Source organism: Labeo rohita, chromosome 4 (genome assembly GCF_022985175.1).
Source record: "Labeo rohita strain BAU-BD-2019 chromosome 4, IGBB_LRoh.1.0, whole genome shotgun sequence".
NCBI lineage: Eukaryota > Metazoa > Chordata > Actinopteri > Cypriniformes > Cyprinidae > Labeo > Labeo rohita.
Window position 1 is genome coordinate 38,767,756 of NC_066872.1, and position 288,358 is coordinate 39,056,113.

At 34.9% G+C, this 288,358-nt stretch overlaps 1 protein-coding gene and 1 long non-coding RNA gene across 3 annotated transcripts in view; both read right to left on the reverse strand.

The window, feature by feature from the left end:
* Positions 1-3,332: 3,332 nt before the first annotated feature.
* kcnd2 (potassium voltage-gated channel, Shal-related subfamily, member 2) lies at positions 3,333-145,132 on the reverse strand. Of its 2 annotated transcripts, XM_051107401.1 has the most exons (7): positions 144,045-145,132; positions 142,610-143,798; positions 16,164-16,326; positions 11,511-11,609; positions 9,010-9,105; positions 7,740-7,981; positions 3,333-6,040 (listed from the first exon to the last, which is right to left on the reverse strand). In XM_051107401.1, exons 2-7 carry the CDS (start codon positions 143,719-143,721, stop codon positions 5,860-5,862), a joined length of 1,893 nt encoding a protein of 630 aa, XP_050963358.1. In that variant the 5' UTR covers positions 143,722-143,798; positions 144,045-145,132; the 3' UTR covers positions 3,333-5,859. The 2 variants fall into 2 exon arrangements, with proteins under 2 accessions (XP_050963358.1, XP_050963359.1); XM_051107402.1 differs by lacking the exon at positions 11,511-11,609 and having other exon boundaries at positions 144,045-145,130.
* A 111,432-nt stretch (positions 145,133-256,564) lies between these two features.
* Positions 256,565-288,358, reverse strand: part of LOC127163899 (uncharacterized) — a 103,856-nt gene continuing 72,062 nt past the window's right edge. Inside the window, exon 4 of the long non-coding RNA XR_007827552.1 lies at positions 256,565-256,926. This is a non-coding gene — a long non-coding RNA (uncharacterized LOC127163899). The remainder of the gene's footprint in view (positions 256,927-288,358) is intronic.

Genomic DNA, 288,358 nt, shown 5'->3' on the forward strand with positions numbered 1-288,358 from the left:
CACAAGACCTAATTATTAAGTTTTTTAAAGGGGACCCTGGGTATTAAGACTTGTCTGGCTTAATATAACAAAAATTATGTCTCTTACTAAAATTTGTAGTAGATTTACATTGTTAAAAAAAAATACTACATTGCTTTATACATATTTTGGACTATGGAGGCGCCATTTCTTTGGGTGACATAAAATGGTTGAACTTTGTGAGCTACTGGTGCCAGCTGTTGCTATTTTTACTGCAACACAACTTGGAAAATAACATATATACAATAGATATAAGGGTCATTCTATAAATGTGGGTACATCTCATCTCTGTGAAATATATTTTTAATATATTTTCACCAATATAAAGCCCGGATGCTTAATTTTTCTAGTACAAAATTATATTTTTCCCAATTACACTACTATATGTTGAAAAGGCCTATCTTTTGTTTAAAAATTATGTTCATATCACATACAACCCTGGTATTCAGCGGTCCGATTTTGTAAAGTTACTTATTGTACTCTGCATTTAAGCATGAAAATGACCTCAAATATAAATTAATTCATAGTTTTGCCTTCAGTTAGATTAGGTTAATAAGACATTCGGGTGTGCACTTCAAAAATAATAAGTGTTTATTGTGATCTAAACATCCCTGAATATCAAATGAAATTCATGCTGAGAAACTATTTTAATGGCTACTGTGTCATGACAAGCGTCGACATGTTTACATCCTGCCAGGATGGCATCTAGTGTTTCGTCTCTGCCATTCGTAAGCTCTTTCAGTAGCTGTGCTCTACTAAAAGCCTCAAAGTCATCAGGGCTAAAGTAGAAAAATCTAAGATGCAGGTCTTTAGGATGTTTTATTCATCCACAAGCATCTTCCCATTCTTTTCACCTCTTCTTATCACCACAAAACCAGCGAAGACTTGATGTAAACATCACTCACAAAGTTTATGACAGAAATATTATGATTAGTATGTTAGCACGCTAATCCAAACATAGCTTGTGAAGAGCTAGAAATGCTTCTGTCAGCTTCCTCTTTCCCCCACCACTCATTGCCGGTGCAGGATCTGATTTATGAATCAGAGAGGCGCACACAGGATTGCCGTCATACAAGCTTACAAAAGACATACTGTTTCCTCTCTTGTTGCTAACACCCCCCACTCTCCATTCACCTCCTGTGTGTGAGAGAGAGACAGACAGAGAGCGTAAAGCTAGTCTTATAGCATGCTAACTGGTGTGTGTTCACAAACTGTGTTAAATGTGATACTTCTCAGCCAAAGACACCAATTGAGATCGGTCGACTTGTGTCATTCGCTGTTTAGCGTGGGTGCAGATGTACAGAGCGTTTCACACGGACTGTACTATCATATAGACGGACCCGCTCCCTCTTTGCTTTCGGCGAGTACAGTAAAAAGAGTCAACGGGGAAATAAAACCATTAACCTTTCACCTTTCTGCAAAAATAGCGAGGTCGCAAACAGACAGCTGCAGCTTGTATAAAGTCCGACTTCAATATCCCCCTGTGTGCGGCGAGGTCCCCCTCCTTCCGCGTCTCTCAGATACGGTCTCTTCCTACAACCGACTTCAAACGTCTCAATTACCCTCGGCGTGATGGGAAATATGCTAATGCGTAGCACTATCGCTCGCCTGCTGGGAGCTCACCACAGCCCTGCGGTTGCCTTGTTCTGAGCGAGCTTGAAAAATAGGTGCAATCCCTTGCCTTCCGGCCCTCCTCATCCCTCGATTCCCATGTATAAAGGAAGAACTGAGTGGTCATCGCATTTAGAGTGCTCAAGTGTGAACATAATCATGCTAAGTGCCTATAGAGGTTGAGACCGTTGCCTCTATTAAAGTCGCGGTTCCTTTAAACGTGCCACCTGAGAAATGTGTGAAATTGGCAAAATGGGAAAGAGGCCTCTGAAGAAAATGACACTTGGCTGGTAATGGAAGAGAGTAAAGGCTTGCTGACTTGCTATTACTGTTTATACTTACGGAAAGGATTTTCGAATAACCCCTTAAACCTAAATATTAGCCCTTAAGAAAATTAACCATGGTTTTATTATAGTAAGAGTGTAGTAACCATTGTTTTTTGCCATATTGATTACCTATAAGCATAGTTTTACTAGAAATACCATGGTTAAACTATGGTTTGTGTAGGAAAACCATGGTCAATTTGTGGTTACTATGGTTTAACTATAGTAATCGTGTTTTTTTTGGTTTTATTTGTAGTAAAACTATGGTTAATCTTCATAAGGGAGATCATTTTTGGCGTCTAACTTATTCAGAATGATACCTCAAAAATATCACATAATTATGGCAAATATAGCGTTTTCATGTCATCGCGTCATCAGTTGGCCATATTGGCGGCACTGAACGAAAATGGTGGCATTAAACGTAAACAACGGCATTGAACTAAATGAAATGCACATATTTAACCAGTTATTGCTGAAGAAAATTACAGATTATTGTCATTTTTTGGCCTGTACTAATCAGTCGGACTGGGAAAAACATTGAGTACTATAGACTCCCAAAAGTTATGAAAAATCAAGGAGAAGAGTGCAAAAAACTGTCTGAGGAACAAAAGGCGTTTGTGGTTGACCAAACTGAACCACGAATCTTGACAACATTCATGTTTGTTCTTATCATTTCCAGTCAGGTAGGTGAAATATTAGGCTAATATCTTAATTAATACTGCTTGTACGTATGTTTATCACCTATTAAATTTAGTTTGTCAAAATAGTGTGCACTTTTCTGCTTACTAAGTCCTTCTCTATGTGATTTAGCAGCTTCCACACAAAGTTTCCGTGGTTTACATAGCATAAATAAGCAGAACAACTTATTCAGTAGTACATTAACCGTGCAATCCATGCTGTTGTTTACATCCGAGTATCGCCAGTATGGCCGGAATTAATAATAAATACCGTTTTGTGGCTTTTTAATGTGTCGTGACAGATCACTGTAGTTCCTCAGTTCAAGCGGTCCAAACATCTCTTCCTCTTTACAAGTTATACCATGAATGAAGATCAAAAGTTATCTTGTTTAAACTGCGGAAAGACATCAGTACATACCACTTTTCAAGTTCAAGTCACTGACGTAAATCTACTCTCTCCTGTCTGGTTTGTTTGTCTGACTGACAAAAATAGCAAGATTCAGCGTTATGATTGGTCAGATCGCCTGTCAATCAAACTCCCACCGAAATGTTGTGACTATTTCTTTTGCAGTTGCAGTTTTATAAAGTTGTAATTTTAAGAAATAAAGTCATAATTTCCTTATTATTTATTTATTTAAAGGTGTAAACACGTTTCAATAATTAACTAAGGTTATTAAATGATCACAACACCATTGTCTTTTTTATCTGTATTTTAATAGGACAATGAATTAATTCTATTTATTCATAGACACTGCACCGGACTAAACAACTGGTTTGTATTTTTTTTTTTTTTCATTGTTTTTCATTAATTCATATATTTTAATGTCCATAACACAAGCTGTAACAAATTCCAAAGGACCATCGTCACCTGGTAGTCGTTTAAATGTACATTATATCACAAACAGGAAGTCTGTTTTGAAAGTCCCTCGTGGATCCTGAAAAAAACGAAAACAAAAACCCCACACATGTTCTCTGTGAGTCTGTGAGCGCATGCACTCTGCCAATCCTGTCCTCCAAACAGGAAAAAATAATAATAATAATAAAAAAAGGAACTAAATCTCCAAACCTAAACAGATGGTCCAGCCTTTGCGGTCATTGATTTAGAAAGTAAAAAGTGAGACATGAATTTTTCCGTCCACTGAAATTAGGAGAAAAGAAGAAAGTGTAATAAATTTCACTACATCGAAGAACAAATTTACAGCACAGGTGCACTAGCAACACTCTCTCATAGTTTTCTGTTTTCATCTTTTCTTTTTTCGTATTTTACAACTGAAATACATTTATAATATATAATCAACACCATTTTAAAAATATGCATTTGTGAGATTCTATTCCCCCGGTATAACCCTTTTAATACAAAGCATATCTTTACAAAAAGAATCTTGTTGCATAAGTCACATGGTAAAGCAAAAATGGGTGCAGGCATTGAGCAGGAGGGCAGTGGTGTGTGTGTGTGTGTGTGTGTATTGAGCAAGGCGCATTAAGAGCTCCTCACCACAAATTGCACTGACATCAGTATAAAAAATATCAACATTATAGACTATTTTCTTGCTAATTTCAGACATTAAATGGCAGAGAGGAGAGAATTCATCTTTCAGCTGCAGACATCTTTTTAACACTATTTGATTTATAAGACGACATTTTGGATAAATCTCAGAGACATACTTTTACCCAAAATCAAAAGAAATTATATTTTGCTTACATAAAGTCTAAACAGATTTTGTGCATTATTTTCATGACAATTAAGCACGAGAACTCCCCAAATACAATACAATTTTCATTACTGTAATGGCATAATTTACACATCTGAAGTATTTTTACAATCATTATGAAGCATTATACATTTGCCTTTAAAAAATACTGTATTACAGTAATGAAAATCACCATTGAGAATGGGAATTACAAAAAACTAAAACGGTAATGAGAATTTGCGTGTGCTTAATTATCATTAAAATGTTTTTAATGTTATTTTAAAGCAATTTTATGCCAAACATAATTTAATTCTCTTTTGATTTTGGAGTGAAACAAACCTGAATGAGATTTTGAGAGATCCGGCTGATCATAATAATAAGATATAATAATCTCCAAAACAGTACTAAGAATCTGATTGGATGATTCTCAACATGTCATACAACTTGATGCTATTATCTAGAAATAATAAACAGGCTTAATAATGTTTTCTGATAAAAGCACATCTTTAAAGGGAGGGAAGAAAAAGTTAGAACTCGAAAAAAAGCTCTATTCTCTGGTCCACGCTGGCCCGTTTCACCATGTGTACGACAACATGCACAATAATTTTAACGAAGATAATAAATAAGCACGTTATTTTTCTTTTCACAGTTAACTCGCAAACTTTGGAGTATAAAACGGAATGGCTAGTATTAGAGCTCCAGTTCATAAGCCTCCACTGTCAAGTTTGAGAAAGTCAAATATAGTGAAACACAAAAGGCGTTTCCTTTTTCGTTTTGCTTTTTGCCACTAAAAAAAAAGAAAAGAAGAGGAATAACAGACATCTCATCAGGCCAGGCAAGGAGTGAACGCAACATGGGTGGGACAGAGAGAGTGTGAGACAGGATTTTCTCCATTTATCAGCCCATTCTCTCAAAACAGCTGTTTTCACACACTCATTAGGTTGGAAAGATCAATACTATATAACTAGGCGAAAGTAAAAAGCACACATTCTGACAGAAAGAGCCAATCCTTATTGCTCATGCCGAATTGAAAAAGGACAAAGACTTACGCAAAACATGCAAGAGATCGGTCTCGATCACACACACGCACGCAAAAGCATCCGACCGCACACCCTAGTAGAGCCCAGCTTTACTTAGTAGTATCAAAAGTGTGTGTATAGCTGTCTAAAAGCTTGTAAAATCCCGCCCCTGCTGGTACACTCCTTATTCGTCCCAAAATGTGGCGATCCCATCAAATCGAAGACAACAGATTCAAAGACTCACAATACTGAAAAATTATAGAAGCTGTAACAACCACAATGGTCATTGTTTTCCTCTATGGGTTGAGTGAAAGCCTATCGGACCCCGGCGTGAGTCACATGAAGTATGGGCCTAGAGGTGGAGCTGATGGAGCTCAGGGCAGGAGCCGATTAAAAAAAAGGTCCAGCTACAGCCCATCCTGCTGCAATGCCTCCTCCACTACACTAGGGGGCTCCGTCGATCCTTTCCGCTCCAGCGTCCACTCGCTAAATCAAACGGCTAATGGTCACGGCGGACGGTCTATAACGCCGACACCCTGACAATGTTGCTTTGCAAGAAGTCGGGCGAGCTGGCCGAGTCTCCGCCCTCGGGCGTGGTCACAGGCGGGGTGGGCATGCTGATGACAGCGGCAGTGATGTAGGACTGCTCTTCCGAATTCAGGGGTACTGTCTCCTCAAACTTGGCATTGAGACTGGAGCGGCTGCATCGGAAAAGAGAGGGAGAGAGGGGGCGGGTGAGAATACAATCCAGCTGATGGGCAAATTCCCCCAGCTGTTGGAGGGAATCATGATAGTGTTCCCAGAGTATGCTGGCATGAGGGGGGGAGTGTCACAACTGGAGCTTTACAGGATTCCAGCAGCATGAATCACTATGAGAACAACCCAGATATACAGAGAATAACTGCTAAATAGGACTTATCACTTAATTCATAGTACACTACACTATATACTGCATTCTATATGCACTCTACACACTGCATTATATAACCGCTATGTATACTAAATCTGTGCTCTAATATGCATTCTGCATTCTCTGCACCACATATATTATGCATTATACACATTATATCACTTTATGCATTATGCATACATTTATGCACTACATACTGCATACTAAGTACTACAGACCACACACTATGCATTACATACTGCATTCCACATATTTACATACTAACTACAATGTACTACGTATTGCATAATATGTTGTGCATAGTGTGCAGTGTGTAGTGCATGTAATCTAGAAAGCATATGTATGCATACTATTCAGTGTGTAGTGCATATGATGTAGTTTGCACATGAAGATGAAGAATGCATATTGGTGCATAGATTAATTATGCATAATATACAGAATAAAATGTGCAATGCTTAATGTGCAGTAAAATGCATGCATTACACGCTGCAGTCTATATATTATGCATACTAAATCTATGCAGTAACTATTGTACATACCATGCACTACATATTCCATACTATGCATTATACATGTGCAAATTACATAATGCTGCACAGTATGCATGATACACTTAATTATATGCATTCTAGATTATATGCACTGCACATTGTATTTTACATATGTTAATTAAATTCTGTGCACTATACTTTGCGTTCATCATGCATACTAAATACTACGCACTACACACTCTATACTTGAAATTATACTACACAGTATGCATTACAAAATGTATTCCATATATTTAGAAACTAACTACAGAGTACTACATACTGCATAGCATGTAGTGCATAGTGTGCAATGCATGTAATCTAGAATGCATATGTAGAATATGGTGTGTAATTAATACTATGCAGTGTGTAGTGCATATGATGTAGCTTGCACATGAATGCATAGATTTATTATGCATAATATATAGAATAAAATGTTTAATGCATAATATGCAGTAAAAAATGCATTGTATTTAGTATACATATATAAAATGCAGTATGCATTACACATTGTAATCTAAATCTACATACTATGCACTACATATTTCATACTATGCATTATACATTTGCAAACTAACTCATACTGCACAGTATGCATTATACATTATATTCTACATATGCATTCTAGATTACATGCACTACACACTATTACTGGATTATTTTACATACAGTATGTATACTAAATGCTATGCATGACAAATTATGCATTGCATACTTAATTTCACACTTGCATACTAAATACTATGCACTACATACTGTATATTATGCATTACACATGTATATCACATATCCATTCTAAATCTATGCTCTAAAATGCATTCTACATTCTTTGTACTATGTATATGTATAATAAAGTATAAATAAGACACAGCTCTGACTCATCTATATTCAGACCGCAGCCAAAATATCAACATATTCCTTCTCCTTATGTGTAAGTGTGCATGAGTGCTGTGAGAGCACCTGTTGCTCAGCGGTCTCTCTCTGATCTGGATGGTGCTGAGCTCCTGTATGCTGCCCCTGCGGCCAGCAGCCATGTTGGAATTGGGGATGTTGAAGCTCTTGCGCTTGTTTCGGCGCGAGCAGCAGGAGGACAGGCCGTGCGGAGAGGAGGACAGCGAGGAGGAACGAGACATGGATGGTTTCGCTAGGGAAACCTCCATACAGCTTGTCTCATAAGTTTGCTCATCTACAAACTCATGATTCTGAGAGAAAGAAAAAGAAACAGGATTTATCACTTTAAGGACTGTTTAGAGTTATGATATATAATGGTAAATCTCATTTAGATTTGTCTTTAAAACAAATACTAAGCATTTTAATAATGCAAGCCAGTCAAAACATTATTAGATGAGTCCTTGAATTCAGATTCACTATAGCTTCGGCTGTTTCTCAAACAGTCTTGGATCCCCAGCAGGACACTGGGAATTTTCCTTTCAAATGTCTTGAGTCTAGTGCCCTAGGAAAGCCAGAGCGGGTCACAGTCTGTTCTCTAGACTGTCATGAGTCTAGCTGGCAGGGGACAACAGTGGCTGTCATTTTCATGCCAGTGCCTGACTAATGATTTCTCTTGAGAGGAAAACTGCACTTATTTGTGGCAAACCCACAAGCACTGAGGTGCAGAAGAAGTCTGGCACTGGTAAACGTTAAAGGGTACAGACAAAAATAAAATTTTTGTCTACTTTCACCCTCATTTTTTCCTCTGCCAGAGTTCTCAATTGGAGTTTAATTCAAATATGGCACACGTTTAATGTCAGTTATGGTTATCATTTCATAAGAGATCGCATCATGCCAGGTTTTGCAGCTAATAACGGATCAGGCTGTTCCTCACAAAAAGCTATTTTTAGAAAATGTGAACCTGGAAAAACCTGGAAAATTGCACTTGTACTTGGAAAAATACTTTTACGTGCTTTTCTTGGAGCTCTGCAGTTCTTGGACCAGGGACATTATGCCAAACTTCTCCTTTTGTGATCTAATATGCGGTTGAATAAACGCTAACAGAATTGTAATTTTTGTGTGAACTATCAAATTAAATATTGTCGATACAGAACCTATTAAAAGTAGCTATTGAATGTACTGCAGAAAACAGCTGAGAACTTGTAAAAGAATGTCATAATGTTTCTTACAGATGTGTTTAGTATGCTTCCTTGGACACCTGTATATCAATAAGACCAAGTTAAATTGCTGAGAACAGCTTCCAGTTATGTGAAAAGTTATGTTCTCCAGAGATTCTTACCGTGGTTTTCTCCAAGCAGTGCAGAAGATGATGATGCTGGGTCTCAAAAGTGGGGTTGGACTTACATACCAATGCCTGGCCGGCCTCTTTTGATGCCTTATTGGAGAAACAGAAAACACTGGTTATCAACCTACTATAACAGCGCAGAGAAACTGAGAGAAAAGACGAGACAGCAAGGCCTGAATTCTCACAATGTTCCAGCAACAATGTTGAGGAACGTTTGGCTAGTTCATTGTGACAACAACAGGCTCTAGGTCACTGCCACGTCCTGTTCTCTCAACATTACAACCTTGACGGATGGCTGTTGGTTCAAAAACAGCAGACAGCAGGAACAAGAGTATTCTGTGTGCGTCAACGTATTTAATTTGTATTCAGGAGATACTAATGATTGGAAAATAGTGGGAAAGTTAAGCATCTTCTGTATTTGAACCATGACAGCCACCGTACCCAAAATCACTGGAGCCTTAATGAATCAGCATGACGCAGTGACCAGACGACTAGAGCAAGGGTGTTCAATCCATCTTCTGGAGGGCCAAAGTCCTGCGAAGTTTAGCCCCAACACATTTGCCTGAAAGTTTCATGGCTGGCTCCAAAATCATATACTTTCTGAGTAGTTAGTTCTTTTAAACAAGCAATTGGTTTGCATTAAAAAAAGTATGTTATACATCAGGGGTTCTCCACTTTGGATCTCAAGGTCCACTTTTCTGCTGAGTTTAGTGCCAACCTTGATCAAACTCACTTCTAGTAATTCTGAAGACCTTGATTAGCTTATTCAGATGTTTTGATCAAGGTTGGAGCTAAACTCTGCAGGAAAGTGGACCTTGAGAGGCCTCTCTTATAAACAGAGGCTCCACAACAGGTTTAGGATGATTTAAGGGGCCCTGATCAGAGAGGATCAAAACAAAAGTAAGCTCAACTGGGGGAAAACATCACCCTCAACCTAGAGCACATTTGTAATGATTTTTGGCATAAAAGAAAAATCTATATTTTTGACCCATACAATGTATTTTTGGCTATTGCTACAAATATACCCATGCTGCTTATGACTGGTTTTGTGGTCCAGGGTCACATTTGCCAAAAATCATTAGGATATAAAGTAAAGATCACGTTAATGAAGATATTTTGTAAATTTCCTACCTTAAATATATCAAAACTTAATTTGATTAGTAATATGCATAGCTAAGAACTTCATTTGGACAACTTTAAAAGCGATTTTCTCAATATTTAGATTTTTGCACCCTCAGATTCCAGATTTTCAAATAGTTGTATCTCAGCCAAATTTTGCCCTATCCCAACAAACTTCAATGGAAAGCTTATTTATTCAACTTTCCTCATGGATAGTGTAGTGTCCACTGGATGTGCTCTTTAGGATGTTGTTAGTAGTAGTCGTTCATCCTGGAACTTTTTGCCTACTGACATCTTCGGAATTTGACCTCAACCATTCATTCTGTTTTTGCCTACTCCAGGGGTGCTCAACCCTGGTCCTGGAGATGGACTTTTCTGCAGAGTTCAGCTCCAACCCTGATCAAACACACCTGAACCAGCTAATTAGGATCTGAAGGAGTCTGATAACTACAGACAGGTGTGTTTGATTTGGGCTGGAACTAAACTCTGCAGGAAGGTCGATCTCCAGGAACAGGGTTGGGCACCCCTGACGTACTCTATACCACAGAGGTATTTTGGATGCAGCCCTTAACTAGCCTGTTCAGGTGTGATGAATTGGAGCTAAATTTTGCAGGATAGTGGCCCTCCAAGAGCAATATGGGACACCCCTGGACTAGGGCGCTGTTTATCGAGAGCCAAGGTATGGTCAAGAGGCACTTGATCAACACGGCCCGTGGTCTCTGCCTCACATTAAATCCCGCCTCCCATTTAGATGTTGACCAATCAGTGACATGCAGCTCTGACAGTTTCATTCCTCCATGTGATGCGTTCTGATGATGTCATGAAGACAGAGAGATAGAGAGCGAGCACAGGCCAGTCCGGACAGCCGTGAGAAAATCACTCAAAAATGCATGTTAAAAAATGCATGGAGCACAAGAGTAGTAGTTGTAGAAAAAGCAGTTAAAACAACAAGTAGACAAGATACAAAAGGTAATAAAAACCCAAAAGCAAAGTAGTTGAGAGATGGAGAAAAGGGTTGCAGTAAAAAACAGGGGGGTGGGGGCCCCTTGGTACTGGACCGGATGGCCGTGGCCCCAACAAGGCCAAGCCGCATGCACCGCACTGCCATTGGACAAGAGGTCACACAATTATTGTCTCATGACCAGCCACCAGGAAGAGGTGCCGGCGCACCCGGTCGAGGCGTGAGAAAGAGCGAAAGACAGAGAGAGAGAGTTAGAGGAACATCACGGAAGCGTTGAATGGGGACAGCAGCCCTGCTGGACCCCGGCCCCCTGGCGGAGAGGCAACGGCCAGGGGGGAAGAGGGGTCCACATGCACCAGCCCATCATGTCATGTTCCATTAAGTGAGACCCCGGCGACTTGGTTTCCACCGTTACCTCCTCCTCCGCGTCCGCCAGCATCCCATTGCGTTTGTACTGCAAATAAGCGTTAGCGCCACCGCTCTTCGCCGCACGAATTCTAGCAAGCCTGGTTTTCTGTTCAGGTGGACAAACACACGAGCGTTTAGCCTAACACTTTCTCTTCTCGCGATCAATGTGTGTGTGAAGGTGATCGTGGCGTGGCTGGAGGTTGCATGCTCATGTCCGACATGAAGAATGGCAATGTGTCATATGTTTCCCTCTGTTAGGGGTGTCAAAAGTACATTGATACTAAAATAAACTAAGAAAAAAAAATTGTAACAATACCAGTCTTTCTATAATGTAGTTGGCTTTATATTGCAAAGAGCTGATATTTTGACACCATATATAAAATATGAAAATAAAATAAAATAAAAACAATATTTTAAAAAAGATACTTTTGGGATTAAAAAAAAAAAAAAAAAAAAAAACAATAATTTTATCCAGCAAGAAAAGACAGAAAAGACATTTATAATGTTAAAAAAGATTTCTATTTCCAATAAAAGCTGTTCTTTTGGTCTTTCTATTCATCAAAGAATCCTGTACAAAAATGTATCATGGTTTCCACAAAAATATTAAGTTTTCAAAACTGATATGAAATGTTTCTTGAATACCAAATCAGCATATTAGAATGATTTCAGGATCATGTGACACTGAATAATGGAGTAACTGATTGGAATGAATTACAATTTAAAATATATACAAATAGAAAACAGCATTACATTGTATTTTTGATTTTAAAAAAAGCAGCCTTGTTGAGAATAAGAGACTTCTTTAAAAAAGCCTATAATGCCTTAAATAAACTGAACATTATATTAATTATTAAATTAAAAAATAATATAACTAAATTGAAATAAAATTAAACAAAATTAAAATGCTGTCAAATGACTAAATTATTATTTTTTTCATTCTTGAATTTCAGTCTTTTCAGGCTTTTCTTTTTATATCTCCAAATCATTTTTAGTTTATTTTCAGACCAAAAACCTGCATGTGTGTCAAAATATCAGATATTTAAGTCAATAAAATATGAACATTTGGTAACACTTTCCAATAAGGTTCATTACTTAACATTAAGTAAGAATAAACAATATTTCTACAGAATTTATTGATCTTAATTAATGTTAATTTCAGCATTTACTAATGCATTATTAAAATCACAAGTTGTGTTTGTTAACATTAGTTAATCCACTGTGAACTAACATGAACAATGAACGGCTGCATTTTTATTAACTAACATTAACCAGGATTAATAAATAATGTAATAAATGTATTGTTCATTGTTTGTGCATGTTACTTAATACATTAACTAATGTTAACAAATGACACCTTATTGTAAAGTGTTACTGAATGTGTAATTTTTTGTTTAAAAATCATAAAATTTCAATGGTACTGGTAGCAACAACTGAAATGTTGGTATTGTTACTACCCTAACGTCCTTCTCACTTCTCCCTCTCCTGCTTTCATTTCAATCCCTAGTTAACTGAAAAAACAGACTGTTGTTCTTGGGTGGACTGGTTGTACTGTTTATCTCTGTGTATGTGTATGTGTGTGTGCGCACACAGAGGGGGAGTGGGATATCTGAACTGTTTGTGTCTCCCATGGGGTGGCTGGAGTCGAACAGCTAAATTAAGAGGAGACACTCATCTAATGAGATATGATGTGATGTCACAACGTCTGCGTATTCTGATCACCCCCAGAGGAGAACCGGCTACAGAACACAGCATCTGTTCTTCCTGTGCCTGGTCTTACTGGCCACGTACACACTGCAGCTAAATACAGTCGTGACTCCTCATATTAGTGTTTCATTTTGTTCTGTACATATCAAGTTTGATGACGACCAAATAGTATGTACAAAACTGATTTAAACCACTTAAAGGGATAGTTCACCCAAAAATGAAAATTCTGTGAGACCTTCATTCATCTTTGCACCACAAATTAAGATATTTTTGATGAAATCCAAGAGCTTTCTGCTCCTTCATAGACAGCAACTAACATGTTCAGTAGTAAGGACATAGTTAAAATAGTCCATGTGACATCAGTGGTTCAAAGGTAATGTTATGTGAGTCAGAAAGCTGTCGGATTTAATCAAACATATCTTAATTTGTCTTCCGAAGATGAACGAAGGTCTTACATGTTTGGAATGACGTTATGGTGAGTTACTAACAACAACATTTTTATTTTTTTAATGTACTATCCCTTTAAGAGCATAAACAGTTTAGTATGCTTTAGTAAACACTGACAAATGTTGGTAACCTTCGCTAACAAGACAAGGTTTAAACCACTCTACTAATCATTCCAAGTTCAGAAGTGACTCCTGTTTTCCACATGGACGTGAAATGATGATTTACGGCAGGAATACTCATGACAGATGTAATGACAGATCACAACACTCCTGGCGTAATAAATTCAGACGTCAAACCGCAGGCTAATGCATCAACTATAAATGCAGTGTGTGTGTGTGTGTGTGTGGACAGCTTCATTGATTATAATGTCAGTCGCTGTGCAGATGGGCTGTAAAAGTTACATTTAAATTTAATTGCGAAAGTAATCAGATTAATTGAGGTTTCGGAATTAATTGAATCGTTTCTTTTAAATAATCCTGAAGCTAAGCATCAGGATATGCAAATTACCCCATCACTGATTGGAGCGTAGCTGAATTTCACTTGCTGTCTATTCACACATCAAAGTCACGATAAGAGCAAACCCAGTGAAACTTTTTTTGCTCACTAGTCCCTGGCATAAAGTTTGAGGACGTTTACTTGTGCTTTTAAAGAAATAGTTCACTCAAAAAGCCATCTAAGATATAGATGAGTTTATTTCTTCATCGAAACAGATTTGGAGAAATTACATTACATCATTTGCTCACCAGTGAATGGGTGCCGTCAGAATGAGAGTCCAAACAGCTGATAAAAACATCACAATAATCCACAATTAATCCTCTTGACTCCAGTCTATTAGTTAATGTGAAGTGAAAAGCTATGTGTTTTAGCAAATCCATTAAAATAAAATATTCCAGCTAAAATCATAAAATCAGAGTCGTCTATCCATAATAATGCTTTAGTCACTGAAAAAGTGATCTCCTCTGAATCAGGAGAGAAATATGCACAGATCAAGCACTGTTTATAAGCGAAAACAGTCTAAAACATTTCTAAATAAATATGTTGGTGGATTTTGATGTGCGAGGACAACAGCGGATTAACTTTCTCATAGGACCAAATGTTGTTATGGATCATGGATTGGTGCTTTGGCCAGAAGCAATGGTTTGAAGTAAAAATGGCTTAATGATGGATTTGTTTCTTACAAACACACAGCTTTTCACTTTACAAGATGATAGACTGGAGTTGTGTGAATTGTGATGTTTGTATCAGATGTTTGGGCTCTCATTCTGACGGCACCCATTCACTGCAGACGGTCAATTGAAGAGCAAGTGATGTAATGCTAAATTTCTCTAAATTTTGAGTTTGTTTCTTCATCAGAAAAGAGGTGGGGAAATTTAGCATTACATTACTTGCGCACTAATGGATCCTCTGTGAATGGGTGCCGTCAGAATGAGAGTCCAAACAGCTAATAACATCACAATAATCCATAATTAATTCACTTGCCTCCAGTCTATCAGTGAATGATTTGTGAAGTGAAAAGCTGCATGTTTTAGCAAATCCATTAAAATATTCCAGCTAAAATACAAGTCCTCTATCCATAATATTGCTTTAGCCACTGAAAAAGTGATCTCCTCTGAATCAGGAGAGAGATATGCACAAGCACTGTTTATAAGCAAAAACATTTCTAAATAAACATGTTTGTGGATTTTGATGTAAGACAACAGCAGATGTACTTTCTCAAAGGACCAAACGTTATGGATTACGGATTGGTGTTTTGGCCAGAAGCAATGGTTTGAAGTAAAAATGCCTTAATAATGGATTTGTTTCTTACACACACACAGCTTTTCACTTTACAAGATGTTATATGACACACTGGTGTTGTGTGAATTACTTGTGGATTATTGTGATGTTTGTCTCAGCTGTTTGGACTCTCATTCTGACGGCACCCATTTACTTGAGAGAATCCATTGGTGAGCAAGTGATGTAATGCTAAATCTATCCAGATCTTTTCAGATGAAGAAACAATCTAGCTAATTTTCATTTTGAGGGAACTATTCCTTTAAATACACCCAAAACTTCACAGTGTGTATGTGGCCGTTTTCTCTTTTGTTCTATTCTGACTCACACATCCTTTTTTATATCTGCCGTTCTCATCGTTTCCCTGCCTGTGTGTCTTATTTCTGTGTGTTTGTGTTTCTGTCTGCTGTGTTGAAGTACGGGATGTGATCTGGGCATGCACTAGAAATGATGGTTCCACAGAGACCTGCAGTTAACATACCACAGAGACACACACACCACTCAGCGTGCAGACATCTGGGTCACAAGCACATTGTGCCAAGTTGTATTAAATACTATCCCAGCGTCATTTTTCTGTGTTTGTGTGTACATGGTGCTGTCAGGGTCTAATCTCTTTGCCACAGCCAGACCTGCTTGTATTTCGAGAGAGCATCTAAATTTGAGCCCAGCTCCGTATAGCTCTGAGATCAGAGGCTGTGGACCCACGCTGTGGTTGTGGGTGGCCCGTCTAGGGTACCTTTTGGGCACGTCGCTTCTCCGCACGCTGACTCTGATGGTAGATCCGACTGAAGTTGGACACAATGACGGGAACAGGAAGAGAGATCACCAACACGCCGCTCAGAGAACAAATAGAGCCGAAGATCTTCCCCATGATGGTCTTAGGAACCATATCTCCATATCTGTAACACATAAAAAGAGAGAGAAAATATTGAGAGTCAGAACATACAGAGTCAGTGGCAACAGTTCAATGACAAATCAAACTATGAAATTCAAAACCTTTAAAAACACACACACACGCACAAAAAAAAACTAGTTTAAAGGAATACAAAAATATAACAATGATATTACAATGATATTGTTATAACAATATAACAATTTAATTTTAATTTAAGTTGTTCCAAATATATTTTAAAACAAATCACACAAATCACACACACACACACACACACACACAAAAAACTAGTTTAAAGGAATACAAAAATATAACAATGATGCTCTAAAAATCTCAAGTGGTATGACAATGAACTTAAAAGTACTAATATATTTTATTTACACTTTGACTTATCTACTGTATGTAGATTAATTAAAAAATAAAAAATAAATAAATAAAATAAAATATTTTTTTCATGGTATCGTGGTCTTCTTTTAATATCATGAATGCCAGTCTTCTTTATTCTTTAAACCTTTTTAAGACATGTTTTAATTTTATTATTAAAGGTTACAATATCTGATCTTTAAAAAAAAACACGACAGTCATGATGGTGTACATGGGTTTAATCAGTGAAATTTTATTTATTTATTTATTTCCACACGAAAATAAAATGGGTTCTTGCATGTATAAGTATGACACTGATTTTAATTTAGTTTTAATTTAAGTTGTTCCAAATATATTTTAAAACAAATCCCACAAACACACACACACACACACACAAAAATCCAAATGAATTTTAATAAAAAATGTGTTTATCACAGAATATGCTTATTAAAATCATTGCTTTGTTGACTTGTACAATAGTTCAGGGCAAAAAATGCCATGTCATTGACCCTGAAGCTGCAGAAATATTTGCGATCTTTACAAGCAGGTTTTTAATTTTTGCTTCTGTCAGCAGCACACTTCTCCTTCATTTTTACCAGCTCAGGTCATTTTGTTTGGTAAAAAGAAACAGACGGCAGCACTAGGGGGCACTAGAGAATCATACAGCATGGGGCAAACGTTCACCATCCAATTTGTGAAAAGCTCTTTTTTCTATATTTGACCCGAGGCTTTCTTCCTCATAAAGCCTTAACATCCTCAAACTTTTAACTTGATGTTAAAAAATGACTGTTCGCATGTGGTGGGAAGAACTGCATGCATGTGTGGGCTAAGTTTCGTGATACAAGATCAAGTTCTCTGACCTACTTCACCAACTCTCAACTTAAAATTACATTTAAATAATAACCACTACAGTAATCCAAAAGCGCTCATATTCCACACAATGTCATTCCAAAATGGCATTCATGTGAACATGCTGTCTTGGGAACACACAGTACTGGTGCGATTTCATTCTTGTTCCAACAAACACACACTCCCCTTCTGTTGTACCACCTCCTCTTCATCTTTTTAAAGCAGGCCAACGGATGACAAACCAACCCCGTCACTGGCATTCGGGAGGCGATCTGTCATTAGTCAACAGAATGGAGATAACACCATCCTGGTTTGTCTCATCAATCCAAAATCTGTCATTGCAACGACACTGCATCAACATTTTGATGGTACCATGATTTTTGGACATGTACCATGGTGTATTCTTCAAAGGACAATTACATATATTCATCACATGCTTTTATCTAAATTGACTTACAAACGAGGAACATCGCAAGCAAGTACAATGTAAATATCACAAATATTGCTATCATTTAGTACCACACAATAATAGGCCTAAATGTCAAAGCACCGCCACAGTATTTTTTCTGTCATCACAGATTTTTTCATCACAATGACTTTGCTATGACTGGAATTTTAACATCTGAGCTGATCTAAAATGTTCCAGGGCATCAACACGAGCCAAGACCTCCATCGTTCATTCGTTGAAGAATCAGGTCTGACTATTTGCCCTCAAAAGCATTGTGACTACATTAGCTACACCTTACCTGAATGTAAAACAGTTCAGAGTTACCCAGCAAGCACGCATACATATTCACATCCTCATCTGGAATACACTGTGCTCCATTTTAAGTAGCTGAAGTTTTATATTTGTGTACAAACAACTGAACAACAACAGGGAAAGTATCTTAAAGGCACAGTTCACCCAAAAATAGTCATCATTCACTTGTTCTCTGGTTGTTGTAAACCTGTAAGAGGGTTGGTTGCATTTAATTTCAATAAATAATGTCGCAATTACAAAATTGTGAGTTATAGTGTCATATTATGAGATATAAAGTTAAGATCATGAGATTAAAAACCTTAAAAGTATTAAAGATTGTTAAAAAGTTATGATGGTAACATTACAATTATAAGAATTTCTCAATTACGAAAAACTGTTGAAAGTCAAAATTGTGAGAAATAATGTTGCATTTGTCAAAAATAGTTGCATTTATATGACATAAATTTGCAGTTATGAGAAAGGCACATCTACAAGAAAGCCACAATCAGTTTAAGTCAAAACTGTGAGAGATAGTTGCAATTCGAAGAAATAAAGTTACATTTATGAGAAATAGTTGTATTTATGCTACATAGATTTGCAAGAAAGTCACATTTACAAGAAAGCTAAAATTACAAGAAACAGTCCAAATTGTGAGATTTGTGCAGTTCTAATAAATAAAGTTATATATTTACGAGAAATAATTGTATTTATGCTACACAGATTTGCAATTACAAGAAAGTCACATTTACAAAAAAGTTAAAATTACAAGAAAGCTAAAATTACAAGAAACAATCAAAATTGTGAGAGATTTGTGCAATTCTAAGAAATAAAGTTACATTTATGAGAAATAGCTGTATTTATGCTATATACGTAGATTTGCAATTACAAGAAAGCCATGTTTACAAGAAAGCTAAAATTACAAGAAACAATCAAAATTGTGAGATGTGCAATTCTACAAAATAAAGTTGCATTTACAAGAAATAGTTGTATTTGCTATATAGATTTGCAATTACAAAAAAAGTCACATTTACAAGAAAGCTAAAATTACAATAGTCAAAACTGTAAGAAGTTTATGGAATTCTAAGAAATAAAGTTACACTTACAAGATTTGCAATTACAAGCTAAAATTACAACAGTCAAAATTGTGAGAGATCTGCGCAATTCTAAATAAAGTTGCATTTACAAGAAATCGTATTTATACAATATAAATGTGCAATTACAAGAAAATTTCATTTACATAAAAAAAACATGAGAAAGTCACATTGATAGAGATTAAATCACAACTTTGAGAACTGTGAAGCATAAAGTCTTATTTACGAGAAATAAATCAATAGAGCTCACAATAGAGCTGTGCATTTATTTCCACCTGCACACATCTCTTGTCAAGGGACATAGGCTGTGATTTATAAAAATTAAATGAAAAAACAGAGCTGTGCATTTATGAAAGCTGTGTATAGTCTGCCGTGACGGTGCTGAGAGGCTTCCGTGCTCTAAGTGAAGGATCTAATTGAATTACGGCAATGAGAATATGAGCTCAAGGGGCCCGATGCGACAAAGCCTCGAAAGACTGAGCCATAATTACGGCCGGCACCAAGTCGACTTCTCCAATTAAACGCCTGTAATTAAATATGCCAGCGAGAGAGAAAGAAAGAAAGACAAGACACGCAAAGAGTTAAGAGGCTCTCGTTTCGGCTTTGTACCGAGGTCGACACTATCGACAGCACTGGCCCAGTCATTCAGGGCCCTGAAAAATATCCATATTAATGGTTGCATGAGCTATAGCGGTATTCATGACTGATCAATAGAGAGCTTTGTGATCCCCTGCACCGACAGACAATAGACTCATTATAAGAGACCAATAAAGTCCCTTGTAGGCAATTACCCTCATAATTAGATTTGTGTACATGATGAATATGTCGGCCACTAACTGCTAATCCAAATCCGCACGCTAAGCTGTTATTTGCAAAGTGTGTGTGCTCTCACTGGGGCGTCGCATTCAGATGCTCCACGGCCAACCTGAACGTAATAAAAGACATTGACCTTGCACTGTGTCAGGTGTGTGTGTGAAGCAAACTAGAGGGGACAGCAAGGACTCTAATTCGCTCTCTGCGTTTGTCATTTCTTTGCTGTTCACTGTCCAGTACTGTTACGTATGACAGCAACCCTATTAACCCAGCCGACCTGCACTGGCCACAGTTACACACAGAGAAAACGGAGCAAATTTTTGCAGTTTAGATCATCACAAGCACTTCACTGCAGCCCAATGGCAATCACAAACGCACAGATGTGTACATCTCTTTTAATGTGAAGGGTAAACAAGTCAGGGAGTTAATCAGATATTTTAGAGACTACATTTTACACAGTTGCAATTTTTCTCAAACAATTGAGATTAACTTTTTGTAATTGTTACTTTATCTCTCACAATGTAATACATCTCTTAATTTTGACTTTTTAAATGCAACTCTTTATTGTCAATGCAAACTTTTTTTTTAGAATTGTGATCTCTCATAATTGCATCTATCACACCTGTGACTTATGACTTTATTTCTTGTAAATGCACCTTTTTCCTCGTAAAATTACCATATAAATGCAACTATTAACTTAATTTCTTAGAATTGCAACAACCTCTCAGTTGGAACCTTCTCTCTTCTCTCATCTATTTTTCGTAATTGCAAAATGATCACATAAATGCAATTAAGTGCCACTTTTTTAGAATTACGACTACCTCTCACAATTGCAACTTTTACAACTGTGACTATCTCTCATAACTGTGACTTTGTTTCTTGTAAATACATATTTCTCATGACTGCAAAACTATCACATAAATGCAACTATTTCTTGTAAATGCAAATTAATTTCTAAGAATTGCAACATTTCACAGTTGCACCTTTCTCTCACAACTGTGACTTTTTTCAAAACTGTGACTTGTAATTGCAAAATTATCACATTTACACATCACATTTATTGTAAATGCAACTTTTTTAGAATTTCACAATCCTCATCCTCTCACAATTGCAGCTTTCACAACTGTGACTATCTCTCATAATTGTGACTTTGTTTCTCGTAAATGCATCTATTTCTTGTAATTGCTAAATTATCACATAAGTGCAACTACTTCTTGTAAATGCAACTAAATTTCCTTGAAATGTGACAATCTCTCACAGTTGGAACTTTCTCTCACAACTTTAGCTTTTTCAAGTAAATGCATCTATTTCTTGTAATCGCAAAATGATCACATAAATGCAACTTATTTTTAGAATTTTAGAATTTCGACTATCTCTTACAACTGCAACTGCGACTATCTCTCATAATTGCAACTCTGTTTCTCGTAAATGCATATATTTCTTGTAAATGCAACTTAATTCCGTAGAATTGCAACAGTCTCTCTCAGTTGGGACTTTTACAACTGTAACTTTTTTCACATAAATGCATCTCTTTTTTTGTAATTGCAAATTATCACATAAATGCAACTATTTCTCGTAAAAGCAACTTTTTTTAGAATTGCAACTACCTCTACTCAAAATCACTACCTCTCAAAATCACAACTTTCACAACTGCGACTATCTCTCATAACAATTTCTTTTAAATGCAACTACCTCTTACATCTCTCACAAATGTGAATTTTCCTCTCACAATTTTTAATTTGTTTCGTTACTACTTTCTCATAACTTTCTCGTAAAAGCAAAGTTATTTTCTTAGAATTGCAACTTAATTTCTCACAATTGCAAATGTAACTTTCACTTCATATGTGAAAACTTACAATGTGACTATTTTTTCTAAACTTTATAACTATTCTTTTTTACTTTTGAGGATATCCCCAAAGGATAGTTTAGTTTGACTGAACTAACTTCTAAAGACAGTTTTGTCCTCAAACTATAGCTAATTAAACTCACACTAGCGCTGCTTCTGCAAGAAACTTTGAGAGCACCTTGACGGCCACAGTGCAATTACGATCCAATCAGCCGGCAGAGGAAACGGGTCATCAAAAGACACCCACTGTCTGAAAGTAAACAGCTGTAAAAGCATGTACACCCAAACACAGTCTTACAGATTACAGGGGATGGACGAAATCCAATGAGAGAGACAGAGAGAATGAAAGAAAGACTCCTAGTATGACAATGACAGCTGTAAACCCTCAATTTTTTTCCACACTTTCTTTATGAGTCCATATCTGCACTCTTCGGCTCTAGCGTTATGTGAAATGAGAGGAGAAGGGTGGATAGACGGAACGAGACAGTGAGATTAAAAAACGCAGAGCTCACTGACTTAATAGCTCTTGCTTCATGAAGCTCTGGACTGATTGGAGATGAAATATGCTTATCAAGTCTAACGAATGCAGCGCTCATTAGAATATTGAGAGACTGAGTTAATGACGAGAGCGTTTCATTTAACTAAGCTACTTAACTCTTATTCACAGTCACACGTGACGGAAATGCAATCACTCTCCAGGTTTTATTATCTTGTAGTGTTTGTACTGTATGTGACTATTTTTAAAGCACAAAAATCATAATTCACACAGTATTCGCAAACTTACATTATACAAATATAATTTGAGAGAGTTCTAAATTAGAGTATGCTTACACAACGATTGTACTAAAACTTGAAAGTTTTTCCTTGCACGTCAAAACGATTCCTGTTCACACGGATCTGCAGAAACAAATAAAAACACTGCATTATGCAAGCCAGGCCAGTAGTTGGCGATGTTACTTTGACACATATGCATTCCTATACACTGTAAAAAAACAAAAAAACACAATTTTTTGAGTCAACTTAAAATCATTTGTTACCCTGCTGCCTTAAAATATTAAGTTCAGTCAACTCAAATAAGTTTAGTCAGCTTGAAATTTTGACAACTTAGACAACTTAGTTGACTAAACTAAAACTTTGGCTTGTTAAACTTAAAAGCTGGGCTTGTTACCCAGCTGCCTTAAAATTTTAAGTTAAATCAACTCAAATATATAAGCTGTCACTTAGTACAACTTAACATTTCAAGTTGACTAAACTTTTGGAGTTGACTGAACTTAAAATTTTAAAGGCAGCCAGGAAGCAAATTATTTTAAGTTGACTCAACAAATTGTTTTTTTTTTTTACAGTGTAGACTAAACACATAACATGCACAAACATGACATCTTTTTGACAACTTGACAAATTTTCACAAACTTGCATTTTCATAGTTCAAACAGAGACAATAACAAAATAATTTTTAAGAACTGGATGGAGGATTGCTCTTATCTCCTAGTTGTTGACGTTTTAACGACCACCAGATAAAAAAGTCTGAACGCTTTTGTGGTGAACAGATGCGATTGTGATTGGTCATATTAAACCAACCTGCTCCTCCCACCTTAGTCCCACTCATGAAGTCTCTTGCAACTCATCTAAGGAAAGGAAGCAAAACAAGCAGGTCATGTTTGTTATGCACGAGCGGCACTCCTGAGATCTCATTCTCCTCTCCCGCGGCCGGGCGCAGCACTGTAGGTGAAATCTCACAACTGAGGTTTTCATGAAAGGCTTTTGTGAATGCTTTATGCCGAGACGGTTGGAAGCTTCATACGAGACCCCCTCCTCCCTCATCAATAATTCTGTCTATGCTTTCCTCATCCCTCCCATGAATGCTCAACAATCTGTTTTATCCCATCTTACCATCCTACCTCTTTTCACTTTCTCGGCCTCTATAACACACATACATTTTGCGGACAGACACACTCATTCAGACTCGTATCAGAGATGTCCCCAGTTCGAGCATGGCTAAAGGCGAGACAGATTCAAAGAGTTTATCGCATCAACCAGTGCTTTCTTCTCCCGAGCTCTTAGCACAAGCAGGTACAAAGTCCTTGACCTGATAATGAAAGATGTTCTCCTGGCATTCAAACGCAACTTCTCGTCGAGGGATAAAAGTGAAGGAGAGAGAGCGAAAGAGATGATAAGGGTCTTTTATCTTTTCTTATAAACCCACAGAATGGTCTCTTGCTCCACTGACTCAGAGCAGATCAATCAGAGATAAAGCTCTGAGCTCACTTTTGTGTCCAAGAAAAAAATACTCGACGCACGGAGAAGCTCAAGGTGTTCGATTCCCAGAGAAAAATCACACTTAATGATTATTATATGGACAGATCGGCCATTTTTACACTGCCGGGTGCTGTGACTGGTGATGCTGTTTGTGTCACGGCTGGGGGAACAGCGTGTGAAATGCGACGAGATATGGAGGAGGAACGGAGCGAGGTCATCACTGAGGAGCGCGGGTAGGCTGGGATGCGCTGACATTGAAATAGAGGAGGGTGAATGAGCCATCATGGGCAAACATGATACACTCATAACCCAATCAATTAGAGCAATCTCATTCCCCTACTGCGACCCGCTCAGAGTAAATGATCGATAGAGGAGAAGAGAGGTCGAGATGCTAATGTATGCTAAGACACTAAACAGTGAAACCTTCTCTGCGCAAAACTCTAGCAGGCTGATTAGCTTTGGGACGTAAGCAGACTTTATGTGAGCATGCAAATGTGTTCAATATACTGATGCACATCAAGCATTAACACACTTAACCTTTGCTTGGGTGATAGCTACAGTGGCAACAAAACTCAGTCAGATTATAAAGTTGTACTAAACCCTGTAGTTCTATTAAGTATGGCTTAATATAACGTAAATCATGCCTCTTACTGAAATATGTAGTAGAAAACTCATCAAAGATTTATGTTATTTAAAAAATCCACATCGTTTTATACATATTTTGATCTACTGGCTCTACCTGTTGCTATTTTTACCGGAATACACGACTCTGATACACTTTCAGTCGAAGGGCAACAAGAGAAGCATTGTAAGTTTTCACTGCTTTCCTAGTGATATGAAAAGGAGAAAAGTATGGGAAGATGCATTTGGATGAATAAAACTTCCTAAAGACCTGCGTCTTTGTTCTCGCCACTTCAGCCCTGATGGCTTTGAGGCTTTTAGTAGACCAAAGCTACTAAAAGAACTTGCAAACGGCAGAGATAAGAAACGCTAGATGCCATCCTAGCAGGATGTAAACATGTCGACGCATGTCGTGACACTGCAGCCACTGAAGAAGTTTCTCAGCATGGATTTCACTCGATATCCGTGGGCGTTTAGACTTCTTGTGTTCCTATGCTTATATCCATTGCCACTTTTAAGCTCTTTCAGTAGCTATGGTCAGCATATCAGTATTTTACTTTCTGAGTTGTGTTTGGGTCAAAATAGCAACGGGTAGCGCCAGTAGCTCAACAAGTGAAACCGTTTCACACCATCGAAATAATGGCGCCCACCATAGTCTGAAATATGTATGAAACGATGTGGATTTTTTAAATAACACAATCTTTCATGGTTTTCTACTACATATTTTAGGAAGAGACATTTATGTTATATTAAGCCATACAAGTCTTAATACCCAGGGTTCATTTTAAAAATTGTGCTGACACATTTAGAAATCCAGTAATGCACAAAATCACATTTGCGTAGCTAAAAGCGCCTTTGAGCAATCATCATAGAACACTAGCAGTTGCCATTTTCAGTTCTCTTTTTATGCAAAATAAAAAAGCAGTATTAACTACTGGAAATAACTGCACCATTTCCAGCCGTAATTGAAGCTCTGGATGTTTGTTTTATGTGATTTTTCTGTTTCCTATAGAGATTTTAATGTGTTTACGTATTTATTTTGCTGCTTTCGGTCCAATAGGACTTACGTCGTGACTAAATGCTAATCAGCATAATTATGCTCACATAGCTGCTATTATGCGTGGATGCTAATGACCTACCGGGCTGAAACGAGGGAGCTCCCTTGGCTCTCGCAGTAGACCAAATATATTTTCAACCCTTTCTCAATATTGTGCATATGCAACAGATGGCCCACCTGGAATTTGAACTGGGAGAACTAAAACTCAAAGACAAAACCTTCACAAATTTTGGCAGAATGCAAATGACCAGTCAAATTCACTTTGTGTCCCCTTGTTTTAGAAATAGAAAATAAAAGCATAAATTTGTGGCTAATTTGAGGCTTACAGCTACCAATAGGTTAATAACTGCTAATATGCACACTACTTCTACAACATGAACAGGATGTAAGTAAGCAAAAGGGGTTCAATTAGTGCGCCAGAACACATCTTGTGTCTCAAAGTTCAAAAGAAATGAGGTTTGGATGAGCTAATAAGGCCAACGCTAATGATCCGAGAAAATGACCTGGGGAATCCAGAGTCCACATGAAGATGAGATGACATTAGTGGCGATAAGTACCTGCGGCAGGTGCTCATACGAGCACTCGAGTACATTAACACATGTCCACCGTCATGCCATATTTAATCTTCTATGACCGCTACAGTTACGCTTCTGTAAAACATTTATGATTCACACAAAAACACTTAACTCTAAGGCCATCTTTCCATCTGCCAAGCTCCTGATTGTGCGATTTTGTATCTATAATCAGTCATATAACATACCTGTATAATTTAACCTTCAGACTATCATAACAGGGCAGCTGAATGTGAGAAATGGCTTCATTCTTTCATTCCTCTATTTCCGAGGAAAGCTATTTGAGCATATGGCAAGCGAGCGAGGTCAAATCAATGAGCAGTCCCTGACATTATCACAAAGGAAAACTCCTCATCAAAAGGCAAAGGCCAATGTGCAATAACACCGTGTGGGAGAAAGCAAGCAGGTATGATGGCAGAACATGAATAGATATAACATCATCGAGGCACTAGCAGAGGTCACAGTGTGGCGCTGATGTCAAGCGGCATAATGCTGCAATAACGTTTCGGGAAATGTCCACGGAACACTGAGGGAATGCTTAGCGCTGCTCAGGTGTGTCAGACAGGGGTTCCAGCAGTGAGGGTGAAGATGCCCTCTGCTTCAATCTGTGCTAACTGACCTTCTCACCATGGCATATCTGTAGCTGTCTGTCTAGCTGACACACAAATACGCACATAAACACACACATATTTATGTGGGTTTCACCAAAATGTCTAGGTCTTATTTTACCCTAAAATCAGAAGAAAATAGCATTGAGAAAAGAAAGTCAAATTTAAGACTATTAAAGAAAATTCTGTCATCATTCCCTGCTGAAAACCATTATAGAAATTCTAATGGTTTTCACAACAAATACCATTACAGGCATTACAAACCATCAACTGTTAACCATTTAAACCACTAAAAAATGGTGTCCTGTAGTGTTATGGGACATATTCCATTAGGATTTACTGGTTTTAACAAGCCACCAATAGAAGGTGACAACTTACCAGTAGAGACCATTACAGTTTCCATTAAAACCAATACAATTCTCATTATAACCAGTAAAAAGATTACAAATTGTGTGATGGTTTCCATTTTTCACTCTAATGTCATTCCAAATCTAGTCTCGCGTAGCCAGACCTTCAGACTGACGGCTGAAGGTCTGGAATTCATAGCAGCTTTCTTTGGCCAAGGCCCGCCCATAAGGCCGCTTGACCGATATGTGACCCTGGACCACAAAACCAGTCTTAAGTCGCTGGGGTTTATTTGTAGCAATAGCCAAAAATACATTGTATGGGTCAAAATTATAGATTTTTCTTTTATGCCAAAAATCATTAGGAAATTAAGTAAAGATCATGTTCCATGAAGATATTTTGTAAATTTCCTACTGTAAATATATCAAAACTTAATTTTTGATTAGTAATATACATTGCAAAGAACTTAATTTGGACAACTTTAAAGGTGATTTTCCCAATATTTTGATTTTTTTGCACCCTCAGATTCCATATACTTAAATAGTTGTATCTCGGCCAAATATTGTTCTATCCTAACAAACCATACATTGATGGAAAGCTTATTTATTCAAATATATTTTCAACCCTTTCTCAATATTGTGCATATGCAACAGATGGCCCACCTGGAATTTGAACTGGGAGAACTAAAACTCAAAGACAAAACCTTCACAAATTTTGGCAGAATGCAAATGACCAGTCAAATTCACTTTGTGTCCCCTTGTTTTAGAAATAGAAAATAAAAGCATAAATTTGTGGCTAATTTGAGGCTTACAGCTACCAATAGGTTAATAACTGCTAATATGCACACTACTTCTACAACATGAACAGGATGTAAGTAAGCAAAAGGGGTTCAATTAGTGCGCCAGAACACATCTTGTGTCTCAAAGTTCAAAAGAAATGAGGTTTGGATGAGCTAATAAGGCCAACGCTAATGATCCGAGAAAATGACCTGGGGAATCCAGAGTCCACATGAAGATGAGATGACATTAGTGGCGATAAGTACCTGCGGCAGGTGCTCATACGAGCACTCGAGTACATTAACACATGTCCACCGTCATGCCATATTTAATCTTCTATGACCGCTACAGTTACGCTTCTGTAAAACATTTATGATTCACACAAAAACACTTAACTCTAAGGCCATCTTTCCATCTGCCAAGCTCCTGATTGTGCGATTTTGTATCTATAATCAGTCATATAACATACCTGTATAATTTAACCTTCAGACTATCATAACAGGGCAGCTGAATGTGAGAAATGGCTTCATTCTTTCATTCCTCTATTTCCGAGGAAAGCTATTTGAGCATATGGCAAGCGAGCGAGGTCAAATCAATGAGCAGTCCCTGACATTATCACAAAGGAAAACTCCTCATCAAAAGGCAAAGGCCAATGTGCAATAACACCGTGTGGGAGAAAGCAAGCAGGTATGATGGCAGAACATGAATAGATATAACATCATCGAGGCACTAGCAGAGGTCACAGTGTGGCGCTGATGTCAAGCGGCATAATGCTGCAATAACGTTTCGGGAAATGTCCACGGAACACTGAGGGAATGCTTAGCGCTGCTCAGGTGTGTCAGACAGGGGTTCCAGCAGTGAGGGTGAAGATGCCCTCTGCTTCAATCTGTGCTAACTGACCTTCTCACCATGGCATATCTGTAGCTGTCTGTCTAGCTGACACACAAATACGCACATAAACACACACATATTTATGTGGGTTTCACCAAAATGTCTAGGTCTTATTTTACCCTAAAATCAGAAGAAAATAGCATTGAGAAAAGAAAGTCAAATTTAAGACTATTAAAGAAAATTCTGTCATCATTCCCTGCTGAAAACCATTATAGAAATTCTAATGGTTTTCACAACAAATACCATTACAGGCATTACAAACCATCAACTGTTAACCATTTAAACCACTAAAAAATGGTGTCCTGTAGTGTTATGGGACATATTCCATTAGGATTTACTGGTTTTAACAAGCCACCAATAGAAGGTGACAACTTACCAGTAGAGACCATTACAGTTTCCATTAAAACCAATACAATTCTCATTATAACCAGTAAAAAGATTACAAATTGTGTGATGGTTTCCATTTTTCACTCTAATGTCATTCCAAATCTAGTCTCGCGTAGCCAGACCTTCAGACTGACGGCTGAAGGTCTGGAATTCATAGCAGCTTTCTTTGGCCAAGGCCCGCCCATAAGGCCGCTTGACCGATATGTGACCCTGGACCACAAAACCAGTCTTAAGTCGCTGGGGTTTATTTGTAGCAATAGCCAAAAATACATTGTATGGGTCAAAATTATAGATTTTTCTTTTATGCCAAAAATCATTAGGAAATTAAGTAAAGATCATGTTCCATGAAGATATTTTGTAAATTTCCTACTGTAAATATATCAAAACTTAATTTTTGATTAGTAATATACATTGCAAAGAACTTAATTTGGACAACTTTAAAGGTGATTTTCCCAATATTTTGATTTTTTTGCACCCTCAGATTCCATATACTTAAATAGTTGTATCTCGGCCAAATATTGTTCTATCCTAACAAACCATACATTGATGGAAAGCTTATTTATTCAGCTTTCAGATGATGTATAAAGCTCAGTTTCGGAAAATTGACACTTATGACTGGTTTTGTGGTCCAGGGTCACATATGTCAAACAACCAGTCACAGTTCATTTCGTTCAGCGTCACGTTTTGGGGCGTGGAAATGTCCCCACAACAACAGACCGGCCTGCAACAAGTCAGTCAGCATAGAAAATCAAAGAAGGAGAAGAAAACAAGCAGTAAGTCATTGATCTGTTCGTGCACGTATAACAACAATGGCGTCTGCGTTATATCTCTTTTTGTCTCCACTAAGTGCCTCAAACAAAACTCCTGGACATCTCTTAAAGAGTCTATGCCGTGAACCTCGCATACTTTTGAGAATCCTACGTTTAGCTGATCTTGATAAATGATCATTGTCATTCATGTAAACACTACAGTTTTTCTTCTGCAATCACACGTCTGCGCTTTGTTTCCCGGTGGACCGAAAATAAACGCGACACTCGCGTCCCCCGGAAATCCGATAAAATTCAACCAATCAGATGACGACTTCGACATTCCTGAAGTGTTTCCAGTTAAGTGTACCATATGCATCAGACGTTTAGCCAACGTTCCGTGGGCGTGACGTCTGAGGCTGAGACTATTCCAAATCTGTATGTCTTTCTGTCTTGTATAAAACACTAAATAATTTATTTTGAGGAATGTTTCAGCTGTCTTTGTCCATTTAATGAAAGTCAATGGGGACCAAAACAACCATATGACAATTTAATGACATGTCAACTATATTTCATTGTATTGACCAAAAATGATCAAAAATTGACAAAAATAAATAAATAAATAAAGTGCTTTTTTTTATTAAAATTGTAAGCAGATATAAAGAGATACGAAGCAATACTGCGCTACATTCACAATTCAGTGTTGTTAATGTTATTTAAAATTTAAATATTAAAAAAAAAACATTTTAGTAAATGATATAAAACTGAAATGAGTTCAAATATATGTGTCAGATTAAAAAAAAAAACTAAATGAAAATTATACATTGTCTTGGCAGTTAACTGAAATAAGTTTATTGAAATAAATAAGCAAATTAATAATTAAAATGAAAAATGAAAACTAATTTAAAATATTAATACTATAACAATATACCGATATAGGGCTGTTTTACTGATTAATAGTGATTAATCACATCCAAAATAAAAGTTTAATAATATATGTGTGTGTACTGCGTATATTTATTATGTATATATATAAATACACACACAGACATATTGAAGAAAAATGTTGTTTGTATATTAAAAATATTTATATATAATAATAATACATTATATGACTATAAATATATACATGTAAATATTTTCAAAATATACACTGTATGTGTGTGTTTTTATATATACATAATAAATATATGCAGTATACACACATATAGTAGGTAAACAAAAACTTTTATCTTGGATGCGATTAATCGCGATTAATCGTTTAACAGCACTTTCCAATACTAAAATAACACTGATAATAAAATACTTTTAATACTAAAATAACAATTGTGAGAAATAAAGTCCAAATTAGAAAAAAATTAACTGCAATATATTCCTCCTCAAATTCTGCAATGTATCTGGACTTCCTTTCTTCTTTTTTTCCCCCCTCATCATTCTCAGTGATGATTCTCATTACTGCAAACAGGGACGGCCCATTGTATAAATCGCCTTTGGCTCCGACGAGCCTGGGGGTCCCCGCAAGGAAATCCATACTAGAAGAGCAGATCAAAACCGCCAACGCAAGGACGTTTCTCTTTTCGTCCGACTGTAAACCATCCTATCATGACCCGGACATGTCCTTGACAGGTTTTGTGAGATTCACCCATGCTCATCCACAAACATGAAGCAGACGTGTTATTTATACACCCACACGCTGAATGCCTGTCAGAAAAAAAACTGCTTTTTTATAACTACAGATCTGACTCAGTCTCAGTCAGTTCCATTGATTGTCTTTGTAGTCCTGGAGGAAAGGCCGTGCACACAAACACATGCTCGCATGAGGAAGGAAACACAAACAACTGTCAAACGACAGACTTATTGCCCTTTCTTTCAGCTCAGAGCTAAACATACACACACGTAATCCCACTAAATTATGCACACACACACACATATATATTCATAGACAAGCTCCAGTTTGACACTTCATTCCACCTACAGACCCGAGCGCAGAGGACAATTAGTCAACCAGGCCTTGGGCAAGACAGATGCAGATGCCATATTTCTCTCTAATCCAGTAATAGTGTCTCCACTGAGCTCCCATAGTCAGTGCGTGTGTGTTTATACTAATGATGCACAAAGGATTTAGAAGTTTTATTAGCAGATTTTGGTATTCAGAATTTTATTGTCTCCAAGAGAAACATCACACATTGATTGGATTTTAGACCAATCTGGCAAACAAGAGGTATAAAACGCTCATTTCAGCTTCAGATATGAGGAATGTGAGAACTGTGCAGTGATTCTGATGATTTTAAACATTTTTCAGTAACGTTTTATATTAAAGTTCAGTTTGTATCATGAACACTGAGCAATACTTTTAAAGCATATATTACTCCTGGATAAGTCTAGTTTCTACATATGAAAATTAGGGCTGTCAGATGATTATATATATAATATAAATTATATAAAAATATGAATAAATAGATACGCATGTAAATATTTCTTAAATATATACATGAATGTGTTTGTATTTACATACACAATAATTGCACACAGTAAACACACATATTAGGCAAACTCAAACTTTTATTTTGCATACGATTAATCGCAATTAATCACGATTAATCGGTTGACAGCCCTTTTATACATACAAATGCATTTTTTAATATATATTTAACATAAATATGAATTTGCAATGAACAATTACTAAAAAGTAGTTGTTCAGTGTTAATAAACTGTAAAGTGTTCCTAGACTTTCTATATATTTTAAAATGTCAACTCTTTAAGATTCATCTCACACAATGCCAATTTTCTGAAAGATCGAACACTTTTTGTGGTCCATTTGTGATCATTTATAATAAAACGATAATGACAGTACTTGTCATGCTTTATCGAAAAACAAGATGATTGTTGCATCCGACTTCTACTGTTTGCATCTATTTTGTGACACTTTTATTCATATATTTATTACTGAAAATATTTGAAAACCCTGTTAAATTGTATATATACTTATACTTAAAGGGATAGTTCACCCAAAAATGAAAATTCTGTCATTTTAAACACAAATTAAGAGAGCTTTCTGACCCTTGTGAACACAAGACGAGGACTGAAGAGAAATTGTTTAATAAAGTTATTTTTGTTTTCTTTGCCCACAGAATGTATTCTCAGGGTCAAAAAGCTTTTGGATTTCATGAAAAATGTTGAACAAAAGTCTTATGAGTTTCGAACGACATGAGGGTGAGTAATTAATGACAGAATTTTCATTATTGGATGAACTAAAACGTACTCAAGTAAGACCTTCCCTTTCAAATCTTATGTTTTGAATTCATTTCATGAGGTTGAAGCCATAATTATGAGGATCACACCTCACAAAACCCCCATAATTCACAATTTGGATATGAATATGCACAGAAATCTCAGCAGAGCTGAAAAACAATATATTTTCGAAGTGGAGCTACTGTATCTGAGGCTGTTAACTTCGTTATGAGAAAGCAGAAGAACTGTAAAAACCTGATCAGCCTTTCATCATAAGGTCTTCACGCACACACCTGAGTCTGTACGGAGTCCGTGACGAATAAACCAGTCTTGTTACCTCTGAAAGAGTGTCTCCGGTAGAGCCGCTATAATTCACGGAATAAAAAATGAGTGGGAAAACTGAGCCAAGGATGGAGAGGGATGAAAGGCGGGCGAGCTATAAATAGCCCACCTGGGCTGCTTCACTCATCCGTCTGCTTTTGAACTTGTCATCCGCCAAATTGGTGCTGCGGGCCATGTCATCCATCTCTTTTTGGAGAAGGGGTGAGGAGAGGTGCTAGAAGAGCCGTACCCCTGGCAACCACGCAATCCCTCATTCGCACGCTGATCCATCACACTATCACATCCAAATCACAAAGACACACACACACACAAAGGTCCCCTTAACACCACATCTCGTGTCCGGAGAGTATCTGGAAATTTTCTTGCGTTCCTGTGTGCCTCTACTTGCCCGGCACTAACATAGTACATTACAAAGGATACTTATCTGAAGATGAGCCATCATTTACTTCATTTCAAAAATATTGATGGACGCTTTTCTTTTGTGGAAATATTGATGCTAGTTTAACAGCTTCAGACCGATCAATGAATGTGAGTGGCTATGATACAGAAAAGCAGAAAAAAATTCAAAATCTAGCTTAAAGGAGAAGTTCACTTCGAGAACAAAAATTTACAGATGATGTACTCACCTCCTTGTCATCCAGAATGTTCATCTCTCTCTTTCTTCTGTCTGAATGAAATTATGTTTTTTGAGGAAAACATTTTAGGATTTCTCTCCATGTAATGGACTTCTATGGTGCCCCGAGTTTGAACTTTCAAAATGCAGTTGAAATGCAGCTTCAAAGAGCTCTAAATGATCCCAGACAAAGGAAGAAGAGTCTTATCTAGTGAAACGATCAGTTACAGTACAATTTATATACTTTTTAACCTCAACATACCCTAATTGTCATGAACCAGAAAACACATGAGTTCATGCAGAGCTAGACAAGACGAGCGTTTGAGGTTAAAAAGTATATATATTGTTAATTTTTTAGATTTTAGATTTCACAAGGCCCTTCTTTCTTCGCCTGGGATCATTTAGAGGCCTTTGAAGCTGCATTTAAACGAAGTTCAAATTCGGGGGCACCATAGAAGTCCACTATATGGAGAGAAATCCTGAAATGTTTTCCTCAAAAAACAATTTCTTTACAACTGAAGAAAGAAAGACACAAACATCTTGGATGACAAGGGGGTGAGTACATTATGTAATTTTTTTGTTCTGGAAGTTCATAATGGTTTCATATGGCTTTGAAACACTTTAAAAACATTTGTAGAAAAGTTAATGTGTCTGAGTATTTTTAAAGTTTTTATAAGTATATTTTACAAAGTAAATAGCTTTTTTATTTAACAAACATCATGAATTATGAATTTATACATATCATTAGGTTTTTTGGGGAAAGAAAATGCTCAAACTAATTAAGATTTTCTTTTTCAAGAACTTAATTGAACTTAATTGTGTGCGTTTCAATTATTTTAATTCTTTTTAATGACTTTTTCTCATTCGGAGGCCTTCTTTTTTTCTCCCCCCTAAAAATAAAATGAATTGTAATTTTTAAAAAATGCTCATCAGAAAAAGAGTTGTAATTATGAATGCCATTTTGAATGCATTTTTAAACAAACAAAAAACAACCCAGACAAGAAAAGTGTCATGCAATTAACTCGGAATTAAGTGGAAAAGCAAGAAAAATAACGTTTTAAAGCACGATGCAAAAGCAAAATAAAAAATAAAAACTGCAACAGTGCACTTGGTATGACTAAAAGAGTTCTTGCAACTGAAGTTCTTGTAATATCAATGTTGTATTAAAATATGTGTGACCTTGGACCACAATATTAGCTGAAATTGAGATTTATACACCATCTGAAAGCTGAATAAATAAGCTTTGATGTATGGTTTATGATATGACAATATTCAGCTGAGATACAACTTTTTGAAAATGAAATCTGCGGGTGCAAAATCACCTGTAAAGTCCAAATGAAGTTCTTAGCAATGCATATTGCTAATCAAAAATTAAGTTTTTATATATTTACAGTAGGACATTTACAAAATACCTTCATGGAACATGATCTTTACATAATATCCTAATGTTTTTTGGCATAAAAGAAAAATGGATCATTTCGACCCACACAATGCATTTTTGACTATTGCTACAAATGACTGGTTTTGTGGTCCAGGGTCAAAAATAGTGTTAATGATGGATGAAAGCTATAACCTATGAAAACAAATCATGTCAGAATCCATCTTAAACCATCTTTGAATGTGATGATCCAATCATAATGTGTCTTGGTGCATTTACATCTGGATTTTAATGATGCCAGGTGCAAAGGTCTCTTTTTTCTAATTTGCAACACTGAAATCACATGCTGTGTTTATCAATGCGTTAATGTGCAAATGGAGCTTTTCTTGAAGTGTTTGTGTGATTATCACCTGACAGATCATATTGGCTGCGCACTGGGTTTGATGAGCTAAATACAGTCAGACAATGAGCCTCCCCGTCGAGCCTGTAATCGCATTCAGCGCCAATAAATGCGATTACGTTGCAGTCACACACTTACCCGAAAAGCAAAACAGCAAATCTACCCAGAATTCCTCACACCACGGATAAAAGAAGCGTGTTTTTCTAAGTAAATAATGCCGTTTCACACGTCATTACTTCATATCAAAGCCCAAGCAAGTTGATTTACAGAGCGAGGTGAGAACGGAGATCTACCGCTGTGAAGCGCGTTTGAGATCTTCTTTGATCCGTTGCGTTTCATGCTCAGAGAAGCGTACTTCTTTGATAAACACTACTCTTTTGTTTGCGTCTATTTGCAGGAATGTGTGTTTTGAAGCACTTCTCCATGTGTGTGTGAGTCCGAGTACAGTACAGTGCCACTAGGGGGCGCTCAAACACAAAACAGCTCAACCTTGGTGACACTCAGAGGTCCTGCGCACAGCATGTCCAAACCAAACTGAACTAACCTAAACCAAACTCTAATCCCAAAAGCAATCTGAGCCGCTGAAACCCGTCCAGAACCCTTCCCCTCCCGTACACCATCTGCTCCCGGCCAACAGGGGGCACGACACAGCCAGAAGAGAAGATTTGTTGCCCGTTAATATATTCTCTTTCATATCAAACCATGACAACAGATGTAGATTAATGAGTGTGGTGTTAAAACAGGCTCCGCACAGTCAATCACCAACAGAGTCACTCTGAATACAAAACATTTGGTCAGTATAACAGCTGACTTAAGATGTGGCTCAGAAAGCTAAATCTGTTTAGTGATTACACATCATACAAATTTCAGTCTGGCTCGCAACATTTCCATATGTATATGTGTTTACACCTGTATAGCCCTGGCCATTATTTTCAAATCTCATTCAGTTGACAAGTCAAGACATGTTCTGCCACATCTGATGCACTTTATTTGGATTGAACACCAGTGTGAATGAATTTTGAGAGCTATAGCTGCTCTGAGAACAAATTTTAGGCCGTTTCTTCACACAAAGCTATATAATGACCTTAAAAGACTTTAAATTTAGCATATGTGTCACATGGACTAATATATAATAGAGCTCAAGATCACTTCGGACACTCAAAATATCTTCATTTGTGTTAGACAAAAGGTCATTTTGAAGGTCATTTTGGTTGTTTTGTTTGTCATTTAAAGGGACAGTTCAACCAAAAATGAAAATTCTGTCATTAATTACTCACCCTCATGTCGTTACAAACCCGTTTTTCTTCAGAACACAAATTAAGATATTTTTGATGAAATCTGAGAGCTTTCTGACCCTGCATAGACAGCAACGCAACTGACACGTTCAAGACCCAGAAAGTTAGTAAGGACATTGTTAAAATAGTCCATGTGACATAATTGGTTCAGAAGTAATGTTATGAGTCAAAAACCTGTCGGATTTCAGCACAAATATCTTAATTTGTCTTCCGAAGATGAACGATGTCTTCCACATCTGATGCACTTTATTTGGACTAAACTCCAGCGTGAATAAATTTCGAGAGCTATAGCTGCTCTGAGAAAAAACTTTAGGCCGTTTTTTCACACAAAGCTGTACAATGACCTTTAAATTTACATTAAAAGTCACATTGACTAATATATAGTAGAGCTAAAGATCACTTTGGACACTCAAAACATATGTGTTATACAAAAGGAAGGATATGAAGGTCAATTTGCTTGTTTTGTTTGTCATTTAAAGAGACAGTTCAACCAAAAATGAAAATTCTGTCATTAATTACTCACCCTCATGTCGCTGTTACAAACCCGTAAGACCTTCGTTTATCTTCGGTACACAAATTAAGATATTTTTGATGAAATCCGAGACCTTTCTAACCCTGCATAGACAGCAATGCAACTGACACATTCAAGGCCCAGAAAGGTAGAAAGGACTTTGTTAAAATAGTCTGTGACATCAGTGATTCAACCTTTAATTTTATGAAGCTGCGAAAAATAATTTTTGTGTGCAAAGAAATCAAAAATAACGACTTGATTGAGCAATTTCTTCTCTTTCGTGTCAGTCTTCGACATGCGTGAAAGCTCTCGGATTTCTTTCAAAATATCTTAATTTGTGTTTCATATATGAACAAAGGTCTTACAGGTTTGGAGCAACATGAGAGTGAGCAATTAATGACAGAATTTTCATTTTTGGGTGAACTGTCTCTTTAACTGACAAACAAAACAACCAAACTGACCTTCATGTACTTCCAAAACTTACTTAATTTCTTTTGTGTGATCAAAAAAATACAGTAAAATCTAATTCAAAATATTAAAATTTTCAATGCACTTTAAAATGTAATTTATTCCTGTGAGACAAAGGCTGAATTTTCTAATCTAATTAATCCTCAGTATCACACAAACCTTCAGGAATCATTCTAATACGCTGATTTGCCATTCAGCAAATGAATTATTTCTGATTATTAATGTTATTAAAAAGGAAACACTTTTTTCATGATTCTTTGATGAGCAGAAAGTTCAAAAGAACAGCATTTATTTGAAATGGAAATCTTTCGTAATGTCTCAACTGTCACTTTTGATCAATTCATCGCTTCCTTTCTGACTAAAAGTATTCGTTTCTTTCATCTCTAGACTGCCTTTGATAAAATCTTTTCAAAAGTGCTATCCAAACAAGACAATTTCAACTAAAACAACACTTCAGATCAACAACTGTCAATTTTACATGCGCTGTCCCTTTAAATGTGACACACCACTATAGAAAAATGACACAGCCAAAGTGAAACCCGAGTGCAATTTATCATTTCCACAAATTTGCTCTGAGCGATTACAGTGCGTCGGTCCCCGGTGGAATTATGCATCCGTTATGCTAACCTCTCATCCGAGCGTCTTTCGAGATAAATCACACCCCTCTTTCCGCACTAAAGTGCCAGACTCAGATCTGCCGTCTTATTTTCTGAGTACAATCTAAACATACATATTAATCCTTGATCTCCGACGCCGACTGAAAGTCACTAAAAATGGTCTCTCCCTCTCTGCGCTTGCAGAGGCCCTCAGTGGGTTTCCAGAAGTCGGCTATTAATCAAGCACGTCCTCGGGTCTTTTCGCCATGCTCGCATACTTCTCCTCTAAGGTATTCCAGCAAGACCTGTTCCTAAAAATCTCAGTCTACAGCTGCTTGTTTAACACCACCGCGCAAGCATCACGGTCTCTCCTGAAGGACTCGCGGATCTCTGCGTGTCTGACAAACAGGTTGTCTCATTAAGCCTGTTATAAATGTCTTCAGACAGGCCGTTCCTCGGCTCACAGTGGCGTCTCTGCTTCCCTCCATCCTTCTCTACCTCCACCTCCGTTTCTCTTCTTCTCTCCCTTCACTCGGTCTGTCATCACTCAGCGGGGTGCACACTTTGGAGGTGTGATTGCACAGATGGAAAGGTGTAAATAAGAAAGGGTGTGCAACACACACACACGCGCACTCGGACACACCGAGACTAAAAGGCCCAACAAAAAGGACGTACAGTAGCTGAGAATAGCCATCCGTCTTTTTTTCTCTGCCTTATTTCCCCCCTGGGTAACGTGTGGCTTCAGCTTGGATGAAGCAGCAGGTGTGTGTGTGTCTCAGGTTTTATACCTGTGGAAGAGCAATAGCAGGTGTGTGTGTGCGTTAGCGACAGCTTGCTCTGTTAGCGAACCGCAGGTGGAGCGCAGAGGTTGGCCTCCGCGGCTGTCTGTCCTGCTGTGTGTGCGGGTATGCGTGTGTCTGTGATTTCATGCCCTCAACCCAGTTAACCTTGTGTGTGCATGTGTGTCTCGTGATTAGAGAACAGACTGGATAAGCCGTGTTCAAAAAAAGAGTTGATATATTCACACCTGTGACAAAAATAATAATTAGAGAATAAAATAATAAAATACTTCATTATTACCTGTCAATCAAAATAGTAATAATATAATATAATAAATATAATTTAATATAAAATAATATAATTAAATATAATATAATAATCTATCTTTTTTAGTCTGTATTTATTACATTTTCTAATTTTATTTAACTGTGTATTTATCATTTATCTTTCTCATTTTCATTGCCTCATACATGTAAATATAAAATTAAAACACAAAATGTTCCATAACTGCATTGCCTGTCAATCATATAAACAATCATAAACTGTAAAAAAAGGGGAATGTTAATATAATATAATATAATATAATATAACATAACATATAACATAACATAATAACATAACAACATAACAACATAACATAACATAACATAACATAACATAACATAACATATAATGTAATATAATCTTTTTTGGTTTATTTATTTATTTATTTATTTATTTATGTAAGAAATTAAATCATAACATTTTTGATTACTGAATTGCCTGTTAATTATAAGCGTATAACCATCCATAAATTGTAAAAACAAAATGGGAATTTTGATAACATAACATAACATAACATAACATAACATAACATAACATAACATAACATAACATAACATAACATAACATAATACATCTGTTTTAATTTATTTATTTAAGAAATAAAACACAATTTTTTTTATAACTGCATTGCCTGTCAATCATAACCGTATAAACAATCATAAATTGTAAAAACAAAATGGGAATTTTAATAATTAATATAATATAATATAATATAATATTGCCTGTATTTATTTATTTTTTATTTAGTTTATTTATTATTATAGTTTATTTAGTTTTATTTTGCATTTTTCACCCTCATTTGAATTATAAACGAATATAATATAATATAATATAATATAATATAATATAATATAATATAATAATGTCCATCTTCATTCATTCATTCATTCATGCCATTTATCTATTTTGAACAATTTCCCCTCATTTTTCATTGCATTATATATTATGATCTGAATAAAAACTAAATATAACATATGAAATTTTTGATTACTGCATTCCCTGTCAATCATAACCATATAAACAATCATAAACTGTAAAAAAATGAGAATTAATATAAAATATAATATAATATAATATAATATAATATAATATAATATAATATAATATAATATAATATAACAAGAAAATAAAACATGGCAGATCATTATCCTTCTGTTTTTATTTCATTTGAAATGTTTTACATTTTTTAACATATTTTCCTTTTATCTATTATTAACGTATTTCCTCATTTCTCATTGACTCTTATATATTATGAATTTAATACAAACGTAATAAAAACTAATTAAAGGGAAAATTAAACATTTAAATAATTAAGTTAGTTAGGACAGGTCGTTTAGCTAATTGTATTACTGGCAGTGAAATTGCCAGTTCATTTTGATTATTAATAATAAATCTGGGTGCACACTTTGAAACATATTTCGGAAATCAAACTTTTTTTTCTTCTTGGGGAAAAATGTCACACTTTGATTATAGTTTTACTAAACATTGATAGGTTTTATCATATTGTACCACATATTGCTGATTTTTGTGTCATTGCAGTCTCTCATGGCTTACTGCTTTTAATTTCTAATTTTATTTTAATGTCTTCTTGAACATTAAAAATACAGCTTACATTATTTTAAGCATTAGCATTAGCTAACACCTCTACTGATGGTGCAGCTGCAAAGCTATGACCTCCATCACAAGCGCTAATTGTTTCCTAATACCTAGGCTGCATTATCTATCATAAACAAAAACGCTGGAACATCCTTGCCTTTATTCTGCTTTCAGTGATTCAGGTTAATAACGGGCTTATTGAAAACACAGATTCCACTCATAAAGCAACAGAGAAAGGCCTTCATTAGCAGATAACGTTGATGGGAAACCGGCATTAAATTATATATCTCCTTTCATTTTTTCGCTATTAATTTTTGCAAAGCCATCTGGCACGTAATGAGGCGCAGAGCAGTTTAGATGCACTTTTCAATTAAATCTGACCTTCAAATGACAGTGCGGGTGTGAACGAGAGAGATGAATGCAAAAAGTTTGGCGAGATGACATATTATTGATAATAAAATCAATTTGAACCCACTAATTACGACTGATAAGATAAACCTAATCTGTGCAGGATATGACAACTATACTCTGTGGACTCTTAGCGACAATAAGTACGGTATAATGGGACATAAATCAGGGCTGATGATTTCCGTACAATGAAAGTGAATGGGTTGTCAAGTGTCAAAATTACAAATAAAATACCACAAAATTAGTCCTTAGTACTTATAGACTATATTTCGATCATAAGGGCTGTCAAACAATTAATTGCATGCAAAATAAAGGTTTGTGTTTACATAATATGTGTGTGTGTACTGTCTATATTAATTATGTATATATAAATACACACACATGCATGTATGCATTAATAAATAAATAAACAAAATATTAAAAATGTATAACTTATATTATATAATACATAAATATAAATATTTTATATATAAATATAACATTTTTTAAATATATACCTAGGTCAAGCCTCAAAATGACAAACAAACAGATAAAAAAATAAATAAATATCCACCATACAATACTATGTTCTCCTTTTCTAAATGTATTAATTTAATTTTATTTAATTTTATTCCAAAGAAGAAACTTAGTAATATGAAGATGAATAATTATTTTTACAAAAATTTTTATAATTTAATTTAATTTAATTTAAAAGAAGAAACTTGGTCATATCAAGGTGAATAAATATTTTTTATTTAAGATTATTATTTTATTTTATTTTATTTTATTCCAAAGAAGATAGTTAGTAATATGAGGGTGGATAAATAGTTTTATTTTATTTTATTTTATTTTATTTTAATCCAAAGACCAACTCATATCAAGGTGAATAAATGATAACAGAATAGTCTTCTGTGTCAAGCTTCAAAATTACAAACAAACAAACAAACATACAAACAAATAAATATTGACCATACATAATTTTTATTTCTTTTTTTATAAATTATAATATAATGCAATATAATATAATAAAAAAAATGTACTTTTTTTAGCCACAAAATCCATTCAATTTTATTGTAAGGAAAAGAGCAACCTGGACATTCTGCTAATGCTCTCCTTTTTTGTTCCACAGAAGTAGTCATAAAACTTCTAATTGGCTCATCCGAATGAGTGAACAGGTCCTTTTGAATGTACTAAAAGTCTTTTTTTGGTATCTCATTGCCTCAATAGTGGCACAGTCAGACAGAACGACTGCACTGGTCATGCTGTTCTTCCCTTCACATTAATAAAGCACACTCTAATTATCAGAATATTACTTGTCAACCTCCCACTTCAGTCAACTACTGCTAATGACGACTCAAGCTAATACACTATGACTAGCTCACACAGTTAAATAAACCCTTTGAAATGTGTCAGTGAAGATAAATGGTCACCAAAATCATCTGATGCAAATTGTTTTGCAGAGAGATGCCACTGATGTGAGCTACATTATGCAAAAACACAAAACAAGATGTTACAGCACAAAAACCTTCATTTTAAGCACTAACCAGCCACAAAGCAGATGATAAATGTACTAGATTGGCACTATGCTGCAAATCTTTAAGTCGTTATTATTATTTAAGCACAATCATGCCTACATTATATGTAAATTAGACTCAAAACTCATCTGCCGCAATTAATATCCCGTTACTACATCACATGCCAAACAAATATATATTTAATAATCTGAAAACACATTTTCAGCACAGGTGACTTATTTAAATCCACACTATAGAGTTTGGGGAAAACTCTTGAAATATCAAAGGATGAAAACTGCTTAAAATCGGCATCCCTCGGATCCCCTCTCTTTTCCAATCCTCCTCTGTCCTTTAGCTCACGCTGCAGGGGTTTCCTGCGAGTTCATCAACACTCAGACTTTCAGGAGATATGAGAAAACAGGCTAAGAAAGTGTCTGTGGAAAAGAGATACATATATTTTGTCGGAAGTAAGACAATCCAGTTTGTTCGCCCTTCTTTCTTTCCGCAAACTCTTTCGCCCCTCATCCTGTCTTGCCTCATCCAAGGAAAGCAGAGGTTTATGGATGACAAAGTAAGAGTGGGGAAAGTAGGTTGCTGATAAGGAGCAGTATTTGAAATGTTTGGTAAAAGCATTCCTGCAAAACTGGGAAATGTGTCTGTACAAAACCGTTCAGTACGTCCACTGCCTCAGTACTGAGTGTATTTGTCCAAAATAATTTGACATAAATAGATTTTTACAGTTCAGAATGGATACAAGATGCAAAGAAGACACATACATACAAAAAGGACAGGGTAAATGACAATTGTTGATTTTTGTATCCAGATCTATAAATTTAACTACATTTTGCATTTTATATCTAATAATTAGAACAATATTTCTGAATTAGAAATATTATATATTAAATAATTATTAATTAATAAATATTAATATTATAAAAAGAAAAAAATATAACAAATAAGATTGTATATGTATAAAAAGTTTGAAATGTAATAAATACAAACTAAAACAGATTATATTATATTATATTATATTATATTGTATTATATAGCATCTAACAAGAAATAATAACAAAATTCAGATTTTAACTATATATTCAGATTTACATTTATACATTTATAAACATATATTCTGATTTACATAAATATATTCAGATTTATAACTTTATATTCTGATTTACATTTATATTCAGATTTATGAATATTCTGATGTACTTCTATATATTCACAATTTACATTTATGTATTCTGACTTCTAAATATATATATATTCTGATTTACTTCTATATATTCAAAATTATAACTATATATTCTGATTTATACATTCTGATTTGTAACTACATATTCAGATTTCTAAACATATATTCTGATTTATTTCTGTGTATTCAGATTTTATACAATTATTTCCTGTTTGGTACTTCATATCATTCTAATTTTGTTTATGATATTCTGATTTACGTACATATATTCAGACTTATAACTATATATTCAGATTTATAAATGTATATATTCTGAAGTACCTGTATAGATTTACTCATGTGTATTCACAATTTAGATTTGTATATTCAGATTTCTAAATACATATTCTGATTTCTAAATATTCAAAATTCTAAGAATTCTAAATTCTCTCTCTCTCTCTCTATATATATATATATATAAAACTATATATACAGACTAAATATATACATTCTGATTTCTAACTATATAATTACTATATATTATATATTATTATTCATATTATTCTAATTTTGTTTAGGATTGTTTTTTGCGTTATGATTGACAGACAGTGTAATAATTATACACACACACACACACACACACAATTTGTATATACATTTTTAACCTTAAATAACAATAATAAGATTCTCAAAACCATATGAAACCAACATGAATATGAAGCGTCCTTGAAATGTGTGTATTAAACTAGATTTTAAAAAAAAGATTTTTCATTGTCTTGATCATGGACACTCTTATTTGCCATTGATTCGAAAAATAACGTTCACATAAATGCAGACACAACACTTAACGCAGCATCCAACAAAAGACGCACAATGTGCAACCCTCAAACACAAGTAATTCCCAATAATGACCGAATATCCCCTCAACGGTCAAGCTAACATCTCAAAATGATGCACGGAAAGAAACTCGGTGTTTGCAAATCAATAAGCTGCCATCAAAATTCAGCCGAGCTAACTATGTATTGATCCATCGACCGAAGCAAACCTCAGTGCTTCATCAACACCACCAGGCACCAGAGCAGGCGAAATTCAACCAATTACTGATCCGGCCGACTCGATATTCCTCACTTCTTAATCAAACATCTGCTGCGATAACCCTGACTGACACACACAGCAACCAATGCCCGACACGTTGCCAGATACGGGCACCACCTCACAGCGAGCTGTTTGCGTCTGCTTAACATTGCGCAAACATTGTCAGGACGTTGTTAGGCGAGATGAATGGCCTGTATAAATCAGCGGCGCTCTCGCTAGGCTAACACTATGGCATGAATAATGGAGGAGCTGACAGCTATGATAGAGAGCCTACATATATAACACGAGGAGAAGTTACATGCAGGCCACGATGTGACCGAAACGAAGCCACGAGTCATTAAGGAACAGGATTATAATATACATACATGAACAATGACTATGCTAACATGATTATGATTAGTTGGACAGAATGAGCTTTGAGAGCTCCAATAAAAAATGAATGAATTAGTGCTGAGATATGCTTAGGGTTCTTAACTAGGGTTGTGAAAAAAGGTGGACAAATACAATTCTAAGGTGGGGGGGGGAATAATAAATGCAACTTCATAATTGTGCATTATCAGGATAGAAAAAATAAATACACTTGCTGTCAATGTTTCAGTTTAAAGGGGACGTCATACTGCTCAGGCTCCGCCCACGACTGCTGCTCAGGCTCCGCCCCCGGCCAGAGCAGGTGTTTTGTACCAGGATGTAAAAGTGAACATCAGAAACATCAGAGCCACTGAGGACGCAGTGAATTAGTTTGTTTTTTGATGGTAACGCGCCACCCAACACTCAAAAAAATGGAAGAGAGGGGCGGAGTGAGCAGTAGCTCACTATCATTTAAAGAGACATGCACCTAAATGGTTCACTGTCAACAGAGCTGCTTTTAAAATGGTAAAAAGGTGTTGTTTTACACAACCATTGAGAAATTTTAAGCAAAGTAAGACCATAAAGAATCATAACGACCTGTGAAAAATGGGCATCCAATTTATCCCCTTTAAGGACTTTTGTACTACAAAAAATGTTTTGTTTTAATTATACAAGTAATGACTTTTCACTGATTGGTCCCTGATCAACCAATCACAATGAAGACAAGACCCTTAATTTAATCAGACTGAGCCTCAGGAGCTGCAAAAGACAACAAATGTAGCTACTATTATACTTAAAAGAGAAAGATCAAAGTCTCAGAGGCTATTGTAGATATTTTGATAATTATTTATACTGTTTTGTCCATGTAATGAAAGTCAGTGGGGTCCAAAACAAACCCATTTGGACACCACTAACTTCCATGGTATTTGAAACTGTGACATAAAAAAGTCTGAAAAGAGCTGCATTATATTCCAATGCAACTTATGTAATGCAATTAATGTCAAGAACACAAAACAAAACATGTACGAAGCGCACACATTTGGATTTGTGCTGAATGCCAGTGTCTCAGAAACTGTCAAAGTGCCATGAACTAACAACAATGGTGTCATATATTATAATACTTTACCTCAAATGATGCAGAAAAACTGTATTTTTTAGACTATTCCAGTTAATATGCATCTACATCCAAGAGTAAACAAACATGTATTGGCCTACAGTATTCGAAAATCGTGACTGGCTCTTTTGACAGCAAGGAAAGACTGCAGTAACTAACTATACTGTACACTAAAAAAAAGAGGAAATCAGAAATGGTTTGGTTGAAAGCATGCTTAGGTTCTAGCATCCCTCTAACTCAAACCGTAGATCATGTTGGTAGCAAGGCCAAAATCATGGGTTCGATTCCTAAGAGATTCATGAATTCATCAAATGCCTTAAATGCAATTTAAGCCACTTTGGATTTACATTTATGCATTTGGCTGACGCTTTTATCCAAAACACAATTTGTTAGCCCTTGCTTTCCATGGGAATAGAATCCATGACCTTGGTGTTGCTACCATGACAGGAAGGCTTAAATTAGATAAAAGTGTCTGCCAAATGCATGAATGTACATAAATGTAAATGCTGCAATTACAGACTGAAGCAACACAAGCTATAATGGTTTCCACGTCAATGTGTCAAAAAAAGACGTTTAGAGTGCAGAGTGCGTCAGAAAAGTGAGCAGGGGGCTTGGTGTAAATTAATGATATGCTGTACTATTGCTTGTATACACTTTGAGGGGTTGTAAATTACAGAAAACACGAATGATTTATGATACACGGTTTGCAGACGAGGAAAACCTAGACATGTCTGAACCTTGAACCATGAAAAAATGAACCCGTATTGATTATTTTACAACTAGTTTTATTTCAACCTTCACTCGTCCATCCATCACCAAATAGATGGATTGTGATGGGTGACTTTGACCTACAAAAGACTTACGGATACGCCTCTGTTCTATTCTACCCAGTCTACCTGGCTTTAAAGATGGTTTGTGTAGTTTTAAATTGGGCTCAGGAAACCCAAAATCAGCCTAAAATTAAAAAAAAATACAGTTTCATTTTCGCCCAGCATGAATTCCCCTCAAACCTCCATTTGTCTCTCTCGCACGCTTTCCATGATTCATCCCAGCTCATGTACATATATCTTGTCGACAGTTTAACTTGGTCCTTGGAGTTGGAGTGATCCATTCTGGGGTTAATCAAGAGTGACCCCCGGCTAGACCTGAGGGTGGAACGTTCCACCATTAGCTGCGCTTTCTCAGCTAATTAGCTTTCCCTCACAGGTCAGTAGCTGTTTGATGCACCATCTTTCTTCCCATCCCCAGAGAACCTGGCATGTGCCGGCCCACATGCGACAGGAAGGAATACTTTTTTGTTTGTGCGAAATAGCGCGTGCTGGCGTGGGTGCAGATCGATAAACAATATTGACGGCCGAGGCGAGAAGGTGAGAGGTGTTGTGTTTAAATTAGATTTTGCTGAGGGAGAGAGAGCGTATTAGATGAAAAGAATTGTTCTCGCCTTTGTTTGTACCTTATCCATCCATCACTACGAGAGATGGATCTGGGCCGAATGCCTGTCTGAGGTTGGAGAGAGGTTCGGAGAAAGAAAGAACGAGTGAAAGAGACGTGGGGGTGCTAAATTGAGACACATTATTGCATGATGGGAAGGGTGTCACTTTACGTGATCTCTCACTTTGATTGACAGCCTCATTCAGACCAACTCTCGCTGCGAGTCTCATCTAGGTTGACTCGCGGCGTGTGTGCATCTGACCCACTTAATGCAGCAAAATATCTGCTACAGATAATACGCATTAGGAGAGTTCACTTATAAATGGACGCGGGTCATGGGTATGTAATATTTTTGATGTTAAAATACTTTCTTGTACAATAGTCTTTTGTGAACAGACAGCTGCAAGTAAGCCATTAGTATGTTCACTTCCTGAAGAGTGTAAACACGCATCGATTTTGTTTGAGTGTCCCGACATGTCAGCTTCTGGCTTAATCAATGCTGTGAATTTGGGACAGGAAAAGCTTTTCCACGGGGTTGAAGTGGCTTGTTTGGAAACTAGTTTTGTAATTGCATTTGGTGCAACTAACCACTATTGCTACTTTAAAGTCAACATGAAATCAAACTCTAAATATATTTTCCTGAACCATTTATTCATAGTCTTTTATCAAAAAGTAATCAACTTTCTCCGCCTCTTAAACGACTTTCCTTTTTGGCTGACATCACCAAGCCCCTTCATTTTTCAACTCCCTTCAAACCACATGTCAAGGAGACCACTTTTCACCAACCAATCAATTTTCAATGGATTAAAAAGTTCTAGCCTACATTATTTTCTCATTTAACCGAATTTTCTTGACAAATTGATGTTACAAAGTCATCGATTTTAACTAAATATGGAATTCCTTATATGCAAAAAACATCACTGAACCTTGAACCCAGGGCTGGCGCCAAGAGGGGGCATTTGTAGGCCTTGCCCCCCCCCCATTGAGTAACAGTGCTCCCCTTTCTCCAGTGCTCCTCTCCCCTCCTTGCTGAACATTTTAACTAAATACTGATTTACTTACATGAAATGCAACATATCTGAACCTTGAACCCCAGGAGCGGCGCCAAGGAGGGGCATACATGCGTCTTGCCTCTTCAAACGAGTAACAGTGTCCCCTTTCCCCTCCTCTCCCTCGTTGCTGAACATTTTAACTAAATAATGAATTACTTATATGAAATGCAACACATCTGAACCTTGAACTCAGGGACGGCACCAAGGAGGGGCATTTGCGGACATTGCCCCTCCAAACGAGAAACAGTTTCCCCTTTTTCCCTCCTCTATTTGTTATATGCCCCCCTTTCCCCCCCATATGCGGTTCTGGCCCCCCAAACAAGTACCCCTGCTCTCCTTTCCCCTCCTCTCCCCTCCGTGCTGAACATTAGAACTAAATACTGAATTACTTTCATGAAATACAATATATTTGAACCTTAAATCCAGGGCCAGCACCAAGGGGAGGGCATAATTGTCCTTGCCCCTCAAACGAGTAACTGTGACTCCTTTCTTCTCCTCTCCCTTCTTTGCTGACCGTTTCAAATAAATACTAAATTACTTATATGAAATACAACATATCTGAACCTTGAACCTCAGGGAAGCACCAAGGAGAGGCAATTGTGGGCCTTGCGCCCTCAAACGAGTAACAGTGCCCCCTTTCCCCTCATCTCCCCTTCTAACTGAACGTTTTAACTAAATACTGAATTACTTATATGAAATGCAACATATCTGAACCTTGAACCCCAGGGGCGGTGCCAAGGAGGGGCATACGTGGTCGTTGCCCATCCAAACGAGTAACTGTGCCCCCCTTTCCCCTCCTCCCCCCTCAATGCTGAACATTTTAAGTAAATACTGAATTACTTATATGAAATACAACATATCTGAACCGTAAATCCAGGGCCAGCACCAAGGTGGGCATACGTGGTCCTTGCCCGCTCAAATGAATAACTGTTCCCCCTTTTCACCTCCTCTCCCCTCTTTGCTGACCGTTTCAACTAAATACTAAATTACTTATATGAAATACAACATATCTGAACCTTGAACTTTGGGGCAGCGCCAAGGAGAGGCAATCGTGGGCCTTGCCCCCACAAACAAGTAACTATGCCGCCCTTTCCTCTCCTCTCCCTTCTCTGCTGAACGTTTCAACTAAAAACTGAATTACTTATATGAAATACAACATATCTGAACCTTGAACCTTGGGGCGATTCCAAGGAGAGGCAATCGTGGGCCTTGCCCCCCCAAATGAGTAACAGTGCCCCCTTTCCCCTCCTCTCCCCTCCTAACTATACGTTTTAACTAAATACTGAATGACTTATATGAAATACAACATATATGAACCTTGAACCCAGGGTCAGTACCAGTGAGTGGCATATGTGGTCCTTGCCCCCTCAAACGAGTGACAGTGCTTCCCTTTCCCCTCCTCGCTAAACGATTTAACTAAATACTGAATTACTGAACGCTTTAACTAAATCCTGATTTACTTACATGAAATACAACATATCTGAACCTTGAACCCAGGGCCGGCACCAAGAGGGGACATCTTTGGGCCTTGCCCCCCAAACGAGTAGCAGTGCCCTCTTTTTCATGATCAATTTCGAAAGCAAAACCGAAAAACAGCACGTATACGAAAGTGCGCTCCCCCAACCGCCCATTGTGATTTGGGCTCCGTCCTAGAAATTTCACTGCTCTCCTTGAACCGCGGAAAATGAACCCTTATTGATTAGTTTACAACTCATTTTATTTATTTCAACTATCAGTCATCCATTCGTCACCAAACAGATGGATCACGATGGCAGACTATTTGTCCTAGAAAAGACTTTTACAAATACAAATCTATTCTGTTCAATCAAGCTGGTTTTGAACACATTTTACATAAACTTACCATGAAGTGTTTTTCAACAAGTGCTCATTTTTCAACCCCTCCCTCCTAAAACCATGGAGACTCCTTACATCAATTTCTAATGAATTAAAAAACTTCCAGCCTACATTATTTTCTCATTTAACCACATTTTCTTAAAAAATTAAAAAGTTATCGTTATTAATGAAATACATTTAGTAGCCCGTCTTTAATGAACCTCATACGGTATGCATTAAAGTTAATATGAATGACCCTATTTATGTTCTCAATACTGATTTCAGGTCTTATTGTGAACAACTCACCCCCAATTCTACCATTAGACACTCATTTTTCAGTATCCAACCAATTCCCTATGGGAAAACAAGACAACCAAGCCCTGCTTTACTTTTTGTCCTCATTTAACAATCCCTCAAATTACAAAAACAAATTGAGCCATTCTGTGTTGTCTTTAAAGACAATTACTTGTTCAACAGCAGTGATGTGTTTTCTCACAGGTATCTAGTCAAGTCTTCCAAATAAATTAACCTAAGTATGTGTTTAAAGCACAAAAGAATTGATATATCTCTAACAAGTGTATTTAATCAGCAACTGGAGACAAACAGAAGAAGGTTAAGACCGAAAGACACCTCACACGACCCATCTAGCACTGTCAAACCCATCAGCCGCACATACATATAGAAACAGACATCTGATAATTGGCTGGAGGTATAGGACTACATCTATAGCTCAAAGGACACAAAAGAGTCTAGGGCCAGAGACGCTAGCTGGAGGGATGGTGTTACAGTTGTGATAGCATCTAACGATAACAGAGACCTGACAATCCAATCCTTCATGGAAAAACCCCTAACAGTAGCAACCCCCACAAGCACACACCTGCTGAGAGCAGCAGATTACCCAGGACAGACCCCTGCGGGACACGTCCTCCTGTGTCATGACGGAAAAGAGATAGGGGATCACATGCTTGTGTGTGTGTGTTATGTGTGGGATTTACAGGAAATGAAGAAAGCTGCATGACCAGGATGGCACACAACAGGGAATTTAGGGCCTGTTGCTCAAGGCAAAAAGTGAGAAGGAGCCTTGGACCCGTCCTCGGAGAGCTGGATGGGATAAGTGTGGGGAAAAAACAAAAAGAGAAGTCAGGCAGAGAGGATAAAGAGAAAAGTCAGCATGTGGCACAAGCAGATAGATCTCAGCTGGATTTCTATTGGGCGCCATCGATTGCTGACGGATTCGAGCTAAACGGCTCTTTGGAGAATCCACAGAGAGAAAGCGGGAGATATAAACAGAAAAAAAGAGTGAGCGATAGACGCACAGAGGCTCATAGCACTGCCTGATGTTTCTCCCAAAATGCGCCGTGAAACTTTAATCAGCCCTGCCACTGCTGCTCTGTGCATTAGCTTCAAGCTATATATTTTATTCATGCACAAAGAGCAAACACAAAAGCCGTTTATATGTTTGTTTCGCAAAGAGCAACAAAGATTAGAAGAGTAATAGGAGTTCGTCAAAGAGTTACAGATTGTACTTTCTGATGTGGGCTGTTCGGCGTTTCGTTTTTATTCATTTTAAAGTGATTTCGGAGTTAATGAAACATCTAAGTGGGTGTAGTTGTGAAGTTTTCCAGCTAGGCTAACTCAACTCCATTATGCTGGGGGAAAATGAAAAACTAAAATATCATGTTCGCATAGAACAACAGCACTGCCTTGGAAACAATTTGCCTGGTGCAAACTGAATTTGCAAACGCATTCAAAACTGTTTAAGCTGGTTTAGTGTACTTGTCTTCATGTTGAGTCATGGTGCTCAAATGAGCTATGTAGGTTCGAGGCTGGTTTGCAACATTTCTTAAGCCTATTTGTGACCCTGGGCCACAAAACCAGTCATAAGTCGCATGGGTATATTTGTAGCAATACAATACAATACATTGTATGGGTCAAAATTATCAATTTCTCTTTTATGCCAAAAATCATTAGGATGTTAATTAAAGATCATGTTCCATGAAGATATTTTGTAAATTTCCTACTGTAAATATATCAAAACTTAATTTTTGATTAGTAATATGCAATGCCAATAACTTCATTTGGACAACTTTAAAGGCGATTTTCTCATTTTTTGCACCCTCAGATTCCAGATTTTCAAATAATTGTATCTCAGCCAAAAATTGTCCTATTGTCCTACATCAGTGGAAAGCTTTTTTATTCATCTTTCAGATTATGTATAAATCTCAATTTCAAAAAATTGATCCGACTGGTTTTGTGGTCCAGGGTCAAATTTCTTATCCTCTCTTGACTATTAATAACTCAGTTAAAAAAATTCACCTTACAAAATGTCATTTTAGAAGTCAAGGCATGGAAAAATCGCAACAACAGCTCAACCCAAAGTAGTGAAATTATTTAAAAGAAGCTGAGTAACAACTGCAATGCTATATTTAACTGTAGCGTCACAAGTTAAGTACAGTGTAAGTCTTATACCTGAGCAAGTCTGACACATTCACAGGTGAAACCCTTACACCACAGGTGGAGACAGCATGTGGAAACAAAGGGCTAATCGAGCAGGTAAGACGAGTTGCCCTAGAGAGCTTGATTAAGAGACAGAGAGAAATATAGAGACCATGAGACAGGGAAACATGGGTAATGGGAGATCGCTACTCGGATAACAGAAGACACACGCTTGCGTAACTTTGTGGCTTTCCCAGGGAACTTGTATCTGTGTAATCTCCAGTCCTATGACTGTCATGATGGGTAGAACTGGAGAAGGTCAGGTGAACGATTACCTAAAACAACCTTCACATGCACACTTTTGCTGACTATGCAGTTTTATACATTATAAAGAAGTACTGCTGATTATTTACAAAATTCAAATGGGTATTGATAAAATGATACTGATGTAAACCACAAAACCAGTACACAGGTATATTTATAGCAATAGCCAAAAATGCATTGGGATATTAAGTAAAGATCATGTTCCATTAAGATATTTTGTAAATTTTCTACTGTAAATATATCAAAACTTAATTTTTGATTAGTAATATGCATTGCTAAGAATTTCATTTAGACAACTTTAAAGGCGATTTTCTCAATATTTAGATTTTTTTGCACCCTCAGATTCTAGATTTTCAAATAGCTGTATCTCGGCCAAATATTGTCCTATCCTAACAATACATCAATTTATTCAGCTTTCAGATGATGCAGAAATCTAAATTTCAAACAACTGACCCTTATGACTGATTTTGTGATCCAGGGTCACATTTAGTCAAGAAAACAAAAATGCAAAAACACATGAAATATTTCTTAAATTGCTATTTTTCCCCCAGCACCTGGAGACATGACAAAAATGGCAACATCAGCTCAAAGCAAAGTAATAAAATTATTTGAAGCTAATCCCTTACTGTGATATTAACGCTTACTATTATGCTTTCATTTTTAAAATGGTGTTTTGTGTGCAACGTAAACAGAAGGATTATAACATGTTACGTGGGAGTTCTGGAGACGAGAGGGAGGGGATGCACAGATTAGCTGGCCGCTGAAGACGCTTTCTGGGACGTAATCTCTTGTACTTCATCCAAAGCCATATCAGTGTTGAACACACAATACAGGAGATTAGTCATGCACCCCATTAGCGCACCCGACCGCAATGCACAGCAACTTCCTAAGACTCGACAATCACTGCCAGCATACTAACACACACAACATGCAATTGGCGGTTTAAAAAGATCAGAGCAACAAATGCTAAACTTGTACTGCTTAGTACTTGCTGTTGAAAGCAAAAAAAACAATTTTCAGAGAGACCATATATAAATACTGTATATACATATACACACACACAACTGATCTGGCCCCAAAAACTTGAGTAACCAAAGTAGGCCAAAGGAGGAAAAGAGATATAAAAAATGTATGTATGACAAAGTATGGAAAAGATTGTACATGCCCTAGAAAGTGGTCTGACATCAAATAATAAGTAAACTCTGTACCGTACTGGCACCAGTTAAATGGAGCAACATTATAAAAAGTTCATCACAGACAGAGAGGGAATGCAAGTGGTTGTGAAAGTATGTTAAGCACAACTGTATGATTTTGAAAGCAAATGTCATGCTATGTGTATGACATACATTAAATGTGTATGCGTGTTATGCATTTCTTACTCAAGTGAGTTTTAGATTTTCTCTAAAATAAAATAAAATAAAATAAAATAAAATAAAATAAAATAAAATATAAAAAGCTTAAATAATTTGTCAATGTGCTGGTTTCAAATCTCTCGTAGCATGCCATGGTCTCTTTCTTAATAAAATAAAATAAAATAAAATAAAATAAAATAAAATAAAATAAAATAAAATAAAATAAAATAAAATAAAATAAAATAAAATAAAATAAAATAAAAACTAATTTAACAAATAATAAAGTCAGCTTAAATCATTTGTCAACGTGTTAAGTCTCTCGTAGCATTATACTGTCTATTTCTTTTCAAAATAAAATGAAATACAATAAATATAAAATAATAAAATTAATAAAATAAAATAAAATAAGTAAAAAGTAATTAACAAATAATAAAGTCAGCTTAAATAATTTGTCAATGTGTTGGTTTTAAGTCTCTCATAGCATTGCATGGTCTATTTCTTCTCAAAATAAAATAAAATAAAATAAAATAAAACAAAACAAAACAAAACAAAAAAAAACAAAAAACAAAACAAAACAAAATAAAATAAAATAAAATACTAATTTAACAAATAATAAAGTCATCTTAAATCATTTGTCAATGTGTTGGTTTCAAGTCTCTCATAGCATTGCATGGTTTATTTCTTCTCAAAATAAAATAAAATAAAATAAAATAAAATAAAATAAAATAAAATAAAATAAAATATTTCTCTGACAGCAAAACCCTTAAACAAAGGACATTTCAGCAGCTGCTAAAAACACCTATGAACACTTAAAGTTTAATTACAGATGTGAAAAGCAGTCATAACCCCTTCACTAGTTTTTTTGTAAAATACAGTTATATAATGCTGAATAGTGCACGTATACACACACAGAACCATCTAAAAGTAATGCTTTGCCCCAGTGACAGAAATGTAATTCCCAATAGCTTTTGCCACCGTGTAACCATCATTAAAATGCCAGTCACAGTTTTCTCTGTCTCTCTGCTGTTGGCAGCAGTGGCCTGCGGCCAGGATTTGGTGCTAAGCTGTGTTTATGTAACCGGCGATGGTGGAACACGGCATGTTTTAATCTGGCCCGATGTAATGGAGGTGTCTAATTGAATCTACGCGTACCCCTGTTTCCACTGACTTAGATACACAGGATGACCCCGAAACAGCCCACTGTGCTGGAAACAAACACCGGTGGAGTTTACACCAACATAAAACAGTGGTTTCAAACAGTGAGCACAAACAACCTGCAGCTCTACACAGAAAATAACACGATTTTTGATTAAATGCATTGCGTGTTTGCTTTGCTAACACCCAGAAATTACTAAACCGGGAGAATTATTACACTTGATGATCATCTAATTTACAGTAGGTAGAACTTAGCATTATATTCAAATGTGATGTGGTGTGTAACAGGCCTTAGAAGTTTGCTGATCTGAGTTCAGCCCTTATTATTAAAACATTTCCTTTCCTTTCATGTAATCTCAGACCTTAGGGATTGCATTTTGGTATGCAATCTGCTAGCCTGAGAGTGTTTTTACACACGCCTGAATGTGTATTGTAACTCTGCACATCAAAATGTTGGTAAGAACATAATCTTAATTATATTTATATGTGTGCGGCTGTAGGGAGAAGTGTGTTTTTGATTGTTTTTTATGTATGTGTGTAGACAGCAGTGGTGTAGACAGCAGTGGTGTGAGAATATCTACCCTCAAGCCTTTCATCTCCGTGAGAAATGGAAAGACACAGTCAAACCCTGAATGTCAGATCTTTTAGAGAGCGAGAAAGGACATTCTGCTAAACCTTTAACTCCAGCATCCACACACACACACACACCTTACACGCAGTCTATGTGGTTTAAATTAATCTGGCCATGCTGCTCAGCCCTAATAATTCCCAGACAGCTATAAGAACATTAATAAGGTATAATCCAATTACAGCAATCCTCATTTACCGCCCACAGATGCCAAGCTTTCCCCCTGTACACACACAAACATACGGACAGGGTTCGTTAAGCTGGAAAGTAGAGACTAGTGAAGGTTGGCCCCCGAATCACACACACACACACACACTTATATTGGGCAAGTATGCAATTGCATTATGAGTAATGGTAATATTTCCATGGCTGTATTTGAAAGCAAATGCATCGAATACACACAACCGTGCAACAAGCACTGTGAGATTTACAAAATGCAATCTGTCACACAATATAAACTGCACATCAGTTTTCCTGATTAGAGACACAGTTCGTTACATAAGAAAATTGGGTAATGTATTCATAGCCTTTATGTATTAATTTATTCTGAATATAGCTGAAATTCAATATTCATAAACTAGTAGCGTTTATCAAAATAATTATGATAAAAAAACATAAGCTTTACAAAAGGGACCGTTTTTGATAAATGACTCTGCATGTATTCCCAGTGCACCTACACTGAAAAAATAACAATGCATAAACAAAACAAAACAAAAAAGACTTTTTGAATCTGATTTTGCCATTGATGGATTCCAAGAGATAACAACAGACTAATTTTCTTTATTCTCAAAAAGTAAAATAAAATTAAATAAAATTATCATCTTATGGGCCTGTCACGTGACGTGATTCAATAGTACGTCGTGAACGTGCATCCCAGAACCTGTGCTACACAAGCTTTTGTGCTTAAAAAGTATACATTTTTTAATTTTCCGAAAAAAAAGGAGAGATTGTTTCGCTAGATAAGACCCTTCTTCCTCGGCTGGGATTGTTTAGAGCCCTTTGAAGCTGCATTTAAACTACATTTTGGAAGTTCAAAATCGGGGGCACAATTGAAGTCCATTATATGAAGAAAAATCCTGATATACTTTCCTCAAAAACCATAATTTCTTTACGACGGAAGACAGAAAGACATGAACATCTTGGATGACAAGGGGGTGAAGTGGAAAAAAAATAAATGGGATAAATAAAAACCTCCTCCTACAAGCTCATAAAGCTCTTCTGAAACAAGTAATAGTTAAGAAATTAAAATAAACATGACTAAACAGTAGATTTGATTCCCATCTTTGAGTCTCAACTCGAAAACAAAGAATTAATTCTTTTTGGGCACAGCCTGCTTGAGGCCATTAATTAAATTAAACTATTATACTTTACAATTACATTTCAAAATTGTAAAACAAATAAAGATTACTGGACTATGTTTTGCAAGAAAATACTAATCATTTCTGTATTTCTGCTTCAAAATGTCATGTTTAATATGAAGAGTTCAGATGCAAAACCAGCTAAAAGCCATCTCGGTCAAAAATGAGATAATGATACTGAGTGAATGCTCCTGACACATAGTACGTCCATCAAATACTTTTAGTTTACACTCACTAAATTCCAGCCTCAGCCCAATCAGAAGTACCAGTACTTACATAGAAACCTATACACAGTAGCCAGAAAGAAACGCTAATTTGAAAGAAATACGTCAGATGGATTTAGAGGCTTTTGCATCTGAACTCTTCTTATGTGCTACTTTGCCATTTCATTGTAAAATTCACTTGCAATTTCTGAAAGAAAATTTTAAATCCTATGCTTTTTTCAGCATGCATTTAAAGATATAATGCAACAACAATGCTACAAGTTAAAGCACTTACCACAGTGCACATATTTCATACACAGCGCTTGGTAGGCGGTATACAGTACACATTGCACAATAAGCAAGTATTCCGCTGAGAAAATCCTCCTTTTATCCCACAAACCCAGTTCAGAAAAAAACGCTTTGATTGCACTGTTCAGGACTGCAATATTTTCCCAAGATTAGCAAAAAGGTAATTACACAAATCCATCTCTGTGAATGCAACTGTAATCAAATTACACTTTTTCTTATTGCAGCCCAACCTCATTACAGTTACGTTTTGTAATCCTATTATATAATCAAATTACCTGTTTGTTACTATTCAATTTTGGTATGCATGCTAAAGTGCATAACCACACACACACACACACACACACACACACACACACAAACTTCTGCTTCCTCCTCCAGGAGCTGTCAGTGGGTTCCACACCACATGCTCTGCCAACATCTTCTCCTCTTTGGCTGTCACCCAGGGCAACACGAGACACGCTCCCCATCACGTCTGATACCGTCTGACTGACACACACACACCACTCATAATTAGACCTGCGTTTGATTCCTGCCCAAACCACAATGGTGGCAGACATTGAAATGCAACGCACGTCCTGTTGCGTCCATCAGCGTGATGTGAACCGAATGATGACAGTGGCGTAATACGGGTCTGAATCTCTCACAGACTGACCTGCGGATACACTCGCACACACTTTGCATGATAAACAATATTCCTAATTATCCGCCTTCGTTCTGAAGCCCTCTAATGTGCCGATAATGAGTTAACACAGATGATTGTGTTCATTTTCATTCTGCTAATGTCCATCACAAAGGCAGTAATTCTCCTTCCTGTGGCATCCAAAACAGCCCTGAGTGTTCGGCAAACGACGGGGACATGTAAATGTCACAATTTTTGATATGTTATTTGCTCTGTCTGTGACATTTTACTAAACCTGATCTCTGTGTTGTTTTTTCCAGCTCTCCAGAGAATCGACCAGGCAAACACTAAAGTGACAGCAGAACTTTCTTCTTTCAGACGCTCGTCTGTTTGCATAATCAGAAAAGTGTGGTAAAAATGAGCTGCATATTTTTTCTTTTCCTTTCATCTTTTGTATTTTTATATTGTCTATAAAGCTGCTTTGGAACAGTGTGTGTAGTAAAAAATGCTGTGAAAATAAACTGAACCGAAAACTGAATTAATGTGTGCTGTCACCTACACTGTGTTGTCGTTTCTTACAGTTCTATACTCTTTTAAAGCACTTTCAATATTTATAGCATCAGGTAGTGGTATGGACTCTCTGAAAAATACGCTTTTTTAATTTCTTGTTAACATTTTAACAAATTTCAAACTGTTTTGTTTTGTGTTATTGTATTATTTTTTAATTTTTTAATATTTTTTTGTGTTATATTTAATTTGCTGTAAAGAAAGGAATTAATGAAAAGTCAGAAAATACAAGAAGGTTCAATTAAAAAAAGGTTATTCCAAAAATGACTTAATTTTTAATGCAGTATCCTAAAGCTGCTCTTTCCAAACTATGAAAGCATATACTGACCAGGGACTCTCAAAATCTTCAAATACGACAAAAAAGCATCTATTACACATTTTAGAAGTCTTTGAAGCCATTTGATCAGTTTTCTCTTCAAAGTAGCTTTCAAATTTCATTTGCATACTCAAACTTTGAACATAATGACTCTGTATGTCATGTTTGACAATGTCAAATGGCATTGATTTGCATATATGATTTGCATATATAGCAACCGATCATGATACACAAAGCTTAAATACATGGCACATGAGATTTAAGAGCTTTGGTAAAGAGAAAGATTCATATGGAAGAATTTTGTGGTATATTCATGGAGTTTTGTGTCCTTTTTGAAGCTTGACAGCCACTGGTCACTGTCTTAGGTCCTTATAAAATTCATTATATTTTTTTCCATATTTCATTTAATTTTTTTTCCCAATTCCAATGTTTTCTGTATTAACTTTTCTGGATTCCGTTTAAATTTTTCTAGAATCTGTTTTAAGGGGTTAAAAAAATATATGAATCAAAAAGCATGTCAAATTAATTGATTCTATAATTCAGTTTTATTTTAATCAAATTCTGTGTTTCCCATGATTATTATTTTTTGGATTCCATTTTAATGGTTTCAATAAATTTTAATAATCAAAAGCATCTTTAATTAATTGATTTTATTAAAAAAACAAATCTCAGAAATACTGTGTTGTATACTTACATTTTTCTGATAATTAACTTTTCTGCTAAATATTCCTTAAAAAAAATAACGCTGTAATAATTTTATGATTAGTAGTACTATCACTACATGAAGTAATATATTTCTGTCACAATTTATTCAAGTTAAACCAAACTTTTATTTTGGCGGGTTGCTATGAAGATCTTTACGACGACAGTTTTATTCAAATGAAACTGTAAAATGCTAATGAAGTGACTCTTAGAGCAGTTCTAGAGATTTTTTTTTTTTATGTGTTCATGTACTCATATATTGAGGCGACAGAGGCTGAAAACACAGCGAGCATCATGTGCGCTTCAGTATGTGTGTAGTAAATGAAATCGCGTTTTGGCGGCATTCATTCACACAGAGACAGAACAAACAGAATTCATATTTAAATAGTACTTTTGCAGTTTAATATTCACAGACAGTAGTCAATGTCGCATTTTGATTTAAGTGTACTGACCAACTTTTGATTTATTCATCCCAAATTTGGCAAATTCCGTGACATTCCATGTTTTACAGTAAATTCCATTTTCATAATTGGATTCCGTGATTCCGTACGTGTTTTCTGCATCACTGAAATCAGAGGGTTTGCTGTTACTGTTTGCTTTCATTGTATAAAAGGACAAATCTATTTTTATTATAAACTATAAATTAATGTAAATAATATAATAATGTTATATATAATACCAAATAATACATAAACTACTATTAAAGTATATTTTAGTACATACAAATGTCTTCCATTTGAGTGGCTAACATTCATTTATATGTGTCTCACTCATAGGTTTCAGTGAGGGTAATGTGTGACAAGACTAACAGAGAACTTCTTTCAAAGCTGCGACCTGTGTCTTTAACTTGCAACAGGGGAATATAGTGTCATTTACTTAGGGAAGAGAAAAGAGAGATATCAGGATCTGTCTGTAGTTGGGTTGTCTGACACATTCTCTCGTCTAGTACTTGTCAAACACGGCCTCGTGGGCGTTTAGCTTCAGTCTGTCTCATTCTTTTTTTTAGTCTAAGTGTGACTGAGATGTGTAATAAGAAGCTTATGGACATTTACTCTAAGTGATATTTGATTATATCTTTGCATCAATTCACTCTTGAGATGAGAGAGGATTAATTTTGGCAAACAATATAAGGATATTCAAGCACCTCATGAATTCGATTTTGATTCGGGGAGTCACAATCCAAATCCAAAATGATTCTTGACCAAAAAACTGGGACGAAAGTATCATAACAGTGTAAGAATTATTTCCCCCCACACCGCTAGTCTGTGAACATGCTTGAAACTTTACAACACACATTTTTTTTTAAGGCTGGTTTGTTAGTTCGAGACAACTTAAGAAGCATGAATTCAAACAGAAATATGCAACATACGTACCAAGAAATGTAAAATAACTCAAAGTGTTTATGCACAACAGTTGCATTTTAAAGTGACACGCACATCAACAAGTTCACCACATCAACAGGAGGAATGTGGGACGGACGTAAGAAGATGATTCCTAATTCTGTAACTCCCCTTTCTCAAAAAACCTTTTTAAATTTGCTTCCTGTTGGCATCATACCTTTGAAGAAAGTATTATCATGCTCTTGGGACTTCAAACCGTAAACCCACGCCGACACACCATAAAACAAAATGAAACTCAGACGTCTTTACTAGCTGTGGCTCCTTTGGGGCCGCGAAAATGAACCCTAATCATGGGTTTTAGTTCATCATTGGAGTAATAAGGGCCTCTTTCTACAAGCTGTGTCGTTTATAGAGGAATATAACTGAGATGGAGAGCAAGCGAGAGAGAAAGCATTTTCTTTTTATACTCCGCTTCTATCAAACAGGAGTTTATGGAGCGGATCCACAACCCTGAGCGAGACAGACCCCAAACACGGGGGACCCGGGGACACGAACAGACGAGACACATCGATCTGTCCCTCGTAAAGAAAGATCCTCATCAGAGGACCAGAAGTACCTGAATTAGACTGTGATTGTGGTCCACTCAATAACGTCTGGCACAGGCAATTTTGTTCATCCACTATCCCACATAAACTCAAACACACTGAGTATTCCTGCAGGACGAAAAGATGACTGATGGGAATTAGGGAAGGTCTGGCTGAAAAAATAAATCTATCTATCTATGTATCATCCATCCACCCATTCACCCATCTATCTGTCTATCCATCAATCATTGCATCTATCCATTCAACCAACAAACCAACCACATATCTATTCACCCATCCATCCATTTTAGTATCCATGTACCCATCCATACTTCCATCCATCCATTTATCCATCTGTCCATTTATCCATTCATCCATCCACCTTTCTATTTGTCCAGCCACTCAGCCATGAAACCAACCACACACCTATCCAGCCATCCATTATAGTATTCATAGCATCCATGCATCTATGTATCCATCCATCCATCCATCCACCCACCCAATTATGCACCCATTGTTTCATCCATCCACCTTCAAATCCATCCATCCAGCCATGCAACCAACGCATATGCATCCAATCATCCATTTTAGTATCTAGACATTCATCCATCTATCCGTCTATCCATCCTTGTATCCATCAATCAATCAATCAATCAATCCATCAATCCATCCATTCAACCAAACAACCTCATATTCATCCACCCATCCATACTTGCATCCACGTATGCATCCATCCATCCATCCATCCCTCAATATATCCATCCATCCTGCAATTCCAACCAACCACATATACATCGATCCCTACTTTTTACAGCACTTTTCATGATACAAATCGTACCAAAGCAGCTTTACAGAAAATTTAAGTTTCTACATTATATTTAGCAGTAGCTTATCAGTGGTGACTGTGACTATACTTCCATCCTATATCCTTGTATCCATCCATCCATCTATTTTTGTAATCATCCATCCATCCATTTTTGCAATCATCCATCAATCCATCCAGCCATCCACCCAACCACATATCCATCCACCCATCCATCCATCATAGCATCCATGCATCTATGTATCCATCCATCAATCCATCCATCCATCTATCCATCCATCCCCATATCCACCTATTGATCCATCCATCCATGTATCCACCTATTGTTCCATTCATCCATCTTCATATCCATCCACCTTCATATCCATCCAGCCAGCCATGGAACCAACCACACATCCATTCAGCCATCCATTTTAATATCCATCCATCCATGTATCTATCCATCATCCATCCATCCATTCACCCATCCATCCATCAACATATCCCTCCATCCATTCAGCCAACCAACCAATCCTGTATCGATCAACCCATCCATCCATCGTAGCATCCATGCATCTATGTATCCATTCATCCATCCATCCATGTATCCACCTATTGTTCCATCCACCCACCTTCATATCCATCCATCCAGCTATGCAACCAAACACACATCCACCCAACCATCCATTTGAGTATCCATCCATCCATCCATCCATCCATCCATCCATGTATCTATCCATCCACGTATATATCCATCCATCCATCTTAGCACCTATGCATCTATGTATCTATCCAACATATCCATTCATCCATCTTCCATTCATGCATCCATCCATCGTTCCACCCATTCGCCTTTGTATTCGTCCATCTATCTATCCATCCATCCATCCATCCATCCATCAATCCCATACTTCCTTACATTTAAATGTCTTAACTGGTCACTTTCCTGCCAATGATATCTCTCAATCCTGTGTCTGTGATTAAAAAATTGGTGGAATAGTAAAAAATGGCATCGGAAGGACAAACTGAAAGAAATCATTTCATTTGAAGCTTTAAAAGAGGCCCTAAACTGCACTGAAAATGTCATTGGATGGTTTCTATGTCAGTCAGACCACCTCCTCCCATTTTAGTGGGTGGAGTAATAATAAATAAGACTACACTTTAATAGTCAAATGTCTGGTTGCAGAAGATCGTCTGATAATGACTCAGAATAAACACAACGCCATTATAAAATGTCCCAATCCTACCTCTTTCATTATGATATCTGGGCTGTATTTTTAAGCCTATGAAAAATAAAGTCAGATTACATGAGCTTGCCACATGTGTTTCTTGTAATACTTGGAAACACAAAACAAAATGTCCAAAACTAATCTCCTTTGCCCACATAAGCAGCACCAATCCCTTTTGATGAAACAAGCACATTGACACAGTATGTTCTCACAAACGATGCCAAGGGTGCGACAAAAGAGAGCCGGACTCTATCTGTGTATGTTTTATTTCTCTCAGCAGTGAACTTTCTATTGCGTCTGAACTGATAAAAGAGATGCCTTTTCTTCTTCGAGCACATCCCTCTTTCAGTACATTCAATGGAAAGATCCTTAGCGATCTCCATCCGCCTTTCTGCACCTGTACACAGCAGACTGATGGCTTTTCTTTGCTTTGGTTGGCTTTCATTCATGTCTTTTTCTTTTTACAAAGTCCAGTACTAGACTGGAAGTCTGGACAGCTGTATTAGAAATCTGGATCCGAAAAAAGATCCTACCATCGAAGTCTCACTCTTCCCAACACCACGTAATCTTCCTCTCCCTCCATTTTTCACACCCATACCTCCTGTGCCATTTTTCCACACGGTGTAGCTGAGGGCAACCGTATTTGTGCTCATCAAGGTTTAATGGCTGGTTAAACAGAGCTTATGTTTCTAAAGATTCCTCCTAGCCATGGAAACATTCTCTTCCGCAAACACTGTTGCATACTAATTTTTAGTCTCCAGGGTGTGTGTTTGTGTGTGTGTGTGTGTGTGTGTGTGAGTGTGTGAGTGCATGATGTGTGTAGCTGTTGTGTTCGGGAGATGAAGGGCCAGTTTGTGGGAATCCAGAGGGCTTTCCATAAGCTGGCTAATTAAACACTAAGGACTCGCTGATGGAATGAACTAGAATCTAAAGACATCAGGGAAAATACAAACACACATACACACATTCCACAGTGATTACTGGCAAATTCTCATCCATTCTAGTGATGTTTGATTTGTGAACGTGTAGTTCATACATTGATATACATTTGTAAATATCCCAACTCGAAGGAAGAAAATTTAAGGGGATAGTTCACTCAAACTGCAAATTCTGTTATTATTTAATACATTTATGCAGTTATACACTCTTGGTTAAAAAAAAAAAAAAAAAAAAAAAAAAAAAAAAAAACATTAAAGCACCATAAAAGTAGGAAATGCACAACAGTAAAATTCTGGCTGATACTGATAAGCCAATAAATGGCTGATATTAAAAATAAATAAATATACAAATAAATAAGATTATGAAAAAAATATTATTTTTAGTATATTTAGTGTTATCAAATTAAATTATTATATTATTACTAATTAATTTAATCATTCGTTATACTTGTTTATTATTAATTATTAAAGAAATTGTACAAAGATTAATTTAATTAGTCAAGTGATTAACTTTTTAATTGATTATTATTTATTATATATTAGTAAAAATCAAATACATAATATATATCAACTGAAATCGATAAGCAAAAACAATACTTTACATAAAAACATTATAAAACAACATAAAAACCAACCTGACAAAAAAGGTGAAAATTTTACTTGTAAAATGTAAATATTTTATTTTTTAAACTTTTAAACTTTATTTTATTTTAAAAAAAGAAAGATGGCATGCTGTGAGATACTTTAAACCAGTGCAATGACAAGTAATTTAATTTAATTTAATTTAATTTAATAATAAATAGACCATGGAATGAGAGACTTGAAACCAGCACAGCAACAAGTGATTTAAGGTGAATTCATTATTTGTTAATTTACTATTTTATTTTATGAAAAAAGTGACCATGAAATGTTTTGAGGCTTGAAACGAAGTGAAGTGACAAATAATTTTAGCTGAATTTATTTTTTATTATTAATTTAGTATTTTATTGTATTGTATTTTATTTTATTTTATTTTATAAGAAGACTATTTTTTATTTTATTTTATGAAAAGAAAGTGACCATTAAATGCTACAAGGCTTGTGAAGTGACAAATCATTTTAGCTTAATTTATTTTTTTTTATTAATTTAGTATTTAATTTAATTTAATTTAATTTAATTTTACTTTATTTTATTTTAAATATTTTTATTTTATTTTATTTTATTTTATTAAAAGAAAGTGACCAAGGAATTCTACAAGGCTTGAAACAAGTAAAGTGACAAATAATTTTAGCTGAATGTATTTTCTTTATTAATTTAGTATTTTTATTTTATTTTATTTTAGAAGAAAGAGACCATGCAATTGAATTTAAAAAAAAATTGGTGGCACTTTGAGCACTTCTGGGAGCACATTTTGTGACGACTCAAATAAATAAATCAGTTAGCTAAAATGAATCCGACCTCAAGGCTAATCTATTCATACTCTAACAAAGAGCATTTGCTGAAGCACATTACACAACGTATGTGTATTGATATTATGAAATAATGTTTTATATTAGCATCTTAGTTCAGTACAATTCTAATTTAGTCACTGCAGCTCGAACTAAAGAGGGATGATTTGAATTCACCACCAACTGTTATTTTGAATCTTTCAGTGCTGAGAATCAATGCATGGAAAAAAAAAAACCCTTCTCCTGTGTGCAGGAATATAAATCTAATTCTCACTCTCTCCCCCTGTTCCTCTAACCGAGAATATGCAATCTATCTTCACCCCGGAGCAGCTCTGGAAAGACATAATTTCACATATCTAGATGGCGCAATCAAGCGAAAAGAAGGTAAATTCAAGCTAACTGTTCTTCTCAAGGGAATTTGGCCTGTAATTGGTTGACTAGGCTGCACAGGAGCAGCATTTCCTGTTTTTTTCCTTCTTCAAGTAAACATGTCAAACATACATTGTTCAAGCAGACTAATATTTAACACACTACCTCTTATTTTCCCTTCCTCTGTTTTAAACAGCCCGCGGGGCACGAAAAATTTAATATAGGGTGTAGAGAAGATTAGCAAGAAGATGAATATTCTAATAACAAACCGGAAACATACACTACGATGTAAACATACACTAATATGCGTTGCTCTGTAAACGCCGAATATTAAAAGACGCAGGGGAAAGGGTTCGTGTAACATTTATGAAGACCTAAATGTTCATTCGAGCTGAACGATGAAAGGACAACGCATAAAATATAGAGCATAACACGCACATACACGCAGAAAGCCGTTAAAACAATTTTCACTGCATGCCACTACCAAAAGTAAACGAGAGCGGCTTATACATGAAGTGCTGAATAATTTACAAGTCCGCCAGAGATCGCATGATAATTGTAAGTGAAGGACACGGTCGGTCAGGATACTGAAGGCTTAATGTAAACTATGATTTAATCCTATAATGGCACAGGCTGTTGAGAGACACTACTGGGCTAGAAGTATATGGACATTTCTTTTTAATTAAAGGGTTTGAATAGGCTCCTTAATTCCAGTGAAGAACAAATATTAATGCTATGGCATACATTATATGGCATTGTAGAGAATTAAAAGAATTAAATGCAAATTAAATGTTCAACAAGCACATGTAGGTTTTGGGTATCTATACACTTCCGGCCATATATAGAAAAATCTGAATTACACAATTTATTTGTCTAATTTCTTTTCTTTCTTTTATTTTATTTTGAGAAGAAAGAGACCATGGAGTGCTGTGAGAGACTTGAAACCAAAAAAAAAAAAAAAAAGCCACAAGTGATTTAGGCTGAATTTACTTATTAGCTTAGTATTTTTTATATATATATATATACATTTTATTTTAATGTTATATTATTTTATGTGACCATGAAATGCTACGAGACTTGATTATCATATAAATTATTATATACTTATTATATATATATATATATATATATATATATATATATATATATTTTTTTTCTATTTTTTTTTTTTTTTTCTATTTTTTATTTTATTTTATTTTATTTTTTTATGAGAAGAAAGTGACCATGAAATGCTATGAGATTTGAAACAAGTGCAGTGACAAACTATTTTAGCTGAGTTTATTTTTTATTTTATTTTATTTTATTTTATTTTATTTTATTTTATTTTATTTTATTTTAATTATGTGAAGAAAGTGACCACGGAATGCTGCAAGACTTGAAACAAGTGAAGTGACAAATTATTTTAGGTGCATTTTTTTTTTTTTTTTTTTTATTAATTTAGTATTTTATTTTGCTATTTATATTTTATTCTATTATTTATTTATTTATTTATTTAAAATGTATTTTATTTATGAAAAGAAAGTGACTATGGAATTACTATGAGACTTGAAACAAGTGAAGTGACAAATTAATTTAGCTGAATTTATTTTTAATTAATTTATTTTAAATTAAATTTTATTTTATTTTACTATTTATATTTTCTTCTTTAATTTAATTTAATTTAATTTAATTTAATGAGAAGAAAGTGACCATGGAATGCTGTGAGACTTGAAACGAGTGAAGTGACAAATTATCCTAGCTGATTTTATTATTATTATTATTATTTTATTATTATTAATTTAGTATTTAATTTAATTTAATTTAATTTAATTTAATTTAATTTAATTTAATTTAATTTAATTTAAATTAATTTAATTTTATTTTATTAAGTTAAGAGTGAAACCATGGAATACCACAGGAAACTTGTAACCTGCACAGTGACCATTTATTTATTTATTTATTTTTATGAGAAGAAAAAGAATATGGAATGCTATGAGATATATATATATAGCAAATGAAAATTTCTATATTTCCATGGATAATGGTCAATTTACTTTTAGTTGTCACTGTACAAAAACATGCAAAATGCTGTGATCAGAATTAAGCATTCAATTAACGTGCAAAAATGCCGGTTCATTTTTCTTTCTTTTTTTTTTGTTTTTGTAATAACGTGCACTGATAAATCATGAACAATAAGACCACAGACATTTATTAAAAAAATACAACCATTATCTCATGCTGCCTTTACACTCTTGTGAACCATCAGATACTAAGCTAATTTGTTTTCCATTGGTCTCCGCTGGTCCCTTTCACCACCCGCCACATCCCAGACCGATAAAGACAGTGGGTGTCGTTTTGTTTCATGCTTGGCACTTATCTAGATCAAGGGTAATGCAGTCAAGAGTTCAATACTGTTTGCTGCACTCTAATGCAGACAATTGAACCAAAACAGACTTCAACTGAGATAAGTGCTTTCTGGCCTAAGCGAAAGAGAGATTACAGATAATTATTGAACTCGCATCAAATGTGAAATTTAGCATGGCTCACGTCTACATTGCTGGACAGTTAAATGCACGCTGAGAAATGGAGACTTCAAAGATAGGGGTGGTAAAGCATCTGATTGGGGTTGTTAAAGAGAGCACACGATAGCTTGTTGACACCTTTAAACTCCCACACAACACAAAAAAATATGCGACACAGACGGAGAGGAAGTACACGGGTGGCATCTGTGTGAGAAGTTGACTCAAGCTTGTACCAAAACTACACAACCACAGCTAGCAGGGGTGTTATGTCTGAAAACAGAAATAAAATACTAAATATTAGTATTTACTCTAAACTATGTAAATAGTAAACTATGGATGTCTATTTCCGCCACTGAATAAAAAAAAAAAGGTAATTGCGACTTTTTATTAATTAGTAATAATCTGAGAAATAGTCACAATTCTGAGAAATAAAGTCACAATTCTGAGAATAAACTCATAATTCTGAGAAATAAAGACGCAATTCTGAGAAATAAACGTGCAATTCTGAGACAAACTCACAATTCTCAGAAATAAACACAATTCTGAGAAATAAAGATGCAATTCTAAGAAATAAAGTCGCAATTCTAAGAAATAAAGTCGCAATTCTGAGAAATAAACTCGCAATTCTGAGAAATGAAGACGCAATTCTAAGAAATAAAGTCACAATTCTGAGAAATAAACACGCAATTCTGACACAAACTCACAATTCTCAGAAATGAACTCGCAATTCTGAGAAATAAAGCCGCAATTCTGAGACAAACTCGCAAATCTGAAAAAGTCTCAATTCTGGGAAATAAACTTGCAATTTAGAGAAATAAAGTAGCAGTTCTGAGAAATAGTCACAATTCTAAGAAATAATCGCAAGTCTGAGAAATAAGTCACAAAGCTGGGAAATAAAGTCACAATTTTAAGAAATAAAGCCGCAATTCTGAGACAAACTCGCAAATCTAAGAAAGTCTTAATTCTGGGAAATAAACTCACAATTCTAAGAAATACAATTCTAAGAAATAAACTTGGAATTCTGAGAAATAAAGTTGCAATTCTGAGAAATGAAGTCATAAGTCCAAGAAATAAACTCATTTCTGAGAAACAAAGTTGCAATTCTGAGAAATAAACTTGAAATTCTGAGAAATAAACTCGCAATTCTAAGAAATTAAGTCACAAGCCCGAGAAATAAACTTGAAATTCTGACAAATAAAGTTGCAATTCTGAGAAATAAAGTGACAATTCTGAAAAAGTTGCAAATCTAAGAAATAAAGTCACAAATCTAGAAAATAAAGTAGCAATTCTGAGACATAAACGCATGATTTTGAGAAATAAACTTGCAAATCTGACATATAAACTTGCAATTTTGAGAAATAAACTTGCAGTTCTGAGAAATAAAATCAATTCTGAGAAATAAACTCAAGTCTGAGAAATAAAGTCGCAATATGAGAAAAAGTCGCAGTTCTGAGACAAACTCGCGAATCTGAGAGGATCGCAATTCTGAGAAATAAATGTGCAATTCTGAGAAATAAAGTCAGTAATTCTGACTTTTTTCTCAGAATTGTGAGATATAAACTTGCAGTTGTGAGTTATGAAATCAGAATTGCAAGACATAAACTTTGTTCTGAGGAATAAACATGAGATATATATTCGTAATTGCAAAAAAAAAAAAAAAAAAAAGACAGAATTGTTAGATAAAAAGTTGCTTTTTTTCAGTGGTGGAAACAGGCTTTCATAGTAAACAGCATTTTTGAAAAAACGTGGAAAATGCAAAAAATGTCTGGATTAACTTGATTTGTGTACAAACTTGTGGATTTCATCTTACAAAATGTTATTTGAGTCTAGTGGATTATTTGTGAATTACTGTGATGTTTTTATCAGCTGTTTGGACTCTCATTCTGACAGCACCAATTTACTGCAGAGGATCAAGTGAGCAAGTGACGTAATGCTACATTTCTCCAAATCTGAAGAAACAAACTCATCGACATCTCGGATGCGTACATACATTTCGGCAGTTTTTTATTTTTGGGTAAAGTATTCTTCCTTTAAAACAGTCTGCACTCGTGTTCCTCACAGCCTCATTTTCATTCATGTCAAATGAAACATGGCTTCAACTCTGACTAAGGTCTGTTGGAACAAAAATTAGAACAAGAGCAGGGCAGTGAGGAGAACGACAGGACAAGCGCAGGGTCACAGAACAAGTGTGCTCTTCATGTTAATGCAAATTGAAAGGGATGGAATAATGACAGTTCATTTATACAGTCTAATTAGTGAACTAACTATGAACACTGCGACATTATGACTTTGATCAACACGATGACAGATAGAATCCAAGGGTCATCTAGAGTCGAGCAGATATTTCAATTTTGTCATTTGGATGAACATGCTGCATTTCTTCCTCCTGTTCTATGTTCAATTATATCACTTGTTCTGCTTCTCCATTAAACACCCACAGGAACATTATTTAATAAAAAGCTCATTTGAAACCAGCACAGCCATAAGTGATTTAAGCTGTATTTATTATTTATTTATTATTTTTGTATTTTATTTTTATAAATACAATGAGAAAAAAGAGACCATGGAATAATACAAGGGTCGTGTTACATTCCTTCCTCTTGTGCTATGGTTAATTGTTTCTCTTGTTTGGTATCCTTTTTCAGTTCACAGGAACTTTAATAAAAAGCCTAAAATTAATTTAAGCCCAAAAACACAATTAGGGATACAAACAGAGATCCTTTGCAAGGTTTGCTTGAAAAACTTTATACTGTATAAAGAGTTTTCCCTTTTATTGATTGATTCTTTGTTTTTCGTTCATAAATATTCTGCTTAATTCTCTTTTATTTAGTCATTCATTTTTGGTTGTTCACTTGCTTTCTATCATTTGTTTGTTCATTTATTTATTCATTCATTCATTCTTTAACTTTTTTCCAACATGTCTGGCTTTTTCAGCGTCCTCCATCATTCTTTTCTCCAACCCTTCCTGTCCACCCGCTGCGTGAGCAAACCCCAAATGAGCTTCTGTGAGGGAATCTGTCGGGGAGACATTAGCACATAGCTCCTGTTCTCCCGACGTGACTGACTGGCCAAGAGCCAAAAACCTGAGCAGACAGAGAGCAGGTGGGTTTCACTCCTCATGTGAGAGCGGACTGGGCCTTTCGTGAAACACACAACTGGGGATATCAGGAGAACAGAAGCCACTTGAACAGCTATGTTAATCCCTCATTTATATTCCAGCCAGGTTAAGAGCAGGTGCTCACGTTCAGCCCCGTCCAACAATAAGCCCTGATTGCTCAGACAGAAGCCACACTAACAAGGCCAACCTGACAGGATTGGGAAAACGGTAGACTTCGAGAAATGCACATTCGCCACATACATATACTAGGGCTGTCCTCGACTAAAGATTTTTCTGGTCGACTAGCATTTTAAGCATTAGTCGGCTATTAGTCGCAAGTTTATTAATAAACCATATAAATCATAATAATGAGCCTCTAATTGCCTATAGCCTAATAAGCCCACCGACAACTATAATAATTAAAACTGTGTCTGGGAAAAATAGCAAGGAGACTGCTATTTGAAATAATTTATTGATAAACTAGTGCTTGAAGTCTAAACTTACTGACTCGTCATCTCCACAGTAATGATACGCCTGTATGCACGTTTTGTACGGATTACATAATCTGACAATATTTGTTTTCTATTTGCATTGGTTCATTTGAAAGTACACATTTCACTCTCTATATATGTTTCATGTCTGTAAGGCAAGTATACGCAGAGTTTCAAAGTTTCGCACTCAAGTTCACAGAGACCGAGATGACAGAAAGCACATCCTGTTTCCTTGCTTTTACAAAAGTGCAACGTTCTGTTGTTACTGTGAGTGCACACAAATAAACGTAGTCTTTACAGATTCGAAAGATGATTTACTTTTTTCTGTATGACCAAAAATGACGGAGTATTTTAAGTGCACTACTAGTGAGTGCGCTACTACTCCACTTTCACACTTGAATAGTGCACATTTTTCTAGGTTGACATTAGATTGAGCAGCCATGTAAAGATGCTACTACATACATCTTTCAGATGAAAAGCCATATTTAAAGTTGATGAATGATAGGTGAGTGTTTGGATGTCCTGTCCGATGTACTATATTACCACATAGACCAGCCATCAACTATCTTTTTTCCTGCAACTAAGCGACTAATAAAATTTTTGTCGACCAAGCTTTTTCTCGTCAACTAATGGTTAGTTGACTATTAGGGGACAGCCCTAACATATACACATGTACAATGACTCCAGAAAGGATAAATGAATGATTTGTCATCATTTACTCATTCTTGAGTCATTCCAAACATGTATGATTTTCTTTATTGGAACACAAAAGAAGATATTCTGAAAAATGTTTGGTGTTTTATCTCCATACAATGAAAGTCAAAGGGGTTCTTCATTATATGCACAAAATAGTTTCAATATTCTTCAAAACAATCTTTTTGGGACAATAAAACCCTTCCTACACCTACCCCTAACCCTAACCAATAAACACCTTTCCACTGTTTTGATTATTTCCTTCATTTGTACTGAAAAACGAGTTTGGCAAAAGGTGGATTCGAACTCGGGGTGATTGTGTCAAAACACTAACGCTACGCACTTTACTACCTATGCCACCAGATCTGTTATTAAACTGCCATCATTTGTAATGTTGACTAGCTCTATGTTGGTGGGTCGAGTTTCTGTAAATAGTCTCCGCCAACAAGGTGGGCTATTTGCACTTAATTTATGTACTCCGCATGGGCAAAGTATATCACATTACATCTAGAAAGTATCCAAATGCTTTTGAATAATATTTTAAACCTAAAACTGATTTTTGTGAAAAGTTGGGCTTGAAAAGCATGCTTGTGCAATTCCTATGTTATGGTTTACCTCAAAGTACCTCAAAAAACACTTTTACGATAAAAAAAACAAAGGCAAATATGCTAATTAAATGGATCTTTAAGTCGTAACCCATCAAACCAAAGGGAAATAAGCCAGTGAGGAGTGAAGTTAAGGCAAAAGGAGTGACTTTTTTGCTCTGGGTGGGAATTATGAGCTGTCTCACATCCTCTTCCCTCAGTCAGAGAAAGAGCTGAGCTTATCTGCCGCTTGACAGATTATCCAATCAAACGCAGCGCTATTAGTGGGTGGAGGAGATTAGCTCTGATCCTCCATTTTCATAGGTTTTAAAGTGATGAGCGCGAGCAAGGATTGCTAGTTTATATCCTGGTCTGCAGCGACAAGCGTATCTCTCCATCAGTGCTGAGCAGAGAGAAAGGGTCTTTTCATTTACTGAGAGGCTTGGAGAAAAGTGGGGTAGGGCTGGGTCCTTTGGGGGAGTGAGGGGTTAGGATTTTCCACCTGTGTGTGCGTAAATTTTCTTTGCCAGAAGTGGGTAACTTTTTCATTTGGATATAAGAGATATATCTGTGGCATTTGTGGCATTCTCTTTGTAAATAGATTGAGCCGTGTCATTGTGAATTTAAAGTGAACATGGAAACCCAGTTTACTTTATAAGACGTCATTATTTGGTAATTGATTGGATTGTAAAAAGCAGCTGTGGCACACCAGAATGGAGGCAAATGGTTAGAGGGGAGGGGCTAAAAGATGAGAGGACTTGATGATGTCATCGGAAAAAAAAAAACGTTGTTTACAATCGTTCACAATAAGACCAGGAATGCATATCGAGAACTAATTTGTCTCAAATATTCATTGATAAATATTTATTAATTAATTCCAACGTATGCAAACTTGAAAAAAAAAATGCGACAAAAATAATAAACACTGCACAACAATAGAGGCTTTCAGTGGAATCTGTAAACACCGTTCAGGATTCGTCACCGTTTTTCTCTGCAGTGCTACGGTGAAATCGAAGTGTGCAAATGCTGCTGTCCCCTAGACGGACTGCTTATCTTCACTAAAGTGTCAGGCATAGGATAAGTGACTCATTTGGGATGGAGCTAATCTCCATAAGGCAGGCAATAAACCTGTTCTCCGTCTCCACTCCCAGCACATCTACACAGTGGGGGAGACTAAAGGGGCCCAGAAGCTGATCGCCGCACTGACGCGAGGAGCAGATTTATGATCCCTGGGTGGCGTGTCTGAATTGGGCCAGCTCAGCTCTCCAGAGCGCCATCGCAGAACCCTCCACAACTCAAACTTTATGCTTTATTCTAGCGCCATGAGACAAGAGAGAGGAAGACGATAGAGGAGAGGTCAGAATGTAATTCATTCCCTTCAGTCTTACACAGGCTCCCAAGGTCCCAATGGTGAACAGGCAAAAGAGATGACAAGGCTCTCTAACCGAACCTATGGTTATTATATAAAGCAACAAGAGGGAACTAGATTTTACTTTTTTTGAAGAAGAAGAAAACAAGTAGGAAAATCCTACATAACTTTCATTACGATTTCAGGGTATTGCTATGGTATTGCTATGCGGTTTTCAATGTGATCTGGGCAAAAGTCAAAAGTCCTAAGTCTCTAGGTGACTTCAGGTTTTACTATCTTCTTGGGATAATCTTAATAGAAATAAAATAACAAAATTAGTCTTACATGCGCTCCCAAGGCCCCAATGGAGAATGGGTGAAAATGCAATGACAAGGTTCTCTAGCTGAACCTATAGTTTATTATATAAAGCAAAAAATGAGAACTAGATTTTATATTCTGGAAGAAAAAACATTGGGAAATCCTGTCAAACTTGTCATTACGATTTCAGGGTATTGCTATGGTATTGCTAAGAGATTCTAAATGTTCTTAATGTGTTGCTATGCAGTTTCCAAGATGATTTGGGTGGTTGTTTACTGACCCAAGTCAAAAGCAATAAGTCTCTAGGTGATTTCAGATTTTACTACCTCTTGGCAATAACCGTAATAGAAGTAAAATATTAAAATTAGTCTCATACGGGCTCCCAATGCCCCAGTGGAGAACTGGCGAAAAAGCAATGACAAAGAGCTCTCTAGCTGAAACTATATTTATTATATAAAACAACAGGAGAGAACTAGATTTTAAATTTCTTGAAGAAAATAAGCGGGAAATTTTGTCAAACTTTTTATTATTACTTTAGTGTATTGCTATGGTATTGCTAAGACATTCTAAAGATGATTTGGGTGGTTGTTTACTGACCTAAGTCTTAAGCTCCAAGTCTCTAGGTAAAATTAGTCTTACATGGGCCCCCAAGGCCCCAATGGAGAACAGGTGAAAAAGAAATTACAGAGAGTTCTTTAGCTAAACCTATAGTTTTTATATAAATCAAAAGAAGAGCTGCTTTATAGTGCTTTTTAGAAAGTTGCTATGTGGCTTTAAGGGTAGTTGCCTTTCAAGTCCATAGGAGTACATCTGGCACACACACACACACATTTGCATTCAAAATTCACAGAGCTGCAAAGCAAAAATGTATTCTGCAATTACACAATGCAATTACCATCAAAACTCATACAGCATCAACAATTTACAAAGTGCATGACATCCCAGAGCCACCTTTTTGCCTCATTTCTGAAAATCAACATCAACACATGCCACAAAGCTTAATTTCTTTGCACAGGCATTCCGTCTGGAGTGAGATACTTCTTCCTGCTGTTTCCACTTTCCAGCAAGGCAATAAAACCCAAAGTGAGCCCCCCCAGAGACCCTGACAGCACTCTACGCCAAAGAAAGCAGGGCCCGGTCCAGCACCTTTCATCAGAACCCTCTTATCTGCTATTATTTTACCGGTGACGCGCCTGTGGACTGATCACCCTTCATCTCTGCTTCAGCAGACACACTCCTGCAATCCCAACAAGCTTTCTGCACTCACAAAAACAAGAACAGACAGATAAACAGGGAGAAACACAGACAGAAAGTGAGAAATAGCAAGGAAGAGACAATAACAGAAATTACCCACAATGCTTTTAGGCAAAGCAGGTATTTTATAGCAACAGGAAGGGGTCTGAGTAGCTCTCGACTGCAGGTGTGTGTATCCGTGTGTGCGCGAAGACGGTAAGCACTCTCAGGATAATGAAAATTGTTCTTCTAAAATGTAAGAGATGATTGTGGGTGCCCGTCTGACATCTCTCTCATCCAGAATGTTCCGTAAGTAACAGCGTTGATGATGACAATTGAAATCTTGATGGAAATGGCTCCGAAACATCTAGCATCTAGCACGCGCACACACATTCATACTAGGATGAAAGGCTTTTGGAAAGCCTAAGATGAAAGCTGGCTTGTTTCTTTGCATCTGGTACTCTTTAGGAATAGAAAGGGAATGGCTAAGAAGAGTTAGGAGAAGAGAAGACAGGAGTGCCTACGCACTGTCTGATGCAGTTTTTACGAAACAGTAGCAGGACTCAACCCAAAAAGCCTGCCGGCTCCGCAGCTGTTCCAAAGCCTGCAGCATCACGGGGTCTCGCAATAACACCGGCCAACAACCGTCAGAGGAAGAGACGATGTGAGAGATAGGAAGTGCTTGAACCTGTTTGCTGTTTTATATCTTTTCTCTTTTCATCTTTAAAGTTAACATGAAATTAAAATGTACCTGCTTTCTAAATGCAGGTTATTGCGCTTTCCCAAAAACGACATGGCTCTCTCACAAAAGTACTTGCGTTCGCTCTTCAAAATATTTGTTCTCTTGCAAAACTATTGCATTCCTCTGAGAAACACAATACATAAAATATACTTTTTCTCTCACCTCATATTATTTCCATCACAAACGTTTTACAAGCAAACTTGAAGTTTCTTGAGGGAACGCAAATGTTTTGCAGTTCCCATCTCATATTTATCTTCCTGGAATGCTACTGTCCTGCAGATATCAGCTCCAACCCCAATCAAACACACCTGTACCAGCTATTCAAAGTGTTCAGGGCTACTTGACAATTACAGGCAGGTGTGTTGGAACTGAAGTCTGCAGGATGGTAGCTCTCCAGGAGCAGAGTTGGAGATTCCTGCCTTTGCAGCTCCATATGTTACAGATCAGGGGTGTCCAATTCTGCTCCTGAAGGGCCAACGTCCTACAGAGTTGAGTTCCAACCAGTTCCAACACACTTGCCTGATAATTTCAAGTGAATCTGAAGACCCTGATTGCTTTGGTTCAGGTGTGTTTAATTAGGGTTGGAGCTAAACTCTGCTGGACAGTGGCCCTCAAGGATCTAAAGGGGTGGAGCCAGAAGAGAAGAAGAGAAATGCACCTATGGCGAAGATGTGACAATTTAATATTCATAAGGTGAGGAACCACAGTGGTGTGAGGCATCAAAGTCAGGAAGGAGTGAAGACGCTGTTCCTCATCTCCTCCAGACACACTGTTCACTGTTTTTTGGACACCCCTGTTATAGATCTTACAGTGATCAACTCATCTGTTCATACATTTAATATTTTTTACAAATATTTAGACTTTGTAATGTTTAATCAACCTGAAAATTCAGTTGAAGACAACAGATGTATGTAGGACTTGTAAAGTTGAGGCATTTCCTGCCCACATCTCAAAATCCAACCATCAATCGATAGAATCGATAGAAGTCCTTGCCCACCATTTTTCCTTTTTCAATAATCCGTTACACTCGGGTATACTTCCGACTACTCAAGAAAACATCTGTCACTATCATTTCATTGCGACTTTCACAACATTCCTGGTGAGTAAAGTGCCAAACAACACTCAAAGTTCAAGCAAACACCACTTAAACCCTCATGCAATACTTTAAAAGGTCATGTGAAAGGGACTTTTTCTGTTTTTTACTTCGGCTGTTCAGGGAACGGAATGGCAATGCTTTGAGTGTGTACATTCTTTGCATCCCAAAAGACAATCCTTTCAGTTCTTTTATCAGGTCTACAAAAAGGGATCTGAAGGGGTGGAGCCAACAGAGAAGAAGAGAAATGCACCTATGGCAAAGAAGCGACTTATTAATATTCATGAGGCGAGGAACCACAGTGGTGCGAGGCATCAAAGTCAGGAAGCAGTGAAGACGCTGTTCCTCATCTCCTCCAGACACACTCCATTCTTCACTGTTCTTTTCTTCTTTGCGTTCTCGGTCCCTCTCTATTTATTTCCGTGGATTACATTGTGCTTGTGTCAAGGTATAAGTGTGTGCATGTGCGCTGGAGGTCGGCTCACTCGGTGGGAGACCTGAACAGATCTCTCTTCTCTCAGCACTCACTTCCACCTCCACTCTAGGGGACGCACACCTCTCGGCAAATTGCCCCAGTAGCTAGTTTCGCACACACATACAGATGCTTTCAACAGCCAGATTGTGCTCTTGAATTTATGTGTGCACTTGTAAACCACAAACCTCTTCTCGTGCCAGTTTCTACACTGGTCTCTAAGATATCTGTTTTATTCACATACATATATTTTACAAAATGATTTTATACAATAAAATAATATTTTAAACAGTCATTTTGTCCAAACATGTATGAGTTTCTGTTGAACACGAAGATGTTTTGAAGAATGTTGGTAGTTCAATGGGGATCAGCGGGTTGAAGGTCCAAATTGCAAGTTCAATGCAGCTTACAAGGCTCTACATGATCCGAGTTGAGGAATAAAAGTTATATTAATAAGGGAATAATATTATATTCATTGGCTGAGATTGTGTCTTTGGAAGTCCTTCGAAGCTGCATTGAAACTGCACTTTGGACCTTCAACCCATTGGCTCCCATTGAAGTCCACTATATGGAGAAAAATACTGGAATGTTTTTCTCAAAAACCTTAATTTCTTTTTGACTGAAGAAAAAGAAAGACATGAACATCTTGGATGACATGGGGGTGAGTAAATTATCAGGACATTTTTATTCTGGAAGAGAACTAATCTTTTTAAGCTACTGTAAAATTGTATTAGCGTTATTCCCCAATACTAGTTTATATCCACAAGCCTAATATATAATTGAAGAGCTGAAGAGCTCCCTCATCTGTGAGCCCATAAGGGTGGGCTCTCAAAACCAAAAGAACATACAATAAAGAACCAGCAATGAGTGAAGTGGGACGTGGGATGTTTGTCGTGCACACAATTCTCCATGTTCCGCTTTCAAAACAGACGACGGGCCCTCCATCGGCCATTAAACATTCACACGTTAACAAAAGACTGCGGAGATTACATTAAATGACACAGACCTCATTTCTCAAACCCTTTGAGGAATATCCCCTCAGCCACCGCTGCTATGGTTACACAAACCAGGCGAAAACACTTCAGCTTCTCATAGGACGGCAAAGGAAGATGAGCATGAATGTACTTAGCATAAAACACACCCTTATCTTCAGCCCGGCGTTACATTAACTACCCGGGACTGTTGAATTCACAGAATAAATTCGAAACCCAAGTATAGCGAAATAACCCTCGAGTGGTTGAAAAACAAGACTTCCTATCATAGCCACAGAGGGACCGACTCCGATTTCCCAACTGTCCTCGACACCCTCATCCTATTTCGTCTTTATCTCCCATTTCATGATTCTGTATAAGAATAAATCAGCTTGATGGTGACTGCTATATATACTTCGCCGCTGTCATTTGTTTTCCTCAAAACAAGGGAGGAATCTTATCACACAAGCATTAGCATTTGCGCTAACTCTGCTTTTGTTTACGAACGCAGAGGAAGAGAACAGTACCAGCGCATGTAAGCATTTTGTTGTGATTATTATAGGCCAGTAACTTTGATTTACACAGAGAGGAGACATAAAAGAGAGAGAAACAGGGCGAGAGAGAAAACCAGTAAAATGACAACATGGTTTATGGCCGTTGATTGATTAGCTGGTGAATCGACGCACAGAGTCCATTTTTATTGACACAACCCCACGACAAAAGAGTCGCGCTGACCGCCAGCTATTCATCATGTGATGCGTCAGCCTTACACTAGTCATGTTTATGGGCCCATCACACATTTATTGGATGAACATGTAAATCTCTAGAAGAGAACCGGCCAGAACCTTGATGCTAAATTGGTAAGCGGCTAAGTGCATTACCAGTCTTGTTGGGAAGTCCTTATGATTTTGGATATTATTATGACTACTTTGTTAGGACTCGTTGGGCTTTGAGATACAGTAGTTTCTCTCATACTGACAAAAGCATTACTTTTGGAACATTTGTCTCATAAAATATTAAATTTTTTCTTCAGTCGAAATGAACTGAATGTCTTTGAGAAAAACAATCCAGGATTGTTCTCCATATAGTGGACTTCAATGGGAGCCAACAGGTTGAAGGTCCAAGCTGCAGTTTCAATATAGCTTCAAATGGCTCTACACTGCTAAAAATGATATTCTTACTTAGCATTTTTGTCTTGTTTTTTTAGTATAAATATCTAAGCATACTTGAATCAAGATGGATTTACTTTACAAGTAAAATGACTTAAGAAGTTATGTCTTGTTTTGTGACAAAAATAATCAAATTTTGTTAGTTTTTGATTGAAACAAGCTGCCAATGGGGTAAGAAAAATAATCTTAATTCAAAGGCAAAATAAGATTATTTTTCTTGCCCCACTAGCAGATATTTTTGCTTGTTTTAAGAAAAAATAACAGAAAACAAGACATAATATATTAAGTCATATTGTAAAATAAATCCATCTTGATTCAAGAATATTAGATATTAAAAATTAGATATTTATACTAGAAAACAAGACAAAAATACTAAGTAAGAAAATCATTTTTTGCAGTGTACACAATCCCATCTGAGGAGTAAGGGTCTTACCTAGCAAAACATTCTAAAAAAAACCACTTATATATACTGTTTAAACACAAATGCTCGTCTTACACTAGCTTGACTTCACGCATTATGTAATCACATTGAAAAGGTCAACACATGATGTAGGTGGAAGTACAAAGTGAACGTGCAAAGAAAGTCAAACGGCCTTTACAAAAATAGGTAAAACAACCATGTTGGATGATTTTGAAGTTGGAGACAAAGAACTAGCCATGCATGATCGTTTTCAATGTGATTACGTAATGCGTGAAGTCGCAGATGTGCATTGCAGAGTTAGTGCAAGATGAGCATTTGTGGTTAAAAAGTAAATTTTTTTTATTTTTTTCAGAAAATGACCATTCATTTCACTAGATAAGACCCTTATTCCTCAGCTGGGATCATGTAGAGCCTTTTGAAGCTGCATTGAAACTGCAATTTGTACCTTCAACCCATTGGCCATCATTGAAGTCCACTATATGGAGAAAAATCGTAGAATGTTTTCCTCAAAATCCTTAATTTTTTAAGTATATTTATATATATATGAAAATATTTTTTTGCCATATGAGATGGCATCGGAAACCAAATGCTGTTTGGCAAAAGCCCTTATGCTTTCGAATGGAAACCAATAAAATAGCCAATCACTAATTGTTAAATACACCAAAGGCAGAGTCAGCACAATGCAAATGCTAATCAAATCCAATTCTGACCTGTGACCCTGAAGTGTTATTGGATGTGTAGCATTTGAGCAGACAGCAGGGATTTTGGATACTCAAAACAGTGCTCTCTCACCGTAGTGTGGCCTCAAACCCATTCTAAGCCTCATTCAAAGGTACCATAAGCCTCAATCACAAAGCACCTCTTACTGCCCAAACTATCGATTAGCTATGTGAGAAAGAGAGTCAATACAGGCCTGAAAAAGATCCACACTTCTTTCTTTCATGCTTTACCTCCCTGCTGCACCTCACCTTTTTCATTCTCCCCTTCATTCTTCTAAAAGGACGACTTTCTGTAGTTTAGAAATACACTTGATGCTTGCAGTTTTGTATGTTATTTGTTTTCCCCCCTTCATGCATCTCATCTTTCTTTCACAAGGTGAATGCTCTAGCTTGGTAATGTGAGCCCATCTGTTCTAAGACTTGTTAGGATAATGAATCCTTATGTGGCCCAAATGACTTCCTATTAGAAATGAGGATGAAGGACAAATTAGCTCTCACGACACAGAGGCAGATACAGAGAGAGAGCGCAGATGGACCCAGTCAATACGAATAAAGCCGCGGTAAAGAAGGGTCAGCTTTATAGTCAGATTAAGAGCTGACTCTCTCTCTGTTTCTGTCTATGATGAAAGACTAAGACAGGATACAGTCGGGCTGGACAAACCTAATTCACCTGCTGTTTCCAGTGTACAGTAAACACGGCAGATGGTCTCTGAGCAACAGCAGCTGTGTGTATGTACGTATGTGTGTGGACAGAAGCTTATGTGTTAAAAATCCATTAGCAGCATTCACAGGAAAAAAAAGGTCTTGCACTTCTATAAATGAGACCGTACAAGCTACATCTGCAATATATGGGTTGTTGCCCTTGGCTTAAAGGGAATCACAGTCCATGAATAATTGTTTACACAAGACACTGACTGCTCATAAACTGCTTTCATAGAATAATAAAACTTGGAGGAACACACACACACACAATTGTTTTCTATGATGCTGGCGACTTCTATTGTTTTTTCCTCAAAGCTAATGATAAGTTTCAATCCCTTAATCCTTACCGTGTATACTTCCACTTCACATTTTCATTAACAATTCTTTTATTTATTCAGTATATTTATTAAGCTGCTTTTCTCATAGGAACTATTAACTGTTTCCCATAATTCAGACAAAGAAATAAGTAAACAAACAACAACAAAGTAAAGTAAACTGTACTATACTATTATATATACACACACTACATGTTACAGTATATGTAGTATTTAGTACATTACTTGCACTTATCAAAAAAAGAAAAAACAAAAAATTATATATTTTTTGCATTGTAATCAATATTATATTTAGTAAAGGCAAGTATAAATCTAATCAAGTGAGTTCAGCATGTTACATTTATTCCAAAATAATAACTTAAGGCATTTTGTGTTTGTGAACTTATGTTCATCTATTCTTTTTAATAGTTAACTTTGAAGTATTTTTGAATTTTTTGTATCATCAGTCATCAAAGCTAGTTAAATATTGAGATTTACTTTAAATTTCACAAGCTGATTACTCACTTAAAACTCCCACAGATCATGTTTTCAGGCCATTTAAGTCTTATTTTGATGTAACAAGTGGTTGAGTTGTTTACGTACTTTTTTAAATTAGTTTTCTCATCAACACCATTATATTGTTCATTCAGACTGATTCGCAAATGCGGGACGTGCAAGAACACAAGAGGCGGGGTTTATCGCATGAACCAATCACAGCCAATCATTAGTGTTGGAGGCATTGCCTCCTCTCCTGTGACTTTGTGAACTCACCGCACACTTTAGGGCGTCTGTTAAAACTCAGTGGGCTCAATGGAATATATATTTTATACTTTAAACCTTCTATAAAAAAGCAAGTAACAGAATATGACAAGGCAGTACAGTTGGTGGTTGTGCAAAGATGCGAAAAGTTTGAGTAGCTGAAATATGTCGAGGACGGATGTGAGACGTGTGTAGGTTGTGACAGGGTGTGAACAGGGTCACTCACAGAAATACCGTCCTCTTTTTTTTCCCCTCCAAGTTTAGGTTATATTTTCTCTTCAACTATTCATTCCGTCATTGCGTGTATGCAGAAACGCATGTGTTCTTGTTTGATTTTAATTCTGAGTCCTGCTGTCCTGCTGTGGGCCTTACAAATTTTGAAAGGCTAATTTCTGCAAATGTGTGTGTGTGCGTGACTCTGCGTGTGCTTATGTATCTGCCTGAGCGTGTGTTTTCACTGTCTGGTGCTATAAAAACAGATTAGTTTGCTCTACATCTAGACGTAGGCAAGGTGAGCCAATAAACAAAATTAATTACAAGCTGTCTCTATATCACATACGCGCGCACAAAAATATACAAACACACCATAATGCTCTATCATCCTCTCAACGGCTCCTCGGTGGCTGTGTGAAAGACAGTTTACTCATGTAAATCTCCACAGAGAATATCAGTTCAAAGACATATGACTGCAGCACAATGCAGCCCACCTGCTATAAAAGATTTAATGCAAGTCTTGCTGTCAGCGTTACGGCATGTGTACATGTTTCTGAGAAAACAGCAGCACCAATATAACATATATTCTGAAGATAACGAGAGAGGCACTTGGCCGTTCAATGCAATGCCAGCTGAGATGCCATTGCCATTGGAGAAACCACATGTAGCTAAGCTACCAGCTAAACAAAATGATATGATTGCATGAGAAAAGTTAACTGTTCCTTTTCAGTAACAAGTAATACAATGCAACATTACAGTTTTTAATGTTTTTATAAACATACAGTAGACAGATAAACATAAAGACAGTAACTGAATGGACCAAGAACATTAGACAAACAGACGGACATTAAATGTTACAGACCTAGAACAAAAGACAAATAAAACGGCACAGAAACACAAATTCGTGGTCTATAGCTGTGCGGTCCAGGAATGGGTTGAATGTCAAGGTGTAGTGCGTTTGTAAGACATCTGCTGACATTAGTGCTGACACTGGCACGGTGTATCCTGAGCCGTAAAGGTCAGCAGTCTGATGAACCGTGCATACAGCTCACATATGGTGGTCTTCTAAAGGATCAGACAGCGTGTCTGGGGCTTTTTTTTTCTGTAAGAAGAGGTGTAATAAATTTTGTTGAAATGACCCTGGTAATTTCCTCACTGGAACCAACAAAATCATGTGGCTGAATGAACTCAGGAGGGATGGAGAAAGAGAAAGAAATGACCCAAGAGTTCTGCTTGCCTGACTTCATCTCTTCGTTGGATCTAAGCTGGAAAGTCCTTGAGAAATAAAATTAGACAGAGTGAGAGAGAGTCAAATCTGTTCCATTTTAATTAAATTTCTTGTCTGCCAAGGCCAGGGCTGCCCTCCCCAACACCCTCCCCCTTGCTGGTTGCGTTGTAATTGCATTTGCAGCCTCATTTGAGCAGACTGAGTGAAGGCTGATTGTATTGGTCTGGTAATAACCACAGTGGGCTCATGGGCCGCCGAGGGCCTGTGGAAACACCGCCGTACCGATCCAACACTCAGTGCCCTTTCCTCCTCCGCACACTTTCGCTCTAAACCCCACTGGCTAGTCGTAATTTGCTAGACTGCAGATCCTTGCAGAAAACTGCAAGAATGGATGCACTGAAGATTCTGGGTAGATCCTCCATAACTGGTCAAATAGGCAGAAAGCTTTTTAAAATTAATTGGGTTCTTAAAAAAAACGACCTCAAGGTTTCTTTGAAAATAGTTAAATGGTAATGAGAACAGATTTCAAGGAAAAAGGGGGATAAGAATGAGAGGCAATCATCAAATTAGGTGCACTTGAAGTAGAAGTGCAGCAATTTACTGTTTCCTGCACTCTGGCGGGTCTGAACATTAAATAATAAATATTTATATGACACGGTACTACGAAAAAAATCTACACGAAATGACATTCGCACCACATTTTATTTCTGTAATAAGACATTTTTGAGTTAGGCTATTCGAAGAGAAAAAAAAGTGTGTAGGAAAAAAAAAGGCAAAGTCGTTTCAGAGTCAGAGCAAGATATTCAATTTTGATGAAGGATTACAAAGACAAACATCTCTGGAATAATGTGAACTTTTCACAATAAGACCAAGATGTATTAATAAAGTACATAAAGTCAAGTCAACTTTGATTTCAGTTTGACTTTGAATGTCATAGAATATGAACAAACAAATGAGGACAGAGAGGAAGCAGAATTTTTTTCTTCTTTCTTTCTAAATCCCAGTGTCAAGTTGGAGGATGGTCATGATGGAAGATGTCCAGCAGTACATCTCATCGAATAACAGGAATCATATTTTTATTCAAAATCGTGTCCTGTTGTTTGACATGTCAGAAAACATGTCAAACAATAGATTGCTGATACTAAGAAACTGGGCAGTTTGTTTTGTTTTGCTGATGGATCAGGAGTGATCTCTGTGGTGATTATGACTGTTGATTGTGTCCCTACCGCCCGGTGACAGACAATTCCTCCCAGAGTCATCATCGTGCCAAATGCATCTATCTTCAGACCGCACAACAAACCCACTGTCTGGGAAAACATCCAACTCTTCTCTCTCCTATCCATCTCTTGCTATCTTTAACACTTAAACATCTGACAGACGTGACCACAAAAATAGAAATGATACCCAAAAAGAAAGCCTCAGGATGTTAAAAGCAACTCTCAAATTTGTACAACCATACATGACTGTATATAAACAACTAAACCAAAACAAAGGGACAAGTGAGGACGAATGATAGAAATATAAAGACACTTTAAAATGTAATTAGATGTAGTCAGAAAGACTGAATGACAGACAAACAGGCCTACAGACAGACAGAATGAAAGACAGGTGGACCCACTCATCGACTGACCAACAAACAGACTGAATGACAGACAGACTTACCCATTGACTGACCAGCAGGCAGACTGAAAGACAGACACACCCACCCATCGACTGACCAACAGACTGAATGACAGACAGACAGACCCACAGACAGACAGACCCCCCTATCAACTGACCAACAGACAAAAGAAATGAAAGACAGACAGACCCACCCATCAACTAACCCACAGACAGACAGACCCATCTATTGATTGACCAACAGATGGACAGAACAACAGACAGACCCACCCATCGACTGACCAACAGACAGACAGAACAACAGACGGACAGGCCCACAGAGACACAGAATGACGGAGAGACAGACCCACCCATCAACTGACCAACAGAAAATCAGAACAACAGACAGACAGGCCCACCCATCGACTGACCAACAGACAGACAGAACAACAGACGGACAGGCCCACAGAGAGACAGAATGACAGAGACAGACCCACCCATCAACTGACAGACAGACAAACAGAACAACAGACAGACAGGCCCACCCACTGACTGACCAACAGACAGAATAAATGAAAGTCAGACAGGTCCACCAATCGACTGGTCAACAGACTGACAGAACAACAGACAGGCCCACAGACAGATAAAACCAACCACTGACTGACCAACAGACAGACAGAAGAATGGACATACAGGCCTACAGACAGATAGAACCACCTATTGACTGGCCAACAGGCAGACAGAACAACAGACAGTTCCACAGACAGATAGAACACCCATCAACTGACCAACAGACAGACTGAACCACAGACATACAGACCCACCCATCAACTGACCAACAGACAAACAGAACAACAGGCAGACAGACCCACCCATCAACTGACCAACAGACAGAATGAATGAGAGTCAGACAGGCCCACAGACAGACAGACCCACCCATCGACTGATCAACAGATGGACAGAACAACAGACAGACAGACCCACACATCGACTGACTAACAGATAGAGAGACCAACCCATTGACTGGCCAACAGACAGAGAGTCCCACAAATTGACCGATCGACAAGATAGACAAACCTATTGACCGACTGACATGCAGAACGACAAGCAGGCCCATAGACAGACAGACTGTTAAATAATCAGCCTGATAGATGAATATATTTACAGACAAAGCAACAGACAGACAGAATGACTGACAGACATCAACAAAAAGATTGACGGACAGTCTGACCCACCGACAGATAGAAAGATCAGCAGATAAACAGACACACTGATAGACAGAAAGACAGCTCAAGAGACCCACAGACAAACAGACTGTAAGCCCAAAAGGTAGACAGACAGACTAACTGACAGTTTTTTTATTCTTTTGGTAAGAGTCTGTTACCTTAAAACTGTGACATAGAAAGAATAGGATTTTTATGGCACACAGAAAAGTCAATTTACCAAACAGGAGAAAGCTTTCAATCTGTTGGAATCTAAAGCTGAAATCCCCCTTTTTCCACATAGGTGACCTGTGATGCTTTTTAAGACATCTAATGTACCTAAGGCATCAAATCTCCGCTCCTGTGACCTGACTGAACCAACCTTGAGGCATCAGCTCAGAGCTGAAGTGTTTAACAGCTGAGTGTGAACTCTGCAGCGAGTGCTCAGAGAAACCGTGAAGCCTCTTTTCATCGTCTGTCTTCACAAAGCGTCTCCCTCCGAGACAGGTGCACAAACAGAAGAGAGAGACGCCGATAAAAGATTCTACTTACAACACAAAACAGCGCATGAATATTTAACACGTGTTACCAAATAGTGAGAGAGAGCGAGAACGAGAGACAAAGAAATCAAAACCCGGTATCACTGCAGACAGAAGATCACCTGGGACAGAGACTCTGTTACCATGTTTGGAAAAGAAACTGAGTTGACGACACTCAGACGCACGTGAACGTACAAACCCTGCTACACCACAGTCTACCTGAGTCAGAGAAGATGGCGTTTCATTTGACGCAAATGAAAACTACACTTTGAGGGATAGAAGTGTCTTTTAAGGACCGAGACGCTGGCTGATTTTTAAATCAAATGCATTTTCAAACCACCCCAAAGTTCTCCATATAAACTGACTCCATCTTCGAAACCCACCAGCTTTACATTGAATATGCATAAGTTGGCACAACTGTTAAGTGCTGCAGTGTGGAGGGGCCGTTCGGACTGATAAAGACCTTATTTGAGCACGAGTTGTGTTCTGGAGCCCAGAGGGAGCTGATAGCAAGGGCTAATTAACAGAGCTTATTTACATCTTTCTTTTCTCAGAGGCTGTTGGACTTGCAGAGAAAGCAGCTCTACCGCAAAGCTCAGAGCTCAGATTTACACACTCGCACACCGGCGGTATAACTCACGCCAGCGGTGAGGCCTTATCTAGGTGAAAATCACCCAACCCCTGCGCTAAAGGTTTCCAAAACAACGTTATTTCCAAGGCCGTGGTGACGATTCAGGCTGTTTATGGGAGGCCGGTTTTCCTTTGAAAGCAGACAAGATTAAGCAATGGAGAAACTCAGCCAGCCCTTCTGCAGGAGACACAGATAGATGGTGATGTTAAGATGATGGAAAAGAGAGAGAGAGAGAAAAAACCTACGGATATCGAGGAGCGCTCGATCGATCGCAACTCAGTTTGCTGACACACGCGTTAACTCCTCAGTGGCCGCGTGATTGGTCGATGCGACACTGGTTATGATGCGGTTTATCGTCTAAATCCCCAATGAGTGCTCAGCCTTCAAGACGCTTAATTAATATAACATGCTGCTCTATTGACAATCTATAGTGGGAAGGCTCTTATAGATATTCAATACTAATATCATCGCCATCCGCTACTGCAAGCTAATCAGTCTGGCTATGCAGGCAAATGTGTTTTCCCCACAAAAATGTGTTTCTGTATGAAAATAGTACATTGAATGATTGAACATCTGATGATACTGAAAATGTTTAAAATAATATTTACAGGTTGAATCTGTGGAAAAAATACAAATATATAATATAAGACATTATGCATAGAGAAATGCATGTTTTAGTTAATTAAAACCACATTAATATCCATTAAATAAAATAAATGTTAACTTACTAAAAATACTACAAACTTTATTTATTTATATCTGGTTGCTGTTTAGTTAACGTTTCTTGTTTAAATAAATGAGTGTAATAAAATAATTGGGAAAATGGGAAATGAAAACAAACATGAAAATGGCAAGTGCAAAAAAAGGAGGAAAGAAAGAAATATAATTAATTACTATATTCATTTTGTCTTATTTTGCCTTTTATATTTTATTTTTCTTGAAGAATAATATAGGTTGAATCTTTCTCTCAAAATAAGCAAATAAATAAATATAAAATAAAATTTAAAAAACACAAACATTATGTTTTAGTTAACTAAAACAAAATTTAAATCCATTAAATTAATTACTTGAAATAAAATAAATGCTTACAATAATATAAATAAACTAAATAAAATACTACTAACTTTATTTATTTATTTCCGGTAGTGCCTAGTTGACAATTCTTATTTGAACTTAGTTTAAATCTTAGTTTAAATGAATAAAATAATTGCAATAACTAAAAATAAAATGGTATATACTAAACTTAATATCAACTTAAGATAACTAAAATTAATATCAAATTAATAAAAATAAATTGAAATTGAAAACTATCCTTAATTATCAAGAAAATGGCAAGTGCAAAAATACCATTAATTATTTTACTCAATTTAGTCTTAAATTGCCTTAAAAAAAAAATAAATAAATAAAAATTAAAATTATTTTGTTTTATTTTATTTTTTTGCAGAAGTGCATTATTCAAACTTCTGAACAACAACAACAAAATTCTTCTGTTTGAAGAATAATATAGGTTGAATCTCTCATAAAAAAAAAAATAAAACAAAACATTATGCATAGAGAAATGCATGTTTTAGTTAACTAAAACAATTTAAATCCTTTAAATTAATTACTTGAAACAAAATAAATGTTGACTAAATAAAATACTACAAACCTAATTTCCGATAGTTGCTTAGTTAACAATTCTTTTTTAAATTTTGTTTAAATAATAAAATAATTACCATAACTAAATACATTTATTTAGAGAGAGAGACAAAAAAAAAAAAAAAAAAAAAAAAATACTAAAACTTTAACTAAAACAACGAAAATGTGAAATAAATAAAACCGAAATTGAAAAATATCCTTAACTGTCATGAAAATGGCAAGTGCAAGAAAAAGAAAGGAAAATATTTTATTCAGTTTTGTATTAATTTGCCTATTTTATTTTAATTTAATTTATTGTTTTGTTTTGCAGAAGTGCAATATTTAACCTTCTGAAAAAAAAAATGTCCCGTTTGAATTTTGGGGTTAATGTAAATGTGACTAGTATATGTTCCCAGATAGATAGATAGATACATAGATAAATAAATAAATATTGACGCAGCAAGCTAAAATGATTGCTTTTATTAGCTTAACGACTTAGCAAGTAATAAATCCATTAAATGCATCATTCAACAGAGAAAATGCATCAACTGACTTGCAAACGAGCTAAAATCCTCTCTTGACTTTAAAGGTTATTTTCTCCTTGCTAGCATCAGGTCACCTTCAACAGAGGAGTATGAAGCTAATCCACACACACTAGCTGCTTTATCACTAATGCATCCCACAATAAGCCACAGGTCAGGAAAATCTGTTGTACCCTGAGTGGCAGGTAAATTATGTTCGGAAAAAGAACGAGCGAGCGAGAGGGAGGGAGAAAATGACATTGGGTTACGTGAAGATGGCACAGGGCAGGAGGATGGCATAATCACTACATAAACAGTCGAACAACAGCCTGCCAAAGCCGAATAAGACGGGTTTTCTGGTTCAGTGGGCACGTAAGGGAAATACAATTTAGACAGCAAGAGAAAAAATTATTAAACGGGGACAGAAGTCACTACAAATATAGCGCTGGCAGTGCTAAAGCAAACTGCGAATGAGAAGACTAGAGGTGAAAAAGGGGGTAAAGATAAGGCTTATATTTTATACCCCATATCTTTAGCCATTTTAACCAATAGGATAAAACGGGAGATATAAAACGGCGGTAAAGGGAGAGATGAAGATAATTGGGTGACATAAAGCCTTGTTTTTCAGTCCAAGGTTTTCTAGCACTTGCTAATGTGGAGCTCTTTCTCTGGATACGTCTTTCTCTTCTCCTCTCTCTGGTTTTGATCTCTCCTCTCTTCTCCTCTGTCACCTCCCTCACTCCAGAACAAAGAGCTGTCAAAAGCGATAAGAAAGTCTTTGGAGCTCTTCTTTCAAACCCAAGTGGAGAATTAAGAGCCCTAAGCGTTCCAGCTCTTTGGGCTTCAGTCAGATTATCTAAGAGTCGATCTCCACTTCTGCTCATTAGCTTCTCTCCTAAGCTCACGTCAGTGCAATGCATCATGGGATTAAAAGAGCTAAATGGAGGTGAGGGAACTGGAAAGAAAATAGGGTAAGACAGGCCAAGATGCAACTGGGGGTTAGATGCCCCCCATCTAGCTTTAAAGGTGCACTCGGTCATTTTTTGTTAATGCGTTGGCCGGTCTGCCAGTCATCTGGCAACTTTTTCCATTAGGTTTCATTAGAGTAATTTGATATGCATAGTTTATGATTAAAATAAAATAAAATAAAAATAGGACGTAGTGTTACAACAACAATATATGCATCAAATGGGATGCAAAAACGTAAAATAAAATTTAAAAAAATAAAATTTTGCATTACATTAATAATTAATACTTTTTGATAAATGTTAAAAAGGATGCATCATGTACAATAAAATTAAAAAAAAACATTATTTAGTATTACATTAATAACATTTTTCATAGAAATATTCAAACGAATGCACAATTATTTGTAAAATAAATTTGAACAAATAATATAATAATATAATATAATATAATATATATTTTTTATATATCAAAAAGGATGCATAATTTATTTTAAAAACATGATTTACAACAACAACAGCAACAACAACAACAACAACAACAACAACAACAACAACAACAACAACAACAACAACAACAACAATAATAATAATAATAATAATAAACTACACACCAAATCTAATTTGGTATTATATTAACACTTTTCATGTAAATATTAAAGGAATGCATAAAAAAATATTATTATAATAAAAATCTAATTTAGTACTACATTAATAACACTTCATACATTTTAAAAGGGATGCATAATACTAATAATTATTATTTTTATTATTATTATTATTATTATTATTATTATTATATTATTATATAATAAAAACTATTTAGTATTACATTAATAACACTTCATTTATTTTCAAAAGGGATGCAAAATTAATAATAATAAAATTTAAAATAATCATAACAAACCACACCAAATGTAATCTGGTATTATGTTAACATTTTTTTTTTTTTTTTTTTTTTTGAAAATATTAAAGGTATGCAAAACGCTTACAATTTTATTAGTATTATAAAAACATAATTTAGTATTACATTAATAACACTTCATATATTTTAAAAGGGATGCATAATACTACTACTACTAATAATAATAATAATTATTATATTATATAATAAAAACAATTTAGTATTACATTAATAACACTTCATTTATTTTCAAAAGGGATGCAAAATGTATAATAATAATAATTATAATAAAATTTTAAATAATCATAACAAACCACACACCAAATGTAATTTGGTATTATATTAACATTTTTATGAAAATATTAAAGGTATGAAAAACGCTTACAATTTTATTAGTATAATAAAAACATAATTTAGTATTACATTAATAACACTTCATATATATTTAAAAGGGATGCATAATAATAATAATACAATTGGATATTATATTAGCACTTTTCATGGAAATATTAAAGAATATTGCATAATTTTTAAAATTGTATTAATACAATTAAAGCATTTAGTATTTAGAATAACATTAAAACACTTTATATATTTTAAAAGGGATGCAAAATTTATAATAATAATAATAATAATAATAATAATAATAAAACCACACACCTAATGTAATTCGGTATTATATTAACACTTTCAATGGAATGCATAATTATTACAATTTTATTCATATAATAAAATCATGATTTAATACTACATTAACACGTTTTTCATTAAAAATAATAAAATGATGCACAATGTATAAAATGAAATCGCTTTTTCATTAAAAATATTAAAAATGATATCAGACGTATTTAACGTCAGACCTTAAAACTGTAGTACAGTACACTATGACATTCACTAAGGTACAATATTCTCCATACTTCCATTTATTGCTTAAAAAACAACTTGTGCATCTTGGCCTGGAGTAATAGCTGAGGTTTCAGTGCAAGACATATGATGCAACAATGCAAGTTTGTTGGTGGTGTGGTGTTTAAGGCTCAGGGCTGGTAACTGGAAACTTGTTGGTTCATTACCCACAAGGAGCGTGTTATGAGCCATCAACACCGAGCCCGTCAGCAAACCACTGAACCTCAGGCTGCTGCAGACCCATTGTTCATGGCGCTGGTTTATGGCAAAATCAAATGAGAGACACGGAAACCAATTCCACCAGCCCATGCTCATACTGCACTGTAGCTAGTCGCAAAGCTACATAATGGAGCACGATGAGACAGTGAATCTAAACAAACTGACAAAAAGTAAAGCAAGTAATCTAACACATTTTTTCAATAGTGAATATCTATGTATTGTCAACCGTTAACTATCACAAAACGATCACTGCTTAGGGTCTAGTTTATAAGTAATTAACACAAGCAGCGCCAATGAAACTCACTTGACTGTTTGTGGCGTGCTGTGTTTTGTATGTGATTACAAACTGAGCTGCCTTTTCCCGTTCTCATCACACTGCTGTATTTACTGAGCATACAATGCAGGTGTGATCTCTATAAATCATCCTCTAAATAGCTGTGTTATTGTGTGATTTGCCTTTGAATGATCACTGTAGCAAAACATCCGAACAGATGTCGCTATACAGCACATACAGCTGTACTTTCCGCAGCCGCCTTATATTTAATAACACTTTTAATAACAGAGCTCAGATTTCTCCTTGTGAAAATCATTCAGGGTATATGAAACTCTATAACTCCCACTTTCTCACATAAAATAAATCACCTTCTTTGATTTAATGGTGTGAATAAGGTGTATTTTGTTGATCTCGGATGAAATGATTATAATGAAATGACACTCACCAACCAGCAAATGAGAGTTAAAACTGGTTTTGGTGAGTAAAATATAATAAGAGTGATTCCACAAATAGATGATATCAAAGATTAAGAACTTCAAAGATTCCCAGACATTTCTTGTACACACAGATGGAGACTACAGTAATCCCATGAGACAAGACGCACTTCTCAGACACAATCGGACAGTTATGTAAAGAGATAAAATGAACATCATACGTAACCAGATAACACATGCTACAGCAGCGTTAGCCAAAACACAACAGGTAGAAATGATCTGTCATCAGATGAGGTACAATTTATACTACATTATATATGTGGCACATGCAAAAAAAAAAAAAAAAAAAAAAAAAAAAAAAAAAAGTGGTTTATGAAACGGAATACATAATGTGTTACTATTTTAAACCTTTTGTTGTCTACTCAAGTGTTACGTAATTTAAAAGATAACAAGAGATTAAAATATTACAAAAGATATTTTTGTACTGTGGCCAAACATTTCATTTGTCATGAGTAATCTTATTTTTTGGTTCCAAGTACAAAATAATCAAATATAAAGAGATAAAGTACCTTTCATTTGTGAAGTATTTAAGTATTTAAGGCCTTACAAAATAGTTTCGTTATACACTGAAAAGAAAAAAAGAAACTTGCTGAAAATTCAGCTTTGCATCACAGAAATAAATGTTTTAAAGTATATTAAAATAGAAAACTACTATTTTAAATTGCAATAATAATTCACAATATTACTGTTTTTTCAGCATTTATTTTTTAAGTTTATTTTTTTTAATTTTTTTTCAACAATAAATATTAAGCACACTAAAAAAGTAAATGTTCATGCTGCCTTAAAATATTTTTACTCAACTCAAATTTCCACGTTTTCATGTAGTACAACTTAACATTTAATTTTGTCTAAACTTAAAATTTTAACAAAGCACGAACTCTTACTTTAAGTCGAAACAACTTGTTTTTTTTACAGTGTATTTAATATTTATATATTGATGAAAAAAATACAGAAATAAAAACTTATCAAGGTTGTTTATTTGTTATAAATGCAGAAAAAAACAGTAATATTGTGAAATATTATTGCAATATAAAATAGTGGTTTTCTGTTTTAATATACTTTAAAACATAATTTATTCCTGTGATGCAAAGCTGAATTTTCAGCACGATTACTCCAGTCTTCAGTGTCACATGATCCTTCAGAAATCCTTTAAATATATATGTATATATATATATATATATATATATATATATATATTACTATGACTATAACTGTTTATGACATGATCATAAATCAGCATAATAGTACGATTTCTGAAAATGATGCTGAAAATTGAGCTTTGAATCCCCAAAATAAATTATATTTTGAAGTATATTCAAACAGAACACTGTATTTTTTTATAATGCAAAAATATTTCACAATTTTACTGTTTTTTCAGTTTTTTTTTTTTCAAATAAATGCAGCCTTGATTAGCAACTTCTTTAAAACACATAAAAAATCTTACTGATCCCAAATTTTGAATGGCAGTGTATGTATAAACAAATCATAAATAAAAACATAATATTTTCATAATAGTATTATTTGAGTATTACTTTAAATAATAGTACTACTTTTTTCTTGTTCTCATTATTGTTTTACAAACAATATTATTTTCATAAAAAAAATAGTGTTTTTTTTTTTATTTCGTTTTTTGCCATTTTGTCTCAAACCAGATTACAATTGCATTAAAACAGTCAGAGGTGCCAGTTTGAACACAACCATTATACTCAAAAACACTAAAGCTATGGAAATGTGACAGACCTCCTGGAAGGAAGCAGAAACAGAAAAATGAATGTAGGGGGGAAAGACGGGGGAAAGACGTGGGAGAGAAAGAGAGAGAGAAAAAAAGAGCATTCTCATTTGTTATAATTTTGTGTCACCAGGAATCTAGCCACATTCCCCAGAGGCATCCACATCAGGATTATGCAACACTATTTTTATTACTCCCTAATGGAGGCAACCATATGTACAGACACACACACAAGCAGAACCAGGCAATATAACTAATAAAAGAAACCATCAGCCTATGAAATAACCAAAATGCCACCAATCAAGCAAGTAAAATATCAAAGCCATATCTGCAATCATATATATTCCAATATCCTTCCTAACATTGAACACAAAACAAGCAGAATGGAACTGTGTGTTATTTTACAGTTATTACAGCCGAGGCAATATAATTTCATTACAAGTGTATTCATGCTGCTCGCATACTGTACCTTGTGGTTATTTATTTTCTTGCCAAAAATATTATTATTGTTATTTTTAAAGTACAGGCATGGAGTTATAGTGTCATATTTGTAACCATCACTGCTTTCGACTGCATTTGAAGATGTATCAGCCTATATTTTTTTATCTTAACTCAGAGTGACATCTCACCCTAAACAAGGTCTTTCACAGCAACAAAGTTAGTCGTTTTTGGGTTTTTTTTTTTTTTCATTTTCTGCTCTGTCTTTTTGCTGGCTTTTGAGGCATAAAACCTGTGACTTAAATCCACAGCTTAAGTCTGACATTTTGTTATTGTGCAAACTCTTAACATAGATAACTTAACTCTTAAAATAGATAAAAGCATGTGCTAATGCAATAATATAATATAATATAATATAATATTCTCATTTGTTAACATTAAATTTGGATTAGTCAACACAAACTAATAAAATGTTCATGTTCACAGTAACTATTGTTAACAGATTAAACTTCTGATTTTAATAATATGTTAGTAAAACTTAGTAACGTAAAACTTAACATTAACTAGGATTAGTAAATGCTGTACAAAAATTGTTAATGTTAACTAATGTAGGTAAAAAATGTTATCAAATAAAACCTCTTTGCAAATTGTTACCATTAAATTAAAATAAAATAAAATAAAATACAATAAAATAAAATAAAATAATTTGGTAATGCATTACCAAATTATATATAATATAATATAATATAATATAATATAATAAGGTATAATTTGGTAATGCATTACCAAATTATATATAATATAATATAATGATAATGCATTACCTAACAAAACTAATAATAAACATACATATCAAAATGTTGAGCTTAACATTAAGATTAATAAATGCTGAATAAGTATTGTTCATGTTAATTACTGTAGTTAACTAATGTTTAAAAAAACATTGCAGATTGCTACAATATAATATAATATAATAAAATAATATATAATTTGTTAACATGTTAATGCATTAAATAACAACAACTAATAACAGACAATATTATAAAAAATGTAAACTTAACATTACAATAAAAATGCTGTATAATAAATATATCATTTAATATATAATTTGTTAACATGTTAATGCATTAAATAACACAAACTAATAATAGACAATATTATAAAAAAATTTAAACTTAACATTACAATAAAAAAATAATATAATATAATACAATATAATATAATAAGGTATAATTTGTTAACAATTGGTAATGCATTAACTAACACAAAGTAATAATAAATAATTATATCAAAATGTTGACCTTCAATGTTCAAATTAACATTAAGATTAATAAATGTTGTATACGTATAAATAGTAATAAATGAAACCTTGTAAACTATATAAAATAAAATATAACAAATCAGAGCTTTTTCTAAAGAAATAAGCAGTGTAAATTTAAGTGTGGTTGAACTTTTGACTGGTGGTGTATTCAGACATAAATAAAAAGACTAGCCAGATGACAGTTTGATAGAGTTTTGAATGATAAATGAAAGATTAGAAGAGGGCAGATGCAATCACCATGGATACTACCACTATATATAGCCCTTACATGATATGAACATATGTATTATAAATCATGACAGCTGTCCCTGTGCACTTCTGCGCTCTAATGGCCGGTAATAAAGAGCATACATTTGTGCAGACATGTCAGCTACATGTAGATTTACAGACATCGGAGAAATGCCTGAATGTTGCATTTACAGTGCACTGTGCATTTGCATCGAAGTACAGTAGTAGGACTGTACCTTTAAATGTTCCACTGAAACAGAATATGAACAAAAAGACATGCATAATGGTGTTCTGTGATTGGCTGATCTTGCTATTTATGACATCACAATCCCCACTAGGTGACAGAGTGTAAATTGGATGGAGATAGAAAATGAAAAAGACTACGAGGGAATGATTGGCAGGTTAAGAGGAGGTGATATCGATGGCATTAAAAGTGAAAGTCAATTCGCAAATTGAATTACATCTTTTATCTGACAGGCTATATCCCGTTTGATTAATGATAAACAGGATTTGTCTACAGGCCGCTCCATCAGCCCACTCAGAGCAACAGATTTCAATGCGAGAGAGGAAACGTTAAAAGACACGTCGCTTTCTTCCACCGGCACATAACTACATCTGCACTTCCAACCCTGTCTGTGCAAATACAATAGATGCTTTACATAATTCAGATAATTGCACTACAAAAAACTCTTTATATTTGTGTAACCAGCAAGATGTTGGGTGATGAAATATTTATTCTTGAAGTACAAAGCACTGGAAGCACAAAGCACCAACCAACCAACGGAAATTGCTACAAATCATCCAAACTGACTTAAGCGAGCTTGCCAGTGCCACAGTGAATTATTTCATGCCAATGCAAGTGCCAGTCTGTGGTAATCCATTTGGTCTATTACACCAGTCCTGTGTATGAGATGGCAAATGTGTTATTCAGCCCGAGGGGGAAGATATATGGATAACATTCATAATATATGAACGTATATAAATGAATCCAGTTCAGACCAGTTTTTCAATGTATTCATTGAAAAGAATCCAACTCAACAGAACCAATCATTCACGAATCCAACAGAGTAGTTTATATCAGCCATATACTTACATAAAATGATCCTCAACTCAAAAGAGCTTAAAATTTAGTTTGTATTTGCACTTGATCCAATTCAGGCCTGTTATGTGAATTAGCTCAAATAAATCATCTCAAAAGATGAATCAAACATTGATTCATCTGCAGTGAAGTCTACCCACTTCAGAAGAGTTTTGTGAACTGGTTCAAGTGATTCAGTGAAAAGTTCAAACTCAAAAGAACGAATCATTCATGTAGTTTGTATCTGAAGTCAATTTGAAGCGGTTGAACCAATTCATGAATTCAACATTCAGACCAGTTTTGTAAACTGGTCCAAATGATTCACTGAAAAGATTCAACACAAAAGAACAAAGTATTCATAAATCTAACAATTCAAATGTAGTTTGGATGTGCAGTGAAGTCTACTTGAAAGGGTCGATCCAGGCCTGTTATGTGAACTGGTTCAAATGATTCACCAAAAAGATCCATCTCAAAAGATGAATCAAACATAATTAAAACATAGTTTTTACCTGCAACGTCTACTTGAAGATAAAGATTTAATTGTAAATTAAACATCCAGACTAGTTTTGTGAACTGATTCAAATGATTCCCTGAAAAGATCTAACTCAAAAGAACAAATCGTTCATAAGTCAGATTTTTGTAGTTTGTATCTGCAGTGAAGTCAACTTGAAGAGGTTGATCCAAGTTGTGATACTTGAAGGGGCCAATATGATTTGTGAATGAAACATTCAGACCAGTTTTGTGAACTGGTTCAGATGATTCACTTAAAAGATCTGACTCAAAAGAACAAATTATTCATAAATCGAACAGTTAACATGTAGTTTGTATATGCAGTTAAGTCCATTTCAAAGGGTCGATCCAATTTAGACCAGTTATGTGAACTGCTTCAAATGATTCACAGAAAAGATCCATCTCAAAAGATGAATCAATTATGTCTAATAAAGTCTACTTGAAGAGATAGATTCATTTGTGAAATAACATTCAGACCAGTTTTGCAAACTGATGATTTACTGAAAAGATCCAACTCCAAAGAACAATCCATATCCATAAATCGAACAATTCATATGTAGTTTGTATCTGCAGTGAAGTCTACTTGAAAGATTTGATCCAATTCAGACCAGTTATGTGAACTGGTTCAAAGGACTCATTGAAAAGATCCATCTCAAAAGATGAATCAATTATCTGCAATAAAGCCTACTTGAAGGGATAGATTCAACTGTGAATGAAACATTCAGATCAATTCTTTCGAAGTGGTTCAAATGATTCTCTGAAAAGATCCAACTCAAAAGATCCAATTATGCATAAATCGAACGTAATTAAAATGTAGTTTGTATCTGAAGTAAAGCATACTTAAAGGGGTTGATCCAGTTTGTGAATGAAACATTCAGACCAGTTTTGTGAACTGGTTCAGATGATTCACCTAAAAGATCTGACTCAAAAAACAAATTATTTGTAAATCGAACTTCAAATTATCCACAAATCGAAATTCAAATGTAGTTTGTATCTGCAGTGAAGTCTACTCAAAAGGTTTGATCCAGTTCAGACCAGTTATGTGAACTGGTTCAAATAATTCACAGAAAAGATCCATTTCAAGACATGCTAAAATACCTAAAATGTAGTTTTTATCTACAATAAAGTCTACTTGAAGGGGTCGATCAATTCTGAACAGTTTTGTGAACTGGTTTAAATGATTCACCAAAAAGATCCATCTCAAATGATGAATCAAACATAACTAAAATGTAGTTTTTATCTGCAATAAATAGATAGATTCAACTGTGAATGAAACATTCAGTTTTGTGAACTGGTTCAAAAGATTCACTGAAAAAAGACTCAACTCAAAAGAATGAATTAGTCATAAATTGAATATATCTGCAGTGAAATATCTACTGGACAGATCAAGAACGAATGTTCAATTAATTGTCAGTTTCATGAACCGCTTCAAATGATTCACAGAAAAGATCTTTCAAGGATGAAAGGACTTCAAAGAATGAATCATTTACAGATTGAACAACTAAAATGTCATTTTAGGGGTCAATCCAATTTGTGAATGAAACATTCAGTGAATGAAACGACTAGTTTTGTGAACTGGTTCAAATGATTCACTGAAGATTCAACTCAAAAGAATGAATCATTTTAGAACCATACATAAAATGTAGTGTGTACTTACAGAGGCATATCTGATTTGCAAATTAATCATTCACACCAGTTTTGTTTCAACCAGTTTCATACAAAAGATCTGACTCAAAAGAACAAATCACTCACTAAAATATTTTCATTGAAAATATCTGACTCAAAAGGAACATATCTGTAAGTAAAATGAAATCTGTATCTGCAATAAAATATACTGGAAGTCAAGTTGATTGAATGAAACACTTGACCGCTTTTGTGAACTGGTTCATTGAAAATACGGCTAAAAGGAATGAATAATTCATGAATCAATGTAAAATACAGTCCACATGAGCAGAGAAGTCTACTGTAAGGCGAGAAGAGATGAGATGAGAAGAGAAAAGAAAAGAAGATGAAAAGGAAAAGAGAGATATGAGAGGCTCTTCCCGTTTTCTTGCTATTCTTTCTTTGACATTTTAATCTTCAACGACGAGGGTCTTTGTGTGTCTTCTGGCAGCCCTTTAAATTCTCATACACAGTGACACTCACAGCTAAAAAAAATGGCACTAAAACGCTCTTACAAGCACACATACAGTGAAAAAGCTGCCGGCGCTATTTACGCATGCACTCCACACAAATTTCCCTTCATCCTTGACAATTCCAGCACATTATGATGGGGTTTTGATGAACAAATCAGTCACGGACACCCACACAAACACATTCGCGCAAAACGCACTCAAGGTGAAAACGATGAGTCACTTGCTGTGTGGTAATCTGTCAAAACAGCACGGTGTCGCCGAATAACATTACACATTCACACGATGTCCAGACAAACGCAGGTCATCTGACTTTAAAAACATAGAGATGTGTCAGATAAAAACAGAAGGATGCGAGGAAAATGAAATGAGCCTGTTTTCGTACCAGGTTCAGTTCCGCGTGCAAATTTGGGTTTTTATAGTTAAAATTAAAAAGAAAGGCAGTTTTTATAGATTTGTAGTTACTAGAACTGAAAGTAAAATTTATTTATTTATTCATTCATTAATTTATTCATTTTTTCATTTATTTATTTTTTGTTACTTAAAATATTATTAATATTAATATTATATTATATTATATACTTAAAATAGATAATTAAAATATTTTATTTCTTCAGGATATGCAAGTTTTTTATTTACATATATATAAAATTAATGTTTAATTCATTTATAATATATTAAACTAGATTTAAAATATTTGACATTTAAAATTTATTTGCAAAAACATTATATTTAAAATTGTAAAGATTTTAAAATTTAACAACTTTCAATTTCATTTATTTCATAATTATTTATTTTAATATTTATTAAATCTATTATATATATTATGTGTGTGTGTGTGTGTGTTTGTGTGACAAAAATTATTATTATTATTATTATTATTATTATTATAGTTAACTAAAACTGAAAATTTAAAAGTAAAATTTATTTATTCATCCATTCATTCATTCATTTTTTGTTACTTAAGATAAAACAACATTTTTGATGATATACTTAAAATTCATTTAAATAGATATTTTTTAAGTTTAAGACAAGTTTAAGTTGTTTTGTTTACATTTATATAAAATTTGTGTTTAATTCATTTATAATATATTCAAATAGATTTGAAATATTTGACATTTAAAATTTATTTGCAAAAACATTACATTTAAAATAGATTTTAAAATGTAACAACTTTCAATTTAATTTATTTCATAAATTATGTATTTTAATATTCATATATATTCATATACTCATTCATATATATATATATAGATACATGAATGAATATATGAATATATGAATGAATATATATATATATATATATATAATATAAGACAGAGAGACTACAAATTAAACATGAAAAAATAAAAATAAAATGCACAGACACATATTTAAAATAATAATAATTAAAAATAAAAAAAGACATTACAGAACAAAATTCACACTGAAAATATAAAAATAAACACTATAAAAGTATCTCAATTATACTAAAACACACTGGATTCCAGCCACCAAACAAATTACAATGTTCATTTCTCATATTAACTTGGTTTATTGAAGCTGGCTTTCTGCAAATCAACATTATTTCTGCTGAACTTCATGCGCTCTTTGTATTTATGACCCAACAAGTCCAAATTATGACTTCATAAATTAAAGAGGAATTTAAGCCACACAGGCTGTTTTACAGAGGCTTGACATTAAACCGTGACATTAAAAAATAAGTGAATAAGAAATTACTTTGAAATATTTAGAGAAATGCAGGTTTAACACAAATTGAAATAAATGAGGCATTCGTCTGGAGTCTGAATCATCATTATTCATGCCGCTAGGTGAATACGTTCCTCCTGCGATTGGAATAAAGTAAGGACATGCTGTCCAGCGGCGCCTGGCTGAGGATAAAGACACAGGCTGACCGGAAGGTCTCAGTGGTGTGGACAAATGCTGAGTCACTTTGAATAAAACGGCCTGCACTTGACGATGAGAGCAGAGGGCAATGTCAGAGGTCTGGACAATATGCTACTACTGAGTAATTATCATGCTCTGGGCAAGAACGTGAAAGACACACACACACAGCTATAGCACCACATAAACAGGATGCTAGTAAATCACATTTTTTAAAATCAATTTGTTAGTGGAATGCCTGAATGACTGGCTCTCTAATCAGTCTTAAGGAAGTCCTGTAAAATTAGAATGACTGCTTATTTGGAACTTATATAAGATACCTTTTCGTGTACAAAATTAACTAGATGGTGCATTTTTGCTAAAAATGCAAAGAAAAACAAAAAGCACAAAAGTGTAAACAAAAAAAAGTTGTAAGTTAAGAGGATTTTCCCATGCAATCTATTTGAATTTGAAGCATCTCTAGCATCTGTAAATTTAAAATATATATTTTTTAATGTTGATATATTTAATATACATTTAAAATTATTATATTTTATTTTTTTTTTTTTAAATATTTAAATATGTATTTAAAATTTATTTTAAAAATGTAATTTACAATGCATTTAAATTTTATTTAAATAAGTGTTTTTTTAAAAAACACTTATTAAGGTTATGCATGTTCATTTTTTTATTTATATTTAATTTATTATTACAAAATGTTATATTTAAAATATATTTTAAAATGTAACAACTACCAATTTAATTTAAAAGACATTATTTATTTATTTTAGTATATTTTTTAAATATTATATTTAACTGTAATATTTCAATTTTTCTAAAACCAGTAAATTATTTAAAATATATTAATATAGATTTTATATATTATACATATATATATAATATATATATTTACAAAAGTTTGTTATATACTAAAATGTAAAAAATGTAAAATATAATCACAAACATTTTATATTTAAAATATATTTTAAAATGTAACAATTTCCAATGTAATTATATATTTAACTTTATTGTATTCATATTTAACTTTAATATTTATATTTCATAAAATCAATAATTTATTCAAAATATATCAAAATAGATATCAAATATATCAAAATAGATATAAAATCATTTGACTAGTCAGTTGTTGGACTAGTTACCCGTGGTGAGGTCTGAAAGACCTCTTAAACACACATACACACAGGCAGTGCAGTACTGGACAAGCTACAGGTTACTAAGAAAAAGAACAAATGAATCACATAATACGGACAGACAAAATCATAATCATCATCAAAACGGTCAACATTTAGACACATTATCAAAATCCTTTTAGACATGCTAATTAATACTGACTTCAGAGCAGATGTCTGTAACACAAACGCCAACGTCAGCAGCGCTTAATCACGACACATACGTCTGATGACAGATATTGACGTCCTTTTCCAGACTCATCGTCTCATGGTATGTTGCAAGAATGCACAGCAGGCCGCTTTTGTGCTCCGCGGCATGGCTGCATTTCTTGCGGATGGCATGTCGGTAGAGAGTCGTGTTATTGGATGGCATTATTGCAGAGGATAAAAATAGCAGGTGATTCCCGCTGGCTTTGTGTGCCAATATATCACAAGTGCTTATTGAAATCGGGTACATGGCCCTGCTGGGAGAGCGCGCAGGAGCGCACAGGGTTTAGATCATGCAGAACAAGAGAGAAGCACTGTGTTAAGGAGATATTATTCCGTTTGCTTTATTTTTTATAGAGGTTAATTGAGTGCATTGGGAAACTGCATATCTGCGTTTTGTAATACGACACAGTTTACAGTTTCACTGTGGTTTTCTTTAGTGTACAAACAATAACTTTACAAATGCACACAGGAAATGTTAGTCTTTAATTGCTAATGCAAATAACCAAAAACAAACGATAAATGCCAACACTTTTTTTTGTCCTAACAAGACAAACTGCAAGCTGAGATATTTTGTGTTGCAGAAGCACTGCATTTTAACCATGATCCAAAGAAAAATACCACATACAGAATGAGTTTAGATGCAATGAATTAGATGCAAACTCACTCTCTACCAGCAGGTGGCGTTTATGAAACAGCGGTGATACAGCGTTTGTTTGGTTACTGTTGTACACTGCTGTGGTAAAGCTAATGTTCGCAAGTAATTTCGACTCTAGCGTTTGCTTTGATTTTAAAGTTATGTTAGCCTTAAGGTTATCTATAAGCTAGTGTGCTCCAAAACAATGACAAAATTCACATTTACAAGATCTCACACTACCGCCAACATGGACCAACGATTTTGTATGACATCACTGTACATTTCAGCATCTCATCAAGCTTTCTATCCAATCAAATGCTCTCTAAAATCCAAAGCGTCCCGCCCCCTACACTATAAATACATGCTGAAGCTGCGAGACTGCAGCTAAAATTGTTCACATGTTCTCAAAGTTAGTAGTCTCTGTGCAGTGAATGGCACATAGTGCACTATACAGGGTATAGGGAACGTTTTAATGCAAGTATGCTTTCCATTGGGGCGAAAGAAGTCTGGTTTTGCATTGTGTGCTCCGGTCCACAGACTTGATAACAGTGCGAATCATATGCACAAGTCAGTTTACACCATAAAGCGTATCGGAAACTACATGAATTCTAAACATAATGCTCTATTTTATAGAGATATGGACGAGATTAAGAGGAGAAACGGTTAGACAGATAGCACTGCCAACTAGAAGAGATAACACTTTTCAAACTACACATCCTTAGCAATCACTGTTTTGTTTAGTAACAGTTTCATATTAAAACTAAAAGGGTAATCTTTTAGACTGCGCCTGTCATAGGCTGCGAAATGCGGCTTTACCGAGCTCAACGGCTCTGGCCCAAACTGTGAACGATACACTATTTAAAAAAGGGGCGGGGCTGCTTGATGTGTCCCGCCCTCTCTTCCTGTTTCATTTGAAATTACGCCAACACATAGAATATCGCTGTGTGTTTCAAAGCACTTCAGTGGACCTTTAAGGGTAAAATTATTATCTAAAGAACAATGTATATCCTTCGCTGTGCCATTTAATTGCGATTGCAGAAACGATTGAGTTGCATTGACTTGTGTTGCGTTTCGTTGCTTGCAGGGTTTACTATATTTGTGCTGATTTTGTGATTGTGTAGTGGGATGTAATGGAGGTAGATATCCTGTGTACTTGAATCGGCTAAATTTCCTCATTTACCAGCAAGTCAAGCCCCATTCATCACTACAGAGCCTTGAGAAAGAAAGAGAGAGTGGAGCGTGTATGTGTAACACGTAGCATATTTCTACAGAGAGCTGTGCACACACAGTCTTTTGAATAATTCCCAGGAGATTGTACCTTTCTGTACTCTTTGGCAGACGCCCATCTGACCTTTTCGCTCATTTCTTTCCCTAGTATGTCTCTCTCTCCGTGTTGTTTTCTCTCTCTGAGAGATCGTCTGCTCAGTAGCTCAAAGCGAACATGGGCTATTGGCAAAATGCAAGCAATCTTTCTCTACAATGTCTGCATTTCAACGCTTCAGACCAGAACAAGCTCTTGTATAGACGATCCCACGTTTGCCATGATTGACATTTGATTTTAATTGTTAATGCCTATTCACAATCACACCAGCGTGTGCTTTTTCCTTGCCCGCAGGTATGCGTTTTCTGCACTTGTGCCTCTGTGTGGACTGCACCGTGTGTTTCACACCTGCTCAGGTAAATGCATCCCACAGGCTGAATATAGCAATGACTAAGTGTCTCTCTGCACTCATTGTTTGGGTAAAGTACACCCTAGGATCACAACTGCTGCTAATTACACTTTGAACCCAGTCAATAATAAATTACGTATGACGCTATTAGCAAAGAGCAACACAGTCATGCCATGTTCTACACTATTTACAACACATACTGTACATGTAACCAATGGAACACTGTAACTGCTCAAAAGTGTGTGGTTGGTACAGTTTTTTAAATGTTTTGAAGTCTCTTATGCTTACCAAGTCTACATTGTTTTAATCAAAAATACAGGAAAATAGTAGCATTTTGAAGTATATTTTAATCTGCTTTAAAACACGCAGCATTATTCTGTGTTGACGTAATTTTAACTGAAACAGAAATCCTTTTTTTAAATAGCCAGTAGCGGTTTGTCTATATCACACATGCCACTCATCATACAGAAAATACTAATTCTATGAACTTGTGCCAGGGTTGCCAGGTTTTCTCAACAAAACCCACCCAACTGCTGCTCAAAACTAACCCAAAACTAGCCCAATCGCATTTCAGATGGGGTCCTATGGTAAAAATTGCATTCTGGAGGGTAAAATACCTGAACATATGCAAGGGTTGCCAGGTTTTCACAACAAAACTCGTCTAACTGCTACTCAAAACTAGACCAAAACTAATCCAGTCGTGTTTCAGAGGGGGTCCTCTGGTAAAAATCACATTCCGGGGGGTAAAATACCAGTACAGAAAATACTAACTCTGTGAACCTATCCCAAGGTTGCCAGGTTTTCGCAACAAAACCTGTCCAATTGCTACTCAAAACTAGCCCAATCGCATTTTAGAGGGGGTGCCCCAGTAAAAATCGCATTCCCAGGGGTTAAAATACTTGTACAAAAAATACTAACTCTGTGAAGATGTGCCAGGGTTGCCAGGTTTTCACAACAAAATCCACCCAATTGGTACTCAAAACTACCCCAATCACATTTCAGAGAGGGTCCCTCGGTAAAAAATGTGTTCCCGAGGGTAAAATAACCATACAGCAAATACTGACTCGGTGAACATGTGCCAGGGTTGCCAGGTTTTCACAACAAAACCCGCCCAATTGCTGCTCAAAACAAGCCCAATCGCATTTCAGGCGGAGATCCCCCGGTAAAAATTGCATTCCGGGGGGTAAAATACCCGTACAAAAAATACTTTGTGAACATGTGCCAAGGTTGCCAGGTTTTCACAGCAAAACCCACCCAATTGCTACTCAAAACTAGCCCAAAACTATCCCAACTGCATTTCAAAGGGGGCCACTTGCTAAAAACTGCTTTCCAGGGGGTAAAGTACATATTTTTGTTGAGGTTCCCCAGGTAGAATTTGCATTCCAGGGGCTAAATATCATATACTTGGAGTTACTTCAACTCGTGGCAACAAGTAGCCCAATTCCATAGGAAAACGGCAGACTTGTCAACCCTGTGACTTTTCAGCCGCAACTTCAGCATCTATTTATAGTAAAGGGGGCGGGATACTTCAGGTTCTAGAGTATTTGATTGGACAAAAAGTTTGATGAGAAGCTGAAGTGCAGGGTGATGTCATCAAAATCATTGATCCATATTGGTGAAAGTGAGAGACTGTAAGTTTTGAATGCTTATATCTTCTAAATGCGAATTTTGACATTGTTTTGGAGCACACTAGCTTATAGATAACCTTAAGGCTAACATATTCACACTAATAAACAAAAAACTTCAATTTTGATTTCACAGAGACTTTAATCATGCTTCTCATTATCAACGCTAAAAATAGTTATTGCTGGTTACTATTTATGTAAAAGCTGTGATACATTTTTCAGGATCTTTTGATGAATGGAAAGTTCAAAATGTCTTCTATAATATTATAAACTTCTGATCAATTTAACGCATCCTCACAGTATCACAGTAATCTGTTAATTTTCCCCATAAGTAAATGGGGTTAAATGGATTTTGGACCCCACTGACTCTCATTGTATGTATAAAATAAAAACACCTGAAGTCAGTCTGTCATATCGGTGGAAAAAAATGACGTTTTTCCTTTTTACTTTTTTGTTTAGGTGAACTGTCACGTTCAGAATGATATCATAATGACATCCTGACGTATTATCATCTGTGTGTCTGACAAAAAGTACACCATGTTGACAAACGCTCTCTAAACGAACATTTAGTATGCACGCCCTCGGGGCCTCGCAATTACAAATTCACCCTTAAGGTCATGTTACCATGGTAACAGCTCGCCCCTCGCCGTGACAACTTCCCCTCCCACCCACGAGAGTCTAAAACTCGAGCGAACTGACTCTGGATCAGCGGTTACAGGCAGGGTATAAGTAAAACTCTCAGTTTCCCGGCTCTTGACGTGTGGCCGTGACACATGCCTGACGTGAGACATGTTGCACATTGGCAGCTTGTGTTAAATAGGCTGTAAAAAGTGTTGCTGGTGGCCGAACTGTATTTTTGAGATTGCGAGTGTGGGTTTGAGTCAGTCCTTCTGCCTTGGGCTCTCAAGTCTTTATCTGTCCTACTTTTCACTCTTGCTCACTCGCAGGTGTGTGTTTGTGCGCTTAAGAGAGCTTACCAAGCAAACTGTTACGTTTCTGCAATCAAAAATCCAATTTGCTTTTTTAGACAAGCCAATTGCAGAGCGCTTTAATGTCTTTGTTTGCCACGTATTTAAGTGTATCACACCGACAGCATTATCTACAGCGTCTACACAGCATAAAACATTCATATACCCGCATAAACATGAAGAGAGAGCTCTGATCCTCATTAAAACATATGTCTCAGGAGTGATCGCTTTACCCAGGGTTCACCTGACACCATTTAGGATGTGATCTGGTGTTATATGGTTGGATGCTCCTCATTAAATTTGGCTCTTTGTGAAGTATAAACAACAATACATTACATGCTTGTGACTAACATGAGCCGGTTCGGTTCAGTGCTACATGTGACTCTTTCTTTCTCTTTCTCTTTCTCTATAGATGTTTATCATTGACTAAACACAGGCCAGACACCACAATGCCTGCTAAAAATACTCTGACAGCTGTTAGAGTGGAGCCGAGCACAGCCAATGCTGCATCCGCCAGTGACTGAGTGATTTTAGCTGGGAAATCAGTCAGCGTTCAGCCCGTCTTTTAACAGCCCATCAGAGCAGGTAGCTGTGCTTTTTATCAAAACACACACGCACATGTGTACCTAGATGAAACCAGGAGAAAAAAGGATACGTTTTATGCTTGGAGATTGGAAGCTAAGCAAAATATGACCGAAAATAAAAATGCATGTTTCATGTACCATACTTACTGCATAGTAAACAGTTTAACTGTGGTATCTATAATTAAATTACAGTAAACAAAATTAAGTGTGTAATATTAAACTATGTAATACTATACTGTTATATTAATTATAACTATGCAAACTATTAACTAAATATTGAAAAAAAAAAACAGAATATAATATGTAAATATAGAAAAATATTTATAAATACAGATTTTACTTTGATAAAAGTAGTTAAAAAAATGTATTATTCGAAAATATTTATTAGTTGATTACTGATTTTTTTTTTTTTAAACTTGAATAACGAGAGTCTCCTAAGCACACCTTTGTATTTAATATATTAATCATTGTTAATATATAAAATACAAATTTAGTGTGAAATCTACAACATTTACACAAAAATATATAGATAATATAGGAAAATAGCTTTTTTTGTTCTAATATTTTTTTTTATAAAAATGCACTATATACTTAAATTTTAATAATTTAGGTAATATAGTACATAATACATATTTTGTGTGAAATCTACATTTTCACAAAACCTGATTATATAAAAAAAATATTTAAATAATGTTATTTATGCATTAAAATGCAAATATTTTATATGAATATATATATGAATTTATAAAAACAAAAATACTTAATCTTATTTACAAATAAACTGTTTTTATTTAAATATTTTTATTGAACAAATACTATATATTTAAAGTTAAATAACTGATTAAATATAGATCTAGGTGTGAAATCTACAACATTTACACAAAAATATATGAATATACTAAACCCAAAAATATATAGATAATACTACTTAGAATTTTTTTTTTAATTCGGATATTTTGTAAAAATTCACTATATACTTAAATTTAAATAATTTCAATAATACACTAAATAATACATATTTCGTATGAAATCTACAATATTTTGACAAACATTTGAATATATAAAAACAAAAATATATTAATAATACTATTTAGAAATAAATTCACATTTTTTAAATAAAAAATTACAAAATATTTAATCTACATTTCCACAAAAATATATGAATATATATATATATATACTTAGAAATAAATGGTTTGTTTAAATATTTTATAAATAATATATATTTATATTATATACTTAATTTTAAACAATTTATAAGAATTTTTAAAGAGCAACCTTTTCTTTAATTAAATAATGAACCTTTTATTTTATTTTATTTTCAAATAAGTCATATAAAGGACTAATTATAAATTATACAAATTATGACTGAATATTCATATGCAAACAAATAAACAAACCATAAATAAATAAATAAATCTTTAGCAAAACCACTGTAAATTTTCCTAAAGATCACTGTATTGTGGCACTATAAATCACTGCAACGACATGCACGTTTTATAGCACAGTAAAGAAAACACTTGTCAGGTGTTGGTTTACATGTCATGTGTTTGCTTTGAATATTACAGCATGCTATGAAAATCAAATAAAACATGTCTTACAATCCAAGCCCAATAAAGCGCTAGCTGAAAGCAATGAGAGTTGCAACTGCTCATGTGTGAGCATCAGGCCGTTTCCGCTCATGAGTGCGATCACGTACTGTACGTGTTTTTAGAATGTTCAGGTGAACTCCTTGAGCATCAAACCCCCTCACGTCCAGCACGTTAGCAAAGGCCTGTCTCACATAACAGCATTTTGCAGATTAGTCTGGAGCATTTGAGAAACGTTGCAATAATGCTCGCTGTAGGTTAGCATTAGACACCCGATACTGCTCAGTAACATACAGTGGCGATCGTTAAAGGATCACGTGACGCTCGTGGTTGAATCTGATACGTCTCTACTGTTTGAGCTCAGGTTAAAAAAGCTGATTACAGCAAGAAGATAATATCTAAACACACAAGAGAACCTGGATTTATACATTTAAATAAAAAAATAGTGAAAAATTGGGCACCACGATTCTACGTTCATTGTCAGGGTGTTGCCAAGTAGTCACCAAAGTGTTCTGAGTGTTTTTAGTGCATTACTATGAAATTGATAGATTGCACTATGTTTTTTTTTTTTTTTTTTTTGTATCATTGACATTATATTATATTATATTATATTATATTATTTATATTATATTATATTATATTATATTATATTATATTATATTATACATTTTATTTTTATATTTTTAGTTTTCATTTTATTTATTTTCTGCCTTCAATTTTACATTTTAATAATTTTGTTGTTTTTGTCTTTTTTTTTGTTTTTTTGTTGTATCTAAATGTCTATATAATTTTTTACTAATCAACATTGAGATTCATATTATATTATATTATATTATATTATATTATATTATATTATATATGTCAATATTATGAAACATGACAAAATTAAAACTTTGTGTTTTCTGTTTTCATGTTAATTTTTTTCTGCGTTTGATTTTAAATTTTTGTAATTTTTATAAGGTTTTGTATCTAAATGTCTATATTTTATTATTATATTTATTACACTATAACTTTAATTTATCATGTTTTTTTCTGCTTTTGATTTTAACGTTTCAGTAATTTTGTAGTGTTTTTGTCATTTCTGTTTTTTTGGTTTTGTTGTTTCTAAATGTCTATACGTATATATATATATATATATTTAATAGATTTTTTTCAGTTTTAGTTATTTTAGTATGTCAACGTGACTGCAAATGAGAAATGTTGCTTTGTTAACTAAGTTTTTATATTTTATTTCAGTGAACATTTACTTATTTATAGAAAGCTATAACAAAATGGCAAATGTTGCCTTGGCAACTAACTAAAATTAAATCAGTTTAAGTATTAAAATTACTAAAACTACAACTAAAAAATAAAATAAATGAAAGCTACATATAAAAAAACAAGCAAAAAATATGCTAACAAAGACAAACAAAAAAAGGCAAAAGCACATAAAGTTTTTTTTTAATACGTTTTTTATCTTTTATTTCAGTGAACATTTTCTTTATTTCAAGTAACGGAAATGTTTTTTATGACTTTAGTTTTAGTTCACTGTGGTGTGCAATACATGTAATTTTCTTTGAGAGAGTAACTATGGGCCGTAGGAGAACGACTCAACTCCGCACCTCTACAGAACTCATCTTTCTTGCTCTCTTTCTTTCTCCCGGTCTCATAAACCCTTATTAGAGAGAGTGCGTAGGCATTGGCTTTCTCTAGAAAAATACAAATGGGTGTCTGCTGTCTGAATGAAAGAATGTGCATTGTTCCCCCTTTATCACAGAGCTTCTCCCACTCTCTCTTTCTCTCTCTTTCGTGATGGAAGGTGGGATTAGAAGAAAAAACGCTGTTGCCAGGGTAACTGAAGGCACCAGAGGGAGTGGTCTCCACATTTGTTAAAGTGGACCTGGGAGGAAGTTTAGAAACCTAGAAAAAGCAGCACGTGTGTGAGCGCATATCAACGGCTGAGGCTCTTTTAAATCCCACGGCTGTCTTGGGTAAGATAAAGGCCGATGAGAGACTTTGTGTCTTTGCTGCCACGCTGCAGCCGGCGCAGAGCTCTGATTAAAGACTCAGTTTGACTGGTTAGAGGAGGCCGGGGTCGGTTGACTTCAGGGTTCGTTTGCGGTTAATAATTGGATGCTGACACAAATATGTAACAGCTGAGTGTTTGTCCTCTTGACACTTATTGCATATGTCGAGATGATAAAATGTCAAAAGTTGAAAACAATGTGAAAACAACCAGCCAAGCAAAAAAGATGCTGGCATGAACTCAAAAGTGTGTGGTTTAAATCGTAAAGGTTTTTGTGATATATAAATCTATATAAATGAAATATTGATTTTTAATGATTAAAACAGCTTTATAAATTAAAGTAGCCTTTATGAAAAAAAAATATTAAATCATTATGTACAGTGTTGTTTTTGTTGATTAAGACAAACTATTACATTTAAAAAAAAAAACTAGAAGAAAATAAAATAAGAAATGGAACTGAAATAAAATCAGTTTATTTATTATTTTATAATTATTAAAATTAAAACTTAAACTAAAATGTCAAAATTAAAATAAAAAAAAATAAATAAATTACCTAAATCAAAATATTAATAAACACTTTTCACTATCAATATTATTACTGTATTTATATATATTTATCTTTATTTGTATGTGTGTAGTTCAAGTTGGCTGTGGTATTTGTTAATAAGTGAAAATAAATACAAATAAATTATATATATATATAATATAAATGACCTAAATTAAAAAAAAATTAATCAATACTTTCCATTATTATTATTAATATTATTACTGTATTTAACTCGTTTCAATTTTTACATTTATCTTTGTTTGTATTTCTGTGGCTCAAGGTGGTTCTAGCATTTGTTTAAAACTAATAATAATTGAAAAAAAAATAAATAAATAAATAAATAAAAAAAAAAAATATATATATATATATATATATATATATATATAAAAATGAAAAAATGTAACAATTTGCAATGTTGTTTTTATTGATTAAAACAAACAAACAAACATTAAAAATCATTTAATTCAGTATATCAAACATTTTAATGTAAAAAGTTAAAATTTTTGGATAAACTAAACTAAAATGGCAAAAGCACATAAAATTGCTAATAAATAAACTAAAATTTTAAAAATAAATAAATTACCTGCATAAAAAAAAATACTTGCATAAAATTATATACATAGCTATATATACAATACCAAATATAACACTAATTATTATATTACATTATATTATACTATATTGATTCGTTTCACTGTTTCCTTCTTAAAACTAAAGCGTTTAAGGTATTTTAATGTTTGTTCCACCACAGATATTTAACAAATCAAACTAGAAAATAGAAAATAAATAGAAAATGTAAAAATTAAAAAAAAAAAAAAAAAAAGCTAATCCCAAATATTACCAAACACCATATTAAAAGTACATAAATAATACTAAAATTCCACCACAAAAATGTATAAAAACTGTTCCAACCATCCCCAGTCTCTCTTTTTTTCTTCTCGCTGTCTTTCTCTCCAAATCTAGCGCAAATGAAGAGCCTTTCAGTGGCTCCTTTTGCGCTGAGTTATGCTCAGCAGATCGGACTGTAATTGCCCGGTGAAGAGTGAAGTTTGGGAGATGCATCATCCAGTGCTTGGCCTGAATATATGAACACTGAGAGCATCACCATAAACAATAGGGCTATTATGATGATGATGATAGATCACGCACAGAGCAGCGCCGTCTGCTAAATAAACCGTGCTCGTAATGCTTTAGCGTACACACACACAGATGCAAAACACACTCACAACTGCTGACGAGTGCGTCTGCTCAATATCCAATGCAATGTGGGGGCCAAAAAAATCTAGTGGTCTCGCTAAATGGTCACAGAATGTGTTCACAGGATCAAAACTGGACTGGATTTTTTTCCTTTTTTTCTTTTTAATCCAAGTTTGTTTTTACCTGAAATATTATGTAATATTAGGCTGTTTTTGCACTGATGCCAAATCTGTTGTTCATCTGTTACGAATAAATCTCATCTTTTGGTTTGCATCCAAGCTCCACATAAAGAGAAATCAAATTGGATCAAGTACCTTGCATTTAATTAATTGCATTATCCAAAAAATACATTATTCAATATATAAACCATTGTTTTTAATTTCCTGTAAACAACTTTTAAAATGAGTCATAGTCACATTGTTTCACTGGCTCCCGCCAAGTCCAAAGCTTCACTTATATACAGTATCCTGATGTTCACCGAAGTGATTGATGTGATGGAAAAAGCTCATCATGAAGGCTGTTTCACAAATGATTTTCACTCACAAGTGAAGCGTCAGCACTGTTGAAAAGCTCATAATGAAACGACTGCGGTAGATTCTATCTGCCGCGTCTCGCTCACCTTTAGAAACACTGAGAAGATGGAGCTCAAGGATCAACATAAGTAATGTGAGTTTGCTGGAGGAGCTCCGTGCAACATTGATTCAAACACTTTTCAAGGCCAGGTCCTGCCCAGAGCTGGAAAATCACTATTTTTTAGAGGGACTTGCAGGAGTGCTGTAAAATATCATATAGGAAGTGTAGATGGAAAGTGAGAGAGTGAGCACTAGCTGCCACAGAGAGGTCCACAAACTTCAGTTTAGAGACAGTCAAGGATGGGGTCTTTGACAGGGATGGAAAAAATTGTGGATTTTAGTCCATATCTGTTAGGTTTAAGGCCAAACAAAAATGTGTGTGTGTATATATATATATATATATAAAATGCACAATGTTAGAAAGGCATAAAAATGTTAAAATGCATACAAAGTTAATGTAAATTTAAAAAGGTAATGTTTTTTTTAAATATAAAAAAGTTGCATAAGTGTGCATTTTACTTTGCATTAAAATGTAACATCATAAATATAATGGTTTCATTATTCCAAATGCATAAATAAAATGAATGAATAAATGAGAAAAAAAAAGAAAATTTTTCTTAATTTTTATGCTAAATGCATAATGTTAAAAAAGCATAACAATGTTAGAATGCATAAAAATGCCAAATGCATAAAAAGTCATAATGTAAAAGGGTTTTCTTCATTTTTATGCCAAATGCAAAAAAGAAAAAAAGTATGTGCATAATTGTGCATAATGTTAGTTGTGCATTTTACTTTAAAAAAAAAAAAAAATTACAAAATAACAATTAAAAAATAATAATTAAATAAATAAATAAATATAAAAATAAATAAATAATGTAATACATAAAGATTGTGGTTCCATTATTCCAAATGCATTAAAATGAAATGAATGAATGAATGAATGAAAGTACAGAAAAAAAAAAAACCATACAAATGTTAAAATGCATAAAAAGGTAAATAAAAAATTACCTTTTTAAATTTACAATGTAAAAAAAGTTGCATTTTACTTTGCATAAGTGCATTAAAAAATGTTTCTATTAAAATGTAACATCATAAACATTATGGTTTCATTATTCCAAAAGCAAAAAAATTTACATGGAAAAAAATAATAAAAAATATTTCTTTTTCTTATGCTAAATGCATAATGTTAGAATGCATAAAAATGCCAAATGCGTAATAAAAAAAGTCATAATGTAAAAGGGTTTTCTTCATTTTCATGCTAAAAGTTTATACAACTTTTTGTGCTAAATGTAAAAAAAACACAAATAAAGGCAAAAAAGTAAAAATTAAAATAAAATTAAATTTCAGATTGTTTTGCTAAATGCATTTAGTTGCATAAAAGATTAAATGTGGAAAAAAGAATGCAGTCTTTGTCTAAATAAATTGACTAAAATAATAATTTTACATAAAATATTAAAACATTGTCATTGTTTTTGATTAAAGATTAAGATTTAGAGGGCACAAAAATAGCTAATTTAAAATAATTACTTAAATACTAATATTCCATTAAAATGCAATTTGAAAATTGATTTAATCGTGACTTTAATCACTATGGGCACTATAAACTGTTGCTGCATTGGGAGGAAAAATAAATAAAAATAATTTGTTCATGCACACATGCACATATACAAAATGCACGGGTTTGAAAAGACACCAAATGATGAGCATCCTAAATGATCTTTTTTTTTTTAAGGTAATCTACCCCAATAAGTTTGAAGGATGCTGCACACTCTGGTACTCTAGTTGTGGCCTCAGGGTGTGGAGAGATGGCAGCGAAACAGAGAGAGAGAGTGTGTGAGGGGGGGATGGAGTGAATGTAATACAGAAGTTAAGTGGTTTAGTAATGACTGAGGTCTGAAAAGCGATCAGACCCCGTCCAGAAAGCCCCCCAGGGATGTTTTTCCGCTCTCCGGGTGAGGGTTAACATCTCCGGGCACCCTTCCAGAATCCCACCCCCCTCTTCACAGGTTTTTCTGTCAGAGTCTTGGTGTGTCCAAACTGAAAGAATGAGAAATGTCATATCCCAGTGGTACACTCATCTAAGCCCCTCTCTACCTCGCTCTTCAGACGCACACAGGAAAAAAAAAGATGCAAGCTAAAGGTCACACACTCCTTCAGAGTTGCTTGCTCTCCTCTCTGAACACCTCAACTGTCTGCTCACTTTTGAAAGCTCATCTCGAGTGCGTGCGCCGCCACGACCGTTTGCTGCATTCAAATGAGAAGCGTTTTGGGCCGCGATTCAATCCCGCTCGGCTGTATTCCATTCACGTATGAGCGCGTACACGCCTTCAGCTGCTTACCTGCGACGCGCGCCACAAATAAATGGACCTGTACGTTGGTTTCAACATGCTCAAATTTGACACGCCACGCTTTAGAGAACAACCGAAGCCAATTTTCCCTGCTGTTAGTGACTAATAGAGCCTGTAAATAGAGTTTTCCACACGTCATATTGTTTTGACTGTTCAAAAATAACATTTTAGCACAAAAACACTAATGTATCTGGTGCAACATTCCAGATTAAAAAAAAAAAAAAAAAATAACTATGACCATTTACATAAAAATATTAAACAAAAGTAGATATTTAAATGTATTTTTTTGTAATTATAATAAAATATAATCAAAATAATTTGTAATTTGTAATACTCCTAATTTTGCATAAAATAATGCATAATGTAAAAAGTAAATATATAAATGCAAACATTTTATTTATGCTAAATGCATGAAAATATAAAGTGTAAATTTTACTTTTATGTCAAATTGTAAAATAGATAAATATGCAAGTTCAAAAAAAAGGAAAAAAAGAAAAACTATAAAGTAGGAAATATGTCAGATTTTTTTTTATATTTAATTTTTTTTTTAAAGCCAAATACACAGCATGGAAAGAATTAAATATATAAAAATATATATATTTACTAATATTGTGGAAATTTCAAAGGCATACTGTTAAAAAAGTAATATATAAATGCTAATATTTCATTTATGCTAAATGCATATAAATATAAAGTGTAAATTTTACTCATGTCAAATGCAATTTTTTGCAGATCTACGCTAAATCCATAAAATATAGTGTAAATTTACTTATGTCAAAGGCATAATGTTATTGCATTTTACTTGTGCTAAATGCATAAAAATATAGTGTAAATTTTACTTTTATGTCAAATGCAAAAAGGTAAATATGTAGGTAAATAAAAAAGTGCAAAAAATAGTCAATATATAAAAATATATAAAATATTTTTGCTAAAGGCTTAAACAAGTAATAAAAGAGGAAGTATATTTAAAAACAAATTTCCCATTTTTAAACAAAATGCATAACATGGAAAATCCATATATAAATGAAAAACAAACCAAAACATTTTATGCTGAATTTTACATATTTATACTGTATATAGCTACGCTACATCCATAAAAATATAGTGCAAATATTAGTTATGTCAACAGTATAATGTTTAAAAAGTAACATATTAATGCAAATATTTTATTCATGCTAATTTGATAAATTTGCGTAAAAAGCATAAAAACGTGTTAAAAAGTGTAAATGTTACTTTCATATCAAATGCATAACGTAAAAAGGTAAATATTCAAGAAAATAGTCAGTATAAAAAATATATAAAATATTTTTTGCTAAACACATAAACAAGTTACATAAGAGGAAGTATGTTTGAAATATGTTTTTTTTTTTTTTTTTTTAAGCCAAATGCATATCATTATATATACATATATAAAACCCTTTTTTCCATTTTTATGCCAACTGCATTTTTTTTCGTATTTATCCTAAATCCATAAAAATATGGTGTACGGTTTACTTAATACTTATTTTAAAAAATGTGTAAAAAGGTGAAAAAATGTCTACAATTTTATTTTTGCTAAAGGCATAACAAATTATGAAAGAAGACATGTATACACTTTTTTCCCCATTTTTATCCCGAATGCAACACAAATAAATCAACGTCTGTTTCAACATGCTTGAATTTGACACACCATGCTTTCGAGAACAACCGAAGCCAATTTTCCCTGCTGTTAGTGGACTAATAGAGCTTGTAAACATTGCTTTCCACACTTCATATTGTTTTGACTGTTCAGAAATGCACCATTTCAGCACACACACACAAAAAAATGATGTATCTGGAGCAGGATTCCAGATAAAGACTAATACCCTTGACGCATCTGTCGTTTATCTGCATGTGTACATTTCAGAAGACGCCGTGTCTAGTTCCGGAGAGAAACGAGGGCTATAAGTCTTTAATCTAATTTCAGTGAGATTCATTAATCTGGCTGTCTTAAGGACCTGCGTCAGGAGAAAAGCGCTGAGTCGTGCCAAATGGTGCCCACCGATGTATTCATCACTTCCTGTGCCACATTACCCCAGTCATCAAACGCCAGGCTGGCCCATTTCCGCTCCGCTCCTCCTGTCCTTTAGAACTCATTACTCACATCTTTGCATACAGCAACGGGCTGTTTACTTGTCGTCAGCACTTCGGCGCGTACGTGTGTGTGCGCGAGTGTGTATCGAGCGCGTTTATATTTGCGATCGCTACGCTGTGACCGTGATCATAAATACTGATCAAGAGTAGTGTCATCATCTACCTGTCTCTCTCTCGCTTTCTCTCTTCTCTCCTCATTTCCATCTCAGTCATATGATTTACAGAGATGGCTGGCTGTATTATATATTTCACTTCCCTTATTTTCAGCTCATAAAACTCCAGCCGATGGAACAGCAGGGACAAACATGCGCGTACACGCACACGAACGACTGGGCGGGACTGTTGGCGTCAATCATGAGGACTATTAATATTGGTAGAACCGTCTTCAAAACAAGAACTCTTCTACCATTGGTTAGATGGTTCTTAGGGGAATATAAAAAAAGAATTCAATTTGATGCTACATTATGTTCTTCAGATTAAAATACTGGTTTTGGGTATCATCTATTAACAAAGGAAAGATAAAGCCTCCCTTGGTTCTTTAAAGCAACAGTATATGGATTGTTATCTAAAGAACTATGGAGCGATATTCTCCCATGGCATCAAGGGAAATAAAAAAAAGAAGTCTTTAGCATTTTACAAACTGAAAAGGTTCTGAAGTGGATTCAATACAGAATCATTTGAACTAAAAAGTTGCTCCTGTGGCATCATGGGTAATAAAAAATAGATCTAATTTGGCATTAGAAGAACAAAAACAGGCACTGCAAATCGTGTACTGTCTAAGTAGCTACACAATTGGTTTGAAACAGACTTTGTGACTGTTAAAAATGTTTGTTCTATTAATATAGGTAGTATGAATAGTAATGGTAATAGGAACACCTTTTGGAGAGAAAATTAGGAACAACCAGTAACGTAAGAGTATGTTTACTGCATGAATGCATGCCATATGAAACACCAGCACCCAATATTTTATAGAGAGCCATGTAAACGCACAGTTTACATATATTTACTCCGCAAACTAACTCTACGAACATGAAAAACTGCAATAGATGGACTGACACTTAAAGGGGTAGTTAACCCAAAAATGAAAAATACCCCATGATTTACTCACCCTCAAGCCATCCTAGGTGAATATGACTTTCATCTTTCAGACGAATACTATCAGAGTTATATTAAAACATTTCCTGGCTCTTCCATGCTTTATAATGGCAGTTAATGGCTGTTGAGATTTTGAAGGAAATTAAAACGCATCCATCCGTCAAAAAAAGTGGACACATCTCAAAAAAAAAGTCCACACATCTCCAGGGTTTATTAAAGGCCTTCTGAAGGCCTGCTTTTATGACGGATGGATGCACTTTATTTCAACAGCCATTCACTGCCATTATAAAGCTAGAGATTATGGTTTATAAAGTTATAAATATGGATATATTTCTTACATAACCACATAGATTCACTTCAGAAGGCCTTTATTAGCCCCCCAGAGATGTGTGGAGTACTTTTTATGATGGATGGATGCACTTTATTTTTCTTTAAACTCTCAACACCCATTCACTTCCATTATAAAGCTTGGAAGAGCCAGGACATTTTTAAATATAACTCCGATTATATTCATCTGAAAGAAGAAAGTCATATACACCTTGGATGGCTTGAGGGTGAGTAAATCATGGAGTAATTATTTTTGGGTGAACTATCCCTTTAGGTCTAGTCACTTCTCCGTCTTCCATCTGTTAATGTTGCTGATCTGAATGCTGTGCTTAAGTGACATCGCTGACAGCTGAGTTCATACTCGGGTGTGAATGAAAAATTGTAGTTCTCAGGATGGTGGCTAGTTCCTATAATTAGCTGACGAAAGCCCCCTATTGGTCCTGAAAAGGTGTTTTATTTACAACCTCCTGGGAACTAAACAGTTCTGTTATCATGTCAGAAAGCTCTTGAATTTCATCAAAAAATATCTTAATTTGTGTTCTGAAGATGAATAAAGGTCTTACAGGTTTGGAACGACATCAGGGTGAGTACTTATGGTCAGAATGTTCATTTTTGGGTGAAATATCCCTTTTAAGTTTTGAAGTCTTTTTACAGTGTAGCATCATGGGAACTAACAAGGTTCTCTTATTCCATCAGACTTTAAAACCCTTTTTGGCATCTATATCTTTCAGAGTGTATAGAAACACACAGCCAGCTGCAAATTATACCTTCTGCCAGTCTCGGCCTCTCTATCACTCCTTTCCGCTCTTTTTCCCTTCCATTCATTTCAGGTGATATTTGCCTTGGCCCTCTCTGTCATGTAACAGTAACGACTTGAAATTAGACTCGAATGAAGATTTAGCTCTCTCAGAGAACCGTAAATCCAGTCTAAGCTTTCCAGGAGGAACGGCGAGTGAAGAGTGACAGTGTTGAAATATCCGTTCGCGCTCTGCGCTCATCCTTTTCTATGCCTCATCTCCAGCAAAGGATGAGAAGAGTGCACGACATTTAAATAAGTCATCCGGTGCTGATCACCGCGACCGCTCTAAATCCATTATAAAACCATTACATCAACCTCTCCCGACGACACACACACACACTCTCACACACATGTCTATGACTTCATTTTTCCTCACTTCTTTTGACACCTCTGCCACCATTTTGCGCACAGACTCGCACACGCTTACAATCTTCATACTGTTATCTAGTTAGACTAAAGCAAATTTAAACTTTTCACTTTATTTCAAGCCTCTGAAGTTGGTCTCCTGCAGTGACTGCAAATAAATAGAGATGTGAAACTTTTATATCCCCTGTATCAACTCCCTCAGAGTACAGATGTAAAACACGCTCAGCTAATTAGTAAATTAGGTAATCACGCACACAACCAATTAGGGAATACTGAGAAAGACACAAGTGGGACCGGTTATGAATAATTCTTACTCTTAAATTGTTTTTTAATATAACCTTTTATGATAAACTAGATAAGCTCATTTATTTTGGTATTCTATGCATGACTGTATTATCACATTTTATTATTTGCATGAGAAATCATGTCAGAAATTGATGACATTTATGCATTGATATTCATCTTGTTTACGATATATTGTATGCTTCTGTAATTTATTTCAAATGCAAGAAATCCTGTTCTTGTCTTGTTGTATCTAATTTTTCAGTTAAAATGTCATTTTATATAAGTAATATATAGGTTTAAGAGTGTAGGGAGGTTATTTACGTCATTTGCAATGCTTCATGGGATATAATGGCAACTGCAGAGTTTTTCTGCCACAGATTTCTAATCAGTGGATAGTTCTTCACTGAAATTCTGGCTATTCTAAACCCAATTCAGCCAAAATGATTTGAAATATTGCTGACAGATGGCTTCAACAGAAGCATATACAAACGATTAAGAACCTCAGAGCACACAGTAGCTTTTTCTTGAAAGGTTTCCACAGTACCATTAAAATGTGTTTCTCTATGGGCAAAATAAATGAGATTTTTACTTCCGGAACCCAACAGTTGGGCTCTATTTGAAACAGATCCAGCATATTTAAATAAACAGGAACCAAAATTGTTCTCTAAGACACAACGCCAATGTTGGGCAGCCAATTCTACAAGCCAATTCTTCTAATTAAAATTACGGCTATGGGTTTCATCTGTAGGTTCACACAGAAACTCGATTCTCCTTGTCATCCAAAGATTTTTTTTTCCCTGCTGATTTCTAGGGACTGCAGCTCTTAGATTCCTTCTGTTTCTGGCGGTCGCTTTCATGTCACCCTGCGTTTCAGTCTGCTGGTTTTTGATCTAAAAGCTGGAGTGCGTTTATGTGTACGAGGGGTGCGCCGCAACACTCTGAAAACGTATTTATCTTTGTGTAATGGTACTTCATTGATATTCACAGCCGGCTGTGGATCAATGATCCCTGGCAGACTTGCTATTATTTCATTTCTTGTATCTAAAAGGCGTATCGAGGATTCAGCTAAATTGTTTTGAGCCCGTTTTGGCTGAGTCGTCACAAAGGCGCTGTGTGGGCTAAGGCAGTGAGTACAGATATCTACACACACACGCATCAGTATTCACACTATGGCACAAATCCTGAGCCAATAACAGCAGCTATAATCTCTCCCTTAGCCAATAGGAAGCTACAACCATCCACTAGCAGCCAATCAGAACAGACCAGGTGTAAGAGTGTAGAACTCAGTCAAACCTTTAATAAACATGAATCGCAGTTCTTGCTAACTGTAAATAAGCCAATACGAGTGTCAATATGAGCTCCAAAAGAGGTAACGAGGGGCACGTCAGAGCAGATTTTGTCAGTTAATACTTTCAAATAGACTATTATTTAATACTGCTGAATCAGTGTCTTTCTGACTTTCTGTAAGTTACATCGATACACCAGTAGGTGCCTTTTAAGTCATTGAATTATACGTTCAACAGACTTGTTTAAAAACCTTGATTCATTACAGAATGAAACAAGAAGTTTTTGAGTGAGTCGTCGAACAATTCACTCTACCAGTTTGTTTGAAAATGCTGTTTAAGTCACAAACTGAAGAAGTGAATTTATAAGTAAATTACTGAATCATCAATCCAAATGATTCATTAGAGAATGAAACAAGTAACACGTTTTTGAGTGAGTCGTTGAATCATTCACTCCACTTATCTGTTTGAAAACACTGATTATGAATGAGTTACTGAATCATCAATTCAAATGATTCCTTAGATTACAAGTAACAAGTATTTTGAGTGAGTCGTTTAACTATTCACTCCACCAATTTGTCTAAAAACGTCACAAAATTAAATAAGTGCCTTTATGAGTGAATTACTGAATCATCAATTCAAATGATTTGTTCAAAAACCTTGATTCATTAAAGGATGAAACAAGTAACAACTTTTTTTGAATGAGTCGTTGAATCATTCACTCCACCAATGTGTTTGAAAACACTAATTTATTTCACAAATCAAATGATTATGTCATCAATTCAAATGATTCATTCAAAAACCTTGATTTATTAGAGAATGAAACAAGTTTTTTTTTGAGTGAGTCATTAAACCATTTACTCCACCAATTTGTTTGAAAACACTGATTACGTCAAAAATTAAACAAATGCCTTTATGAGTAAATTAGTTAATAATCAATTCAAATGATTCATTCAAAAACCTTGATCTATTAGAGAATGAAAAGTTGTTGGTTTTTTTTGAGTCATTAAACCATTTACTCCACCAATTTGTTTGAAAACACTGATTATATCAAAAATTAAACAAATGCCTTTATGAGTAAATTAGTGAATAATCAATTCAAATGATTCATTCAAAAACCTTGATTTATTCTGGAGAAAACTGTTCTGATGTGGCTTTTTTGGAAGAATTTTTGATAATGGAGCAAAAACAAACAAACTGGCAATTTTGTGTCTAAAATTAATCTAAAATTTACTCAGTAGTAACAACTGAACTGGTGCACAATCAAAATGTTAAGGACACTCTTTAAATGACAAATAAACAAATATATACAGTTATAACTGTTGCTTCGTCCCTCAGTGCACAAAATCTTTAATAGGTTAAGCGCTGTTAATGAGAGCAGAATGTTGAAAATATAGATTGTTAGGTCAAATATGAAATAGACAGATGTGACTGCTTTTCCCCAAAGGTTGAATGAGCTCCCAGTGAGAGCATCAAAGACAAGTACTGTTCCCTCAGATCACAGCAGTGACTCTCTCTCTCTCAATCTGTTTGATGCATACCATAGAGACCTGCAAAAAATTCAACCATTACTATTTAGTTCCCCACATTGCGAGCGCTGAGGGCAGCGAGCAAGCTTAATGCATTAGCCGCCAAATAAAAAGCAGATTCAATTCAAGCGACACGCACACACACATCGCTTCCCAATGCAGCATGTCGTTTATTATCAAGACTGATGCATTCACAAATGAAGCATACAACCAAAACAAAAGATTTTCTCTGTGAAAGCATCAAACTTTCTAATTACGCAGTGAAGTATGCTGATGTTTACTACATACTTTAATTACTGCACTCTCATGAATGGCACTCTAAAAGTTTGCCGATTTATTCTTGTGAAAAAGTGCGATTTATTTGGCTTCAAGCAAGGATGGATAAAATAAAGCGGCGTGTGAGTGAACGTTTGCAGAAAAAAATCCTCTGAAGGTGATTCGTGCAATGTGTTCGTATGATAATTAGCTTACAGGAGCGACTGTCCTGGCGGGAGACACTATCAAGGCCGGACAGACGGAGAGTTTGCTGAATGTCAGGCGGTGAGAAGAATGGCAGCGATGTTTAAAACATGAGGCCACGGCGGCAGTCCACACTTCCCGTTCTTTCTCGCCATCTTGGATTAAAGAGCACAACCTGTCCTCACATCTTTAGAAAGCAGTGCCGTGCTGCCCACTGGAAACGGCGAGCATTCGGCACGTACGCATCCTGTAATTCAGGGTTTCAATGCGGACTGACCACCCCTGCCGCCACAGCGACCGCACACTCTCTCTTTCTGACTGGCAGTTCATTACTGCACATTTCCTGTAAGTGCAGGTGTGTATATTTGGCATCGGAGGTGTGTGTAAGCGGAGTGATTACGGCTTGTCGGGGAAAACGACAGAGGACAGTCAATGGTAAATAGATTCTGTGTTTTCCAATGATGTGTCACAGTGACATGTAACACTCTAAACGCCACCCTCCTCCCTCTCTCTCAGTCGCTCTCCTATTACCGTCGTTCTGTCCACATCGACCTCAGCTGTCCATCTTCACCAGCTTACCTACACTGGCAGGACGACACTATATCTACAGTACAGGACGCCCGAAACAGTTAACGAGAGCGTCACATTCAATGACCTAGATATCCACGGCTGCTACAAACATCTACTCACTCGGTAATTTCTCAGTACACACCAAAAAACGGATTACATTTTAGCTTGATTTTCAAGTGACAGTGTCCAACGGTGCTAAATAAATTACACGGCCTGCTAGATTGGACTTAAATAAGCAATTCCAAAAGCAATCTGAAGCCTTCGCACTTTCAAAATAATTTAAATAATACCTGACGTATCAAATGCTTCACTAATAGAATTTCTAGAAGCACACTTGGTTGAATAATTCTCATCTCTCATTGGCTGTGTCAGTGTAGCATTCTAAAACAGAATGTTGTGATTGGTCAGTATCTCACACTGGGCAGAATCATTTCTGTCAAAACAGAACTTTAGGAATGTCATATCAAAGACCTGACCTTAGTTTGACCCTAAAAATCTGTTTTCTTTGGCTTTAACCCCCTATACAATTAAAAAATTATCCAAATGGTTTATTTGTTCAGATTCAGAAGAGTTAATGCATATGTGCGCTATGTAAAGAAAGATGAAGGGTGTGTTTAACGTACAAGACACTGAGCTGTAATGTAACCTGTAAGTTCATCAATAGAGCTTGTGTTTCTCTGAACCCAGTCACCTGAGAACTATTCCTGTGTGCTCTTTCCCACTTCTAAAATTATCTTCGGAAGGGAAGGATATAAAACATTTCTCTTTGAGTGTGTATTTTAGAAACGATCCAGGTTCAGTACAAGTTAATTATCAATGTTAATTGCCACAGAAAATGTAATTTCATCCCTTGTTTTGTAAAAACCAACAAAATCACTCTGCAGCAATGTACTTCCAGTGAACGTCTATGAGGCTGTACAGGTAAAAAGCTAAAACACACACTATTTTAGAGTACAGCCACAAGATTTAAACATCAAACATGTGAACACGATACTTTATTCCTGTCAAGATCACGTAAAAACGCTCAATCTGGCAACCTTCTCATAATATGTGCATGGATACCAGAAATAAGTAGGGCTGTCAAACGATTAATCGCAATTAATCACATTCAAAATAAAGGTTTATGTTTACATATTATATATGTGTGTACTGTGTATATTTGTTATGTATATACAAGTACTCACACATACATGTATTTAGGTATACATTTAAATATTTTATATTAAATATACACAGTGCACACACATATAATAAGTAAGCATAAACTTTTATTTTGGATGCGATTAATCGCGATTAATCGTTTGACAGCCCTAGAAATAAGACTGTTGATATTGTAAAAAAAACAACAGGAATTACATTAGTAACACAAAAACAGATTTTCATCTAACTAGAAGAACAATTTAGAAACTTTAAAGCTCAAATAACACATTGTTAAATGGACAGTTCACCCAAAAATGTAAAATTCTGTCATTAATTGCTCACTGTCGTTCCAAATCTTCGTAATACAAATTAAGATATTTTTGATGAAATCCAAAAGCTTTCTGACCCTGCGTAGACAGCAACGCAACTAAAACATTCAAGGCGCAGAAGGGTAGTAAAAATATCGATAAAATAGTCCATGTGACATCGGTGGTTCAACTGGAATGTTATGAAGCTCGAAAAATACCTTTTGTGCACAAATAAAACAAAAATAACATTTTTGTCACAAGAGTACCACAACGCATATACATTTATGTTAACAAATATACAAACTATACATCTAGACTCTAGGAATGTCTGATTAGACTCCTTTTGCACTCATGTAAACACAGTTTTTACAGATTCTAACATGGCAGACTCTCTCAAAACATTGCTTTAAGGCAGACAAGTGAGCCTAAATTGGGAAATGTTTGGGATTTATGCATTAGCACTGCTGACTCTTCAGTCTGTGAGCGCTCCAATTTGAGCAGAAAAATTGATTGCGCCTTAAAGCAAAGAAAATGAACAACAGAAGAAAAATGGGGAAAATAAGGCGACGGTAAGGAAAAGGGAGACAGGTGTGTCATAAGCTGTGTAATGGCCTATTCAAGTGTTTGTATCCCAACCATAAAATCTGTATGTCCCCTGGTGTTCTGCCTGACTTGCAACAGTTACATGGCATCCTCCCACCGATTCACTCCATTTGAGTCCAAATCGCAAAGACCAACAAACGGCCTCCCTGCCGGCCTGCTTTAGATTCACACCGACAGGAAAAATCAAATGCAAGTGATCTGTTCAGAATGAACTGTACAGCATCTGCCTAGTGGAAGAACATAAGTGCCTTATAACGTAACACAATAAACGAGAAATACAAACTCCAAACAGACAAGCAACATTCAGTTGTACATTCAAGAAAAGATCAAGTCAGCATTCAAAGGTCAGTTAAGAAAATGCATGTTTTTAAATGACACAACGTAATAATAGGCTGCATGTATGCTTGAAAGATTAACATTTAAAAACTGAACATTAAAGGCAAGCATCTCTGTGACTGTATCTCAAGTGCAACATTAAATTAATAGCCCATTCTGCACTTTTTGTACTGGAAATGTTTAGACACAAAAATCACTTGTTAAAAAAGTCTTAAAAGCATCCACAAGAATGAGTTAAAAATGAACTTATCAGTATATTTTACATTAAATGCCATGTTTATCATCAAAATAGTTACATTAAGAATTCCATTACAGGAATTCGTATTTGTAGTTGTAATAATATTTTACAATATTTTATTGTGTTTTAGATCTTTTTAGACTTTGTAGCATTTAAAAAAAATCTGAACTTTTGACAGTGTATTATAATATATGTGACCCTGGACCACAAAACCAGTCATAAGTAACACAGGTATATTTGTAGAAATAGCCAACAACACATTGTAAGGGTCAAAATTATCTATTTTTTTATGCAAAAAATCATTAAGATATGAAGTAAAGATCATATTCTATGAAGATATTTTGTGAATACATCAAAACTTTTTTGATTATTAATATGCATTGCTAAGGACTTAATTTGGACAACTTTAAAGATGATTTTCTCAATGTTTTTATTTTTAAAATAAAAAAATGACCCTTATGACTCGTTTTGCGGTCCAGGGTCGCATATCTATCATCTGAAAAATATACAAATGCATTAAAAAAAATACATATAGAGGGTACATACATATACAGTATTTTTATGGTAGGGCCAGTGAAAATGTTGGTAAACTTACATCCTTGCACAGTAGTGGCAAGTTTTGTATTAAGACAACACCTCTCGCATCTTCATGAAAAGCAGAAATCTAATTATTTTCAATATATCATCCTACAAAGTTATTAAATTTGCTGGATTGCATGAGAAGATTTTATGAAAATGGGTCAAGATAAACGATCTAAAGGGAGCCAACTCAGAAACACACACACACAGGTGCAGATACTGCAGGCTCATTGATTCTCAGTTTGTCTTTCTCGCCTCTTTCTGCATGCTACGAGCATGTTGCGAGCTGTTAAAGGCTGCTTTCAGATCAGCGTTAGCAGGTCATCTCTCCTGTACCTAGTGAGGCTTAATCAATGCACACTGACAAAAAGCCAACTCCAGACTGATGGCCATCTCTCCTGCTGTCTTTAAACACCATTCAGCAGAGCTGTAATGAAGACATGTCAGTCTACCACAGGAGATCTCCATATGAAAGGGCAAATTTGTATTCACTACCCTACTTCAGTCTGTTTCTGCTATTTATGAGCCTCTTGTACGGTATTAGCAGGCTTTAGCAAAACACTCCAGCTCCCTTTTGAATTTCAGCCAATTCATTATTATTTTCATCCAAAATACACACACTTACACACTCTCCTTCAATTCAGAGGATCGAATCATCACATTCATCCAAGACTTCTCAAGGTGTCTTCATGAATTTTTAAATTATTTTTATTAAAAAGTATTACTCCGCTTTGGGGTTGTAAAAATACCAGAGAATGAGAGTGGGCGAGAACAAAACGAGAAAAAGAAAGTGCTACGCAGATGAATGCATTAATTAAATTAGTCCAGGGCAGACCAGAGCACTGCACAGGAAACACACACACAGAGCAAAAAAATCGGAAATAGCACAATCTTAATTACACACAAATCAAATCAGTCATGACCTGGAAAAGATAACTGGCGCGTAGAACGAGAGGAGGTGAGCCGTGGAAAAGAGGGAAAGTCTGTGTTTGTGCTTCTGATTGACAGATTAATAAAATGAGGTTGATCTAGCAAATGTGGGGGGATCAAGGCTGTGTGTATGTTTGTACACCCCACTATGGTGTGTATGCTCACTGGGACAGAAGAATGATCTGAAAGTGTATGGTGAGCTAATTTTGGTCAAAAATTGCCTATTTGTGCTGCGATTAAGCAAAACCCTGGGTTAAGGCATCTTTAAACCATAGAATAATAAATGTTTCATGCATATCGTTTAAAGTGGCATATACTTAGGTAACAAAGCCATGCTCCAGAGCAGAGTAAGTACTGTGGTAAACCCAAATTGTGGTCCCAAAGGTATACAGTTTCAAATATGAACTGCACAAGTGTGAAACATTTCTTAAGGGATAGTTTACTCAAAAATGAAAATTATGTCATTAATTACTCACACTAATGTCGTTCCAAACCCGTAAGATCTTCATTCATCTTTGGAACACAAATTAAGATATTTCTGATGAAATCCGAGAGCTTTCTGACCATGCATAGACAGCAATGCAAGGCCTAGAAAGGTAGTAAGGTAGTAAGGACATTGTTAAAATAGTCCATGTGACATCAGTGGTTGAACCGTAATGTTATGAAGCTACTTTCTGTGTGCAAAGAAAACAAAAATAATGACTTTATTCAATAATTTCTTCTTTTCCCTTTCAGTCTTCGACGTGCGTTCACGATACTACCACGACGCATGAGTGCACATGCATCAAAAATATCTTGACCCGGTCTTACCGGTTTGGAACAACATGAGGGTGAGTAATTAATTTCATTTTTTGGATGAGCTATCCCATTAAGATATGTGACCCTGGACCACAAAACCAGTCATAAGTGTCAATGTTTTGAAATTGAGATTTATACATCATCTGAATACTGAATAAAACTAAGCTTTCCATTAATATATGGCTTGTTAGGATAGGACAATATTTGGCTGAGATACAACTATTTGAATATCTGAAATCAGCCTTTAAAGTTGTCCAAATTAAGTTCTTAGCAATGCATAATCAAAAATTAAGTTTTGATATATTTACGGTAGGAAATTTACAAAATATCTTCATGGAACATGATCTTTATTTAATATCCTAATGATTTTTGGCAAGAAAAATCAATCATTTTGACCCATACAATGTATGTTTGGCTATTGCTACAAATATACCGGTGCTACTTAAGACTGGTTTTGTGGTCCAGTGTCACATATGTAAATAGAGCCTTAACCAGGGGTTAAAAAGACATTAATACAGGGTTAAACGTAGTTAGCTAAACCCGCTTCTCGCAAAAAGTGTGGGAATCAGGAATGTGCGCTGAAATGTAAAGTGATGGCTAATCCCTTTTATCTGGATGTGAATTTGTCTAAACATAGACTTGATCTTATTCCAGCATCTCAATCCTGGATCTCATTCAAGGGAACATTAATCATCATGGAAATTAAGTCTATACTTTTGAAGATTTACATTTCACTCACTCTCACGATTTCTGTCGTTTCGAGCAGGCGCTGAACAAGGGTGTATTTTGATTTTCACTGTTTTGATGTGTGCCAAGATGTGTGTGTGAGAGATTTAAAGTGCTTAAACCTCCCAATGCCAGCACCATTACTGCTACCACTGCTTTTTCCTAGACAGGCCGAGTAATTAAAAAACCCGAATGAAAAAAACACATACTTAATTGGAAGAGGAGGAGGAAGAAAGCCCTCTGTCCATTTCATTCAACTGATTAAAGGCAGCCATCTGAGGAGTGCATGCTTCGCTTTCAACACATTTTTGATGGTGTTTGAACCATCAGAGAGAGGGCAAATGTATCCAGAAAGAGGAGTAAAAGAATGGGTGAAGATAAAAAGGGATGGTAGGAAAAGAGGAAGACAGAGAACGAGAGTTAAGGAGAGAGGCGCTAGTCCAATTAGCCTCTCGGTGTGGAGTAATAGCGCGAGTATGAAATGGATGGATGAATAGAGTTAGCGCCTCTACAGCAACACCACAGGGGTTATTCCACATGACAAAGAGCCTTTAATTACCTCATTCTAGGCTCTTTATTTCCCTGTGGCTGTGCCACTGTGTAAATCTTTCAAATACAGCTTTTCTCTCATGCTCCTATTTGGGCCATGAAACATGTCATGTACATCTGTGGAACAAAAAAAAACTTGGTCAAAACACTCATTTTTTCTTCTCTGCAACCATTATATGAAATACTTATTACCTCGGTGGAATGTGGCAATCATAAACCAGACCTCTGCGGGAAAACTGTGGGGTCATAAACTACAGGAGGTTTTTTGCGGCACAAATGCACAACCTCAAACAGCGATTACTACCTAAAGGGTATGAAAGTATAGATAACCCAAAAATGAAACTTCTGTCATCATTTACTCGTCCTTAGTCTCGCAAAGCCAGACCTTCAGAGTAACGGCAGAAGGACTGGGAACTCTGGCTACTTTCAGTGGCCAAGGCCCACCCAAGAGGCCATATGACACGTTTTGTGTCACGTCACGTTTAGGTGTGTGGAAGTGTCACCACAATTACAAACTGGTGTGTAAATATTTTAAAGATTCTATGCTGGGAACTTTAACTTTTTCACATACTTTTGACAATCCAGCGTTAGTTGATACTGATAAGCGCTCATCGTCAGTTGTAGACACGACAGGTTTGTTCTTTCATGAGGGGGTTTGGCGCCACACAATTTGTGTTTCCAGGCGGAACTTTAAAGAACGCGACACACACGTCTCCTGGAAATTCCTGTATAATCTGACCAATCCAATGACGACTTTTGAAACTCCTGAAGTGTTTCCACTTTTGTGTGCCGTATGCATCAGACGTTCAGCCAACAGTCCGTGGGCGTGACATCTGAAGCTGAGACTAACTTTTGAGGTTTAGAATTTTATGGTGAACAGCCCTTTTAATCAGACTAACACAGGGGCATTAAGTCTTTCTGTCTTGGGTGGACACACTTGAGTGGCCCGGGATCATCAATAATAAACCTGCATCAGTGCATTTCTCCGGGGCAGTGTTCTTGCTTTGAAATGGCTGGTAAAGCTTCTCTAATGAGGGTAACCCCACACCGCAATGCTCTTTCGGACACAATAATGAGTCCCTTTCACATGTTGTACCAAGCCCTGACCTTCCTACAACCCCATTGGCATGACCTCTCCAGGAAACAACCTTTCGCCCTGATTGCAGTGTTGAAAACCATACTAAAGCCTATTCGATCATGCACTTTGAACTTCTGATCTTTTCCCTTTGAAGAAATTAATCCTATTGCTTAACCCACGTTGACCACAATGAATATCGAAGATTAATCCAGCAAATCCCCATCCTGTGTGGCATATCCCAGGGAGGGAATATGTAGCCGGTGGGCATTGAAGCCTCCGGCCTTAACTGACCCTGATACAGGGTGACTTCCGAGAGGTTTAATAGACTCTCCATGTTACTCCATCAATCTCTTTACAACCTCTCGGTAGGACTCTTTATGTGCCTTCATAACCCTGCAGGAGAAGATGGAGCAGCGTGAGAGGACGAAAAAGGATTGGAGGATTGGAGAATGAACCGAGAGAAGTACATTTCAGTGGAAAGAATGATGGGTATTGTAGAGGATCATGGGGGCATTTCATTTACAAGACATTCTCATTGTACCCGAGTGCTTTAAAGTTGATGTATTTACCCCTCTTCACCTTTCTCTCTCTCTCTCTCCCTCCCGCTCATATCTGCATGTCTTCAGCTCTGACAGCTGCTCACTTAATAGATCCCGTTTGACAGTGCATAAGCCAATTAAAATGCTGCTGATTTAATTGAGCTGGGCAAAATCAGCCTATGCCAGAAAATGAGTCCATTAAAGAGGCGACAGAGGCCAGTGAAGCGCAGGCCATTCATGCTGTGAACCAAAGTCACATCCTTTCCCTTGCCTCCTCCCTCCATGCTCCACGCATTCCTATTTGGGAAGAGCAGGACTGGCTGAATGCTGATACCGGATTACAAGCAAATGGGAGTCGATGAATGGATTTGTTCAGTGGCTTCGTCAAATGAGTCTTAAGCAGAGGTGTCAAATCCTGCTCATGTTGGGCAAGAGTCCAGCAGAGTTTACCTCTAAAAGTAAAAGTTGTGTTATTTGCCAAGCATGGTAACACATACTTGGAATTTGTACCATTTGCTCCAGTGCCCAGGGAGCAACTGGGGGTTCGGTGGCTTGCTCAAGGGCACCTCAGCTGTGGGCATTGTGGGTGGAAGAGTGTTCATTCATTCCCCCCACCTACAACTCCTGCCGGTTATGAAACTTGAACCTGGAACTTTTGGGTTACAAATCAGATTCTCTAGCCCAGGGGTGCCTGGGTCGGTCCTGGAGGGCAAGTGTCCTGCAGAGTTTAGCTCCAACTTGCCTCAACACACCTGCTGGGATGTTTCTAGTAGTCAAGCTTGATTAGCTGCTTCAGGTGTGTTTAATTGAGGTCGGAGCTAAACTCTGCAGGACAGCAAACTCAAGCAGGACTGAGTTTGGGCACCCCTGCTCTAACCATTAGGCCACGACTACCCCGACAAAGTCCCAGTTAAACACACCTGAACCAGATAAACCATTTAGGAACACCAGAAACTTTCAGCCAGATGTACTGGATCTGAACTCAGGAAAATGGTCATACAGCTGGGGTGTCCAAACCCTAATTAGACACAACAGAAATAGCTAATTTCCCAACAGGTGTGCCGAGGCAAGTTGGAACTAAACTCTGCAGGACACTTGCCCTCCAGGACTGAGATTGGGCACCCCTGCTCTGAACAGGACTGGATAACTCTGGTCCAAAGGTATGCCATTGTCAGGATTGTACTTTTAGATTTGTGGGGGAACATTGTGACATATTATGGAACAAATCCCTTTGGAACTTTCGAGCTATGTTTAAAAGAACATCGATGCGGTTTCTGTTTTCAGCATCATGATATTACGCCAATTGGGAGATTACACCAACTGGCATATCTTACAGCACCAGACAGAAAAGCTCTATGCATTCTTTAAGCAGAGCAAGAGATAAAAGAAGCCACTTCATCCGGATCAAAATGAGACAGAGACGAACAGCAGTCCCTGGTTCGTACACCCATAAGTTTTGTGACTAAAACTGGTTGAAGCATTCAGGTATCTTACGCAGAGTTCTGCATGATAGAGGCTATCTTTATGGATAATTAAAATTCTCAATCATTCTCACGCAGACAGATTGAAGGCGCCTGAGGGTTGAGTATAATCTAGCAAGCGTAACTTTCTCTCATTTTAATGCGGGCTTTTATCTCAGCAAAACCTTGGTGATAGGCGAATGTTCTCAAACTTCAATTGCTCTTTGGTGAAGGAACATCACAAGGGATTCATTGTTAGTAATCCAAACCCAACATCAGGTTCACGTAATCTAAAACAGTCACCTTGTGTAAATCCTTCCCATTGCTCTCTGAGCCATGGAACCATCCCTGACATCCAGTCTGGGAAATGAGGCATTAAAAAGTGATGCATACATTTACAGAGCCAGGCTCTTGTTCAATCAGAGCAGATAAAGTCGTTTAATGATGCCTGGACTGTCCACTCACTCAAGTGTGTGTTTAAGGAGAAATGTGAAAGGAATGAGATTTCAGACATGACAATGGCGTGATGGATGAACTCGACAAGTAAAAGAAAACGAGAAGAAGAGGCGAGGTTCCTCCTAACCCCACTGTCTCTTAAAGTTAAACTGCGTGACATCTACAACGTGAAACTTTTCTTTCAGATCAAAACGTAGCCACTCAAACATGAAATAGTCTAAAGACACCGCCCGATTTCACATCCCAAGCTTTGGCTATTGCTTGTCACAGGGTGAACTTGACTTTACCAGGTCAGATCTCTGCTGTAGCGACTGCCCCCCTGTGTGCTCCTCTTGATGGGCTCACTGAGGCAATGCAATAAAATCTGAAATGAGGAACAGCATGCCTGCCTGCAGAGAGAGGAGATGAGTATATGGGCCGCATCACTGAAGCCCTGCAGCTGTGGGTCTGTTTGGAAGACATAGTTCATAACCAGCTGGCTCCGACAAGTCATCATCTCTCCCTAACATACAGACACACACACACAGCGCTCCCAACATCAAGCCGGTGCTGAGCGTTTGCCCGTAATTTCATTTTCTCATTGATGTCATCCGATTTGACAGGCAAGAAACGGCAGGACACAAATTGCACACAATAAGATGTGCCGATACGCTCTCAAACGAAACTCTCTCTTTCTCTCACTCACACTGGAGCTCTTTTTTCCCCCTTTCGCTCCTGCTGTCTCCAAACCTCGTATTTTCTTTATAGGACAATGCAGACCTGACAGGAAAGTAGACGGCGAATGGGAATGATTCGAACTCTGTGAGCCATAACTCTTTATATATCACAAGGACATGCACTACCCATCGTGCCATAGCTCTGACAACCTCATTTTCTTATTATTAAAGGTTCATGGCATCTAAGGAAGACTTCTGACATTTCTTGTGTCAGCATGTCAAAGACCATATTCAGACTTGAAGTTACATATAAAAAGCAGCAGACAGATGCTATGAACCACACATTGTTGAACTACACCCATTTAAAACTAAAAACTCCAAAACCAAATGTCTCCCAAACACATTTACTTCTGAATTGTGCATCATATCTGCCAGGCGCAGGCGTCAGATTGACACTCACAGAGCAAGTTATGACACACTCAGTGTAATGCACTTCAAAGGCGTGCCGATCAAAGCGCGGGATGTGTACTGGAGCATGGGGCTTGATTAATCCCCTCGAGTGTGACTCAGGACCGCGTCGGCCCGCCAGCAAAGAAACGGTTGTCTCCTGAGCAGCAGAGTGCAGCCGTGGGGCAACCGCAGCATGCGGCGAGCAGATTCAGCACCATGGAGAGCACCAGCTCTATGCAGGTGGGAGGCTTGGAGAAGCCATGCTGAGGCGTCGAGTGATGGGATTAATGAATGAATAACACATCAATAGGGAGTGCATTATTGTAATTGCCTTCAGTGCCTAACATCACATGAATCAGTCATGTTTCTCTGCATGTTTAGTGACTGTGTGAAAATTACAACATGGTGCTTTGAGACGGTTAGTTATAAACAAGCAAGGCTTCCAAGGGAAGAAAAAGTCTGAGCTCAGTCTGACACTGGTGAGGTGTCAGATGATAGAAGCATACTTTCTCCTTTACAGTGATTAAACTCTAAGAGAGAAATAACTCTGAAATCACATTCTACAAATCCTAAAAAGTCAGAAAAAGATTCAAAAGCAATGTTACTGGCAGTCACACAGCCAAAATTATATGTGAACTACACAGCCAGTGCTTTAATCATCAAGTGCAACATTTTTCTGAAAGTTGCTGAAATATAAATATTTTAGTAATAAACTATAAATTTGTTTTACTTGTAAAAATAAAAACTAAATAAAATAGAATAATATATATATATAAAATATATTTAATCTACTTTAATATGATTTCACAATGATGTGAGTGCATATGAACCAAATATTGCAGAAAAAAATAAACTTAAATGAAATAGCTTACGTTTTGTTTCAAGCAATGAGACAGTCATGGATAGCCCCGGCCTCACGGGCCAGATAGGAAGAGAGAGAGAGAGGAGAGAGAGGGGGAAGTCTATTTCTTTGATTTATATCACTTTTATTGATCTCCCCCTGCCCTTGATGTATTCTATCTCCGCCAGCTCTCAACTTTTCGGGACGCGTTGGTGTAAAAGGGCTGCTTTGAAGCAGTCCTGACAGCAGATCATATGCGCAAGCTCATTCAGTAAGTTTGCGCAGCACAACAACTTCGACTCACCCCAGCGTTGTCATGGTGACGATGGTGTACCAGAAAGCCGCCGGTATGCTGGTGAACTTGCTGGCGGATGAGCCCTTCTCTGCGTAGAACATGACGGTGGCGAAGATGATGATGGCCATGGTGAGCGAGAAGAGCAGGAAGCCCAGCTCGGAGGCGCAGCTCTTGAGCGTGTACCCCAGGATACGCAGTCCCGCGGAGTGCCGCGAAAATTTGAAAATCCGAAAGACCCTGAAGACCCTGAGGGTGACGAAGGCCCCGCTCACGTCCTCGTTGTCCGTCATGACCAGGCCGATGTAGTAAGGCATGATGGCCACCACGTCAATGATGCTCATGACGCTTTTGACGAACTTGTACCTGCTGGGCGCGGCGATCAGACGCAGCAGGTACTCGACGGTGAAGATCATGACGCAGGCCGTATCCAAGCAGAAGAACGCAAGGGCGTAGCGCTCCCCGCACGAGGTCTCCTTCGCCCGGGTCGGCCCGCCGCCGCACGGCACCGTCTCCACCACGTTGGCCATCACGGAGACGGCGATGAAAAAGCCCGTGACATAATAAAACACCAGTGCCATGGTACTGGTGTGCGGGTTCTCAAACGCACGCCACATGGACTCGCGGAACGACATATCCGGCAGCACCATATCGTTGTTGTTGTCGTTCTCCTCATCGTCTTGAATCCTCTCCGCGTTCTCCCTCCTGCGATCTTTGTACTCCTCATAACAGCAGTCTCCTATTATCTCAGGAATGATGCCGAAGAAGGCCAGCTCCTCGTCATAGGCGGATATGCACTCGTGGCGAGGGTAGTGCAGCTTCCCGGTTCGGTAGAAGTTGAGGATGTGCCTGAAAATGTCCGGGTCGCGGTCGAAAAAGTACTCGTTGGTCTCCTCGTGGAAGAAGAAGTCGCGCTCTGTGCTTCCCAGTAAGGTGTCGGGGTACCTCTCCAAAGTATTCCGCCAAGTTTGAAACCTAGTGCCGCTGACGTTCAAGATGATCAGGCCGTCCTGACCTCGCCTCTTGTCCCGTGGAGGCGGCGGCATCGGCGCGCTCGCCACGGGCATCCATCCTATGGCCGCGGCGCGTGCGAACGGTAGCCACGCGGCGACTCCGGCTGCCATGCTGACCCAATGTGCGCGACCCGGTGCGACTGAAGCAGGTTTTGCGCTCACAAATCCGCCCCGCGCGGAAAGGACATCTGGAGAGACACAATGCGCAATCACTTGATGTAAACTTCAAGGAAGGCTATCGCTCACTTGCAGGAGAACACTGAACAATGAGTCATTTATCAAGATCAAAGCATTCGAATGGCAAGGTGGAATTACAGTGAGCGTGGAAATGAATGCTGGTGTATGTATGCATGCGTAAAAACGGCTTTTCGGTCAAACGTGAATGGGTGAGAACGCACAGCATCTATTGCTCAAGAACAAGAGAAACAACTTACCTCCTCATAAATGGATTTTGATGCAAAAGTGCTGTTTTTTACACACAGCTCATCAGTTATAGTCCACTTTGAATCGCTGTTCCGCCGTTACGCACAAATAAGTATCCGAAACGCGCACTCGGAGGTGTTCTAGAGCAAATGCAACAAGTTTAGAAGTCAGGTAGAGGATTCACGTTGTCCAAGGACATCCTTTTTATCCTCCACAGCTTGTGTGTGTGACACTAACGCTCTTGGAGAAACCTGCCACAGTGGTCGTTTCATAGGAAGAGGAGACCACCCTGCCGAGAGCGCGTTCGGCGTTTCAAAAGCAGAAAATGCCACTTTCCTATCCGCTTCTTTTAACTGTAATCCAACGAGCCGAGAACCGCTTCGCAGGGTCTGTTTATAACCCGAACAAAAAGTGAACCCGCAACAAATGATTCGCTGGAAGTTGCTTCATCCGCTACCGACGGAGATCTGTGAGTCTGCGGTGGAGCCCAAGTTGCCTCTGCTCACGGCGCAGTAGAGGCGTGTCACGTGCTACGGGCATCGGTTAACACATATGAATGTAACACAGTCTGTGTGAACGGTGCATATTGTACCTTAAGAAGTGTTACGGTTAAATGTTAGTAGTATTTCATTCTGTTATAAATGAAACGAACATTTCTATGCAGAGCACTGTGTAAAGTTATTCACAGGCTTTATCTGAATTATCATTAATCAAAGTTTCGCTGGAATTCGGTTAAGTGCTGAACCCTGAGCTGAGAGACGTTGCAGATATTTTCACGTCTCAGGTTATTGATTCACACATTCAGCACTGATAGATGTGCAGGGGGGGAAGCCGCTAGATGGAGACAGTTTTCAGAGGTGAAGAAAGATCAGACCTGTAAGAGCGAATGGATTCGAGTCATGTGAAGGTCTCTTGCTGTGACAAACACAATCAGCAAGCTTCAAATGCGATTATCTGTGTTGCAACTCTCTATACATGGGTCAATGACAAATAAGGATGGCTGGAAAGGAGAAATGCTGCGCATGGCAAGTTCTGTATGCATATACAGTACTATATATATATAGCCTAGTCGTGCCAATTATGTCAAGAACTGCGTCGCCTGTTATGAATTTATAGACATGTGGTTTATCCACACTGCAAAAAGCATATTTAAACCAAAATAGCTTGGATATTCAAATAGATTTAATTCGGTTTACTTGTTGAGATAAACTTCACATTTCTAAACTTCAGGACTGTAATTTTTTGAGATAATACCCCAGTCGGCGCAGCTTCTGACAAACTCTGCTTCGCCAAAAACTGATTTCAACGACTGAACCAAAACAGCTGCGGCAGCTCAGAGCGCCATGCGTGTTTGTGCACGCGTCCCCGTGATGAATTTCCTGGCGCACGGCCCCCCTCTTCTCTACTGCCTTCCAAATTAGTCACATAGACGTATCACAGATTAAATGTTGTGCGAGAGAAAAAGAGAGTTTTGATCTAAAGGCTAGCCGGGTTTTCCTCTTCAGCACCATGGACAGCGACCAGCCACAGTTGCATTGCCGCGTTATTGATTATTGGCAACGCGATTCAAGTGCTTATAGCCAATTTCCATTATGTTTGGGATCTATTTTTTCCCTCTCTTCCCTTTTATTACACTGCTTGAAATGCAGAACTGTATTGATGTTCTCCTCCTGCAATACACTTTTCTGCAATTCAGCTCAAATGCATTCACAGAATTCACATTCTATTCAAACTGGTTTTCGTTTCGAGTTGTAGCCTATACACAATAAATAAATAAAACACAAATGCACAAAACTGTTTTCTTAGATCATTTAGATGTTATGAATAGTATTTTATTAATTTGTTTAATTATTTAATTTTCAATTATTTATTCACAACCCCTTTACTGCATTATTATAAAGTATATAGTAAAATAAACAAATAAATAAAAAAATAAAAATGACAAATAATTTAGAAAGAAATACATAAATGCAAATAATAAGAAGAATTGTAAAAAATAACTAAATAATCAAATTATAACATTATCTGGCAAGAAAACAAGGCTTTTCTTTAATTTTCACACAATGTTCGCTATTTGTAGTGTATTTAAGCTTAACCATTCAACCTCTTACCAAAGTTAAATTGTAAAAAATAAATTAATTCATACATTTAAATAAATAAATAATAAAACAAATATTTAGTCACAAACAAGTGACAGATTAATGCAGGCCACATTTAAATGCTATTACTTTTAGCTATTCTGACTCATTAACAGAGTTAAAAAAAAAATGTTCATAATAAAAATTGTTTAACCTTCTGAGGCTGACAAGTAACCTTTTCACTCACCATCAAAATGCCTGAGAAGCAGCATTTCAATTACATAGCAGCGCTTGCAAGGCAGCGAAAGAAAAGTTCTATTTCCTTTAGGAAAAGCAAATCTACTTTAGGAATGTCACGGGCAACCCACACTCGCCTTCACATAAAAACCACACCATGCTAAACTTAATTCATTTCCAAAGCTAACAGGATTCCCTCATTTGAGCATTCTGTAGCATGACCACGCACTATGTTTGAAACAGAATGAACCAGAATAGTAGTGTTCAGCACCATCGTAGTCAATTTAGTGACTTTTGTTCAGAGCATTTCCCTGCCTCGGGCTGTTAAAGAAATGGCGCCAAAATATGACAGGCGCCGGTGTCACCATGGTTACCAGTCACGTCTATTTCAGTCCCGTGAGCTAAACCTGACAGCGTTGATGTGCATATTTGCACGCCGCCGTACAGTTCATCACCTCAGTTGAAATTTAGACCATCTAACTTTACAACCGGGTTAACACTCTGAATATGCATTGGACCTTTGAGCTCGGGTTAGATGTGCTGCGTCGGCTCACAGACGACCAGACCACAGCTGAATAGACACCTATACATTTACAGAAAATGAAAAGGAACATCTTTATTCATTCTCTTTCCGCTAGAGGTCAAACCACAGAGACATGTTCATTAGAAATGATCCTTATCATTGGAGACTGGACTGGGAGGATATCAGAAGGGCTGTTTCAGCATGCATGGGAGTTGGATATGACTTTGACTCCCTGATCAGTGTGTTTGAAATTCTGCAGGGTTGACGTGCAGCTTTTCACTATTTATTATGTTCAACTTCTCTCTCAGGCCAAACATTATTTTGCTGGTCATGTTTGGCCTTCAGGAAATCAGAAATAATGATCGAAAAGTCTTGATTTGAGTCTATGGGCAGGTGTATAAAAAGTACCAGTCATAACCATTTGGACACCTGACTGAATATGTTTCTTCATCTTAAAAGATAAATGAGGATTTTGACATTATTTACTCACATTAACAAAATATATTGTGAACAATTTCTTCTTTTTTTGTCCATCTATACGAACAAACTTGGCAAAATTTAGCGTTACATCACTTGCTCGCTAATGAATCCTCTGCAGTGAATGGGTGCCATCAGAATGAGAGTCCAAACAGCTAATAAAAAGATTGTTTCTTTACCAGAACAGATTTGGTGAAATTTTATATTAAATCACTCGCTCACCAATAAATCCTCTGCAGTGAATGGGTGCCGTCAGAACGAGAGTCCAAACAGCTAATTAAAAGATTGTTTCTTTACCAGAACAGATTTGGTGAAATTTAATATTAAATCACTTGCTCACCAATAAATCCTCTGCAGTGAATGGGTGCCATCAAAATGAGAGTCCAAAGAGCTAATAAAAAGATTGTTTCTTTACCAGAATAGATTTGGCGAAATTTAATATTAAATCACTTGCTCACCAATAAATCCTCTGCAGTGAATGGGTGCCGTCAAAATGAGAGTCCAAAGAGCTAATAAAAAGATTGTTTCTTTACCAGAACAGATTTGGTGAAATTCTATATTAAATCACTCACTCACCAATAAATCCTCTGCAGTGAATGGGTGCCGTCAGAACGAGAGTCCAAACAGCTAATAAAAAGATTGTTTCTTTACCAAAACAGATTTGGTGAAATTTAATATTAAATCACTTGCTCACCAATAAATCCTCTGCAGTGAATGGGTGCCGTCAAAATGAGAGTCCAAACATCTAATAAAAAGATTGTTTCTTTACCAGAATAGATTTGGCGAAATTTAATATTAAATCACTTGCTCACCAATAAATCCTCTGCAGTGAATGGGTGCCGTCAAAATGAGAGTCCAAACAGCTAATAAAAAGATTTCTTTACCAGAACAGATTTGGCAAAATTTAATATTAAATCACTTGCTCGCCAATAAATGGGTGCCGTCAGAATGAGAGTCCAAACAACTGATAAAAACATCACAATAATCCACATTATGACTACAGTTTAACTTCAAAGCATTACTTCCAGCTAAAACATCAGTCCTCTACCCATAATGTTGCTTTTTTTAATTCAAAAAGTCATCTTGTGTGAATCAGGAAAGATCAAGTACCATTTAACACTATTATGGATTATGGACTGGTATTTTGGTCAGAAGGGATAGTTCAGCTAGCTTTCTTTCATTAGTGTATGTGTGTGGTGAAGGTGAGCCATCTGAAGCAGTCATTATCTCTATACAGTGCTGAACAATACAGCATCTACTTCATTGCCTTGCCCATTACTCATACATATAAAAAGTATAGGAGCGTTATACACTCCTGACTTGTAAAAGTAGATTAAATATGTGCTAAAACTCCACTCCCATGAGTCACTTACTCAGCATCAAAGCGAATGCAATCCTGTATAACCATTTTTAACATGCATAAAATTACGCAAAATAACACCCATAAATCTTAATCCGGAAAGAGTGACAGAGAGAAAAAATTAAATGTTCCTCAGGAAAATTATCCTGAGAGGGGAAAAAAGATACACAAAACTCTGGCTTCTGTCTGGTTTTCCCATCAAGCTTCACGCATACACAAGCCAAGCTGTGAGTGACACAATATCATGAACGCCGCTGGTGTTTTTCAACCCCTCTGACAGGATCCATGGTAACGGTATAACCGTAATAATGTCATTTTTCATACCTGACAATGCTGCTCAGAGTGAGCACGCCACACCGGTCGTTCATCACCCCGCGTGGACTGGACCGAGGGCCTTCTGCTGTAGCCACAAGGCTGTCGCAAACTCGAAACAAGCTTGAGATTCACACAAACAACTCATGATGCATTCCAGAGGCTCCCTGCATGATTAAAACAACGTTTATGAATATTAATGCTGAATCAGTATGAAATATTCATATTAGCTGTATCTGTCAGACATGGCGGTTCGTGTTTATGCGCTAATAAGTGAGCTCATCGATTTCTGAATAAACACATTTGGCATTGAATATGTTCTACAAAAAAATACAAAAGGTGAACATGATGTTTTCAGGAAGACTGATTGCTCTCTGTACAACTGAACTGAGCTCAGCTGCAATATTACATCTGCTGTGTTCTAGCTATCCGATCGTGAAAAGTCCAGGTGTAAATGCCATCTGAAACACTTCTGAGACGGATTTAAATCCAATCATTCAAACGCGATTGGGACGCATTCCAGACGAAACTGGATAAGTGCAAATGCCACATATGTAAATTTTACTTCTCCCAAAATGTAAAAAAAAAAAAAATGTGTGAGAGTGTGTTATAGGCTATCCACCTTACTTTTCCTGCGAGTGGGCGCAGCCATTTGTAAAATTTATGGGTCGGGCTTCTGGTCTCATCTGCGTCCAGCTATTTTTAGCTGTACAAAACACTCGTTCTGCTGTGTGCTTTTGCAAATTGGTGTGTCTAAGCATATTATTTTAATGTATTATCTTAATCATGAACACAGTGGTTTGTAGTACAAACAGTTTTACAGTTTACTAGAAGTTGTTATTCTTCCCCTTATTTCCATATAGCGGCTAACGAACCGGAGGTTTCACTCATAGGCTTACTTCCATGAGTCTTATGCCATGCTCTTTCCTATTGCTGTCTTTGTTCTTGAAATTAGCTCATGTTTTATAAAATGCAGCACATACAGTTGAGGTCAAATGTTTACATGTCCCTTTCAGAATCCTTAAAAATATTAAATATTTTACCAAACTAAGAGGGATCGTACAAAATGCATGTTATTGTTTATTTAGTACTGACCTAAATAAGATATTCTGCATAAAAGAAGTTTACATATAGTCCACAAGAGAAAATAATAGATGAATTTACCGACCTGGTTCAAAAGTTTATATCCTCTTGATTCTTAATACTGTGTTGTTACCTGAATGATCCACAGCTGTGTTTTTTTGTGTAGTGATAGTTGTTCATGAGTCCCTTGTTTGTCCTGAACTGTTAAACTGCCTGCTGTTCTTCAGAAAAATCCTTCAGGTACCACAAATTCTTTGGTTTTCCAGCATTATTGTGTATTTGAACCCTCTGAATCCAACAAGGACAGTTTGATTTTGTGCTCTGGGAAACATGTAACTCCTGTAGCCTCTGAAGGACAGTACTAAATGGAAAAAAATATGATATTTAGACAAAATAAGAAAAATGTACACAACTTCTGTTCAAAAGTTTTCAGCCCCTGGTTTTTAATGCATCATTTTTTCCCTTCTGGAGCATCAGTGAGCGTTTGAACCCTCTGTAATAGTTGCATATATGAGTCCCTCAGTTGTCCTCAGTGTGAAAAGATGGATCTTAAAATCATACAGTCGTTGCAAATACACCAAAATGCTAAAAAAAAACAACAGAATTTGTGGGACCTGAAGGATTTGTCTGAAGAACAGTGGGCAGTTAAATGTTCAGGACAAACAAGGGACTCATGAACAACTATCACTTAACAACAACAAAAAAACAGCTGTGGATCATTCAGGTAAAAACACAATATTAAACAATGCAAACTTTTGAACTGGGTCATTTTTATATATTCAATAATTCGCATATCCACTTCATTTTTCCCATAAGAGTGGTCTCATCCATGTCCAGCTATTTTGAGCTGTACAAAACAGCTCGTTTTACTTGATATTGCAAATTGGTGCATCTTGCCATAATATTTTAATGTATTATTTTAATTATGAGCACGCTGGTTTGTTTTGAAAACAGTTTTACTGTTTACTGCACTTTGTTATTCTTCTCGTTATTTCATTATTAGCAGCTAATGAACTGGAGGTCTCATCCATAGCACATTAATGTGGCCAAGTGTAAATGGAACCAAAGAATCTTTACGGACAGAAGTGAAGCTCTACACTTAGGTTTTGGCAGCATTGTTTCATTAGGTATAAGAAGCTGTGAATCTTTCTTTTTCTCCAGGTTAGAGAATGACATCGAGATCAGCGTTTCCTAAATGTAGTTATCCTTCCGAATGATAAAAGTGAGGTTTGGGAACTCTCGAAGGACCTTGTTTTGCTTTATTTTCCTTTCGTTTTCTCTGTGCTTTTTACTTGTGAGCCCCGCAGAAGCCGGGAGTCAGAATGATGAGCTACAGCCCAATTTAGGAGGCTTCTCCTGAGCATGCGACGGGGCCAAAATAGTCTTCAAACAGGTCCTGGAGGCATTCATTAAAGTCCGCACCGCCAAACCCAGCAGGAAACAAAGAAAAGCCCAGTTGAACATCTCTCTTACGAGTGCCCGTTCGCAGCTTTCGCAGATCTGTATAATTAGATCTTTGCATTTTTCTCCACGGTCTCTCTGATGAATAAATATTTTGTCAGCACATATTTAAAGGTGTCGAACCGTGGAGATAGAAAAACACCACATGGAGATGACCCGACGTGGAAGCGGTCGAAATATTGTGAATAATTAATGCCGGTTTCAAGAGAATGGAGTCGGCCTATAGAAGTATGGCGATTGAGAATCAGAGCACATGAAAGTTCATTGGGAGGTTTATTAAAAGGTGGTTGAGATTTTAATGGGACCCACATTAGATGTGGCGGAGGAGGTCATAAAGAACAGAGCGCTTGGCAGGGAACGATATGTGGGAAATGGAGAGGTAAGAGTAAGGGCTGACTCAGGTTTGGCATCCGGGTTGACGGCGTAAGGAATGAATCACTCATTTCCTTAAAATGACCGTGAGGTGGGGAAAGAGCTGAATTGAATGAACTTTTAAAGCAATTGGAGAGGCCTCAATGGTTCTTTTAGGAGTCTGAGAGATGCCATTTTAATCGAATTACCAAGTTCATACTTCATAACTTTTTCTAATCATACTGTAAGAGAACTGGTCTCAGAGACTACAATGATCTAACAGACCATGACTAACCAGCAACTTGGTTGCATTGCATATCTTACTGTCTAAGTGAGAAAGGAGGAATGGAGGAAGAAAAACTTTGAATTTACTTCTAATGGGCTTGAATGGTTGGTCAGCCAATGCAAAATACAGAAGTTCAGCGTGCGACACTTCCAGACTCTCATTCTTCACTTTCTCAGGCAGAGAAGAAGCTGCCAAGGTACACTGCCTTTTGTGAAGCTGAATAACAATTAATTTCTCATCACAACACATTATGAAAAATTGCAAACAACTGACAGATTGAGTAAATGGTGCTTTGTTCGTGTTAAAACGTGTTGGCGGCAAATCATAACTTATGTCAAAACAGCTTGAGCAAATGTAAGTCGGAGAACTCCGTAATTACCGTTCCATCCAATTTAATGCAAACGCCTTCCTAAACTTCATTAAGACAGTAAAGTGTGGGGGAAAAGTAGGAACAGAAAGGGAGGAATGAGGGAGAGAATCAAAATCAGACTTTTTTTGTCAGTCAAAATGCAAATTATAGTCTCGTCTTGTTCTAGCTTGATGGAAACCCACAACAAATTATTAGCGCCTGTTTTCTATCTCAACTTTGTAAAGGGTGAAGACTCACCCCACTCGGTCCGATCCGTGTAATTTCATACTAAAGGTTTCCATTAAAACCAAATAGGGTTTTTACAGCCTCATGCCACTGGAGAGCCTTTTACACTTCAACAAATAACCTTTTATTCACTAGTTCTTTGGAAAATTATCTACAATGGGCACAAAAAACGTATTTGAACACTTAAGGCACAGATTAAAATGTCAGTTTGATTGAATTAGATAAATAAATGGCATCTGCAAACACAAAACAAGAACAGTTTTCAGAACTGCCTGGCTTTTCAAGGCCGTTTTACAACGATTTTTCATTTTAGATAACATTTTTTAGATGTATGAAGTCAGTTCACTTCTTACACTTTACAATTGAGCATGTACTATCACTTTTAGTTAGAAATTAGGTTATTAAATTAGCAATTGCTATAGATAGCCATATTATAATATAGTCAAACCATAAAAAAAAGCATTGAATGTGAAACTTAAAGCCATAATGCAAAAAAGGCCCACAAAAAAAAAGTCACTATATATATATATATATATATATATATATATATATATATATATATATATATATATATATATATATATATTAATTACAAGGAAAATCCATAATTGTGGGTAGCGGAGGCTGATATGACCAAAATATATCACAATATGGCTAATTTTATTTTCCATGTAACAATATATACATATATATATATATATATATATATATGTGTGTGTGTGTGTGTGTGTGTGTGTATGTGTATATATCACAACATAGTTATTTTTGCTTTAAATAAGGTGTTAATGATATCAAAATTTGGATACCACAGAAATTTCATAATTCTCGTCACCAGTGTCAATAACACAAAAAAATAATACAAGCCTAAATAAAAAACAAAGCTCACTGAAGATAACTAAACAGTCAGTTATTAAATAAAATACTAAATAAACTACAAGCAATGCTACATACAGTGTATAAAGTAATCATATGTACTGTATAAAAACCCTGCATATTCTCCACTGTGTAAATTAAAGTCTTATTAAAGAAAAGTGTTTTAATCAAAAGCAGTGAGATATTTTCTCTCTTTTGTTGTCTGACTAATATGAATGACAAACTTCAGGAATATTAGACTGCTGTCACTTTAAGAGCTGCCCGGATCCAATATACTGTTACACATGCTTTCTTTTTCAGATGTTTGCATTGATTTAAGACCCTAATTACGGTGTTTACGAGGATACTTGCAAAGACAGACATTTTGACGCATACAAATGCGTGTATTTAACAGTTCAAGGCCTATAAAATGGCGAAAATTACTCCATTCAATACTCCCGGGCTCTATGAAATAAGTTCTCTTTTGCTGCTTTTCGGGCTTTAATGGCTTAAAATCACTTGTTTTTTCAACTGCAGTGCTTAAAAACGCGTGTAAACGATATGTTTTAGTGACCACGTAGCACAGAAATGTCATGTGAGCATGTAACTGTCGATAGGCTATAGTCCAAAATCTCTACCAGTTGACAAATCTGTACCAGTTAATCGTGTCTACCGGTATATCGCCCACCCCTAATTGCGAGATTTAAATAGACATGCACAAAAAAGCCACAATTGTGAGATATATTCATAGTAGTGAAATATAAATGCAATTTTTAATGGGCTTCTATACATTCTAAGCCTGAGGCATCACTGACTCATCCAGCCAACCCATAAGCTCTTTAAAGAAATATTTCTGTTGAAACTAAGATACCGAAGAACTTATTTTTTCAGAGTACACCACAATTTGCTATGTGCTCTTTTGAAGTGTCTAGACTGGGATTCAGTGGAAGTGTTTGTGCAGAACAGAAGCGGGTGGCTGGAGTGTTTATGTGAGCCAGAGGAAAGACATTCATATTCCCGACCGCATCTCCTCTCCCTCCCATTCATCAGCGGCGGGACAGATGCAGCGCACAACATGCAATTACACCCCGCATAAGAGAGGAGGATCAGTACTCCCAGCAACCCTATGACCATCTGCACGACGGCCCACCTGATCGTTTACATTGGCTATCACCGAAAACACACACGCACACACTTCGGACTAGATTTGATTGTCATTCAGCGTCGCCCGTCCTATATAAAGCTCTGTTTGTGTCTCCTTCCTTTAATCTGATAAATTTCACCTTGATGTGAGATGGGAATGGATGTGAGGTATGATTCAATTTATTGACCGATGCATGATGGGTATGTGCGTGTGTGTGTAGCCCATCTGTAGCAGGGCACAGAGTTAGATCTCCATCTAAAACCTTTCAGCTTCTTTCCTCTGCTAAAGACAGCTGCATCCTAGAGCCGCCCAAAATAACCTCCGCCATGCCAATCAACTACAGAGAGCCAGTACACACACTCACACGAAGGCTTTGGGCTCCAGAGATTCTGCTATGAGTGCCCTAATGTGCCAAAGCTTCTCTTTGTCAATGTTTGACATGTGTCCTCCTCCTCTCCTCTAGCATCTTTGAAGTTTAACTCCATGTTGTCCTCAGAACATCAGAGTTTTTTTTCCCACTTTTCTCATCCATTTTTGGTGTTTCCGGCCTTTATCGTTAGTTCACAGTCAAAATCACATAAAAGCATCTGAAGGCTGTAGAGGGAAACATTAGAGATAATTTGGGTAATCTTGATAATGTGCTCTGATGTGTACTTTTCTTACTATATCACACGCATTTATGTTAGCATTACCATATTCTATCTGGATTGTCATGATGAAGGCAGAATGTGGGGTTTGAAGGTGCTTATGTCACTAAGAAGGTTGAGGCAATTATTTAAATGTAGGAACACTAAGGAAATGATCATTCACATATGATTCCTTCAAGGTTATTGTCAAAAATATAAAAGGATCATGAAAAAAGTTTAATCTGTTGTTGATGATGATGATGGACTGAAATCTGAAAGTACATGGGAAATTTTTTCCCCCGCAATTTATCAAAAGATTTTTAGAAGCAGGCCATTATATTTGGACTATTGACTTAACTGGGCTATTAACTGACTTTTAGAACACATTTATTCTAACCAATAAAAAAATTAAAGACACATCACATAATATATATATATATATATATATAATTTGTTTCCTTTTTTTGTGCAACCAATGGAGTTTTGGGATAAAAAAAAAAGAAAGAAAGAAAGAAAGAAAGAAAGAAAGAAAGAAAGAAAGAAAGAAAAATCTAATTTGTCAATTTACAGTAAATAAATAAACTAAGAAACTTTAAAAAAAAAACTTTCTTCTAACCAATAGAAAAAATCATTTTTGACAAAAAGAAAAAAAAATAGAAGGAAGAAAGAAAGAAAATCAAACTTGTCAATTACAGTACATAAATAAATAAACAAAATTTTAAAACACCTTTCTTCTAACTGATAAAAATTAATTTTTGATTAAAAAAAAGAACAGAAGGCTAGGAGAAAGAAAGAACAAACATACTTTTAAAACACCTTTATTCTAACCAATACAAATTACATAATTTAAAGACAAATCACATAAAAATAATCACATAAATAAATACAAATCCTTTTTCGTGCAACTAATGGATCACATTTTTTGGGAAAAAAAAATAGAAGAATGACACAAAAAGAAGGGAGGGAGAAAGAAAAAAGAAAGAAAGAAAGAAAGAAAGAAAGGATGAAAGAAAGAAACAAAAAGAATTAAAACAACACCCCTCTCCTATTATTTACTGCGACCATTGTTTCATTAACACCCTATTTTTATAGTAATATGCTTATAATATATAACCATTTTAAGATGAAAGAAAGGAAGTAAGGAAAGAAGAAAGAAAGAAAAAGAAAGAAAGAAAGAAAGAAAGAACAGAGGATAAGACAGGTCAAACTCTGTTTGATATCGAATCGTGGTGACATCACCTGTCATGACCAGGCAGACAAACACGATTGGCCCAAGGTGAGGTGGGCAGAGGCGGGACACGAGGGAAGAGATCAGCCCACCCGCTGATACTTCCGGCCTCTACGGTCACCAACACCATCTGTCTATAGACTCACAAAAACACACACGCACACACCTGATGATAGAGTCATGCTTTCAAAAAGATGACGAAACCTTACAAATGACATTGTAATGCTCTAAAATGAAGTAACATACAGTATATGAAAAATAAAGCTAAAAAGTCTATAAAGGCTTTAGAGCTTGCTGTATCACTGTAAGAAATAGTTTTAAAGAATTACACTAGTAAGTAAAACAGGTTATTGAAGCATGTTTTACAACAAAATACAACTTCAGTCTTTCGATTTTTCTACTTCACGTTCAAACCAATGTGTTACTGCAGTAGTGAAAATTATTTTGAAGTACATCTACACCATTTTTTTTCACTGTATACGAATTTGACAGCATGAATTACATACACAATTAGGACTACCCGAACTAACATCCTTTACTTTATTATCTCTCCATCGAGTCATCATATAAATACACAATTACAGACGAAAAACAATTAAAGATGAAAAAAGTACACAAACCAAACCACATTATAGCCACAGTGAAAGCTGCCACACTAAATGCACCACAATCTCTACCCTTTTTAGCAACTTATTTGCATAAAGCCACGCATTTCTCAACTTTCATCTTTTTCTAAAGCTCCGACATTAGTGGTGCAGAAATTGCACACTTCAACAATAATTTGTATCTGCCTGAAATGAAGTGCTCAGCAGAAACAATGCGTAGTGAAGTGACAGGTATGGTTTGCAGGAACATGTGTATGTATGAGTATGTGGGAGTGTTCCAGTAACACTGAGGTTCACATATGCTGCTGTCCTGGTGTAGCATATGGCGTGTCCCTGGTGCTGGTAGGGAATCCTGTATCTATGTCATAGCTGGCACCTGGGCAAAGGGAGTGGAAGATTAGACCAGGCTACCGTAAAGACAGGTGTGTGTTTGAGTGTCATCTTGAGGGATAAATGTTCTCAAAAATAAAATAAAAATAACAATGCAGCATACTTAGTACTATATTTAGAACGCTTAAAACTCAAATTGCGTGTAGAAGTGTGTCACCCAATAGTGATCTGGTCTACTTGCAGGAAAGGCAGGCACAACAACTTCCAAGGCTCCCAAGTGCTTCATTATTGCATGATGTCCAGCTCAGCCTCAGTAGATTTCTTCGGCATGCTTCTACAGCGCAGCCAAACGGACCTTTATGTAGAAAGCGATACTTCAGAGTTTAAACCAAATCAAAGTGTCAGATGGCCCCTTTAATGCTGGCTAATACTACTACTGTGCATTACCATCATGACATTTATATTATCTAAAAAGTGGTCAAAACTTTTAAACATTTCAATTATTTCACTTAAATAGCAATAAGATTATAAAAAAACTATAAAATCGCCTGCTTCTCAGATTGCTCTTCTAAGAAAAAGACCCCAGTAATCTTACAACGTTTTCATCCATCCATCCTTCTGTCTGCACATCAGTCCATCCATCTACCCATTTATCCATTATTCATTTATCAACTCATCTATCTACCCATCTATCCACAGTTCTATCTACCCAATCTACCCATCAAACTATTTATCTACCATCCATCCATCCAACCATCTGCCCATCAATCCATCCATCTACCCATCTATCCATTATCCATCAACTGATCTATCTACCCATCTATGCAGTCCTGTCTACCCAATTCACCCATCAACCTATTTATCTACCCATTTAACCATCCATCCATCCTTCTATCTGCCCATCAATCCATCTATCTACCCATCTATCCGTTATCTATCAACTCATCTATCTACCCATCCATCCATCCATCCATCCATCCAAACATCTGCCCATCTATTCATTATATATCAGCTCACCTATCTACCCATCCATCCATCCATCCATCCATCTACCCATCTATCCATTATCCATCAACTGATCCATCTACCCATCTATCCAGTTCTATCTACCCAATCCACCCATCAACGTATTTATCTACCCATTTAACCATCATCTATCTACCCTTCCATCTACCTATCCATCTGTCCATCCATTCATCCTTCTATCTGCACATCAATCCACCCATCTACACATCTTTCCATTATCTATCAACTCCTCTATCTACCATCTATCCACCCATCAAACAATTTACCTACCTATTTAACCATCCATCCATCTATCTACCTTTCTATCTACCCACCCTTCCATCTACCCATTCATCCATCAATCTATCTATCTAAACCTCTATCCATTATAAATAGCTTGATGGGTGGATTGGGTAAATAGAAGTGTGGATGAGTAGATAGATGAGTTGATAGATCTACCCATTTAACCATCCATCCATCCATCAAATATCTACCCACCCATCCATCCTTCTATCTGCCTATCTATCCATTATCTATCAACTCATCTATCTACCCATCTATCCACAGTTCTATCTACCCAATCCACCCATCAATCTATTTATCGACCCATTTATCCATCCATCCATCATCCATCTACCTTTCTATCTACCCATCCATAGAGGGAGAAAGAACAAACACTACAACCACTGAGAGCCAATCAGAATCCACTCGACTTGAAAGAGCTTAACAATTTAATGCTATAGACTGCATTGTGTGATTATAATAAACATATCATTATCTATTTATGTTGGCACTGATGCTAATATAGTTATCGCTACAGTTATCGTTCTTGGTGAAACGGACATTTGTCTCAATTCATTTCTTTCTGTTTTTATTTCTCCTTAGAAACTGTTGGAGAACCTAATAACTGATTCTCCTGAGCTATGAAAGAGCAATACAATTTTCCTTTGGGTTGATTCACTGCCTGGGTTACAGAAATGTACAGAAATACAAAGAGGGCACACAAACGTATTGGACACTAACGTAATACTTGCTGGTGTAGAAACAGGGGTCATTGTCTGTGCTTCAAGTGCCCCAGAGTGATACACACATTGAAGTGCATCGTGTATATGTGTGTGGGGGGGTGTTTGGCAGAGAGGGTAATTGCATTGACAACAGCCAAGCTCTGTCTGGCCCTTATCTCTCACTGTCTGCATAACGTGTGGAGTGTGTCACTCTCCATCATCATACTCATGCTCCTTACACACACACACACACACACCAGTCTACCCCTTCATCACCAGCTTAAAGCTAGCGTGAAGCTACAGCATAACATCCACCAACAACAAGTGGCAATATGGTTCTCTCTCTTTCATTGTATATTCCCTTTCTACTCATATCTCTCTGGTACGTAATCTTTCCATTTCTCTTATATAATCAGAGAGCGCCTCCCTTCACAGCAAATAGCTTCAAAAACAGGAAGTCTTGTTAGCTGGACATGCTAATTGACTGTCAAATTAGCTTTCTCTTTCTCTCTATCCTTCTTACTTTTTACTTAGCCATTTCTTCAGATAGATTTCCTCCCGATTTTACGCTCATCACTCCGCCACTCATCGCCTGTTATTCGCAAACCGCAGCTTACCATGCTGTCATGACAATGGACACTAAATACTGACTAACATGGTAGCTGTGTAAAAGACTGGAAGGAGGTGATAAAACTAGCTTTTAGTTAATTACCTTTTTGAATAAATTACCCAGTGTTGTTCATTTGTTCATTTTACAGCACTATAGTCTCTCTCTTTGTTTTTTTTTTTTTTTTTTTTTTTTTTTTTTTGGTGTGTTTCCATTTTATTTCATCTCAGGGGCAAAATAATAAACATTGGAGAATGAGTCGATGAGACTGAGAATGAGATTATCCTGAGTTATAAAAGAACAAAAAAGGTCTTATCTACCCATCAACCACCCATCTATCCATTATCTATCAACTCATCTATCTACCTACCCTTCTATCTACCCAACTATCCACAAATCCACCCATCAATTTATTTATCAACCCATTTAACCACCCATCCATCATTTGTCTACCCTTTTATCCACACTTGTTTCTACCCAATACACCCATCAATCAATTTATCTACCAATTCATCTATCATCTCTCTCAACACCCATCAATCCACCCATCCATTATCTATCTACCCTTCTATATACCATTTTACACTTATGTCTACCCAGTCCACCCATCAATCCATCCATCATCTCTCTCACTACCCATCAATCCAACCATTCATCTATCTATCTTCCCTCTTCTATCTACCCATTTATCCACACTTAAATCTACCCAGTCCATCTATCAATCATTTATCTACCCATCAATCATCTCTCCAAATACCCATCTATCTACTTGTCTATCCGCACTTCTGTCTATCCAATCCACCCATCAATCCATTTATCTACCCATTTAACCATCCATCCATCATCTACAGTATCTACCCTTCTATATACCCATCTATCCACACTTATATCTACCCAATCCACCCATCAATCCATTTACCATTTAACCATCCATCATATAACTACCAATCCATCCATCATCTATTGTCTATATATACACACACACACCTATCCATAAATCCATCCATCTACCATCTATCCTTTTATCTATCTATCTATCTATCTATCTATCTATCTATCTATCTATCTCTACCTAACCATCAGTCCATCAGGACTGTCCCATTATACCTTTATGAGTGGTTGTGCAGCAGAACAAAACTCCACTAGGAGCAAGACATTCCCTTAGTCATCACTTGACACCATTCCTCAAGACTCCTTGTGGTCCCAGAAGCAGCACTGTTGTGATCATTACTGAATGCTTTTAAATTTAGTCTGTATGAGACACAGACCTCAGAGGAAGCTCTGGGTCCTTCGCCAGAGCTACTATTCTTGTAAAGAGACCCCGGGCAGCCCTGGGGGGGCTTTTGCGTCGGCTCAGAGGAACCGAAACGGCGTGCGAGTCCACATATCTGTACGGACAGAATGCATGCCCTCACAATAGATACAAAAAAGAAATGAGATTGGAACTGGGAAACAGGATTTGAGATGATGGAACGCAAGTGGGGAGGAAAATATTAAAGGAAGAATGGTCAGTCCGATATAAGCTAAGACGAGCACAAGAAAAGAAAAGGATTCAATCTCAGAATGTGTCATATAATAGAGGGCTTGTTGCATTGAAACTGAAACCTGACCACTCTCATCCTCTTCTGTTTAAACTCAATCCCTCGCTTTGCCTCGCACACGTCCTGCACTGCCACCGCTATCAAGTGTTTCCAGGAAGCGATTAGTTTCGATCCACTGAGAGATCTGGAACGATGCGACGGCACGGCAACAAAGGGAAACTTTATTCAGCGCAGCTCAGGATGAGTTATATCCATCTCTGTTGTCAAAAAGAGCCGACCGCGCTTTCATTCCACTCTGCTTGTGATGTCTATCTCCTGGAAGAAAAAGAAACGGGACAGCTATTGTCACAAATATGATTATATTCTCTTTCAGGGTTTATGCTGACACACGTTTTGAAGTATTCGGCTTAATTTTGCACTCTCCGTTTTGTTTAGATGCAAAAATAGAAAGGCTGGAGAAACCAGCAGAACATTTGAAGGTGCAAGAAATTGAGGGATATTACTGTAACTTGAACATCTAAGATCCGGGTGATTCGATCACAACTGGTCACCGGAGATGCATTATGCAAAATGTATTGCTGGAAAAACACAAAGAATAAACTGTGCACAGTTTCGTCCACATATACTTGATTTTCAGATGATGCACAAGAGAATTTTCATACTTAAAATGGATAGTTCATCCAAAAACCGTAACCTCTAGCTTTAATCAAGTTTTAAAAAAAAACAAAAAAAAAAAACCAACAACAACAGCCATTCACTGTCATTATAAAGCTTGGAAGAGCCAGGACATTTTTTAATATTACTCAGATTATATTCATCTAAAAGAAGAAAGTCATATACACCTGGCTTGTGGGTGAGTAAATTGTGAGTTAATTATCATTTTAGGATGAACTATCCCTTTAAAAGCTGCACAGAACTAGTTTTAAACCCTTGTTTTAGCATAAATTTTATAGGTGAGTAGCCAGTTCATCCACTCTCCAGGATGCATTAACAGTTACAGAACAAATACAAATTGCACACATGCATTTTTGACTACCAAATGTGGTTTGACTGATTGCATTACAATTTGGACCCCATTTACACCTGTATTTAACATTGTCATATCGAAACAGATATTAATATCAGGTGTAAACGAGGGCTAATGGAATTAGAGGCGGCTGGTGACAAACCTCCCCAAAAGCCCCACACCTGTCCAAATCAATAAGATGTATTGTAAGTGGATGGGCGCGTCAGGACACCTGGCCAACATGATGGGGTTGAAATGATGTGCACGCTGATTCTGAGAGGCAGTTTTATGACCGGTCCAGGTACTGCAGACTCCTCAGTGAATTATTAGCCTATTCTTTCATTTTATATTCCTCCTTGCCTTTCTCTTGCTCTCTCCATCTCTGTTAGAGTTCTTTGTCAGTCTCTGTGAGTGGCAGGAGTCTTTATCTCACCCCTAGGGCCGTGTGACAGACAGAGTTTTGTTTCTGAGAGCGAACAAACATCATAATCTTCCTCCCACACTTCGAACAATCCTTTTTCATAAAAACCTCTGGAAAATCAAAAACTATAGGCCATGAAAGTAACAATGCCGGCAGAAATACACATGCCAGTTCAATGTGTGTATTCTGAAAACTCTTTTTTCACTCATTGTACTTGTATGTGTGAAATTCTGTAACTTTTAGCACATAACTTTGCTTACAAGGCCAAACAAAAGTCATAAACCTAACCTTTAAATTGTTTAAAAAAATTCAAATCACCACAAACTTGTACTTGTATGCGCCAACTTTGACTTCTGTAACTTTCAGAACATAATGTTGTTTACAAGGCCGAAAAAACGACAATGTATCAAAACTTATATATCTAAAATATATCTAAACTTAAAAAGTTTAAATCACTACAAACCTGAAGTTTCTGCATCTAAGGCAGAATTTCAGATTTGTTTGCTGATATGTGGCACATATTTAATCCAAACAGCCAAGACACACAATATTGGCTTGACATGCATTATTTGTGATCAGAAATTAACTTGATTAAATGCAAGACAAACAAGTCATAACCACCCTTATGAAAAAGTGTATTCAAGTGTGCTATTAGTATACTTCTTTCAAACTAAAATAGGAAAGTATACTTTCATTCTACTTTAAGTACTTCTCAGAAATACTTAAATATACTACACTAAGTTTAAAGAATCCGTGTTTGCATTGTTATACGTTAGAGGACGCTATTATTCATCTTTTGTACAGAGTTTTCAAAACACAAACGAAGAAGAAACTGATGCAACAGATGCTTCCACATGTAATCTAACACGATCATCAAACATAAAACAGCATTAAAACTGTGTAACGTTATGGAATAAAATGTCGAACCATGAAGAGGTAATAATGACTGTCAAGTTTTGGGGTGTTGATTGATTCCATCTACGTTTTGATTATCATTCTGAATCCAGTTTTGATTATTCTGAATCCAGTTTTGTTCAAAATGTTGTTTTATTACTTTACTTTTTAATTTATGAAACTTACCCACATTCAAGTAGTATACTTAAAACACTTAATACTTAAAATATACTTTTACATACTAGAAAGTGGGCCAATTTAGTCCCAAGGTGTATTGAAATTACACTTACAAGTATACTACTAGTTTGCTTACAAGTGCAACATATTTTGGACAGCTATAAAGAAACCCAATTATGTATTAAGTGGAACATAAACAGACAAGAAGATTGTCAAATGATTGTATTTGTGCATTAGGCCTCGCAAAAGAGTGTCATCCAGTTTAAATTCACTAAAATGCCTGTTGAGAATAACTTAAACCCTAAAAAACAACCGCAATCCAATGGCTAATAAGTGTTTAGAGCATTTCTAATAATGGCAGTTGCTTTATATATTGGCTTGTCCATTAAGGTTGTTATTTATTCATGGAAGTAATCTCAGTGTGAATGGCCGTGCCAGTATTCTCTCTTTCTCTCAAATGAGCCTCATAAAGCATCATGCCAACAGCTGTCCCTAAAACCCGCCTCACATTCCCGAAACTCATCGATCCCTGAATGCCACGACCCTCCCACATCACCGTCCCTTGGGAAAGGAGCACATGTTGATACGTGTGTGGATTTGTCCCTTGGGTCAGACCAAAGAAACATTTGAGATTTATAGCAAGGAGGTGTTTAAAAATGCAGGCGTCTGGGGAGCAGTGAAAATCTCGGGTGAAACAATACTGCGTGTGAGCTGTGACATCTTCTGTATACGCCCATGCTTTCCATAAACAAGAGCTTGTACGTGACACAATGTGATCCAGACACTTTCCACCAACAATGAAATGATGTATTCACATACTGCATATTATGCATTTTTAATGGAATTGTAGTGTTAATAGTATCAAAGCTCAAAAATACAGTGTAGTCCACTAAACGAAGTTCTATCATGACAACTCTCTCACGGATATGATATTGTTAATGTATTTGGTCTTGGCGGAATAGATCTGCTACGCTTCAGAATTGCTGCTTCTGTTGGTTATCGCAGTTGTTGTAAATTATTGCTACAGCCAATATATATGCAGATACAGTGCTGTATTTAAGACATACTGCTGCTGCACAAATAGCATATATATAATAACCTGTAGCAGATCTATACAGGTGGAGCTGGGGAGGTGGAGGGCTTCAGAGGAACTCTGAAAGAGTGCTGCGAAATGCTCTAGTATAATGTAAGCAGCAAGCTCATTGGCTGCATTTGCAGCATGAACCAATCAGGTTGTGCCAAGTAGTTTAACGCATTAAGGACCCATCAGCCTGCGCCATTTAGGAGTTTCATGGCAGAACTTGGCATTTATTGTGAGATATAATTCTCTTTTTGCTTTACGTGAAATTACCAGTAACTTTAAGACCAATATGCCAAAGACTACACTACCAGTCAAAAGTTTTTGAACGGCAATGTTAATGTTTTTTAAAGTCTTTTCTGGTCACCAAGCCTACATTTATTTGATCCAAAGTATAGCAAAAGTAGTAAAATTGTGAAATATTTTTACTATTTAAAATAACTGCTTTCTATCTGAATATATTTTAAAATGTAATTTATTCCTCTGATTTCAAAGCTGAATTTTTAGCATCATTACTCCAGTCACATGATCCTTCAGAAATCATTCTAATATTCTGATTTGCTGCTCAAAAACATGTGTATTATTATTATGTTGAAAACAGCTGAGTAGATTTTTTTTTAGGTTTGTATATAAAAATAAATAGATTAATTATACTGACTCCACGCTTTTGAATGGTAGTTTATAATGTTACAAAAGCTTTTTATTTCAGATAAATGCTGATCTTTGGATCTTTCTATTCATTAAAGAATCCTAAAAAAAGTGTACTCAACAGTTTTAAATATTGTTAATAATAATAATAATAATAAATCTTTCTTGAACAGAATATTAGAATGATTTCTGAAGGATCATGTGACACTGAAGATTTGATTAATGAAATTTAGTTTTGATCACAGGAATAAATTACATTTTAAAATATATTCAAATAGAAAGCAGTTACTTTAAATAGTAAATGCAGCCTTGGTAAGCAAAAAAAACTTCTTTAAAAACTGTAATGTTGTGAATTATTGTCAGAATTTAAAGCAACTGCTTTCAATTTTTTTTTTTTTTTTTTAAGATTTATTTTTGGCATTTTATTTTGCCATGTTGTTTATTCTTATGATATCAACGCTGAATTTTCAGTCTTCCTGGTCACATGATCCTTCAGAAATCATTCTAACATGGAGATTTAGTGCTCAAGAAACTTTTATTATTCTCAATGTTGAACAGTTGTTGAAACAAAGATATATTTCCATACATATGAAGTAATACCATAAACAAGCATGCATAGCATTGGTTAGAGTTTTAAACCTTTTAGAATAGACAGTTCCCAAGGTAACAGAGTTGCAAAACTTAAGAAAATCATGAGTCTAAATTCAAATTGCTCATATATTTAGTTTGACCTTCAAAAGTTGACAATCAACATTTTCTCAAGCACTTCCTTACACAAATAATTTCTTCGCTTTCTTAAACGACATTTATTTTCACTCAAAGTTGCACTATTGTACAGTATGTGCCTTTTCATACAATTCATGGATTTTTGCATGCAATTAATTAAATAGTTTTTTTTCTTTTGCACTGCTATTGCTTAGTTATAGCCTTGAGCTCACAGCAGTTGTTAGAACAAACTACTAGTGTAGAAAGCCTCAAGACATTAACTGCTTCCAGTGCAAACACAGTTAGTATTATTGTTAATGGGGAAAAGGTGCGAAATAAAGGGATTGCCTAAAAGTCTACCTAAAATGCCTTCAAATCATTAATATGAAAAAGCATTTTTCACATTTTTTGACAGTCCCCATGTTTGCATGCTGTCATTCATTCTGCGCTCTGATTGGCTGTGACAGCACATCAATGTGTCAGTCCATGACACCCGTCACATCACCAAAACAAATCGAGTGGCGCGTGCTTCCAACACACTCACATACACACAAACGTTGGTCTATACACTCTTGATATTGATGTCTATTGACAGCAATCAACCTTTGACCCCACATCCCACCTCATTTCTCCAGCCCTGCGTTCTCCACTCCTCCACCGCCAGTCTTCCCGTTATCTCACCGCTACAGACGCAGGTACAGATTGTGCATCGCTGATCAGTCACAGCCCACTTCCAGCAGGAAATACTGCCGCTCGGCACTGTGGATGCAAGTGGATTTAACCCATAACTAATGCTGTGTACAACAGAGGGAAGTCTAAGCGTTTAGTCGTGCTAAAGTGATAAGGTTTGAATCGTGCTCACGACATCAATTGTTTTGTCCGATACTTAATTATAACCACAGTCAGGCCTGCTTTCGCTCATTTTCTCAATCAAATCGCTTTTATTAACTATATTCTAGAGCAACAACTCATTTCCCCTCTCAGAATGGAGTCTGTTGCTGATATCCGTTTGTGTTTGCTGTTGCTGTGAAGCATTTATTGGAGGATATTAAAGGAAATCAACATCTTCTCCCTGAGGAAACTTTAGTTATTGCACTTGATTTGGAAAGATCTATCAAAGATGGTTTAATTACAAGAATAGAATGATCAAACACTATTAGGGTGACTAACTGTATGACTAACTGTCTTCAATATGATAATTTATGGAAATAATAACCCCAAAGGTGTTTGAATGATACAGTTTTCTTGGTGGATTTTCAAAGTATGCATTTGTATGTTTTGTAGAGCTAATATTGATGATAAAATGATTTTAACCTTCATGTTTTGTTACGGTCATTGTCTTTTTCCCAGAAATGCTAGTTCATTGGGCTAAAACTTACTGACTTTACCCAGGGTATTACAAAAGAAAGGAGAAGTTAAAAACTTTTGTGTGTTTTTTTCTCAACCTTGTTACACTTGGTGTTTCCAGTCAATGACTGTTCAACAACAACTGCTTATAAATTTCTTATGCTATATTATTATGAAATATTGCATTTAATATCTTTTCATCAACTTGTTTTCTTTCATTTAGCACAGATTTTGTATTTCTTTTTTGGAACTGATGGATCATAGGCTCATTGAGCTGAACACTGCCAAAATTATCCATCACTCCCCCAAAAAAGTCAGTCAGCTCCAAGAATAAATGCAACACCTGTGTTAGCTGAAAGAAAACAATTTGACTCAAACACTGAGTCCAAGATTTGGTGATAATATCACATTTTAGAGATTTACAAGTGATAAGGGCTAGTCATTTTTAAAGTTAGGTAAGGGATATTCAGTACAGCACAGGTGTTAAAGATAATAAATTAAGCTACATGCTAACGCTTCTGTTTGCACAACACCAGAGAGGTCTGTTGTATTAGGTATTTAATGGCGTGACAGTCTGGGCTGAATTTGAATGACAGGAAGAGGGATTTACAGAAATTCAACAGTTACACAACAAAGGGATTTCAAGCTTTAGTCAAGCTTTAGCACAAGTACCTTTGACTTATGCCTATTTATTCCTTGGGATGTAGAGTACATTTTTCATAAATGATCAGACATGTTTCCAAACGTTTTGCATATTTTCAATTTTCAATTTTTTAAAACTTTGATTTTAATCTCACCAAACTACCAAACTACTACTTTTTTAGATAAATCATAGATACAGACATCAAATCTCAGTCTGTCAGTCATAATGGACTAAGCTCAACCACACAAGTATACTAATAATAATCTGTTCAGGAAATTCAGTCTTTTAACTGAATTAAATTTTGGAATGGTGCACAATGGCGATAGCAATGGCATATTGATCAGTATGAAGTTATGAAAAGTGAAGTAAAGAAATTAATATTTTTCTTCAGCAAGGACGCATTAAATTGATCAAAATGACATTGCTACAAATGATTTCTATTTTGAACAACTGCTTTTTTAAAACTTTTTTCCTCAATCTTTCATAAACAGCTGAACAACTCAAACTATAGAAGTCTGTTTCTGCCACTTAAAAGTTCTGCCACTTATTAGAGTTGTAATATAAATTTGCAATTGCAAGAAATAAAGTCATAATTCTGAAAAATAAAGTCAGAAATGCAGAATATAAACTCTGAATTCTGACATTTAATGTAGAATTGTGAGTTTATATTTTGCAGTTGTGACTTTTTCTCCGAATTGTGAGTCAGAATTGTGAGATATAAAGTCACACTTCTTAGTACATATCAGTCTTTATTTCCCCTCATAATTGGACCTTATAACTTACAATTGCGAGTTTATATCTCATAATTCGGAGAAAAAAAAAAGTCCAAATTGAGAGATACAAACTCGCATTTGCGAGAAAAAGAATTGCGAGATATAAACTTTATAACTCCAAATTGTGAGTCAATATCTCACAATTCTGGCTTTATAACCCACAATCACGAGTTTATATCATGCAAAAAAAGTCAGAATTGATTTACATCTCACAATTCTAACTTTATAACTAGCAATTGCGAGTTTATATCTCTCAGTTCTGAGGGAAAAAAGTCAGAATTGTGAGATGTAAACTCGAAAATGAGGAAAACAGTCAGAATTGCGAGTTTATATATCACAATTCTGAGAAAAAAGTCAGAATTGCAAGATGTAAACTCGCAAATGCAAGAAAAAAATTCAGAATTGCGAGTTTATCTCACAATTCTGAGAAAAAAGTAAGAATACTGAGACGTAAACTCACAAATGTGAGGAAAATAGTCAGAATTGCGAGTTTGTATCTCCCAGTTCTGAGAAAAAAGTCAGAATTGCGAGTTTATATCTTGCAATTCTGACTTTATATGTCGCTATTCTAATTTTATAACTCAAAATTTTTAGTTTATATCTTGCATTTCTGACTTTATAACTTGCAATTGTTAGTTTATCTCTCACAATTCTGAGAAAAAAAGTCAGAATATCGAGATGTAAACTCGCAAAGGCGAGGAAAATAGTTAGAATTGCGAGTTTGTATGACAATTCTGAGAAAACAATCAGAATTGCAAGATGTAAACTTGCAAATGTGAGGAAAATAATCTGAAGTATCGTACGTATCTCACAATTATGTCAGAATAGAGGAAAATAGAATATTTTTTTAATTCAGTGGCGGAAACTGACTTCCATATCAAACTTATCAAAATCTATTGTATTACTAGTAGCAGTAACAAAAGTGAGAGTACACTTGAAGTACTAAATAAGTGCTATACAACCACATCCACAGTAACATAAAAGAAAATCAGGCCGTTAACGTCATGACATGACAGCTTTCTAAACTTAGCAACAGCAGATGCTATTTCACAACTGTGACACACTGAGCACATACACACACATGAGAATGCAGACACAGATGTTCGCTGGTGTGAACTCTCACATCTCTGTGCCTGAAATGTCTCCCTCCAGGTGTGACCCAGGCAGGCAACATCTGGATTCCAATAACATCTAATTATACTCCCTATAAAGTGACCCTTCGCCACACACAGGCATGCTCGCTCTGGCTCTCATCAGTAATCTCAGACAGGGAATGGGAGAGAGACTGATACAAATGCTACTTCAGTGATGATAACACACAATTAATAGCTTTCTAACTCAGTCATTAATCACATATCGGCCGTTGGCCAATAAACAGAAAAATACACGCTCACACAAGCCGCTAATATTAGAATCGTGACACGACAGCTTTTCAAGACGTCTAAACACACAGACGAGATAGCGAGCAGGAAGGATTACCTATATTTATCAGGAAAAAGGAGATTCGGAGGCGTTTCAATGCTGATTTTTTCATAATGAGTTTGAGAGAGAGAATAAAAACCCTAAATGGACCTAAAGGCAACTTTTGGCTCAAGGTTATCATGACATTGTTTCACTACAGGTGTTTGACTAAGCCTAAAACTACTTTCCTTTTACGCCTGTTCACACCTAACACACATGTGTACATTCCAATCAGCCTACAAAGTGGACTAAGTGGGGTGTTAGGGCATTGCTAGTAATGGATATGCTCGGACCAAGGGTTGCTTAACTAAACATCTATTTAAAAAATGTAGGGGTTTTGATTCATATTTAACTAAATTATTATTATTATTATTATTATTATTATTATCATCATTATTAAAAACATATTTGGGGAATTATGATAGTAATCACTAAGTTGGAAAAAAAAAAAAAAAAAAAAAAAAAAGCTAAATAAAATAATAATAATACTACTAGTAGTAGTAGTAATAGTAAGAATTTAACACACAAAATACCAAATAATAATAATTATTATTACCAAAATACCAATAAATAATAATAAGAATAATAATAACTCAGATTAAAAAAAGAGAAAAAAAAATATTAAATGAAACAAATATAATAATAATAATAATAATAATGCTAGATATAAAACAAGTAATATTTTGAAACAGAAATTAAATGAATAAATGTTATTATTATTATTATTATTACTATTATTATTAATGTTTTGGAATTATGATATTTTAAAACCATATTTTTTTGTTAAATAAATTGTAATTTAAAACACATAAAATACCAAATCAATTATAATGATCAATTATCAATAATAATAATAAGTCCGATTTAAAAACTGAACAAAAATACAAAATGAGACTAATAATAATAATAATAATAATAATAATAATAATGTCCAATTTAAAAAACTGAACAAAAATACTAAATCAGACTAATAATAATAATAATAATAATAATAATAATAGAACACACATAAAATACTAAATTAATAATTGTAAATAATAATAATAATAAATAATAAAAAAATGAACAAAGAAAAATACTAAATGAAACTAATAATAATAATAATAATAATAATAATAATAATGCTAGATACAAAACAATATTTTAAATAACATTATTTTTTTATTAAATAAATAATTGGAATTTAACAGAAATAAAACATTGAATCTATTAAGTAAAATAATAATAATGATGATAATAATAATAATAATAATAATAATAATAATAATATGATTAAAATGCATATTTATACCAATAAGAATAAAATTTGTTATTATTATCGTAAGTCTGATATTGAAATACCACAAACTATACCTATACAGACATTTTAGTACCACATTAAATATTATAAATCAAAATAAAAGTAATAAAGAAAAGAGTAGCAGTGTTTTGAGAATAGGTTCAAGAATTAAGTATTAATATTTGCACGCTATTTTAGTATTTTGTTTATTATACTGTTAATCCTTTGTTTGTTTTATTCCCAGTAGATTCAACTTATCCACATATCGTCTTTTTTTAATCACTGCTTTCAAGAAAATTTCCAGTTTCAATGAAAATGCATCAGAACACATCAAAACCCTTAATATATATGACTGTCAATGTGTTGTGTAATGTTGCAGTGTATTAAAATGCTGAATTTTGTCAAGTGCAGATAACTCTTCCAGTCTTTCTGTGCTTGGTGTGCAGGGAGCAGTGAACACTGTGTAGGAACCCTGCGATTTGGAACACAGCTCGCTCCCCATCAGGAGTGATGCCCTCAGCCTGTCGAGAGTCACGCTGCACCGTTGGAGAGGGTGGAGAGGTGTACGGCTGTGCTTGAGTGTGAAGGTCGCTGTGTGAGGGTGTGTTATCGCTGGCATCAGAGAGACAGTTTCCATTACAAACAACTGCGGCATTATGGGACAGACTACAAGGCTCCACAGACCACTTTTGTGTTACAGAAACTACAAAAACCCTACGGCACTAACTATTGTTCTCGCATCCATGACAGATTGTGATGTGTGTGAGTGTTTTCCACTTTTCATTCAACAAAAAAAAGGAAAAATACCCTTCGGTGTAGATGACAGATGGCCACCACGACTGTCCAGAGAGAAAAGGAGACAGACAAAGAGATGGAGAAATAGAGGACAAATCTCATTACTCAGGTGAAAGAAAACATTAAAACTCCATTTAACATCTGTGACCATCACCATTCTGGAACGGGATGGGGGAAGGAAGGAATCGGTGCAGGAAATGGGCATCATGGCATGTGACAACTACTAGAACTATAGGATAACAAAGGCAAAACTAAAGACAAACTTAGTAATGCATTTTCTTAAAGGGACAGCTCGCCCAAAAATGAAAATCTGATCAAAATTCACTCACCCTCCGGTCATCCAATATTCAAATGAGTTTGTTTTTTCATCAGAATAGATTTGGAGAAATTTAGCATTACTTGTTCACCAATGGATACTATGTAGTGAATGGGTGCCGTCAGAATGAGAGTCCAAACTGCTGATCCATTCATCAAAAGTCTATCCATCTACCAAAATCTACCAAAATATTTGCTTAGAAATATTTTGCACTGTTTTGTAAACAGTGTATGATTTGTGCTTATTTCTCTCCTGATTCAGGTGGCTTCATCCATACTGTTGCTTTCTCCTGTATTTTAGCTTTTATTACAAACACACAGCTTTTCACTTTACAATACATTAGTTGATGGAATGGAGTTGTGTGGATTGCTTATGGATTATTATGTTTTTATCAGCTGTTTGGACTCTCATGCTGACGGCACCCATTCACTGCAGAGGATCCACTGGTGCATCTGTTCTGATAAAGAAACATACCAATCTAAAATTAGAATTTTCTAACATTCCCCTACACTGAAAAAAAAAAATAATAATAATAATTGTTTCAAATTAATATAATTTCATACTCCGCTGACTAAAAATTTTAAGTTCAGTCAACTTGAAATTATCAACTTGGATATTTTAGTTGACTAAAATGTTTAGTCAGCCAGGTAACAAATTATTTTAAATTGAAGCATTTTTTTTAAATTATTTATTTATTTATTTATTTACAGTGTAAGGCAACACAATACTCTTTACAGATATAATTCACAAAACAAAATAAAAAAAAAAAAAAAGTTTCAAATACTTAAGGAGAAAAAAATGTCAAAATTTGGTTTAAATAATCTTACATTGTCATTCAGTGTAACACATTATTTATATAAAAATTCAACATCCTTATTCTGACTTGTACATATTGAAATATATAAAAGAATAAGGGAGCATATAAAATTTTTCTGTTTTTTAAATGAGTAATTTTAAAAATGTAGAATTACAACTGGTATTTGTAATTTGTCTTTTAATATGTCATAAATAGATTTTTGTTGTAAATTGACAAGATTGTTACACTGAATGACATTTTAGTGGGTGTCTTCTGTAAATTGGGGAAAAATATATAATATTTATTTTTTGCTCAGAAAAACAAAAACAAAAATGCAATTAAATTAAAAAGAAAACTGTTTTGGAAAAATGACAATTTAAAGCAGCATGACACTCATTGTTTTTACGCTTAAACCCTTTTTTGTCTTTGACCCATAATTCACAAAATAAGACAAAAATAAAATAAAATAATAAAATAAAATAAAATAAAATAAAATAAAATAAAATAAAATAAAATAAAATAAAATAAAATAAAATAAAATAAAATATAAATCTCTCTGTCATTCCAAGGAGATCTATGATATCTGGAGAAAGTTATCCATCAGAATTCCCATTCATCCCAGTGGCTGTTTGGATACTAACCAGCGAAATCCCTTCATTTCAACCTAATATTGCTTACGTTCTTCTGTGAAACCCTTATATATTGGATAAAAATATCTAAGATTGTTTTCCATATAATGAAGCTTGACACTTATACTTTCAAACTGCAAAACGGACACAAACCGCTATAAAAGTGGTATGCCTCATATCCTGTATTTTGAGTGAAGCCATAGCTTTCAAATCATATGTGATTTGACTAGTCCTTTAAACCAGGTATCATCTTTTAAAACTTGCTAGCTCAAAGAAGAGTGCCTCATTTTATAGAAATACTTGCAGTATAGTCTATTTCGGTGACAGGGACTCTGGGACATTTTGTGAAGTGTGAAAGGAACGGTAAGAAGTAATACATATAGGTTTCTGTGATTGAATTTTGATGATATGTTTTCTAAGACGCTTCATGCAGTGGCCTGTGGGGGTTAGGGATATCCCATTCCATGAATAGTCAGCCACGGTGAAGAAAACACAAAGACGAGCTGTTGTCATCCACACTGTTTGGCCAAATTTATGTGGACACACAAATAGCATAATATGTGCTTGCTCAATATTTAATTTCAAAGCAGCTGGCATTAATAGGGAGTCAGTGTACAAGCTTTTGGCCATCTTGTGTATCTCAACACAACATAAATCAGTTTATGCATCATCAATGAATTATCTTCATTGACCTTTAGCTTTCATCAATATCCCAGCCCTCATTGATTATTTCTTGGATGAGAGACATATTTTGTCAGTAGATTGCTTGAGATGTCAATGTTTTAATAGTTTTTCCTGGCAATAAAGGTCAGATTATTCTGTTCTGGATATGTCATGATATAAGGGGGGAGATGATCAGTCAGTTCTTAGATGAGTTATACATTACAAAAGGACTGTACATTTTTGTACAGTTTTAGAATTTTAATTGAAAAGGAAAAATGCTGATTTTGATTATGTTATTTAATTAGCATGTAAAAATATGCATCGTAAATATTTGATGATTTTTTTTTTTGTGGATGCACATCCCAGAGCCTGTGCTACACAAGCATTTGTGCTTAAAAAGCATACAAATTTGATACAAAACATACAAAAACTTGAAAAGTTAAATTATACTAAGTGACAACTTAGATATTTGAGCTGAATCAACTTAAAATTTGAAAGGGGTCATCGGATGCTAAGTTCACTTTTACATGTTGTTTGAACATTAATGTACAAATCTACCCTACAATGATAAAAATCCATGCAGTAGTTTTTATTTATTCTGTAAAAATAATATCCCCTTTTTCAAATCGAGCCATTCCCAGATGCCTGTCATTGTGGCGTCACACCCACAGAGGCCGCTCCCACGATAGTTGATTGACATGAGGGTTTAACCTCAGATCAGTTGTAACAGTCCGCCCTCTTTGTTTCGATGCTGGAGCAGGGATGTAAGTTAGACAAGAATATCTCTGATTGAGTGATTGAGGTGTTGTGTTGCTGGATGTAATAATGAACATAGTGGTCGTCATTTACTCCTGACATCTGAGCTGCTGAAGATGCAGTAGATTACGTTTGTTTGTGAAGGGAATGCGCCTCCTGATCTACATATATGCGTCTATGTTCGCGTGAATCATTCATGATCCAGCTTCACTTACAGCAGTTTAGGGTTTTTTTTATGAATCTTTGTGATCGCCTTTCCTAATAATGTGCTAGTTAGCAAGTTTAGCGGCTAAACGCGGCTAAAGTAAACAGGCTCGTCTCTCCACAGAGAGAAGAGAGGGGCGGGGCGAGCAGAGCTCATTTGCATTTAAAGAAGCCTCGACCAGAATGAGATGATTTTTGCAGAGCTGATTTTGGCAAGGTAAAAAGGGTGTTGTTCTACACAACCACTGAGAATTTTTAACCAAAGTATATTATAGACTTTTCATTAAGACCCTAAAGAATCATATCAACTTGTGGAAAATGGGCATCTGATGACCCCTTTAAGGCAGCTGGCTTACTTACCCATCTGTTAAGTTTAGCAAACACAAATATTTCAAGTTGACTAAACTTATTTTAGTTGACTGAAGCAGGGTAACAAATTATTTTAAGCTGACTCAACAAATTGTGGTTTTTATTTTTTACAGTGTAGTAATATTTTACGAATAACGTCAAAATGACTAATAAAGTAGAATGTAGTAGTAAAGAAAGCAACATAAAACTGAAGTGGACTGAAACACTGACTGGATGTCATTTCATATTGCACAAAAGAGGCAATTTCCTGAATGTCTGTCTGGCTCCGTCTCCCGACTAAATGAAATTTCCTACACAATCACTCGCTCCCGTTTCCGGAAAACTAATCATGCCTTGGTGCTGAAGCTCCTGCTTATGATATAACCCGTCTGTAAACTGACTTAAAAAAATAAGAACCGACTGCTCGATAAGACATTCCAATATAACGTTTATCCCTAATTTGTAAATCACGTTCAGCTCACAACATTACCGAGAACAAAAAATACCCCCAGTTGTCTTACTCCTCTACATTTATTAGTTATTTTTGTCAGGACACTTGAAAACCGTTAATGAATGCACTGAAGTCTAGCTGGAGCGTTATGTTATTATTACAGCCTGGATCTCGAAGACGACAAGCCCCCGATACACCTACGGTTCCGCAATTAAGGAGAAACTCCAAATCCGACTCCACAGTTCTCAAAAACAACTAGATGTGTCAGGATCAAAGTGCAATTACTACAAGAGAGCGTCGCCATTCTGGTTGCAGTCAACTAATTGGAGAGGAATACAAAACATGAGCATGGACTAAACTCGTAATCACACATACAAAAACGACAACCAAATAACATCAACATGGTTACAATTCAATCAGACTGACAGACGCTTTCAATATTTTCTTTCCCTCCCTGGATTTGGTGAGCGGGAATTCTGATGGTTGGCTAATAGGCTGTCAGTATCTCAGCGAAGAGTGTGTATCATTTCTGTGTGTGGTCTGATAAGTGCCCTGACGTGAAATAACTACCTGTTTCCTGCTTCATTTTTTGGCGTATCCTCTGTGATCCAGCTGAAGGCTCATTACCGCACGGCGCAGGTAAGCGGCGGCTCCAGCAAATGATCTCCCCGCGGCTCGCGCGCTACACTTAGATGTCACATTTAATCTTGCTGCTTATAGAGTCTTAGGGAGGAAGACCTGCGTGTATCAGACATCTGAGCCCTAGCAGATATAAATACACATAGGAATGGCTGTTTATGCAAGAGCGTATTAAAAAATGACCATTTTCTCCATCTCACTCTCAGTATGGCAGTTCACATGCAGCCTACATACAAACAAACTTGTGTAACATCAACTTCAGGTCAAGTATGAAGATTCATTAAATGCTATTCATTTTTCATGAGAGCTTTTACTAAAAGCACCTTTCCAGAATGCTTTGCATGATCAGATGGGTGAGTCAACAGTATCTTCACTCATTCATTTAACAATGTCGTTAAAAACGAGCTGGCAGGTTCAAACGCTGATATTAAGTATTGTCATATATTTACACTCAGTGAAAAACTAAATAGAAAAAATATGATCAAGCATACATTTACTTACTATTTAAGGTCGGATGTTGTCACAGTATTCTTTTATACACATGCACATGTGGGCGATTTAATAACCACTTCAAGTTTCTTTGTTCAACGATTTTTATGTCAGCAATAAACACTTTCATTTGGAAGTATAATGGATTAAAGTGCTCATTAAACTATAAAACATCTGTGTTTCATTTGCATTTCTAAATTTAGTGTGCAGTCTATTGTCAAGTATTTTGAGATTGCTTTTTGTGTGTGTGTGTGTGTGTAGATCAGAAGATCATGTGTTTCCTGTTCTACGTAAGCTATCAAAAGACAATCTAAAAATATTCTTAAGAGATTGGTTTTAAAAACATGTGTCCAGAAGATATTTAAAGACCGGTTGCATCAGTTTTCATGATAGATATCAAGTTAAACATTTCCTCATGATTATAATACACAGTGTCTATTAATGAAATTAGTATTTTTGAAATTCATATATATATATATATATATATATATATATATATAAAATGTGTATAGAAATTTACACATTTTCTAAAATCATTACATTTGCAAATGTGAAATATAGAAATATATATAATTTTATGAGATTAATTTGATATTTACAAGCATAAATATATACTGCATGTATGCACACATATGGTATACACTAGCATTCAAAAGTTCGTGAACAGTAAGATTTTTAATGTTTTTTTAAAGAATGATCTTCTTCTCACCCCGAACCTGCATTTATTTTATTCAAAGTACAGCAAAAACAGTAAAATTTGGAAATATTTTTACTATTTAAAATAACTGTTTTCTATTTGAATATATTTTAAAATGTAATTTATTCCTGTGATTTCGAAGTGGAATTTTTAGCATCATTACTCCAGTCACATGATTCTTCAGAAATCATTCTAATATTCTGATTTGCTGCTCAAAATAGATAAATAAATAAATAAAATGTAATATATATACAATATATTTATACAATTTAAAGCATCCTTGCTAAATCAAAGCATTAATTTTTTATAATTAATTTTCTATAATTTCTTTATTTTGCTGTACTCTGGATCAAATAAATGCAGGCTTGGTGAGCAGAAGAGACTTCTTAAAAAAAAAAAAAAAAAATTTAAAATCTTACTGTTCCAAAACATTCGACAAAACATTCATTGGTAGTGTATAATATATCTTAAGTAATTTAAATAAATACAGTAAAAAAAAAAAATAGTATATGAATAAAAAATACAGTAATAAAAATATGCAACCCATGATCATGATGATTTAAAAAAAATAAATTGCAAATATTAGATTAAAATATTAGATTAAATATATATATATATATATATATATATATATATATATATATATATATATATATATATATATACACATACATAGACAATTATAAAGAAAAAGAAAAATCCATTTATATTCATATAATATACTTTATATACTATACTGTATGTAATATACTTTAGATTTGAATATATTTTATAAATTGTATATAATAAGAAATGTTTATATAATTGTCTTTTTTGATGTTTAATACAAAAATAAATCATTTTAAGTTAGATATAAAAACAATAACATGTTCATGTTCACAAGGTTTTGTCTAATCAGCGTGTTACCCTTGTTGGTGTCTGTTGGCATCAGGGTTGCCAAGTATTTCAAAGTTTTTACCGTGAAATTGGGCAAATTTTACACCGTTGCTGCAAAGGAAAAAAAAAACAATTTTAGGCTCGTTTAGAAAAGCAATAGGGCTGGTTTTGTTTTGAAGACCTGGCAACCCTGGTTGGCATTGGTCAGCGCTTGTTTTCGCCAAATGAAAATGTTGAATCTGTTTTTGTCGGCTTTTGTAATGCCTGAGAAGTGACGTACTGTACTCATTTGGCTGTCGGATGTGAATTGGTCTTATATTGCACCTGCAACTTTGCAAAGCCTTTCCTCTACAAATTTGAAATCTCACACAAGATGACAATAGACTTTTTGCTCCAGTACACAGGTCGCTTTTGGGCCACTGAAACACATCCTATATGATCACTTCAAAGATGTACACTGATGTAGTCTGAGAGGTGTCAAAGGTCACCGTTCTCCGTAACCAACCTGCAAGTCATGGTGTCTCACACACATGCACACACACACACCCTGCAGAGACAGTCGTGACATTTGCCGTCCCATCATGAGGCTTCAGAGCCCTGATAACAGATGGTAGCTGCCTGTGAGACTACCTTAATATCATGATTTCAGCATACATACATGCACACACACCCCGAACACTTTACAGACTCTCTGTGCAACAAATAAACTTGACATTCTCCTAATAACAGTCTGATTTGCAATATTAAATCTACTCCCAAAAGACCATCACACACCCACACACATTTTAAAGTGGAAAGAAGTAATTATCTTGAAACATACACTCTCTCCCCATTCCACTCTCATAAGTGCTCTTCAGGATTCTGGGTTTATTTCTCACTTGTTTGGCATGAATTTGTTCCAGTGACCTGGACAGACACACTCTAGAGAGAGAAGCACCATAAGGACACGACACAGGTAGACCAAAACGGAGGCAGGTCACTGAGAGACTCGCATAATTAGATATAGGAAACATAAGGAAGATAGAACATGATGTAAAAACGTTTCTCTTACAAAAGTCAATTGAGCAGTGTTGCTTAAACACTCTACATAAAACTACTCTAATAGCTCAAGATTTAATAGAGCCTGATTTGACAGCACAGTGTTCTGATAAACATTAAAATAGAGAAAACCAACATAAATGCGACACAAAAAACATTTTTTTATTAAAATTAAACTAAAACTGAGAGTTTTTACATTCAAATAAATACATTTTAATTGCATTTTTTTTTTTTTTTTACTTTTTTTGCATTTTTAAAGATTAAAAAATAAAGCATTTAAAGAACTTTTTTTTTGTTTTCTTTATTTTTTTTTAAAGATTTTAAAGAACTACAAGTGAATTAAAAGAGTTTAAAGAACTAAAAATGTGATTTAAAAACAAATTAATTCAAATAAATAAATTCAAATAAAAATTTGAGTTTTTTAACCTACAGAATACTTTTTGAGAAGTAAATACACTGATAAATAAAAATTAAATTTATTATTATTATGTAATCTAATTATGACATTTTTACTGATTACTGATAGTAATAAAGTCACAATTCAATTTGTTTTTCTTGCTTTTTTGCTTTTTTGAATTATTTTTAAAGATTTTGATATGAACACAATTTAGGAAAATACACATTTTAAATTTTTAAATAAAATTAAAAATGTGGTTTAAGAAAAATGAATTCAAATAAAAATCTAATTTTTATTAATTTATGACATTGATAAATTAAAAAGAAATTAATCAAATTATTTAATTTGTAAGATGAGATCACACTGTCAGGTTTTTTTTTTTTGCTTTTTTTTTAAATATTTTGACAACTAATTTCTTCATTTACAGTTGAGCAAAATACATTTTTTGAAATGTAATTACATAGATAAATTTAAAAAATATTATGATTTTATTATAATTATATTATTATAATATATTATTATTATTATTATTATTATTAAATTTACAATTCAGAAAAAAAAATACACAAACTTTATTTTTATTAAACTGAACCAACTAAAATGTGACTTTTTAAAAATTCAAACAAATAAATTAAAGTTTGATTATGAAATTAATAAATAAAATAAATAAAATTAATGAATTCATATGGTTTTTGTAATTAATTATGTCTAAAATTACTGATAATGATTAAGTCACAATTTAAAGAAAATCACAATCACAAGAAAAGACACTACAAGAAAAGTGCACATTATCCTCTTTGTTTTTTGCATTTGTTTATATGAAGATATTCCACATTGTCAGTCATAATTAATAATTCATAACTTGATAGAGTTCAACACAAAATTTCATGCTGGCTTGAAAGATCTTTTAAGGTTATAAATGCACTCGGAGAACAGTTGTGATACATAGCAAAATACAATTTTGAGAAATAATGTTGCAAGAATTGAGAATTATTAAGTTGCAGTTATGAACACATAACAGTTTACCTTCATAGAAACATGCAGTCTAAGTAGGCAGCTCACTAGAGCTAATATCTAGATGTTCACATATGGTGTTAGGACATAATGGGACAATCCAAGTGTGACGTCCTAAAGCTGTTCTGCCCCATTCGTGTGGTGCAGTGAAGCTCTGATCAGAGTACAGCTCTATTTCTGGAGCCGAGCATCAATTACATAAAGCACCCTTTGGACCAACTATTACTGACACTATTTATAGAGAACTGCATTTCCAACAACACCCAACCTGCCCTTTAGGTCTGAATCTGATGCACAAAATCCCACACACACCCTTGACCATTTCCACAAAGGCACTATCACTTCTGCATCTTGTCTCCTTTATCATGTCCTTTTCTCATTCTCTTCCTCTGTCCCTTCTCGTTTCCTTCCATCTCTCGCTCATCCCCTCTGACCGCCGTCCAATCCCACGGCGGTCCGTAGAGGAATAAGAGGATATTCCATGGCAATGGAGGGTAATACCGCTACAGGATGACCGGGGGATTTGGCAAACCCCTGAAGAAATCCAACAATTTGTTATCGTTCAGCGAGCAGAAGCGTGCGGATTCTCATCAAGCCGTTACTAAGTGAAAATGAAAGAGTTTTCGAATATGGAGAGGACATAAAACATGCTACCTTAGCGCAACTAATTTCACTTTAACTAAATTACCAGATAAAAGCTAAAAAGTTTACTAACTTTTTTGTTTTATTCAAAGTCCATTCCAATTAAAATATATATATATAAATAATTATAATTACTAATTTTAAATACATAAAAGAATGAACTAATAACAAAAATAATAAAACAAAATAATACAAATGATTTATGTAAAAATATGTAATTTTATTTTTCATGACTTTAAAGATTTTTGCCTTTTTTGCATATTTTAATTTAATATTAATATTTGAATTATTTTATTTTTATATTTTATTTTTACAAAAAATTTTACTATGGATATTAATTATAAAAAATAATTAAATTGAATTAAAATAGTTTATATATATAGTATATATATATATTACTAATATTACTAATTTTAAATACATTAATTATAAAAATGAAACAAAATCATTAAAAAAACACACTGTAAAAAAAGGTCATTTATTTTCAGATTTTACTAATTTGGATATTAATTATAAAAAAAATATGCAATTTAATTTATTTATACTCACTTTTCTCCCCTCCCTTTTATTATTTTTTTTTACTAACTTTTATTGAAGTAATTATAAAAATATAATAATAATAATAATAATAATATATAATGGATTATAACTAACAATATAATTACTAATTTTAAATACATAAATGAATAAACAAATTTTAAAAATATCAAATATGTAATTATTTAATTATAAAAATAGGTCATTTTATTTTCATTACTTTTGTTATTTCTGCCTACTTTTACATTTTTCATTTTAACATTTCACTGATTTTTTAAACAAAATATTTTACTAATTTGGATATCATTTTTAAAAAAAAGTAATTTCATTTATTTTTCCTACCTTTTCATTTAAATATTTTTTACATAAGTTTTAGTTTTTTACAAACATATTTTACAAACATGAACTTTATGGACTCTGAAAACTATTTATTTTTTTTTGTTTTGTTTTGTTAAAAATTATTAGATTATTAGAATTGTTTATAACATTGTAAATACTGATTTCTAATAAAAAAGTATAAATAAATAAACAAATAAAATAAATATAAATAATCTAAATTATAAAATAACAATAACATACAAATAATTTAACTATAAAAAAAAAAATAAAAAAGCAATTTTATTTACTACCTTTTTAAATTACTATATATGTTTACTTATTTATTCATTTAATTTTAATGTTTCACAGTTGTTTGTTTGTTGGAGAAATGTCTCAAACTTAAATCATTATATATAATCCAAATTTACAGTATATTCTGCATTGACCACAATTGTATGAGGCAAATTTATAATTAAAAAAAAACAACAACAACAAACATAAATAGTGTTATGTACAGTACATCCAAAGCATATTTTCAAGGACAGAGTTGCGTGTCTGTATTTGATGCTCTTTATACCGCTTTCTTACATTGTGCCCTTGGTGGCTGTTGAATTTTGCATGACCTGTGCTGTTTCTCCTGTTGGGAGAGATGGGAAAGCAAACAGAGATGGAAAGCTTTCTCAATGCTTCCTGATGCTCATGGACTCAGCCAAAGTCTCCGCAATCAATCTTTTCCTCTGCTGCATTAGCTTTAGACATCGCAGACACAGAACAAGAGTAATCTGAATGCAAATGAGCCAACAAACAGATACATGCACACAAAACGTGCGGCTGCAAAGAAAAAAACGACATTATTCACCCCAAAAAAAATGTGAAATAAAGACTGGAAACTTACAAGCGACTATCGCTATTGTTACCCAAAATGTAAAGGTTTGGAAACTCATCCCTTCAGTCTATGAGCTCCCCTCATTCTTTATCAAAAGGCGTGTTAAAATACTAGAAAAACATTTCATCATTCAGAGAATAGAAACAATTTGGGGAGGAAATGGTTTTCGGGCCCAAGAAATATAGAGCTGTGATAACACTCCTAAAATACAGTGTAAGTGTGTGAGAGAATGACAGAAGAAATGGACTGCTGGTGTAATTTATTTGTAAATTACCATTTTAAAGCTTGGCAGACACGTTTGTTTCCCACAAGCGAGTGCGCACATCTCTTTTAATGCGGTAATAGCAACATCACAGTCACACTCCAGCTATCTGATGAACCTTTCATCTGCATTCTCTATCGTGCGCTCATCTGCGCGTCTGTCCGTCTCCTGACAGAAAAAGTGCAACGCTCCACCTTCCCATCTCATCTGAGTTATGACCTCACACCCATATTCAATACGTCCACCTGAATCCATCAATCAAAGCGACGGGTAACCGAACACACACGTACAAGCACACACACACACACACAAGCTGTGTGAGGAACTGTAGTGACGGTTGGGGGACTACCTGAGGGAGTGTTGCCCTCATTTCCTTTGCTGGACATCAGTGGACCAACTCCGTCAAGGACACGCATATATAGTCTACATACCTGAAACAGGATATTATTCTTTCTTTAGAAACACTTTCTTTGGTCTTTTATGTTAACAATGGACGAAATGGCAGCCTATTGATCTACAGTTCAATCTCTCATTACAGCTCATTTCACCCATTTTCACTGGCCTTTGTGTCATCTTAAACATTCAATAATGCTGAATGGTCAAAATACTTTAACAAAGTCATTTTCTTCATTCAGACTGGATTTTGAACTCACAATGTCCCTAAATCTGCTCTCGCTCAAATCAGATGATCGAATTAAACTAAATTTAGCCTTGCAGCATGATATCAGAAACAAAGTGAGAGGACGTTATGTCTACACAGACCACAAACAAGAATTCTGGTCAATTTGAGATTGATTCTGAAAACGTATTTAATCATTTATTTATTTTAGTGTTTTTGAAATAAGACTCTTATACAAAGCTGTATTTATTTGATTAAAAATACATTAAATTTAGTAGCATTTTGAAATGTTATTATAGTTTAAAATAAGTGTTTTCTATTAAATATAAAATTAATTTATCCTTATGACAACAAAATTTTTAGTAGCCATTAATCCAGTCTGCAGTGCAACAGATAGATAAATAGATAGATAGATAGATAGATAGATAGATAGATAGATAGATAGATAGATAGACAGACACATAGATAAAATGACAGATACAATGACAGAATGATAAACAACGATTGCTAGACTGATAGAATGATAAAATAATAGATAGAAAGATAGAAGGGTGGACAGAAGGATAAAATGATGGATAGAATGATAGATAAATAGAACAATAGAACAACAGAGTGATAAATAGAACGATAAATAGAATGACAGATAGATAAATAGAATAACGGATAGATAGAATGACAAACCGATAAATAGAACAATAGAATGATAAATAGGACGACAGACAGAGCGATGGATAAACAGAACAACATATAGATGAACAATTGAACAATAGAACGATAAATAGAACGACAGATTGATAGAACGATAGAAAAACAGAACAGTGGATAGAACGATGGATAGAATGATAAAATACTAGAAGGATAAATTGATAGAACGACAGATAGAATGATGAAACGATAGATAAATAGAACAATAGATAGATGGAACAACAGAATGATAAATAGAACAGATAGAAAGAACGACAGATAGAACAACTGATCAATAGAACAATAGATAGAATGACAGAATGATAGATAAATAGAACGATAGAATGTTAAATAGAACAACAGATAGAATGATAGATAAACAGAACAATGGATGGATATAATGACAGAACGATAGGTAAATAGAACAATGGAATGATAGAACTATAAATATAATGACAGACAGATGGAACAATAGATAGATAGAACAATGGATAGACAGAACGATAAATAAATGGAAAAATAAAACAATAAACGATTGAACTATAACAGAATGACAGATAGATAGAACCATAGATAAATATAACAATGGATATATAGAACAGACAGATGAACAACTAACAATTGAACAATAGAACAAGAAATAGAATGTCAGATTAATAGAACAATAGAACGATAGAATCCTAAACAGAACGACAGATAGATAGAACAATAGATAAATAGAACAGTGGATAGATAGAATGTTAGAACGATAGATAAATAGAATGACAGAATGTTAAATAGAACAAAGATAGATAGAACGATAGATAAATAGAACAATGGAATGACAGAATGATAAATAGAATTACAGATAGATGGAACGATATAAAAAATGGATAGAACGATAGATAGAACGATAGATAGAACGATAGATAGATAGATAGATAGATAGATAGATAGATAGATAGATAGATAGATAGATAGATAGATAGATAGATAGATAGATAAATAGAACAATGGATAAATACAACGATAGACATGAACTATAGAACAACTGAACAACAGAACAATAAATAGAAAGAGATGAATAGAATGATAGATAAATAGAACAATAGAACAACAGATGAACAACAGAACGACAAAACAACAGATAAAACGATAGAACAATGGAATGATAAAACGATAGATAGATCGATAGATAGACAGATGGATAGATAGATAGATAGATAGATAAATAGATAGATAGATAGAACGATAGACAGATAGATAGAACGATAGATAGATAGATAGAACGATAGATAGATAGATAGATAGATAGATAGATAGATAGAACAATGGATTAATAGAATGATAGACAGATGAACTATAGAACAACTGAACAATAGAACAATAAATAGAAAGAGATGAATAGAGTGATAGAATGAACAACAGAACAGATAAAACGATAGAACGATAGAACGATAGATAGATAGATAGATAGATAGATAGATAGATAGAACAATGGATTAATAGAATGATAGATGAACTATAGAACAACTGAACAATAGAACAATAAATAGAAAGAGATGAATAGAATGATAGAATGAACAACAGAACAACAGATAAAACGATAGATAGATAGATAGATAGATAGATAGATAGATAGACAGATAGAATGAAAGATAGACAGATAGATAGACAGACAGATAGATAGATAGATAGATAGATAGATAGATAGATAGATAGAGTCTGCTATCTATTTTTGTATATGTATTTTTGGACACAAGAAAATTAGAAAAACATTTGTAACTGATTTTTCTTTTTATTCAAAGGGCTTTTTGTTGTAATTCAGAGCAGTAAAGTGAATCAAATACATCCAAGACTAAAGCTGCTCAGTTTTCTCTTTTCAAATGAAATCCAAGGCACAGAGGAATCTAATTACACAATCATTTAAAACACAGAACAAGCAGTGTCTCCGAATTGTATTGAATCTGACAGTCTGTTGAGATCTCTTCATTTAATCAAATATTTTCTCTCCTTTTTTTTTCCTCCAAAGCATGAAATGCTTTCAGCTTGGGCACTTCCCCAGTGAGCAGGCGAGCTCTGATATAGTGTGGAAGGGGTCTTAATTAAAACCTGATCATTACCAGTCGTCCCAGGGCTCCGACTAACACACTCAAGCATTTCGCACATGACAGGAGGGCAGAGCAGAGGGGCCCTATAGCACTGCGCCATTTCACAGTCTGCCTACAGACTCTTCTAGAATGTTCTGGGAAACAAAATGTAATTACCAAGGCTTAAGAGTATGTGTACATGAGACTCTTGTTATAAAAAAGTCATTCTTGGCTAGATCTGGGTCAGAAAGTAAAATAATCTTAAAGCTCATGGCATGATGCTAATTGTCAAAGAAATGTTTTTCCACACAAAATAAAATAAAATCATTTCATGTCTAATAGGCATCCTGACCGCTAGCTGAACGGAGGATGTTTCTCCGATGAAATATTCACATTTCATTAAGAATATCCCTGGGACCAAACATTAATAAGAGCCCCTTTAAAAATTTAAATGTTACAGTAAAAATGAGAGGCATCATGAATCTTTTAAGGGTTCTGCACATATGTGGTTACCACTTTCTCAGGGAATGGGGGACGTTTCCTCATGGTCTCAGTTTCTAGTTCTGTGTAAACACAGTGTGAGATTGTGACCAACATGGGCTGGGTTCAGAATAGCATAAACTCATACTAACACAGTATGTATATTCTGCACAGAATGCACATTTTCTATAAACAAGCAGTATATAACAAAATATTGCACAGAATACTCTCACAATGCAATGCTTGCTTAAGCATTTTTATTTTAACAAATGCACAGAACGTAATGGGTTAATGACATGAGGCCGTTAATAATAAAATCTAAAAAAAACAACATAATGTAATATTTGCATTCATTTTGGTTTCACACAGGTTTGGAAAGCATTGACACTTTAAGACCTGAAGTAACAAACTTGTCTTGCCATAAAAAGTTCAAAAAATTTGATATTTAATGAGATTTCAGAGACTTAATTACTCTTTTGTTTGTTTGACTGATTCTGCATTAATCACTTTAATTTTGAGGATAAAAGTTTTTTTTTAATTTCAATAAGCAATATTTTCTAAGATGTATGCTAAAGTACTTACTACAGTTTTCTTTTTATGGGAATAAAATAAAATAAAATAAAATAAAATAAAATAAAATAAAATAAAATAAAATAAAATAAATAAAATAAAATAAAATAAAATAATAAATAAAAGTGTTTAATTTTGAATACCAAAGTGAATAGAATTTTTTTAAATGCCCATCACAGAAAAGGCATCTTCAAGTCATTGTATGTATGAATTAATGCATTTTTTAAAAAGCTACTATGATTAAAAAAATAATAAAAATAAATTCTTCTACTTCTCACAATTCAGACTTTTCTTTCTTTGCAATTCTAAGCTTAAATTTCACAATTCTGGAATTTTTCAACTATAAAAACAGAAGTTGGATTTGTGAGATATAACCTCATAATCGCAAGAAAAATAGTCAGAACTGCAAGATAAAAAGTTGCAATTACATTTTTTTTATTTATTGTGCGAATTGTGATTCTGATTCGCAATTCTGATTTTTTGAGAATTGCGAGATATAAACTATAAAAAGAGAAGTCAGAATTGTGAGATATAACCTCACCATTGCAAGAAAAAAGTCAGGTATTACTTTTTATTCTGTGGCAGAAACAAACAAACTAAAGAACTGTAAACTCAGAATTAATGTAAAAATTGTGAATTTGTGTGAATTGCAAAAGTGTGATGAAACCTCGTAATTGTGAGAAAAAAGTTGCAAAAAGGTGAGAAGTTGAGAAAAGACGTTGCAATAAAATGTTTTACTTTATACTCTATGGTTGGAAAAACAAACAAATTGTTATGTAAACTTTGTGTGAATTGTGAAACTGTGATGAAAACTCAAATGTGAGGAAAAAAAGAGTTTATATCTGCAATTCTGATTTTTTGAGAATTGTGAGTTTTAAAATCGAAAAAAATCCAATTTATAGAAAAAAGTTTGAATTGTGAGACTAAAAAGTCGCAGTTCCCTCCAGCTTTCATCACAATGAGCGTTAAGTCACTGAGCGTGATTTTTAACATCATCTATGTTCAGAATAGCATACAAGCTTACTACTGAATACTATACAATAGTTACTGTACCCCACAGTGCTGTCAGACGACCTCACAACCTTCATCACTCGACCTTATCGTGTTGTGTGTTTAACTCGCAAACTCAAGCGATCTACACCATTGATCGTGCACAAAACATCTGTTGAACGACATTCTAACATCTGTTAGGGAACATTTACTAGCGCATTGCAGATCTCCAAATTACATCCTCCAGGTAAAAATGCACACAGCAGATAGATGCGTAGTGGGAAATGTAATCATACAGCATCTCTGCGCCAACAAAAAAACTCCCACAATACAGCTACAGGCAGACAGTTACCCGCCAGGAGCGCTTTACAGTGATGTTGGGGTAACACATCTTTCCTTCATTCAAAGGAGGAAACAGATGGGAGGGAGGGAAAACCCGTGGGACTTAATACTCCATTGCCGACTGTTGTGCTCCCGGGTGATGCTGTTCCAATTGGTAAAACAGAACGGAGCCTGATAATAAAAACAAACAGTAAGCGCAGCAAAAAAACAGCCCGCCCAAGCCCTGCAGTGACCCCTAGGCTGAACCTTAAAATTGCTCAGAGATGTAAGCGTTCCCTTGACGGAACCAGCGGTGCCTTTGTGTCTTACACAAAGAAAAGCGCAAAAACACAAACTTTGAGGTTTCCAGTGATACAATATTGATTGTGTATTCCTCTCTCTGCTGCATCTGATGAAGTCAATCAGATCCAAACACACAAACTAGATCGATGACTGCTGTTTTATTAATTTGTGCTCTTTTTAGCTATTCAAATCTACTCTTGACTTCTCAGTATGGTTAAGTTAGAAAACTTGCTGAGAATGTACTAGGCCTCATGCCATCCAAGATGTAGATGAGTTTGCTTTGGAACAGATTTGGAAATATTTTGCATAATATTACTCGCTCCTCTGCAGGGAATGGGTGCCGTCAGCATTAAAGTTCAAAAAGCTGATAAAAACATCTCAATAACCCTCAAACTCCAGTCCATCAATTTATCACCTTCTGAACTGAAAAGCTGCAAGTTTGTAAAAAACAAATCCATCTTTAAAGCTTTAAACCATGCCTTCTAGCCAAAATTAGAGTCCAAAATCCATAATAATGCTTCCTCCAGTGAAAAAGTCCATCCTCTGTTGTTCTCTCACATCAAAATCCACCAACATATTTGTTTAGTACTGTTTTTGTTTGCAATATTTTCTTTCCTGATTCAAATAAGATGCCTTTTGGCATGGAAAGAGGACTCCTGTTTTAGCCGTATGCAGCGGTTTGAAGTTAAAATGGCATAATGATGGATTTGTTTCTTACAAACACGCAGCTTTTCGCCTCACAGGATGTTAACTGATGAACTGGAGTCGTTTTGATTACTTGTGGATTATTGTTATGTTTTAATCAGATGTTTGGACTCTCATTCGGACGGCACCCATTCACTGCAAAGGATCCATTGGTGAGCAAGTCATGTAATACTACATTTCTCCAAATCTGTTCTGATGAAGAAACAAACTCATCTACACCTTGAATGACCTGAGGGTGGGTCAATTTGGCAAATTTGGGTCAACTACTGTATTTCTTTGAACGATGAGAACAAAATGTCAATCTAGATGTTCCTGCGAGCACAGTGAGACGTGAAACAGTGTTTTAGAGGTTGTGTTTTGGCTGGCGGACGATAAGTAGTGCCGTACTTCCCTTGAACTTCATCAGAACACACACCCTTGAGGAAAAACGCTCACAAACATGAACACATTTAGATGCGGCTTACTCTCTTGAGGGGGACCTATCCGCGGTTAAACCTTCATCTCTGCTGCTGCTGTGCAGTGAGTGCAGGGGCCATTCATTATGTAAACATCTGCTTGTTAAATGTCAAATCATTGTTTACCAGAGTAGGGGAATATTCTACAGAACATTAAGCGCTGGGTCAACATCACACTCACACATTTGGAAAGGGAACATGGAAAAACCATTGCAGTTAAGCCTGTCGATGAAATCACTTTAAATAAACTCTTGGCTTAATGGGAACTACGGGTATTTTATGCCTTAATATATCATAAATAATGTCTCTTAAGAACATATTTAGTAGAAAATCCATGAAAGATTTAATTGAAAAAATCCCCATAGTTTTATACATAATTTGGGGACGCTATTATTTCAGTTACACCAAATGGTTGCACTCAGCGAGCTACTGGAGCTGTTACTATTTTTACCACAACACAACTTGGAAAATAAAATACTAATACAATGCCACATTGTGGTATTCTGATGGCTTTTGGTTGTAATTTCAGTCGAAGGGCAACAAGAGAAACAATATTAGTCTTTACTGCTTTCCTAGCAATAAGAAGAGGAGAAAAGAATGGGAAGATGCCTGTCGACGAATAAAACTTCCTAAGGATCCTTTGTTCTTTCCACTTTAGCCCTGATGTCTTTGAGGCTTTCAGCTGAGCTACTGAAAGAGCTTACAAATGGCAGAGACAAGAAACGTTAGATGCCATCCTGGGAAGATGTAAACATTTCAACGCTTGTCTTGACACCGCAGCCATTGAAGGAGTTTCTCAGCATGGACTTCACTTAGTATTCAGTGGCATTTAGACTCCTTGTGGGGAAAAATCAATGTTACAGCAGTTGGCTTAAGCGTACACTTATATCTATCACCACCTTTTACACTCTTTTAGTAGCTGTGGTCATCGTATGAGTGTTTTATTTTTTTCCAAGTTGTGATGCAAAAAAAAAAATAGCAACAGGTAGTGGCAGTAGCTCACAGAGTGCAACCATTTGATGTCATCGAAACAACGGTGACCCCCAAAATATGTATAAAAACGATTTAAAACGATTTTTTAAAATAATGTAAATCTTTCATGAGTTTCTACTACATATTTTAGTAAGAGACACCATTTACGTTATATTAAGCCATGCAAGTCTTAATACATGGGGTTCCCTTTAAGGAAATTAATAAACACACTCACTAAATAGAGACTGAATTGATGCAGTGCACTGGAAAAAAAATTACATGTATATTAAAAATATTATTTAACAACTGATTCAACCCAAATGATTGACTGTGTATTCCAGTTATGAATGTTAATAACTATAACTTTATGGAATATTGATGCATTCTACCATGCTAATATTGATTTATACAAAGCAATAAGCCAGGACAGGCAATGAATTTGTGATTTTACAGCCATATAAAAATTATACTATAAATATATCTTGATTAAACACACACACACACATTATCATAGTAAATGTCCAAAAATATCAGACAATACTGGTTCTTTTTTATTAAAACCGAAAACATTTAGCTCTCTCTGTTTATATCTGATTTTGTTCCCATCAGAATTTAATCAGTCAGCAGAGATTTATTGCTACTATTGTTAACATTAACAGTACTGCCAAAAGATAGAGAGTGCATAGAAAATAAAAAAGGATATATAAAGAGACAACATAAATGAGGTGAAGCAAATAAGGTGAAATAAATAATAAAGGAAATTAAAGCCCTCTACACTTAAGCCTAAACAAGACCACAAGAGAAGCAGCGAGGACTAAAAATAAACAGACACAATCATTCCTTCATTTGCATTTCCTGTTTCATAGGAAGGGCTACAGCCCACTTTGTCAGACACAAAAGACTGTGACAGCTTCTTCTGTGCATACATTGTTCCTCACCTGTATGACAGATCAGATATTAAAAATGTATAATGTACAGTCAAGCCTGCACTGCAGGAAAAGCGTGACACCTCATATAACCACTGCTTCTATTTACATTTATTCATTTACATTTTATGGTTATTTTCCAGATTTCAAATGCTTTGGTAATGAAGTCGTAGTCTGAGTGGGTTTTATGTTTGCAGTCATGTTTAAACTGCATGTTATTTTGAATGCCAGAAGGTAAATTAAATAACAATGTAAACTGCATTCTTATTTTTCCAGTAGATTACACATTCATGCTGCATTTCTGCAGCAGCTCCCATGAGCATCCCGAAACTGGTGAATTCTGGAAATATCCATGAAAAATGCATCCATTCATCTCACCTTGGAGCTACGGCTGAGAACATGGATGTTGCCATGGTGATAAGTTATAAGATTATAGAGTTTGTATTGCTGTCAGGTATGAGATGAAGCGGATTAGCAGAGAACCTGTAACTCTTGATCGGACTGACTTTCTCTCTCTTGCTCATTTTTTCCTCTCTCCTCACTGCAGTGTGACACAGTGCCCTTAACATAGAAAAAAAAAAACTATAGAAAAAGATGTCCTGCACATCATCTGCAAAATACACAGCCCTGGAGAAGTTTAAATGTACAGTATACTGTGTTATACACCAAGATCCTAAGAGCATCATTAGTTTGCATAGGATTGCATGCAACACTATTTACAACCAATTTATTTGACCATTTTTAAAAGGGTCTTTGAGTCTCAGCATTTCATTGCAGCTTTGACAGCCCGAGCAGAATCATGCTAATCTGTTATTAATCATGCTAATGCACCTACATGAATGCTTGTACACAAACATGCCAGCTTGTTAAAGGACAAGGAAACTGGTTCTCATTCACTAGGTGTGTTCAATTATTCAAAATTCTGGGAATTTACTTGCAATTATGCCACTCAAGATGTAAATGAGCCCTTTCTTTATCAGAAAAATATCCAGATTTGGGTAAATCATTACATGATGTTTGGGCATTACATCTTTTGCTTACCAGTGGATACTCTGAAGTGAATGGGTGCCGTCAGATTAAAATTACAAACATCTGATAAAAACATATTTAGTTTAACAGTATTCAGTATATCCATGAAATGCATTCAGTATCAGCTGATATTGTGTAATATATTCTAGACATAAAGTGATTCGTTTTCATTTGTCTGGTTTTGCTCCTCCAAAACAAAAAAACACTTTAAAAGGAATAGTCCACTAAAAAAAAATGAACATTTGCTTCAAATTTACTCACCCTCAAGGCATCCAAGATGTAGATGAGTTTATTTATTGCAAATGATTGGGACAAACTTGCTCACCAATGAATTCTCTGCAGTGAATGGGTGCCGTCAAACAGCTGATAAAAATGTATATTTTTAGTTGAACAGTATTTAATAACTCCATGAAATCCATTCAATATAAGCTGATATTGAGTAACATATTTTAGACATAAAATGGTCAGTTTTTATTTTTTCTATTTTTGCTCCTCCAAAAAAATAAATTAATTAAAAAAGATACGAGTGTATTTATTGCAAAAGATTGGAAGAATTTTAGCATTACATTACTTGTTCACCAATGAATTCTCTGCAGTTAATAGGTGCCATCAAACCGCTGATAAAAATGTATATTTTTAGTTGATTGGTATTCAATAAATCCATGAAATCTATTCAATAGAAGCTGATTTTGAGTAACAGATTTTATGCATAAAATGGTCAGTTTTTATTTGTCTATTTTTGCTCCTCCAAAAAATAAAAAGAAAAAAACAATAAATAAAAATATGAGTGTATTTATTGCAAATAATTGGGAGATATTTAGCATTACATCACTTGTTCACCAATGAATTCTCTACAGTGAATGGGTGCCGTCAGAATGACAGTCCAAACGGCTGATAAAAACATAACAATAATCCACAAGTAATCCATTCGATTCCAGTCCATTAATTAATGTCTTATAAAATGAAAAGCTGTGTTTGTAAGACCTCTTTAACTTTGAACCTCTATCTACAGCTAAAAATAAGAGTCCTCTATCCATATTGCTTTCTCTTGTGAAAAAGTCATCTTGTCTGAATCAGGAGAGAAATATGCACAGATCAAGCATCGTTTACATCTGTCTAAAACAGTCCTAATCCTACCAAAAATATGCTTATTTGATGTGAGAGGACAACAGGCGATGGACTTTTTCACTGCAGGAAGTGTTATTATAGATAATCAAGTTGCATTTCAACAGAGTTTTATAGTTAAAATGCCTTAATTATGGATTTGTTTCTCACAAACTGTCATGTTAAATCATGTGGATTGCTTGTGGATTACTGTAATGTTTTTATCAGCTGTTTGGACTCTCATTCTGACGGCACCCATTAACTTCAGAGGATCTACTGTTGAGCAAGTGACGTAATGCTAAATTTCTCCAAATCTTTTCCGATGACTAAACAACTCTTGGATGCCTTGAGAGTGAGAAAATCGTGAGCAAAGTTTCCTTATGAGCAAACTGTTCCTTAAAAATTATTTTTGTTGGTGGAGGAAAAACAGACAAATGAAAACTGACTATTTTATATCTAAAATATAAGTTACTCTTGTTTACTGAGCTGTTGTAGAAAAGAACTACTACACACAGATAAGTACATAATATGTTTATGCATCCAGCAGGTATTTGTGCAAGCAGCCTACTTGCCTATTGTCCGTTTCCATATATCAAAGACGAATTTAAGTGCACTTCTTCGCTCAAGTCAAAGCATCCACAGTCGTGCCCAGTCCTTGTCCTTTGCTGTCCTCTCTATAAACACTATCAACACAGTGTCAAGCGCTCTGAGATTCTATTTAGATTCACTGATCTGAACAGCAAACAGACTGCAGGGCAGATAAGACATTTATATTTAGGCAATCCAGTTTGGCAAAGCCGTTCGGCAGTGATTCAAGCCAACTTGGTTTTCAAAATGTTTTGGTACTGCAAGCTAATGTCAAAGTGCTAACACTTTTCCTTGATGATATGACATTAGACATAAATATTTAAACATCTGAACATGTTGAAAATAAATAAATCGCCCCCCTCTCAAAGAATACATAATTAAGACGTACTTTCAAGTGGTTGCATTAGTTCTTGCTTTTCCTTTGCTGGTCATCCCGAAGAGAAACGGCTCAGAGAACAACTACATCTTGAAAATATAGCACCGCTCAGACGCTAAAATGTTATTGCAGCACTCTCTATGAGATCATTATGTTAGGAGAGGCTCATCTTCTCTTCATTTGTTAATTTTGCATTCATTTGCCATAAAAGGGGCATATTTCTTTCTCTAAGGCCGGCCATTAAAGCGAACCAGCGCACAATACATGCTCTCTTTAATAATCTCATTCATTTGTGCTGTGCGCATAAAGCCATCTCATTTTAAAATCTTCATTATCTACCCCCCTTGTTTTCTTGTGGTCCTTCTGCTTTCAGAGGAGGATGAATGTTTCACAGAGTAATTATTTGCTCTCTGATTGGATGAAGTTCATCTGATCCATTACTGAGGGGTCTTGGCTCTAATTGAGATGGTCGATTTCACCCCCCTCCTCCTGTTGAGTCATAGCATCACTGTTTTACTTTGTTTGGACGCCATTAAGTAACGTTCTCAGGCTGTGGACTGGATTTATGGCTTGTCGGGTTGTGGGGTGAGCTGGGGCTTTCCTAGAAGAAGAATCATGTGTGATCTCGATTGGTTTTTAATGAAAGCCATTTGCTTGTAAAAATTACGCACTGACTGGACGGGTGGGACGTGTCCCTAGTACTTTTTGCCATGGTTGATTTTTTCCCCCCAACACTTTATGAAGTGGCTTGCAGCAGGAATGCATCTAATAGAGGCGACGTTTATCCAGTTGTTGTGACAACTAACCTGTCAGTAGGGTTTAGCTGAGCTCTTAAATCCGAAACAATAATTGCTCACTGTGTATTGAGAACTCAGTTTTCAAAACATACACTACCGCTCAAATGTTTGTGGTCTGTAATTTCTTTTTTCTTTGAACTATTTTTGATAGAAGTCTCATGCTCACCAAGTCTAAATATATTTGTAGATATTTTAATATATTTTAAAATGTAATTTATTCCTGTGATTTTTTTAAGCAGTCATTACTCCAGTTTTCAGTGTCACATGATCCTTCAGAAATTATTCTAATTTGCTGATTTAATGCTTAAGAAACATTTATTATCATTGTTGAAAACACTTGTGCTGCTTAATATTTGTGTGGAAACCATAATACTTTTACCTCGGATTCTTTCATGAATAAACTATTACTTGAAATAGAAATATTCTGTATCAGTGTAAAATTCTGCCAATTTTAATGCTGTATTTTCCACAAAAATAATAATAATAATAATAATGATGTCATTGAGAAACTGGCTTTATGATGTCATTGAGAAACCGGCTTTGTGATGTCATGGAGAAAGTGACTTTATGATGTCCTTGAGAAATAATAATTATTACCAATAATAATTGGTAATAATTTCTTTACCTCTTTAATTTCTTAAAAAAAAAATATACCAATCAAAATTTTGAATGGTGGTGTAGTTCATTTTTAGACAGAAAACTAAACTAATGTGCTGCTAAAAACTCTGTACAGTTTTGAATTAGAAACACTTGATTTCTTGATTTTAGGATTAATAAGTATTTAGGATCAATCAGTATTTATCACAATAGTAAATATATATATATATATATATATATATATATATATTAATATTGATTTTTCATTTTTATTTGATTTTATTTTTTATTTTATTTCCATTAATATTTAATAAAATATTAATATCAATATCAATATTAATGTTAATATTAATATTAATATATACATTAATATTAATGTTAACATTAATATTAAATGGTATTTATTTTAATATATTTTAAAATGTAATTTATTTATTTTATGTTTTTTTTTTTTTCTTACTCCCAGTCTTCAGTGTCACATGATCCTTTAGAAATTATTCTAATTTGCTGATTTGGTGCTCAAAAAACATTTATTATCATTGTTATAAACAGCTGTGCTGCTTAATATTTGTGTAAAAACCGTAATACTTTTTCCCCAGATTCTTGAAATAGAACAAACGGTATATTTGCTAAGTAAAATATTAATTTCTTTACCACTTTAATTTCTTAAAAAAAAAAAATCTTACCAATTATCTTTTTTTTTTTATTATTTATTTTTTTTGTTTATTTACAATCATAATGCTATTCTGTACAGTTTTGACTTGGAAATGCTCCTAAAAACTTGATCAATTAGTCATGGAATAAGCCATGACAATAAGTCACGGAGTATTGCAAAACAGTAAAAAAAAAAAATTACTTATTACGTTTTTAAAAAAATTACGTTTTTAAAAAGTTTTTCAATTACATCATTTTTTTTTCATAACCTTAATTACTATTCATGAGCTAGGCCTTTGGCATTTCATGATGTGAACGTTTTTCCAAGCCTGTTTGACTTTTTACTTAATGGAAAACAAAATGAAAAACGTCCTAATTAGAACTTATTCAAAATTCAAGATGTGTTGTGCCAAGTTTGATGCCAGTGATGCCAAACTTTGGTCTCCAAACTCGTAATTGACGTGCCAAGTTTGAGTATGCTGAGGTGCGAATGAGATTTGAGAGTCCTACAGGTTTGAAACAACAGGAAAGCGAGTAAATAATGACAGAATTGAAAGGGAGGAGAAAGAACTTCTTGGATGGAGCCCAAAATGGGGGGAAGAGCAGCTTGAAAGTGTGTCAGGATTCTTAAGGAAACCTCACGGGAGAAGAGGCGAGGATTCGGCGCATCAAGAAACCTCTGAAATTTTTAACAGGTGAGGTCTTGCCAAGAAAGCCCTCCGGAGGAAGTTTGTTCAACTAATACAGGAGCAAAAGAGGAACAAGAAGCACAGGAAAGGTTAGCATACATGATATTACTGATGTCTTATGTATTTCCACTGATGTCGTGCAATAATTAATCTCTCAAAGAGCTCACAGAGTGCTAATGTATTCAGTCTTATTAGCTACATGATCCTGCCCCACACATTCAATTAAATCAACAAGTGTTGGTGTGAGTGGAGATCATCCAATCACAGGGGTCACCGATGTTCTTATTGACCTTCAACTGTACCGGGTGCGAGATCTGAAATAAGAGGGCAAATACTAACTCTGCATTCCCTTAAGTGTTCATCTTCACACACTTTCACGAAAACGAGAGTGTAGGCAGAGCGCAGTGTTAACAGATCTGATTTCCATGCGTAGAGAAAAGCACTGTGTGAATATTTAACAGCTTTTTGTTAAACAGTTCTTTGGTTTCCATAGTGTTTTTTTTTTCCAAGTCAGCTCTTGATGGCTTAACTACGATTTAATGACCAGCATTGCACAAATCTCATCCCTCAGAGTTTTCCCATTTGCCTAAGCCATTAGATAAAACCTAGAATCGCCTATGGCGGAAGAATAAGAGAGTTACAGGAGGGAGAACAAACCCTATGAACGGTTTTACATTATCGCATTCTGAAAATGGAAGGATTAAAGTGGTTGTTAATTAGCAGAACGACTGCGATTTACGGAAAAACCTAAATTAGTTGTGTAAATAAATGCAAATAGGCAGTCGCTTGGGTTTAGATACACATATTAACCCAATTAATCTGTCAGATATGTACAAATTTCTAATTAATCTTCGTATTGAGGGACATTACGTACGATATGCCTATGTACTGTATGTGTGTTTAGCCATAAGATGATGATTTCTGTCAGTATGGGCCAAGGTCACGCTGTTAGAGTTCTGTCCAGCAAGCCGCAAACATCTGCTCCCTCATACATCATTCATAAAACCACAGCGCGTTTCTTGCTGGCCGTATGATGACTGTTAACGGTTTCCTTGCAGTTGTGAATACACATACACATGCCATGTTTAAAAAAACCACTAGGGAAGGCTGATCATTACGCACACGCAAAATGCCACACACACTCCCTGTCCACAGACGGCCGGTCACCTGAAGGTGAACTTTGGGCCAGACAGCAAAGAGCAGTGCTGGGACTGTGGATGCTGGGTAATCCTCTCCGACCGCTCCGTCAGCACACGTCAGGGAGAGAAAGTCTAGGATTAAACGACACAGAAATGGATTGATGTCCTTGGTCCTCTGCTGGCAAACACAAACCTGGGTCATTCCTGCTGTAAGGTATTTTCATACTTCTATCATATAAATCGTTCCACAAACATATTTCTAAGGAGTATTTGTACAAAATATTCAATTGACTTTAATTGTCTTAATATATTAGATAGATTCCCAGTGACATCATTAAGCCACTTTCCCAACAACAAAGTCAATTTCTCAATTATGTCATATATGCAGCTTCCCAATGACATCATAATGCTGGTTTCTAAATGTCATCATAAAGTCACTTTCCTAATGACATCATAAAGCTGGTTTCTCAATGACATCATAAACCAATTCCTCAATGACATCATAATACCAGTTTCTCAATGACATCATAAAGCCAGGTTCTCAATGATGTCATAAAGGCAGTTTTGCAATGACACCATAAAGCTGGTTTCTCAGTGAAATCAGAAAACCAGTTTCTCATCATAAAGTCACTTTCTCCATGACATAAAGCCGGTTTCTCAATGACATCATAAAGCCGGTTTCTCAATGACATCATAAACCAGTTTCTTAATGACATCATAAAGCCAGTTTCTCAATGACATCATAAAGTCACTTTCTCCATGACATCATAAAGCCGGTTTCTCAATGACATCATAAAGCCAGGTTCTCAATGATGTCATAAAGGCAGTTTTGCAATGACACCATAAAGCTGGTTTCTCAGTGAAATCAGAAAACCAGTTTCTCAGTGACATCATAAAGCCGGTTTCTCAATGACATCATAAACCAGTTTCTTAATGACGTCATAAAGCCGGTTTCTCAATGACATCATAAAGCCAGTTTCTCAATGACATCATAAAGCCAGTTTCTCAATGACATCATAAAGCCAGTTTCTCAATGACATCATAAAGCCAGTTTCTCAATGACATCATAAAGTCACTTTCTCCATGACATCATAAAGCCGGTTTCTCAATGACATCATAAAGCCAGTTTCTTAATGATGTCATAAAGCCAGTTTCTCAAGGACATCATAAAGTCACTTTCTCCATGACATCACAAAGCCGGTTTCTCAATGACATCATAAAGCCAGTTTCTCAATGACATCATAGTCACTTTCTCCATGACATCACAAAGCCGGTTTCTCAATGACATCATAAAGTCGTAGGGCTGTGAACGATTAATCGCGATTAATTGCATACAAAATAAAAGTTTAAGTTTGCCTAATATATGTGTGTGTACTGTGTGCAATTATTATGTATATATAAATACACACAAATTAATGTGTATATATATATATGAGAAATATGTTATTAATATACAAAATGATTTTATTTATATATAATATAAATTATATAAAAATTATAATAAATACATATGCTTGTAAATATTTCTTATATATATTTCATGAATGTGTTTGTATTTATATATACATAATAATTATACACAGTACACACACATATATTAGGCAAACTCAAACTTTTATTTTGTATGCATTTAATCGCGATTAATCGTTCACAGCCCTAAAAAGCCCATTTCTCAATGACATCATAAAGCTGGTTTCTCAATGACATCATAAAGCCGGTTTCTCAATGACATCATAAAGCCGGTTTCTCAATGATATCATAAAGCCAGTTTCTTAATGATGTTATAAAGCCAGTTTCTCAATGATGTTATAAAGCCAGTTTCTCAATGACATCATAAAGCCGTTTTTTCCAATGACATCAAAAGCCAGTTTCCCAGTGATATTATTAAGGTCATTTCCCAATGACATCATAAAGTCATTTTCTCAATGGCATCAAAAGCCAGTTTCACGATGACATCATAAAGTCAGTCTCCCAATGACATCTTAAAGGTCGTTTCTCAATGACATCATATAGCCAGACCCCAAGTGACATAAGGCTAGTTCCTCAATGACACAGTTATCCTGGAAGTGAAATCACTTTGGTGGGATGACAACAGAATTTTTAGGAGTTTAAGAGGTAAAGTTTAGGAGTTTAAAATGCACTGCATATCAGGAATTACCTGCATCCCTTCCCTCCTCAACAAATCGTTACCGAAGTTTGTTTGTCATTACCATTGTTTGTTCCTTCATCAAATGACAAATGAACATTCTTCATTACAGCCTCATTTCTTTTTGTTTGCATCTGGGTCTTCGTAATTGACATCTGTTTATCTCATTGCAAACGATCAAACGTTAACAACTGGGCGACAGTGAAATACGTTTAACAGTAAACAAAGTCAATGAGGGAGAAAAACTTTGACTACAGAGACGAGGAGCTAACAAAGCGCTCCCTCCCAACCAAACAAAAATATATCATTTTGTTTTTCTTTCAAAGCTACATTAATCATCGGTTCAAAGTAGCAGCCAACGTCGTAGTCTATTATGTCGACATATGCACGCACACGGCGCACATGCTAATGCTGGGTATGTAAGAAGCATTTGGTGTGAGAGTTGGCACAAAAAACATACTTATTAAAGAACTTAATCAGCATTGTTTTCATTTATAGTCACCCTATGTTGTAGCAAAAACCTTCGAACCTGCAGCAGAGCTCTAACCGACTCGATTAAACTTATCTGAAAGAACAGAAAACCCATTTAACTAGCTCATATCAATAATTCAGTGACAGCTGCCAAATGCACAAGCACAATCTCCAGAAAATGTTTACAATTGAGTGCAATATAATTCTGCATTAAAAGTCAGTGGACTGAAAGAGCTGCTGACAGTTCTGATTGTTTACAGGCGAGGGGAGCATTTGTTGCACTGCCAATCGATGTGTTTGAAGGCCGTGCTTCTAATATGATATTCCAAAAGTTCACGGGCAAAAAAATAGAGAGGGTCTTACACCTTTCCATCTCAGCTGATCGACCTGCTCGCGTCCCCAATGCTCTCCTCCCCTGTTTCCTTCAGTGCTTCCTTTGTTCTCAGAAGATGAGAGGAGAGGAAGGGGATGAGAGTGGGAAGGAGAAAAGGGGAGGGAACGAGGTTAGTCTGTGTGCAGGGAGCAGGGATATGCCTGAGAGGAGCAGCCCTCTGTGAGTGTCTGTCACTCTGTTTTGGAGCATAAAAGGTCAGGAAAAATCGTTAGAAGAGCTCAAAATCACAAAATTATAACACTGTCAATACGGATTAGATGTTGGAGTTTTCCAATGTGTAAAGAAATACACAGGCAACTTTAAAGCTGATGCATGCTTTTCAATGTTAAAATACTTTTGCATTAAATAATAATATGCAGAGATCTGACACTGGAAAAACACATAGCCCCACCACCAAAGTCATTCTACTGGTTGAGTCAATTGCTGTTTTAGGTTTCTCAATCAAACAGGGTTGAAACAAAACTGAAAACAAAACAAACCAAAACTGGAAAAAGCTGGAGAAATCCCAGACTACACACTTCCAGACTACAAAACAAAACAACAAAACAAAACAAAAACTGAAGAAAGTCAGAGGAATCCCTGACTAAACAAAACTGAAACAAAACAAAACAAACCAAACAACAACACAACAACAATGAAGTTGAAGAGTCCCAAACTGAAACAAAACAAAACACACACACACACACAAACTGGAGGAAGTTGAAGGAATCCCAGACTACAAAATGAAACAAAACAAAACAAACTAGAGGAAGTTGGAGGCAAAAAAAAAGGCTAAATGAAACAAAACAAAAAACAAAAACAAATTTGAGGAAGTTGAAGGAATCCTGGACTACAAATCTACAGAACAAAACAAAACAGAACAAAACAAAACTACAAACTGATGAATCCTGGAAACTAAAAAAAAAAAAAAAAAAAAAAAAAAAACTGAAGGAAGTTGAAGGAATCCCAGACTACAAAATAAAACAAACAAACAAACAAACAAACAAACAAAACAAAACAAAAAAAAAGAGGAAGTTGGCGGCAAAACAAACTGGAGGAGGTTGAAGACATTCCAGACTACAAAACCAAAAATCAAACCAAACCAAACAAAACAAAACAACAAAAACTACAAAATAAAACAAAAAACAAACAAAAAGCAAAACAACATTACAAACTGGAGGAAGTTGGAGAACAAAACAAAACAAAAAACAGCCCAACAATACAAACTGGAGAATCCTGAAGACATCCCAAACTACAAAAAATAAATAATTAAATTTAATTTATTTATTTATTTTTTATTTATTTTTTTTTTGTGAGGAGATCATACTATTTTGGGGTCCTTGACATCTGTTACAGGCCAAAGTATTCTACTGAAATTTGAAAAGTTTTCATTGTAGTTTTAAGAAAACCTTCACAAACTAGTCTACCCAGCTGGAGATTTGATGGGATTTGATGTGTGCCGTCATTCGAGTGCTTTTCTGCCTGCTGAAAAACATCCAGCCCATTTAAATTGTTTATTAAGAGCTTAAATTAGTCTCCGTAATTCTCAAGATTATGCACAGCTTATGAACGCAGAACATTTTCTTGGAAAGTTTAAGGTGCATATGGCTTTCTCCGAGCCCACCGCATCCCCTGAGAGACCCCAGGATCCACCACGTCCCGCCTCTCTTCTCCAAATCACAATCTGTTGCTGCCTCACACAAACTCAATTACGGGCACCATCCGTATGCCACGGCTCTCAGCAGCTGCAGTGCAGGCGGCCATTAAGGATCCTCATGGAGCCGCACATAAATAGCCAAACAAATGCACAGTAACGAGAGAGAGGCTCGAGCAAGCATCGTCACCCGTGACATTTAATGACCGCCGTGGCGTGGACCGCACTGCTCCCTATTGGAACTATCTCAGATAACTCTCCTCTCAGCTGTGCATCCCTCTATCACGCACAACAAAGGCTGAGGGAATCCACCAGAATGCCTTCAAACCACAGCTGATGGGTATCAGCAAGAAAATCCATCTCTCTCTTCCTGTGGTGGATCACTGACTCACTCCTCAGATGAACTGATGCATGCGGCGCCTCACTCACACACACACCTTAACGCATTAAAAAAGCTGTCTGACAGCATCATTACTGCACATCATGAAGATTCAGAGATGTCTGCACAAGATCTGAATGTTACTCTGAACTGATCTATTCACACCTGAAGCATCTGATAACCCCAGAACATAAGCAAATAAATTGCTGAATTAATAGAATTATGAAATAAGATGTTTGGATATGAAAAACCATCTTGCATGTAATATTGTTTTGTTTTTTTCGGACATTGAACTCTGTGTATATATATATATATATATATATATATATAAATATAAACTCCATACTCTTTCCAAAACAGTATATAATAATAATAAAAATGTATTATAATACATTATGTATTATAAATAAATTATTATAAATAAATAAATTATATATATTTTTTATATTTATTCAGTCCAAGTGTGTCTTAAACCTTAACAATTACAATAAATGAGTAAAAGTAAAAATCTGACATTAAGGCCTATATAATAATAATAATAATAATAATAATAAATGTTTTCTTTTTTATTAGCATACATTATATTGTATTTTCAAAAGCTCACTGTCAGGTAATATAGTTTACTAATTAAATGTTTAATCCTTTTTTTTTAAATGTGTCTTTAATAATAATAATAACAATAACAACAATAATAATAATAATAATAATAAATATTTTTATGTATTATTTATTTAGTCCAGTTATGTTTTAAAGCGTCTTAAATATTTATTATTATTATCTGTTATTTATTATTAATAATTTTTTTAATTAGTATAAATTATATTAATATTAATAATAAGTGTCTTTAACAACAACAATAATAAATTAAATATTTATTTTAAAAAAATAATTTAATTATATATATAAATAAATAAATAAATCAAATCAAATCAATCTAGACACCAGCACTTAATGTATAAATTTTAAAAAAGGCAGCTTTTTTCTTTTTTCTCTCTCTCTCTCTTTTTTTCTGAACCTAATGAATATGATTATACAAATGGTGTGGCCCTGATCCAAGATCAGCTCTTTTTTTACCGTTTGAAGCCTCATTTATTATATGGCTCATTTATTCTGCCAAGTACACAAGGAATGACAATCATCATCATCATCATCATCATCATCTCACTGATGGATGTTCCTGCACATACTTTATCTAGACATAGACCTGTTGGCTTTTTACTAGTCATAAATGAGTTTACACTGGTGCCATTAGTTTTCATTCAAATCTCTCCCCACATTTCCTAGAATAAAATACTGTTATAATAGAAACATGCCCTGAAACTTCAGATTTAATCACCATCAGGACCACAACAGCAGGTCCAGCTGAAACGCAAGCTTTATCACGTCGAATCACAGAGTGTAGCGATGTACACAAGCTTTCTGCTCTAATCGAATCATAGTAAGGTTAAATCACACAATGTAAGCACACGCTGACCTTCAAATGTAATGAAAAACACAGTGAGAGCTTTTGTTAGGTTCACTTTACAGAAACTCTGTGATTTATAAAGTCACTTTATTTGAGAAAAAAAAGAGAGAGATTTTTCTGTGCCTGACAAGGTTTGTATGAGTGACCGCTGTTCTTTCTGAAGCCTTAAGGAGAAAGAGGTGTCAAAGTCTGATGTACAGTACAATAGGATGAGTCATTATTAACATGTCACATTCTTATATCATGCAAATGTGAGCATTTACTTTCAGTCTTCACCTTGTCTGCTCTTGATTGAACACAGGTTTATGTAAACTACCATAATGCCTGCACTCAATGGAAACAGTCATTGAGAGGATGGGCCTGCCATTTACATATCTTAATTTGCTGTGTTTGTTTTTGTGCAGATTATGGAGGATTAACCTCGACTGAACCGAATCTTAAGTTCCTCCGACTGTTCCTGTGTATCTTTCACGTCACTCTGCTCATCTTTCCTTTTTTGTTACAATAAAAGCTTCCTTTATAATTTACCCTTTAAATGGCAGTTTGAGGCATGCCGAACCACACGAAATGTCAATGTAAGAAATAACATTGTGACAAAACCTTTGAAAAATCTCTACAGAACAAGCAGTAAATGCATTTTCCGACTATCGACTTGTCAAACAGACAATAGTACAAGGTTGTGAGTCAGATGTCCATTTTGACGAATTGTCTTCGATATTTTTCTCTATTAACAATGTTGTGAAGGATTTTAACATATTTTCATGACTATAACAGTGCAATTTTCAGTATGTATTATTATTATTTTTTTTTACATTTTATAATATATTTCAGGAAAAAAACTAATTAATTAATTAATTTATTTATTTATTTAAGTATGTATGTATGCATGCATGCATATGTATTTATTTATTTTTTTTTTTTTTCTACATAAAATATTTTAATTTGTAGTCTGTCCTATTGTATTGCTGTTCCATGAATTTCTTTGTGGCATAACTTTTGTGAATAATAATAATAGGTTTCCATCAGACCAACTTAAATGACATTTTTATAAATAAATAAATTAATGATTAAAAAAATAATAATAAAATAATTATAATAATAATAGGTTCCCATTACACCAACTTATTTCTATAAATAAAAAAATAAGGACAAAAAAATACATTAATAATAATAATAATAATAATAAATAATAGGTTCTTATCTGACCAACTTAAATGACACATTTCTATAAATAAATAAATTATTTAAATTAATAAAATAATAATAATAATAATAATAATAATAATAATAATAATAGGTTCCCATTGGACCACCTTAAATAACAAATTTTGATAAATTAATTAATGATCAAAAAATGTATAACAACAACAACAATAATAATTGTAATAATAATAATAATAATAATAATTTGTTTTATAATTATCATTATTATTAGTTGTACTGCTATACAGTATAGTAGTATAAACAAATTAAAAAAATCCATTTCCATATAATTGAAAATATGGACTTTCTTAGGAAGCTGAAGTTATTAGGAAATTTCTTTATAATTACAATTTGCACAATAAAGGGGAAGTTGAAGTCTAAACAGCAATAAAGACTCCACTGCAATAAAGAAAGGTGCTCTGGAAGCTGTTCTTTTCTTTGAAAGCAATACAGCAAGTTTCCTTTTTCCAATCAGAGGTGATTAAACAAGTTGTGCTTCCGAGCAAATGTCAATTTGATGAAAGTCCCTGGCAGAGGGCATGAGCGAGGGAAATGTTAGACCATCAGGAGAACTGCAGCCTGTGGGAAATGGCGAGTTATTAAAGCAAGATTAATATCTGCTAATGACTGCCGTCACCAGCGGAGCGCCAGAGAGAGGCACATATTCAGCATTATCACATGAATCTACTGATGTTTTTCCACAGTCATACTGTGTTTGTGTTTTTGTGTTCTCATTACCTTGCCTGCAACTAAATAATATCTATAGCTAATTAGCCATAATTACACCTGTGAAGAATTTCTCAGATTTGCGTGCATAAATTCTCCTAATGGTAGGATTAGAGAGCCATTTCACGCATGGATGTTTTCACACCGCGCTCCCTGCGTACTGCTAAATTTGGGGCGCCACACAAATAGCTTGTGAATACTAATGTCGCTTGCACTTTTAATAGTAGCTCAGGCGCCCTCTGAGTGACACCCAAGTTGTTGTTTTCTTCCTTCTCCAGCGTGAAGACTTGAAAAGGTACTGAAATGACAGGCAAAACAAAACCCTTGAACTATGCATGTGTGTGTAATTCAAAACCCACTGCAATGTCTCTGTATTTTTACTACATCTTTTTCTATGATATAATACAGATAATATTGGCGACAAAGAAAGGAAAATGTCCCCCCAAGAACATGAAAGCGGATTTCTTAGGAACCATCAAGTCTAACCTACTTTGAAGAAAGTTAGCCGTTCCGTCAAACGCAGCTATTAACAAGATTCCTCCGAAACATGATGCTGCCCTTCATCCTGTACATCTTGTACATCCTGTACAGGCTTTAATTTAAATTTCATCTGTTCCACAGAATCATGCTTAAAGGGATAGTTCACCCAAAAATGAAAATTACTCCACGATTTACTCACCCTCAAGAAATCCTAGATGTATGACTTTCTTTCAGACGAACACAGTCGGAGATATATTAAAAAGGTCTTTCAAGCTTTATAATGGATATAATTGGGTGTTGCGATTTTGAAGCCCAATAAAGTGCATCCATCCATCATAAGAAGGGCTCCACGTGGCTCTGGAGGTTAATAAAGGCCTTCTGAAGCGAATCAATGTGTTTGTATAAGAAAATATTTCAGCTGTTCGAACAAATGAATCAGCTGTTCGAACAAATCTTATAAATAAATGATTCAGTAATCAAATCAGTGACTTGCCGCCACCTACTGGCAGTTTTAGTTTCAGTATGTTTTCAGTTATTTAAATCATTTAATATTTCTATATTCAAATGTTTACATTAACCTCAACATCAATTTATTTACACTAAATGTCTGAAAATACACTTATAGCCACTTTTGAGTTCTTCTGTGCAACCTCTGTAGTACAAATTACTGATTTAATTTGATTGTTAACTTATTCTTATTCTATTGCTTTAATTACACATTTTTAAAAGCTTATAAATTTGTTTTTATTTGACATAAAAGATGAGATACTTTTAAAAACGTAATGCCATTACAAAGGCAAAAATTAATCTCCCCTGTAAATCACTAATCACCAAATATCACCTTGTAATGGGAAGGCTAATTTTTGATCAGATATTTTGATTATTGATTTGAAGGTCTTACAAAAACACATTTCGCTTCAGAAGACCATGTGGAACACTTTTTATGACGCATGGACGCACCTTATTGGACTTCTATTGGACTGTTTAATCTCAACAGCCATTCACTGCCATTATAAAGCTTTGAAGAGCCAGGACAAGAACCAGAGTGGGAGACCATCTAAAAGTAGCAAACCAGCTTAGGCTGGTTTAACATGTTTTTTATATGCAACCTGAAGAGCACACTACAAGTTTGAAAGTTATTTTAGTGTTTGCAACTAGTCAGTTTCCTATTACTTTTTTATTTGGTGCTCGATGAGTGTTAATTTTGGGCGCTAAAGGGCCAAAGAAGAAATTCAATATAATCACACGATTAAATGAATTAATTTCATCATCAAATAGAGATGAGAGCTCAGCCATGATCCTCCATATTGTGTCATAATAACAGAAGCGTGACTGTACATCAGACAGCGACGTTGCAAATCCATCGTCTCAGAGGAGGAAGTTGCTGACACATCATCGGTCTCTATTACCGAGGCCTGAGCGTGAATCCCTCCGCAGGACAAACCATCATCACCATCACCTACATCTGGCTCTCTGCCCACCACCCCGAGGGAGGGAAACATTACACCGTGTGAGTTTATTACTCCCCGTTTGTAACAGCCGTCCTCTGTTCTCGCTCCTCGTTATGCAAGCCGTTTCCTCACCTGCGGACATTTCGTCCATTTGGTTTCATTATGAAAGGAGGTTTATCAGCTTGCAGCCCTATTTTCACCGGTTAATGGCTTGGAAAAACAGCCACACACACACATACACTCCCACTGGAGGATAAGATGAAACAATAATTTTGCCGGCGATCATTCTGTTATCCCATTTGCTTTCCATAACATCATTCAGGCTCAGGTAAAAGACAGCAGGGAATAATTTATGCCTTTGTTGATTTACGGTTGGTGCTAATACATAATGCTGTAAAATTCAAAGGCAAGAGCTCAAAACACCACAGGCCAGGGCTAGATGGACAATATGTCGTTCAATTACACAAACTCATTCATGCTGCACAGATCATCATCTTCTGCATTAACAATGTTGCGAGTCGACATGATACGCTACACTGTCTATGTTTTAATGTCACAAAACAACAAATACTAATAAAAAATGGAACCCATGTATATCAACAGACAACTACTACTACTACCACAAAGTAAGTAAATAAATCCAATTTATAAATAAAATAATCTTTAATTTGAGAATCTTAAATCATTTATCTTTTATCGACCTGTCTGTCCATCACATTTTATAAACAAAATATTAATATTTCATTTGATAATCTTTTATCCACCCAATTTTATAAACAAAACATCAGTCATTTATCTTTAAATGATCAGTTCATCCATCCATATATCCATCAATCTATCCACCCATATATCATCCATCCACTCACCCATTCATCCATCCATCCACATATCTGTCCATCCATCTATTCATCCACCCATCCATCCATATATCCATTTATCCATCATCCATCCACATATCTATCCACCCATCCATCCATCCATCCATCCATTCATCCATCCATCCATCCACCCATTTATCCATCATCCATATATCCATCATCCATACATCCATCCACATATATATCCATCCATCCATCCATCCATATATCCATCTATCCACCCATCCATCCATCCTGCATTCTATCCATCCATCCACCCATCTATCCATTCATCCATAAATCCATTATATTCATATCCATCCATTTATTCATCCAACCACATATCTACCCATCCATCTATTCATCCACCCATCCATCCATATATAAATTTATCCATCATCCATCCATATATCCATCCACATATCTATCCATCCATCCATATTCATATCCATCTATCCACCCATCCATCATCCATATATCCATCCATCCATATCTATTTAACAATCCACCCACCCACACATCCATCCATCTACCCACCCATTCATCCATCCATCCATACATTCATATATCCATCTATCCACCCATCCATCATCCATATATCCATTCATCCATTCATCCATTCATCCAATCTAACCATCCACTCACTCACTCATCCATCCACCCATACATTCATATATCCATTCATATATCCAATCTTACCATCCACCCACCCATCCACTCACCATCCATCCATCCATCCACCCAATTATCCATCCATTCATCATTCATATATCCATATATCCATCCATCCATCTATCCATCTGTCCATTCATATATCTGTCCATCCATATATCCATCCATCCATCCATCCACCCATATATTGATCGACCCATCATCCATATATCCAATCCATCAATCCATCCATCCATCTATTCATCCACCTATTCATCCATCCATTCATCCATGTATCCATCAATCTATACATCCATCCATCCATTCATCTATCCATCCACTCATCCATCTATATATCCATCCACCATCCATTTATCCATATATCCATTTATATATCCATCCATATATCCATCCATCCATCCACCCACCTATTTAAATAAAACAATTCAGCCTTTAATTTCACCGTCTTTAATCTTTTATCCATCCAACCAGTTTTAAAAATAAATATCAATTAATCTTGAATTGATTTATCTATCTATCCATCCACCCATAATATTTTATTTATAAAATTGGAATCTTTATTTTGCTACTCTAACTGATCTATCATTTATCATCAATTCATGTATCTATCCGTCCATCCAATGCATACTCATCTCTCGCTCTCTTTTCCCTTTCTCTCTTCAGAAGCAAACGAACAGAGTGTAAACACAGCACAGCACAATTCACCAATCCCACAGCTGCCTTGATCAAACACACTGCCTGCATGTAAACACCAAAATACACATGTCAAATGAGCAATCAGCAAGTGTCTTTCCATCACTAAAGCTTAATGACGAATGAGGTTACTACATATTTACACAAGAGAAGAGAAAGACTATGAATTTCTTCATAGCTTAAGCCAATAAACAACCCCAGCACACTGTAGTTAGCGGGGAAACGGCTGGCTTTTCATCTCTCCCGATGTTACAGTGAGAAGATCATTGCTTTGATTTTCTGATTACAATGCCTAAAAGCAGAAAGGAGTCTTTTTGAATTAGAGTTTGACATTAAAAAAATGTCAAGGCTGCAAAAGGAGCACCACAAAGGCAAGAGAAAACACTGTAAATATGCCACGGGCTATGGAGGCGCAGCAGTATTGCACATTTAATTACAATGAACATTTGTGTGTACTTCAAACGCGAGCCGTTTCGCCCGCAATTATCTGCCAACTTCTAGTTTGAGGCCAGCGCTGCTCAATTTGACGAGATCACAGTTTTACACTGCGAGCGTTTGCTTTAGCCAAAGATGAAGAAAAAACAGTAAGAAAAGCAGCCAACACATCACTCAAATTAGCATTTATTGAGAACTTTTGTTACTGATATTCTTCTGTGCCTGAGTATTGACTCATTCCCTCATTTTCTGTTTTTCTGCTAAACTATGAATCAATCTTTGCGAGTCGTGATCTTCTTCAAAGAACTTTTAATGGCTTTCTTTTGCGGCTTTCCTTTGTTCTCTCTTCATTTCATCTCCTGCTCTGTGATAGGCACACTAGGGAGGGGGGAAAGGCGTTGATTTGGCTGCTGTTTGCTTTTAGGAGTTGGGGGTATGCTGGGTTCTGGTCCGTGGCCCGGCTCCTAGAGTCAGAGCTATAGCCTTACACCTGCCGGCCCAGGAGGAGACCCTGCCCGCCTGGTGGCTTTGTGGGCTACTTCCTGTGGTCGCGGCTGGCTGAGGGAAGTCATTAGCTTCTCCCCGTGGTGAACTTTTAATTCAGTACAGCTCACCGCGGAGAGCTCCCGTCTAGTGCAGGAATAAGCCAGTAACAGATAGATTACAGAACCACTGACTGCAGTCAAACTCTGGGTTTGAAGCAAAACCACAACCAACAAAACACAAAAGCAACCTGGTAAAGATGTACAGCCGGTCTCAGACTTGGCATGGATATAGATGACTGGGTACATTTACTGACTTTCAGATGCCTGTTGCACACAAAAATTCATTTATATGTTTAAATAATTATTATGGTAATATATAATTAATATGGTAATAATTCTAACTAGATGAGTAAAGTTTGATGACAAACTTTAAAGTTGGCTTGAAAAAGCCAGGCCAAAAAAAGTGTACAAATGTTTTAAATGCTTGAAGTATTTTTAAAGTTTAAAGTTAAAATGTTTTGAAGACATAGATGAACATGTTATTTTCATGATTAGCATGTTGTTAGCATGTTTCTAACATGATTGGTATGTAGCTAGCATAATTTAGCATGAATATTAATTTGTTAATTAGTATCTAACAAGATATTCAAATGGAAGCTGTAGGTCTTATACAAAACTCTCAATGGTAGTCTATGGGAGACAAAAGTTTTGACCCTCTTAATGAAAGTCTATTGGATTTTTGGTGGGTTTAAAAAACTGTAAGCTGGAATTAGAAAAGATATAAAGGTCTGACTTGAGTTTGGTGATTGTAGCTTTGAATGAGGAGACACTGACTAAATTTTGGCTCAGAAGAAATAGCAGATCAGTAAGTTGGCTTTTTCAAGCCACCTTAATAAACTGATAAAAATGCTTCTAAATGGACAACATAAGCTGCAATATAATATTTTGATGCCATAGTCAAAAGCCTGGCTATGTGAGACTAGCTGGTCATCACCAAACACACACACAAACCCTGACAGGCTGATCAGGAGCCTGATGGCTCCATATATATATATATATGAACATTAAATTTTATTATATAGAAGTTTTTGATTATGCAACAAGAAGCCACTGCAGAGTGATTTAAGAGATAAACATTTCACGGAAATGGCTAAACAGTCAATTCTACAGTAAACCGTCATTATACAAAAACATTTACTGCAGAACATCCTGTCTGACCAATCAGATTCAAGAGCTCCACGTAAAATGCTCCATAAATGCCACTGTCAGTCTGTGTATATCACTCTCACACCCCTTCCACCAATTTGCTCTCGCTTTCACACACCCAAACACACTCGCAAATGCTTTAAGATGCATGCGCACACATATACGCACACACGCAGCAGTTCAGAGCCACCTAGCTAAGCAGCAAAGCACAAACACAGCCGCTGGCTGAGTCTCACATCTTAGCAGTGTTCTCTAGTGTGCGAGCCTGGATCCTTTCTCAGAGTGCCCAGCCAGGCTATGATACGGTTGGCATGCAAAAGATAGCTCTCTCCCCACAGGCCGAGGCTGACCTCTGTCAGAATATAAAATAATGAAGCCAGATTGGGAAAAAAATGTGTTAGAGACAAAAATTAGAACAACTGCCGCATAAGCGCTGCAGCTCTCAGAGCAATGCCTCTACTGCTGTATGCATACTGATGAGAAAGAGAGAGAGAGATCAAACTAACACTCAACAGACACAAACATGCACATGCCTCATGCATTAGGCTGTTTTCACACTGAGTTTGATTGCTGAGTTCACACACATAACTTTGAAGACAATTTGCTATAAGAAATGCAACATATTCATACATATATATATAATGTGAAAACATCATTAAATGTTGTTCTGTATGCCTTTTTCATATGAATTTTTTAAAGACTATTGTAGGCACTCTTCCATATAATGAAAGCGAATGTGAACTGGGACAACAAGCTCAAAAGTAGCAGCATCGCAAAAGTAGTTTATAATTTAGTGTTTTTTCTCTTATTTTGGAGCTTGACAGTCCTAGTTTCCATTCACATTTTTGATTATTTTAAGTGATCCGCTCCTTTAATTTAGTGTTTGAGGCAGCCTCAGATCACCGCTGAAGCTAAAACCTCAAGACAGACACTCCTAAAAAATGTCATATTTCATAACACCCTGATCGGCGTCCTTCACAGTTCGCTTGAGAGTTCAGAGTGCTTGTTACAGCTCTCAACCACAAATGACAAATGAGAGCTGCTGGTGGAAATTTTTAATTTTCAAAATAGTCTGTGTCAATAAATTATACTCTGCATGGAACATTCAACATTCTGACACTGGATGCTGCATCAGCAATGCTTAAAAACAACTTAAGATCTGCATAAATCCTCACAAGTGTTTCCTCCAACTATAAAGCTACAAAGCTCCAAGATATCTCATGCACTTGGCTGGGAACGTGTACATCATCTACAGTATAAAATGAACTAAAATTGTCACTTCGGATAAAGTGTAAAAGTGACCCACAGCCTCGAGCTTTCTCACAAGGAAAATTCCAAGAACATCTACTCAAGTGTGACCAACCTCAATAAATGACCATCTATGTCATTCAGCAATAATGCTTGGAGGCTTGTGACCCCACAGACTTTAAGCTTTAACCAAAGGTTAAGCTGAGATTTTGAAGGAGAAACGGCAAAATCTGGTTAAGTGAGACATAAACACATAAAAAGCAACATTACGTTTGCAACAATTACCAATACTGAAACTTTTTGACAGTGCAAACCAAACCAAAACAGAAACAAACAAACAAAAAAACCAAGCAAAACAAAATCAAACAAACAAACAAAAAAACAAACAATATAAAAAAAGAAACCAAACAAAAAAGCAAACCAAACAGAAAAATAAACAAAAAACAAAAATAGACTAAATCAAACCAAAAGAAAACCGATCCAAAACAACTAAAACAAAAACAAACAGAAATGAAAAAAACTAAACAAAACCAGACCGAATCAAACAATAACAAACTAAGACAAAAAAGAAAACCAAACCAGAAACAAACAATAAACAAGATATTAAAAAAGAAATTAAACCTAACCAAAACCAAACCAGAAACAAACAAAAAAAACTAAAACTTAACTAAACCAGACCAAATCAGATAAAAAAAACTAACACAAAAGGAAAACAAAAACAGATACAAACAAAAAAACAAAACAAAACAAACAAAAAAAAGACAAACAACATAAAAAGAAACTAAAAGAAATAAAACCTAAACAAACAAAAAACAAACAAAAGCAAACTAAACAGAAACAAACAAAACACAAAAGCAGACCAAATCAAATGAAACAAAACAAAAAACAAACCAACTAAAAAAAAACAACAAACTATATAAAACAAGAAACCAAACCTAACCAAACAAACCCACATCAAATCAGAAACAAAGAAACTCCACAAAACCAGATCAAGTCAAACAAAAACAAACGCCAAAACAGAAACAAACAAAAGCAAACCAAACAGAAACAAAACACAAAACCAGACCAAAACAAAAATAAATAAATAAATCAAACAAATAAAAAACAACCCAAAACTAAAAACAACAAACAATATAAAAAAACCAAACCTAACCAAACAAACCCACACCAAATCAGAAACAAACAAAAAACTAAACAAAACCAGACCAAATCAAACAAAAACAAACACCAAAACAGAAACAAACAAAAGAAAACCAAACAGAAACAAAACACAAACCCACACCAAATCAGAAACAAACAAAAAGCAAGAAGCAAAAACACAAAACAAAAGCAGACCAAATTAAACAAAAACCAACTAAACAAAGACAAACCCCCCCAAAACAACTGAAATGTATTCAAAACCTGTCCACAGTTTTAATAAACAATATTAACTCAGCAAATTAGTGGATGTAAATTGACATGCTGGAATGCTGTTAGGAAATATTTCTGGATAAATTTGACATCTGGGGGGTGTTTCATAAAACAAGTTTACCAAATAAGCCAAAATAAATCAGACTAACTGAAATAAGCCTGGCTTATTTGGTAAACTTGTTTTATGAAACACCCCCTGGATTCATTTTCAATTATCACAGGATGTGTAAATCTGTAGGCATAAACCACACATGGAATTCAGCACAACGTGTGAAGAAAGCATTCTTTAAATCATCACACAGGCTTTGTAAATCCGCCGGATACAGACCTAATTTAAAAGTGTTAATATTAGGCTACTTTAATAATAACTTGGATCCAGGGATTATGCACCGTTAAGTTGCCATGGATAAAGAGCGCTTGCTAAATGGCAAGTAAAATACTTAAATACCTCAAAATCCACAGGGTATGAGGTCGTGTTTATCCATTTGCAAATAAGTAGGGACAGGCAGTGAGAAACATGTTGGCAGTCAGAATTTAATAAACTCTCAACCACATCCTGTCGCTTTGATAAAGAGGAAGATTACAGAAAGAAACAGTCTAATTTAAGAGGTTTACCATCATCCTAGATCCCATCACACTTAGACTGAGCACAAATTAAATTTAACTTCATGGCTTACATCCAAAAGTGCCTCCAGGTACATCTGTGTGTTAAAAACAGCAGTTTATTTTTATGAAAACCTGTTTCTGTAATTGAATAAGACATAAAAAGGTAATTGCGACTGTTCCTTATAGGTCACAATTCTGACCTTTTTTCCTTGCAATTATTGCATTCATTGTGTGAAATAAACTTGCAATTTCAAGTTTTAAATATTGCATGATATTACAAAGTTGCAATTCTCAGAAATAAAGTCAGAATTGTGAGATATAAACTCAGAATTTCTCAGAAGTTTGTTTCTCACAATTGTGACTATTTTCTCATAATTGCAAGTTTCTCTCGCAATTTTGACTTGACAACTCGTAGTTGCATTTATATCTCAAAATATTGAGAAAAGTCAGAATTGTAAGGTATAAACTTGCAATTGCAAGAAAAAAGTAAATTGTCAGTTTATTCGCAATTCTGACTTTATAACATGCAATTTCGATTTAATATCCTGCAATTCTTTTATTTTTATCTCAGAATAAAAAATAGATAATTGCAACTTCTCAATTAAATTTTTCCTTTGCATTTCTGACTTTTCTTTCACAATTGCATAAATTATGTGAAATAAACTTGTAATTTTAAGTTATACAGTTAAAATTGCATGATAGAACCAAGCAATTTTGACTTGCAAGTTTATCTCACAGCTGTGACTAGTCTCTCTTGCAATTTTGACTTTAACATAACTCACAATTGCGATCTCAAATTTTTGAAAAGTCAGAATTGCGAGACAAACTCACAATTAAGAAAAAAGTAAATTGTTTATCCGCAATTCTAACTGTATAACACGCAATCCACGACTTTTCTCTTGCAACTGCATGAATTGCATGATATAAACTTGTATATCTTTCAACTGTGACTATTTTCTCGTAATTGCAAGTTTGTCTCACAATTTTGAATTTATACCTCGCAATTGAGAGTTCTCAAAATTTTGAGAAGTCAGATTTGCAAGATATATACACTTGCAAATGCAAGAAAAAAGTCAAAATTGAGAGTTTATTCAAAATTGTGACTTTATAACATGCAATTGCAACCTTATATATATTGGTATATTCTACAATTCTGACTTGAGCAAAAGTCAGAATTGAGTTTTTACCTTTAAAAAGTCATAATTGTGAGATGTAAACTCCTAATTGCGAGTAAATAAAAGCGAAAATTTATATTTTTTATTTTTTACTCAGGGGCAGAAATGGGCTTCCTTACTTTTTACTGTTTATACAGAAATTTACACTAAAAGAACTCAATTTTCACAATTAATTACAAAGAAACGGCAAGTAACAATGAATTAAGCATCAAATTTTGAATAGAAAGACAAGAAATGTACTCCACTAATCTTTTTTTTATAGTGCACCTTCTAAGCATCTTTCCTTTCTTCCAATTTCAACAGCTGAAATGTACAGACTGTACAAATGTAATCCAGTATAGGCAGATAATAACATATGCAACCTGAACACACTGTGCTCCACCTTCAGAATGAGTATCAGTTCCTTTTTTGTCCAGAATATAAAACGAACAGTGCTGTTCAGGGCTGCAGAATAGGGACACCGACAGAAATCACACAGGAAACGAACGTTGGGTTCCCGAGGCTGAGCAGATGGGCGTCTTATACCTGAGAGCGGTGAGGAGAATCATGTACATGAGAAAAGAAATGGAAACAGAGACTGTCACAGTAGTACAAACAGTACATGGTGTGTGTGTGATTGTAGACAGGACAGCTCTCTCGCAGCTCTCGCCACGGGCACGCATTCAGCCTACTTTCCAACACACACCACCTGCCACACTTCCAAGTGTGTGTGTGGAACAGAAAAGTCTGCTGGGAGAATGAGCATCGTTAAAATTGCATCCTAAATGCATTATGGGTAGAACCGGAGCGGTGAGAGCCACTGAGTGCGGCACATATAGATGCATGTACAGATACCAATCCATCCAGATCTAGAAGAGAAAGCGTTGTCGGTCTTTACACCTGCTCTGATCTCTGAACTCAACTGGCAAGATCATCATTAGCTACGGCTGACTTCCCATTACTTAAACCCCACAAAGTCCACATGACAGAACAAGGTTCAGCTAGTCTAGCCGCAGTGCGTCTGCGCGCTCGAGAGAGACAATTTTTAGCACCGAATTGCTATTCTTAGCCATAGGTGTGTTAGTAGGTCACGCCGCAGCCTGTGTGGATGTGAATGTGTAGAGACACACAACAACAAACGACTAAGGGCTCCAGACCCCATAACTCTGTAAATAGCAGTGGCCATTAATAAGCACATGGGCAGAAACAAACACAGCTGCAATATTTATAAGAGCAAACACAAACTAATGGGCCATTAATTAAAGAATATGGAACAGGACACTTTCACTCTAAAACCTAGTGAACTCTCACACAAAGTTTTGTCTTAGGCCTGTTCATGCTGCCTGATAAGACTCCTTGTTTTAGGCTAAGTGTAAGGCAAATTATACATAATCATATGTGTGACCACCACTGTGAAAAATACATGCTTAATGATATGCAACATGGCACTATGTTAAAGACTAATCTGGCAATTATATTTATTAAAATAAATTCAAGCCCTTGGATTTATTTTTCAAAGTGGTTACTGCATTGCATTCTGGCATTGACTTTGTGTAGTATGCTTATGATGTTAAAATAAAATAAAATAAAATAAAATAAAATAAAATAAAATAAAATAAAATAAAATAAAATGCAGATACTGTAAAATTAAATTCCATAACTTTAAAGGACTTTTCAAAAAAAGAGAAATAGATAAATAAAAACATACATTACAAAACATACTACACTTTTATTTTAGTAAAACCACAGTTAATTTTCTTAAAGGATTTGTTTGTGTATACTTACTTTCTTTTTTCTTTATTTTTGTAACTGTACTGCCTTAATGGTTTGATGTTTTTTTAAGAAAAAAAAAGATTTTTCTGATCTGAAAACAAATGATTTGCGAACCGGAACCTATGTCCCGATCTGAATCAAATGATTTGCGAACTCGCACCTATGCCCCAATCTGAATCAAATGATTCACAAACCCACACCTATGTCCCGATCTGAATCAAAAGATTTGCAAATCGATCTAAATCCAATGATTCGCGATTCGTGTACTGAAGTTCCGATCTAAAGCAAAAGATTCACAAATCCATTCCGAAGTTCTGATCTAAATCAAATGATTCACGATTCGTGCTCTGAAGTCCCGATCTGAATAATGATTCGGGAACCATTTGATTTAGATCAGGACTCCAAATCGCGTATCGCGAATCATTTGACTTGCATCATTTAATTTGAATCATTCAATTCGCAAAATGATTCATAAACCCATTCCGATTTAAATCAAATGATTTGTGCTACACAAATTTAGGTCCCAATCTGAAACAGGTTTCGTGATACGCAAACTACCAATCTAAATCAAATGAATTTCAATACGCGATTTGAAGTCCTGATCTGAAACAAATGAATTGTTTGTGTATACTTACTTTCTTATTCGCGATACATAATCTGATTGGAGCATTTCAAAGCAGTGAATCATTTTGCGACGCAATGGCTTCACTGATTCGGAGTTTTGAAAAGCTGTGTTTTACCCATCACTGTGCTTTTTAAAATCGTTACAAGCGATGCTGAAATGCGAAAATGATTAGCTCTTTTAATTTGATCTGATTTTTGCTAGTGAATCGCTTGAAATGAATGCTCAAAGTCACAAGTTTGAATCAATCGGAGCGGTTACAGCATAAATGACTCAATTGATTTGGTTCATCTGTTCCTCTTTTCGGTCTTCAGCCATGTTTACATGACACTGTCAGTGCTACTACTTGCTTAGCTCAGTTGTTTTCTGACATTGACTGAAATAAGCAAAAAAGTTGTTTTTTAAATTGAGTGAATTCTGCATGAAAACAAAATTAAATGCGTATTTCACACATACACTGTCTTTCAATAAGCACTTTTTCAGGCCTTAAATTTCAAAAAGTCAAATTCAAACATCTTGTACAAACCCTGAAATAAATAATATAAAATAAAATATTTCTTTTGCGAAATATAACATTTTTGCACATTGTGTTTTGATAAACTAATAATCTTTTAATAGCAAGTCTAGATAAAATGTTAAAAATATAGTGGACGAGTCGACAACGTTATAACTATCATTATAGTTTTTGTTTTTGGTGTGAAGGGACTACATAAAAACAGCATACAAAATGTAAGGAACAAACACTGCCATTAAGGTGTTCACAGGACGTCGCTGAATACAAACACGCATACATCAATAACAGATTTTCACATAAATATATTCATGACATTAGGTATGAAAAAACGTCTCTAAAGAGTAAACATCATAAACAAATGTTTAATTTCCCAGAGGAGCCTCCTCATATTCTGTCTTAGAAGCAAGCACACATCTGCCATGCTAATGCGTCAACACTGTCTGCTCGACAACTTCGCTAGTTGTGATTTCCACTGAGAACTACTAACAGAAGAAAACATGTGAATTATAGACTTCCATAATCAAGATTGAGTGTCGACCTTGAACTGGGACTGATCTTGAAATACTAATACTGACGTAAAGATCAAACCGCTCAATATATAAAAAAAACATGATCCTACAGGTCTACAGGTGTTTTTTTTTTGTTTAATACTACACCTTTTCAAGCACAAAAATGAATGCATATTAGCCTCAAAGGGGGGAAATTGTAAAGTTATGCAAGAAACTCTTCACATTAGGAGAAACGCACATTCATTGAAAAACACTCAGAAGAGAGATCAACATAGAGGTAATGAAAGAGAAACACAGCTCATCTGGAGATATTTCACTCCATTAAATAAAGACCAAGCTAAATGTGACATGTATTATAAACTAATATGGTGTTAAATGAAGTTGTTAAATGATTTATCATTTGCCATAATTATTGCTAATGAATGGAAAACAAAAAAGCAGTCTGATAATTTGCAGTTTGATCGAAAGATGTGGGTTTTGATGCTGTATCTTATACAAATCTTCCACATTAGTGATATGCAGATTTGTATTACTCCATATCAGATCAAAAAGCAAATACTAATGTTGGTCCATCCCTATCACTCTTGTTTATCTCAAGGGTCTGTGACTTTACACTCACACCTCTTGCATGAACACAATGTTTATTTACTGCTACCGCTTCACACCAGAGCTGTTTCTTCTTTTGTTTTCTTTCTTTGGATCTATTGTTTATCTCTGTTTTATTTTACACGCAACCAAAAAGGGCATTTTTGGATACAATCCCATTAAATTTTCACACATTGTTGGTGGTTTTTGCCAGTGCGTTGCTGGCTCCTGCAATGTACCGCTCTAGCGCAAACTCTCTATTACCACATGCTGTGGAGGATACAGTTGAGTCTCGGACAGAGGCATTTTGTGGTCCCTGAGGCATCTCGGGTTCGGGTTCATTACGTGAAGTCATGTTGTCTGTCTTTGCCTCTTTTGTTTGTTTTTTTTCATTCCAGCAGGCACTACTAAAATGCACGTGCTGATCGATACTATCACTCAGGACTGTCCTGTTAATTCTGGCTCTGTTGTTACATTGTGTCTAAATTAGATATAGTGGTTTTATAATGTTGGATCAAGTTTTTTTCTTCAGATCAGGGGTGCACAGGCTCAGTCCCGGAGGGCTGCAGAGTTTAGCTCCATCCCCAATTAGACACACCTGAACCAGCTAATTAAGCTCTTACTAGGCAATTAAGCTCTTACACTGGCAAGTTTGGGCACCCCTCTTCCACTTATGTGAAGTACCTTAAACACCACACAAGACTAAACTTGTGTAATTTTCTATTAAGTAAACTTAGCTGTAGGCACAGCTGAGGAAAGTTGTAATTTGTGCATAAAAAACATCCAAAAGTATTTACTTATTTATTTGATGTTTATGCATGCATTTATTTAAGCATGTGTTTATTTGGTAGGAAATTAGAAATTACAATCATTGTAATAATGTTTAGTCTTCACATTAATATATTACATATTAAAATATATATATTAAAAAAACAGGTATTTAAAATTGTAGTAATATTTCACAATTTTAAGGTTTTTACTTTGATCAAATAACTGCAAACTTGGTAAGCAAAAACATTTTTAAAAATCTTACTGACCAAACTTTTGAACTAATAATTTCGAAAATAATTTTCATAGATAAGATACATAAAATTATGGAGGGCCAAATTACTATTTAAATGATTCATTAAATTAATGTTGAAATATATAAATAAAATCATTAAATGCATTATTTAATTATTGTATAAGTAAATGTATAAATATTTGTTTATTTAACTAGTAACTAATTAATGATTATTTATGCATTTATTTACATTTTTTATTTATTTAAATATTTATGCATTTATTAATTTAAACATTTATTAAACTATTTATTTATTTAAAAATGTATTTATTAAATATTTATTTTAAAAAATACAAATTTAAAGCTGATGCCCACTATTGTGAAGTGACATGCCAGCAGGCAATAAATAAATGCATAAACAAATAAATAAGTAAATAAATGAATGAATAAATACAAATTTAAACAAATTAATTAATACTGAAATAAAGGCATTAATTAATTAATTAAGAAATATTTATACATTTATTTATGCTTTCAATAATTAAATTATGTATTTAACGATTTATTTATATATTTCAACATTTATTTAATTATTTAATTTTGAGTAATTTGGCCCTCCATATAAAATTAAACAAGCTTATATAAATATAATATGCAATCGATATTTTAAAGTCTTAATCTGGGACAAGGATAAAAATAAATCCTACATAAAGGCATTTAAAGATGTGATTTTGCGCAAAGAAACAAAAAAACAAATGTGTTTATACATGCAATTGTTTATGCATATATTTGGTAGGAAATTAGAAATTACAGTGATTTCTAAAGACTTGAAAATTCAGCTTTGTCTTCACATTAATATATTATATTTTTAATATATTGAAAAAGAAAACAGGTATTTAAAATCATAATAATATTTCACAATTTTACTGTTTTTACTTTGATCAAATAATTGCAACCTTGGTAAGCATTAATTTTTTTTTTTTTTTTTTTTTTTTTTAACTTACTATAGTTATGATTTCAAAAATACATTTATTATACATGAGACGCATAAAATTAAACATAAGCTTATATAAATATAATATGTGATTGATATTTTAAAGTCTTAATCTGGGACAAGGATAAAAAAGTCACATGGACTATTTTAACAATGTCCTTACTACCTTTCTGGGTCTTGAATGTGTCAGTTGCGTTGCTGTCTATGGAGGGTTAGAAAGCTCTTGGATTTCATCAAAAATATCTTAATTTGTGTTCTGAAGATGAATGAAGATCTTAGGGGTTTGGAACAACATAAGAGTGAATAATTAATGACAGAATTTTCATTTTTGAGTGAACTATGCCTTTAAGATGTGACCTTTACATAACCGAAGTTAAGTAGTTGAAATCTCTATTTTAATAAAAAGCAATCCCTGGGACATAAATGTGCATGTAGCACATAGAAAAACTTGTATATACTGTACAGAGTTTTTGACACAATTAGTTGCACTGGACGCACTGAGGAAGAACCCCTGGGAGGATCCAATAGGAGAATGTACTGTATGCCAGCAGTGCTGTGCTTTCTTAATTACAGCCACTCTTTGGCCTTCCTCCAATGACCAACATCACTCATCCACACACACACACACACACACCCCTAACATCAACCTGACCTGTGTATCTTGGAGAAAAACTAGTAGTGAAATTAATTATGCAGTAAACTCCTGAACAACATAAGTGTACGAAAGAAAAAGGGAGGTCAGACTGGGAAGAGAGAACGAGTGAGCTGGAAGTATTGAGCTGCTTAGCTCTCAGTGGTTTTATGGCAGTGGGTTAGTGCTGCTGCGCTCTGGCAGAGGCTGGTGAATGCGGCTCAATTCATGCGCCGAGTTTCCTGCAGAGTTTGTTATTCCACATTCATACATCAGCACAAACACCTGTGCACCCAATTCATAAGAGATTAAAACATTATTCATTTAGCAAAACAGGTCTGCCAAACACATGTAGACTGCTAGACTAAAATGGCAATGCATAAAAGGCCAGAATTGCTACCAAAATTAATGAGTCAAAGCTTGTGACTGTAATTTTAGTTTGCATGCCAATTGACAATCTCCTCAGGCTCTTATTATAATAAATACTTAGGAGGTTTTAGGAGAAAAAAATATGCAAGCACACAATAGGGCAGTGTGATCATATCAAATAAATAAAGATAAATTTAAATATAAAAACAAACCTAAAAAAAAATAAAACTTAAAATAAAAAGGTAAATTCAAAAATAAACATGTAACTTAAATGTAAAATAATTTTTTTTTTTTAAATATTTTAAAATGTAATATTAATGTGAAGAAATTAAAGATAGAAATCATTGCAATTTCCTACCAAATTTTATAAAAACACACTTAAAAATAAAATGGTAAATTCAAAAATAAAAAATAAAATAAAATGGTAAATAAAAAAAAAATAAAAACATAACTTAAAAACATAACTTAAAAACATAAATAAAATACAATAAAATAAAATAAAATAAAATAAAATCTTTTGGATGTGCAGTAAGTTTTTGATGCTTAATTATCTTAATCGTTAAAATCCAAATATAATAACTAGATTTTTGTCTCTAGTTTCATTATGAAATATGTGACCCTGGACCACAAGACCAGTCTTAAGTATGTATTAAGTATAATATTTGTAGCAAAAGCCAAAAACACATTGTATGGGTCAAAATTATCAAAGCCAAAAATCATTAGGATAGTAAGATATTAAGTAAAGATCATGTTCCCTGGAGATATTTTTGATAAAAATCAAAACTTATTTTTTTATTAGTAATATGCATTGCTAAGAACTTCATTTGGACACCTTTAAAGGTGATTTTCTCATTATTTTGATAGATTTTTTTTTGCACCCTCAGATTTACAAATAGTTGTATCACTGCCAAATATTGTACTATCCTAACAAACCAAACAACAATGGAAAGCTTATTTCAGCTTTCAGAAAACGTTTAAATCTCAATTTCTAAAAACTGAACCTTACGACTGCTTTTAGGGTCCAGGGTCACATATGTAACACTATAAGATCAAACACACATAGCTGTATTCCTGACATCTAAAAAAAAGTTAATAAATAAAATAAGGGAAAACTACCAAGTGTTAATGTTGATAGTATTACTTTGAGGTGTGTTCTTATGCAATACAGCAGGTTAATAAATTATTCAAAAGTTAAAACTGCCCCCGAAACAACAGTCCTGCAATAATCGTTTGAGTTATAAAGGAAAATGTGGAAAAACACAACAATTGCCCCCGGCGTCCCCTATTTCCACACTCTTTGGTGTGTCAATCATATTCAAGCAGAGGAATCTATTCGAGGAACAACGCATTTCATCCAGAACTTGTTGACCCTACTGGGTTTGCAGTAAAGAGCCGCTTTCAGGCTGTGATTTAGCTGTTTTCAGCCTTCTATTTCTCTCTGTCTGTTCCGCATTTGCCCTCTGAGACGTTGATGAAACGCCGATGAAAGGTTTCTAAAATGATTTGGATTGATTTGCTCTCTTCCACTGAAAGTCATCATTTATCATTCACTCCTCACTGAAGCACCGGACCGGCGATCAGAGCCGACGAGCGATCTTCCCCCAGAGAAATGACAGCTCTCTCCCGCAAGTCACATGATCACGATCTGCAAATGATTAGCACGACGCATCCTAAAAGGGGTCATATCAGGTCTTTTGCCCTTTGGCTGACCATTGCAATTAAACAAGACATTTTTTTTCCCCTTGGCATCTTATACGTGACCCTGAACCAGTCTTAAGTAGCATGGGTATATTTGTAGCAATAGCCAACAACACATGGGTCAAAATGATCGATTTTTCTTTTATGCCAAAAATCATTAGGATATTAAGTAAAGATCATGTTCCATGAAGATATTTTGTAAATTTCCTACCATAAAAATATCAAAACTTAATTTTTGATTAGTAATATGCATTGCTAAGAACTTCATTTGGACAAATTTAAAGGTGATTTTCTTAATATTTAGATTTTTTTGCACCCTCAGGTTGCGGATTTTCAAATAACTGTATTTAGGCCAAATATTGTCCTATCTTAAACCATTCATCAATAGAAAGATTATTTATTCAGAGTTCAGATGATGTATACATCTCAATTTCAAAAAATTTACCCTTTTGACTGGTTTTGTGGTCCAGGCTCACATGTGTCATCTTCACATGCAAAATGAGTAACTGTTTACATCCAAGCTGCAGGTTACTTATCGGCTCTAGTATGTTTTTTGCTGCCCAAAATTAATGACACTGTGACAAATTTATGAAACAATCAGCATAGAAATATGCTGATAAAACTCTTAAGCTCAGACAGAAATGATTCAGGGATTCAAATGATTCAGATTTTAATATCCACTCATTTGTGACCCCGGACCACAAAACCAGTCATAAGTGTAAATTTCTCGAAATTTAGATTTTTACATTATCCAAAAGCTGTAAATAAATAAGCTTTCTGTTGATGCATGGTTAGGATAGGACAATATTTGGCCAAGATACAAAATATTTGAAAATCTGGAATCTGATGGTACAAAATACTGAGAAAACTGCCTTTAAATTTGTCCAAATGAAGTTCATAGCAATGCATATTGCTAATCAAAAATTAAGTTTCTGATACATTTACGGTGGGAAATTTACAAAATATCTTCATGGAACATGATCTTTACTTAATATCCTAATGATTTTTGGCATAAAAGAAAAATCTGTAAATTTGACCCATCCAGTTTATTTTTGGCTATTGCTACAAATATACCAGTGCAACATAAGACTTGGTTTTGTGGTCCAGGGTCACATTTCTCATTCATTACAGTAAACTGCAGAGCTGTAGGTGCTACACACAGTCAGGAACAGCAATACATTTTCACATTTTTAGCTCTTGTTAGTTTGTCTAGTGTTTACGAACAACTGTATTCATGCGTTACCCTTATTACTTCACCTTAAGCATGCCTTAAATATTACCTCATAATTTACGCACCCCCATGTCATCCAAGATGTTCATGTCTTTCTTTCTTCAGCTGAAAAGAAATTAAGTTTTTCAGGAAAACATTCCAGGATTTTTCTCCATATAATGGACTTCAATGGGGATCGACAGGTTGAAGGTCCAAATTGCAGTTTTAATGCAGCTTCAAAGGGCTCTACACGATCCCAACCGAGGAATAAGGGTCTTATCTAGCAAAACGATCATTTTCATTTTCAAAATATATATAATTTTTAACCACAAATGCTTGCCTTGCACTAGCTAGACTTCACGCACTAAGTAATCACATTGAAAAGGCTACACCTGACACAGGCAGAAGTACCATCCTAGTGTTCACAAAGCAAGCATGCGAAGAAAGTCAAACGGCCTTTACAAAAAACGATGTTAGATGATTTTGAAGTTGAAGAAAGTTAGTTTTTTCCCTACCTTTTAGAACCAAAATGCACAGACGATGAATTAACCATGCATGACATTTTCAATGTGATTGCATAATGCATGAATTCTAGCTAGTGGAAAACAAGCATTTGTGGTCAAAAAGTATATAAATATTTATGCTTTTTACAAAACGATGGATCGTTTCACTAGATGAGACCCTTATTCCTCAGCTGGGATCATGTTGAGCCCTTTGAAGCTGCAGTGAAACCGCAATTTGGACCTTCAACTTGCTGATTCCTGTTGAAAAATCCTAGGATGTTTTGCTCAAAAACCTTCAGTTCTTTTCAGCTGAATAAAGAAAGACATGAACATCTTGGATGGCATGGGGGTGAGTATTTCATCAGGAAAGTGAACGAATCCTTTAAATGTTCCTTTCAGTCTTTCAGTTCTTAAAGTTTGCTTCAAACTTTTAGCTCAGAAGATCAAGGAAATCTGATTCTTCATGATCCGACCTCTTTAAAGTTTAATAACAACGCCTTTATTGGGGTTTTCTTGTTCTTCCATTAATTCTCTTTGTGTTTGTTTCTCTGACTGAAATGACAAAAGCCTCTTCAGTTGTACTTTTAATGACCCTTTACAAACTTGATCTGTTGTTTAATTGATCCTCAGAGAGCTCTGATTGGCCGAAGGGCATCATGGGCAAATATGATTGGCCTTTGGAACAAACAGAACATGTTTTTCAGTCCTCCGTAGGGCTGTCATAGGCCGTAGTTGTGTTTTTTCCGAGGTTTGTGATGAGGATTACAGAGAGCCAGATGGTTTGACAGACAAACAGAGAGGTGCACAGGGAGCACAGAGCTCAGTCACGGGCAGGTACACAGTCAGACAGACAAAATTTGGCTGTATCTCAGAAAAGACCAAGATTAGAAGTGCATGACAAAACTTGGCTTCATACTGGTCTTTGCACAGTAGCTGATGTTGCATTACAGTACTGTAAATCTCTTATACAGACATGAGTGAATTGATCACGGCACAGACCTTACTCGGTCTCTCTACGGCATGAATTGTTCAGTGGTTACAAAGAGTGGCATCTTGTTGTCACATGCACCTCTGCCAAGAACTACACAAAACAGATAAACACATTTGTATAGTGAATGCAAGAGCAGGCTGAGTGTGAAATAGACATAAAAGAACTATTACAGTGACATTCACATCGATCACATCAAAATTTCAAATTTAAGAATGAAGTCTTTCAGTTCAGATGCTGCAATCTGAAATAAATTGCCCAACACAACAACAAAAATATATTTTAAGGTTAAGTATAAGCACTAAAATGATTAAAGTGGAAAAAAGCTAAATATAAATATTAAAAACAAGTAATTAAATGACAAAAGCACAATACAATTACTTAAAAAATCTAATAAAATACAACAACCACAATAATAATTCAATAAATATTTCAATGCTATTGTGTTTTTACATAATAATAATAATAATAATAATAATAATAATAATAATAATAATAATTCAGTGCTATTTAGTGTAGTGTTTTATATATTCTAAAATTCTGTAATAATACTAAATATTTAAATTGTATTAAATATTTTAAATAAATAAAAAAATTTAAAAAATTAAAAAAGGAAATATTTGAAATATTTCAAAGCTATTCAGTGTTTTTCTACATTCGAATATGATTTAATAATAATAATAATAATAATAATAATAATAATAATAATAACAATAATAATAATAAATATTTCAATGCTATTTAGTGTTTTCTATATATTCTAAAATTATGTATTAATAATAATGATAATAATAATAACAACAACAACAAAACAATAATAAAAATAATGCATATTTCAATATATTCTAAAATGATATAATAATAATAATAAATATTTCAATAAATATTTCAATGCTATTTAGTGTTCTTATATATTCAAAAATATTTATTATTAATAATAATAATAATAATAATAATAAATATTTCAAATATTTCAATGCTAGTGTTTTTATATATTCTAAAATTCTGTAATACTACTACATATTTTAATAAAGATTTTAAAGCCATTTAGTGTTTTTATATATTGTAATATTATTTATTAATAATAATAATAATAATAATAAATATTTAAATCAATATTTCAATGCTATTTAGTGTTTTTATATGCATTCTAAAATGATTTATTATTATTATTATTATTATTATTATTATTATACAACATATATACAAAGAATATATAAAAACACTAAAATAACTGAAATTCAAATGTCTACAGGCAACATTTCATGCATTAATTATTAATATAAACGTTCTTGGAAATACACCATATGTTGAATGTACGTTAACAAAATGAGAAATCTAATATATTACTACACACTTAAACTAATTAACTGTTAATATAACTACTAATTTAAAAAGATAATTTTAATTCAAATACATTTTCAATAGGGTTTTTTAGCCTTGATGTGTACTTTAACTGCCAGTCAGAGTTTCAAAAGACATTAAGGAGAGTAAATGAATTAGGAGTGAATTATCACTTTAAATTAAAAGTCATGAATTACTGCATTAACATGGACCCAGAAAAAGAAATACACCTTGCTGACACAAGCGGTGTGAATCAGGATGAAAATAAACGGCAGATTAAACCTGGAAGAGCGGAAGAGAGAGTAATACATCAAAAAGTAACTATCATGGCATGTGTAGAAACACTGTCCATCTTTAAAACAAAACTAGATCTGGTCGCTACACGAATAACACACAAATAAACAGGACTTTAGCACACTCGCAGCACTACATGTTATGCACAAGCAGACTTATCACAATGAATCAGGTGGAAAATAAACGAGTGCGACACATTGAAGTTATCTGGGAGAAGTTTAATTATCTTACACTGCCTGTCAGCGGTGAGACGGATGCATGCAGACTGATAAGCACACGCACAGTGGACTCTTTATCTCTCTCTCTCTTACTCTCTCTCTCTCTCTTCTGACAGTGCAGGCAGTGTGTTTGTGTGTGTTCGTGTGTGTGTGTGCGGCCTTAAGAGATGTAAACATAAAGACTACATCTGTTATGTCCCAGGCACGCTGAGCCGCCACCGCAGGGGCCCGAAAGAGCCAACTACCCCATCTCAAAAACACACACGCTCTCACAACACATCATAGACATCCTCACACCTCTGCAGCGCTGCGTCTTACACAGACACAAAGCCTGCGTATAGGGGTTTCTCACTCAAATGTGCTGTGAGGGTGAAAGGAAAAGTACTGGTTAAAAATCAGAGAGGAGGCAGACGACAGGTACGAAATTTAATAACTACATGTTGGCATTAAATGAATCAAAAGTGACCGCAAAAAACATTTATAAGGCTATAAAAGATTTTAAATAAATGCTAAGTAAATGCTTTATATTCGAAAGTACATCAATTTCCACAAAAAAATAAAAATAAAATTTAATAAAAAAATTAAGCACCACAACTGATTTCAACAGTGATAATATTATGTTTTTAGAGATACATAACTATTTCAGATGCAACTGATATTTATAAATCACATTTTAAAATGTTAAAATAAAAAGCATTATTTTAAAATGTAATTATTTATTTATTTATTTATTTATTTATTATTACTATTTTTGCACAAATAGATATAAAACTGTCTAGATATAGGACTATTTCAGATGTTATTGTTATATATTACATTTTAAAATGTATTAAAATAAAAAGTATTTTTAAACTTTAATAATTTATTTTTAATTTATTTTTTTTTATTTGTATTTATTTATTATTTTTGCAAATAAATGATAGGCTGGATCTATCTAGATATAGGTCTATTTTAGATGCAAGTGATTTTTATAATATATTAAAATAAAAAGCATTATTTTTAACTAATAATAATTAAGATATTTTTGTGCAAGTAATCAACAGCATTTGTATCTGATAAGACTATTTCAGATGCAAATGATTTTTATAAATGACACTTTAAAATACGTTAAAATAAAAAGCATTGTTTTCAACTGCAATAATTAATATGTTTTTGTGCAAATAAACAACAGGCAGGATTTGTCTAGATATAAGACTATTTCAGATGCAAATGATTTTTATAAATTACATTATAAAATATATTTATATAAAAAACATTATTTTAAACTAATAATTAATATGTTTTTGTGCAAATAAACAACAGGCAGGATTTGTCTAGATATAAGACTATTTCAGATACAAATGATTTTTGTAAATTACATTTTAAAATATATTTATATAAAAACGTTATTTTAAACTGTAAATATTAACATTTTTGTGCAAATAAAATACAGACAGGAACACTATTTCAGATGCAAATATTTTTTTATAAATCACAATTTAAAATATATTCAAATAAAAATGCATTATTTTAAACTGTAATAATATTTTTATGCAAATAAACAGGCTTATTTAAACAAAATAAAAAAATGCATTTAATATCAAAATATGTACAATTAACAAACCTACAATTAAATTAAAATTGAATTATACATTAAATCAATATGAAATTTTAAATTAAATTCCCTAAAACATTAACACCTTTTAATATGAATACAAATTATTAGAATTAATAGGCATTTTTATATTATAAAACTTAAAACATTCACAACCCACCTGACATAAAAAATGCTGCTAAAGAGCTTTTTAAAAATTACTATTCTAGTCTGAAAATACTTAACTTAGAACAAAACCAAACTGGAAAACCATTTCGTGCACATGCATTTCTAAAATGAGTTTTAAAAATGCATGTGCAAAATGTGCAAACTTTTAATTGCCAATTTGCCATTTCTAAAATAAAATCCTAAAATGTAAAATCCTAAAAGCTGGGTGGAAACACAACAAAAGACAGGGAAACCCGCTCAAACAGTGTTGACAAACATTGTTGACACTCTTCAGAGGAATCAACCTACTATCTGCATATGAAGATAAAACAGCAGAAAGTATTTTAATTAAAAAATATTACACGCTTCACTTTCAAAGACAAATGTTAGGGGGCACTTACACCCAACAAGCACACACGCTTTCACCATACGACCTAGCTCGTAAAGGCTAGAAAAGGGCTGATAATTTTGTTGTCGGCTCTAATGTGATCAAAGAGAAAGCAGCTGTAATGTAATTGAAGGAATTAATAAAAGGCAAACTTAGGAGAACTGAAAGGCTGTCTGTAATTAAACTGTTTCTGTCACAACACGGAATACAAATTCACTTACAGAGCTTGTAATGGAGCTGACGAAATATGAAACTAAAAACCTGCAGTAATATTCGCCGAAACACTGACAACCCTGAAAGCAACCGTTTTAGACTTAACCTCTTTTGTTTGAGGCTGTCACGTCGTTAGTCTCCCCAAAAAAAAACCTTTTGGCATGTGCTATCTAAATATTTACACATTTACACACTCCATAGTTTAAAAATCCTTTGAATTCATGTGTTACGGTCTGACAAAAACAGAAGTTGGGCCTCATGTGCAGGTCACATTATCAAATACATGAGCTTCTTGTTTGGATACTGCTGCTACTAGAAAAAACTTTGCACTTCAAGCACAAAAGTGAGTTTCCACTTCTGATCTACAGGACTTTGTTCATTAAACAGTCATAACACTTTCAGCGTAGACGTGTGAGACCCTAGAGGTAGTCGCATATGCTACAAATTAACAGTTTTATCAAGCACCGTCAAAAATAGAAACAAACTGAATGGAGTTTCTCACACTAGGAGTGACAGATCTGAATTCAAAGTGTTGTTTTTTCAGGTATCCATGTAAAATAAAACAGATGAGGTGGTGGTGTGTGGAAAGAAACAATCTGTGAATCACAAAAAAGAAAAATGAAGGGAAAAAACTGCGACAGAGGAATCTATAATTAGATGGATCCTCGCTTTCTGCCAATTTGCCTTTTCTTTCTTTCTTTTTATTTATAACACAAACCCAAAGCAGCCAAAAACGCACTGGTGCGCAGAAATACAAATTAAGAAACTGGCAGCGACCAATAGCGTCCCCTCCTCGGAGCACCGGGATGAAAGCCAGAAGCCAACGATGGTAAATAAATGAGAAAGACTTTCAGAAATTACTGCCTGTATTCATCTAGTGAATGATTCACAATCGCTAAATGCCAGAGATGAGGGTGTTAACAAATATGCATTTAAAATATGCCCAAATTATACAAAAGGCCCTGTATTACACCAAATACGGACTGGTGCTCAATAGTGGAGAGCTGCCAAATCCATTTGGCTCTACACGCCTAACGTGAAGGAAAAAAAAGGTTTCAGAGTGACTTTTCGTGCAATATTTCAGCGAGAACGCAGCTATCCTTTAATAAAGGGTTGTAAGTGACCCAAAAATGAAAATTTGCTGAAAATATATTCGCTTTCAGGCCATGCAAGATGAGTTTGTTTTTTCATCAGAACAGATTTGGAGAAATTTAGCACTGCATCATTTGCTCACCAAATTTTACAGTGTGTGTTGTCTATCAATAATATTCCCTCTCTAGTGAAAAAGCAGTCTCATCTGAATCAGGAGAGAAATATGCACAGATCATGTGTTGCTTACAAGTGAAATACTGTACAGTCCAAAGCTGTTCTAAACAAGAATGTCTGTGAATTTTGATGTAAGAGGACAACAGGAGATGAACTTTTTCACTGGAGGAAGCGTTATTATAGAGTATGGACTAAAATTTTGTCCAAATTTAAAGTTTAAATGCCTTCATGATGGATTCGTTTCTTGCAAGAATGCAGGATTTCACTTCACAAGATATTAACTGATATACTGGAGTGGTGTGGATTACTTGTGGATAATTGCGATGTTTTTATCAGCTGTTCGGACTCTCATTTTGACGGCACCCATTCACTGCATAAGACCCAATGGTCGCAATTATCCACATGTTATCCACAAGTAATCCACATGACTCCAGTCCATCAATTAACATGTTGTGAAGTGAAATCCTGCATGTTTGTAAGAAACAAATCCATCATGAAGGCATTTAAACTTTAAACTATCACTTCTGGACAAAATTTCAGTCCATAATCCATAAGTAAAAAAAAAAAAAAAAAGTTCATCCCCTGTTGTCCTCTTGCATAAATATCTACACACATATTTGTTTAGAACAACTTTGAACTGTATTTTACTTGTAAACGGCATGAACTGTGCATATTTCTATCCTGATTCAGATGAGACTCCTTTTCACTGAAGGAGGAATATTATGGATAGACAACACACAGGTATTTACTTCACAAGGTATTAACTGATATACTGGAGTCGTGTGGATTACTTGTGGATAATTGCAATGGTTTTATCAGCTGTTTGGACTCTCACTTTAACGGCACCCATTCACAGCAGAAGATCCATTGGTGAGCAAGCGATGTAATTTTTCCAAAACTTAATCAACATCTTGGATGGCCTCTTTCATCTTTCATGGATTGGATTATATCTTTCTTTGATCAATATCTTCTGCCATAATGAAAAAATCTAAAATCAATCCTTCATATCCATTTATTTATTTAACCAGTAACTTAAATTGGGGGGAAAAAATGGAAGCTGGAATAATGTTTCATGCTGTCAAGTTTTATTCTGTTGATCCAAGGAGTCACTTCATGAAGATTAAATGTGAAGTGCACACAGATGTCCATAAGTCAATTTTTAGTCAAAGTTTGGATGCATATTTCTTTGTATCTGTTTCATTTCTTGATAAAATATAAGAGTTGTCTTTTCACTAAAATGACATGAAGAGCAAAAAAGTGCATTAACTGTGCAACTGATTATTTGCTATTCTCATGCACCCTCACAAACAGTTTTGTCGTGAAATCAGACAACTAAAACTAAAGTGTATAGTCAATACGCACAATTAAACCTTAATTAGTGCCAATATCAATTAGCTTCCACCGTGAATCTTTAATTGACACGCTCAGAAAAGTCATGGTTCAGGTAAGAGCAACATTATTATACAGTTCACTATAAATAAAATCATTCTGGTATGAGAAAGACGAACAAAGCATAAAAGATGGAGAAAATCAAATCTAGAATAATCTTTGCATATTTCAAATCCCTCAAAAGTTGGCATCCATGCCCAGAACTGACTCGTGCCAGCTTCTCTTTACATACACTGTCGAGAACTGGAGGCTTCACAGTCTGAGAGCAGATCAGAGCGTTCTGTGCTGGTCAGGGTTAGGGCTAATGTGTACAGCGCTGGGTGAAAGGGCTGGGCCAGATGCCAAGGAACTGGTCAGTACAGTTAGTGGTAGGTTGCACTGCATCAAGGGATGGGTAGGTGGGTGAAGTGCTCATAGCTGGAGAAAGCAGGTCATCTAAAATGCTTCTGAAATCTCTTATGTTCACCAAAACTGCATTTGAATGCAACTGAATGCATTTTTGCTGAATAAAACTAAACAACCCAAAATCTTTGAACAGTAGTATCTTTTTTTTCAGCGAAAGCCGTTCTTGCTGGACTCCACTTGTATTTCCTCACTGAAGCTGGTTTTTACATGCAAGGGTTAATTTTGGACCTTTGGCAAAACATCTGCAGGATTGCTTCTACGCAGCCGTGGCCTAGTGGTTAGCATGGACGGTAGTATTTTGAGTCTGACTCGCATTACTTCCATGTCCTGTAAGTCCCAAAAATACCCTCCAAAAATCATTTTCTGAAAGACAGATAGACAGATTGGTGTTAAGAGTTGGACATATTAAATCGAGATGTAGCCTCCCTTGCAGAAGTAGTAGTAATGAGTGTGTAGTCATAGTAACGGACACAGTCGTACAGCCTTTGGGACTGGACGTGGTTGCATCTGTGCCGAAATCATGTTCCTCATTACGAGACGGATCGAATGAGTGCTGATTGTGGAAATGAAAAATCAATACAACTAGAGGACTGAGAGAGAGAATGAATGAGGGAGGAAAAGAGAAAGATGTGCTACACAAATCAGATATTTCTGATTCAGTTGTGATTCTAATTAACATCCGAATGTTTGAAATGTATATAAAAGCACTGTGGAATCTCAATGCTGAGCCACTGCAGGATTAATGATATGACCTTTGAAGAGCCAGCCTGTGATTTCCAGTGTATTTACGATCATTAGGGCTTCACGCCCGCGCTCCCCGAATAGATGCATCAGGACTGAAAAAGATTGGATAGAAAGGAATGGCCATATCAAGAGGCGAATCCATATCTGTTTCATCCTCTGCTTGCCGCAATATTAATTTTCACATTGCGCATAGTAGCTAAATAAGCCTGTCACTTCTCTTTTGTTCACTTTCTGTTCACCCACCAGCAGAATACGGTTTACTAAATGTGGTTATAAACACTTGAAAGCGACACCTGAAATCCCTGCTGTCTAATATTAATGCCTGTTTAACTCTATGCTGACAGTGTCTGTTCCCACATACTTAAAACAAGTCCACAGAAATATTATAAAGAATCAAATATGGTTCTGTTCACACACTATTCGGTTAGAAACCAGAGTGACACCTAAAATCCCTGCTGTCATATTCATGCCTCTTTAACTCAACGCTGACAGTGCTTGTTCTCACAAACACACTTAAGGTAAATCCACAGCAATATTGCGATATGTCAAATCGTGTTCTGTTCACACAGAATTCAGTTATAAACCAGAGTGACACCTGAAAATCCTTCTGTAGTATATTCATGCCTGTTTAACTCAACACTGACAGTGTTTGTTTTCACACACACCCTTAATATGTAAATCCACAACAATATTATAATGAATCAAATACGGTTCTGTTCACACACAGTACGGTTATAAATCAGAGTGACACCCAAAATCCCTGCTGTCATATTAATGTCCGTTTAACTCAACGCTGACAGTGCTTCTTCTCACAAACAGACTTAAGGTAAATCCACAGTAATATGATGTATCAAATATGGTTCTGTTCACACAGAGTTTGGTTATAAGCCAGAGTCACACCTGAAATCCCTGCTGTCATACATTCATGCCGTTTAACTCAACGCTAACAGTGTTTGTTCCCACAAACCCCTTTATTATGTAAATCCATAGTAATATTACAATGAATCAAATACGGTTCTGTTCACACAGTTTAGTTTTAAACCAGAGTGACACCAGAAATCCCTGCTATCATACATTCATGCTTATTTAACTCAATGCTCACAGTGTTTGTTCCCACAAACACACTTAAAATGTAAATCCACAGCAATATTACAATGAATCAATTACGGCTCTGTTCACACACAGTTTAGTTTTAAACCAGAGTGACACCTGAAAACCCTGCTGCCATATATTCATGTCTGTTTAACTCAACGGAGAGTGTTTGTTCTCACAAACACGCTTAACATGTAAATTCACAGTAATATTATAATGAATCCGGGTGTTTTCTGACGGTTTGGTTTGTAAAGACCACTGGTGCCCCTGTTCTAGATGCTGTGGTGTGATACTTTGACAGTTCTGCTAATTAGGTCACTCATAACGGCCTTCGTCTCTCATCGTTAATTATGGCTTTATCCTCCCGAGTCAATTAAAAGCCCAACACTGCTCTGCTGTGTTGTCTTGTACCAGACAGAGCCGCAGGCGGCTTCCTGCTCAACTGATATCATTTAAAGCAACCTTAACATTGCCTCTGTTGAGTAAAGGAAAAGTGCTTCCCATGACTTTTGTGGATATTTCGAATTGATAATTGATAATTATAATTTATCATTTTAAGTTGTTTTATAATTAGCAATTCTAATGAGCTAACAATAAATCATACATTTTACACTATAATTAGATAATTAGAACTTCTGGATGGGCGGATGTTTTTGTTTACTATATATTTTCCCACCAAATGCCATGTTCTAATATTACTCACATTAATATTTTCACAGTATGCATCTGTTTTTGACAGGTGCAGGAGACAGAGATGAGCTCATCTCGTATGAGGCTGCAACAATGTCGTGCACTGCACAAAAATATAGTTTCTATACTTTAACAATGAAGTTATCGATTCACTCGGCATTGACAGATGTGGCAAAATCATCCACCTTCATGCAGAAAGTTGCAGTAAAGCAAGTCTGTGGATTGTATGCCATCCGTTGAGAAAAGAGGAACATGAACGAACGAAACTAGCTTGTGGCTTGTTTAATTACATTCAAACACAAATACTGCAGCTTTCCCTTTCACCGTTTCCTTTGGATCTGGCCTTCACAGCCAAAGACAAGAAGCTATTCAGCTCTCCAGGGTCCGGCAATGGCTCTGAGCTAATTTAACAAAAATTGATTATGTGTTACAAACAAAACCCACAGCAGCTGCATTTATGTAAGGTCAATAAAGCCCAAGTACTTCGAAAATTCAGGTTATATAGCGGATAATCAAAGCACAGCTGTCGTTCATGAAGGCCTCTGTTGAAGTACAACCAGAGATGAAAAGAATCGCAATCTCTTTATATTCTCCACAAAAGATGTCTCGGAAAATGCCCTTCAACCTTGTTCATTGCTCATCGCTAATTCTACATGCCACGTATTCAGTTCAAATCTCAGTCTTCATGTCCCTCACCTTCAAACTTCCTGCCTCTAATTATTAACGATTCTCCTACAGCTGACAGTCTTTTACGCCAACCTTTACACCTCCAACTCTCACATATTTCTGAGGGGGGGAATTCGCCATTTCTCACAGTCTCTTGTGGCCGCTGGACGTCATGAATAGATGTGCGGCTACGGTCTCTGCAGTCCTATTTTGAACCGTGACAAGCCCACGTTTCACCAGCCAGACGAAATTGCTTTTGCTCCTATACTTCTGTCAACTGTTCTGTGGTAAATACTGATACTTTACGAGAAAAAAAAAAAAGACAGAGAGGGAAAAAAAATAAAGAGAGCTATTGCTTTGTTCATTTCTTGCAAAAGAAAATGTTTTTTTCTCGTTTCACTGTTATATTGTGACAAGCTGAACGAAAACAAGACCTTCGGTGGGTTGCGCATACACCTACACTTACAGTACTCACAGAAAGACTCACTGCGAATATTACTGGGTCTTGCAGAGTCTATATTGTACTCAAATTGAAGCGTAACTGGTTGAATTACTGGGAATGCTGGTTTTTGTAGCTCCAGATGTTTTGGGGAAATCTCAGATCGTTGTATCACATGATCAAATGATTCAGATTAGTTTTGTGCACTGGAACAAGTGATTCAATTGGTTTTATGGACTGGATAAAACCATTTATTGAAAAGATCTGACTCAAAACAAAACTTCATTCAAGAACAAATGATTCAGATTAGTTTGGCATGATTCATTGGAAAGATCTGACTCCAAACAACAATTCATTCATTCATCAAAACATTCAAATCAGATTTGTGTACTACAACACACAATTCATTGAAAATATATGATTCCAATCAATGAATCATTCATGAACAAATGATTCAATTTTATGAACTAGAATAAAAGATTCATTGAAAAGACCTGACTCCAAACAAGACTTCATTCATTCAAGAACAAATGGTTCTGATTAGTTTTGCGTACTGGATCAAATGATTCATTGGAAAGATCTGACTCCAAACAGCAATTCTTTCATAATTAAAAGATTCAAATCAGTTTTGCGAACACACAATTTATTGAAAAGACCCGACTCCAAACAATGAATCATTCATGAACAAATGATTCAACTGGTTGATAATTTATGAACAAATGATTCAAATTGGTTTATGAAATGAAATAAATGATTCATTGAAATGATCCGACTCCAAACAATGATTCATTCATGAATAAATGATTCTATATGCTTTATGAACGGCAAAAAAAGGACTGAAAAGATCTGACTCCAAACAATTCATTCATAATCAAATCATTCAAATCAGGTTTATGTACTAATACACACAATTCACTGAAAATATGATTCCAATCAATGAATCATTCATGAACAAATGATTCAATTGGTTTTATGGACTGGATAACGATTCATTGAAAAGATTTGACTCCAAACAACCGATAATTTATGAACAAATGATTCAGATTGGTTTATAAACTAGAATAAAGGATTCACTGAAAAAAATTGACTCAAAACAACAGTTAATTTAAGAACAACTGATTCAGATTAGTTTTGTGAACTGGAACAAATACCAAGTCTTTGAAAAGATCTGACTCCAAACAATGAATCATTCATGAACAAGTGATTTGATTTGTTTTATGGACTGGATAACAATTCATTAAAAAGATCTGACTCCAAACAGCAATTCAATTATGAACAAAAGATTCAGATTGGTTTATGAACTGGAATAAAGGATTCACTGAAAAGATGAACAAATGAACAAATGACTCAAAACAACAATTCATTCACAAATAAATGATTTGGATCTGAAGAGATCACACTAAAAACAAAGATTCATTCATTAACAAACAATTCAAATCAGTTTTGTGCACTGGATCAAACGATTCATTTAAAAGAGCTGACTTTTGACTTCTGATGAAACAAACTGTAACCTGTTCCTCGGAAAACTATAACATATTGCTTCAGAAGACTCATTTATCGCATGAGACAAACATGATTCTTTTATAAGGGTGAGTAAAAAACATTTAGTCATTTTTGGATTAACTGCTCCTCTAATTGCAAATGTTCTTTAAATAACGGGTTTGTTGTCCAAAGACTGATTTCATTTTTTTTTTTTCCCAGCTCTGAACTAAAGTGGAACTAAACACCTCTTTTTCAACGTATTGATCGTCACGTCACAGGCAGGGCTGCCATAAGTGCTTTTATTCCATGTCATCTCCCGGCCTTTTAACCCTCATCACTAACAGTGGACCTGCTCTTCAGGTCACTGCCTCAAATTATAAGCTGCACATTAGGATTCTCCCTCAGATCAATAGACAAGCAAATAGGCTCTGCCATTTCTGTATATATTTACGTCAATTAATTTCTTTCACGCTCGCTCTGTCCCAGTGTTAAAAGAACAGTTCATCCAGAAATGCAAATGGTTATCAAACCTTCATGTTGCCACAAACTGGTGTGATTTTTCTTGTTCCCTGTGGAACAATAGAGATGGAAGTCTAGTCAGTTGAGGAAAAATATATATAGACAAAATAGTCAAATATAAATACATAAATTTTAAAAATATAAATAATACATTTTAAAATTATTTGTGCATTTTTGTTTGTATAGAGATTTTTTTTCCCCATCAAATACAAAAATAAATGTGGCCATTTATAGTTTTAGTCAGTTTTAGTGAATTTTTATTTTATTTAATTTTTATTTAGTTTACATTATTTTTTCAATGCTTATATTTAGGTTACATTAACGTAAGGTAATAAAAACAAACCTGAAACTGAAAATTCTAAAATTAAATCCAAAATTAACAAAATAAAAATGGCCAAAAAAATAATTTTATTAAAAATATAATAAAAAAAGACATTAACTTTTATACAAACTTGTCAAACTGCCATTGTTATTTTTTGTTAATGTTAATTAAATACAAGCATTATTAAAAATAAATAAACAAATAATGATCTTAAGGATAAAAAAAAAACGGACATTAAGTTTTATTATCTACACATTTTATAAAACTTTAAACCTTATTTTACAAAACAAAATAAAAGCATAAAAATAGACTAAAAACAAAAAAAAAGTAAATATCTATATATAATAGGTAAAATAATACATTTTAAATTATTTTGATTTATTTATATATTTATATATTTTATTTTATTTATTATATTATTTATATTTATATTTATTTATTAAATAGAGATTTTTTTTTTATTTTTTTCCATTAAAACCTAAAAAAAAAAAATGTGTGGCCATTTATTGTTTTAGGTAATTCAATTGTTATTGTATTTTAGATTTTATTTAGTTTACATTATTTTTTCTATGCTTATATTTAGTTTACATTAACGCAAGTAAAACTGTCAGTTTTAAAGATACGTAAAGAAAGATATGTACATTTTATGGATTTATTTAAATCCATTCATTTATTATATATTTATATATAATATAAAGCTTCATTTCTAATTAGTTTTCTTTATTTCTTCCTTTCTATTTATTCATTTACGCCAAGATTATTATATTTATTTGGCCATTTTTAAATTAGTTTTAAGTCATTTTTTATTTCAGTGGCAGTTTGACAGGTATGTAAAGAATTAATATTTTAGGTTATCTTATTTAAGGTATTTATATATTTATACTTTTATTTATTTTTTTGGACATACTTTCTCATAAGCATACGTTATTGTTACAGTTTACAATCGTTTAATACCGTACAATCTTGCAGTAATGACCCCAGACGTCCTTGATATATTAAAATTCTTTTGGGAAGACTGTTCTGAGGCTTACTATGTCGTCTGTGATTGTTTATGCTCCCCAACTGTATGAATACAATGAATAATGCAGACAATAGATCACGAGAGAAAGCCAAATGCACGGCACAGCGCAAACAATGAGCTCCCTGCCACATTCACCTTGACAAACACAAAAGGATTCGTGCATTGTCTTGAATCAAATAACCATTTTCAGGGGGCTGGCATGCTGAACTGAAATGCTGATGAAACAGCGACCAAACAGCATGTGTATTTCCCATAATGCACCAGGGCATAACAGAGCCCCTTTCTCCCCGACTGTTCATTGACAGCGAAAATGCATGAAGAATTGTGAATAACAGTCCTCAGACTGTAGTCAATGTATTTATGCGAGACTAACTCAACACGTCCACTGGGGCAGAAGAAGAAAGAAAGAAAAAGGTCTGCAGCTCTGTGGGCCTGTCAAATATAATATACAGTGTGTGTGTGTGTGGTTTTCAAAATCTCTGAAACCCCTGCCAACTTCTGATAACCTAGCAACGGTGGAAAAACCGCCAGTGTCATTATTCATGTTAACATTGAACAGAAATATAACTATACAAATAAACTAAATAAAAGTTATACAAAAATAAATACAAATGTAAAAAATGAAATGCTAAACCAAAATTCAAACTAAAAATTAAAATGGCCAATTTTTTTAAATAAAAATATATTGATATTAAAAATGATGTTGAAAAAATGGTAAAAAAAAAAAAAGACATTACGTCAAACTATTTATTTTATAAAACTTTAAACCCTTATACAAACCTTTTGTTAATATTAACTTTAAAAAAGCATTAAAAATAAATAAATAAATAAATAGTCCAATAGAGTACTTATAAAAAAAAAAAAAAAGTAATGATCTTCAAATAAAGATCTTCATATCTTTATATTATATAAAACTTTAAACCTTTATGCAAACCTGTCAAACTGTCAAACTAATTTCAATTGTTTATTAAAACAAAAATATTTATCTTTAAAAAAAAAAAAATGAAATGAAAAAAGAAAGTGTTACTTTCATTAATGTTAACTAAATAATTAATGGTAAATTAAATTAAAAAATAAAAAATAAAACAAACACTTAAATAAGTGGGAAAAAATGTAGCAGTATCATCTAAACACTAAATCCAACTGAAACTCCAAATGCATAAGAGTTTCTAAAATATTCATAAAACATATTGTGCATCTCACCAGTATCATAAAAAAATCATAAAAGGATGAAAACACGTGCTAAGCTTCGTACAACTGGACACGTTCTGTACGATAAAGTGAAATCCTTGACAGTTTGGTCAGAACGTCTTGGCTTTTGCTCAAGCTCCATCCTCTAGACAGGCTATAAGAGAGCTTCTCATAATCTGTCATTTTATCTCCAAACCCTCCAGCAAACAGCTTCAAGCTTAAGGGTCCGTCTCAAGTGCTGAAGCCCAGGGCGGGCTCATTGTCTGGGGCCACGAACGAGCCACAGATCCCTTCTCATCTCTTTCTCAGTAAAACAACAGAAATGAGAGCTTTACAGAGATCTCACAGTGACACGGACCACAGTGCTCGTGGTAGCCGCTATCCACACATATAAAGCCCTGCGCCTCCAATAACAGTGCGAATATGATGGAGTTTTTGCGGAGATGCGCCAGAGGGATCGATTTTCTGGTACATGACAGGAAAAGGTCAGGTCAGGGGCTGGTTTAAAGAAAGAATCAACCGAGATCTGACCTTGCTGTGTTTTCAAATCACTCTTGCAGTTGCCAACATACTAAAAGCTCCAATATGAATGTGTACATATACTGTATTTATTTATTTACTTATTTAGTTATTTTACTTTATTTTGTTTTAATTAATTATTTAATTATTTCAGGTTTTGAAGTCTATTATTTTATTTATTTACTTTATTTTTTAGATGTTATTTAGATGTTATTTTTCCTACTGTTATTATTACTATATTTAATTTTATTTATTTTTTATAGTGTAAGTTTGAACATCGGGCTCTGAAAAAAATAACATTATATAACAATTACATAACAATACAAATAATATTATAAAATCTATACATAAGAAAATATGGCCCAGAGTTGAAGAAACATATTTTACAAGTAAATATTTTGTAATAAATAATAAGTAAATATTTTGTAATAAATAATAATAATAATAATAATAATAATATGGTTATTGCTTGCTTGCTTTTTTATTTATTTATATTTCTTATAGTTCAAGTTATTTTATTTTATGTATTTATTTATTTAGAAGACATTACTTATATTAATGTTAATGTTATTTTTCCTATTATTATTATTTCTATATTTTATTTTTTATTTATTACCATTTATTTTTTATAGTTTAGGTTTGAAAGTCTGACTCTGGAACAATTACATTATATAACAATTATAACACAATACAAATAATATAATAAAATCCATACATTAAGATAAAGTGGCCCAAAGTTGAAAAAAATATATATATTTTACAAGAAAATAATTTTGCTTAAAAAAAAAAAAAAAAAAGACAAAAAGTACTGTTATTGCTTGCATATTATTTATTTATTTATTTATTTTTCAAGTTTTAAAGTCTTGTTATTTATTTTTATTTTAATAAAATCCATGCATAAAAAGTCCTAGAGTGGGCCAAAATAAAAACACATGCGTAACAGTATACCCAGGTCTCATCAGGATTTTAAGGTTAAACCCCGTTACACTCATCCCTAAATGTTTTCATCCTGTCCCGGTCTCCCTTTGTGTCCTTTTCTCCGTCCTCTCGTCTCTCCCCTGCTGTATGCCAATTATAATTTCACAGATCTTTTAACTCCTCCAGTCCTGACTGTGGCGTATCCCATGATGCATCGCACCTCAGTCGGGGTGGTTCAGCGGCTAAATCATTAGCCAGACAGCGTCAGCTTCGGCTGATTAGGAGATATTGCTTAATTATTAGGCCTGTAATAACGGCCCGGTTCCATTCACATATCTTATGATACAGAGAGCGCGAGAGCATGAGAAAAGAGCCGTATTTTATTTCTCTGCCTGTTGATATTATGATGCCATACATCAGCTCCCCATGTGCAGGACTGCGTTACGAACGGTCACGCTAAATATCCCATTTATTAGCCACAAATGACCACAATGTAAGCAAGCAGAGTTCACAGAAACAACTGGGAGTTAATCTTAGATTAAGCGGTCGAGTTTTGGAGAATTAGCATAGCACCGTTAGCTCCTGCTGGACGATGACAACTACAAAAAAAAAAAAAAAAAAAAAAAGTAGTAGTAATATATATATTACTACTACTACTAAGTATACTATACTAATTTATTAACTTTATTATTTTCATTTTTATTACTATTGTAATATTACTACTGATAATAACAATTATACTGTACTAATTTATTATTCACTTTATTAACTTTTTATTAATTATTTTTCTTAGTAGTAAAATAACAACAACAACTACAGTAAATTAATTTATTACTGTTTTATTATTATTATTATTATTATTATTATTACATTATTTACCACTAATAATAATTATACTATTCTAATTTATGAACTTTATTAGTTGTAGTAGTAGTAGTAGTAGTAGTAGTAGTAAAAATAACAATAATAATAGTAAATTAATTTATCATTGCTATTATTGTTATTATTATTATATTATTTACTACTACTAACAATAATTATACTATACTAATTTATTTTTAACATAATTATTGTTGTTATTATTATTACCATTTACTACTACTACTACTACTAATAATAATAATAATAATAATACTACATTTATTTATTATTACAGTAAATTTATTATCATTATTATCATCATCATCATTTATTACGACTACTAATATTATGATAATTTATTATTACTTTGTACTACTACTATTAATACTAATAATAAAAATAATACTATTAGTAAATGTATTATTAGAGTAAACTTTTTATTTTTATTATTATTATTAATAATAAAATTATTAATAATAAATTTTATTATTATTTTTTACTATTACTAACAATAATTACACTATACTAATTTATTATTAACATTATTGCTGTTGTTATTTTTATTTTACTACTACTACTACTACTACCACTAATAGTAAATTAATTTATCATAATTTCTAGTAAATCAGTTAATTATTGTTGTTTTATTATTATTATTATTTATTAGTACTACCAATAATTATACTTTACTAATTTATTATTGTTGTTATTATTATTATTGTTATTATTATAGTAAATTAGTAAATGTTGGTGCTATTATTATTATTTTCATCAGTATTAATACTACTACTATTAATGATAATAATAATTTATTATTATCATTGCTATTATTATTATTATCATTATTATTGTTGCTGTTGTTGTTGTTTTTGTTATTATTATAATAAGGCACAAAGCTCACAGGGAAAACACCACCACCAGCACACAGTTATAACATTAAAGTGGTAATGTGCATGATTTATTCATGCCAAAGTGCATGCTGGGAACCAGAGTCCTGCTGTGTAAAATGAGCGAATCATGTCGGCTCACTTGGAGGTTTCCGTCCTCAAGTTTATCCCAGATGATGAAGTGCGAAGCGTCTGACCTTAGCCCCCTGACCGACGGTTCAAGTGCAGCCAAAGCGTGATATATTGGGTTTATTTTTAGCGGTGCATTGACAGCGGAGGTGACCAGATGAAGGACACATCTCTTTATTACGGTGCCACTGCTGTTGTTGATTTCTCCTATTAGACTCCACCGTCTGCCTGATCCACCGTGATGGAGAGAAGCGGAGCTGCGTTTACCACTCATTCGCTTTCTCATTTCAGAGATAGAGAAATTCCCCACAGTACGGCAGATTGCTGCTTCTCTTCAGAGGGCGAAAGATCATCTTTCAGCGCTCGCTCTCATATAAGCCCTTTCCTTCTCGCCCTGCCGTTCCATCTCTCTCCTCACCCATTGTTTGGATGAAAACGAAAAGCTATTAGCTTAATAGTTTAATCGGGTAGTTTAGGTACGCCGGCTCCTTCATGCTTCACCTGTGGCCTTGATTAAGCATTGTTTACTTGCGCCGAGTCTAACGCCGGCAGATTGGAGGCTGTCTCCGATGTCTAAATATAGCGGGGCGGTTCACGCGATGTCAGGGATGCTTCGTTCTTGTCAAATGTGCCATTCTGAGACGTGATGGCAGGTGACGGGAGTGTTTTAATAGTAATTTCTGCAGATGGTTGGAACATAAACAGCGTTCGAGAAACTCCCTTCAAGTTGAACCTGGAAAAAACTAGTAGTCCTATTTATGTCAGTTAGCACTGTACTTCGTTCTGCTAAATTTTTTGTGACTAATCCCTCAATATGCCACAAACACTGTCAATAGAGCTTAACCAGAATATTCCTTTAACTAAATAAAGAGTTCAGCCAAAATGTGGATTGTTTTTGTTTGTTTATTGTATTATGCTGAGTCTGAGCGGTCCAGCCATCAATCTGGGTGAACGACAGTAGTGTCAGCGACCTTATGCGGCCCATGGGACAAACTAATGTTCTTTGAGGCGAGGGGAAAAAGGGCTGGGGTGGTCTGAGAAAAAAGGGTGAGAGGAAACAAAAAAAAGGCTGTGCCAAAAAGCAGAAGAAATCAATACGGCAGAGGGGACTAGGTTTCAATTCATTCCGAAGCAGCACGGATGAATTCTTTCCAATTTCCAGCTAATATTGCCTTTCTGCACGCCTGAACTTTGCCTCGCCATCAACGCACTGTGCAAAGAAAAAAAAAAAAGACCTCCAGAAAACTGTCAAAAAAGCTGACGAGTGGAAAAATAGGGTGAGCAAATGACGAAGAGAGAAGACTGAAAGAGACAGGAAGCGTCCATCACTCCAAAAGTACAAATGTGCCAGATGAAACAAATAAGAAAAGAGGAAGGGAACGAAAGAATGTTTCATCCAATTCCCTTGGTGTTATTCACCGGTAGCCAGAGGGGTGAGCGAGAACGAACATGAAAAAGGGATTGCAAAACAATTCCCCTCTCTGGGGATGTATGGTATAGTAAAGGCGATGGCCCTTGACAGGACTAATACGGCACCACGACTGTACAGTGTTTTAAGATTGAAGATTGAATTTGAAGGATTATCCAATGTCACACCATTATTTTCCACTTGATTTCTGCCTGCGAAAATGACAACAAAAAAGTGGACCCTTTATTTCTGTCAGACCTCTCAGAGCAGCCTGACGCTTTTCAAATGAATTCAGCACAGCTCATTCGGACTCACTTCCTGCAGTGACAACACTTCAAAACCACCTACAGGCGAATTTAGATATACTCAAAATCAATCTTTCATTAAAGGACTAAATGGTTTTAACAGGCCTGTATAATTAAGCAAGTTTCACCTAACCCCTAAAAAATATACAGGTTTTATAGGGGTGTTTAAAGATCCACTGAAGTGCTTTGAAACACACTGTGTTCTAATTGTTAACGTAATTTAAACTGAAACAGGAAGATAGGGCGGAACATATCTAGCTGCCCCGCCCCCTTTTTTAAATAGCCAACAGAGGTTTGTTTAACTTGAGTCAGAGCCGTCGAGCTCGGTAAAGCCACATTTGACAGCCACAATCTCATCCATGTCGCAATAAAACAGCATTCTGCTTAGAATTCAAATGGATCCGATGCGTTTTATGGTCTGGGCTTCTTTCGCCCCAGCGGAAAGCATATTTACACTATCCTTTGCACTCATTCACCGTACAGAAAATACTAATTGTGTAAACAAGAGACAGACTTCAGCTGCAGCTTCAGCATCTATTTATAGTGTTGGGGGCGGGACAGGATTCTAAAGAGCATTTGATTGGACAGAAAGTTTGATGAGATAAAGTGCTGAGTGATGCAATCAAAATCGTTGTCCCATATTTGCAGAAGTGAGAGACTGTGTTTTAATGCTTATATCTTTTATATTCTTATATGCTTATATCAATTTGGTCATTGTTTTGAAGCAAACTAGCTTATATTCATACTAAATGATTGATTTCACAGGGATATTAAAATGGATTGCCTTAAAAAATACTGACGGTGTAAGATGCTTAAAAAACAGCATGACTTCACGAAGGTTCATTTAAAGATAACTTCTATCGTAGTTCCTCTGAAACCCTCCACCTCCCCAGCTCCACCTGTATAGATCTGCTACAGGTTATTATATATGCTACTTGCGCAGCAGCAGTATTTCTTACATATACACTGGGGCATATGTATTAGCAATAGCAATCAGCAATAACCGACAGCAGCAGCAGCGTAGCAGATCTATTCCGCCAAGACCAAATACATTAACATTGTCATATCCATTACCATTCTAAAATCTTCCAAGAGTTGTCATGACAGAAATTAACTTATACTTTCATTAAAACAATTTTTCCACTTCATTTCAAAGACATCCCTGTGTAAACACACCATCACAAACCCACTCACGTTGTCACGTGTCACCATATTCAAACAAAGCCACTATCAAGGAAACTAGGAATGACCTTTAAAAGCTGAAAGCTGTGTTGAACAACTAAGATGTCAATTTTCTGCAAATTTTGCCATCTGAAGATTGCATAATTGGTGGATTATTTCAAACATAGTGTCAGTATAACAGCTTAAACACATAACCGACAGATGTTTAATGCACCTTATAGTTTAAGAATGCAGTTTGAAGGAAGCATTAACTTTAATTACCCGTCCACTGCGAGGAAACGGTGACAGTAGCAAAACCACCGCTGCCTCCTCGTTCACTCTCTCGCACTCACACACATTCAATGGGCAGGTACCCTTCACATTGTGTCAGTACTTCCTTACTTAAAAATCAGTCATGATGGATGAGTCTTGATACAATGGCTACGGTTGTTGTTTTCGCTGTTCGTCATTTTAAATATTCTCTTTTCCTTCAAGAAATTGTGGAAATAGGGTGAATTACTGAGTTTGTATCTTAAGCGCTTGGTAACAAGTGAGGGGACAGCAGCTGTCACTGAGCTAGCGTGGCAGGTAACTCTGTAAACATCAGCTCTGCTGTTTACCTCGTTCCCATAATGCACTACAACATCAACTTTTGACAGCTGCTGGAGAAACGGCGCTGTGGGTGGGAGGCCAAAAACATTTGGAGAAGATATTTTCAGATATCAGTTAGCAAGAAATGAAAAGACTTGTGAAGGGTTTCGATTTTTGAGAATAAATGTGAGAGGGGTTTTTTTTCCTCCCATTGAGAGATTTGGTGCGAATTACCACTCAATATCTTAGACGCTTCTGTGTGCATGAAGAACCTGCGCTTATTGATTTAAATTCTCTGCCGGTGCGTCCCAAGACACTTGCGCTGACAGAAGTTACTGATGATCTCCCTCTTTCAGTCTACCCAGATCATCCCTTTCAGCTGTTGAATCGCTAACTCTGGTTTCTTTAACCCCTCTCAATGGCAGTTCACTTTTAGATACAAAAAACGTAAGCTACAGGAGTCCATTTCATACTTTCAACAGCTTTTCAAAGAAATTGTCAGAAATCAATACAGCTACTTTTAAATGGCCATCAAAGAACAAACAGGATGCATCATGGTAGTTATAGCATCTTCCAGCTAAATGGCTTTTAATAACTGAATCTTTAAAAAGAAAAAAAGAAAGTGAGCTACAAGCTACTACATAACCACCACACACACACAACTTGATCAGCAGAAGTCGACTGACACAGATTTCCTGATTTGACTGCTGTTGATTCAGTTAAATTCTTAGTCAATTCATTTATTATGTTTGCTTTGATTCACAAGCTTGCGTTTTATTTAAATTCCATTTTTGATTCATTTGGGTTTCGTTCAGTTATAGTGTTTTTTTGATTCTCAAGGTCCTAATTCAATTCAACTCTGGTTGGATTTAGATTATTTTGGGTATATCTCCATTCTATTGTTTTTTTTCCTGATTCGCAAGCTGTTGATTCAGTTTAATTGTGATGTGGATTCTGATCCATTTGGGTATATTTCAGTTATAATGTTTGTTTTGGTTCACGTGTTTTTGATTCAATCAAATTCTGATTCAATTCTGATTCATTTGGGTACATTTCATTTAAAATGTTCATTTGACTCGCAAGCACTTGATTCAAATACATTCTGATTGCATTCTGATTTATTTGAGTTATAATGTTCATTTGCAAGCTCTTGTTTAGATTAAACTCTGATTCAGTTTTGATTCATTTTGGTATCATTCAGTTATAATGTGCATTAGATTCTCCAGCTCTTGATTCAATCAATTCTTAATTATTTATGATTCGAGTTATAATGTCCATTTGCTTTGCAAGCTCTTGTTTAGATTAAACTCTGATTCAGTTCTGATCTATCTGTACATTGTTCAGTTATACTGTGCATTTGATCCCCGACTCTTGATTCAATTAAATTCTGATTTGATTCTGATTCATTAGGCTACATTTCAGTTATAATGTTCATTTGATTCACAAGCGCTTGATTCAATTAAAATCTGATTTGATTATGATTCATTTGGGTATATTTGTGTTATGTTTTGATTTGCAAGCACTTGGTTCAGTTAAATTCTGATTCATTTATGATTCATCTGGGTATAATTTGGTTATGTTTACTTAGATTTTTTAATGTCAATTAATTCAATTAATTTCTACTTTGATTCTGATTTATTTTAGTTATAATGTTCATTTAATTTGCAAACTGTTGATTAGATAATTTTTCTTTTAATATATTTAGGTATTCCTCAATAAATGTGCATATTGATTCCCCAGCTCTTGATTCAATTGAATTCTGAACTGATTCTGATTCATTAGGGTACATTTCAGTTAAAATTCTCATTTGATTGATAACCTCTTGATTCAATTAAATATTGATTCAATTCTGATTCACCTGAGTATATTTCAGTTATAATTTTTTTTATTCGCAAGTTCTTTATTCAATTAAGTTGTGATTTAATTCTGATTCATTTGGATATATAGCAGTTATAATGTTCTTTCTGATTCACAAGGTGTAGATTCTGATTGGATTCTGATTCCTTTATATTGATTATATTGATTTGCAAGCACTTGATTAAAATACAATTTTAATTTGATTCTGATTCAAGTTGTGATGTTTACTAGATTTGCAAGCTCTTGATTAAATTCTGATTCATTTGCCTATCGTTCAGTTATATTCTGATTTGATTTTGATTCAGTTGGGTGTATTTCAGTTATAATCTTGATTTAATTCATAAGATCTTGATTCAATTCAATTTTGTTTCAATTGTGATGCATTTGCGTATATTTCAGATGTAACATTTTATTTGATTCGCAAGTTCTTGATTCAATTCTGATTCATTTGGGTATATTTCAGTTATAATTCCCTTTTTGCTTACTTATGAAAGCAACTCTCTCTCTCTAAATTTGTAAATTAATGTATCAGAATGGTAACTTGTCTTTGGGAACTATTATTTATTATTTATCCATTTAGGATATTTAGTTAAACTGAACCATCTAAGAGGAACAGTATGAAAATATTCATTTTAAAAATAAATAAATAAACAATAACAATCATTACTGTTATAGTCTTAAAGCCTGAGACTATAATACAGTGAACAAAGCAAGCCGATCAATTTCACTGTTGTATGATACCAATAACATCAGTATGAGTTTGTGGAGAAGGCAGATCTCGGCAGTCGAACAGCACTTTCTGACAATTGCGTCATTTTTAGCTCTGAAACTGTATCGGAGTGCTGACTCAACTATTCTTATTGGTCTGCAAAGATCATGTAACCTTGCTGAAATATCACGGACACAAACACCCCACAAGAAAGTTATCATCTGTCAGACCAGTTCCACAATTTATTGCTGACTTTCCGTTCAGGTCACATACAGTACTCCAACTCCTCTACCAGTGCAGGTCACGTGATAAAACAATTGAAATATGTAACAGGCTAAAGATGAGTCTGCCTGTCTCCAAAACGTCTTGTCAATGATATTACAGATGGAAATATTTCAAAAATATCTTCCTTTTCCTTCGAAGAAAGTAGCGAGCACCTTTGAGCAAGTTCTGTACATCAGTATTCAGATGGAAAAGCTGTTTGTTTGAAACAGACTCTCCCATCAGAACAGCAGGCGTCTTCCACTCCAACATCCACATCCGCATCTACCAGCACTCGCTCCCGTGTGTGCGCACATGCTGTTTCCTTCATTAAAGACAAATAAGTTTGACGTGATCCAACAGCGTACGACCAGATGCGAGAGAATTTATTACCTAAAGCAGATATAAGAACAGCTGTGTAAGTGCATCATTTTTCACATTAAAGTACTTGCTATAAAGCAGTTTAATATTCAGACACGCTATATATTACTGATGCAATTAACTAATAATCATTACTGATGAAAATCGATGGGGGTCTCCTCACCACACACATAAAGAAACACACAAAAAATGACAGTGGCATATCCACTGCATCCACTCTATCTACCTTTTCACTAGCGGTAGAACTGCTAGTAAAATTCAATCAAACATGTACCTGAAACAGAAAAAGGAAAGCATATTAACTGTCATTTCTTCAGATGTACGACAGCTGGAGTGGGATATTTCCCAACCAATCACAGGTTTAATTTCAGTTTTGGACAGGACATTTTCCACATTTTCACTGCAGTGTAAATATTCTTCACTGCCAAACATGAACATATTTGTGTATTCATACACAACTTAAACATTGTGGAAATACTGACTGCACCAGTGTTAATTCTGATGATCTTTGCAGATGTTTATTAAATTGAACTGTAATGCAATAATATTAAATTTAATTCATTCCGCCTCTGCTGTAGACTTGCTACACAGAGATCTTTTATTATGGGAAACAAATCAAATAACCATTCAACATTTAACATCTGCATAAAACTTTAATATATAATTTTATATTATGTAGAAGAATGGAATTTAATGTATAATGTAATATGTAATATTTATAAATTCTTTATAAATACTGTATTTTTTTATAAATTCTTTTTTATTTAAATTTTATAATTATATAAAACAAATTATATATATTATACAATTATATATATATATATATATATATATATATATATATACATATATATACACATACATATATACACACACACACACACACTTCAATAAAATATGCGTTTTGATTCTCTAGGTTTTGATTCAATTGAATTTGAAATTGATTGATTCATTTGGGTATATTTTAGTTATAATTCTCATTGACTCATGAGGTCTTGATTCACATTAATTGATTTAATTTTTATCAGTATATATTATAATATTTGTTTTGATTCACAAGTTCTTGACTCTTAAGTTCTGATTCAATTCTGATTCATTGGGTAAATTTACTGACCCCAAACTTTGAACGGCAGCGTATATTTTTACAAATTTTAAATGCTGTTCTTTTTAACATTTTATTCATCAAAGACATCAAAGTTGCAAGCTGTTGATTAGATTTTGTTTTTTCTTTTAATCTATTTGGTATTCCTCAATAAACGTGCATTTTGATTCTCCAGCTCTTGATTCAACTGAAGTCTGAACTGATACTGATTAATTAGGGTACATTCTCCACCCCTAAAAAAATAAAAAATAAAAAAAATATTAATTATAAGTATTTCCAGCATTGATAATAAATCAGCATATTAGAATGATTTCTGACTGAATACTGGAGTAATGATGCTGAAAATTCAGATTTGCATCACAGTAATAAAGTCTATTTTAAAGTATATTATAACAGAAAATGACAATTTTAAATTGCATTAATATTTCATAATATTACTGTGTTTTTTTTTTAATCAAATAAAAGCAACCTTGACGAACAGAAAATAATTCTTAAAAAAACTAAAATGTTACTGATCCCAAACTTTTGAATGCCAGTGTAGATAGATAGCTATTTTTGCATGAAATATCCCTTTAATTTGTGACCCTGGACCACAAAACCAGTCTTAAGTAGCACAAGTATATTTGTAGCAATAGCCAAAAATATGTTGTTTTTGTAAAAATTATAGATTTTTCTGATCTTAAGTAAAGATCATAATCCATGAATATATTTTGTAAATTTCCAACCATAAATATATCAAAACTTAATTTCTGATTGGTAATATGCATTGCTAAGAACTTCTTTTGGACAACAAAGGCGATTTTCTCAATATTTAGATTTTTTTTGCACCCTCAGATTCTAGATTTTCAAATAGTTGTATCTCGGCCAAATATTGTCACATCCTAACAAATCATACATTAATGGAAAGCTTATTTATTCATCTTCAGATGATGTATACATCCCTCACCCTTATGACTGGTTTTGTGGTCACAGTTACGTACTGCATACAGTATGCAGTTATGTAATCAAAGTGACACCCATATTATTATTAATAAAACTAATACACAAACCCATCATTTAGATACTGTTCAGGACTATGATTATAAAGAACTGGTTACATTGCAAGCCATCCCAAATAAGCTATCAGCTTCGAATTGAGTCTTGATTCTCATTTACTGTCTTCTCTCTCTGGGTGAACGATCCACGACCCCTGAAGCAGGTTTTCGTAGCGTGCATTTTCTAAAACGTTCTGATGAAGACCATCATCCATGATCTAATTTTATGTTAATGAAATTGCATCAATTCCAAACACCTCAGCAGGAATTTAATAATCAGTAGTAACAAGTGAGATTACAGCTTTTGAAGAGCCTGCGATACTAGTCGCGTCTCTCTCTCCTCTAATCTCACACATCAGTGCTTCTAGTGATAGTGTCTAATTGAAGCTCTAACACACATCCACTCACTTGGCTAATTAACTAAGACCCCTCACGAGGTGTCCTTCATCCCCAGGCTAGGATGAGCTAAAGAAAACCGAAATGAAACGCACTCCCCTTGCTGAGCTTGAATTTAACACCCAAAACGGCCCATATTTCACCCTCTTACTGCCTGACCAATACTAGAGACCCCTGGGGATGTACAATTCTCCCTCAGACAGAGATCGTGATTTTCTCTCTCGCTCTTTTAACAGGAAGGTTCACCTTCTCTCTTAGTACGAGACACTGTCCTCTGTCCTCTCGACTCCTGTGAGATTGCGTTTCTATCTTTATCCACGTTTCATTAGGTCTATTCGTCTCCAGCGGCGGGGCCGTTCTATGTATATTCACCGGTTATTAGAGAACACTTTCGCGGTCGCCACGGTGGTCTAACGGCGGCCAATTACGAACGCTGTGCCAGTCTCGCGCGCTGACCCCTGTTGCATTGTGGGTCCTCCCAGGAGTGTCGTACATCTCTGCCGTTTAGTCGATGTGGATTTCTCACGGCTACACTAAATGCCAATAGTTTGTGTTAAAGCACCTGATTAATGGTGGGGAAAATGGTCAGAGATGTGAAGAGAAAAAAAATGTTGAAGGAACAGTCATTTACTCAGTCATGTCAGTGGAATGGAAATGGAAATTTAAAGCCGAATATTCAGACATACAATGATCTGCAAAAAGAAGAAAAAATACTACAAAAAAAGGTCCAAAAAAAGTACTTGCATGCTGTGCTCCAAAGCTTTTGAAGTCATACATACTTTATTTTATTATCAAATGTATTTAATGCTTTATTGTTACAGCTTAAAAAAATACTTAAAAGACATAGAAATAAAAAAAATGCTTAGATCACGGAAACACTACAAAATAAAATATACATATATTTAACATGTATTAATACATAATTATTACAATTAATACACTAACAAAGCATGGAAAAAAATTATATTAAAATAATGTATTAACACTAAAAATGTGTTTTATTAATACTTACATTAATGTATTCAAATATTTAAAATGTTTTAAGACTATTTTATAGTGTAAAAATTATTAAATAAAATATTAAAGTGAGCATATATATATATATATATATATATATATATATATATATACATACATACACATACATACATACACGTGTTTTCACAAATATATAATAAAATTATTTATATGTATTTTATTACATAAAAAATACAATATATTAAACGTATTTAAGAGCATTTTATATAATGTAAAAGATTAAATAGAATTATATATATATATATATATATATATATATATATATATATATATCTCACAATTACATAAAATTACAAAAAAATTCAAATAAATAACTAAAAAAAATTTTATACATACTTTAATTTGATATATATAAATATTAAATGTGTTTAAGACAATTTTTACAATTTTTAGTGTAAAAAGTATTAAAATAAAAGATGTGTGTATATAATTGGGTGCATTAAAAAATATTTATAGCATAATTAAAATTCAAAAGGTTTCGCAAATATATAGCACAATTATTGTATTTACGCATATTTTATTTTAAGACAATTTTATAGTGTAAAACATTAAAATATTACATATATAAAAATTCACATCTATACATTTATTTAACATGTACCACTTAAAGTTGATATATTAATATTACAATTAATACACTGACAATGCATCAGGTAAAAAAAAAAAAAAAAAGATTTATATTAAATTAAATGATTTTATTTAACAATATCTTAATGGATGCAACTTTATTGCATTGCTATAATTTTATAAGACATCAAACGTTTCTTAAAATCTTGTAGAGTGCACATTTATTTTGCCTCATCAGAAAGTTGGTAGGCTACTAATGGCATTTGTGGACACTGACGTCAAAGTATGGACGACTTGAGATGGATTGAATAAAATGATGTGAGGTTGATTACATGATTATGTAAATTTCATTTCTGATGAACAACTTCTATGAAGAAACAACGCTGAAAGTATGGTTCAGCACTAGCAACAGAAGTCTCAGGTTTGAGAATATGCATGCTCTTATAATCACTTTGGATACAAGCATCTGCCAAATGTGTAAATTTTTAAAACAATAATACATCAAGGGTGTGTTAACTTAATTGAAAGGCTCCAGCCAAATCAGTTTCTTTTCCCTTTCCCATTATCTCTGTCTCTTGTCGCTGTCAGAGTGGCATAACCTTGCAGAGGTTAATTTGTTTTACGGCTCACCCTGCGCATCAATCAGGGGCCACGTGCACGTCCCCAATTACAACCCGGCTCTGAAAAACACACATAATGTAACCACTGTGATCTCGCACGTCCAGATATCCCATCGCACGTTAAATCACACAAGAACAAACCCACATCAAGAGCTGCTTAATCGGTTCCTCCATCTCACTCTCCTCCCCGACTGAAACGAGTGGGGAAAGAGAGAGATAACTTTCATGTTTATGATAAGAAGGCAGATCGAAAATAATGATCGCTGATTGATTGCAGTTCTGTGATGTCAGCGGGAGAAGAAATGTCTCATTAAAAGTGTAGGAGTGAACGCAGGGAGAAATCACGACCTCAGACTACAGAAAAAAAAATCATTTCAAAAATATGCGACACTGATATAAAATGACATATTTGGAGGAAGATGACATGCTCCGTCATCTAAAGTCATTTTAAACAGTGTTTAGCTAATTACTTGCATGTAGCAAATACTCTTTTGAAAGGAATCTCTCTATCCATCCACATATCTATATAGAATGATAGATAGAGCAATAGATATAACAACAGAACGATAAAACAAATGACAATGATATAGACAGACAGAACAATACATTGAACGACAGATAGAACGACCGACAGATTAGATAGACAGATAGATGAAAGAATGAAAGATCTATCTATCTACCTACCTATCTTTTTTGTCATTCTTTCCACTATCCATCCATCATTCTTCGTTTATTCGTTTGTTCTTTCATTCCTAGTCATTCAACTATCTATCGTTCTTTCTATCTTAGTTTCAGTAGTCATGTCAAAGCAGTAACTAAATCAGCATACTGTCATCTCAAAAACATTGCAAGAATTAGATGTTTTGTTTCCAGTCAAGACTTGGAGAAACTTGTTCATGCCTTTATCACAAGCAGGGTGGATTATTGTAATGGTCTCCTCACTGGCCTTCCCAAGAAGACCATTAGACAGCTGCAGCTCGTCCAGAACACTGCTGCCAGGATTCTGACTAGAACCAGAAAATCTGAGCATATCACACCAGTCCTCAGGTCCCTACACTGGCTTCCAGTTATATTTAGAATTGATTTTAAAGTACTTTTACTCATTTATAAATCACTCAATGGCCTAGGACCTAAATACATTGCAGATATGCTCACTGAATATAAACCTAACAGACCACTCAGATCATTAAGATCGAGTCAGTTAGAAATACCAAGGGTTCACACAAAACAAGGGGAATCTGCTTTTAGCTATTATGCTGCCCGCAGTTGGAACCAGCTTCCAGAAGAGATCAAATGTGCTAAAACATTGGCTACATTTAAATCTAGACTCACAACTCATCTGTTTAGCTGTGCATTTACTGAACGAGCACTGTGCTTCGTCCGAACTGATTGCATTATGTATAATCATTTTCTGTTTTTAACTGTCTTAAACTTATTTTAAATCAATTTTTAAATCATTTTTAAATCATTATATCAATCAGTTTTTACATTTTTTGTTTTATTGTTGTGATCACTGTTTTTAGGATTGTTCTATCGTTCTGTCATTCTTCTATCTATCTCTTTTTGTCATTCTTTTCACTATCCATCCATCATTCTTTGTTCATTCGTTTGTTCTTTCATTCTTTGTTATTCAACTATCTATCATTTTGTCATTCTTTCCACTATACATACATCCATCCATCATTCTTCATTCATTCATTCTGTCATTCAACTATCACTCTTTCTATCTTTTTTGTCACTCCATCTATCTATCCATCTATCTATCATTCTTTTATCCATCCATCGTTCTGTCATTCTTTCATTCATCCATCTATCAATCTATCTATCGATCTATCGTTTTGTCATTCTTTCCACCATCCATCCATCATTCTTCGTTCATTCTGTCATTCATCCATCTATCAATCTATCTATCTATCTGTCAATCGATCTATCTATCCATCGTTCTGTCATTCTTTCATTCATCCATCGATCAATCTATCAATCTATCGTTTTGTCATTCTTTCAACTATCTATCATTCTTTCTATTGTTTTTAGCATTCTATCTATCGTTCTGTCATTCATCCATCCATCCATCTATAATGTGACACTGATATAAAAAAATCTATTGTTCTATCGTTCTATTTATCGTTCTATCACTCTTTCAACTGTCTATCATTCTATCCATTGTTCTATCATTATATCTATCTATCTCTTTTTGTCATTCTTTTCACTATCCATCCATCATCCATCATTCATTCTTTTTTGTCATTCTTTCAACTATCTATCATTCTTTCTATCTTTTTGTCACTTTATCTATCTATCTATCTATCGTTCTGTCATTCTTTTATCCATCCATCCATCTATCCATCCATCCATCCATCAGTCTGTTATTCTTTTATCCATCCATCCATCCATCTATTGTTCTGTCATTCTTTCATTCATCCATCTATCTATCTATCTATCTGTCTGTCTATCTATCTATCGTTTTGTCATTCTTTCCACCATCCATCCATCATTCTTCGTTCATTCTGTTATTTTTGTCATTCTTTCAACTATCTATCATTCTTTCTATCGTTTTTAGCATTCTATCTATCGTTCTGTCATTCTTTCATCCATCCATCCATCTATAATGTGACACTGATATAAAAAAAATCTATTGTTCTATCGTTCTATTTATCGTTCTATCACTCTTTCAACTATCATTCTATCCATTGTTCTATCATTATATCTATCTCTTTTTGTCATTCTTTTCACTATCCATCCATCCATCATCCATCATTCATTCCTTTGTCATTCTTTCAACTATCTATCATTCTTTCTGTCTTTTTTGTCACTTTATCTATCTATCTATCTATCTATCGTTCTGTCATTCTTTTATCCATCCATCCATCTATCCATCCATCCATCCATCTATCAGTCTGTCATTCTTTTATCCATCCATCCATCGTTCTGTCATTCTTTCATTCATCCATCTATCTATCTATCTATCTGTCTATCTATCTATCGTTTTGTCATTCTTTCCACCATCCAACCATCATTCTTCGTTCATTCTGTCATTCTTTGTCATTCTTTCAACTATCTATCATTCTTTCTATCGTTTTTAGCATTCTATCTATCGTTCTGTCATTCTTTCATCCATCCATCCATCTATAATGTGACATTGATATAAAAAAATCTATTGTTCTATCGTTCTATTTATCGTTCTATCACTCTTTCAACTATCATTCTATCCATTGTTCTATCATTATATCTACCTATCATCTATCTATCTAACGATACGAACAAACAGACGGACAGATAGATGTTTAGTAAAACATTTACTAAAATATTTTAATATTAAAACTAGAAACAGTGAAAAATATTAATATTAGAAATAGTTTAAAATCATTAAGTTCCTTCATTACTGTAGGTCATGTCAACTTTGTGCCTTAATGCATAATTCATTACTTTTACAACAATATAAATCACATTTACGTTTATTAATTCAGATTTTACACAAATATTTTCCAACAGCAACTTTCAGTCCTTGAATGTGAGAGACATGAGAATATATATTCAGGTGTATATATGTGTGCACATGTATAGAATGACTGAAGAGCACAAATCTTTAGAAGTAGCTGAAAAGGACAGTGGGTGCAATACTTTGACTTTTTTCTCTCTTTTCTTCCTCAATTCCCTCTCTGTAGACAGTCAAAGTGCTTCTCTCTGTCACACACGCGCGCCTGGCAAGACTCTGTCAGAAATCCCAGCGGTGAACCGGGCAGGGCGCTGGGGAGGGTTTGAAGGTGTAATTAGCATTCAGAGTCTGTTTGCTGTCAGACTGTCTGACTCACTTAAACATGCACACCACACACACACACACACTCTGCACTTAGCACTTACTACAGGACACACACACCACGCAAATCTCTCCATTCTTACTCTGTACACATCCTAGTGTTTACCAGACACACACACACACACACACACACACTCACACAGAGGCTCAGAGCACAAGCCCTCTGACCAATCCACCAAACCATCATCTCTCTAAAGTGACTGACTAAACCACGCATGAACTGCCAGCTGCTGCCCTGCTCCACGCCAGCAACACACACACAGGAGACAGCCTGACAACATAGAAGCCATATCACACACACAATAAATACTCTCACCATTACTCACCTACGCAGTGTTCATTTCATTTTTATAGCCGCTACAATAAATTTTAGTAGTCGTGATGGAAATTTTAGTAGGCCGGTGCAGAAATAAATGAGGGTTTGAGGCAAAAATGCCAACAAAAGTAACAAAAGTGCTCCAGAAACTTCTAAGGGCAAAATTCTCCTCTAATAAACTGTTATATTCAATATAATTTCATTGTATTACATTCAGTGTTGTATAAAATATGTATTTAGTGCTCTCACAGACATCAGCTCTGCTGCATAACAGGGGAGAGAGGAAGCGCTGTGGGTGACTGTACTTAGAATTTAGTTTAAATTGGAAAATAAGAAAAACTGAGAAATGAGACAAACTTGATCATCAGGAAATTTTAATTTGTATGAGGCAATGTGTTAAATTTACACCCATATGGCAATTAATTTACAAAGATTGGAAGACAAACCCCAAACTGTTGCTATAAACAGCTTATATCTTGGATTCTGGCAGATTTACTGAATTAAAGCAGCTGTTTGTGTGGTCACAAAATAATAAACAGGCTTCTAATACGTTTTCTGCTGTAAACTGTAGCTATGATCTGCTTAAATCATCTGGATTCTGGCAGATTTACTCAATAGAAATGTCTGTTTGTCTGCTTGTGTATGCTTTTCCAAATTTGATGTCGCTTTATAAAAACCAATATTGCAAAAGATTGAAATAATCAGGTTTTTAAACAAGTTTTCTGCTGCATGCATCCTGTAACAAAACAAGACTCCTTCAAGAACAAGACTTGCTAACATTACAGCTTGGTTATAATGGTGTTTTTGTTAAATAAAACAGTAGTTTGTGCAATTGCGCATGCTTTTCGAAACGTGATGTTGCTTCATAAAAGCCTATATTGCAAAAGAATGAAATAAGTAGGTTTCCAACACATTTTCTGCTGCAAACTGTAGCTATGAACTGCTTAAAACATCTGGATTCTGGCAGATTTACTGAATAGAAATGGTAAGTGCTTGTGCATGATTTAAAAAAAAATAATATTGCTTTATAAAAGCCTATATTGCAATAAAATAAAATAAAATAAAATAAAATAAATAGGTTTCTAACAAGTTTTCTGCTGCAAACTGTAGCCATGAACTGCTTAAATCTGGATTATGGCAGATTTACTGAATAGAAATGGCTTGTGTGCTTGTGCATGATTTTTCAAAGTTATTGTTGCTTTACAAAAGCCTATATTGCAATGCAATGCAATGCAATGCAATGCAAAAAAAAATAAAATAAAATATAAAAAAAAAATGTCTGCTGCATGCATCCTGTAACAAAACAACTCCACATTTCGGTGCTGCTTTTAGGATGCAACGCCACATTACTCATGTGCACAGTATGAATGCTGTAAACTGCTAACATTACAGCTTGGTTATAATGGTGTTTTTGTTAAATAAAAGTAGCAATCTACTAAAAATAGTTTTAGTAGTTGAATTAAAACTGAAAGCAAAAGTTAAACTTAAACGAATAAAACAAAAAAAACTAAAAAAAAAAACTAAAAAATAAAAAAAGACAAGAAAGCCTTTAAACAGTTTAAAACTTCAATATTCGAAAAATAATATTAGAATAATTACAGTATATAAATAACCTATTTTTATAGGTAAAAATTATGAACTTGCAAATAAACCACAATATTCGTTTCAATGATCCTGATTCTTACAATCCCATTTGTACAGCACTTCCCATCACTATTAATTTTTTTAATTAATATTTTCGCAGTGTACTAGTTAGAAGGTTCCCTGCATCATTTACAGCATTGGCTGTAGAAATATGTTTTCATATGCATGCAATTGGCGTTTTAACTGAAATACACAAAATGAATCTGGATTGAATCTGGAATCAAATCGTGAGCTTGTAAATCAGAAAGACGCACCATATATTATACACAGCATGTGAAAAACAGTCCTATTTTCAGGCTTGCCGCCGATACATTTCAGTACTGAACATTTAAATTCAACAAACACCATGATGAAATGTAACAAAATCGAAATGTATATCCTACAAATAATATTCCATTTGCATTCTGCATCTCTCAGATACACCGTAATAAACTACCAAGTACTAGAAGCCAAATTGCCCTGCATTCATCTCAAGGTCTGTGTCATACATTTTTCGAATAAATGCATTCTGGTAAACTGTGTGTACTTCTCTGACAACAAACTGTAACTTTTTTTTTTCTTTTTAAAGATGACAATGAATGCAGCTCAAGTGGCACTTGACCACTCCACCACCACGATGTCTGCAATACTCCAAAACACATATCAGAAGATCTGTCATTAGCTACGTGTCAGGTTCTCTGTTGCTGCATTGCTGAACATCTTAATACTGGGAGATTAGTTTCAAACGGCTCTTCTGAAAAGAAAGAGATGTAATTTCCCCCAGGCTCATTGACAGGCAGGACGCACTGTATCAGATAATGAAATGTCAGCACAAATGGGCCGCATGTATGTGAGAAACGATATGAGCCATTCTGTAGAGTGTGTATGTGTGTTCTCTAAGTCAGAGATAACCATGCAGAACGATACTGTTGACACTATCTGATATTATAAACACTGCAGACATGAATGAGAACAACATGGAGATTTTGTGTAAATGATGCAGAGCGGCGGCCATTTCCCAACTCAACAGAGCACAACAAGCTGACCGCCTTTTATAGCGGCCTTGATTTCAAAAGTATTTTCAAATTCATTTTCTAAGGGATTTCAAAAACTTCAATGAAGAGCTCTAAGCCTTGAACAAAACCAGACAGCTCTGACATGGACCACAACACTTGATTCAATGCAAAAAAGTATTCAGCAATGAGGGGGAAAAGACTGTGTATTTAACCTCAATATGAGAAACAACTCCTTATGAAATACTGATATAACTGAATAAGAATCAACTGTATAATATGAAACCAATGAAACGAAGTCAATGTAGCGTAAGCAATTAAAATAAAAGTTTAACATTCTCAAAGCACACTGATTTGTGGCCTCTATTATAGAGTATATCATTAATAGTATATAAACAGCAATAGGTAATTTTGAGGGTAGTTGCTAGGGTGTTGCTATGCTATAGCTATGGTGTTGTCATTTTAGAATGTGGTTGCATAAATGCATAAATGAATAAATAAATAAACAAATAAACTGCATTAATAAACAGTATAAACAGAATAATAAAATTGCATAAATAAACAAATTGCATAAATGCATAAATAGCATAAATTGCATTAACAAATAAATAAATAAATAAATAAAATAAACTGCATTAAATAAAGAGCATAAAAAAAATCATAAAAAACAACTGAATGCATAAATAGATTTATAAACAAATTGCATTAATAAATAAATAACATAAATGCATGAATAAATAAATGTTCTATAGAGGACATGTTTTTTTACCACCTCATTTTTTTTTTAAATCATTGTCATCAAAACTGATGTAATGAAAGTGTTGGCTCTGTTGTATGTATAAAAAATACATAAATTGCATTAATAAATAATAAATGCATAAATAAATGAATAAATGCATGAATAAATGCATAAATAAACCGCATTAATAAACATAATACATAGCATAAATGCTTAAATGCATAAATTGCTTTAACAAACAGCATAAATTCATAAATTCCATTAATAAATATAAATAAATAGCATAAATGCATAAACAAATGCATACATTGGTTTAAATTAATTAATTAATTAATTAATTAATTAATAATAAAAAGCATGAATAAATTGCACTAATGGATAAAAAAATAGCATAAATGCATAAATTGGCTTAACAAATAAATTAATAAATAATAAAAAGCATGAATAAATTGCATTAGAGTATAAATAGCATAAATGCATAAATGAATAAATAAATAGCATGAATCAAAAATAAATTTCATCAATTGCATGAACTGCATAAATAAATAAATAAATAAATAAAATGTTCTATAGAGGCCACAATTTTTTACCACTTAATTTTTTAATCATTATCATCCTATAACTTATAATGAAAGTGTTGGTGCTGACTCACCGACTGCACATTAACTGTGATGGGACATATTCAACAAAAAAAATACATTATTAAAATCGAAATGCAATCAAACAGGAAAAATTGTGTGCAAAATTGCTTTTGCATTAAGGTGGAGAAAAAAAATAAGATGTTTGTCTCATGAAAACAGGAAGAAGCATTAGTATGCTGCAAGGTGACCAAGCTTCATTACAGCCGATGAAAAACAGGCAGCCGATGGATCAATAGTCTTCTGCTCTATCCAGCGGCAGGGCCTCTGTGGCCCACGGCCAGCCCAAGTTATGAGTGAGATGCTGAAATATCATTATTTCAAATGTCATACCTCTAGCCAACACGCAGACCCACCCCTTCATGGGCGGGAGCCATCATTTTAACGATTTGTTTTTCTTATTTTTTTACTCCGCACTATTGGAAAATTCATCAAAGTTGTTGAGCTCAGGCAAGGTGTAATTTATACAGGTTCACACCATGAGGGGGTTTAAATCTGAGCAAGAAAAAGCTGTGTGAGGCGAATGAGCCTACAATGTAATGAGAGATGGCTCTCCACAGCCAGTCATTCATGCTGCGTGTGAGGTGAGAACCGTTATAATATTTTCAAGCTAAGTGGAAAGGACATAAAACATCTAATATTATAGTATTATGAATTCTATTACATACACAATAGTGCTAGAGAAAGTCTAACATACATAGACAGGTAAATGCAAATGCCCTCAAGTTTCAAGGGTGTTCTGTTTTAGGAAAAAAAATAAAATAAAATAAAATAAACTTTTGAAGTGGATCAAAGCCTTTCAAAGTTGTCCTAAAACTTTGTCTTCGGACTTCTGAAATCTTGTCTTAGGACAACTTTGATTAACTTCTTTGATGCACTTCAAATGTTGACTACTGTAAAATAAAAAAATAAAATAAAACAAAATGGAAAAAACTCTAAATAAAATTAAATACAATAAAAAATAAATAATAATAAAAACTACAGTAAAATTAAATTGATCAAATAAAATAAATAAAATAAAATACAAAACAATGCAATAAAATAAATTAAAATACCAAAAAAAATAAACAAAATAAAATCTAAAGAAAATTTTATAAAATTAAATAAAATGGAAAAAACTAAAAATAAAATACAACAAAATAAAAAATAAAATACAAAAATACAATGAAATTAAATTAATAAAATAAAATATTCAACATTTGCAGTGGATCAAAACCTTTCAAAGTTGTCCTAAAACTTTGTCTTATGACTCCTAAAGTCTTGTCTTAAGACAACTTTGATAAATTGTTTTGATACACTTCAAATGTTGACTACTGAAATAAAATAAAATAAAATAAAATAAAATAAAATAAAATAAAATAAAATAAAATAAAATAAAATAAAATGGGAATATGGAAAATAAAAATGGAAAATAAAATAAAAAAATGGGGAAAAAACTCAAAATAAAATTAAATACAATAAAAAATAAATAATATACAAAAATACAGTAAAATTACATTGATAAGATAAAATAAAATACAAAAAATTAATAAATTAAAATACAAATATATATATATACACACGCACACACACATATACACACACACATATACACACACACAAATATAGATATAGAGATATACACAAAAATATATAATTACATAAAATGGAAAAAACTCAAAATAAAATACAACAAAATAAAAAATAAAATACAAAAACACAATGAAATTAAATTAATAAAATAAAATAGTCAACATTTGAAGGGGATCAAAACCTTTCAAAGTTGTCCTAAAACTTTGTCTTATGACTCCTAAAGTCTTGTCTTTTTTGATACACCTCAAATGTTGACTACTGTAATAAAATAAAATAAAATAAAATAAAATAAAATGGGAATATGGAAAATAAAAATGGAAAATAAAATTTAAAAAAAATGGGGAAAAAAAACTCAAAATAAAATTAAATACAATAAAAAATAAATAATATACACAAATACAGTAATAATAAAATACAAAAATGCTTTAAATTAAATTAAAAATGCAATAAAATAAAATACAAAAAATGTAAAAATGATAAAATGCAAATAAAATGTAAAAAAAGGAATGTATATACAAGTTCCATACACATTACAGTCAGGGTTGCCAAATCCGCATTTTTTCTGCAAAACTGGGCTACGTTAACACTGTTGCTGTGGCATGTTTTTCCATGTTCACGGGTTGAAGCGACCCCAATAATATGATATTTACACTCTAAAATGCTAATTTTACCAGGGGAACCCCACCAAAAACATGTATTTTACCCCCCTGGATCAGATTGGGTTGGTTTTAGGCTAGTTTGAAGCAGCAGTTGGATTTTATTGTGACCTGGCAACCCTGATTACAGTGCCATGCCATCACAGATGATCATATTAAGTTTTAACTGGTGATTTTATCTGGAAAATAATAATGAAAAAGATTATATATGTATGATAATATACACATACATTGTTAAATAAGAGAAAATTATTGCATAAAACTAAATCATTAAACAATGTTTTTGTGGAACAAATCTCGAGTAGGCTAACATTTACAACTGACTTCAGGGTTAAAATGGTCTGCTTAAAAGGAAAGCTAATAATAAAGTCTCTTCATGCACTAGAGTACAAGAGTGTTTGCAATTAGCTGGAGTGAAATCTGACTGAGGTTTAGTAAACGGTGGCTCTCGACTCCAGGAATTGGAGTAATTGGCCTGTCAGTGTGCTCTCAAGACCCGTGGCCCTAACAAACGGCCCTCACATGTGCCGACTCTCCGTAACAAGCTGTGGTCTAAGCGGATGAGCCCTTTCCCCCACCTCCCAAACTTGAGAAGGTGGCGCAGGTGGTGTATGATGGATGGTGTTCGCCGCAGTAATGGGTCATGACGCTGAAGGGATTATCAGTTTGTCTGATCTTTAACTCGGTGCTAATTTAGAGCACAGGTGTAGCCCAGACAGGAAAATGCAAGTCATCTATGTTTAGTATGAAGAGTGTCATAAACACACAAGTGATTCATCTTCTCTAATGATGTTCTTCTTTCCCTTCATTTGTAGACCAGCACCCACTACCTGCAGCGCGCTCTCCAGGTGACTGATTCAATCCAAACTACAGGTGGCTTTTCTAATTACGTCTCTATTTCTCTCCCCCATCCGTCTGCTTTCTCCCAAGTTGACTGTTCTTTCCTTCTTTCCACCTGCTCCATTTATCCATGACCGTTTGAAACCCCCTCTCACTCATTTCTTTTCCAATTCCCTCAATCTATTATTTGGGTTTCTATTCCTCTCTACCCACCTTTCATTTCTGAATTAGACCTAAACAAATGGAAAATTTCCATTCTCACCCCGTCTTTCAAAAGACCACCATGAAAATCTTATGAATGGATTTTATTTTATGTTAGTGACTATAAACCTGGAGAGACACATCTAAAAAACAATTTTTGAAACAAAAACAGTGTGAATGAGATTTGGAGGCATTATTAGTGGTGTCTTTTCTTCACACAAGCTTTCACTTGACTTTAGAAGACTTGAAATACAGCTAACAAGTCATATGGACCACCTATATGCATATTTTTCTTTGCGCTTTTTGAAATTTGGATGTATACATTTCCACTCAGTTAACAATGGACACTCTGCTAAATATCTGATTTTGTGCAAAAGAAAATATGGGATCTGAAACAAAGTGAGATCATATTTGTGTGAACTGTTTTTTTTTTTAATATGAAACAAATGAAAATATGAAGAAGAATAAACCAAACAATGAATGAATGAATGAATGAATGAACAAACTAACTAATAAATGAATGAATGAACTAACTAATGAATGAATGAACAAACTAAAATGAATAAATGAACGAACAGAACTACATGAGGGTGAGATTAAAAAAATGATTGTATTTCTCTGAAATGTTCCTTGAATAAACATTTGAACAAACCGAATGAATGAATGAATGAATGAATGAATGAACAGAACGACATGAGGATGACATTAAATAGAGGAACATATTTGTCTGAACTGTTCCTCAAATGACTGAATCCATTAATTAATGAACCAAATGAATGAGTGAATCTACTGAATGAAATTAAAGAACCAATGTTCTAAATGAGTGCACCAAATGAATGAATGAACAGAACTACATAAGGATGACATTTAAAAAAAGAAAGGATCATGAATGAATGAATGAATAAATGAACAAATCAAATGAATGAATGAATGAATGAATGAATGAATGACCAGAACTACATGAGAATGAGATTAAAAAATGATCGTATTTCTCTGAACTGTTCCTTGAATGAATGAATGAATGAATAGACAATGACATGAGGATGAGATTTAAAAAAAAATGATCGTATTTCTCTGAACTGTTGCTTGAATGAATGATTAAATATAAATTAACGAACCAAATGAATGAATGAATCTACTGAATGAAATTAAAGAATCAATGTACTAAACTGAATGCACCAAATAAATGAATGAATCAAATGAATGAATGAATGAATGAAACAATAAATGAATGGAGCAAAAGAACAAATTAATAAAAAAACTAACCAAATAGAATGAATGAACCAAACAAATGAATGAATGAACAAACCAATTAATGAATAAACAAACCAAATTAATGAATGAACAAACAAAACGACATGATGAGATTTAAAAATAAACTTTGTCTGAACTGTTCCTTGAACAAATTAATTAATTAATTAACCAAACAGTATGAATGAATAAATGAATGAATGAACCAATGATTGAATAAACAAACAAGACATCATAAGGATGACGATAAAATTAGCATATTTGTCTGAACTGTTCCTTGAAAGAATGAATGATTAAATGTATGAATGAACCAAACAGAGTGAATAAATGAATGAATATACTTAATGAAATGAAATAATTAATTTAGTAAATGAATACACCCAATGAATAAATCAATCAATTAACAAGGAATGAATGAATAAATGAATGAATGGATGATTGAATGAATGAACCAAATCAATGAATGAACAAATAAATGAAATGACAAAAAATAAATTAAACAAAGCAAATGAATGAATGAATGAATGAGTGAGTGAACTAACGGAACATGAGGATAAGATTAAAAATGATCATATTTGTCTGAACTGTATCTTGAATGAATGAATGAATGAATAAATAATTGAACCAAACATAATGAATGAATCTACAAAATTAAAGCACTGAATGAATGAATGAATGAATGAATGAATGAATGAATGAATGAAATTAAAATCATTTGGTGAGCCAAAATGAATGAATGTATCAAATAAAATTAATGAATGTAGCAAATAAAATCAACGAATGTAATGAAAGGAATGTAGTGAATGAAATGAATGAGCCAAATGAAAAGAATTAATATACCGAATGAATGACTGTAAAATTACCTCAGTCCTAACTCCGTCCTAACAGACAGAATTAATTGCTAGGTTGCAAATGGCAATTCACGTTTGAGACACGTTCCTCTTTTAGTAAAAGATGGTGGCCAAACCTCTCCTGTCCCGCACTGCAAACTTGGGTGAGGAAAAGGCTGAATTAGACAGCACTTTAGTGGCGGCTGACGCTGTTCCATATATAGTGTGCATGATCTGAAGTCTGCACAGAAGAGCTGCTCCACATTCACGCTTGCTTCAGATAATTATATTGATTTAATGTGTGGACTTTGAACAGCCCTCTAAAGTCATCTGTGTCTAATTCAAGCTTCTGACTTGAGGAGGAGTGAGCAAACAACGATACGTGGAGAGAAAGAGAGAGATGTGTCACACACACAAAAAAAGTCTGTATGTGTATAAGGGCAATCAAGTGTGAGCTGCTTATCCAAGTGTGACTAAACAAAAGAGCAAGCATTATAAACCCTTGAGGTAATACTATGGACTGGAATACATCATTGGCTATCCACACAAATGTATACACAATTCACAGAAATGCACTTGTCAGAAACAGAAACAACAGCACTCATATTTGGAAGCCTTGTCAAAACACTCATGATACGTATAGATTTATTCAGAGTAGAGACTGTAAACAAACGCTGGCATTACAAATATGTACTTTTAGAATTGACAACAGCCCAGACAACAATGCCACCAATAAAGTGCCATTTAGAACTACCAGCTTTCATTTTTCCATTCCATTTTCCATTTTTTAATGCCCTGAATGAAATGAATAACTTAACTAAAAATGAACTGAATGAATGAACCAAATTAACTGAATGAATGAAATTAACCTATCTGAAAGAAAGAAAGAAAGAAAGAAAGAAAGAAAGAAAGAAAGAAAGAAAGAAAGAAAGAAAGAAAGAAAGAAAGAAAGAAAGAAAGAAAGAATGAATGAATGAATGAATGAATGAATGAAAGACTGAATGAATGAATGAATGAATGAATGAATGAACTAAATTAAGATGTACCAAATGAAGAAATCTTATTGAACGAATGAATGAATAAAGTGAAAGCATGATTGAATGAAGTGAATGCATGAATAAATGAACCAAATTAAATGAACTGAATAAAATGAACCAAATTGAATAAATAAGTAAATGAATGAATGAACGAATTACTAAATTAACCAATGAAATTAATGAACTGAAATAAACCAGAATAAATGAAATGAACCATATGAGTGATATGAATGATTGTACCATATAAAATGAACTGAATAAAGAAATTGAATAAATGAATGAACTCAATGAAATTAATCAATGCACTGAATAAAATTAATGAATAAAATGAACCAAATTGAAAAAAAAATTAATGAATCAACCAAATTGCATGAATGACTAAATGAATGAACAAACCAAATTGAATTAAGTGATGAATGCATTACTAAATTAACTGAATGAAATTAATGTACCAAATGAAATGAATCAATGAACTGTCTGAAATAAACCAGAATGAATGAATTAATGAACCGAATGATATGAATAATTGTACCAAATGAAATGAACAGAATTATATGAACTAAATAAAAGAAATGAATGAATGAATGAATGAATGAATGAAAGAAATGAATTAATGAAATGTATCGAACGAATGAATCTAATTGAATGAATGAATGAATGAATGAATGAATGAATGAAATGAAATGAAATGAATTAAGTGAATGATTAAATTAACTGAATGAAATGAATTAATGCACCGAATGAAATTAATAAATGAAATTAATAAAATGTACCAAATTTAATGAATTAATGAATTAATTGAATGAACGAACCAACCAAATTGAATTAATTGATGAATACATTACTAAATTAACCGAATAAAAATTAATGTACCAAATGAAATGAATGAACTGATTGAAATAAACCAGAATGAATGAACGAACCGAATTATATGAATGATTGTACCAAATGAAATGAACTGAATTAAATGAACTAAATAAAGAAATTGAATGAAAGAATGAATGAATAAATGAACTGAATAAATAAATTAAATGAATGAATGAACCGAACGAATGAATCTAATTGAATGAATGAATGAATGAAGTGAATGATTAAATTAACTGAATGAAATGAATTAATGAACCAAATAAAAAAAATGAAATTAATAAAATGTACCAAATTGAATGAATGAATAAATGAATGAATGAATGAATGAATGAATGAATGAACGAACAAATAAATGAATCAAATTGAATGAATGAATAAATTAATTAATTAAACCAAATGGAATGAATGAATGAATGATTGATTGAATGAATGAATGAATGAATGATTGAAAAGAAAGAAAGAAAGAAAGAAAGAAAGAAAGAAAGAAAGAAATGTTTTACTGTACAGAATGAATAAACTGACTGAAAGGAGCCAGATTGAATGAATGAATGAATGAATGAATGAATTAACCAAATGAAAATAATGTACCGAATGGAATTAATGTACCAATCAAACGAACCAAACTGAATGAAAGACTTACTTACATTTTATACATAACATGAAAAAAAACTTTTGCAAACTCAAACCACAGCACACAGCTAATGGTAACTATCTGCTGTTCTATAGTACAGCCTCTTTTTGTTTTTTTGGATTTTGAAGGTCTCCTTATATAACCAGCTTATTGTTTTCATTTTAATTTCTCATCTAATTTGACATTACTTGGCCAGAATGTGTTGAAAAGTGAACTTTACACCAATAGTCCAAGTCTGGCTCTGTGAAACTAAGCGATGAATCACTCCAGTCAAACTTTAGAGCCAATCAGACCTGCGACGCTCACTCTAATGACACTGAGGATGGGCTAGTGGCATTTAGCATCGCTGTGAATTAGCGGCAGTGTGAGTGGAGGTGTCTGAAGGTGAGTGGGATCGTCCTCATCAGGGACGAAGTTAAGCACTGTCTCCATGATAAATAAAACACATTCATTATGGCAGCTCCGCTAATGGCCTGAGAGATGAAGGAGTGAGATGGGGCCGAGACGAGCAATGATTACTTGCGGTTATAGGAGCAAGGTCGCTGGCCGCCTCCTCTCTCTCTCTCTCTCTCTCTCTCTTTCCTTCGACTTAATGTTTTGTTCTTTGCTACTCACATGAATGAGCATGTTCAAGCACACAGGGATTTAGTCGATTCTCTCTGAACTGTATTGTAAGCCCTTTAACACCATCCAATATCCCCGTTTTCTTCTTTAATCCCTCATTCCTCCCCTCACTGCTCCTCCTGCCTCCTCCATTGGTCTCCCTTCCTTTCTAAAAAAAAAAGCTCTGTGGTGGTACTGTGTGGCAATGGTGAGCAAACACTCCCTAAGATGTTCAGGTCGATGAGGAAAAAAGCCTCTTGGAACCTACATCGACCCTGCTTTGATATATAATAAATGTTTCTTTCACTTATGCCCCAAGGGTTGGTTACTCATTCATTTTAAATTTGGTTAATGGGAAAAAAAAAATCTGTCTGGCACTTACTTTATATGTATTACAGATTTTATTGTTTTATCCTTGTCCAAAAATTAAACCACAAAAATCCATCATAAAACCCACAATTACACATTTAAGACAGTTTGCAAATCTTTTATAGCAAGACAGTTTGGACTACTTATTTAACAACAACAACAACAACAACAACAACAACAACAACAACAACAACAACAACAACAACAGTAATAATAATAATATCATTATTATTCATTATTATTATAATCATCATCAATTAACTTGTATTAACTTAAAATGTTTTAAAATATCATCAACTTTGTTGTTATTCACTTGTAAATAAATTATTTTAGTTAATTAACTTATAAAAATAAATATTTTTAAATTCTCTTAAATATAGTATAATATAATATAATATAATACAACATAAATTCTTGTTATTAACTTGTAAATAAATACATTACAAAAAAGATTAAATATTAACTTATAAATATATTTTTTAAATATCTTTGTTGTTGTTTCTATTCACTTGTAAATAAACACATTTTAGTTAATAATTAACAGATAAAATGTAAATATTATCTTTAAAATTATTATTCACATGTCAATAAGAATATAAACAAATTGCAATAAAATATTTTTAATTATTATTATTATTATTATATAAATATTATTTTAAAAATCATCAATATTATTATTATTATTATTATCATCATCATTAACTTGTACATAAATGTTTAAATATTATCAATGTTGATATTCACTTGTTAAATAAAATAAATTTTTATTTAAAATTTTATTTAAAAAAAAAAAAATCTAACTATTATCATTGTTGTTGTTGTTAATAGCAATTATTATTATCATTATTCACTTGTGAATAAATAAATAAACAATTTCCTATGATGATGTACATCCACCATTGGAAATTCTATGTTGACAAAAAGGGCCCATAGCGCAAAAAAAAAAAATCCAATCAATCAATCAATCAATCAATCAATCAATCAAATCAATCAGTATTTTATAGTAGCAACAAAAGCTTTTTGTTACTATCAAGTAGTGCTGTATGTGTCTTTTATGAGGTTTTGTTGTTGTTGTTGTTCTTTAATTTCCCTCTGTGTCTCAAAGGCAATTAGCCGTAACGGAGAGTCAGGCTGGCACACATTGTGGGTAGTGAGAGGTTGTGGGTAGTGTAGTTTATCTGATTGTGAGTGCCATATGGCACTGAGAATCAAAGACCTGTCGCCCTGAACAGCCGGTGGAGCACAACCCTGTCGAAGTGACAAAAAGAATCGCAACCTGTCAGGAGACTTTCAGAATAAACAAGGTTTGATCGGCCCGGAGTCCAGGCGGCCTTGACACAACAGAGAGACACGCTCCGGCATCACTCTGCTCGGAAAGAAAATAACCCATTACGGAAAGAAAAAACACACAAAGGAACTCAGCGAGGATTTTGCAATGAGGTTTTCTGCCGTGTCACAAACATGAGTTTCAAAACACAGCGCAGGAAAGGACACCTCAGAGTTTGCCGTCATATCTCTCCTCTCTGCTTTAAGTGAAGCGAGTGTCAGCGAGCGCTGCTGTTGACAGGCTCTGCATAAGTCAACGCGCAGTCACACCGGAGTCATGCAGGCAGAGCTGTCAGAGAGCCAGTGACAGCAGACAGACAGCATGCGTAAGGACACCATGACACTGATGAGGTGCTAATTGAAAAACATACATGGGGAGCGCTGTCACCCACGAGAGGACAGAAAAAAACAACACGAGAACAACTGTGCATTGCCCTTCATCATACATTATAGATTCACTAGAAGTCTGACAAACAAAATTATGTCTTATTAAGAGTCATTACGATGGATAAAAAGCTGGATGTTAATACATTCAAAACTTGTTTGAAAACTTAAATGTAAATTGTTTACTCACACTTATTATTATTAGCTATGCATTTGCATACAATTATGCAAATTAGTGATTAATAAATAATATTACTCTAAATTACTATTATCGTTGCTATTATAAATTTTGCATTATATGCAAATGAAAATCTACTGTATATGTAAATATAAAATTATTATTATTATTATTATTATTATTATTATTATTATTATTATTATGTTTATTATTATAAACAATTTAGCATTTATATAATCAGGAAAAATGTATTATATTATTATTTATCAAATGTATAAATACTTGCATGAATAAAAACGCATATAATAAATTATATAAATACATTTTATAATACATTTATAAATTAGATAAATTACTGTTATTGTCGTTATCGTTGTCATTAATACAATTTTGTATTATTATTATTATTATTATTATTATTATTACTATCATTATTATTATGCATTTGCATACAATCATGCAAGTTATTTATAATTGTGATAAATAATATTAATATAAATAACTATTGTCATTGTTATAATTAATTTTAATACGATTATTAGCAAATATTAATTTATAATATAATAAACACCATAATTTAGCATTTATATAATCAAATGTGTTTATTTTAATTAACATCAATTATAAATCAAATTTATAAACATTTACGTATATAAATATATATTTTTAATAATTGTGCAAACTTATTTATAAATTTGATTGATATAAATGCTAAATTGTTGTCATCGTTAATATCAGTCATCAATACAATTTTGTATAATACAATTTTTGTATATATATTATACAATACAATTATTATATAATACAATCGTGCAAATTATTTGGAATTTATTAATAAATAAACATTGCTGCTATTATCATATTTTTGCATGATTATACGCAAATGTATATCTATAATAATAATAATAAACATAATTTGCATTTTATATAATCATGCAATTTTTACTGAGTAACAAGTATTATAATATTCAAATAATAAATAGAAATACTTTTGTATTAATAATCGCGCAAATTATACAAAATGCAAAATTATTATTGTTGTCATCTTCATAAATACAATTTTAGATTTGTATTATTATTATTTTAAATAATATTAATATTATCATCATTTAGTATTATTATTCATACAATCATGCAAAATGTATAATTTCGCTTAAATAATATTAATAAAAATAGTGTTGCTGTTGTTAGAATAACTATTTTTGAATGATTATGCAAATGTAAACCTATATTATTATTATTAGAAAATAATATTTTATGTTATAAGAAATATATTTGGATGAATATATGCAAATGTAAATCTATAATAATAAAAATAAAAATATAAATAATAACAACAACAACAACAACAACAACAACAACAACAACAACAACAAACAACATCATAATTTTGCCTTTTCATACAATCACGCAAAGTTTTAATTACTACTATAATTTATAAATACTTTGGTATGTATAATCATTCAAAATTCTTTTAAAATTTGATTACAAATGCAAAGTTATTGGCATTATTGACATCAATACAATTTTGTATTTGCATACAATCATGCAAAGATCAGCAACTGATTATATGCTGCATTTCACTATTTTATTTCTAAATAAATAAAAGGACACCTTAAAAGTTGTTCATGACTTTTACCTGTTTTTCCCATTTTAATGAACTCTCTTTTAAAATCTGAATAATTTAGTACAAACAACAGCCCTGCTCCCAAACAGACAACAAAAACAACATCTGTATGATTAAGGTAACTTTCAAGACTAATTAGATGCAGAATCTATTCCCTCTACCTCACATTTGCCGTTAAAATTGTTCCAAGAACTGAATCTGAAACGTTTCCTCAGGCCACGGCTATTCTTTTAATCCATCGCCCTCCTCATTCGCACATGACCCAGATGAGCACGGATGACTGCCTTCAACACTTCCACCTTGCACCATTTAATTTGACTACGTTTTAGAAAAGAAAAAACACACACAGGTCAGAATGGGGCTCATGACTGACAAGAAAGTAAAATTATTTATGAATATTCTTTCCTCTCTTCCAATCTAATTAACATAGCTTCACACTGATTTAGTAGTAGACCACCTTAATTATTACAGTTGAACACACTAAACAAATGCTTACAGCATGACGGGTGAAAATCTACCTTTATACCTCATAAAAAATTAAAAAGGAGACATTTTCCAGTCTAATGGTGTGAAAGATAATACGACTAACAAAAAAAGATGCCTACAAGTGTTTTTTTAACATGCCGCTATGGCATATATAAATAATGTATTCATTTTATACTGATGTCTGAAAATCAGGCCATCACAAGAAATCAAACTAGCCAATTACATCCAAACCCACACACCAGACAAGCCAATTAGAGCACACATCCCACATAACAACCAGCCAATTGCAGAGCGTGACCCAAGCTCCAACTAACCGGTTAAAGCAGCTGACTCAGACGTTCAGCAATTAACACACAAATCATACTGACCGTCCAATTACAGCATGCCTCCCACATATTTATTAACCAATTTAGAGCAAGTCCCCTAGAACCCTGCTTATATCAACTTAAATAGACCTACTGAGGTATACTGTCATTAAATAGACCATCTGGCATTATTTACCAGGTCGGCCATCCATTATTTATCAGCTCGGTCGTCTCGGAGCGCATACGCGCACGTACACAAAAACACATTGATTAAAGCATTGTCAGTGGAGGCAATAACTGCTGAAACCCAATATAACCCATTCCGGATGTCTGGACTTCTCCAGTATGTGAGTGGGCCGGGTAATTGATCCCGCAGGCAGCCAAGAGGACGAGGCAGAAACAGAGAATTAGAAAGCACACCTGTAGTCGGAGGAGAATGTGTCACCCAAAAGCGAGGGCTGGAGACAGCAGTAACTACACGCAATCCCAACATCCCGGCTTTTAATCTAGCTACAAAATTTACAATGCGGTCTCTCGCACCAAAACCCCTCAGCTGTATCCGCACACTGCTGACAACATTTTTTTGCTGTCGATAAGTTTGCAAGGCCTTCGAATTTCACTCGGAACATATCTGAACAATGCTGAGATGGTCTGTAGGATTCCACGCTGCATTCACAATTTCTCCGTCAATCAGAAAAGTTGTATTCAGGGAATTAATAGACCCCATTTGTAAAAGTAGCTATGAAACAAATAGTGGAGGCCATGAATATGATTGTCAAGCAGTTGCTTGGAAACACATGGAGTGATTTTCCAGACTCTTTTGCAGTTATCAAAACATTGCCTACAAGGACGGTGTTAAGGCATCATACCAGTGCAAAACAAGAAGGCTGCTCTAAAAGGTATGCAATGTAATTATTTTATAAGGAAAAATCTTAGAACATCCACAAGGTGAGCAAAATAGTAATGGAGTGTCTATTTACACAAAGTGCAAATAGCCCGCCTTGTTGACAAAAGCTATTTACATTAACTCCGCCCACCAACGCGTGTTTGGGCAAGACATTACAAAAGACAGCTGTTAAACAAGTTACCAGTGGCGTAGGTAGAAAAGCACATAACGTTGTCTTTTTGATGCAATCAACCCGAGTTCGAATCCCTCTCCTGCCAAAGTTGTTCTTGTCCATTTTCACAACCCATATCGCATCAGGAAAGCATTTATTTTCAATAAAAATGTAGTAAATAATCAAAAAGTGGAAAATAAAGGGCCTCACGGGTGTTGCTCGGTTTATTGTCTTATACATATCATGGACTATAGAGGCGCCATTATTTCGTGGATCTGAAATGGTTGCACTCTACTGGTGCTACCTCTTGCTATTTTTAAAACTCACAAAATAAAATACTGATACTGTCACGGATCTGGTCGGTGCTCCGCGGACCGCTCGCCGCCAGATGTCGCTCTCTCCTTTTCGTTCACTCTGACTGTTACTTTGCATCTCGGACTGCATCTCCCATCCTCCACCGTACTGATTGCGTCAGCCCCCGTGACCAATCAGGCGTTCTATAAAAGCCCCGGTCCTTCCCAGTGCACTTCACGGTTTGTTGTAGTTTGCTATTGTTAGTGTTTTTTCCTAGTTTCCTAGTTTCCTTGTGTTCCCTGTGTTTTTCGCTCTCGCCTGGATTTCTCGTTTACCTTTGTCTGCCGCCTGCCTACTGACCTTCGCTCGTTTTGACCGATCTCCCGGATCACCCTTCTCGGACATTTTTCGCTCCTGTTTGGACTTACGCCTGTTTTCACGGACTCCCCTTGTGCTTCGCCTTTGTCACTCTCGTTCGCCATAGTTCTGACCCTGCCTGCCTGTATGACCATGTCTATGTCTGGATTGTTTAATAAAGGTTTGCATATGGATCCGCTCGCCTCTCGTCTCCCTCCCATTGTTACAGATACGATGCCACGTTGTGCAGCTTTTTTGGATTTATGAGTTGTGTATTTCGAGTTGTCTTGTGGTAAAAATAGCAACAGGCAGCCCAGTGGCTCGAAATAATGGTGCTCCCCATAGTCCAAAATATGTATAAAAGGACGTGGATTTTTTACATAACATAAATCTTTCATGCGTTTTCTACTACATATTTCAGTAAAAGACATAATTTACATTATATTAAGCCATACAAGTCTTAACACCCAGGTTCCCTTTAAATAACGTTACAACCACGACAAAAAAATCTGGATATTTTATAGTTCTTATAATATTTACAAATAAACATTCAAATGATGTTATATTTTGGGCAAAAACGAAGGAAGTACAATTTGTATGAAACTTTTTTTGGGTCACACTTTAGTTTGGGAACAAAATCTCATTATTAACTAACTGCAACTTTTGCCTCACAATCATAATTTGCCACTTATTAATTTGTAGCTGTTAAGTTTAGGTGTGGGGTAGGATTAATGGATCTAAAATGTGGTCACACAGAATAAAGCATGCTAATTAGCAAATAGTTAAAAGTGAGAATTGGTCCCTAAATTGGTCTCTAACCTATGGACATTTCAACATTTTAGAAACATGTCAAAATGTTCCAGTATTTTTTTTAACTACAACTTTTATATAATTTAATATCTGAGACATAGCTGCTGCCTATATAGAGTGTTCCAAATTAGTCACTTCCATTAATCAGATGCTTTCTTAAAAGGCCTATGCAGGCAGCTCACTAGGTTTTGAAGCTATTATGGTAAATCTGTAGCGGTAATGATGTGCTGTTATTGTCAGACAGATTCCTGTTTCTGCCCACTCAGAATCAGAAGGATCTTTTCCTATATCTCAGTTCGTTGTCAAAATGCTCCTACTTCACAAATTCTCTTCGAAAGTTTCTCGCCAGCTCATGTTCCCTCATTAGACCACTCTACACTCCACTTCTTCAGACGGTCTCAATATCACAGAACATTGCGTTGAATAACAGCAAGCATTTGAGTAAGGGCAGGTACTCTCACAAGCGGTCTTCGTCAGAAAAAAAAAAAAAAAAAACCTTACTTGCTTCAAACTGAACACCCCCTCATTACGGGCTCAAGGAGCAGGGCTCACCTCCACAGATGGATTTTGGGTCAGGCCTCATTGTTAATGCAGACGTAGGAGAAGGCACGTCTGGCTCTCCTGCTGAGATACTGCCCTATTGAGATGCTTTAGATGCTGTGGGTTCTGTTATCCGCAAGACCACATCTCGAACCCAGCAACAGGAGGGTCTCATGCTGGGTGTGAAATAGGGCAGAGTGTCAGGGAGCCGTCATACAATAATCATCAAAATTCTCTACGATACCAGCAGCTCAGAGTCTCTTGCCAGAGAGATAAACATGATAGAGAATGCTGAGAAAGACAGAGAGGTGGATGATTTGTTTGAAGCAGGACTGCAAGTTATTTTAGAGGTTTCATTTGAAGACAGAACCATAAAGATAGATGGATAGGGAGGACAGTGAGGGACAGACGAATTAGAAAGACAGCTAGACAGACAGATGAACGGACAGAGAGATCAGACAGATGAACATGGAAACATACAACCAAACAAATAGCCAGGATGTATGATTAGAGACAGACAGACAGACAGACAGACAGAGAGAAAGCCAGACAGATGGATAGACGGAGACAGAAAGATAGAAAGATAGACGGCCTGATGGACAGATAGAGAGGCAACTAAACAGAGAGAAAGACAAACAGGCACACAGACAGACAGAAAGATGGACAGAAAGATAGAAACCGAAACTAACCGACAGACAGCCAGACAGAAAGAATAGAGACAGTTAGACACATGGACAGACACGCAAATAGATAGCAAACAGACAGAGACAGACAACCAGACAGATGAATAGATAAATAGAGAGAGTGAGACAGCCAGACAAATGGACAGGGAGAAAACCAGACAGACAATTGGACAGGGAGAAAACCAGACAGACAAGAGAGACAGATAGATAGGTGGGAGAAAGACAGCCAACCAGCCAGACAAATGTATAGATAGACAGACAGACAGCCGGACAGAGAGACAGACAAATGTATAGATAGATGATAGAGAGAGACAGACAAATGGGCAGACAGAGAGAGACAAAGACAGCCAGCCAGACAAATGGATGGATAGATAGACAGGCCAGACAGAGACAGACAAATGTACAGATAGATGATGGATAGAGAGACCGCCATACAAATGCGCAGACAGAGCAAGACAGTCAGATAGATGGATATAGACAAACAGCCAGACAAATGGACAGAGACACAAACAAACAAACAAACAGACAGACAGATAGACAGCCTGATGGATGGATAGAGAGGCAGCTCAACAGATACAGACAGACAGTTAGATGGATGGATCGAAAGATACAGACCCAGATGAACAGACAGACAGCCAGGCAGAAGGACAGACAGAGACGCACCAATAGATAGCAAATAGAGAGACAGACAACCAGACAGACAGACAGAGAAAAACAAAAACTGACAGACATATAGATAGACAATCAGACATATACATAGATAGAGAGACATCTAGAGAGAGAAAGACAGCCAGACAAATGGATGGATAGAAAGATGGTTAGATAGGGAGACAATTATACAGAAACAACCAGAACAACCAGACAACTAGACAAAGAGAGACAGACATATAGATGAGATAGAAAGACAGCCAGCCAGACAAATGGATACACAGATAGATAGATAGATACATAGATAGATAGATAGATGAATGGATAGATGGATACATAGACACAGATCTTTCTACACAGATGAACAACCAGAAAGATAGACAGACAGTCAGACAGACAAACAGATGGATAGAAACACATACCCATATGGACAGACAGAGCCAGACAGGTACGGAAAGGAAATGTGACATTAACGTGATCGGAAGGAGGGACACACACACACACACACACTATTTGGTACTTTTCAGAGCTGTGAAAGAGAAATAGAAAAAGGCTTATGCTACAGGTGTGTGTGTGTGTGTGTGTGTGTGTGTGTGTGTGTGTGTGTGTGTGTGTGTGTGTGTGTGTACGCGCGCACCCCACGCTGTGTGCTTCCAGACACCCCTAAGTGCCTCACCAAGAGGAAAACAAAACCCTTTCCTTCTTTCTTTCTTTGTTTCCACTTTGTCGGATATAGTTTGGCTGCTGCTAAGCCCATGTACAGGCACTGGCAGACGTGCATATCGACCTCGGAGCGCTGCAGCAACCAACGGGTGCTTATTTAATCTAATCAACCTGGTAAATATGGCATAGCTGTGGCTACGGATGCTTCCACTGTGCTGTTTTTCAGCATGAATAATGGAGCAGATTGGACCAGAGGAAAGCACTGCTTAAGGAACAAATATCTCAATGGAGCCGGTGCCAAACTGTGTGTATGTATGCACCAGCA

Coding starts and splice junctions, on each gene's coding strand:
- kcnd2 (XM_051107401.1), bottom strand. CDS start 143,721: ATGGCAGCCGGAGTCGCCGCGTGGCTACCGTTCGCACGCGCCGCGGCC. Junction 11,610..16,163: donor AGAAGCGACGTGCCCAAAAG/GTACCCTAGACG, acceptor CCACCTGAACAG/AAAACCAGGCTTGCTAGAAT. Junction 9,106..11,510: donor TGGCGGACGCGGAGGAGGAG/GTAACGGTGGAA, acceptor TTCTCCAATAAG/GCATCAAAAGAGGCCGGCCA.